Source organism: Aptenodytes patagonicus, chromosome 5, assembly GCF_965638725.1.
Source record: "Aptenodytes patagonicus chromosome 5, bAptPat1.pri.cur, whole genome shotgun sequence".
Lineage (NCBI taxonomy): Eukaryota > Metazoa > Chordata > Aves > Sphenisciformes > Spheniscidae > Aptenodytes > Aptenodytes patagonicus.
The window spans coordinates 23773013-24061370 of record NC_134953.1 but is presented as its reverse complement, the minus strand read 5'-3'; the positions used below and the strand labels follow the sequence as shown (position 1 = coordinate 24061370).

General features: G+C 40.5%; 2 protein-coding genes and 1 long non-coding RNA gene across 15 annotated transcripts; 2 read left to right on the top strand and 1 right to left on the bottom strand.

Moving 5' to 3' along the window:
• Positions 1-4016: 4016 nt before the first annotated feature.
• FHIP2A (FHF complex subunit HOOK interacting protein 2A) lies at positions 4017-37000 on the bottom strand. 2 transcript variants are annotated; one of them, XM_076339074.1, is made up of 18 exons: positions 36939-37000; positions 28768-28846; positions 26792-26961; positions 24524-24628; positions 24072-24194; positions 21492-21530; positions 19416-19715; positions 18352-18548; positions 17043-17157; positions 16861-16937; positions 16566-16758; positions 15145-15314; positions 14125-14268; positions 12300-12390; positions 10414-10557; positions 5912-6052; positions 4743-4846; positions 4017-4650 (listed from the first exon to the last, which is right to left on the bottom strand). In XM_076339074.1, the coding sequence occupies exons 1-18, from the start codon at positions 36981-36983 to the stop codon at positions 4545-4547; spliced, it is 2343 nt and encodes a 780-aa protein (XP_076195189.1). In that variant the 5' UTR covers positions 36984-37000; the 3' UTR covers positions 4017-4544. The 2 variants fall into 2 exon arrangements, with proteins under 2 accessions (XP_076195189.1, XP_076195190.1); XM_076339075.1 differs by lacking the exon at positions 21492-21530.
• On the top strand, positions 36992-40728 carry LOC143160840 (uncharacterized). 2 transcript variants are annotated; one of them, XR_012995444.1, is made up of 4 exons: positions 36992-37056; positions 38023-38124; positions 38546-38684; positions 39233-40728. It is a non-coding gene; the product is annotated as an uncharacterized LOC143160840 (long non-coding RNA). The 2 variants fall into 2 exon arrangements; XR_012995443.1 differs by lacking the exon at positions 36992-37056 and adding an exon at positions 37347-37459.
• Positions 40729-107819: 67091 nt separating this feature from the next.
• Positions 107820-274970, top strand: ABLIM1 (actin binding LIM protein 1). Of its 11 annotated transcripts, XM_076339087.1 has the most exons (24): positions 107828-107948; positions 155241-155375; positions 173504-173687; positions 176334-176443; positions 191986-192112; positions 193283-193376; positions 216961-217048; positions 222251-222309; positions 224777-224839; positions 231489-231566; positions 234437-234592; positions 239440-239475; positions 240781-240910; positions 251083-251187; positions 253527-253574; positions 255873-256013; positions 258217-258308; positions 258443-258539; positions 260691-260752; positions 261061-261121; positions 262128-262135; positions 263402-263476; positions 266504-266584; positions 267883-274970. In XM_076339087.1, the coding sequence occupies exons 1-24, from the start codon at positions 107909-107911 to the stop codon at positions 267994-267996; spliced, it is 2184 nt and encodes a 727-aa protein (XP_076195202.1). In that variant the 5' UTR covers positions 107828-107908; the 3' UTR covers positions 267997-274970. The 11 variants fall into 11 exon arrangements, with proteins under 11 accessions (XP_076195200.1, XP_076195191.1, XP_076195196.1 ...); XM_076339086.1 differs by lacking the exon at positions 107828-107948 and having other exon boundaries at positions 255867-256013; XM_076339080.1 differs by lacking the exons at positions 263402-263476; positions 266504-266584; positions 267883-274970 and having other exon boundaries at positions 107823-107948; positions 258214-258308; positions 262128-263393.
• The last annotated feature ends 13388 nt before the right edge of the window (positions 274971-288358 follow it).

Sequence of the window (288358 nt, the reverse complement as noted above, 5' to 3'; positions counted from 1 at the left end):
AGCTGCAGTCTTGAAAGATATTAGGGCTCTCAGGAAGAGCAGACGTTAATCTGTGTTCCGGATGACTCCATCCGGGCCATTTCCCTTAGCTTCCGATTTTCATGGGCAAGAGTATGCTGATTCACTCCGAGCCTGCACAGTATAGTACAGTACAGTGCAGGAAACAGGTTTATTCCAGAAGATGCTGCAGTGACAGACTCAAAATAAATGAAAGGACTTCCGGATGTAATAAAAATAAATGACAGGACTTCAGGATCAAAGGCATGATGTAGAATGTTAAAACATTTTCTATCCCAAGGTCATCCATACAAAACCTGTTACGGATTCTGTAACAATAGAAGCAGTTGCTTCATTGAAATTAATTTATTTTGAGAATATCCCTTTTAATCCTCCATGCATTTTTTAGCACAAAAAGTTGGATTTTATCACAACCTCCTTCATAAAACTTAATATTGTACGTCTGGTAATGTGGCTGTTTCAACAATTCCTCACTGGAAACCCCACACCTGTGAAACCTTGGCGACACTGCCAGTAAGTGACCTACACAAAGTTTAATAGAAAAATTTTACTGAATATCCTCTGTTTAATGTAAACAAGGCAGGAGGCAAAACAAGGAGTATATATTTAATATAGTTACACTATTTTACAGGGCACAGAAAGTATTGAGGATCATGGTTTGAAAACCCTGTACGATATGCAATATCAGATACGGATTTTCCATGTAGACCCAAGTCTACTACATAATCCTTTGATTTTACCTAGCACTTCGGTTTAGTATTTCTTTTAGCAAGACAAATAGCAATAATAAATGTCATCTGTGAAATTATATAGCAGGTTATGGTAGAAATTACCATGCATTTACAAAGCCATTTCATGATTACTTGTGCCCTGTAAAATCAAGTGCGACAATCTTTACACTAATTGTAGTGTAAGCAAGCTCGGGATTCTGGTCCTTATATATATATATATAGTATATATGTACATAGGTGATGTACAACTAGACTCAAGCTGTGTATCAAATCACAGCTTTTATATTGCACAGACAAATACATAGTAAGAACATTACACAGACAGGATCTGAATACCAGGAACGTTACAGTCATATGAGAAACTAAGGACAAACTTGTTCTACCAGAGCTAGCACATGGCTTATTACAAAATTTTCTATATCGGAGTCTAAATCAAATACATACTATAAATGGAAAAAAGTAAAAAATGTGTCTATTTACACACATGTGCATCAGGGTTAAAATGTGGTTTGGATCTGCTTTTTGAAATCAAAAATTATTCTAGTATTACCTCTCGAGTATTTCAATCTAATACTAGAGGCTCTATTTTCTAAGGTGATAAGCACTTGCATTTCCCACTGACATCTGGAGGATCTGCATATGCTGTGAACGTCAGGCCATATATTTTCTCAGGTGTCCATCTCTGGGTAATAAATAACCACATACAAACACACGCACAGAGAAACAAAATGGGCACCTCAATGACATGCATAGATTGGAAAGGTGAAAACATGGACCTGAACTAACTTCTAAAAAAAAAAAAAAAAAAGTGCATGAAAAATATCACCACAAAAAATAATTAAACGAGTTCCATCTCTTAAGGAAGACTAAATCACTTTTACAAAAATAAAGGTCATTGTCATCATGCATGGTAATTAAGGGTTTGTAGGCAGCACTCTCAAAAGCAGTTTAGGCTAAAGGAACTTCAAGGATTGCGTCACTTCTATCAGGATGGATCCATGTCTTATAAATTTATCAACTAAATAACATTTGGTTTGCAAGAACATCACCAATGTTGCTGGAGACCGAACAATTATATCCTGAATTTAAGAGTGCTTACAGTTATATCTACTTATTTTTCTCACGGGCAAGCATGAAGGAATTGTGTTTGCAGTTCAGTAGAGTGTTTTGCATGAAAACGCCACAGAGGTTGCAGCAGTCCTTCCAGAAGCTGACTGATAACAATTCCTTACAGTGTAATGAGCTCAGGTATCAGTGGAAACAACAACAACAACAACAACAGAGGTGATGTTAATGCTTTCATTTGAGATCAGGCATCTCTTGAATGGCTTTATAAATTGTTCTATTACTTGGAATGCTCTTGCAAGTTTTGTTTAACACTTCTCTCACTTTCAGTTATAGTAGCATTATCACTTCCAGTTTCCACTGAAATTGGGACATTAGAAGTATTCTGGAACATACACTTAAAAAAATAAATAATGAAAATAGAAAATTTGAGGAAAAAGTAATTAAGCTCAAGCAAAACCAACAAAGACCCAAATTCAGTAAAGCATCAGCATTTGTGCTCAACAGCTTAACTTTGTTCATGTAAGAGACTGTGATTTAGGAATAAAACTCTTGAAATTAAGCTTATCTTTAACTGCTTTGCTGAATTTGGACCTTATTTATAACAAATGTATGTATTAAACATCACTCTGCATAGACATTTACATGTCCTAAACTATGCGTCAGGTATGTTATATTAATGAAGCTTCTAATATGGACTGACTGCAATACATATCACTAAAAATTATTTGGTACTTTCAAGGTATGTTTCTAAAGAACAAAAATGAGAGAAGTGTCATTTTTTTAAACTTTATCCTACTATGCTACTTTGACCTGAAAACCCTTTGGGGCTAAATTCAGCAAAAAAAAGGAGGTGAGGAAGTAAAACATGCTTTTGTTTGCCAGATAAATGCAATGTTCTTTACAAAAGCCTCCCAGTATAGGCAGCCACTGAATACAGGTTTTACCTGCCAAAATGTTTCCCCAGTTCCAGAACTGCTCTCTCCAGCTGAACCTGTACTGGAAGCTTTTACAGCAAGACTGTCTTCACTGTTGTGACAAGAATAAATTTAGGCCATTAACTGTGACACTGTTCTAATTAACCTGCTAACTTAAAAGGCCTTTCAACATCAGGTTCCACAAATATTAAAAAAAAAGACCTCAAAGGCATGGATTCAGAGCAGAATCTGATTCTAGGTACAGTCATGTAAACCCAGGAAAATTCTAGTGACTGAGTAAATTAGTCCATATTTGTGTACGAACAATCACATCTGAAATGGGCATTAGCTGTGCAAACAGGATAGTAGGAAAGACAAAGAAAGAAATACAATGTAAACACAAGGAGCTAAATTCTACCTTGCCTGCCCTGCCTGTGCTATGACGCTCATAGGAGGGGAAAGAGGTACTACACACCTGTGCACAGAGCAGGACAGCACAGAGCAGGACAGGACTCTCATCCAAGTCACTCAGTGTGACTTGAAGGTTAAAGCACAGCCACCCGAACCTGCCAGTGCTTATGTGGCAGCAAGAACTGTCTGAAGCGCAGGCTGCCATCAGGCTAGAGAAACAGAAGCAAAGCATGCTGAAGTGCGAATGGCCCTCCACTTGCAATGCAAATGCCTGCCCTATTGAAAAAGATTCACCGAGAGACATTTCTGCATCCTGGCACCATGAAAAGCAGGCGTAAAGTTTGGTCCTATATAAGGTAACAACACTTAAACTGAACTGGCATCAGTCAATCTTTTGCTGGGCACTACTGCTATGGTTAGATAAGCAATAGAAACATTTCTAAAAATGACAGAATGTTTATGCTGCCAATTTTCAAGGCACAAAAGATTCTTAAACCAATTCAGGCTAAATACCAATTTAAAAGAAATTAAAAATACTGTTTCAGCAACAACTACTAATGACCTATAATTAACTTCCCTGTAAAGGTGACATGAGTCGAGCAACTAGAGTTCACATGCAAAAACCTAAAGTAAATCTAGTTATACAGATAACCTGAAGAGCAATCACTTGGAATGACAGAGACAAACATGCTAGAAACATGTACACTTCAGATATATTTGTTATGGATGTGATGCTGAATCAGGATTAATTCCATTAGTAATGATTTTATACTGATATATCTCTTGGAGTAATCCATTGGGGAATCAAGCTCAGAACTGTCTTTAGGATTCACCAAAACAAAAATGATCCCTCATTAATATTTCCCACTGTATATGGATTGGTGGAGTTTTTGAACCTCTCTTCATTTTTAATAATATACATTGCAACTATAGTTGTGATTTCCTTTCACATATCCAACCAAAAAGAAAAAGAATTAAGACATAAAAATGTTATAAAATGAATTTGCTTATTAAAAGTAATATGGTCACAAAAAGCGAATTGGCGCATGTGAGCCCCAGAACACACAAAAGACCCAACTCTCTAAACATTGTCATTATAACAGAATAACCATGGTCTGATGTCTGTGGTTCTTCATGCAGCTTTTGCAGCTCTTCGCACAGTGGCTAGAAATGCTATGTATTGGTTTCTCCCAAAATGCCTTCAATCATATTCTAGGTCCATTTGAATCCCTCTCTCTTGCAATGTCAACATCTGGTGAAAGTAACTTGTCTTCCAATTCTGCCAAATGTCAACTGACACTGTGCCAGGAGGCACCACCTCTTCTTATCTGGGTGTTGTCAATAGTCTTTTCTACTGAAAGAGGCTAGGTGGTTTTACAGCCTGGCTACTCATCAAGGCTGCTTATGGCGTAGATGAGGCATGATACTTCACAAATGCAATTGCTGCCAGCTCTTTGCAGAATTCTTCCAGCACAATCACGCCCTCTAGTAACGTCATGTGGTCAATGCTGAGAAAGAGAAAAAAAAACAGCAGAGAATCAGGACTGGCACACACAAAAAACAGCAGTGGGTTTGGAGAATATGCAATGTATTTACTCACATGGGCCCTTCCGGCTCCAAGCCCAGCAGGCGTTTTCTGACCAGCAGAAGTTTGGGAGTGAAATCTGGGATGCGCTGGATTCTAACCATGAGGTCCCCAACGACCTGTAAAGCACAATGCCATCAACACACAAAATTAACACCTTTGCAGAGTGCCTGGCAGCAAGGTTAAATGACAGCCTTCAGTGCCCAGGATGCAGACCCACTTCAGCATCCTCACAGGCTCACAAAACAACATGCAGAGTACCTGCTCTGCCCCCAAAAAGGGTGAGTGGGCGCAGAAAGTAAAGAGAGACAAAAGGACAGGAACTCTTGAGCCTTACTTGCTGTTGCCACAAACGGCATTACTTAATTATGTCAATGATTAATTTGTCTTAGTAAATGTTGACACAGGCAATTGACCAGTAAATTCCTGGGTTTAGGGAAAGCACAAGGGGAAAGAGTGAAGATTATATTTTGAAATGGGGAGGGCTGCTGGGAAAAAGGGAGCTAAGCCCTCTGTTGGGCAAGCACCATTAACAGGCTCCTGACCAGCTTAATAACAGCTGGTGCGTGGGGTAGGCAAGGGATCTCTGACTGAGAAGACTGCAGTGTGACAGGCACCCAGCCAGCACTTCTAAGATGCAGGTCTGGCAGAAGGAGATGGAATCAGAGGGGGAAGGGAAGCGGACTTCTGAAAAATACAGGACTTCATTGTCAAGAACAGCCTTCAGCACAAGAAAAAAAGAGGATGAGCAGAGATATACATCCAGGCACAGGGTATTCAGGAGTGTCCTTTGCTTGTGTGTGAATCAAAACATCTCTTTCCCATCCAGGTGCAAACCTGTACTTGGCCTGTTCTTACAGCACTACCTGACATTGCCTGCAAGTGACAACCATGTGACCTAGTCCGGTTTAAAGCAACATCATTGCCAGAGGGGATGTTTTGATCTATATGATGAAACTAAGCAAACAAGCAATTTTGAAGACATGAGGATACAGAAATACATTTTCCAATGTTTTTGGTAGAAAATCCAAAATCTTGATTCAAATCGAGAGCATAAGTATCTAACTTTCAGTGAGAAGCCATTTGCCAACTTAAACTAGACAACTACTACCAGTAACTACAAAGTTACTAAATATATCACTGCTGTATAGCCATATGTAAATATTAACCGTGTGTTTACTCACCCTGACAATAACAGAGAAGAGAGACCTGCAGCCAGAAGCTAGGTTTACATAAGGATCCAAAAGGTATTCATGTATATGAGGATGGGGAAACAAGGACAGTTTGGACAACACTGACGTAACTTGTAAATTTACATCATAGGGCTGCAAAAAAAAGGAAAACACAGTGCTTAGTTATTTTCATGCTGGCTTCTTTTCATCCAGCCACTGTTTATTTTAACTACTAGAACCTTATATACAGGCTTATGAATAAATAAAAAGTTAGATTAAAAGACAGGCCCAACACCTCTGCTTTCCACAACAGGAGTGATGTGAATATGACAGTTAGGTATTAGATGTTATTATCCGTATAACTGCTACAACCACTTGAAGCATTTGCACACTTGTTTATTGTAGGTTAAGTCCTCTTCCTGTAAAACATTTCTTCAGCTCAGTAGCTAAACAAATAGCATAGAATCAGTCTAGGTTAAACATCTGCTTGCTTCTCCTGGATAACTGTAAAGTATATGAGCTCAGGAAATTGAGAGTAACAAATCCATGTTTACAGCTAATATGGTATTTCTCTTCTTCTACTTTCTTTTTTCTTGGAAAGAACCATTGCAGAAGGCCTGGTCATCTTGTGGCAGCACACTACGGGAGATGAGACAGTCCTAGGCTGGGAAAGCAGCATGAAATTCTGAGCTTCTTCTCTACCTCCTTTCCACAAATCAACTAAACAGGAGAGGCAACACTGTCAGATGCTGGAAGATGCTAATCAGTCATAAGGGAAAAAATAGTACTTAACTTTCTAGGAAAAAAATAGTGCCTAGTTTAAAGGATTTTACCATTCCAGTGAGAAACTCATTTCCATAAAATGGAAGCTTCTTTATGTTCCAAGTACTTTTTTTTCCATCTTTGATTTTCTCATCACAGTGAAAACAAGCTGACATTTTAATTCAGTCCCAAATTTGCAAACCAGTGGAATTTCCTTCCATCTATTCAGTGGTGGAACAGACTACATTGACAAGAGATGGACAGACATTCCCTTGGTACACCTATGCCAGTCTGAAGATGTTACCAACATGCAGATGGTTTAACTTAACCTTGTTGATTTTACCTGAAGTGGGTTACAGGGCCCTCATTCAATCTCTTTGCATATTGGCAGTAACATCCTCAGTGGCATAATCACATCTAGAAGAGGGTGATTTCATGGCCTCAAATTACCATCTTTATGCTCTCAAGTTAGCATCCCACTGAAGAATCAGTGAACAGATTCTTCCCTTTTCCAGACTGTAAGATTTGGAAGAATTCAACTTCAGATTAAGACAGATATATTTAGATATGTCTACATGTCTAAGCTCGCATTAGCCTACTCAACAGAGATCTCACACTTGATACACTTGCCTACACACAAACATCTCGTGCCATCTCAGATGCTCAAGAGCATCTGCTGGTGTCTTGACAGTTCCACAGAGGGTGGATCCTGCAAGATCTGTGTTGTAACTGCAAGCTTGTGGGAATATCTTGGGCATCACAAAAATGGCAACAGATACCTCAGTTCAGGCAACTGAGTCGAGCTTTCAGTCAATACAGCCAAGGAAGCTGAGATGGTGATTCACTTTGCACTAAAAGAGACACCTATTTGCTTTTCAGTCTAACAGCTCCAGAGACTACCGGGGCTGTTCTGACAAAATTTCCACTGACTGGATGTGGACACCTAACTAATATTTAGGTACCTTATTTCTGAATTCATTACCACACACTGTTACATCGCAAAGGGAGTTGTCTTACAGCTCTTTTGAAGTGCAAGCACCTATTTCTCCCAGTCAGTAGCAGTTATTTCTGTACTTGATATTCTAGCAAAAGATTCATCCCAATCTTCTAACAAATGAAGCTTTCAGACCCTGGACCAGAGATGTTATAGGTAAAAAAGATCATTACACTTTGAGTTATTGTGGAAAAGCTACTCTGCAGACAGAGACACAAATTCCTTCCATAAATCCATTCCACTGTCTACCTAGCTGAACTGTAGGAGAAGGTGTTTAGAGTTGTCCGAGTCAGTCAATTCGTTAGGAAGCTTTGAAGCCATGAGCATTATCTGGTGTTCACAAGAAGAGAAGGAAACAAACTAGCAACATGTGCTGCATTGTTCAGACTGATTGCTGTTGCGATTTGAACTAATTGAGAGCATTAAGGAAAGCTGCTTCTTCACACAGACCTTTTATTTCTGTCCATATGTCAGCAGACTCAGTAAGACAGCCTTCTATCAGATAACATCCTAAAAAAATTCTCTATAACTAAAAAGCTTAAAACCAGCAAAATCTGCAGTTCAGGAAATTCTTACAAAATTCTTAGGAAACAGTCAGTTCCATAGAAATAGATAATATTAACACGGGGAAGGAGGTACTGTCTAGCAGATGAGGTACTGGATTTGAACAGCCTTGAAACAAGTTACTTGACTTGTGTGCCTCAGCTATCTTCTGTCAGAAACTAGGTTAATGACAGCTACCACCTCTGCAAGTTTTCTGCTATCTGCTGATAAAAACTGATAAAAACACAAGAACTACCTATAGTATTGTGACAAAGCAAAAAAGACATTGGACACAATCTGTAAGTAGTACTGTGTCCCCCACTAAAGGCTTTTCAACATTTTTCACTGTCAGGACATTAGTACCCATTATGTCAAATTCGTTGTTTTGGGTTTTGGTTTTTTTTCTATGTGATTTATGTGTTTCAGTGTGAATAACCCCTAGGAATTTCAGTTTGGTTTTTAGGACAGGGTTTTGGTACGATATAATAAGAATTTACCCCTTCTGTCTGATTCAGGCAGTTCATTTTAATTCTTCTGGAATCAAGAACCATTTTTGACACCACAGATCGTAACACCTTGCTTGACTAACCCAAATGTGTGTCATGCTGACAGGTAGTACATCAAAATAGGCACTGTGCTTCCAAGCCAGATGGAAGTTGTAATCGTATGTATCTGACACGCAGGTGTTTCTTGGGGAATGTAACTTGGGTTCTTTACTTTTTGTAATTTATGTGTCATCGCTCAGACAAGGTTTTCATATGCATGAGGCTTGTTTTTCCTAAGAGCTGATGATGCCCAGTTTTCTTCATGGCTCTAATCTATAACCATTTCAGCTAGTGAAGTGTGCAGAGCGTGTTTAGTGGAAGCAAAACCCTGAGAATACACAATATAGCAATGGAAGTATTTGGCTTTCTTTTCTGACTTCCGAATTATAAAAGTTGGTACTCTTAAACATCCTTCTCCCCTGAACGCTCACAGAGCTGACCTAGAGGCTACTACTGGCTTCCTGACATGTTTCCTAAGCATTTACATGTTCAAATGGCTCTTGTCCTGCTTATGACCAGGAAATCTGGCACTACCACAGCTAATGGTTTATTCCGTAGATAGCTCCACATGCAAAACAGAAAAGAATTGTACAAACTTCTGAAACTGGTACTACTGCATTCGTAGCAACTCCACCTGGTATTACAGGGAGGGTAATCTAGACTTTCAGGGCTCGTTTTCACTAGCAAGAAAAGTTATCTATCTTCTTGATCTAAAGCAGCAACGTTGACTTGACTAACTTAAGTCCAGAGTTTAGAGAAGGCAAAGAAACATTTAGTTTTAACACTGGGCAACCTCCTTTTCACCTCCCTGAGCCTTCACTTTGCTTGTCCCCAGAAAGACTAGGTCATGCAGGCTGACTAAATACAGAAACAAACACACATCAGGAAAATTCACTTTCCTTAAATTCCTTTGTACTAATCTGGGTCTGACATGCCACACCTCCTTTTCAGAACAAGGAGCCAGTCAGATCATATCCCTTTTGTTTGCCCTTGGCAGCTATACTTTTATTATTTGAAGATAATAAAACAGGAAAAAAACCTACTTTACATAGCAGATGGAAAAGGATACCTTCTAGAAACTTTCCATGCACTGATAACAGTTTTTTCTAACCGTGAAAAAATGGGGAAAATGTTAGCAGTGATACAGCAAGTTCTTTTCATCTTACACAGTGACGTAAACTGCTTCCTGAACAAGACTTCAGATTGAAGTTCACTGAAATGTGGCAGAAAGGAGCTTGACAGTATTTTGTTTACTGAAAAATGTACATGCTTTCTAAGTGTAAATGCTAGAAAATGAGAACAGAACCAGTGATGCTAGTACCGAAGGATTCCTAAGATACTATCTTACCCTCATCTTTTATCTTAAGGATATTCTTTTCTTACTCATCAGTTTAAATGATATTTCTGGTCAAGAAAACATTTAGTACACAAAAAGCTGGCTAACAAAAATAAGAGAGTTTTTGTTCTCTGCTTTTGTTAAATTGATAATACTGGCCACTATAACATCCTGCAATCTACAGAGACTTGCACCAAGGACATCGGACATGACACAATAATATGATGCTATAATAGACATCTGAGTGATGGCAATCCATGGGACTTTATGGAGATTAGCCCTTTAGTAGTGATGAAAGCATCAGAAATTGAATTCATAACCTGCTTTTTCTTACCTGATCAAGAATCCTGCCCATTCTTTCAAACAGGACTTTCAAGAAGTGTCCTTCAAAAAATGATGCTTCTAAATTGCACTTTTCCAAAGATCTGGGAGATCCAGGCCACTCCCACCGTAAGCAGATGACACAATAATCCCGGAACTAGAAAAAAGTAGTGAGGAAAACAGACTCAAACCTCCATGGAAACCACTTAATTTCCTTTTAATAGTCCATACACCTTAAAACCATAATCTGTAGCTAAATGATAAATCTAAGCTCAAAAAGAAAAGTCATTCTAAAGTAAACACTACCAGTTTCTATGCAGGCACCTCATTTTCTTCTTGACATTCATGCTATTAGAGTAGTTTCAGAAACGACGAGTGGAGAACAGAGCTCCCAAAAAGCAGCCGGGGCCAAATCACAAAGCAAAGCCAACAATACACACCCTGATCAGGGTTCTTCTAAAGCAGGAATTGCATTCATATACATTCTTTTTGTCAGTACGTTTCCACACTTTCACTGTATTACGTGTAGCTTATCTTGCTATCCAATCTATATCGCTCCCTAATTCCCAGGACAGGAAAGGCATGTGTATATGCAGGAGATACAAATGAAAAGTGCTTCAGGGCTTCCTCTTCCCTCTCTTTGTTTCCTATCACCCATAACAGTCTTTCTCAACCTCTGCCTCTGCCTCTGATTTGCTGTGGGCTGCCTGATGTCTCACTTTCAAGGAATTATACCTTGAAAGGAGCACAGGTTATGGCAGTGAAAATAAGGAACATGGGAATAATCAGCAGCAAAAGAGAGACAAAACAGACTCAGAAATTCTTCACTGCATGTAGCTTACCTACTTGTGCAGGTAAGCTACATTCCTGCTTCCAGGAATAGAAATACGGAAGCAGAACAGCTATTTGGATGTAATAACAGCAATAGGCAGGGCTATTCTTAGGGAGGAAATATTTTAAGAGTAGCCTTATCATTGTCAGGAAGTGACAGAAAACAATTATGTTCTCTAATAACTCCCAGAATACTCTTTTTCCCAAGGCATAAAAGAAATACAAAGATGATATGTGTTTTCTGGCATCCAAGAATAGAACATAGGGGAATTTTACATCAACCTTTTTTTCCTTATTCTCTATTCCCTTTCTTTTCAGGAGAGACTACAGATAAAACAATATAATAAATACAGAAATCCAAGCTTCCCATCTTAAACTGCTGATATAATTCAGAGGTTATGGAATTTTTGAAGTACCTACTAAATATAGCTCTCCCAGTTACTCTACTCCTTTGCATAAATTTTTCTATTCTAGAAGATTCACAGGGCTTCAATAAGAAAGCTGCAAATAAACAGTGATTTTGTTTCAAAATCACTGACCAAAGAAACTTTAGATTATGTTTGTAAAACAAAACCCGCATTTATTTAAAAACAGTAGATCATAAAGCTTTCCCGACCTACCAAAACTCCCAACTTCAAACCTGAATGCCTTAGGCTGTGCATTCCCTGTGATGAGCCTTTATTTTTGAAGTCCCAGATTGCATAACTCCTATGCAGCATTTTAATTTTCCTTTAGTCCTTTCAAACAGCTTGGCAGGCAATTCTCCAAGAGAATGCAGATAAATGCAAAAGCAAATTAAGAATCTATCTGCAGTTCAGATTTTCTCTCAGTATTTGTTACATGAATATTAATGCACTTAATGGCATGCATTATTCCCACTAGAGTAACACAAGGTGGATTCACCGTCAAAAGATCTCCAAAGGTAGGTTTTCATTAGAAAATAAAAATTGAATTTTCCCATCTTCCATTACCAAAAGATGCATTTAGTAGGACTATTTATAGAACCATTTGTATATTCTCATAAGCATTTCAAATACTCAAAGACTAAGGAAGACTTCACTGACTTACTTGTCTGTGGGCATCTCTGAGGTAAGTATCATAACCTGTACCCTCCACATGGTATGATGACTTAGCTTCATCAGGTACAAGACAGAGAAAACTAAAGAGAAAAAAAGTACATTAATGAATATCTATAATCCACAGAGCACCAGATCAATACTTTCTCATCATCTGTAACAGTGTACACAATACTGAATTGTCTGGCCAATTAATCCACAGATTCTACCATAACTTTATGCAAAGAACAGAGAATACAAAATCTATTTAAGCACACCTATTCTAACTACTGTTTGTAATAACAAGGTATATACTTCAGAACTTTTGTATCTAGCACTAGAGGTAAAAACCTCAGTGGAAGCATTTTCTGAGAATTAGCAGACAGAATGGAGACGAAAAGCAATATTCATAACCAGGTCAAGTATTTGCTAAAGGTCAGACTCCATCTTACTAGAGCATATGGAGAATTTACTGGGCAATAAATGAGCCAAAAGAGAAGGAGAATTACAGTTAACATTTTCCTTAACCTACTGCATAGGCAGTTTTATTTACCATAGTTTGTTGTGGTAAAAAATGAACATCTAAGAACACACAGGCATATTTGCATATAAATGTCCCAGTTACAAATATCATTGCCTTTGCCAGGTATGTAGTGCAAATACTATATGTCCTTATTACTTCACCAATATCTGACCTAAAAAGCATCAGGGAATTCTGAATCTTATTAGAGAGGAACTGTCTTTAAAAAATAAGTATAAAAACCTAAAATTTCTGGACAGCAAAATAAAACTCAGTCTTTGGATCCTGTTTCCAAATTTCAGCATTCTCCACACCCCAAGAAATGCTGGAGGCTCCTGCAAGATCTATATGCAGAAATATGTAGTAGCTGACTTTTCGTATGGAGTTCGTCTTATCTGAAAAAATACAAATTTGCAAAACACTGCAAATCCTGAAAACACTTCTATTCACTGATGGAGATTACACGAGGTGAATTTAGGAGAGTGTTCTTTGCACCTTTGCTCCAAACCACGTTCACCTTAAACTATATATAGCAGTACTGGGGGAAAGAGGGCAAGATGCGACTATGCCATTCTATGCTGACTGTCCTCAGGCTGTTTGCTTCCTTTGGCTAACAAACACCTTTGATTATTTCTGGATAAGTAGATAGGCCAGCACTGAAATACCAGTGCTGCTTTGCTACCGTGTATTAACAGAGCAAACAGCATTTGTCCTAATATTAGTTGCTAAGAGAATTACCATCGCTAAGTTGCTTAGAGCAGAGCCTGTCCTCTTTGTGATATCCAATTTGCAGTACATCTAACATGCACAAAGGTATGTTACAGGTGACAGAGAAGTCCCTTGATTTTCAGGGAACAGAAGGTTATCCCTAGCATGGCAATTATTTACTCTTATATATGCGCTTAAGGAACTTCAGGAAGTTTGAGGGTTTTTTCTCCCTAAAACGTTTATGGCAAGACTCCCCAAACCTTCTCCAGGAAGGTCAAGTCCTTTAACAGCAGTTTAAGTACAGCAAATATTTTTGAGAAAAGAAAGTTTTATAATCAATAAGGCTCTTATCATGAATTCTGAGTATTCAACTAGAGTATTAGCTGTAAAGTTCTTCTATTTTTCTCATTTATGTTGAATTATTTTTACTTATTGTAAGCTCTAATCTTTCAGGAGTAGCTTTCTGATAAAATGCCACATAATTTCCTTCTGTGGAGTCATTTTACCGGCTGGCACAGAATAATATCCATTACAGCGTACATTTGATTTGCACAGTATGTGCAGACACCCACACATTCAGAGATTTCTTTAAGTGTTTGTTTCAACTTACCTATTTACAATTTTATGAACTTCAGTCTTCCCATCATTTTTTGGATGTTCTGGACTGACAGGTGGAGAAGCACTGAGCCACTCTTGAGTTGACAACGTGTTATCTGGAGACAGATCAGTAAATAACGGATCTTCCTCTAGGTCTCTGTGAGATTATATTAGACAAAAACATAATCATTCACAGAATGTTATGGAAGGCAGGAAAATCTCTGGGTCAAAAGGCATGCTTTCTCTTTTTCTTCTCTGAACAACTAGGATGTTTTCCAGAACACTACCATATACACATCTTTTTACCTAATTAATATGCAGAAATAACTTTTACAAATACCCAACAAACTTTGTTTTGAAGAAAAATTGTAACTTCTTGATCTGAACAACAGAGTAGACATTTTTGACTCATACAAAATCACTGCATTACATCACTTAAACTCTTCAGCCACATTTTTTACATGAGAGTTACACTCCAGGAAATCATTAGATTATTTTAGATGACTCAGAAATATCTAAATGAAGATGCCTAAAATAGCTGGTGTGACTAGTCCTTACCCCTCCATCAGTAAAAAAAGGAGTTACAAGAGTTACGTAGGGTATTTAAAAGGATTTTATGCAGTGTCCCAGAAAAGTTCTTCCATCAAAAAATGATTCAAAAACATAAATGTAAGAAAGACACCTAAGTGAATGACTTCAAGAATAATCTCATTATTATATACAAATAATAATAATACCAATATGCATAGACTTAAGCTAGGTAGATACGCAAGTAAATTGATATATGACAACCTTTGAGTGCCTATTGTTCTGGAAAGAGGCTTTTGATAATTTTAGCTTTTCTATTACTGCTCTAAAAATTTCCGTAAGTTGCTGATATAATAATTTCTGCATCACTTTATGGATACGGATTAATACATAGAGCACTCAAAGTGCTATCTATGCTCACTTACTGAAAAAAAACCCTGTTTTGTTCTAAAAATAAGGATCCACGTTAGCTGTTTTGAAAACTTCCCTTAAAAAAGAAACTTACACTGCTCCTGCAATTTGTCCATTCTCTACCACATCTTTATCTTCTTGACAGAGAGGCTTGTATTCCATATAGTTTCTTTCTTCTAAATTTCTCAGAACCAAGTTATAAAGAATGTGCTCATTGGGTTTTTGCAAAAGGTGCTCAAACATTCGTAAAGTCATTATGCTGATCTGCAACATAAAAAGTAAAAATTCAATAAACAAAGGCACTGCTGCCATATGTTTTTTGCCTTATATCTGGTTTGTAAATCCTGGAACACTGTAATTACTTATTTACATTATGGAAGGAAGCAAAAGTCCTAAGAAAAATTAGGAAACTGTTATGCTGAATGTGGTATAAACATGGATGAAGAGTTCACACACATTTGAAAATCAGTATGTGGATGTATTTTTTTCCTGTAAAACAAAAATTGTTCTAAAATCTGCCAAAATAACAATACAAAGAACATCCAGAGAACTTACAACTTAGCTTTCCATATTACAATTAGATCCATGCTGGAAGATGGTCATCATTGTGCAAGTGAGACACAGAACAGGACTTAAAGTTAGTAATAAATACCCAGAATAAAACAAAGTAATACTGGGATATTGTGACTAGAACTACAGGCTAAGATTTTTACATGGAGATATTATGTAGGCTTTTAAAAGGCGACTGACTTTAAGCAATAGAGACAGTTTTTAAAGACAGTTTTAGAGTGCTTAGCTTTGCAAAGATCAACTAATTTATACAGATAACTGATTTTGACAGGGTGAGCAGGTAAGCATACTGAAAAAATTGATATGTGAAGGCATAGATCTGTATTTCAGGCAAGCTTGTTTTTTATTTGAAAAAGTAGAGGGTGGAGGTTGTTTCATGGAAAAAATGAAACAAGCAGCTCCTGAGGAGGGATTTTACTGAAGTCAATTATTTTAACAACGTTTACTGTGTGTAAAGTGCTTAAAGTTATTATAACAACTTTTAATTGGCATTGTGTAGGTCAGGCATCTCTGACCACAGTTACTTTATATAAAAAATATAAACAAAAAGTTTTTAACTATACCTTATGTGATAACATGACAGAATTGACACAACATGGAAAATAACAGCGATGCAACATATAACAAAGCATGAATTAAAATGCAATTACAGAAACTGATTTTGCCCTATCTTACAGATGAGCAAGTCCAACTAGATATGCATAGCGGGCAAGCAAATTTAGCAAAGAATCTTTATTAATGGGAACAATGTGCTAGCTGGGGAAAACAGCTTCATTTCGTTTCATTTTCTAAAGGGAATTTGTAGGGCTGGCAGTCAGAAGTCTTTTCCTTGGCAAAAAAAGTTAGCTGACACAAATATGAAAAGACTTCACAATGGCGTTTTTACAGACTCTATGCAAGACAGAACTGGCCAGCAGACATTATTATATCATTACCACTTCTCACCTCATCAGAAATATGATCACAGTGTTCGATTAACCTGTGTCGCAATGGATGTCTGTTGATGTCTGTCAAAGTTTCTGGCTCTCTGTGTTCTCCAAGTATAAAATAAACTGTTTCCTGCAGCAGGACATCTGAAGTCACTTGACGCACAATGCGATGCAACAGTGCAGTTGATGTGAGGATTCCAATCTCTGAACTGAACAAAAAATTTCATGTCAGATATGTAGTGGATTTCAGCTGAAAAAAAATCAGCTTGATTCAGATTCTGTTCTGCTGTGTCTTGTAGGATGCTACTTACGTTTGCATCAGCTGGGGTTCCATAACATCAATGAAAAATCGTTCCCGCACAGCTTTTGCCATAGCAACAGCAGCAGTCTGAAACAAAAGTACAAAATGGTATGTCTCAAACTCAAAAGCTAAGAAACAACTGGAACTACTTATTTGCTGAATATATTTGTATCATCTGTAAACATTACAAACCTTTTGTGCTTCTTTGATGAGTTGATCACAGTAGTCAAACCATGAAAGAAACGAAATCAATGCTCTTTTTCCTGGAAAAGCAGAGGCATCTTCTTTGTGGCTATAGGAATCCAAACTAGAGAACACAGGGAAAAATACTTATTAAGTCTACAAGTAATTGAAGAATCTTGGACTTTACTCTTACTGAACTTAACAGAATAATTAATGACCTACTCGCAATGAAGTGAACATTAAAATAGCTTGTCTGCCGGTCTCTACTAATCTGGCAGTGCTATTATTACACAGGTTTTCAGTGGCATGCTAAAGGATACACAGTATGTACAGCAGAAGAACTGTTTGGTTAAGTATTTCTTGAGTCAGAAGGGAAAACTGATCACCTAGCCTGTTCTCCCAGGAAACACAGACCACAGAAACTGAATCAATAACTCCTGTAGTCAGAGAACCATAAAATGAAGGCAATTGTTCTTCTCTACTCTGTAAGCAACCTCAATCAAGTCCACCAAAACCACAGTGTATACCTGAACTAGATTGTATCTTTCAGAAAGAAACATGTATCCCAAATTAAAGGCTCTACGGAATAAAAAATTCACCATTTTCTTTGGAAAAACAGTCCAATAATTATTTATGCCACTATTCAAAGCTGTGGTTTTCTCCCTTCTAACTTCAAACTCCAACCACCAGAAATCTTGGTAGTTATTTTGCATATACCTATTTTTTGTCTCAGTACTAACAGATCACAAGCAATTCATAATAATGAAGGCAGAGTGGGGAAGAGAAATGTTTTGAGAATCTAACATGCAAGCGGTTAGGATAACAGGCATGTATCTTTTGCTTCATGCTAATGAGTTATGCAGTAACTCTTTCCTTCTTTTTTACTGCAAAAATTTTGCAACAACAGCCTGTTATCAGACACCCTTCCTGCCTCCTGCAGCAGCCTACAGTGTTCACGGTGTACAGTGAAAATTTTATGATGTTTCCTAAATCCTTAACATCTGAACAAGAAAATAATTTGTACCTGATACTACAGCTATACTGCTACAAATTGCTAACGTAATGCAGTGGAAAAACCTGCCCCCTGAGGAATCTCTGCAAGGGACTGGCAGCCAAACCTGGCCCCATGTCAGAAATCGCGCGTACGTTGGACACCCAAAGTCGTACCACTATGCTGCAGCTGGGATCTCAGCTCTGCTCTTGAGACTTTAGCATGGGGGTGTGAATATTTTATACATCTTATCTACCTATAGAAAATTAGTTTCAGGGAGGGGTGTAAAGTCACCTTGGGTATTAAATACAAAAATAAAATTCTTACCCCCAGTTAATTGCCTCCACTGTTTCAATGTCTAAGGGATCCAGTGACTGAGGCAGGGCTTTGTAGAGGGTGGCCAGCCTGTCTGTCAACAGTTCACATAAACAAGTGCTTTGAGTCAGGCACTTGGCAGCTGCTGGTTCTGGCAAACTCACCAAAAGCATGAGGCCTTCACAGGCCTTCACTGCTATCCGGCCGTCCTGGCAGAAGGGCATGGAAGAATTAATCAGAGGGTGAATGAAGCTCACTTGAACTCAAGAATCAAACATCTCCCAAATAAAACCTCTCCATTCCCCCACAGTGAGTGAATGCATTTATTTTTGTTGCCTTTCCAGTGATTACAATTTATTTCTACTGAATTTGGATAGTACAAAATAAAGAATCTCACCTGAATCCATGTCAAATACTAAGAATGCAACTGCAATCTTCAGGTTGACAGAACTAGTGCTGCAGGTCAGCTTAAGACCAAGATATTAGACAATGTAAACTATCACTTAACAATAACAAGGTACATAGCTAGATTCGGTTTTCTGCTCTCAACACTGCTGTAGCAATTACAGGCTTACCCAACCTTCCTCTAAGTTTTCTGAAAGAATCTGAGTATGAATTCGAGGATGGAGCTGGGTTAAACATACAGCAGTTGTTTTTAAAAGAAATCAAACCCCTAGAGAGAGCCCAGTGCCTTTACAGAAAAAGTGGGTTTGGTTAAGTCAGTACAATTGAAAGTAGTTTTTAAAATATTCTCTTGTGGTATATTTAACCTAACGATTATCCTATGTATCTTGTCTGTGAAACATGCGGCATCCTATACAGAGTGCTGAAAAAACACCTCCATTACAATCAACAAACTGAATATTAATTTTCTAGAATAATATTTTTACTTTAATCTGAATTGGTAAAGAAAATTGCCAATTTACAAAAGCTGCCTGCAAAACAAACCTCGTTTTACTTTTTATAGCTAAAATACAGTGTGTACATACATGTATATTCACTCCCTCTGCTCACTTCACACAGCATCCAAACTATTTCATTTTATCACGTTAAACAGAACAAAAAAACCAACTCACGGGACTTTTAGTGAGGTTTAGTAGAGAATTCACTAAATTATAGTCTTGATTTGGACAAACAGTGGAGGACTCGGGTGATGATGATGATGTGACATTTAGTTCATCCAGACTGAAAGAGAGATCATCCGTCTGTTGCGGGAGGTCACCTTCCTTCTCCATTTGCTCTGCTCCAGCAGCACTAGGTATTTCTTCAGGTTGAACGGGCTGTCCTGTGTCTGTTGTCAAAGAGTCTTGGCCTTTTAGCATGTCTTCTGTGATTATGCTTGCCGATCCTTTGGAAGCCATTGCTTTTAACTTACTCTGCAAATCATTTTGTTGGAATTACGTGGTTGAAATTACTGTTCATCTTGAAGCAGAAATTTACTAAAAGCAAATGTTTTACATCAGCATTTGAAGTAGTTCTCTACAAGGCTGGATAGAGTAACCATGTAGAATGTCATGGGTTGTGGGAGCGTGGGAGTTTTTAAACCTAGAACATTTTTTAATCTGCTTAAATTTCTCTTAAGCCCTGTACCATTTTGCTTCAAGGCTGAATATGCCATTTATGAAGAGATGGCATCTTTTTCTCTCCACCACTGAAGGCACACATTCACTTGATTTGCCCACTATTTGACAGAAGTTTCTCATTTACCTTATGAGTCCACCTTTAGACCTTAGCACATACTATAAAATATCCCTTTCCCGGTCAAGGCCTGAAATTCATCTAATGTCTGAAACACTGTTTCCAGTTGGAGTCATACAATTAAACTCTTTCTAAACTTCCTGAGATTTTATCTTCAACAGGAAAGGGGAAAAAACATGTTTTATGACAGCAGAGTACTCTCAAGTTGTGTTTCTCATGAAGAAAAAGTTGATTAGATTGAATGGACAGAAGATATGAGAAGTTAGCATTGGGCACTACATACTATAACAGATCACAGAGAACCTTCTCGGAAGCTACAAAGCATCTCTACTTAGCCTGAAAGCAAGCAACCCATCTGTCTTCCCATAAATCTGTCCCCAGCACATAAAAAGACATTTAAATTTGTGCTCTGTGATACCAAGAAGAAACTCACAGCAAGGCAAGAATTCAGTGTTCTTCTGGCATACGCACAGGTGAATAATACTTTATTAGAACCATAAATTAGACTTCAGCACAAGACATTTTTTCAAGTGAGTACGGTAGTGAGATTATAAATCCAAATGGTTTCCCTCCTCTACGATAACACCAAAATTATTACAAATATATCTCAAGCATTAATAATTTAAAACGGCAACCATTTGGGGTTAATGGCGTTTAGTACGTACAAACCAGCTGGGACTAACTACATGACAGTCTCAGGCAGCAAACTAGAGAACTGCTGTGAATGCTTGATGTGCATTCTTTGTTGAGAATTTGTACTGAATGTTGTGATACATTCATACAATCAATTCCCTGGAGAGGCAACCCAGTGGTAAAAGCAGCACACTGCATGCTATAAAGTAAGTACGATTTTTGACTACAGTAGAAAAATTACTCCTTCAACATATGGGGTTTTTTTACAGTGTGAAATGCATAAGGCTGCAAAGCAACCAGAACGTGTCTATCTGAACCGTGTCTGTCTATCCCTAAATCTTCTGAAGTCCTCCAGTATCCTCCCATATATTTTATCAATACACTGGAATATCTGAATCACAATGATGAGCCTGGCACATAAAGCAGAACTAAAGGCTGGAACTGCATTTCAGTCCTGGATTACACACTGTTGCTGGCACTTCTCAAATAGCAGGCAGGGTTGCCAAAGAGAAAAGCTACTTTTTTCAAAAATTAGATAATATTTTGTAAAATACCTATTTTATCTTACACTGGCCTATTACCTCATGTCTGGACTCTTCTGTCATTTGAAAGGACATAGTTTGTTTAGCTAAAGCATTGATGAGAAGACCTAACATATATAAGTGTATAAATACCCCTAGAAATTTGTCCATTGCTCATTACTCTTACATTGGCAGGTGACACAAAGCAGTCTGTACACTGAACAACACATAGGCAGAGTTTTTGCCTGTATTTAAGCTTCCTATCGTCTAATCATGCAATTCTGCAGCTTAGCTGCTCACCTGCCTCCTGTAAAGGTGCAAAACAGGATCCTGAATGACCTAATAGAAAAGGTTACATAAAACAGATATTCAATGCTTTCTAGACAAAGTACTCCTCTATGTGAATTCAGCATCAACAGAGAGCAGACGATATAAAAATCCATTTTCATATTTTCGTGATATGTGACTATCAGAGTTTCAAAATCTGTGGTGGATGATGTCATGTCTAAGCAGATAAATTAAAAAAAAAAAGTGAAAAAATCAAGTGATATCATAGCTAATGAGAATTTCTACTTAATTCATGGTGAGAAATATAAAGCTGGTAATTTGTAGTAATGAAAGTAGAAGTGAAGAGTGAAACTATTGTTCATTTTATAAAATGAAGATACAACTTTTTAGCAGACACTGTATTAGAACTTGTTTAAGGTCTCAAGAGCAGAAATTGAAACACAGAGAATCAAGTGTCCCTTTGCATGGAACAATCAGTTGCAAGGAGTATCTCACATAAGATGGGACGAGATGAGATGGGGCAACTAAGGAATAAATGAATAAGGAAAAACATGAGGTAACAGGTTTAGCACAAAATAATGACTGAGATAGAGGTGATGATAAGTCAAACATTCCTATGTACGTCCTTTCTCTCTACACAAGAACAAGGAAAACTCAGTTTAAAGAAAAGAATAAATTAAAGCCAAAATAAAATTAGTATATGGATTTTAAAGGTTTAAAAAAGTAGAATGCAGTTCTTCCAGTCCTTATTTCCACAACAAAAGTAACTTGCCCAAGAGATACAGTTATGCCATATAGCCTTATTGGTTAAGCAATACAGGTGAAACATTTTACTAAAATATAAACAGCATTCTGTCAGCAAACTATTTGATATGAAATCATACAAAGGAAACCCTGGGTTTGTACATAGTTTTTTATGTTCATAAAATACTGTAGAAACTGATCAGGAAAAGTCAAAGAAGGAAGCAAAACTAACAGATACAGACTGCTTTGGAGAGATGTATCTGCATTTCAGTATATATCTGTTGGAGATTTGAGAGATAAATGCCACACAGAATTCTGTAAATTTACCCTTTCATGCATTTGAAGGTCAGAAACAGCTATTGTCACAACAATAGCACCTCTAAGAGGCATAGATGTGAACAACCAGAATATTCTATTCTATAATAATAAAGGACAATTCTGCACCCCAAACACCTTATCTGGAAATAACTATCAGAAGTTGTGAAGACATATGCCTTAGGCTATGGCATTTAGAATAATGTTGTGAAGGAAACAGGAGCTACAAGAAATGTTCTTCAGCTTGCCTGAACTCTATAGCCAGCATTTTGTGAAACTAGAGACCTCTTTGAAATTTCGAATCATCTGGTTTTCCATGTCTGATTTTTAATATTGTAATCTTGCTATTTTGGGGTAGAACACTAATGTCTGACAAAACACTTGTGGTTCTTACGATTTGGGTTCTCAGGTCTGATTTCAAGGGCATTATTTGAGTGTAAGAGTCATTCAGAGGGTTCTTTTCAAACCATACAACTTACATAAATGACATAAAAGTAATCCTGGTTTGGATTTCTACCATATTCTGCATGTAATATATCCAGTAGTTTGCTTCTGAGTGCTTCTAATGTTTAAACACTAACTTTTCAATCCTTACACCATTTCTACTGCTTGTACAACTACAGTGGGTACAATGGCAATCAGGGTGGTATTCAATTCAGGTAAAAATAAACTCAAGATGGATTCTTTACTACTGACTTATAAGTGATATTCACATACTCAATGGAAAATAATGTATCTTTGCAGTTTAACAGCCTCTGCTGTTACAGATCTTGTTTGCGGAAAGCTTGTAAAATGTTCCTAGAGGACACTATATCTACATCTTTTCACCTATGTATCACATGCTTAATAGATACTGTGTCACCACAGAAACATCAAAGTGGGAGCAGGAAGCATTTCTAAATGGACTTTTATAAGTTAAACTTTTATATGCTCCTAAATGGGAACAGAAACTCAGTCTAGAAATTCTTTCTCCTCCCACTCTGATTTCATCAATGCCACATGTTAAGTTCGAAGAGGGACTAAAGATATTTGGCTTTCTTACAAACAGAAAATAATGTCATATTGTAGATTGTGAGCTGGCACTGCAGCTAGACCATATGTGCCACTACCAAATAAGGGCCCAATCCTGCAGATCACTTAGCAACTTGCAAGGTTTCAATGCCCGTGCAATCTGTCCCTTAGTCTTTACTGGGCTGAAGACAAAACAACGTAAGAAATCCAAGGTCTCCTCACACAGTGTTCTACATTACAATTCACATTCCTACACTAAAGGCACCTTCACTACAAAGGATAAGGACCTTAGGCAGGTGTATTTGGAAGCCCTGAATGAAATTCTAGTAAAAATAATCAGATGTATCAAGTCTCTGGAAGCAAAAAAACCAAACAACCCAAAACTTCTAATATGGTAAGAAAAAAATCACAGAGTGAATGAAAACTAAGCTATGAAGCACAATGTGATACCTCCAGTTCTCTATTAGATTTTGCCAGTGACACAGTAAATACACCTGGAAAATTTTGATTTGATGTACTCACCTCAAGGAAGAAGTTGACCAGGTATGGATCCTGTTTCAGCTTTGCACATACTATACAGAGAAACTGAATTTCTTCATTTTCTGTTGGTGTTGCCAAAACTTCACCACACAGCCTGATTAATTTCTGTCACATAAAGAAAAGTGAACAATTAAGACAGGGAGTAAGTTAGAGCTTTTTCTAGGAATGATGGACTGAATTATTTTTCTATATACATACTACTGACTTGAACATTTGCTCTAGATTTAGATCGCTATGAACAAGATTTATTACTTATGACTTGCATTGCAGTGGCAGTTCACGGCTTTAATCATCAATACATTAAAACTGATATTACACTCGAGCAGTTTCTTTAACTCACTCAACAATGGAAGAATTAAAGATACCATTAGCTACAGCAGAATAAGAGAAACTTGTCATACAAAAACATAGTTCACTTAAAATTTGAAGAGTACCTGCACTGGCCTATGCACATTTATGTGGGGAAGAAGAGGTTGCCGTATTCTTCCAAGAAGTTTTGTATAAAAAGCCAAAACTTGCTGTTTCATTCCTGGAGGACACTGAAACAAAAACAGATGAACAATAACAAAAATGTAACAAATGCGGAGAGAAACATAGATGCAAATTTGTCACTCAAAATGGCTGATTAAACAGCAATAATTTATCCAGAAGTATTTTTTAAAAAATCATCATGTTAACACATTACTTTTATCGATATTAACAAAGATCAACAAAAAATGTTGCATCTCATTACTGTTTTCTTTTTCAAACTATTCATACTTTCAGTTAATTGCTCTAGTGAAGACTTCTACCAGTCTTTCCAGGAAATATTCCCTATCAATACAGTGATAAGGGGAAATTAACTCTGAATTAATTGGCTACAGGTCAGCTGTCTTTTACGGTACTGTGCCACAAAACCCAGCAATTCAGTGAGTCGGTACATACAAATATATGCTGATAAACTATAAACATCTTAATGTCTACAAAACGTTTTTTAAATTCATGAGCAATTGACCTTAGATAGATAAACTGTTTATAAATGCACAGATGTTCCAGGACAAGAGAAAGCCGTTGTTTTCCCCGAGATTCAGCAGAATATAAATCACAAATATCTGTGGCACATCCAGACCCATGTTCTACTGTCCCTCATGCACCATGTCACATGAAAGTACTTTCCTATCTCCATGAGATCTGATGGCTCATGGTCCTTTATGTACCTTTGTTTCTAGCTAAATCCCCCCTGACTCTAACGTGTTCTACCATGTTAATAAATGCTGTTATTCCATAGGTTAGTTTTAACCCACATCATTTCCCTCACCTTGTTCACTGCACAGGTGAATGGAGCATGGGTGGCAACAGCCAGGAATGACAACTGCCTAAGCTGGTTCTCCTTCCAAGGTAATTATCTCTAGATTATTAATCCCTAATTATCAAAGAGTTGTCAAGCAATCTGTTGAAAAGAATGACAAAATGTGTACCATCAGGGTGCATCTACAATAATATAGTAAGTCTAAGGGATTGCTGTGAAGGACTATTATTCTTTTTGCAACAGATCTTTGCAACATCTTGCAAGCACTGAACTGTGTGTTTGCTTCAGATGTATCAACTCACAAGTGGCAAAGTATAAAGACAGGCTGTACAAGAATTGCTTGTACAGGCATATTTGCATGAGTGCAAAATGACTTCTCTCAACTCTTAGAAACATGCTACTAATTACCCGCTTCACATATGGCTCCATTTCATCTTGGTTTCTTGACAAAGTTTATAGATTACTGAACGAGTTGTATTTCTGAGCAAGTATTTTCAATACATCAGGTATCTTAGCCTGATCATAGGACAGCTGGTATAGTAACCAGAATTGTAGAGCTCTGGTCCTTCCAGAGCAAGGAACATCCCAGTCTCTGACAGCTAGTACCCTACATTGTCTATATATGTAAAACTGAGCAGATTAAAAACTCACGACAACATGTAAAAGGCTGACTGAGAATGAAACCATGGAGAGCTGCATTTATCCTTGGAACAGCACACACCATGCTTTCCTAACTGCATCTGTACCATGATACAAAAAGTTCTAGCACAAGGGCTGCCAAGTTAGTTCACCCCGTGATCCATCCAACCCCATACATTTCACCTCAAAAGTCTGCCAAGAAAGATATCAACAAGAATGCACCAAGACCATGAAGCTAATTTCACTTGTGCCGCAAACCAGACATGAAAAGAACCAGACAACATTGCCAAGGGCTGCATTCATACCGAAGACTCGGATGTGAAAGCTGTCTGGGGATCAGCTTAAATTAATGCTTTCTGACATGGAAGTCTTTCTGAGCAATAACTCATCACATTCAGAAAAATCAAACAAAATCTGTATTTAATACACCACATTTCACCCAAGAATCTCCCAACACTTAAGAAAGGAGAGAGAGGGATAATGCTGTCTTGTAGAAGCCAGAAAAATGCTAGACTGAAGAAAAATGTTTCTCCTACTTCTAGCTTCACAGTCAATATTATCAGAGTGGTAAGTAACAAATCTCAGTGTTCTGCCTAGTCAGCATCTCACTGGTTGTCTCACTTTGATCACGCTTGTAAAAAGACATTTTTAACATAAGCTAACAGCTATTTGCTAGAGTTCAGTGTCCCACGCTACCATCTACTGTAGAACTTCAGTCCCTATTACAATTAGGAGCTCACACAAAAGATAATCTGCTCTGCTGAGAAGTACATACATCAGCTTTTCCTAGTGTGTAGAGTGTCTCCAAAATCTTGTGATGTAGCAAATATTCCATACACGGTCCTGTTTCGCCTGATTCCCTCTCATTTTCTTCTTGAACTAGAATATCCAACATCTGTTCCAGGTGAGAAGGAATGTTGGTATCAGTCACAGGAGCTTTGTCATCTAAATAGAAGAGATGTGCAATTAAGAATTATTAAAATATTGTTTTGGAATATGCATTAGGCAGATATCTAATCTTGCAATGGGAAAAAGGTGAAATGCCAAATTTCAAAACATGCATTAATTACACAGTCAAAAAGGAAAACTTTTACAGCCAGAAACCAAGCTTAGAGAGAGAAAGGTTCAACTCTCAATCTTCCGGTTAGTATCCACCCTGTCTTGATTAACTTCCTCTTTGACTCTTCACATAGTATTCTGAAATCTACAAACAGCCTCTAAGATCAGCTTAATTTGCAGCTGATCAGTTCCTTTACAAACTAGATAACTAAATAAATGTTTTTTCTGATGATAACAACAAAGAAAACCTAAACTCTGTGCTGTTTATTCTTCAGAAGTTTTTAGATTTGTCTTTTATACTTTCTGCATTAAGATAGCATTCTGTCAAACTTTATGAAGGAAAGGGTAAGACTGATTTCATTATACTAAAGTCATGAAACAGTTGTGGATTTATGCCATTGGCAGTGGGAGTTGGCATTAACATGTTGTAGAGCACGTCCACATGTGGAGATTTTCCTTTTTATGTTTTTCAGCTAAATGCTACTTGAACAAATATCCCACTAGGGAAATGGTTACTACTTCTTATGCAATAATCTAAAAAGAACTGTCACTTGCATGCAAATGGCAACAAGATCACAAAGGAAAACTGCTATATCAAAGTGATTTCGGTCTCTACCACAACCTCCAGTTAGCCTAGAGTGTTTTGCTTGAGTTTCCTAGGCATAGTTCTGCTCTACTGCAGAGGACAGAAATATATCCACTGAGTGGAAACTTTTCACAAGACTTTCTGAAAGTCTGGGAGAGAGGTCAGCTTTTATTCTGCACCACATAAGTGCAGGTATCAGTTTTCCCCTACCACCCTGTCACTTCTACCTTAGGAAACATCACATAGTGTTCCAAAAGATGGGTATTTAGAACCAAGGGTCGAGTTTCAGCTTGTAAGAGTAAATATTGATATAAACAAGATCACCAGTTCCAGAAACAAACACAGATTCAATAGCTACTCTAGCAGAAATGCAGAGCTAATAAGCTTGAGGAAGGCATGGTAACATTCACTTTTAAAACTTAATAGTTTAATAACCAGGACCAAAAATGAAAAATCTAAATGTTGCATAACTGTTGTAGGAAACCAGGGAAAAGTTTAAGAAAAAGCATCTACAGCCATATTTCATGAGAATACCCATTTTTTAGAAGAGCAGAATAAGGTCTGGGTAAGTTTTAACAAAATGTGTTCCAAATCTGCTCACAAATTCACTTTTCAGAGCTATGTTATCAAAATACCTTTCATGGAGATAAGACACTAAAGAAAAAATACCTAATACTGAGCACATAGAATTCAGATATGTCTGGTAAAATCTATGACCACAAAATTACTTTTGTTCAAATCTTGGAAAGAAAAAGAAAATCCCTGATGCAAAACAATAAAAAGGTTAACAGCAGGGACTACACTTCTGTAGTTGTCTGTTTAGATTAAACAGAGTATGTGCAGACAGAAATTGGGTCGGACGTGAAAAGGTACAATTCTCTACATGGTACTCAGGAAAGAAGACCTTCCCTTGATTGTTTTTCATGCCTACTTTTTAAGGGATGAATGGAGGTACACGATATTTTTAATTATTATTATTGTTGGTATTTTGACAAAAGACATGACTCATTTTAGTATTTCTTAATCCTTACTTCTTAATAACACTGAAATTGGGAATTCTAGTTTTCACAATAAAGAGACAAAACCAGAATGTTTTCTTATTTTACCTGACGTCTCTATGTAGTAATGGGTGATTGCTTTCCAGTGGTAAACAAAATCTTCTTGTAATGGAAGGGAAGGTGCGAGCTATGGGGAAAAAAAACCACAACAAACAAAAATCAGTTAGGAATGAAATAAACATATTTCCTCAGAGATTAAGTTGAATTTTATCTTACACTTGGAAATAAACTGCTGCAGACTAGTGCTACAATTCCTACTCTGTGCTCTTTTACCTTTAACAAGGACTACCTACGTTATTCATGGCATAAGCCCAATGTCATACTGCCTAGCTTGTGAACGTCAGTAATAATCTCTGTCATGTCTCGATGACCAGACAACCTAGTTGAAGCAACAAAAGCAATTGCTCATACAGCAAAGCAACACTAGAAACGTAGGTTTGAACTGTTTAGATCTCAGAGTTTTGTCCCGTAGGAAAAAAACATATTCTTTTACATCTGCTCTTGATGCCATCTTCCCTTTCTGTACGCTCTGTCCTCCTCTCTCCCTCTGCTCCCTTAAAAATACCGATTAGCTGCTTCATACAGTTTTTGCCATGCCTTTTTTTCCTGTTAACCACAACTTTTAGAAGATCTTTGTTTCTTTTTTTTTGCACATCAGGCCCATCCCCAGAGCTTGACAGGTTCTTTTTTTTTAACAAATACATTTCTTATTTCATTTCTGAAAGAAAAGGAAGTTTCTTCTTTTCTGGAGGAATTTGGGATGGCCAGTTGGGCATGACTAGCATCCAGGAATAACATGCTGCAAGAATGAAACGCAGCCTCCCACCCAGTCAACATCAGTACTGCTCCTTCCTCACTGAGCTTGAGAACTGGGTGCCCAGCCCCTGCGGCCCATTACACCACAGGCACAAACAACTGCTACACCACCGGCAGCATGTGAAAAAAAGAAGGACTACGATCATTTTACCACTCTGCTCTCCAAAGTGAGATTTGAGGCAAACACTGAATTTGTGAACACAATATAAAATGTTCAGTGCTGGTAAAATCAGGAATCCTATAGGGAAAACCACCACCAGTCAACAGATCATATGAGGGTCTGTTGTTCCTGAGGCACAATCCTACTTGCTTGGGGCCTTTTTTTGACAATCAAGTCCTCAAGTCACTCTTTTATAAGCAACCCTGAAATAAAGGATTATCACTTGACACGATGGTAGCAATGACACCTGTGGGCAAACAAAAAGAATTCCACGTATAAGCTGGTGTGTCCGTTTTGGAAGGATAAGGAGTTGAACCTTCCTGACAAGCTATGGAGTCCAGTCCTTCACAGAATCACAGCGCGGCTGAGGTTGGAAGGGACCTCTGGAGGTCATCTGGTTCAACCCCCCTGCTCAAGCACGGCCACTTAGAGCCGGTTGCCCAGGACCGTGTCCAGATGGCTTTTGAGTATCTCAAAGGATGGAAATTCCACCACCTCTCCGGGAACCTGTGCCAGGGCTCAGTCACCCTCACAGTAGAAGTTTTCACCCCAGAAGCTACAGATACCACATTTGAGATTAATAACTCTGAATTCCTCTAGTGTCTCCTCGTAGGGCCTAAGAAGTGCTGAGTTGCCTCAGTTCTTGGGAAAACAGAAGCACAGGGCTCAGACATGTATACTCTTCACTGGGTAGTGTTGGTCTCTTTGAAAAAGCCTTGGAAGTTTTCCACATCAGTCTTTTCCTTTAATTTAATGACAGTTAAATTTATCTCGGTAAAGACGTAAAGCCCAGTATACGAACAGCATGCCCTGCCATGATAAGAAAGTGGAATGCTAATTGTTAATGACCCTTTGCACACAGGACTTTGAAATGCAAGACTTTAAAAAAGTAGTGGCGCTTGGCAACTATCTACGCCTGCATCCTGTGTGGAAATGTGCCCTCACAAATGGCAACTACGAAATCAAACTGACATTGCTTATCCATTCCCTGGCAGTCTGTGGACTCATTAAGTCTTCCATACTTCCATGGCTGGGCACTGAGAGTAGCACTTTAGCACACCAGCTACCACAGAATAAATATCAGGACACTGCACACTGGCCAAAACTAGTTTATTTTACTATGAAGTTTACTAGTGTATTCAAATTCAGAAGAATAACTGAACAAACTGAAGACTGAGCACACGATATTTCGTATCATGCTTCGTATGTCACACTTGCTGCTGTAGATGTGTATTTCAAGCAATGTAATGATCATTTTGCATCTTTCTGTAATAGAACTATACCAAAAACTCAACTCTGGCTGATGAATGGCACAGAGACCACTTTTGAGGAATACCCAGCCTTTCAGACCACTCTATTTCCAAAGTAACACATGATAGATAACATTAAAGATTTATCCTTGACTGATGTGATTTTCCTCTCCACGTCTTCTAGTTTTATCTGTCTCGAGATGAATTTAGTGCCCCTGAGCAGTGCCAGGAAAAGGATTTCACTTCTCAGCACTGTCAATAATTTATCCGCTGCGGGAGAGAACTGTGGATACAGACATTCTCCTTCCCAACAAATGCCTCCAGGGACTCCTCTCAGAGGTGAAAAGGTAATTCAGGGACAGGTCCTGCCCTTTTAAATTAAAATACTCGGTGATTTCACAGAGTCTTCTCTGATCAAGGACTGCAAGACAGAGATACCAAACAGAGATACCATTAGCACATGTATGCACCTATGCATGTGTGTACATGCATGCCTATTGGGAACATATGATCAACCTTGCCACCAAATGGACCTGGCTGTGGCAGCTTCGCCTGCAATGGACTATCAGACTCAGCAACTCCTAACAATATAGAAAAATCAAATTTCTTTACTTGTTCAGTTAAAGTATCCACAGCCCCAAATACTCCCACCCCCAAATTCCTCTTCCCACTGCAGATGGACCTAGTATAAATCTGCTTTTTACAGCACAGCTATTCCAGGGAATATTTAACAGAGATCTAACTCCAGCAACGCTATGAATTGTTCCGAGAGAAGTGTTTTACTGACAAAAAATGAAAAAAAACCCCAACCCTCTTAACTTAGTTACTCAGACACAAAATCAAGGTAAAGACCAAGACTAAGATACCAGCTTATATACAAACAAAGCCCAGCACTGGAAAGCATTAGAAAAATGTAAGCTCCCAAACATGTGGTTGACATCCTTTAACCCTACTAGGACAGGTAATTCTATGGTGAAGTTGTAGTTTCTATTTTAGGATGAATTATTAACTACCAGCTGAGATGAAATATATGTTACAGTTGCCAATCTGAATAATCACTCTCTTGTAAAAGTACACATACTTGTGTAAAGATTCTGGAGCAAAACAAAATTCATTGTGAAGGCCATTAATTCCTGCTATTTGTCTAATTTGAAGGAATGACTTTAAAAGTGCAGTTATTTCTCACAGTTATATTAATTAATTTTGATGTAATTACGTATGTTCTTACCAATTTTGAGCTATCGATTCCTAATCTGAAAGTGAAGTTCTCCTCCTTTGGGGAAAAAAACCCAACATCTTAAAGATTGCAGTGTAGGTGTTGGTATATCAAATAGCCAAAACTCACTGAACACTACTAAAAAGCAGCCCATTTGAGCAGACATTGATTAGCTCTTCCATCTGGTCCCCAGCTCCAGAATTCAAGCTTCCTGGGAGCGAACAAGTCAGTGTTCTCATTTATGACCTAAACTTAACACATGCTGCCTTATCATTCTGGTGACAATACATTACTAATGATTGAACCCCACTCCTTCCAGGAAAAGTGCTGTTCTCAGGAGATCTTTGACCAGAACTATAGTCTGCTCATTATAAAATCCGTCCAAAATACAATTCCACCTAGTTTTCAAAAGTATATAGAATTTGTGTTTAGGCAGGAAAAAAAAAAAGTAAAGAGGAAAGAAAGCTATAAATATTCAGTATTTAACAGCAGTTCCTTTGTGCATGTAAAAATCAATTGTAATATTTTTCATGGATGCTTTTCAGAAGTGTAATTCAGTACTGAAAAGAATGGAAACAACGGAAGATGGTGATACCCCTCAATATCTTTTGGACAAGTTCACAAAGTAAAGAAAACACTGTATAAAAGAATAACAGGTACTGTCTGGTCAGATGTCAGAGTGAAAAAGAAAGCAGAAACTGGGTCAAAGAGAAACAAAAGGGACATGCATGCACACTCCCCTGACTGAAACAAGGAAAACTACAGCAGTCACTCGATGTTTTTCTTTGATCTTACTATCTTACTACTTTACTAGTGTGACTGTTTGCCCTGAGGGAAAATTCTGAAAAAGGACTAATACTTGAAGGTTTACTTTATTTCTTCAGTTGATGAATGCAGAGTTTATAATGGTCACTGCTTTCCCATATAATTAAGACTGCACATGCTTGCAAGCCATGCATTAAAGTTTGTCATCATAATTTGTTAATAGCAGCACAACATTAAAACAATCAGTAATGTGAGGTCATTACATCAAATAAAGTGGGTTCAAGAAGAATAAATCTTGTTCTGAGCAGTTATGCAGTTAATGATTTTGGAGCAGTACCTGTAGCAAGTGACTCAGTTTCTTTCAAAGCTCAGTTTTGCCTCAAAACATGAACAGAAAAGAAGCTACTTAAAAGCATATTAAGGTACCAGTGCAAGAGATACAGTGGAATAATAGGTTGGCAGAGAGGGGTGCCAAAAATGTGCAGCAGACACCAAAATCTAAATTCACTCCCAGATACCAAGAGAGTGATACAAATAATGTTGTTTGACAGCAAATTGCAAAATTCAAAACAACCAAAATCATATTTTTCCTGCTCAAGGTACACAGCTCAAAAACATCCTTTTAAGTTGACTATTAAGATGAAACATCTCCCGAAAGCCCAAATCAAACACAAACGAAAGTCCTTTGAACACTGAGTGACCACTTTACAGACAAGCTATTTTGTCTAGGGAAACATGAGTGAAGAGCACAAGATAAGAGAAAAAATAAGTCTAACTTGCTGCTTTGTTATTGTACACTACATTTTGTATGTTGCTGGGAATGTAGCACTCCTGGAATACACTTGGGATAAAAGTATATCAGAAATGCATAGCAAAGAGAAAACATCTTGGGGACAAGCCATATATAAACTGTCACAGATTCATTAACATTAGCCCCATAAAGCAACAACATTTCTATTCTGCCCTGAAGTAAGGTAACAGAACAAAGACTACAGTCCCCTCCACCATTCTCACCAACCCACCCAACCCAATTTAAGGATGCTCTGTTACGATGATACCACAGTGGTGCTTGCTCATTTGGATGCTGCGGAGAAATCCAGAAAGGGCAAAAATATCTAAAATACTGGCAGGATTGACACATGATAAGAGGTGGCAAAAATTAGGATTCAGTTATAATGAAAATCAGGAATATGATTTCACACACTTGGACAATTTAGGCAGAAAAGACAAAGTTTTGAGTTATTCAAGGTACGAAAAAGTCTTAATAAAAAGCAACTGGTCCCTTATGTTTGCCTCATCACAGTCCTGTCATGAAGGCAATTAGAGTGGTACACTCACAACAAGTGAAAGGCAAATACTCCTATGTGTATTAGACTATCATCGTTCAGAGAGATGGCATATTGAGGGTAAGATAACAACGATTATCTAGTAACATAGGAACTCTTACTATTTAAATGCATCTCTCTGAAGTCTGCAGGCCTGCAGGCCCTGAGGCAGGACAGGAGCATTATATAAGTGATGTGCAGGAGAAACGACAAGGGAGAAGGGCTACTCAAACAATTCTAATTTAAAATAGACCTACCAATGAAAGCTAAGTGTAGGCACTTCAAGTATATTTAAGTGTCCAGCTCAGCTGAAAACTGTTCAGCTGCAACTGAATTCCTCTGTGAGGTAGGCACCCAAAACCTTTGAGAATTTATATCTTAGTTACTAGTTCTGTTGCTGATATTCAGGGCTGAAACAGAGTCTACTTGAGTCTGCACAAGCTATACTTGCTCCGCAGCAATAACAGCAAGTAAAAATGATGCTCCGAATTCTCTAGGTTCTGAAAACAGCAGGCAGCATCAAGGTGGATTTATCTAATATTTAGAATTTACACCAGTTTTCATTTTCAGAGTAGCAAAGCTAAGTAGCCCACGTGCTTTTGTTAAAGAGAGAACGAAACAACAATTTAAAGTCACATACAGCCCCAAAACTGGTTAAAAGTTTCTATTTCTCAGTTCTGTCTTTGAATCAGCAGGTCAAATTTCCTAGATAAAGTAAGAAACATTCTTAACATCCTCTTGCTTTTGTGATTCCATGTTTCATTCCTAGCATGTGGTGCTCAGTATTTGTCACAACCCTGTAAATGCAATTCAGTGCAGTATTTATTATCAGGAGATCCATCACAGTGGTGTTAGCAGGATGAGGCAATTCTAAAAGGGACACCAGAGCTCAGCAAGGACATATAGCATGTTGTTTGACAGCAGTCACTTGCAAAATGATGTTATCAATCTGTTTCCGGTTTTGGTTTGTTTTTTTTTTTTAATTTAAAAAAAGATCTAGTCCCTACTATCTCTACTTTTCTCCTTTTCCATTCAACTCACTCATTTTTCCTAGTTTTTTATGGATCTCAAATAAATGCAGTTCTTTTTGTTTATTTTTTGTACACATCAATAATGAAAACGTTCTTCTAGGCATAACTTTTATGAGGTATCTTGAATCGGTAGGCCTGAAGGAATAACTTCTCCTCCCCTCCTGCATCTCTCAGTCATCCACTCTTATTCAAACTGTGGCACAGCTCACCATAACAAGATTTCTTTAGTCAGGCAGCCACTAATTTCTGTTTCTCCTCCAATGAAAGCACTGTCTATTGAGGGCATTAATATGTGGTCATAGAGAGTTTTCAAGTAAGTCGTTTCATTATTATTTAAAAGATTTCTTTCCAATTGCCACTCTACCACTAAAAAAGCAAGCTGGGAACCTGCAATTAATTAATACATGCTTAACTTTAAAACCTGAATAGTCCGGCTAAAGACTGCAGAACTACAGGCACACATAAAATCAAGCATATGCTTCAGTATCTGCAGCATCGAGGCATACATTAATGCACAAAGGGTGCCCCTCACATGAGGTAGGATTTGGCGTGTAGGCTCTTTTTTCAACCATTTGAACCATTTTCCTTCAACACTTTCTGCCTTCACTTCCAGCAGTATTTCACTGCCAGTTTTTAGCACCTAACCAAAGATGCACTCAGTCTCGTAGGTGTGTCAGCTTACTGAGAAAGGTGCTGAAAGCCAGAGACATTACTACCAGGATCCCACCTCAGCAAAAAGCAAACAAAAATAAATCGTGTAGACAATAATCGAGTCCTGATAAGCAGGCAGCTGAACGCGGCCTATAGAAATGGCAGCTTCAGAAATAGGCCCTGCTGCTTTCCTCTCCCCAGCGTGGCGATGGGCACAGCTGTGTGAGGCTCCATGATGAAACCTAACTGAACACACACAACCCCAGGTCCTCTCGGCCTCCCTTTCCACCCTACCCAATTAAAAAAGAAACCAGGGATGAAAACGTCGGTTTGGAAGTGACAACGTCACACAAAAGCACCGGAGACGGTGACTGTTGTCTGCTGGCCACGACAAGAAGAAAATCCTGAGGGGTTTCCTGAATTCACCCCCTTCCTTATTTGTTTCGCAGAAAGCAGCCGGCACGGCCGGGCCGGGTAAGGGCTGCCCTCACGCCCGGCGCGGGGCACCGGGGCCTACCAGGAAGGCACGTTACCGGCGGTGACAGCCCGGAGGCTGCTCCCGCTGCCCGAAGGGGCTGTGCTGGGGCCGCCCGGGCCCGCCGCGGAGCCCCGGGCAGCAGCCGCTCCCTCTGCTCCCAGCATCTCCGGCTGTCGACAGTCCTGGCTGGCTGCGGCCCGCGCTGGGGCAATTCGCTCCCTTCCCGAGCACCGCTCGGGGCCCGCCGCTGGCCGTGACCCGCCCGGGCAGCTCGGCCTCCGCCTCCCTGCCCCGCGGCAGGGGAAAGCCGCGATCGGCAGGGCCGCGGCTGCCGGCGGATATGCCGGCGGGGCCCCTCGCCGCCAGCCCTGCCTCGGCAGCAGGCCCCAGGGGAGGCGGGGAGGCGGCGGGGAAGGGGCGCCGCGCTTAGGGAGCGGGCCGAGCCCCCTGCCCCGCGCCGCTCCGCTCGGCGGCTAGGCCGGCTTGCATCCCCGGCGCGGCGTGGCCGGGCCCGCCGGCGGCCTTACCGCCTCCACGGCGTGCTGCAGGATGGAGGTGAACTTGGAGAACATCCTGTCCCGCGACTGGAGCAGCCGCTGCCGGGAGGACCGCGAGAGCTCCTCGATCCGCCGCCGCCGCTCCAGGGTGAGGGCTGCATGCGGGGGCCTGGCCGCGGGGATCGGGCGGGCGGGCGGCCGCCGGCTCTGCCTCTCGCTCCCCGGCGGACACCGTGGCACTGACACCGCCGGGCTGCAGCGCCGGCTGCCGAGGCTCCCTGTGTCCGCCCCGGCGCGGCCTGCAGGGGCCGCCACCCCCTGCACGCAGCCAGCCGCGCCTCGGGGAGGCCCGGCCGGGCGGCCCGACCCGGCCCAGCCCGCCCCGCTCCGCCCGGGGCGGCCTGGCCCGGGCGCCGTGGGCCTGGGCAGCCGAGAGCGCTGTCCTCCCGCCCGGGCGGGGACGCCGCTGGCCGGACTCCCGGCATTGTCGATCGAACCGGGCCGCCTGTACCGGGCCTGCCCAGGGCAGGGACCCTCTGCCAGCCCCCAGGGTGCGGACAGTGTGGGACACTGCCAGGGGTGGGAGCGGGCAATGGGTTCTGGGTGCCCCGAGCCAGCCCCCCGCCTCTGCGGGCAATGCCCGGGCAGGGAGGTGAGGGGGAAGGGGCGCCCACCCCTGCTGTCTCCGTGCCCAGGGGCCTGCCATCAGGCTCCGACAAAGGTCTCTGGGTCTACATGTGCTGCTGTGCTTCGTGAGGGCTGGGAGACCATGGCCTCCACTCACATCTGCCAGCATGCTGCAGATAAGGAGCAGTTCTGGCATGGGTGGCCGAAGGCCTGGCGTGCTGTCTGCTGGGACAGTTGGGATCTGTCACCGTCTGCAGGGACTGTGAGGTCCTCTGGGAAACATTGAAATGCCCAGCTCTCCACAAAACAGCGTAAGGGTGATAAGCTCAGAAAGTCAGTGACATCTTGCTGCTGGGTGAGAGGCCAGTGGGGCTGGTGGCATGGTCCTGGCTGACTGTGGTCCTTCTAGGGCTTGCAGTGTACCACAGCATGAGAGGGCTTGTGGCAGTGCATGTTACCTGTTTCACTGCTGTTTTTTTTTCCCCAGAGCTTTGAAGGAGACAAAGGGGGCTTTACTTCACCTCCAAGCCAAATACTTCAGAGAAAAAGATCATCCCTTCCATTTTCCTGTGCTGCAGGAAAAGCAGAGGTAAGGTGGGGTGAGCAGAGGTTATAGATATAGCTGGTGGGCGGTTGGGAACAGCTGCAATTCATGGGATAGTGTTTGGGCGCTGGGCAAAAAGTAGGGGAACAGGATTGATTTGGCGCTGGGGGAGCAGAGTGAAATGTTGGGAAGGTGACGGACCAGTATGGGAAAGGGAAGAGAACCTGTAATACCAAATGGAGAAAAATTTTCTCATTAATTTTTGGAGATGAATGAACACCAACTTCCTCATATGCTAGGAGCAAGCAGAGAGAGACAAATCAAATGACAGGACAAAACTACTATTTAACCACTGTGTTTTAAATTGTGTCATCTGGGAAGTCTGACTATGACTGTTGATCTTGTGATGAAGTCTTACTAATGATTCTGCTGTACTGATTGTTGTTACTACCTCCATGCTTTGCAGGCATGGAGAGCTACAGTCCAAGTACTGTATGGAAGTAAATATTAGTTCTATGTGGACACCTTTGCTGAAGTGGCTCAGGAGCAGAGCTAGCTATTTCCTTCTCAAAATCCAGACATAGCAAATATCATAAGTTTAAAAGGTAATTATGTTTTTTTTTTAAAATCTGCTTATTGTGGGTTTGTCAAGTTATATTCTATAGATGTTCTTAGGAAATGTAGATTTTCTATGTGGGTAGTCATATGATGAAGCATATGTACCATCTCTGTGTTTAGGTAATTATTAACTGGATGGATGCTGCGTTTGGAAGGTGCCTATCTTCGATGATTTAACATAAAGAGTTCTATTCGACTTTTACAGTGTGCAAAGGAGGCAAACCCTTCTTCAGATGAATTTAAGTGGTGTCTACTATAGTTTTGCAATACATCCAAATAATTTTTAATGTATATTTTTATATGTAAACACATATATATTATAAGTACAGTTCAGGGGCTACATCCAGCCTGCTTATATGGTTTGTATTGCAGGTTTGTATTGCTTTCATTAAAAAAAAGAAAAACAAATGACGAGTTGTAGGTTTGAATGCAAAAATGTTGTCAGCAAGTGGGCTGAGTAGTGGTACAGCTTTTCTCCCATCAATGTGAGGGCGTTTATCATGTTAATGGGGACCTTCCCATTCTCTCACCATAGATACCGTTTTGGAGCCTGCATCGTTCCTGAAGAAAATGTGGATTTAAGGCACACGTGCTTGATTAAGGTGTCTAAGAGAACATGGTAATTTAAAATGCTCTTTGCAATACATTTGTTTTTGCAAAAATGTCTTTTGGGTGTGTCTGGGCCTTCCCATCTCTGAGCAGCAGAATGAATAAAGAAACAGTAAGGTGTCATGAAGATATAAAAGGAGACAGTTTTATAACAGTTGGAGTATTCCTAAGTGTACTTCACAATTTATGAAATCATAAGTCACCTCTTCACAGATGGTGAGGTAAAGCTTTTCTAATGCTTGAGGGCCTCTTGTTATTCTAAGAGTGCCTGATGTATATAAAACCATTTTTTTTAAACAGAACATTTAAATGTGTTTGGAATTCAGGTTTTGGTTGTAAGAGTGACTTATTAGGACTCCTCAATATGAAATGCCTTGCAGTAAAGGAAACAAAGAAAATACTACAATTATACGATTATCCCTAAGCTTATTAAACAAATTGAGTCTCTGCAAATAACCTTGCATTTACTTACCAATATATTGAGCTTGAATTTGTAGCCATACTGCAGAACCCAGTCTGTGGTGCTTATACACGTTGCAAATTGTAGATACGGGGTTTTTATGCTCTTTTAAAGTAGTCTCAAATTTCTCAAGTTTATGGAGGTATTTCTCACTGCTGGGAATATTAGATAAATACTGGCAGACCGGTAATAATGCAAATCACTGGAAACTAATGGAAAAATTATTTCACCAGTGTCAGTGCAAAAGAACTCAGCTGAGGTTACATTCTGTTTGGATACTTCTTGTTCTCATTGGTGATAATTCAATTGGAGATGACTCAGTTATGGACAGGCTACCAATGTCATGTCATATGCAACAATACATCTTCACCTGCTCATGCCTGATGTTGTTTCTACTGAAATAAACACAAGTATTACTACCTATTGTAATACTCTTGAGAGCAGAGTTCTTCTGGCTTGGGGTTGGGGCTTTTTTTGGCAAGGTAGTTCTTTTTTTGGGGTGAGTGAGCGTTTTGCTTGAATGTGAGTTAAGACACAGCTTGAAAGCGAGGCTATTTTAATTGATAGAGCTTTTGGGAACTTTTCTCCTTCTTACAAATTAATGAAATTGTCTAGATTAAATAAATTTAAATGGAGTGAGACAGTGAGATAATGTGCTAGCCTTTCTATCTGAAAATCTCTGCTATTTAGATTGATGGCACCAGGCCAGTCTCTAGTGGATGTATTTGTCTACATTACAGAAGAATGTCCTGCAGTCTGGACTTTTGCTTCAGAGAGGTTGAGGATTTGGAAGGTAATCCAAATCCTCATTTTTGTACCCCAGAATGAAAACATGCTAGTAGAGCTATGTGTAAAATCTGTTTTTATTCTGCGCAGGAATTTATTGTGTTTATAATAACCAGATTGACATTCATGTTTTCAGTGACTACTTGGATGAAATAAAGAATTAAGTGTTAGTGGCTCAGTATGATCTCTGCTTTTGAGGAGAGCTAAAGAGATGTTTAAAATCATCTTCATACCTTTCCGATTCTGGGCTTCATTATAGAAAGCAAGCATTCTGTGCATTGGATACTGAAGAGCATACAGTGGGATTGAAGTCCAAACTATGCTTCTCCCAAGTTTAATCAGTGTCTTATATGTAGTATCATGCGTGGTTCTGTTCGCTGTCATTTTCCATCATGAATTTTCTGGTTGTCTGTGCTCTCAGCTGCATGCAACACCTCCCTCCTTGCTGATTTGCTAGTAGCACCATGTAATCAGCTCATACAGTATTTCTTCGAATCCCATTTTCAGGCGTTTCCTGGTCTGTGCATTCTGCTCCACATCTTCACATCTACTCCTTCTGTAGAGACATTCATTTGTCTTCTGATGGGTTACAGACTTCCTAGTCATTAATCTATTGTCTAATTGCTCATCTGTCACATCTGCAAGTGTCTTTTTATGCCATCACTCATTGCTACTGTGGAAGACACAATACTGGGCTGGATGGACAATTATGCATGCCCAGTAGGTTATTCCTTATGTTCGTACTTCAGGTACACTGTACTACCCTGCTTTAGCTTATATAATGGGTTGTAAAGGAGACCACAAGGAGGTCAGAAGTACATGTTGTCAGTGAAATGAGACATTTATTTTCCAAACACATCATGTTTTCCTCAAATGTTTCTATTCCACTGGAAGCATTATAATCCAAGCTTTCCTCTATAAGTAAATATATGAATGTTCTGCCACACAGTTTCTGCAAGTGTTAGCATAAAATAAATTACTGAAACCAGATAAAATACTCTCAAATGTGATCAGTTAGAGCTTAGCCAATTTCACTGAAGTCTGCAGGTTAGCAGGACCACAAGTTTACTTGTTCTTGTGGCAGTGGAAGCTGAAGCAAAGATAAAGTTCCGGGTTTATGCTATATTGCAACTGTAATGACTGCAAGAGTCTGCATGTGATATAAATAGACAAAAAACTGGATTTTGCCCCAAAATAGTGGAAAAAAATAATTGAGCCGTCCAGCTGCTATAAATTGGCTCCCTCAATCATTCATCTGTGTACTTGCAGAGAGGGAAGTCTAGCAACCAGAATCTGCATACATTTTGGGGGAGAATTTAGGTGCTTAGCATTGACCTTACTAAGAGATTCCCGAGTAATTGTCAGATCAGCTGTGACTGCATTGTTTGTTTTCTAATGCATAATAAGATTTCATTGTTACTTACATCTTTGGATTTAGGGCTATAATCTGTTCATCCCTAAAATGACATCAGATAATCTGCTTAATCATAAGCAAAAGCTGATCTTGATAGTCAATATGTGTTATGCAAAATAGTTCAGGCACACTACTACTATGCAAGTATAGAAACTTTCAGATCTTTCTTTCGCATTAGTCCACAATTAAAAGTAGGTTTTTGTCAGAGTTTCAGTTCAGATATCTTTGTCCTGGGGCATAATTGAAATCTTTCATGGAGTCTGATGTTAAATTTTGGCATTGTAAAATGTTGTAATTTTGAAGCAAGTGTCTAAAATATTTACGATGTGAGGTACTCAGTGGCTTCATGATTAATTTTAAATTATTGATAGCACAATTATCTAGAAAGGCCCAAATACTAGTGTCACAACGCTCTCCAGTGTTCACTATCCATAGAGTTATGTGACAAAAGTCCAGTGATGTTCTTCAGCATTTTGTTACACTAGGAAGGTGGTCAGTAACTCCTAGGAGTTCCGTTCATAGCTTCTTGGTAGGAACCTGCTCTCACCAGCAGAGGGCACAGATGACCTGGTTTCATCGGTAGGACACAAAGCTGCAAAGTTCAGAGAGAATCCCTCATAGCTATTTTTAGGGAAAAAAATAACCCTATGTATCCTGTGTAGAGTGAATTAGTATACCAATTAGTAATGTTACCTCTGGGCTTAGCTGCTGCATGTTATTTGGCTTGTAAAAGCTTTGGTTGCTACACATGACAGCCTATCATCTTAGCAGTTCACTTGTCCCACTTGGTTCTCAAATGATGTTATTTCAAGCTACAGGACTGGTTTGAGTTTATGAAGACATTGACTGACCCCTGTGGCTATCACATCCCACATGATATTTGCATCTTTGCAACAACTAAACCCCAAGGAATTTAGGAAGGGTCTTGTATTCAAAGACTGGCCCTTCTTGACAGCTAACTGAATTCTTGTGTGGTTCCCAAAGAGTCAAGAGTGACCATGTACATCACCATTGCATTATTTTACCTGTAGGCAAGGGTAGAGGGAGCCATCTGAACACTCCTAGTTAGAATTTCATGCTCAGAAGCTGTACTCTGAGCCAAACTGCATTTCCAGAAAAAGTATGTACAACTTGATCCTTTGTAATTCTTTCTGAGTCATCAGCCCTGTAGGAACAAGCGTCTGCACTTGGATGAAGCCTTTAAGGAACTGAGCCAGAGGCACTACTGACAACAAGCAATGAAAATGAAGTTTGTAGTAGACCCAGGGCCATTCAGAAATGTTTCTGTTGCTCATCCCTGTTGTTCTGCCTCAGGCTGCTTTGGACTAGTTTGACATTCAGTCCTCGTGTTGTGAAATGCTGAAGTAAGCAGACCTGTGTTTGTAATATGCCTAATACAATGGAACCTGTTCCTGATTAGATCTTGGAGTGGTGCTGTAATGCACTGTCCTTGATTCCTGCCTGGCAGCTCATGTGCCAAGTGAAGTATTTCCATCCATTTAGTTTCTCTGGTTTTATGTTCAGAAGCTGTTATCCCCAGTCTCTGGGTCTCCTGGGAATTCCCAGGTGGTGTCATATTGAGCTGTTATTTGTACCTGGGGTGCTTGACTGCTGCATCAGACATTTCCTTCTCCCTCTCCAGCAGTAACAACCAGGCAGCAGAAAGCCAATTGTTGTATTTGGCATTACATGTACAGCATACATCAAAATTCTGTGTTCAGACGTAGAAACCTTGTACTAGCATTAATCAGTTTCCATGAGCTGTTGCAATACAATTCATCCCAGTGCTAGATCACAGCCCGCAGAGGGCAGCCTGACCTCGTGTTTTACTCCAGCAGTGTCCTCGGCTGGAGAATTCAGTCATCTGCTGGCATCTCTATCAGTGAGACTTGCTGTGGAATAAACAACTGAATGTTGTGGAGAATTAGCATCAGCTCTAAACTTAAACAGATTCAAAAGTGGACCAAGAAAATAATCGTGTGACTAAACTAAACCGTCTGGTTTTTTTTTTTTTTAAACATACTGAAAGAAAAAAATTGCATAAGAAAACTCAGCTAGACCTGAGCTTTAAATATCTCACATGTACAACAGATAAATTTATTGGTAGATGTCAATAGGCAAGAGAAAGAAAATATCTGTAATATGTGTACCTGAACGTACTGGGCAAGACTAACAGGAGAAGAAATGTGTTTTTCATTTTTCCAAATTGCTTCAGGAATCTTTCAAGATTTGAGTTACTGTTACCATGACTGTAAGACTGTGCCTTTGGCTGGTTGGCCCATGTTCTTTCCCAAGTGTGTCCTGGGTCCTTGTGAAACAGCCATCACAATTTCAAGGAGATTTTGTCTAAGAGGACGTGTCTACACGCAGGCATGTGCCTTAGCTGTAAAACTGCTAGGGGTTTGGGACTAGGGGGTGCTATCTTGACTTAGTATGACAAGGAACAAGGCATTCAGTTCCTGAAAAAGAGCCAGTACTTTGTGTCTCTCAAATCAAATTGCGTCCACCAGCTAATTAAGGAATGATCTAGATATGCTCTGAAGAAAGGACTGTCCACTTCTATACTTCTCAGCTAGAGGGCCCTGCAATACAGTATTCAGAATAGAAAATATGTATAAAGAAAATAGCATTTGAGAAATTAAGACAGCCTTGGCAATGTCTGTATTCCAGGAGTATGGGAAGAAACCTAAGTATCTCTTATGATCGGACGTCAAATTACTCACTGATGTACTTTCACATTGATTTAGATAATTAATTTCTTTGGCCCCAATCTTTCTACCCCACATAAGCATGACTGTTCACAGCCGAATGTATACGCTTCTCAGAGTTTGGCTCATTGTAACTGAAACTACAGGTGAAGTTTTGCTTCTGATTCCCAAAACTTTCTCCATGTATAGAAGTGCCGAGAGATTTTGACTCTGGTTTATTCAGAATATTCTTTGCTATTCTTGCCATGTTATTCATAAACATCTTTGCTAATGTGAACTTTGACCAAGGAAATATCTGTCATGTTTTACATTGATAGCATGATGTAAAAGTGACTCTGTGTAAAAATGTTTGCACATTTAACCAACTCTGATTGCATAATTTAATTGAGTTTGGCCACAGCAAATTCTTTAGGGTAAAGGGTAAAGTAGGGCACACAGTGAGATAATGCCCTTACTTGATGCAGATCTAAAAACTCTAATTTGTAATTAACAACAAAGGCAGTTTATGGGATTGTCTCTTTATCTCCTGAAGGCATGCACTGAATACAAAATTAGAAGAAAAAATTATTTAGGAGTCAAGATTCACAGCTCTTATTCATGGTACATACTTCATATGTGAGCCTGTGAGAACCTGATGCAAAATCTGATTAAGTTTCTGACCCTGAGCTCTTTGTTGGGATCTTCCTGATAAGGATACACACATAGGGGTGATGCTGAAGTTATTCAGCAGTAAATGCTGGCCAACATTTAGCTGATCTTTCCAAACCTGACTCTCAGAAACTAATTTGTCATTTTGGCCCTTGTGCCCTATGTTCCCACAGGTACGTTAGCCATTTTGGTAGCAACGTAGACTAGATATTAACAGGCTTATTTGGGGGCTTTTCCTTAGCTGCCAGGATCACCGATATTTCTTGGTTATATAAAACCTACAGCATTTATGTGATAGCATGATCTTATATGATCTGTGTATAAAATGTTGGTTTCTTGAGTCTAGTAGTCAGTACTGACTCAGGGTAACATAGGTTTGATATTGTATTTTTTGCCATAAAAGCGCATATACCACAGACAACATGCAGGGTTGCATAACATGCAGAGGATTAAGAAAATTGGTTCTACACAATGAAAAAAATAACGAAGATGACTTTGGCCTTTGTCTCGCTCAGAGAAACTTTCTAACTTTTTGATTTTTTCCTTTTTTTTTTTTTCATGGTTAAGTCTCTTTAAATACATATATTTGTGATATTTGGAAAAAAAACTTCAGTAAAACATTTCTATTAATATTTAGTGTGAGTAATTTGGAGCTCAGTTCTCCTTTGAAAGATATAAATGGGAACTTTTCTCAAAAGAGATTAGTGGGAGCTGGCCTTGAAGCTTACTGAAATCAGTGAAAGGCCATGTATTTGTGTGAATTTGCTGTCCATTACTGACTAATTGCAGATTGTAATAAGAGTCTTATATTGAAAGTAAGAGAGCTGTCTTGCTTTCATGTCATTCATGTCACAGAGAACTATTTATTGTGAGCTTATTAAAATTCTGATTAAATCATAAGACTTAGCAGTGCTGTAGATTTGGTTCCTTTCTAGTATGACTGCTATAGATCTGATTTCCCTAAGAAAGGAGCCAGTGGAGTAATGCTGGAACATGTGATAAAAACTTGTAAAAAAAACCTGTAGTTCTGTCATTTTTCAGCATCCCAATTTTGGTTCAGGGAAGTGATCGTGCCCCTGTACTCGGCCCTGGTGAGGCCGCACCTCGAATACTGTGTTCAGTTTTGGGCCCCTCACTACAAGAAGGACATCGAGGTGCTGGAGCGTGTCCAGAGAAGGGCAACGAGGCTGGTGAGGGGTCTGGAGAACAAGTCTTATGAGGAGCGGCTGAGGGAACTGGGGTTGTTTAGCCTGGAGAAAAGGAGGCTCAGGGGAGACCTTATCGCGCTCTACAACTACCTGAAAGGAGGTTGTAGCGCGGTGGGTGTCGGTCTCTTCTCCCAAGTAACGAGCGACAGGACGAGAGGAAATGGCCTCAAGTTGCGGCAGGGGAGGTTTAGATTGGACATGAGGAAAAATTTCTTTACTGAAAGAGTGGTGAAACATTGGAACAGGCTGCCCAGGGAAGTGGTGGAGTCCCCATCCCTGGAGGTATTTAAAAGACGTGTAGATGAGGCGCTTAGGGACATGGTTTAGTGGGCATGGTGGTGGTGTGTTGATGGTTGGACTCGATGATCTTAGAGGTCTTTTCCAACCTTAATGATTCTATGATTCTATGATTCTATGAAATAGTTAAATAGATTATTCAGGCCATCCTTGCTCTTTGCCTTGCCCACAGAAGTTGTTCTTTGAAGCCTACTTCTGTAAGAATTTGTCTTTTGTTCCAAAAAAAACCCTAACTTTTGTCACAATGATCTGATTTCAAGAGGAAACATACTGTGTAGTGCAAAGATGGGTATGTTTTGACGAGTTGTCTGCATCAGACAAAGATGTAATGCTGACTTCTACCTGCTTTTTCATCCATGCCAAGTCATTCTCCCCTGTTTTAAATGAAAAAAAAAAAAAAAAAAATTTACATACAGCTGATGGGATCTTAATTATTTTTAAAACTACTGTCCTACTTTCGTATGTGACAAACTGGTTCAAAAGTGATGAGGGACAAACAATGAGATTATAAACCTCATTTTCCTGGGAATCGATGCTAAAAATATTAATAGTTTATTTCTTCTTTTTGAGGGGATGGGGAGAGGGTAGGGAGAAGGACAGGGACTGTAGGGACTGGTACTAGCAAATTGTTGGAAAGCCAAAGCACAAAACTTGCAGTGATGTATTACACATATACAGTATATTACAAAGATGGTACAGTGTCCGACATTAGGTGCCTGAGTCTTGGACCAAAAGCTACTGAAAAGCAAAGGGAGAGATTCTCACCCATGTTGCTGTGCAGATCATGAGTGGGACAATGTATTGGCTGTAAGAGTTCAGTAAAAATTATTAATGTTTTCACATTTCAAACTTATGAATCCAGCCTTCAGTGGCTTAGCTGGACATCATTCTTTTAAGAGTTTTCTATTTGTCTAAACACAGTTTACTTAATGGAAGAAAAACTGAATTTTCTTTTATATGTTCACACAGTGGCTAAGTGACAGCAAGGTATGCTGCACAGAGCATACAGTCCAATATTTAGGATACTTTTATTTGAAGATGCAGGTTCTATTCTTTGCTCTGACATAGATTTTCTCTGTGACCTTGGACAACATACTTAGCTCCTCAAGGGCATTTAGGCATCTGAAAATACCAATAGGGGATTTGAAAACACCTATTGTTTGGTGAAGTATATTAATCTGTTTGGGCATCTCTAAAAAATCCCGAGGTGCTTGTTTGCATCTCTTAAAGCCCAAATACCTTTAAAAAATTACCTTAGTGGATCTTCTTCCACTATCTGAGTTAGAAGCCTAGGCTGTCTGTACAGTAAATAGGAAAATGTAGGAGGTAGGATCCTGCTTCCCAGTTGACTAATTCAGAAGCCTCAGGTAGATGCCTGAAATAAGACAATGTCAATCACTGCTCCTTAATGGACTTCTAAAGTAGTCAGGAAATGGATCAGTCAATCAAACAGCTCAACAGCTTGCTGCTGCTGCTTAAAAGGATCATCTCTTTTCCCTCTAAAGGTTCCTCTTCACCCCTTCCTGGCTGTGCAGTTCTGCACTCGCCTTCTGTCAGCTCCAGTGTTTATCTGAGCCTTTGGTTTCTTTCTTTATTCTTCTGTATCCTTATCTGTCAGAAAGCTAACCCAGTGCAAGAAAGTGAGCAATTCTTTGCTAATTAATGAGCTAAAGTAGTTCCTTGAGGGTCAGACCAGTGGTGATAGTGCTGCAGTGAGAGGAGCGGGAGCAGATGGGTTGGAGTATGAGAAGAGGGAGCACATAGGAGGGTATGTGACCACCCCTTGCAGAAGAGTCAACTCTTGGATTGGCTTGTCCATCTTCTCTGACTCAACATCTCTCACCTAAGTATCTGAGGTCTTCATCTGTGAAATAGTAATAATGGTGTCTCACTGCTTCTCTGTACCTCCCTTTTCCACCCTCTTCAGCTTCCTTCCACATTCCCTAGATACTGGCAGGATCTGAGGCAGCAGCTGCAGAGGCTGATTCTGCTGCACACATGCAGGTTGCCTGACTGGTACTTGTGGCTAATGAAGACGTGCCCTCCAGAACTGGTAACTGTTGAGTTCCCACTGCAGCTTTTCTCCTTCATTTTAATATCTCTTATTCTAATATTTGTGCTAATTTCTACAAATCTTGTAGGGATGTAGAACTCTTTCTGAATTATACCTTTTAGTCAACTTGAATTTAAATTCTCCATATCCGAATCTGAAAATTCTTGGAGGGGACTTGATGGACAGACAGGAAAATAGAACTCTATCAGCCTCGATTCCTCTGCAAAGCCACCTAAAAAGCTCTTTTTAATAAATAAGTGCTGTATCTGATCCATTTTAGCATTTTCTAATGTGTCTGTTGAACTTCTCTTAGACCTTACACAGTAAATGGAATAAACTCTTTGTGTTCTATAGAAACCCAAGTTACAAATGCCTTTCCCTTCCTACTTCCTAGCAGTATAAAGAAAGGAAGTTCTTCATTAAAAAGCTAATTTCTGCATGTTCCTGAACTTTCTTTTTAAAGCCATCTATTAAGCATCACACAGGAGAACCCTTGATAGTGCCAGTTAGAAACTCACTGAAGGAAATGCATAGGAAATGACTCAATTAAAAATACAAAATGCTGTTATACTACATTGACTGAGGAAAACATTTGCTTTTTTGGACAAGAAGGAAATCTTGAGTTGTTTGCAAGTAGAAAATTCTACTCATTTCAGAAAAGACAGGGAAAGGAACTGTTTTTCAAGTGGATGTCAGATCACCGACTAAGGATAATGCTATAGGAGTTGGGAAGGAGAAGAACTTGAGATTTATTTCATTCCGGCTGCAGGATTCTGAAACATTTGCAATGGGCAAGAAAACAGAATGACATAAATGAGTATGATTGAACTGAACTGTGGGAGACACTGGGGTAACCCATGGCAAATAGATCTGAATGTTACTAGAAGTCATTGCTGTGTGTGAGCATGAACACAAATTCAGACAAACAGATGTGCCGATGCGTTTTTTGTGCATATAGCACCCGATGAGAAGGCATGTGTGTGCTGTCCATTCTGCTGGTGCTTCCATGCTTTCTTACACATACACGCTCCCTACTCAGTTGGCGCGATGGGGAAGGTGAGCGGCATAAAAGCCCTGCCAGAGGGTTGGTCTGATAGAGCAGGTACACTGGCTAGGCTGCACTTTCAAACGGCAGTGGGAACGTATGATACGTCTGTTACTAGCATCCATTTCTGCTCTGCGGACACACTGTGATGCGATCTTTGCCACCTCTCTTAGATACGAAGATTTTGGTAATTGTTTTTTTTTTGATGGAAAAATTGTGTAGGTTTCTTGCTAGTATGAAGATATATTGTGTATGGTAGAGCAGAGTGGAGGAGTGTGATTCAGTCTTTCCTGTCATTTAGTTTGCATGCTGGCTCCTCACTGAACATCACAGATTGCGCTTTCTGTTTCTTACTTCATAGTTGCCCATTCTGAAATTGGTAAGAGTCTGCTCTAATGTTTTAATTTCACTATTCTGATATGGTCTTCTAACCTGTTACTCTTGGTAAACTAGGTTGTTGTTTTGCTTAACTCTTGCCAGCGTCTAATAAACTGGTGGCATACGGGTTTTCTTTTTAGTGTGGCTTGGGAGTATTTGGCTTTATTAGATTGGAGGTGAGGCTACCGTGGGGAGGGGTGTCCACTAGATACCGATCTTGTTCTTCGGTGCTTTGCAGTTGGTTGCTTGCTGCTTTTATTAAGGTGCCAGGAGGAAGCTGAGTACTCTTTTCTGTAGGTTAATGTCAAGATTGCTTTGCAGACAACATTGCAACAATTCTTATGTTTATATACTATTTGCATACAGATATGCAGGTGTACAGTCGCTATGCTCTGTTGCTGTTCGGTGGGTGAATTTCAAGTTGAGCCACAGACCTCAGTGTCGGGTCATAAATGAGCTGAATTGCCGTCGAACAGCACTGTCAGTGATTTTAGAAGACGACCCGTCTACCCAGCACTTAAAGGAGCAGAAGGTCTGGCGGTGCTTTTTCTAGCGTTGCTTCTGCAGCCCGTGTGACTCTCCCCGAGCGCATCGCCGTGCGACGAGAGGCGCGCTGCACACCCAGCGTGTGACATTTCCCTATGGCCGTACCAGCAGCGAATATCGCCTTATTCCTCTGCCCCCCCACCCCCCCCGCCCCCGCCCCCGCCGGGCGCCGCTTCCAGCGCGCAGTCACGCCTCACGGGAGCCGCTGCGGCCGCGGCCCCTCCGCCCTACCGCCGCCCCGGCAGGCCGGTCCGCGGCGGCACACACACGCGCGCACACGCACACCCCCCCACACACACGCACACGCACCGCAGGGAGGCCCCCGGCGCCGCCCCGCACCGCGGCGGGCAGGGAGGGAGCGCGGCGGCGGCGCGGACCCGCCCGGCCCGGCCCGGCCCGGCCCAGCGCCGCCGCCCCCCGCATCGGCCGCCGCGTCGCGGAGGGCGCAGAGCGGTGCGGGCCGTGCGTCGTCGCCGCCGCCGCTCCGCCGCCCCTCGCCCGCCTGAGCCATGTCTGCCAGAGGTGGGTCTCTGCCGCGCCGCGACGGGGCAGGCGCCGGGCTCCGCGTCCCTGCGAGCGACCTGGGCGCGGGCGGAGAAGCCGCGCTTGACCTTGCGCGCCTTGCCGCGCTGCAGCGCCCCGCTCGCTGCGCTTGGGCGGAGGTTGCGCGGGCGATTTCGGGGCAGGGGCAGGCGAGGAGATTTCCCCCCACCGGCCGTCGCCTGCCCGGTACCATTTTGCAGCTCGGCCGCGGAAGGGGCTCCGGAGCGGACTGCAGCAGGGCGTAGCGCCGCAGAGCATCCTTCGGGGACGGGCACCCAGCCGCGCCTGGCGGGCGAGGCGCGGTGACCCCGCTTCGCCTTTTCCCAGCGCCCGGGGGGCGGCGGGGGGAGCGCAGGGGGGGGGCGGCGGTTTGGTGCGTTTTAAATGATGATGGGAGTATATGTGTGCAGAGAAAGGAATATGGTGGTGAGGGTGGGTTTAGGGTCAGAACTCGGTGGTTATTACTGCTTAGGAAATATTAGCTGATTGGTACGGGTGTGTCTGCTGGGCGCTAGTGAGGCACCTGGCTTGTGCTGTCGTTTGTTAAGCAAGTGCTCCTGTTAGGGTGTGGTGGTAAATCCGATCGTCAGATTATACCTCTGGTGGACATTTGCATCTGGCTTGAAATTAACATTTTGAAGTTTTACTTCAATTTTGCATTTGTTTTGATAATGGCCTAAACTTGAATAGCCTTTGTCCTTTGCATGTATTTGTGTGTAGGCTTTGTGTGTTTGGTAATTCTGGGCTGGAGATGAACAGATCAACCCTCATTGACTGCAGATCCTGTCTTGTCCCAAACTTCTGCTTCTGATTTGAGAAACTGATGCAGGTGTGGCCCAAAGACTGGTGCTTTAGTTTTTTTATTATAGTAAGTACCAATTAAAGAACTGGAGGCATAAAGTTAAGCATTTCCTGAACATTGTCGTAACAAAGCTGAAATACTTGTAAGCATCTCCTGAAGAGAGAAAATTATCTGCACAATAATGACAAGTAAAAACACTCCCCGGTTATCTCTGGATTGAAAAAATACTTTGTCAAAATTACGTATTACAAATTAACAAACCCCTAAATGTAGGGATATGACTTATTTGTTTGTCCCTTTATTTCTCTGCATCTTCATGTATTAAATACTGCTCAGCATGGACCAGCTCTTTGATTTGCTTGGATTCATGTTGACGTCCAAATGAGCTTCATGCGCATGGAAGGCATCCTGTGACTGTTGAAAGGTTGTCAGCATTTTGTGGTTAGGACCATATTCCTAAAGCATCACACCCATTTTAGATATAAATAATAAATGGTGTTATAGCAGTATAATTCTTCGTGGCACAGTATTATTCTTGCTTTAGGAAGAAACGGACCGTATCAGTCTCCAAAGAATCAATTTCTGGAAGAACACTAAGTATATTAGCATCAGTGCTACGCTAAGGCTGCATTAGTACTTGTGGGGAAAATCCAGCAAAGCTTTATAGCATGGGTTAGATTTGTTGTCTTCAAAGGGGTACCTGGACTTGAGGAAGCAACGGAAAAACTTCGCAATTTTGGCTCTGCAGATGACTCCCCAAAACTGAACCGTCCAGAATAGGAAGCCAGAGAACATTTCCACTGGCCGTATTCCCTTTTCCTCCCCCCACCATCCCTCTTTCCTATTCATCTGCACAACACATGATGTTTGATGCCAGCTTGATTCTGCTGGAGAGCTGCCTGGAGAAGAAGGGTGAATTCTTTCTCAGCCTCTCCCCTGCCATCTAGTTTTTTCAGAGTAATTAATTGGGGGGAGAGAGAGAGTCCATAGGACTTTAGGGATGTAGTGAATAAGATTCACAAAAGAGATTAAGATATTAATTTCTATCAGTATCTGCTTTTCAATTTTAACAAATGGACTTAGTTGGAAAATAAGCGTGTCTGTGTGAGTAAATAGTTATTCAGTACTGACCAAAGGCTATTTCTGTATAAAGCAGTAGAGATCTTTGTTATTATTAACCATTTTAAACACTACTGCTGTTAAAATCTTACATATGAACTTACTTTTACACACTTACGTGGTATGATGGGTCTTAATGAGGTTACTCATGAGAACATAGCTCGAATAAGAAGTAAGTCTTTGAGGGATTAGGGCTTTGTTCAAATGTCAGATAGGGCCCTGCTTATGAAGGCAGATTACCTCATGCATATGCAGTCTCATTAAAACCACTGTATCATTAGGGTCTGCATGCTCAGCGAATATCGATTGTTAATATTTTATGTTGTGTTAGCTGTCCAAAAGGTGGTCATTATTATTCTGAATGCATCAGACACTTGGAGCTGTCTGCTTGTTGATTATATACCAAACATAACAAGAATAGCAAAGGAGTTAAACATTCACCTGTGCCATTTTTATTACTAAACTGCAGAAGATATTCAAGGGATAGTAAAAAACATCACAATATTATCAGTGTTCAATCTGTGCAGCTCTCTATTCATCTCTTTTGCTCCAGGAGGCAGCATGGTCTAGTGAACTGACTGCAACAGATGACAGAAGAAACTCCTGAAATTCAGCAGTACCTCTGTACTTTTGGACCGTTCCTTTTAACTCTTCTGCTCTAGTTCCCTGTTGTTACTTAACCAAAGCTACCCATATAGTCAATGACATTATGACAGATTGTAAGTCAATACATAAAGTGTAACTAATAACACAAATTCTTGTAATTTTGCCTGAAATGGAACTCCGGATGAAGAGTTTTATGCTTCTCTACTTGTACAATGGAAATAATGGTAGCTAACTTTTTCAGTGGGGTTGCTGTGAGGACCAATGGCTCACCTGTGCTTTAAGATGAATTTTCTGAAATTTTCCTTTATTTTCTTCCACCCTTCACAGACTAGGCTGTTGCAGTCCTTCACACCTGCCCCTCACCTCTTGCTGTTATGAGAGTGTAAGGGCTCTAACATTCTTCTGCCGCTTTCCTCATAGTATAGCTCTAGCAGATGTTTTGACCGTATGCCAGATGAAGCAGCATAGACGTGTATTCCCAGAAGCTTGAACAAATAATCATTTTGGAAATATGGTGATTGAACTCGGAGCTGAAACGAACTTTGAAAATCCCTTTTTACTTCACTGTCAAGTTGGAGTCCTTCCCAGGGCACTCTCATGACCTGCTCTGCAGCCTGTTGGGATCAGTGGAGAGCTGCTGTTGAAGTCAGTCGGGCTTTTCAGTTTTGCAGTTTGCAAAAGGCTTCATATTCTACTTTCAGCTGTTGTTAAGTAGTTGTTATTAGGACTCATACATGACTGAATTTGGGTGTTGGAGTAAGCCTTATATATTGTTGCTTACCTAAGGGCTTGTTTGCAAAGAGCTGTAAATTCTCTGGATGAAAGACATTTTTCTAAAGCCAAGTATAACTGTGACCTACTTGTGCATGTTATCTCAAACTGCTTGAAAACTGTCAAAACTACTTGTTATCATGAAGGTCTAAGTTAATGGAAAAATGGCTATTTTTAACTATTATAATCTTCAGTTATGCTAGAGCAAACAGGCACAGTGTAGTGTTTGGTATGGTCGAATACGAAGATCTTTGCTAAATTTTTTTTCTAAATGTTGAAAGAATTAGCATGAGCTGTATTTAGTCCAGTAGGCAACTTCTTCAGGAAAACGAAGGCATGTAAAATAGGAGGTTTATCAATAGTGGTGTCTTTTCAGCCTTTTTTGTGCCATAACAAAAATCACTGAATTTTGACAGAAGCCAGTGTTAAAGAAATCTTACTGCTCTCTAATATTTACAGGTTGTACTGTGCCACTCTGATGCAGCAAGTGTGGGTGTTGTAGAGAAGGTAATTACATTTTTTAGCCTACTCAATAGTCAAAGTAGTAGGGTTGTTTAGCTTAAGAATTTATTTTATGCTACAATCCCTGTCTTTTCCTATTTGATTTTCTAACAAATGTAGCTCAAACACTTCTCATTTCAGACAAATAAATCACCATAATACTGGTGTGAGGGAGATTTTGTCCTCATTTTACAGGTGAGACAAGAACTGAAATGATTTTTTTCTTTTCTCTGAGTCTCAGAGCCAGGTCGGAGCAGGGGAATTTCTGCCTTCTGGGCCTCTTCTCAGGCTCCTCATTTGTTCTTACACACGTTGATAATAGATTTCTAACAGAAGTGATAAACTTCATCTCATTATGTTTTGCTCTGGTAACAGTTTCTTCATCTGCACTATGCACATCACTTGGTTGATCCGTCTCACAGTTGTGAACTTTTGTGTGAGGAAATCACATGAGAAATTTACATACTAAATCTTGAGCTCCTACATGTTCCACCAATAACCTTTATTTTTCTTTTCCAAATTTTCTCGTCCTCCTCAGATAGCTGTAGACATGGCTGCTCCTGCTGGCAGTGATGGTTTTGATTGAGGTCTAATGCTCACTGGTTTAAAAACTAGCTGCTGGGAGCTTCTGGTCAACATTTTATTATGGTCTGTGATTTTCACAGTAATATTGCTCATTTCTAAAGGAACCAGCCACTTAAGAGGTGGCAATATTGTCGTGCCAGATCCTTTCTGAAATCTATTGCTATGTTTTTCTACTTCTTGTCAGAGGTATTTCTTTCAGGCATGTAATAACCTCCCTAATATGTGGTGTGACTAGTACGTGGCTATCACCGAATGCTCTCAGGCTGAGCAACCTAGAGATTGAGGCAGTGTGAGCTGGCTGGACCTTTCCTTAATTTTAGAAGTAGAGAATTTTAGCATGTTTAGAGTAGTTAATTATTGTAGCTTCAAATGCTTCCAGTCCTAGTGTTTTCCACCATTTTCCTTGGTATAATGCTCCATAGCCCGAAGGAGCATGTTCCTGGCAGGATTCGGTGCTCTGCAGCATTACCTGAGGCAGAGCTGTCTGTGCAGTCATGTCGACACAGCTGTTTCCCACTTGGAATACCTATGCAGTGCTGAATTTGGAACTGGCTTTGAAGGTTTTTCTCTCCCCAGCTTTTGTCCTGAATTTCTTCTGTACTGATTTCATGCTGTTATTTAATCCTATCTGTACTTTCTGTTTATTTCTTCCAAATACATGTAATGACTTACGTTTTTTTCTCCAGTTACTCATTTTAGGGCTTGAACCTCAATTTAGTGGCTTAAGTAGCTCAGGATCAGCACCTGGATTGTCACTGCAAGCTGTACTTACTTGTCTGTACGTGAGAATCAGTAGCTGCAGCTGAATCTTTAGGCCTGGTAGAGCTTTTGTTTTGATGGAGAAGAATAATATTTTACTGAGGTATCTGACTTAAACACTAGTATCTCTTTTAAGCTGCTCCTTTTTAAGTTTTGCCTCTTCATCCCATCTTTTTTTCCCCTCAACAAAGCTTAGTCTGTGCTGTTTAACTTTTGTGTTTAATGAAAATTAGTCCTGAATGCATGGAAAAAATTGCATAGACTAATGGCAACAACAAGAGGAAACTGAGACAATGAGGTAGAATCTATTTTAGATGCATGGCTTTGAAAGGAATTGCACAGAAGGAAAATAAGCATCAGCTTATAGATGGAAAAGCCAGCAAAATTGCTTTTAGTGAGGAACACCAGAACCTCATGCGTTTTGCAGTCTCTGAAAACGATCTTTTCGAGATTTCTTTTTTTTTCTTTTAATAGGTTTGAATTAATTATTTTTAATCTAATCTGTTAGTAATTGAAAATGGTTAGTTCATGTGACTGGTGTAGTAGTTCTTAGTTTTGCAGTGTAAAGGGAGAAACAGACAGTGGAAAGCAGACTTCGGTCTGTAAGTTCTGAGACCAGCAAGTAGCCCCTAATTTTTTTGTCACGTACTGTTTAGGCTATGATGTCTTTATAAGTAGGTGTTGTTCTTCATTAAAACCCAAAGAAAACTCCTAGAATTTATATAGTAATAGCAGAGAAAAACTCTGTGAGACATGCATTTTTTTAAATGCTCAGCCCTTATTGTGGCATGTTTTCAGAAAGAACTTCATTTTTAAAAGCTGAAACCCAAATAAGAGTCCCAATCCTGTAAACATTATTGAGCATTGCATTCAGTATGTTTACTGGTCCCATATGTTATGTAGGAAAATCCTTAATTTGTAAACGAGGTTGGACCAGACGGGCTTCAGCAAGGTACACCTGTGATGGAGGAGTCTTACGCTCTCCTTTTCCCATTCATAAGCCAGAACTAGCACTTTGGTGAGTCAGTTTGTTTCATGTAAACCATGAAACATGGCCACATCCACAATGCAGTGCCTGCTGTTTATGTACACACGTTGGAGTTAGACTTAAACTTAGTGTGGCGCTGATTATGTAGAGCTTTAGCGAGAGCTGAATATGAGCTGTCTGAGTACCTGCCCAATTTCTTGTGTGGAATTTGCAGCCTGTGTTGACTTCTGTGCTGTTGCGAACAGTTTGTTGTGGCCAGTCTCAGCAAACTCACTTGTGGTGATGAGTGTGGTGTAATTACATAGCCTTGGAGTTACTTTCCCATGGCTAGAAAAGATTGCATGCGCTTCACGTTTGTTGAAAACTATTAATCTGTTCACCTGAGCTCTACATTTTGAAGTGGAAGGAGGATCTGTTGTCATCATTGTAAAAAAGACTGATGTGTAAAAAAGTATGATGAGCCAGTGTTTTGTGGCACCAGTATGCTCTCTGCCTCCAGAGAGGAGGTGCTAGGGTTTTCCTGCTGTGCTGGTAGGGTTGCTGAGAGATGCCTGCTCTGTGCAGCTGTGACTGAGGGACACTCTGGACAGAAGCGTGAAATAGGAAATATCCAGAAGACAATGTTCTCAAAGGTGAGGCAAAGGGTACGTTTTTTCCCCTGTGGTATATTTGCAGTTTCAACTTGCAGGGAGGTGAAAGAAAAACATCCAAGCCAGTCAGCAGATTGTGAGGTTCTGACTGCCTGAAGCCCTTAGACCTGTGCTTAGCTCCTTCTGGAGCGTGCTGAGAAGTGCAGTACGTGTTGCTGTTCATTGACGAAGCCAATGATGTCGTTTTCTATTTCATGGTCATAAACGTTTTCTTGGTAACTTATTGGCATGGCGCTTAGCAGTGATCCTTTTGGAGATAGGTCGGAGAAGTGAGCGGCCTTATGACAGGGCACTTTCCCAGGACATCATGACAAGAAGTTCTGGTCTGCTGCTTCCTTACTAGTAAAGATGGTTTATTCTATTTCTGGAACTGCACAAACAGATCATGCATTGACATAGTTGGACACACTTTAATCCAAAGTGCAAAGTTGAAACAATTTCTGTAACATTTTCTTAGTGTTTATCATTCCCTTTGCTATACCTGGAACCTTAACTTAGTAGTTTTTAATGTGCTTTTAACTACTGTTTCCTCCAGTGTAAGTCTTGTATGAGTAAGGACTGTGGGATTTCACTCAGTGAAAGGATTCTGCTTTAATTACTGTTATTATAAAGCTGATTTTGTTTCTGTCCCATCAGGCTCGTATGAGGCATCTTTGATCAACAGAGAAGTCAGCAAAACTGCTGTTCAAATTACAGTTTCCTTTTAACTAGTGATGAAAGCGTTCAGTTTATTTTTGGCATTAGAAAGTCTGGGAGACAACCAGGTTAGATAAGAGCTGAAACCTAGTTAATGATAAGGGAACATAGCAAGGAGAGTATAATAACAGCTCTGAAAAAGATGCTCCAGCTCTAACTGTGACCCTACACATACAGAAAATGCAAAACAGTGTATGCCGAAGTACTGGCTTTCTCTGGTCTCCTAGGTTGCTGCTTCTGTTGATGTACATTTGTGGAAGAGTTGGCTTCAATAAAGACTGTGTAAGGTGAATGAATTTCATAGAATTAGGGTGTAAAAGAAGAGATGGATTTAGGACTTGCAGTTTCACTGAAGATAATAGTAAATACCTTGTTCAGTGGAACAGGAATATAGTTGAGCCTATGGTCGATAGACGGTGTGGAAATCGATGGTTTTCTCAGAATGAAAACCAAAAGGAGAAAAACCTTTTTTTCTTGAATGAAAGCACACTGGAATGAAGCACAAATCTAAGCACCTTGAAAATTAGGTTTAGTTGCAAAAGGAATTGTGCTGAGTATTACCCATGAAGTAATATTTTATGCCTATTAATGAAAGTTGACATAATGTAAGTATACTAATTTTCTCTGCCAAGGACTGTCTTCATTCCAGTCGGAAAAGTGTGTGAACACCCTTGCATGCATGAACAGGCTGTGCTGAGGTGTGTGTGAATGCCTCTGTTCCACAAAAGGCAATCTGCAGATGTCTTGAGTAGTTTATAATGAGCAGAGCTGTAAGACCTATTACCTTTCACTGGAATTGTGCCCAGTTTTATTTTTTTAATTGTAGTTTCACCTGTTCTCATGAATATCCTCTGCATATGAGTGTAGATACACAAGGCAGGATTTGAATGTTTCTATGGCCTTCTGCTGCTGTTGTATAATTTTCTCTTTTATTGTCCTAGTAAGCCAATAAAACAATTAAATGATAATCCACTAAAAACCTGTGGCATATGTAAATAACAACAAAACTTATTGCAAGAAGACAATATTGTTATATAATAATGTGGTTATCCAAAACTGTTTATTCTACTTCATGAGCTGGAGATAATCCCAAAATTATTGAGTCCAGACTTTGATCTAAGGAAGAATAGTAAAACTTTGATCATTGTTGAATTGGCAGCTGCTATAAAAAGCCTATGTCATATTTCTCTCAGTAACACTGGCTAAATCCAAAATAACTGGTAAAAGAATTTGATGATTGCAGCTTAGGGGTGCTTTCTGACTTGACCTGAAGTAATCTCTGTCCAAAAATGTCTATAAATATTTTTTTCTATTTTCTGTTGCCAGATGTTTTGATATTTGAGATGAATGACAAAAATGTTTTGTGTACTTAGATGCGCAATGCACATTTGGAGTCTAGTGTTTCAGAGAAAGAGGCTCTGGTTAACTGATTATGTTCATATATAATATGATTAATTTACAATAAAATTCTGATGCCATTATCTTGCTATCTTTCTGAAAATGTCATTTAAAATTTAAAAATTTTATATGGCTAATGTCTATGACTGCATTATAGTTACCACAGTGATACCGTATTTCTTTCCATGCTTGCAACATAGTAAATATTTTCCTACACATGTTTGTGTAGGAAGCACCATTTGTGATGTTCTTCCTTTAGAGCTGCAGCTGGACAGTGGCAACTTTTTCTAGGTTTAATATTTTAAAACTTAAAGGAGAATGTAGAAAAAAAAGGGCATCTAACCTTTTTTTTCCATCATAAATTGAGATTTTTGAAAATTCCAGAATTGTATGGGTCAACAAAGCTCACAGACTTGTAAAGTTTCTTTGGTACTTTTGAATTTCTACTCATAATACATTCAATAAAGAAAATGGCTGAAAACTTAGATTCAAATGGCGGTTGATTTTAGGATCTTTAATGTATTTTGTATAGCTAGATATAACATGACCTTGGTCCCTAGGTAATGCAGGGGTTTTTCAAATCTGTGTGTCAGGGATGTTGAGAGGTTTATGTAATGTTTAGTATAGTGTTTCAAGAGTAAAGTGCCATGAAAGGGCTAGATTTTGTTCTTCCTTTGGCCAGGCTGGCCTGGCACTGTGTATTCAGATTGTTCTGTACAGTTTGTGGTGGTGCAAAAGTTAAGCAGGGCAAGATTCAACCTTTCCCTTCTTTTGCTGTGAGCTTTCCTGCTCTCTGGCTCCCTGCTTGATGCAGATAATCTGCAGAACTAAAGTTTTCTTTAATAACACTGGTCTTGTGTTTTGGGCAGTAGATCCTATTGAGTTAAACATGTTCAAAACTTAGGTTTGGGAGATTTTGTGACTTTTTTGCAATAGCAATTTCCCCTTCTTTCTCTTGTCCTCTGGTGACCGCTTTTGTGGATACCGGGAGTTCTCATTTTTCCTTTCTGCAAGGCACACAGGCCAAGCAGACCAGTACTATAAGATGCACTTCATTCTCTGTCCATTGTTGCCACTCTGTATTTATCAAAAGCAAAAAGACTATGTGCCTGGAGGGGGATTAAGAATCCTACCATCTTGCTATTTATGATGCTCAGGACATATTTTTAATAAAGGTTGTTGGCGCTGCTGCCCAAGGGAATGGCTGAGAGAGGGTAGGTCAGGAGGCAGCCAGCTGAAGCTAATGAGTATTATGGCTGGAATTGCAGGGAAGGGATAACCCTGGCAAAGATCCCTTTGGTGGTTGTGTACGTGCATATGAATGTGTATGTGTACACATAAACAGATTTGGAGTCGCTATGTATAGAAAACAACTGAAGAAACTATAATCACCTGTGCTCATGCAGCCATTTGAATGAGGGGAGGAGATTAATTCATGCCCTGTTCCACACAATTCCTGTTCCTGAAAGATTATTGGAGTTTAAGTGGAATGGTTTTTATACGATACTCAATTTCCATAGCTGAACCCTCCCTCCAGATACACAGGTCCAGCAAGATCTGTATGTTGCCAATACAGTTTATGGCTCAGTTTTCTAAGGAAGTTGAGATTGAGCCTTGTTCTGCCCTTGTTAAATTTGCCTCCTGCATTTTCCTCTGGAGACTGAGAAGTCACGAGAGCAGCAGGTGAAGGAGACAGTGAGTAAGAGCTGTAGAGAGTGGAAGAGGAATAGAAGGGCACCTGAGAACAGTGAGCAAAAGAGACATATTTAAAGCAGAGTGAGGCAAGAGAGTGTGCGTGGAAATCCTTCTTCAAGCTGGTACAGAGGCAGAACTGACACAGACCAGAACTGGCCCTGAACCTAAAAAAGATTAAAAGAGATGGGAGTAGAGAACCTTTGGAGAGTTGCAGAAAGGAGTTGTAAGTGTTCTGATGTCAAAAAGCTTTTTGTTTTTATTTCTTTGTTTTTTGGACACCCCAAGTAGCCTAGCAGTCAGTCAAGGGGAGTGTGTGCTGGAGTAACTGTCCTTACAATGGCTGCAAATATTTTTGTGATTTTCTGAAGGTAGCAGAGGGAAGTACTGGTTTGTAATCGCCTGAAGAAAAACTCTTAGCTGCCTAAAACCTCTGAACGCTTTGCAGACTGATCTAGGAGCTGGTGCTCTGCTAGATCCTATTTTTAAGCAATTAGGTTTCTCTCCCAACTTTATGAAGTTACACTTCGCTAGCAATATCACACAAGCGTAGAGCCTGGAAAGGGAGGGGGGAGCATGTGGGCAAGCATATGACTTTTGAGGGGAGAAATATAAAACTAAGTTTGGTGCCGTGTTTCCACGTTTGCATAGCAAAGAGCTAATCTTCAGTGAGCGTGAACAGCTCCAGCCCTGGTGTGTTTCCATCCTGCTGAGTTACACAGTCTGTGTTGCTACTTAAAAGTAGAATCTGCTGTTTTCGTTGAATACAGAGTTAATTCTTTTCTACTAATGCTTTCTTTGCGCTGGAAGTTGATGTTTCAAACCGAAGTATTAAGAGATTTGCTAGGGCAATTAGGAAACCCCATCAGCTGGGGCATGTAAAGAAACTAGAAAGCATAACACCAACAGAAGAAGTCCTGTGTTAACTCACTGACGATGGATTAATTATGAGATCAGCTACAATGTCCTTTTGATTTCTGACATGTCTAAAGAGCCCCACAGATGCAGCCAGAACTGATCAAAAGTGTTTTCGTGAATGTAACAAGTAGTTTTTCTATTTGCAAAATACACTTCATGTAAATGAAATTGAGAAGACAGAAAGAATAACTGGAAGAGAAAATAAAATCCACAGGAATCACTGCTGCTTCCTAAACACTAGCAATGCTATTAACAGTTCCAAACTTCACAGTTTTAGTCAGAATGTATCTTCCTTCATGCTGGCAGGAAAGCTCAGTTTACTTAGTGTGTTCTCATTTTCTGATTTCCAGCAATAAAAGTTATATCAAAAGTGTGGCCAATGGACCACATAAGAGTTAGAGTGTCTGAGATTTTTCCAAGTTCTGGGACAAAAAAATGATGTTTTGACACCAATATGGGTGAGTGTTGCTCCATTTAAAATCCATGTTAGTGTGGCTGCTCAGAATTTCTTTCAAGTGTGGAGTTCTTAGTAAAGCATTCATTGATGTTTCTTCCCCAGACTGTATTTCAGAAACAGTACTCATCATGGACTGAAATAGTTCTTGACTACTATTAAGTTTCATTTTCTGCCACACTCTCCTTAATTTCTGTAATGCAAAATAATCCAGTAGGAAATCTTTAATTCAGCTTTTCATTCTGTCCCACATTATTTACTGCTAATATTTATGGGTTCTGTAAGCATGCTACTCTTAATATTAATAGTTCATCTTGGGAGCGCAAATGTTTAGCATCAAATTCATTTTCCACTAGGAACTGGAAGTTAAAAGCCTTTCTGAAATGGTTATTTTCCTGTTTTATATGTCTTGAAAATGTCGGGCAGTACTGTTGGTTGCACTTGAGCATAGTATTCTGCAGTATCAGAGGGTGAGACAGACACTGCAATTTGATCTTTCCGAAGAGCTTCAAAAAATAATCAGCATGCCTTTTATTTCTGATCTATTTCTTGCCTGAATGACTGTTTAGAAACTGCAGTGCTTATTTTATGGGCAAAGAATATATTGACAAAAAGTCTTTTTTAGTTGCGGAGCTCTTGGAAGACAAGCTATACTCTCTTGTGTTGTGTACATCTAGAATAACTGTGGAGGCCAGCAGCATAATTCCAGATTTGTGCTAGTCAGAGAGATGAATTGGTCAGATTTTTGGTCATGATATGAAGTAGAGGAAGACATTGAGCAGGGGGATGGTTGTAGAGACAGTTCATCCTGCCCTGAGGCAGGAAGAGGCACACAGCTTTTCCAAGTCCCTTTCACCATTAGCATTTTGTGACTTACAGGGTTCTGTGCTATGGAACATACGGGTTTATTCATCTGTGTTGAGTCTGAACTCCTGTTTTGGAGATTTTCTTTAAAATGAGGGGTTTTTGCATGTTTGTTAGTATATGAGAGCAGCACAGAGAGCCTCAACAATATATTGTTATTTAGAAATTTAGTTGATAATGAAGATAGTTATGCTTTGGCATGTATAAAAGAATGTTAATTGTATACAGTGATTCATAAGCTATGTGAAGCTGAATAAGCATTCCCCCCATTTGAAAGTACGAAAGTAGGCATTGTGGTCTTTGGGGAATCGTTCATCCTGGCAGTTACAAGAGTCTAGGTAAAATCTGTATTTCATCCACAATCTGCTTTATCTGATCTAGGACATGCTAGATAACATGCTATCCTAGAAGGAAGGTGTGAAAATTACTTTTAGCTGTTTCTAAGAGTGTTATGACTGGTGTCAGATGTGGGTTAGTGCAGGGAAGAGAAGTTGTGTAAAACTGGAAATTGATCCTACTCTTAATGAGTTCCAGTTCTGTATATTAATCAAAATATTGCTGTCCATTCCTCCCTCTCTCCCTTCCTCCCTCTGGGCTAAACCCTGCACTGAACTGAGTAGCTCTGTTGAATACTCTTGCCATCCTGGCAACCACGTTGGAAAACTGCTGGAAACATGAGGAACTCTACAAATTGTATGTGCATGTATATATATGTTTTTATACAGTTATTCACGATCAGCTGCTGCTGATCATGATTTCTGGGTTAGTTGAACCACAGGCAAGTACCCATTTTTTTTGCCTAGTGCATAGTTTGCTTTCTAGTCATGCCTTATCTTCTCTAAAGAAAGTGCAGTATCTGAATGTAGTTGTTATTTAGTTTTAATACCTCTTTGGAACAGCTTGTGTGCCAGTAGGGGCATGGAGGTCTTACCCTGAACCTAGAGCATGGTGGCTTTCTGTCTTGGAGGACATAAACACTGTCAGCAGGATGAAGGGAGCTGAGATGTTGTTCAGTAGCTAGGGGCAGAGATCTATTGCATGTTTCCATGACCTTTGCATCTTTTCATTACCTTTGACAAGGTAAATACCTTGTAAAAGTGAGCTACAAAAGGGAAGACAGCGTGCTGCATTATGTTTTCTGATGCTGAATTCATGCTCCCTCTTTGATTTCTTCTGTAGCTTTTTTTTTTTTTTAAGCAGAGATTTGGCAATCACTGTTTTTCAATTTATTTGACATTTGGCCATCTGGAGCTGAGCAGAGCTTTAGTCACACACGTTAGCTGTGTTAAAAGTGGAGCAATGTTCAACTCTAAAGTAAGCGCAGTGGTATTAGCAAGGTTACATCAGGATTGGACTGGGTCTTGCAGGTGGCCATTTGCTATGCAGGTTACTGAGAAATTCCATCTTGTTTTCTCAGCTCTGAGGGAGCTTGGTGTGAAGATGCCTGGCATGCTTGGGGTAAATTGTGGACAAGTAAATGGAAACCAGTCAAATAATTTCCAGTACTTTGTTTCTATCCAGGTTAAAACAAATAATAAATACTTGTCTCTTGGTAATGCTCTGTAGGGCACTTGAGACCTGCTAATGGCCCAGAGCTAGTGCTTACAGAGCCTATACTTTTAGGCTGCATTTAGGGTGCATCTTATTCCCTAGATATCTCCCCAAGCCCTGCATTGCTGTAGCTCTCTGCCCCAGCTTTTCCAGAAGGGATGGCTCCAAAAGCAGAAGGGAGTGAATACAGCGTTATTAGGTAGTTGAATGATTTACTGCTGGTTTGTGTGTTGACTTTAATTGTGTACTGGGTACAGGGAATGGTATTGGATTCAGTGGACAAGTTCCCTTATATAACAGTATCTCTGTTTCTTTGAAAATGAGGCTGTCAACACCCTTCTGGGCACAAGTGTATATTCCACAAACATTATTACTGGTGAGGTTTCTTCCTTCCATGATTGTAATGTCCAGCTTCCTTCTGGGCCACATGAACAGCCCATAACTACTTTTTGTACCTCCTGTAACAAGTCAGCGGTGGGCCTGTGTCTCCAATCTGCTCACTAGAGATGAGCCTAGGCTCACTAGAGATGAGCCTAGGGGTGGCGTGCCGATGCTGGGGGCAAAATCGATAGCCCAGCTCAAGTGCATCTACACCAATGCACGCAGCATGGGCGGCAAACAGGAGGAGCTGGAAGCCATTGTGCAGTGGGAGAGATACGACTTAGTCGCCATCACAGAAACATGGTGGGGTGACTCTCACGATTGGAGTGCTGCAATGGATGGCTATAGACTCTTCAGAAGGGACAGGTGAGGAAGGAGAGGCGGTGGGGTGGCCCTGTATGTTAGGGAGTGTTTCGATTGTATAGAGCTCAACGATTGTGACGATGATACGGTTGAGTGTTTATGGGTAAGGATGAGGAGGAAGGCCAACGAGGCAGATATCCTGCTGGGAGTCTGTTATAGACCACCCAACCAGGATGAAGGGGCGGATGAAGCGTTCTACAAGTGGCTGGCAGAAGTCTCTCAGTCGCTAGCCCTTGTTCTCGTGGGGGACTTCAACTTCCTGGACGTCTGCTGGAAATACAACACGGCAGAGAGGAAGCAGTCTAGGAGGTTCCTGGAGTGTGTGGAAGACAACTTCCTGACAAAGCTGGTAAGTGAGCCTGCCAGGGGAGGCGCCTCGCTCGACCTGCTGTTTACTAACAGAGAAGGACTGGTGGGAGATGTGGTGGTCGGAGGCCGTCTTGGGCTTAGCGACCATGAAATGGTAGAATTCTCCATTCTTGGTGAAGTAAGGAGGGGGGCCAGCAAAACCACAACCATGGACTTCCGGAGGGCGGACTTTGGCCTGTTCAGGACGCTGGTTGAGAGAGTCCCGTGGGAGACGGTCCTGAAGGGCAAAGGGGCCCAGGAAGGCTGGACGATCTTCAAGAAGGAAGTCTTAAAGGCGCAGGAGCAGGCTGTCCCTGTACGCCGTAAGAAGAACGGGCGGGGAAGACGACCGGCCTGGCTGAACGGGGAGCTCTTGCTGGGACTCAGGAAAAAAAGGAGAGTTTACCACTTGTGGAAGAAGGGGCAGGCGACTCAAGAAGAGTACAGGGATCTCGTTAGGTCGTGCAGAGAAGAAATGAGAAAGGCAAAAGCCCAGCTAGAACGCAATCTGGCCGCTGTCGTTAAAGACAACAAAAAAGGTTTTTACAAATATATTAATGACAAGAAGAGAGCCAAGGAGAATCTCCATCCCTTATTGGATGCGAGGGGGAACATTGTCACTGAGGATGAGGAGAAGGCTGAGGTACTCAATGCCTTCTTTGCCTCAGTCTTTAACAGGCAGACCAGGTATCCTCAGGGTACTCGGCCCCCCGAGCTGGAAGACAGGGACGGCGAGCAGGATGAACCCCCCATAATCCAAGAGGAAGCAGTCAATGACCTGCTACGCCACCTGGATACTCACAAGTCTATGGGGCCAGATGGGATCCACCCGAGAGTGCTGAGGGAGCTGGCGGAGGTGCTCGCCAAGCCACTCTCCATCATTTATCAGCAGTCCTGGTTAACGGGGGAGGTCCCGGACGACTGGAGGCTGCCAATGTGACGCCCACCTACAAGAAGGGCCGGAAGGAGGATCCGGGGAACTACAGGCCTGTCAGCCTGACCTCGGTGCCGGGGAAGATTATGGAGCGGTTCATCCTGAGGGCGCTCACAAGGCATGAGCGGGACAACCAGGGGATCAGACCCAGCCAACACGGATTCATGAGAGGCAGGTCCTGCTTGACCAACCTGATCTCCTTCTATGACCAGGTGACCCGCCTAGTGGATGAGGGAAAGGCTGTGGATGTGGTCTACCTGGACTTCAGTAAGGCCTTTGACACCGTCTCCCACAGCATTCTCCTAGAGAAGCTGGCGGCTCACGGCTTAGACAGGTGTACTCTGTGCTGGGTCAAAAACTGGCTGAACGGCCGGGCCCAGAGAGTTGTAGTGAATGGAGTTACATCCAGTTGGCGGCCAGTCATGAGCGGTGTTCCCCAGGGCTCAGTTCTGGGGCCGGTCTTGTTCAATATCTTTATCAATGATCTGGATGAGGGGATCGAGTGCACCCTCAGTAAGTTTGCAGACGACACCAAGCTGGGCGGGAGTGTTGATCTGCTCGAGGGTAGGAAGGCTCTGCAGAGGGACCTGGACAGGCTGGATCGATGGGCCCAGACCAACTGTATGAGATTCAACAAGGCCAAGGGCCGGGTCCTGCACTTTGGCCACAACAACCCCATGCAGCGCTACAGGCTTGGGGAAGAGTGGCTGGAAAGCTGCCTGGCGGAAAAGGACCTGGGGGTGCTGGTCGACAGCCGGCTGAACATGAGCCGGCAGTGTGCCCAGGCGGCCAAGAAGGCCAATGGCATCCTGGCCTGTATCAGAAATAGTGTGGCCAGCAGGAATAGGGAAGTGATCGTGCCCCTGTACTCGGCACTGGTGAGGCCGCACCTCGAATACTGTGTTCAGTTTTGGGCCCCTCACTACAAGAAGGACATCGAGGTGCTGGAGCGTGTCCAGAGAAGGGCAACGAGGCTGGTGAGGGGTCTGGAGAACAAGTCTTATGAGGAGCAGCTGAGGGAACTGGGGTTGTTTAGTCTGGAGAAAAGGAGGCTGAGGGGAGACCTCATCGCGCTCTACAGCTACCTGAAAGGAGGTTGTAGCCAGGTGGGTGTTGGTCTCTTCTCCCAAGTAACAAGCGATAGGACGAGAGGAAATGGCCTCAAGTTGCGGCAGGGGAGGTTTAGATTGGACGTGAGGAAAGATTTCTTTACTGAAAGAGTGGTGAAACATTGGAACAGGCTGCCCAGGGAAGTGGTTGAGTCCCCATCCCTGGAGGTATTTAAAAGACGTGTAGATGAGGCGCTTAGGGACATGGTTTAGTGGGCATGGTGGTGTTGGGTCGATGATTGGACTGAATGATCTTAGAGGTCTTTTCCAACCTCAATGATTCTATGATTCTATGATTCTATGCTAACTTTAAAGAAGCTTGTATTCTTCTCCCTTTTATATTAGGAACCTGAACCCTTTGATATCAATCCTGTGTTTCAGGTGTATCTCTATGTGAGGCAGAATATTACTTTCATGACACTTTCCTTCTACTTATAAGTTGGCCTTGTGAGTGTTTTGTTAGGACCAGAAAGAGATTGTCATGGTTTCTTGAAGGCAGAGCCTGGTTAGGAGACTGGAAATGGTGCCATATACAGGAGTGTGAACTATATTGCTGTTGCTGAAGTCCAGGTATGCAGGAATCAAAGCCTTCTGTTGCTCCTGTCTACAGATCAGGGGTGTGATTGTAACTTGCCATATGACATGACATAACATCTTTAATTGAGATAGTTTGGGTAACAGTACGAGGGAAGTCACAGTGGCTCGAGTTTTAGCAAAAAACCTGTATGTTTTGGTAAATAGGCTGAGCTGAAATCCATATCGCTGTGACTTAATTGTTGTTAGTTCCTAAGCTTCGTATGAGTTTGAGTATGGCTACTGCTGCCATGGTTATGCTTTCGATGTGGTTTTAGGCAAGCCCCTGAGATTCATTTCAGAATTCCTCTATCCTTTCTGGTTGCATTCTTGCAAATTTCTATCCAGTATGCTGCCCAGCGTGTCATTGAGTTTTTTCTCCATGAGTGGCACAGCTGGCCAGAATGAAAACCAGCAGGATTATATATGTATATAGCTTCAGGTGTTATCTTTATTTTGTCAACATGTAGTCTAGCTAACACCTAGTGACTTCCTTTCCTCTTGGCCTTTGGTTTCTCTGCTGAAGGCAGCTGCTCACAAACAGCTGTGTTGGTCCATTTTACAAAGCTTTGAGGATTAATGATTTTAATGCGCAATGCAGTAGAGGAGCTTTGTTAAATCAATGCTCCCTCATTTGGTGATCAAGCTCTTTAATAATTAAAATGATTGCCCATAGTGGTTTTCTGCCTTTCCTGATGTCCAGAAGAGCCGTTCTAGACTTGACACAAGTGCTTCTATTCTTGTGCAGATGAGTTGAGGGCTGAGCCTGATTGCTGCCATGTGGTGGGGTCAGGAGCTGCAGAACAGCTTCCCTCTCAACAGCTCTGAGAGATTTTCAGACAGATTGTAAAAGCTGATCTGCAGAATCACCTCACCTGTATTTACAAGGTTTTCAGATTTAGTATAGGAGAAATGGTTAAGAAGTGCAAGTTATGGCAGATGAAGTATTGCAAGCCCACATACAGAATCACTCAGTGAGAAAACGTGCTTACACCTGTGCTAGTGTTAGTGAAGTTCATTGTAAAGTATCTACTTAGCAGGCATTTTCTGAGACTTACATGCACCATCATAAATTTTATTGCCAGAAGTCAGGCTGGGTGATGGTAGATGCCTTAAAATCAGTGAATTGTGGAATGAAAATAATTTGAGACAGCAGTCATGGAACACATTTTGAGCATGACCTCTCACCATCGTAGCCATCAACTGTCACCTATAAGTTGGTCCTTTCCTTTGAGTGCAAAGTGTCATGCCAATCCGAACAGAACTGCCTGTTGAGGACGTAGGACAAATCATTGGTGGCTCAAGGCCTTGTCTGGCAACGTTTACTCATGGTCCAAACTCAGACTGGAGTTTGCGGTGTGAAGTGGCCTGCATCACTAGATTTTGGGGATTTTATTTCAGAAACATTTATTACTTAGTTCTGTCCACTTCCTAAGTGAGCCTGAATTTGTGGTTTACTAAGCAAGTATGTAATTTAAAATAGTTGGGTGTTTATAGCAAGTCATTGTTGTTAGTGTGTTTAACAAGATCCAGAGCACTGCAATTAGCAAGTTTCGTGTCTGTAAGTTACCACTGATGTCATTCAGTGTTCTAGTTCTGTGATGCTCCACTGCTAAGTACAGGCTAACTCAGACTTTCCTCAGTGCTGCAGCTTCTCTCCTGCTGTGTGAGTCAACATACCAGGTGTCCATGGTTAGCATGATCTATGATGGCAGGTGCAGGTCATGGTATAGGAGAGGATATATAAGATAAGGCTGTTATATGCAAGGAAGTTAGAAAGCACAGATGATAGCATAACCTAGTAATGCTATGTTGTTCCTTCTCTGTCATCTAGTCCAGCATGCTAAGCATGTCTCCCATTACCTAATCCAGAGTGGTGCTGTCTCATTTGTGCAAGAAGAATGTTAATGATATTTGGAATAGGCTTAAGTAGGATTTAAGTGTCATGCAGATGTGGGCTAATCCTTTGCATAGGGTTGTAGTCAGCTTTTTATGCAAACACATAATTAGCCTTTTTGCTCAAATGTAGATAGGCACAAAAATGAACAGTTTTGAATTACAAATACAAGTTCTTTTAAGTCTACTTGGTAACCTAGGGAGTGTAACAGTATCTCTAATGCACTGTCCTGAAAAGATATAACAGACATTTACTGCAGCATTTCATGATGCAAATCTATTTCTAGTTAGGTGTCATGTGATTATAGGGAAAAAGAGAAAAGGGTTTTCTTTCTTTGAACAGGGTAAGTTAAAAGACAAAATCAAGTTTTCCAGCTTTACTGCTTTAAAAGAAAATATCATTAGGAAAATCTCTCTAAATGTATTTTTGTCCTTACCTGCCTGGTCATAAATTGATATACCAGATGATCAGCTTGGAGGAAAAAAGTACAGGATAACTTACAACCAGAGGCCTGTATCAAGGCTACATTAGGGAGCAAAATAGAGCAGGCTTAAAGCTGTGTTTGGATGACCTTCAAATCCCATCCCTTCTTAGCTTCAAGTTTCAAATGTCAGCTGCGAGTAGATCATTGCACCAGAAACACTTAGGCAATAAAAGATCAAGGATGTCCTCTCGTTGCATTTGTTTTAGAGGAGGGAGAACTGTGTTGCCTCATTAGGAACTGCTGTCTGTGGGTAGGCCGATGTCTCTGGGAGGAATTGGGAAATCTTGTACACTGGGTTGATGCATTAATCAAGGGTGAAAATGGGAATATCTCCACTAGGTGAAACAAAAACATTAAAAATCCACTATGTTAACATATTATAACATACTGCTTCAGTCTGGTATTCATGAGGCATGAATATCCATGGCTAAAAGCTGTAAAGATTTAGAGAGTATGGATGTTGGGGGAAGAAAGCCAAAACTATACTAGGGTATAGTTAAGTATATTTAGCCAGCATTATGATCTCTTGCCTCCTTGAACTACAGAATTGATCAACAAATCCAAAAGGCAGGCTGAAGGGAGAAATGTCCCTTCATTTCCTGTTTGAGTTGTGGACTTCTCTCTGGTGCTTTCATTGTTTACATGAAAAAAATTGGGATAAAGGGGAGGTATGTGCAAGGCACTGTTATTTTAGAAGCAAAACCTTAGGTCAGAGGTTTCTGTCAGCCAGGATGATCCTTGAGTCCAGTAAAAACAAACTGAGCCTGAGCTGCCTCCAAGAGGCATTTGGCAGAACTGAAGGGTTGCTCGGAGAACTAAGAAGCTGCTCTGAAGTACTGTAAAAGCTTCAGGAGCTTTAATTGTTACCACTGATGTCGTTCAAGCCTGATTCCCGCTGGAACTTCCTCTGTGTTAATTATGGTCCTGAGGATGATAACTTGGCAAACGCAGCTGCAGTATTGCTGCTGCATCAGTTAGTTAATCATCCAGGCTGGATTGGAGAGAAGATGTGTTTCTTTACTCTCATTGTAAACAGCTGTAGAGAAGTGGAAAGGTTTTGATGACTGGAAGTCCCTTTTCAGCTGTGTTACAGTGTGAGGGCTGCGGGATCCTAATACTAGTGTGCAGTTCTCATATGTTCATCTTTTCAAAGGCATGGTGGTGCTTTTTCCCAAAAAAGAAATATGGAACACATCAAACTCTACAAAAACAGGTCATCTTCAGCTCCTCAGTACAGCTATAAGAAAAAGCTTTATGAATTAAATTAATCCAGCTTTAGTAACTTTTTTAAAATAACTTTCACAGGTGAAGGAGACAGATCATATTAGGAATAAATTGAAGCTACCCAGAGTGGTTTTCTTAGGCAAATGTAGAGAGATTATTTCTGGGATAGCTTTGGGAATAGTTTGCATGCTCTGGTGATGTTGATTTCACTGTAGGGTTATTAGTCTTTCCTTAGTGCTGCTTGCTGACCTCCTGCTTGAAACAATGCAAACATCTGAAGAATACAGCTCACAAGATTCCCTAGCAAAGCCTCAGCTGTAAGACCGTGGCCTTTGAAGTGACCTCTGCCTGTTTGCAATGATTTGACCATCTCCTTATCTGGTCCTGTTAATCATAAGGAATATTTATGGAATTTGTTGTCTGAAGTGCAAGCTGTAGCATCTGAATGTTATTTCAGCTAAACTTTTAAGCTAATGAGATGACATGTATCTACATTGCTGAACTGGGTCACTCTTTTTCTTTGTGAAATTTGATTCTGAATGTGCCTGGGAGCAGAAGTAACGCTTCTCTAACACCATTATTTAGTTGTTTAGGCAGATAAAAGCCTCAAGCTGCTTTGTGTAACGTGCCTCACAGATCCTCATGTTAGCTTTTTCTAAGGCAAAAATAACTTCCAGAAATGTCAATAGAGGTGAGAAATGATTGTTTTGGAGCTTGTAAATTAAACTAACTGCACTGAAGATGTGTTCTTTGTAAGTGGTGACAGGAAACAGTGATAAATGTGATGACATATTCATAGTGATAAAGATATCCTACAATCTGTAATTATGTTCTTCCTAGTTTGTTTAATTAACTGATTTCCATGGCATTTTTGTGGGGAGAGGAGGGCTGTGTACTATTAGTAGGGCATTGCAGATTTTGGGTTTTGTCCAGTGATTTTTCATGACAGGCTTGTGGCTAAAATAGTGGTCTACATTTGGGAGCACACTTGAGTCTGGAGTGACCTTCCTGGTATTACCTGGGAAAACCTCTTGCTGTTCCCTGTGCTTGGAGTATTCCCCAAGATGTACTTAATCATGCTACAGATGACCTGCCTTTGTGGTGATAAATTAAAAAAAAAAAAAAGACCTGGCATCCTGCCTTGTAGGGTGCTGAGGTATGTGCTAGAAGGTCTCTGGTGTCTGCTGTTGCAAAACCAGTAAGGTTTGCAGGAGACCTGTATTAAGTTCAGGCTTCCAAAAAGATGTTGGGGAGAGCTGGTACTGCATTTTGGGAGCCCCTTGTAATCCAGAGCTAACTCAGGAATGATCCGTTTGCAGCTGTATTGCTTTAGACACACCTTTCCTTTGAAACAATAAGTGTAATTTCAGTGTTTTAAGATGGACATGGTCAAGGTCAAGATACTAAAAATAAATAAAAAAATAAGAATTTCCAAACCATTGTTCCTTCTTTGACACTCATCTGATCTATGAAGCCAGTGATTTTCTCAGTACTATCTTTGTTTGTTTGTTTGTTTGCATCCAGTTTAGGTCACATGCAGAGAAATTGTACTTTATGGCTGAAGTAAACCTGTCTGCTCTTGGCTGCAACTCGTAGGATCATAGGGATTTTGATGGTGATACGTGAGAGAGCACTTGCCCAGCAGATGAAGAGGCTGAAGACAGATACACACAGTGTGAAAATGCTGCACAGATTGCTTCCTTTGGAGTGGTCAGGCCACCTCAAGAGCCTACGGCTGGGTATGGTCCGTGGTGGTCCTTTGCCTGAGCAGTGTTTGGTCATGGCCAAAAGACTGCTGCCAATTGTGGCCTTATTCCTACAGTTGTTTTTTTTCTTTCAAGTTTTTTTCCATTTGTTGTAGCCTAGTACTGAGGATTGACCATAAAAAACTTTTCCTTTTACTCCTTGTTTTAATCTTTTATTGTAGGCTACTTTATGGTGTGTTGTGATTCCCTGCATTGAAGTCTGAAAATGTCAGTTGCTGAATGGAGAAATAGTTTTAGTCATGAGATTAAAAATTACTGTTTTTTTTAAAGATCTGGATTTTGATTATCAGAAATATACTTACCATGAAAAGTTTGCCTTGTGCATTTCAGAATTCATTACAGAAAAATGGAATAATACCATTTTGCTAGTGTCACAAGGTTTCATTTTTGAGGAAGAACAAATTTCTTTGGAAATGTGATTTAAGCTCATTTAAGTCTGTTAAAGCCATTTTTCCCCATTTTTAAAACTGCAGAGATTCCTTTAACACTGGTTGTGTTGAGTTGACCTAAGGCAAGCATTTAGTTTGTGGACTACTTTTTTTCTTTGAGGAAACTGACACTAATACATTGACACATGACTAAGGTGTCATTTACTGTGTCTGGTCTGAATGGTTAATAAAAATGGTTAAAAAAAAGGTTAATAATAAAAAGTGTCATTCGTCCTGAAAAATACATGACAAGAGTGAAAAATTAACATTCATAGGTACTTTTTTATGTTAATTGGAGAGAAAGTGTTGATGATTTAGTGTGGAGGAGATGCTTATCTTTTGGGCAACTACTGATAGATAAGGTGAATCTTGCTCTAAAAAAATGCTTTATATTATTAGATTTGCACTGGGAAGCCCAGCAAGGCTGGGGTGAATGATGGGCATTGTGCCAAGTACCATTTACACACTGTGAAAGATCAGTGCCCAAGGACTTGCTAATCTACAGAGACAGCAGAAACAGAGAAACAGTTTGTCGCCTTTGTTTATTTACTTATTTATTAATAACGCAAACTATGTAAAGCTTTTTTAATAATTCGGACTCCGATAAGTTGTTGTAAAGGAGCTGGGCTGGCAGGCAAATTGTCGAGAGTTCATCAGAGAAGAACAAATAAATACAGTTCATCAATTGGATTAACCATGACATCTATTATAGGTGCACGTATGATGTTGAAAAATGAGTGACAGACCCTGAATCAAGTTAATAAAATTCACTTTGCATGGCAGAGTAGTCGATTCTTTGGTGCATGTAAAGGGAGACGTGCCATTTTTCAGGGAGGGCTTTTAATCAGAGGTATGTGCTGGTGTTGTGCTGCGTTAGGAGGGTTGTGAGACAGACTTTAATATCCGCCTGGCACATTTTTAACTTTGGCCGTTACAGCCTGGTGCATGGAGAATCCATGTAAAAACAACATTTTAAATCAATTTATTTACTTTATTCAGATTAGAAAGCTGAAATAAAGCTACACCTTGCATGATTTTAGCTCTAATGTACCTACTGATCTTTAGCAAAGCAGTGAGAATCACAAGATTTAGAACATCAGTCTTAAAATATATTTTCCACAAAAAGTGAAAGCTGAAACTGATGCACGTGGAGGCCATTTGCCATCCTCAGATGGTGGCCACAAATTTAGGTCACTTCTGAGTGTAAGTATTGAGGCTGTCAAGTTCTTAAATATGACTTAGCCGCCAGCAGAACGGGTAGAAGAAGGTACTTCAGAACTAACTGCCTGGCAGACCGGCCTCCCTCGTCCTCAGGCAGAACTTCTGATGGGCACGGGGGAGGAGTTACACCGGGATTCCTGACCGTCCTCAGAGCCCTCGCACGGATTTCCCCCGCCATGGGCTCTGACCGCTGCTGACAGAGCCCGCCGCCGAAAGCGCAGGCTTCAGAAGGCGGGGTGTGAGAAACCCCGTTCCTTCAGGGGGCTGGAGGTGGCGGGGGAAACGGGCTGAGGCGCCTCGGGCGGGCTGAGGCGCCGCGGCGGTGCCCCCCGCTGGCGGGAGGCGGGCAGCGCGCGGCCGTTGGGGGCTCGCCCCGGGCAAGGCTCGAAAGGCTGCGCTGGCTCAGGACGTGCCTCGGTCGCTGTCGGTTGTTCGGAAGGGGTCCTGGTGCCGGGACCGGGTGGTCGTCGGCCGTCCTCGGCTGCGATGCTGTTCGGTGACCACACAAGTAGCTACGCTGTGGCCGCACGTGGGGAAGCGGGAGGTGGGAGGCTCACCGCTCACCTCTGGTACGAGCGGCTCTCCGGGCAGCACTCTGACCCCTAAGCTTCCCTCTCAGCTTTCCTGCAGGACCCCACCATTAACGTTTTCTGCAATCAAAACTGCAGCCGAATAGTTCTCTGCTTTTTGCTGGCGGTCAGCTCACACGTCCCTTTTTTGCATAACCTCTTGTTCTTCTCTTGTAGTCAATTCCTTGCAATTGACTGCAATTGCAGTTCACCTGCAATTTTCCCACCTTCTCCAACTACACTCATAATTTCCTTTGTGGAGCTGTATAAAATGGCACTGTATAAAATGCTATTGCTAAACTACATATACTGAATTTTCCTCACCTAAAAATAATTATCCAAAAAGATATTGGGGCACAGTCTATTTTTTATAAAGTTTGTTAAAAAAGATTGTGCATTTAGATCAGAAAACCAGGTTTAGAATTGTTTGGATCTCTGTTTTCTGTTTCTTAAGCACAGCTATGATGTTTGTTCTTGCATATTCTTATGATATGCCTCTGATTGAATAGATTATTAATTTTTTTGCTAAGTAGCTTGTGATTTTATATGCTAGTCCCTTCATTGTTCTAAGATCATCGGATTCTCCTGGTTTGAGCACACACACCAAGTGTAACATGCTCCCGGTGTGGTTCCCAATGTTTCCCATTTTGTACCTGTATCCTGCTCAGCTTTCTTCCCCTATTGCCTGTATGTTCAGCACTGGATGTTATTGAAAATTGAGGTGAGGGATCGCTTAGGTACTAGGCTGCACATACTGACCTCTCAGAGTGTTAGACCAATCTTGCTGACCACTCTTTTGCTGGTTCTCTCACTGGTTACTCTGCATAGTCGTACAGGGTTGTGTGCTTACCCAGGTAAGCATGGAGCCTGCCCGCATCAGATTTTTTTCACCCTGGCTTTCAATGCAGATCATTTTTGCATGTTTGTGTTGAATCTCAACTTCCTCTGTGTCAGTCTGCAAGGCTTTTGGATCTCTGAACGTCTGTAAGTGGTTCTCGTAGTTTACCAGGTTTGGATTTGTGAAACTAAATAGTTGCAGTCCTATAGTTGTACTTTCACTCAATTTAATCACCGTGCTTTCATGCTGTTCTAGTGTGTAAACAGCTTACCCCTTGGGAACAGATGATTTGTAGATACTGGTTTGATTGGCAGTAGCCATCCCAGAACTCCTGTGAAATAGTTTTGCATTCCTAGCTATAAAATGGGTTTGAATGAGAGAAAGATGAAATGACTTGTGGCCACTGTTAGACATTCTTGTGTCCAAAGGAACTTGCTGCCTGTAACTCAGTTTCTGAAGTCTTTTGGAGCTGCGTCTGCAACTCTCCTGCAGGTGGCCTAGCCCTGGAGCAGGTAAGCTTTGGTCTTTTTTGACTCCAGACATCATAGCATTGTAATTGCATTCTGTGACCTCCTTGGAGCACCTCCATCCTTCCAGGTGATGACTCTGGAATGACAGGCTTCACCTGTAAAAGAAACAGGCAAGTTAGTTCTTCTAGCAAGAGGCTGATTTTATTTCACAGTGCAGTAGGTATAAGAAGAAATTTTAGGCTCTACAGATCTTCACACAATGTTTCATAAGTTCAGTTTGGTCTTGGAGTGGGGAATCCACATCCCAGGTATTTCTTCAGAGTCATGCTCCCTCTCTGACTCTCCCAACTCCTTTAATCACTTTTAATTTCCCTTGGCAAAGAGGGTCAGTATCCTAGGGTAGGAGTCATTTCTACAGCATCTGTGTTTCTTCCCAGTTAATACTGAAGTGTCAGGGGTGAGTAGTCTGCCTGTCTGGGCTAGGCTGGTACCCTCACCCTTTTCCTCAGTTGTGAAATTGCACATGCTTCCAGGGGAGAGAGTAAGGAAACTGCAGTGAACCTAGAACGAAACGCTAACACTTTGCTGGACTTCCCTATCCTTCACCCACTGAGTTGGGCTTTCCTGTGCTGAAATAGATCTGAGATACCAGATAATGTCATACTGAAGCAATAGGGTGGGGAGGGTATCAAGGTACCTGCATCTCTGCTGCTTTAGTGGTATTTTTTTTTCCTTGTTATATTTCCTTTTTCCTGTTCTATGCTTTGGTGTAATAAAAGCAGCTGATCTTCAAACAGAAGAGAAAAATATTCAGTTTCAATAAATAATTTAAAACGATTACAGGTTTTATTTGGATCTATGTGCATTCTGTTACTACTGCTTGTGGCAGAGAATAGTGTGAGAGGGATTGTTAAAATCACTTATATTGCTTTTTCTGTTGTCAGTGTGAGCTGGTGGCCTGCTGGGATCCTTTCTCCTATGCCCTCAGTTCCGTGTTATGTGAGAGAAGCAAGCAGTATTTTTTTTGATCTCTCAGTTTGGTTAAACACTCTGGCGTGGATGGTATCCCTTTTCTCTGTCTTGCAGCCATTTAACAGTAACTTGTTCTTTCATTCCTCTCAGCAGTGCAGTCTGGAAACCTCCAGCTGATTTGTTCTATTTTCCTGCCAGTGCGCAATTTCAGTGGCAGTAAGGGAGCAGGTCCTTCTTTGTTTTGGGTAGGGAAACTTAAACTGCAAGACAGTTTCGCAGCAATGTGTTACATAATACTGCGCAAAGTGAGAAGTAATTAATGTGGAGGTGGAAAAGATACCCTTACTACTCAGTGCAAAGCTGGCTTGCCTTTCTGACAAAGATAGTTACCTCCTACCTCTTCATTTCCATGAGAGGGTCTCTCAGAATCCCAAAGATAAGAAAAAATAATTGGAAAATTGTCTTTAATCTTTAGCAGAATCTGGCAATACACGCAAAAGGTTGAGGTTACATTATTCTGTCACCTCAGCTGCTTAGTATTTGGAAACAGTGAGGAAATAAACAAGTGAAAAAAGACCCAGTGTCCCCTCCTCAAGGCTGCAGAATTCTACATTTTTTCATCAGACCAGCCACATTCTCATCTCATGGTGCACTGGAGAAAATCTGAAGTAACCCTGTGAAACTAATGAATTTTCCCAGTATGGCTAAAATCACAGTGTCACAGTGTATGGAACTTAGGAAAACTTGTCTGTCTAGCTGCAGTTACTATTGAGTTACTGTTGTTATTGCAGAGTCTAAAGAGATGAAGCTCTCCTGAAGATGTTCCCTGCTCAAGAAACTATGGGACTGCTCAGTTTTCTCTGTTACACCCTTTCTTAAGTGGCCCTTCATAAAGATTTGTTTTGCAGCAGTCTCAAGTTATATGAGGGTATGATAACAAGAACAGAGTCTGGCTAAACCTCCTAACTGATGCTTATCTGACTTAGACAATGTATAATCATAGATTAAAAATACCCTGAGCTTGGTTACATCCTAAAAATACTCTTCAAAGTTCTTAGCAGCTGTTACTAGAAATATTTTACTATTGGCTAGGCGGAACAGTAGAAGCTGAAAATATAAAGACTAGGTTTCTTTTTTTCTCTTAAATATTCATCATGACTTGAATACTCCGTGTTCAGATTAATATCTTTCAAGCACTTGCTCTTCTTAGGCCGCTTATAAAGATTGAAGCGGCAAGTGAAAGGGAGTAGGGAATGTGGCATATAAAAAGTACTGTTCATTTATATTGATCGGTGATCCAGGTTTTCCTGGAATATTTTGCAGTTCTGATTACTTCATCTTAAACTAGAGAGAGTTCTGAAAAGGGAGACTAACTTCATCTGTGCTGGAAACACATGATGAAAGACTAAACCCCCCTGGGATTATCGTCTTAGGCTCCGTTCTTTATCCCCTTTCTGTGTCACATCAGTTGCTAAAATTATAAATGGTATAGGAGAGATAGATAAGGACCATTTATTTTATTTCCTCTTAACAAAAATATCAGGGCACTCAGTTAAATACAAATAATGGGAAACCTGTAGAGGGAAAAAATGAAAGTGCTTGATTAGACTTTGAAACTCATTGCAACAGGCTTTTGATGAAATCAAGAAATTAATGAAACGAAGAAAGAAATTGAGTCTGTGAGACTAATCTATCCAAATGCCTAGATTTAGTGAAATTAGAAAATTATTGATTCTGAAGTCCTGGGTATAAGGTGACAGGGTTATGCTTACACACTATGTTAAGAGCATTGTAAGACTGAAGTAAGGAAGGGAAGGTACTATAGCTATATGTGGTATTGCATTTTTTTTAAAGTTAAGAGTATGTGCTAGCAAACAGTTTCTAGATGCCTGTACCATGACCAGCCCTGGGCATGGCACCTGTGCTTCTAGGCCTGTCCAAATCTGAGCTGCCTTTCTTTCTGAAATAAATCCCCAGAGATGCAGTTGATCAGGCCAGTACTTCTTCTGCAGATTGCCAATCCATATTCTCCCCTTGAGTAGTCTTCATACTAGCTTTCTTTGTGGAACCCTGAAAACTATGTCATTGTCTGCATCACAAGAAATGCAGTCCTAGGAGTGTGTTTTTCTGCAGAAACACTTTCTGTGTCCTTTTAAAAATTCAAAGAATTGTCACTAGAGTATTAACATCAGCGCAGTATTTTTTTTGTCTGAAAAATTCTGTACGTCCTTTGCTTTTCCTTTTAAAGTTTGAGGCTTTGCTTTTCATTGAAAGAACTTACTTTAAAATCCAGAAAAGCTATATATTATGTATTTATATAGTATTTACTTTTTTTAGAACAGTTTTTTTCTTCTGTGATTGTTCCCCCAAGACCAAACTAGTGTATATCTTCTGTAAATGTCACTTTTACACAATTTTTGCCTTATGACACATCTTTTAAAATGTGTTATGCTCTTCACAGGTGTGTGTTCTGAATGTAAATCCAGTTTACTGGTAGATGTCCTATAATCCTCTCAGTTGCTAATCCTCTAAATTCACTAAAATAAACTGTATTTTGTGGAAGTATTGGCAGAAAGTGCCTTTTGTATACAGTAAAAAACAGGTGATGGCAAGCATGCTAATCACCTTAAAGAACATACTGCTCAGTCAGTGGTTTGGGGGTATTCTGAAGGAGTAGCAGCATTAATCTTGTTACCGCCTTCAAATTGCATTCACCCTTTGCCTGTGGAAAAGATGCTTCTGTTTGCAGAGCATAGACATGTTGTGGACACGTGTGGACATGTGGACATGAATGTGGCATACTCGCATCAGGTTCTAAGTGGTTGAATGCGCTGTTAAATGCCTGCTGTACAGCACTCTACAGGCAGATGCATTTGCCCAGTGATTCCTATTTGTGCAGGGGCTGTAGGAGTGATGGTACTGCATAGAAACAGGATGCACAGGCTAAGAGCTTATCGACTGAAGGCTTGTGTGCCTCCTGGCACTTGCTGGCAGTCTGGAGCGTGTCTTGGCAGTTGGTGAATTCTTCAGTCCCCTCCTATGACTCCTTTCTCTTTCAGTGCAATGGGGAAGGTGCGCTCCAAGCTACGTGAGACTTTTAACTTGTATCTTCTAGGATTAGGAAGCTCGGCAAGCCCACCGTGGGTAGTTGCTGGTACTTTGAAACAGAATGCTACTTCATTCTGTTAGTAGCATTTAAGAGTTTTCCATGTAGGGATTCTAAACTTCCACATGCCATCAAATGAAAATCAACTGGAGCTTAGAATAAGAAAATACAAAGTATATTTCAGTTACTTACATGTTCTTCTAGAGGTTAAATCTTCATGGAATTATGTTGTGTGAAACTTAGTTTTAGAAACTTCCTTTTAGCCACTGATCTGGACATATGATAATGTTTGCATCCTATGTCAAATAATTGATGTTGCTAATACTAGAGGTGAAATGAACAGGCTTGGAAATGGTGACTTACCTTTGATTTTCGAAGTAATTTTTATGAATCTAGGGAACCTAGAATTACAGACATGTAAAGCAGACATACGTTTTCCATAATCTCATATTGACCTTTGTTTAATAGAAGGGAGAAGAGAAGAATGGTTTTTTTGAGGACTATTTCTGATGCAGAATTGTTTACGTATTCTTTTCATTCCTCTTCCCTAAACACTGTCCAGTGTTCTGGTTGAATTTTTTTTTGGTTTATTTACTTATATATAAATTATAAGTATGGTTAGATTGCCATACTGTTCTAGCCCAGGGAAAGCTGCCTTTAGCGGCAGATAATGCCAAAAGATGACTTCACTGCTAGCAAAATATTTTTAAGATTTGGGGCACTTTTCAAAGAATTAGTTAAGTTTGTAATGCTCTCTGGGATTCATTTGAGTGAAAGAGTATAAACATTACATCTGCCATTTGTATCTATTTCTTCTCATTGCAGTTTGTTTCTAACTTTGCAGCAGAGTAGAAGCTTCATGAGAACTGGGACCATAGTCGACATACCTCATTAGAAGTAGCTGCAATTATCTAACTGGATGTTCTGAATAATTGTTATCTAAAGTCATTATCTTAGGTAATCAATAATATCTTATCTGTTCCTATTTTTAAAAATACTGAGATTCTGTTTTTCAAACCATTGTGTTTTATTTCATATTCAAATGAGAGTAAGAAGATTACCTTCTTTATTTTTGCAGCTGCATGCAAATGAAGAGTATTTCCTTTACCAATTATAAAAGGGATTTGGCAAAAGGCAGACTGTACAGTAGCTGCATGGTTAGGCGACAGATGAAACTGACATTAGGAAGATTTTTTTTTTTAAATTATTTTTTTGTTTTAAACCCTGTGTCACTTATGTCCTCTTTAATTTTGGCTTCTGTGTAATCCTCAAAGTCATAAATGAAAGAGGCCTAAACTTTTCTGGACTCTTTACAACGTGGACTCCATAGCTGTACAAAACTTATGACAAAAAAACATTTTCTCTTTTAAAGAGAGTAACCTTCCCCCAGTATTTTTTTAACTGTAACTGCAGTAATTTTTTTTTCCATTTTGAAAGTTCAAAAGCCTGGGAGTTGTGAAAATTGGGTGTTTAATAATTGTCTTTTTGTTTTGAAAGCTATACTGTGTTACTGCAGTATAAAAAACAAACAGAAAGAGCAGACACCAACGTTTTACTATACAGTTAAGTTTTAAAAACTCACAGAAGAAGCTAAGGTAAACCTTACAATTCATATAGGAGAAACAGTGAATAAATAGGCAAATAGATGGGGTCAGCTAAGGAACGGAAAACCAGAAAGACTTAGGAATATTTCCCTGCCTCTTGGCTGTCTGGTTAAATTAGGCAGATGTTGCTTATGTGGCTTTGTGTCTGTAGTGCCTAATGTTATTTTATCTTGCCTAGAAAACTCACCTGATGAGTGAAGAAGTACAGGTTTAATGCCAGATTTATAAGACTTTCTGCTGTTAATATTCCCTTGCTTTTGCCCCACAGAGTTCCCACAATGCCTGTAACGGGGAGGAAGATTAGATGGTTGTCAGAATCAGAGAGTCATAGAATCATGGAATCATAGAATCATAAAATAGTTTGGGTTGGGAGGGACCTCTAAAGGTCATCTAGTCCAACCCCCCTGCAATGAACAGCGACATCTTCAACTAGATCAGGCTGCTCAGAGCCCCGTCCAGCCTGACCTTGAATGTTTCCAGGGATGGGGCATCCACCACCTCTCTGGGCAACCTGTGCCAGTGTTTCACCACCCTCAGCGTAAAAAATGTCTTCCTTATACCTAGTCTAAATCTATCCCCCTTTAGTTGAAAGCCATTCCCCCTTGTCCTGTTGCAACAGGCCCTGCTAAAAAGTTTGCCACCATCTTCTTGATGGCTCTGAAAGAGTGGTTAAACATTGGAACAGGCTGCCCAGGGAAGTGGTTGAGTCACCATCCCTGGAAGTATTTAAAAGACGAGTAGATGAGGCACTTAGGGACATGGTTTAGTGGGTGATGGTGTTGGGTCGACGGTTGGACTCGATGATCTTAGAGGTCTTTTCCAACCTCAATGATTCTATGATTCTATGATTCTTTATAAGCCCCCTTTAAGTACTGATAGGCTGCAATAAGGTCTCCCTGAAGCCTTCTCTTCTCTAGGCTGAACAACCCCAACTCTCTCAGCCTTTCTTCATAGCAGAGGTGTTCCATCCCCCTGACCATTTTTGTGGCCCTCTTCTGGACCCACTCCAACAGGTCCGTGTCTTTCTTCTGCTGAGGGCTCCAGAGCTGGACGCAGTACTCCAGGTGGGGTCTCACCAGAGCAGAGTAGAGGGGCAGCATCACCTCCCTCGACCTGCTGGCCACGCTTCTTTGGATGCAGCCCAGGATACGATTGGCCTTCTGGGCTGTGAGCGCACATTGCTGGCTCATGTCCAGCTTTTCATCCACCAGTACCCCCAAGTCCTTCTCGGCAGGGCTGCTCTCAATCCCTTCATCCCCCAGCCTGTATTGATACTGGGGGTTGCCCCGACCCAGGTGCAGGACCTTGCACTTGGCCTTGTTGAACCTCATGAGGTTTACACGGGCCCACTTCTTGAGCTTGTCTAGGTCCCTCTGGATGGCATCCTGTCCCTCAAATGTGTCAACCGCACCACTCAGCTTGGTGTCATCTGCAAACTTGCTGAGGGTGCAGTTGAACCCACTATGTCATTGATGAAGATATTAAACAGTACTGGTCCCAGTACGGACCCCTGAAGGACACCACTTGTCACTGATCTCCGTCTGGTCATTAAGCCGTTGACCACGACCCTCTGGATGCAACCATCTAACCAATTCCTCACCCACCAGACAGTCCACCCATCAAACCCATACCTCTCCATTTTAGAGAGAAGGATGTTATGGGGGACCGTGTCAAAGGCCTTACAGAGGTCCAGATAGATGACATCTGTAGCCCTTCCCATGTCCACTGATGTAGTCACTCCATCATAGAAGGCCACTAGGTTAGTCAGGCAGGACTTGCCCTTGGTGAAGCCATGCTGGCTGTCTCAAATCACCTCCCTGTCCTCCATGTGCCTTAGCATAGCTTCCAGGAGGATCTGTTCCATGATCTTCCCAGGCACAGAGCTGAGACTGACTGGCCTGTAGTTCCCCGTGTCTTCCTTTTTTCCCTTTTGAAAAATGGGGGTTATGTTTCCCCTTTTCCAGTCAGTGGGAACTTCACTGGACTGCCATGACTTCTCAAATATGATGGATAATGGCTTAGCAACTTCATCCACCAGTTCCCTCAGGAACTTTATCTCATCAGGTCCCATGGGCTTGTGCACCTTCGGGTGCCTTAGATGGTCTTGAACCTGATGTTCTCCCACAGTGGGCGGCTCTTCATTCTCCCAGTCCCTGTCTTTGCCTTCTGCAGCTTGGGCGGTGTGGCTTGAGCACTTGCTGGTGAAGACCGAGGCAAAAAAGTCATTGAGTACCTCCACCTTCTCTGTGTCCCGGGTAACCAGGTCTCCCATTTCCTTCCGGAGAGGGCCCACATTTTCCCTTGTCCTCCTTTTATCCCCAACGTACCTATAGAATCTTTTCTTGTTGCCTTTGTCGTCCCTGGCCAGATTTAATTCTGTCAGGGCTTTAGCTTTCCTAACCTGATCCCTGGCTGCTCGGACAATTTCTCTGTATTCCTCCCAGGCTACCTGTCCTTGCTTCCACCCTCTGTAGGCTTCCTTTTTGTGTTGGAGTTTGTCCAGGAGCTCCTTGTTCATCCATGCAGGCCTCCTGGCGTTTTTGCCTGACTTCCTCTTTGTTGGGATGCATCGCTCCTGAGCTTGGAGGAGGTGACCCTTGAATATTACCCAGCTTTCTTGGGCCCCTCTTCCCTCCAGGGCTTTGTCCCATGGCACTCTACCAAGCAGATCCCTGAAGAGGCCAAAGTCAGCTCTCCTGAAGTCCAGGGTAGTGAGCTTGCTGTGTGCCTTCCTTGGTGCCCTAAGGATCTCGAACTCCACCATTTCGTGGTCGCTGCAGCCCAGGCTGCCCTTGAGCTTCCCATTCCCCACCAGTCCCTCCTTGTTGGTGAGAACAAGGTTCAGCATAGCACCTCTCCTCGTTGGCTCCTCTACCACTTGGAGAAGAAAGTTATCATTGACACGTTCCAGGAACCTCCCGGATTGCTTATGCCCTGCCATGTTGTCCCTTCAACAGATGTCGGGGTGGTTGAAGTCCCCCATGAGGACCAGGGCTTGTGAGCATGAGGCTGCTCCTATCTGTCTATAGAGGGCCTCACCCACTCTGTCTTCCTGGTCAGGTGGCCTGTAGCAGACCCCCACTGTAATGTCAATTGTCCCTGCCCTCCCTTTAATCCTGACCCAGAAGCTCTCGGTCGGCTCCTCATCCATTCCCAGGCGGAACTCCATGCACTCAGCTGGTCATTGACATAGAGGGCGACACCCCCTCCTCGTCTCCCCTGCCTGTCCTTCCTAAAGAGCCTGTATCCCTCCATCCCAACACTCCAATCATAGGAGCCATCCCACCATGTCTCTGTGATGCCAGTAAGATAGTAGCCCTGCAGGCGTGCGTACATGTCTAACTCCTTTTGTTTATTCCCCATGCTAACGTGCGTTTGCATAGAGGCATTTAAGTTGGGCCCCTGATGAAGCTGTCTTAGTGGCTGGAGTTCCTTTGTGCTGCTCTTCAGGCGCTCTCCTGCTGACCTGTGATCCTTCTCCAGGCTCTGGGCATCTGTTGCTGGCCCTGGCATCAAACTGGTAGGAGTGGGATGGATTGAGGTTCCCCTCCCCTTGCAATTTTAAAGCCCTCTTCACCAGCTTGGCAAGCCTATGACCGAAGATGCTCTTCCCCTCCTCTGATGGATGGACCCCATCAGCCCCCAGTAGACCAGGTTTCTCAAAGCGAGTCCCATGGTCTAAGTAGCCGAACCCCTGGCTGTGGCACCAGTCCCGTAACCATTTGTTGACTCGCCAGGTTTGACTGGCCCTTTCAAACCCCTTCCCTTTGACCGGCAGGATTGATGAAAAAACTACCTGCGCTCCCGAGTCCCTTACCGCCGCTCCCAGGGCTCCGTAGTCCTTCTTGATAGTCCTCAGACTGCTCCTGGCTGTATCACCGGTGCCCACATGAAACAACAGCAGTGGATAATAGTCAGTGGATTTTACGAGGCTTGGTAGCCTCCTGGTGACATCCCTGATACAAGCCCCTGGTAAGCAGCAAGCCTCTCTAGGGAGTGCGTCAGGTCAGCAAATGGGTGCTTCCGTACCTCTCAGAAGAGAGTCGCCTGCTACTATCACCCGTTGCCTTTTCTTCATTTCAGAACAACTGACTTGCCATTGTTGATGACTCTGACTTCTCTCATTTAAAAAAATTAAATAATTGTGTCTTTTAATTAAAAGAAATGCAACTTGCTTTAATCCATCACTAGTGAAGCATATAGCTGCTATCAGGTGTCTAGCACTAATATATGTATAATAGTATAGCATGGGGTTGAGAGAATACATATAAGCCTGTGTATATTTTGCCAAAGATTTTCGTGTAATTTGCAGGATTTATATATTAATGTTGAAAACTGCTTTGAACAAATTTGGGTACTCCGGTAGTTGAATACTGCAGTGACAGTGCTATATGAAGTTGTAAGGGACTAGAGAAGAGAGCAGCACTTTACAAATGAAAAAGCTGGAGTATTAAAGAGTTTAAGTAAATACTTGCAAATTATATGTCTGTCTGTATGTGCATTTTTTGCTTTGAATTTTGATTTAACTGAAATGGAATGGTGGGCGTGGGTCTTTTCTGTCCCTTAAAATAACTTAGGGGGGAAAAAAAAACCTTTGAAAAACACTTGGCTAAATTTTTTAGGATACCTACTAAATTTGGGTACCATGGTTTCTGGGTGCCTATTTCAGATACAATTTGATTTTTGAGAGGTGACACACAGACTGTCTTAATCAGGCAAAACAAGAGATTCAATAGTTTGCCTGGAAATTCTGTTCTCCAGTTCTGTTGGCATCCCTGTCTTGTTCCTTTACCACACTGCATTGCCTGTTTTAAGCAGTACCAGGGACAGCCTCAGAAATATGAAAATGGTGTTATATTTGGCATGCTCTCCAGGCTGGCTTCTCATCTAGTCCTCTATAAACATTCATTTACAGAAAGAAAATTGTTTAAACCAAATGCTTCAAAGAAGTGTGGGCTATGTATCTGTATTTGTCAACGTTTTTTCTAAATAAATTAATTCCTATTCAACTGAAACTGTCTCTCAGAAAAATCCTAAGATGAATCTGTAGCATACCCATGAGCAGGATTACTTGCCAGCTTTACCTGAACACTTGCTGAATACTGATAAGGTGAAAGGAGGAGCAATATCACATATGTTTTCCTTATGCAGATATACCTGACAGTCTGCCTTTTTGCCCATGAAGGTGATAAGTACAAATGAGTTTGAATCTGAAACTGGTAATGTCAGCAATGCTTAGAACAGCTTTTAGAATTTGAGACTTACTAGCAAATTGCTGATGCAAGAGAGTGGAGAAAAAAAACCTTACCGTTTTCTCTTGAGGCCTCATCATGACAAATAGCATTTTAGTTTCCTCAGGCTTGCTTCTTTCCTTCCTTGTTTAGTCCAAGAGGAGAAAGTTACCATAAAGTACTGGAATACCAAAGCCAGTCAGTCTGGAAGCAGTACTTCTAACAAGTGTTTACCTGCCCATTGACAAGGCTAGAAATACACTAGAATAATAAACAGACGTGATAGGGGAAGGAAGACATAAAATTCACTCCACTACACAGACTACATTACTTTGGGCTTTTTGTTTTTAGCTCTCACCAGGAAATTGCTGCGAGTACGGAATATGACGGATGCTTGGCCTATCAATGATACTGACATTAGATATTTGTCAATTATACTTTAAAAATTTAAAGATGTTTGTCTTCTGTTCTCTGTGGATCTTTTTTATCATGGCTGTCATCACCACATGCAATTTTTTTAATGTAAGGCAGTGTCAAGCTTGACTCATCCTCCAATGAGCTTAGGCAAAGGCGAAAGGGTATGGCTGCCTTCATTCTGCAGGGTGCAGTCTCCTCCCCGTGTCAGGGCTGAGATGGCATTGCAGCATATCAGTGAGCTCATTGGGAAGGTGCTGTTTAATACCTTGTGAAATCAAGATTCTGACTGTATTGAAATTCCTGAAACCATTTCAGGAATCCCAGATCAAATTTTAATGAGGTAGTTATTATTTGTTTTCCTAATCCACACATAGCTGCTTGCTATATTTTTAGATGTATCACTGAATAGTTTACTTTATAGATATGATAGGCTCTGGTTACTTGATTGTGGTACTCTCCACTTCTTGTCTCAGTGTTGCAAGAAATTGTTGTATTCCATGTAAGAGACAGCTTCTAGTCTTAAGCATTACAGTGTGCTTATACAGTTATTGCATGCGCCAGTTCATTTCCTGTTGTTTTGTTATGATTTTGCTGGTAGAAGTCATCTCACACAAGACTTGTCTTCCTTGAACTTGTCTTCACTAAGCTATGGATTTGAATGCATGCAGGTAGAACACTCAGCAAAGTGATAGGTCACCTTCGTTCTTACATCTTTTCATCCCTGCTTTTCCTCCCTGGTCTATCTTCAGGGTTTTTTTCATCTTGAAGGGGATAGGAGTACCCGCATGTTTCTGAGAGTCAATATTTGACTTCTTTTCATTGTATGACAGAAAGTAGATGGACAGTAAAACAAAGAGAAAAAGTTGTTCATGGTTAAAAAGTAATTTTCAATCATACCATGAAGTTCATAGGCTTCAGACGATCTGCTTTGCTCTCAGGGTATGGATTTACCCTCAAGCAGTACTCTGCTGCTACTGCATTTGCAAGTCCTATCTGGCAGATTCTCTGAATGTGAAACCCCTCCTGCTCACCGCAGTGGGAGTTCTGCATATCAGGACTTTGTATCAGCCTACTTCATATTCCACTAAAGGTTGTAAAGTTCTTTGAATTTTTGGGGACAAATGGTGCTACGTGTGTAATTCAGAGGACAGTGTGGATGGCTGGCATACATTCAGTAATGTAGCATAAAGTTGGTCTGTTCCTCCTTCATCTCCTGCATCAGTGTTATATAAGAACTTTCAGGAAACCTACAATTAAAGAAGACAAAGCAGTCTTAAGGATTTATAGGTTTTTGTCAGTCTCAGTGTTAGACCTAAGGCAAGTAAAAACAGCCATTGTCTTCCAGTGCACATTCACTTTAACATGTGAGAGAGAGAAATGATGTGCCCAAGATTCCTCAAGAAGTCTGACAGAGGTGCGGTTTAAGCTCAGACATCTTGGATGCCATTGCAGACTTTTAGTTACCACCTCCTTCTTGCTCTTTCATGCTTCACTCTTGCTGCCTTTCCCCTCAGAGCTGTGTACTGGTAATATTGGCACTTCCACAGCAATGCGTAGTGAAGTAATGCTAGACACAGAGAGAGAATCACAGTCACCCCCTCATGCTTAAATACACACACTCAGGCATGCATGTATATTGCAAACCAATAGTAATTTAAATAGGTGGCAACATAAGGACAAATTCTCCTGGGTTTATGCTATTTCAGGTTTAACTGACAGTGCAGCTCAGTCTCTGGAGTCCCAAAGTTTTACACTTACCTGAATTTCAAAGTAACTGGTGAAGCCTTCAGTTAACACACTACCACCAGGCTGATTTTGTTTAGGAAGTCAATGTCATACCGATTTGACCAGTGGAATGCTGCTCAACTTCGCTAGTGCTCACTGCTTTACAGATGCGTGGGGGATAAATACAGATTCTTGACACATATAAGAAAGCTTCTCTTCCAATTAGGCAAAAAGGTTGTCTGACTAATTCTGTTCTTTTAGTAATACTGTGAGAGCAGAAGGTGACTTAAAAATTGTCATCCTAGGGAAGATGTGATATTTGAGAAAGTGGCGAATGCTGCTTACAGCTTGTAATGGAAAATATTAGGAAGATGCTTGGCAAGCAGCATGAGTTTCTTCTCAGCTTGTTTTGCCTCCCATCTGTCTGCTTGACTTTGTTCCACTCTGCAAATTTAACTTCCTTGCATTGTCAACTGGTGAAAGGGTGTTGTTTGAAGGAAATGGTTCATAAAAACTTCATTAAAGGTTTAGTGGGAAATGGCAAGAGCAGTAAATCTGTCAAAACAGGTTATTCCTGCCCCCAAATGAGGCAGCTGAAGGAAAAGTCTCAGTGCTTAACGACTGCTACCTGATCCTTGAGCCTATTTCCAGCTCTGAAGACTTCTGTAAAATGCAGGCTGTTTTGGTTCATTTGCTTTGAGCTCCTTCGCTAGTCTCTGTATATAGTCTGCACTTGAGGAGAAGCTGAGGGCTGTCGGGTGCAGCTCAAATCGCAGTTGGCATCATCCACAGCATTCAGCTGCGATTGCTTTTGGAGTGAGGTCTGTCAGATGCGTCATTTGCTTTTGCTGCTTTCTCTGATGCGAAGGCATGGGACCCTGTCACTTCTGACACCCTTTGTTCATTGTCCCTCACTGACCTCCAGCCGTAACCTAACTTTTTCAGGGGACTGGGGATGGGAGAAAGGCTGCACCTAGCTATTGCTAGGGTTGCTCTTCTGGAGTACATGAGGTTTTTGCTGCCAAGTATTCGTGGGAAATACTAAACAGTTCCCACTTTTCTGTAATGCTGTAACTGCAGATGGTACCTGGGTATGCTGTCCCACATGTATCAGTATAGTCAACAATACAAAAACAGCTCTGGTAATGGGATTTAGGAGACAGTGAAGCTGGATGACAGAAGGATTTTAGATATGACAGATTCATCAATTGTTTGCTGCTCCTGTTGTTGGCCTGAGACCTTCCTGGGGAGTTATAAGAGCCCAGAAACTTGAGTGGATGTCAGAGTCCTAGAGAAGAAGCTAAAATATATGAATGGAACAATGGAAGTGGTGTGTCCAAGCAACCCAGTAGCAATGTATCACTTTCAGATATTACTGGGATATCTTCCCTTTATCCAGAACAGTGAGTTTTACAGCCATGGTTATTTTGGTGTTAGAAACAACAAACAACAGCCTTGTGCGAGAGCATGTTATGTTACAGGGGGCTCACAGTGTAATGACTAGGAAGATAATGCAGGAATGTTTATTTCTTTCCATTTGTTCTCCAGCCTCATAGTTTGACACAGTCTGATGGAGAGACATAGGAACAATTAATCAAAATTAAATAAAGAAGTTAATTCAGAGTTGAAGGGGCTCTGATCTGATTGATCTTAATTTATTCTTGTAATGAGCTAACTGAAATTGATTAAGGTCACTCTTACTTATGAACAAGAGTGTCCACAAAAGTAGTTTCTGTAATCCATTTCAAAAGTTAATTTGAATTAATTTTCTGAAATGTCTGCAGGCAGAAAACCCATTACAGTCTCTGTATGAAGACTGCAAGCACTCAAAAACAAATCTACCTGGCTACATGTCCTCAGTGCCACAATAGGTAATTATTATAAAGAGGGAGACACTGCGGTGTCCCAGTGGGTTGCAGGCAGCATAGTATTACACCAGTGCACCATGTCCCCAATGTCCAAGTCCCTCCTCTGTGTGAAACCATTGCCTCGAGCTTGCATCAGGGACTAAGGACTCCTTCTAAATCTGATAAATTTTACCTACCTCCTACTCCCAGTGCAGTAATTTACATTTGCTTTACCTTGGCTCTGATGTATGCCACTTTCACCCACAGCTGAGAGAGCAAGTCTTTAAACACTTTTTCCAACACTTAAGCCAGAATTATTCTGTGATTCAGCTGCTCTGTGAGACTAATGCCAGGTTCCCCAAGGAACAAATGCACCACCTGGCCAATGAGCTCCAGTTGTCTGGCGCTGTGCCTTGAAGGCTTCCTGTACTGCCAGGTCCTGCCAGTTAGTCCCAGCGTGTAATTTTTTCGTTGTTGCTGCTGTTCTTATTAGTGACTCAGCCAAGATTGTTTTGAAAAAGCTGTATCTCCTTTTTAAATTCAGGAAGGTTGTGAAAAAGGAGGAAAGGACGGGTGCATGGGAACTGCTCTGAGCTGTTTGTAACATTCCCTCTCTAAATTACAGCTGGAATATCACTCTTGTGCTGTGCCTGTGCCACTCTGCCGCGTGGAAAAATTGTTTGAGAATATTCTGAGAGACTCCTTTCTCAGCCGCTTGGAATAGGATGTTTGTTTGAATGTCTCTTCAAATTCAGGGCCCTGTCATATGCTATTATTAAAGGATTGTGCTGGTCACAGGCACTAATTCAGCAGCCCAGGAGATCCCTTTTATACTCAGAGCTGCCTTAGAAAAGGCCTCTGCTTTTATGGGGTAATTCTAAGGGATATGCAGAGGTGGTTTTTTATCTTCTGTCTTCTCAGATGCTAAGTGCATTGACTTCCCAAGAGTCTCAGTCCCTTGCTATTGAATTGATTGTTTCCACAATAGTACTGCTGCGGAATATGACAGTAATGAGATATGCTGCAACGAGATGGTGCATTAGGATCACAAATAAAGAGCTGGTCTCCATTGTGATAGGCACTACCAAGTCATAAAATACTCTGATACCTTAAAGCTTTGCTTGTGGAGCTGTGGCTACACTGGACTAAAGACTGAGCCCATGCATAGAGTTATATGTGGAAACTGTCCAGGAGCTGAAGTCAATGTAGGCTGTGGCTGCCCGCTAATGAAGTTGTTTTTGTTACTGCAGTGCCCGGGATGTGTGCTGGCAGGCTGTCAGCAGCTGCTGCGTGCCAGCAGTGGTCCAGGCTGGTTGATGACTCTCTGCTTCCTAGCATTCTCCCAGGGCATGGCGGTGCTTGTGTAGGTGATTCTCATACTGTTCTGAGGATGGCTAAATCTTCTCTCACGGGTTTCAAACACGGAGGCGTTTGTCCTCAGTTCTGGAATAGGTACTGTCATCCTAGAACACAGTGCTGTTTTTTCTGGTCCTCTGGTGGGGCAGCCAGGGACATAACCTGGAGGTCACTTGGACTGGCAACAGTGGAAGCTTGTTTGTCCAGCCGTAGTTAGTGAGTATTTGCAGAGACCTTACTGCTCCAGTGTCTAATGGGGTTTACACAAGGAAAGAAGTTTAAGTGGGAATTCATTTAAGGAAAGGTTTGGAGCCATCTTCCCCAAGAGTAGTTTTTTCCTTAAATAGAATTTTTTTCTCCTGAGCTGCAAACAAGAGTTGTCACTACAGGCAGGTCTGGAACATGCATTTCAGCTACTTTTAAATAAGCATCTGTATTATTTAGTTCTAGCACAGGACAGTTAATTACCTCTCAAAGGCACTGGAGCCATTTAAAATATTTCCAAGGTATTTCCAACTCATCTCTTGTCAGACTGCCTTATGATGCCTTTAGATTTTGGTGTGTGTGTTTGTGTTGGAAAGGAGCATGTATTCTGGTATGGCAGAGTTGAGTAGGAAGCAGTGTCTTCTAGAGATCCAGGATTTTTCATCTGCTTTAACTGCATTATATGCTACAAGTTTTTTATTTTTTTAAACAACTTCAACGGGAGAGAAACACTTAGGCTTTTTTCTGTTTTTAGTGTGGTTTTACCCAAAAGTAACACCATTTGCATAGAGGAGCAGTGTTTTTAATTTCTGACAGTGTGAGTAAAATGCATATCAGGACATAGGTACTGCTGATTATTCCCAGGATTAGATTTTTTTCTTTTCTTATGTGATTATAATTGAAGAACAATGAGAATGACTTTCTGTGATGACCCAGCTCATTTGTTTAGTCTGGAAGCTCCTTCTACTCTCAAATTTGCCAAATCTGACTTTTTGGAAAATAGGACTCTCATTCTAGAGTTCCAGGAATTACTGCTTTGCAAATTAATTGATGATAATAGTGAAGAGTATGTCTATGTTTGCCAGGACAGATGACTAGGAAGTGAGGGGGGAACTGGTATGGTCAGATCAGTTGGAGATTTTAAAAGTCAGTTGTACAAGGTATTCTGTGCCTCTTGGAGTAGGGTATGGGTGGCCTGGAGATGAGGAAAGTTAAGTCTCGTATCTTTTGATACAAAATGACCTCTTTTGAATTTGGAGTCTAAGACTCAATACAGCATTTAAGGTTTTTGGTTTTGTATTTGTTTTTTTTAAATTGATGGATAACACCATAGTTTATTATTATTTTAGTATTTTAGATTGATGAAAAAAGAATAGTAATTGTAAATTTAGTCCAGGGATCACCAGGAGAATTTTCTTGGCACTGGAAAAACATGAGAACAATCCAAAATGCATCTTTAAGTATGCAATAAAATTAAGCCTAGCAATGAGCCAGAGTTTAAAATTAAAAATAGCATTTGGTCTGAAGCTGGAAATAGTTCTGAGCTGGAAAAATTAGTGACACTATAATAAAGCTATCTGGAAACTGAGTTTCCAAGAATATATGATCCATGTAAAGGTGTCTACGTAAAAAGGACAAATGCTCAGAGTGGAACAAAGGATTTGTGTTTCCAGTGTAGGTGTCAGTAAGGTATGCATTATCCAGCCTTTCAAATCTCTGAGCAGACACACGTACTCTAGGTGGAATTTGTTTTGAACTGCCTTCTTTGGCAACACAGTTGACCTTGAGTTAGGCTTCTGATTCCCTTTAGTGTACATAAACAACCTGATAAAAGGTCAGATGATTTGTTGGGTGATTTTTTTTTTTCCTACTTTTGATTTATCATGGAACAAATGTGAAACTCATGATAAAAATTAGTAGAATTAGTGTGTGGGTGTCCTCAGTGTGCATAAATTGCTGACTAAGTGCTCAGTTAAATGCCAGCTAAATCTCATGGCTTGTATTAATTTTTGTTCATAAAATTGTTCCATGGGTTCTCAGATGCCAAAGGGTGGAATTGTTTTCTGATTCATCTGGGAGGGATGGTTAACTATAACAGCTCATTCTTTAAATAGAAGAGACAGACCACATCTTAGCTGCTCTCTGTTCTTTGCAGGCGAGTGGATTAATTAATAACAAGAGAATGAGGTGTCAAAAGGCCTTGCTGGTATCCCTTTAGTGAATATAATAGGGAAAAAATGGACAGGAGTAAGTTGTTCCTAGTAATACAAGGGAAAGGGAAGAATTCCCAGTTGGTGACCCAAGTGTTGATCGTTTCCATTTGGCATGCATGCATATGAACACCTTGGGCTTCTGAAATGATGAAACAGCTTTTCTTAGCACAAACAACTGCTAAGTTTCACCCAGTGGTGATCATCTTTTGACCTGTTCTGTCTGGACTTTGGTGTGTAGCAGGGGTGCAGCTTTGAGCTTGAGTGTGCTCACTGTTCTCCAAGCCAGTACACAAAGAAGATGATCTCCCATAGCATATTTGTAGTCAAACTGGGGGTTATGGACCAAATGGGTGGACTACAAGGTTTGTGAAAAACTGGCTAGACCTTCAGGCTCAAAGTATCAGTGTTTTGAAGTCCAACCAGCAGCCTGTGACAAGCAGTGTACCTCAGGGCTTGATGCTGGAGTTACTGCTATTCAACATCTTCATCAGTGACCTAGATGGTGGGACAGGACGCCCCCGTAGCATGTTCACAGATGACATTGGATTGGGAGAAACAGTCAATGCACTGGAGGGAGAGCAGGGCTGCTATTCAGGGGGACTTAAGCGATCTGGAAGAATGGGCCAGCAGGGAACTTGCAATATTCGGCAAAGATAAATGCAGTCTTGCACATTGGATGGAAAAGCTGAAGGAGCTGGCTTTGTGTAGGCCTGGGGAAGAGAAGGCTAAGGGCCGATACAATTGCTGGCTTCAACTACCTGAACGGATCCATGTTTTCTACATAGCCCCCTTCCTCGACTCTCCTTGGTGCACAGAGAAAGGGCAGAAGACAGCAGTCACAAATTGCACCAGGAGAAATTCCAGCTAAACAGAAGGATTTTTTTTTTTTTTTCCACAATGAGCGTGTCTGAGCCCTTGATAAGATTTCCCAGAGAGGTTGTGCAATCTCTGGAGATTTTCAGAAGTTGATGGGAAAAGGCCCTGAGCAACTTGATCTGGTTTTGAAAGTAGCCCTGCTTTGGGCAGAAGGTTGAACTAGAGATCTCCAGAGGTCCCTTCCAGCCTGATTTATTCTGTGATTCTCTTTTAAGACTCTGGGATTCTGATGGCAGTAGGCTGCTGAATGTAGGGGCTCCTGGCCTTCAGCAATCCAATCCTCACACTGCGGTCTGCAGTTGGTAGGCACAGGCTATACTGTTTTAGGCTGAAATCTTTTCATCCTTACGCATATCTTAAGGGAGAGTAAGGATATCAGTGGGTTGCTTGTAAAATAAAGCACTAGCCATAAGGTAGAATCTGACACTGGAAGAGTTTCAGCATTCACATAAGCAATGATCTCCTCCTCCATCCCCCAAGCATTGCTCTTGCTTGTCAGGGCTCTTCCTTTTACACTCTGTCCTCCTGATGGTGAATGACCTGACAAATGCTTGATAGTCAGTGTGAATTTCCATATCTTTGGTTTCTTGTCCCACATGTAAGTCCTGGCCAGAATTCTGCTTACTCTAGCAGAAAATTTGGGCAGAACGGAGAAAGGAGTTGTAGTCAGATGAGCTCTCTGTGCTCCTAGTGTGTGGTTTATAATGCGTGGGGCACTGAGTAATAGGAATAGCGATGTGGAACTACTGGTTAGATATGGCGGGTAGCAGTGGACATGGTTCTCATTTTCTGTCCTTTGAAACACAGATAATAAATAAATAAATAAATAGAACCGCTGATTCTGCAAGGCATCCCTTACGCATTTGAACTAGAAGCAAATGCCATTGTCCTACTTCTAAAGAAAACATGCAGGTATAAGAGCATGTGAATGTGAGTTAAAAGAAGAATAAATCTCCCTTTCTTTTGACTTAACAACCTCTATCAATTTTAATCCTGCTATCAATTTTAATCCTGCTATCAATTTTAATTCTGCATGTTTCTAACTGTTTAACTTTTTTTACTGCTTATTTGTTAGGTAAACTGACTGCAGATACTCCTGAGGTCTGTTATGCTAGTACTTTCAGTTTTCTCTGCTTACTATAACAAAATAAGAACAACAACAACAAACCCCGCCAAATATTATTTACTCAGATTCACTAGTGGTTAACATCCTGATATTTCCAGTGAGGCTATTGACTAGACAGGTGTTGAATTTAAGGTTGTAAAAAAACCCCTTTGTTTAGGTTTCTGTATCACCTTGCTTTGATCACTGTGATGAGAAAGAAATTTTCTTGGTCTAGAGTCACATCTTGTGTGTAGTAATTTCAGTGGTAATAAAATTTTAATGAAAGAATTTTTAATATATTCCAATAGGCTGTGATGAAAATTGCCTTGCAGCAAAAAAAAAAAAAGGAGTTATAAGGCATCATTTGAATTCTTCCAGTATTCTTGCCTATCAACTGTGCTCAATACTTAAAGCACATGGATGACTATAAAAGTCTTTAACTGTTTCACATTTGCCCCTCCTAGCAGATTTTTGAGCCTTGGTCTTCAGCTATATTGGTGATTTATCTAAGCAACAATTATCATAGACAATTATTTTTTTAGTTGAGCTATATTGTTCATTTGTTCCCATTTTTAATATTCCCATCAGGCACATCTGTACTTAAAACAAACAAACAAACAAAACTGAAAAACTGTCTTGTGGGTTCCTGCCTAGAGTGTTCTAAGATTAGGTTCTCTGTCTGGCTTTGCTACTGATCTGTGATGTGCAAATTTAGACTAATTAATTCCTTTCTTTCTGTGTCCTAATTTTGTCTCCCGTCCAGTGGTTATCTCACCTGTTCAGATTTTAATTAGCAGAGGAATGTTAGTATGTTTTTTACAGATCTTAGCCCAGTAGTGTCTTACCCTCTATAGAAGCCTGTAGGCATTATTGAAATAAAAATGAAAATGGCTACACTTCTTGTTTTCTCCTGAAACAATGCTGTGGTTATTCTGGAAATGTAGAGGATGTCAGCTGAATTGAACACTCATTTGAAGAAATTCTTAAGGATAGACCTTAACCATTTTTTTGTTTTACCCTGGATACAAAATGCTTTTGACTCAACTCGAGCCACCAGAACAGCTTAGTGCAAGAGTGACTGATAAGGGGTCTTTTTTTTACATGGTAATATAAAACAGGGCAAATGAAATATGGACAAATTCATAAGCTTGAATATTTGTTCTTGAGAAATTACTAATTAAGGTGGAAGAGATTACAGTTCATACATGAGTTGTAAGATGGACGAGAGAAACATAGGGGTCTGCTAATGAAGTGTACTGCTGACACATTTGGGAGGCATATTCAGTGTCAAGTGGGGATTAGCGTATTGTACGGGGGGGTTTAGGGCAAATCATAGAAATAGGTTGAAATTCAGTTTTACTAAGTAAGAGACCTTTGTGTGCTTGGGGACTAAGAAGAAGGATTTTTGCTGTACAGCAGGAGTTTACCAGGGGAGAATGACGGTAGAGAGGAATGTTGATGCCTTGTTTGATGACAGGATGGTGGTAGGTAGATCTCTAAACAAGGATGTGTTGCTTCAGCCTAACAAAAGAGAAAATGTACCTGTCAGGACATACATCCAAAAGTGTATGACACTTGTGAAGGGAGAAGAGCCATTTTAACTAATGGATGATGTTGTCACAAGAAAAAAGTTTATGAACATCCCATTAACAAATTTAGTATAGGAGCTATAAGAAAGTTAATCCCCACACCAGCCTTCCAGTGGAACTTGTAAATGTTACATGTTTTAAGTTGGAACTTGATCAGGTTCTGTAAGGAGTTGTGTGGTGGCTTGTGATTGCCGACAGCTGAACATGATACACTGGTGTGCTGGTTTTGGCTAGGGTAGTTAATTTTCTTCATAGTAGCTAGTATGGGGCTATGTTTTGGATTTGTGCTGGAAACAGTGTTGATAATACAGGGATGTTTTAGTTCCTGCTGAGCAGTGCTTACACAGAGTCAAGGCCTTTTCTGCTTCTCACCCCACCCCACCAGCGAGCAGGCTGGGGGTGCACAAGAAGTTGGGAGGGGACACGGCTGGGACAGCTGACCCCAACTGACCAAAGGGATATTCCATAGCATGTGACGTCATGCTCAGCATATAAAGCTGGGGAAAGATGAAGGAAGGGTGGGACGTTCAGAGTTACGGCGTTTTGTCTTCCCAAGTAACCGTTACGCGCGATGGAGCCCTGTGTTCCTGGGGATGGCTGAACACCTGCCTGCCGATGGGAAGTGGTGAATTAATTCCTTATGTTGCTTTGCTTGTGTGCGTGGCTTTTGCTTTCCCTATTAAACTGCCTTTATCTCAACCCACGAGTTTTCTCACTTTTACCTTTCTGATTCTCTCCCCCATCCCACTGGGGGGGAGTGAGCGAGCGGCTGTGTGGTGCTTAGTTGCTGGCTGGGGTTAAACCACGACAACTGGAAAGTTGCATCCATTCCTTCCATCTGGGTATGATATTTTTCTGCTCAGTGCTACACCTAAATTTCTTACAAAAAAGAACAGTGACGTCTTCACTTTAGAGATTGCATTAGCATATTCTTTTCATTCTTGCAAAGGATATAATATCACAAAGACACTGGTAAATTAAATAAACTTCCATGTTGAAGACTCCCACCAGGTCATGTGGGAAGCCGGCTGCTGAGAATGGGCACGGTCTCGGGAACCCGTGTTACTGACTATTGCTCACGTCCTGGTGTATCATGTCACAGACTGAGGAGTTCTTGAGCTGACAGTCAGGTGTGGTGTATTGTACTAAAAATCCTGACACAGATAATGCCGCTTGTGTTAAGGCTGAAGAAGAACATTTGCAATATTGACTTCTGCCTATCACTGTTTATGCTGTGGGCTAGTAACTTCTACATTTTCACGCAGGTTTTTATAGAGAAAATTGTTTTTACTTCCCTGTTTTTCTGTGTCTCTTTGCAGAGCATAAACAGAATTCTGCCTCACTCTGAACAATACTCAGAACATAAGAAAAGGTTTTCACTGACATTAAAGAAAAAAAGTGGACAGGAAAAATGGAGGCACTGTTTAAACTGTCTTCTTTTTTAAAAAAATGCTGTTGTGCTTGCAATGACATACACTGGAAGTAGTCTTTTGCATTTCTGGTCTGTTTTAGCTTGCTGTAGCAAACATTCACATGTGCAAGATGCATGCGTAAGCATCAGTAAGTTTTCTTTCATGTACAGTGCTTACAGGCCTAGGCTTTATTTTAGTGTAGTAGAGACCAATTTATTGCTTTCTGACAATCTTTACAGCTATTATTCATTGTGAATTAATCCTTTAGCCTTTCATTTAGGTCTTAGCTGACTCCTTTGAGGGTTAAGAGTCCTCCTTGAAAAAATCAAGGATGTAAATATTATTCTGCCATTGACAGAATGTAAATATTTTTCTTTTCCTTGAGAGTTGTTTGGCAAGTGGATCACAGTTGCAACCAACTTGTATCAAAAATATGACCATTAAAAAAAATCTGTAGTAATTTTTTTAAAGGCACTGACTGAAACAACAGATAAGGATTTCAGTACTGTAGTACATCATTCAGTAACTCCCCAAAGTTGAAGGAAAAAAGATGGCAAGAAATTAGGATTCAGATTGTCAGCTGATGTAAACTGATCCCTCCACTAACATCATCTTTCTCAAACAGATTTTTTTTTTTTTTTTTTTTTGTATCAGGGAGCAAAATCAACCATAACTAGCTGATGATCTGGCCCAAAGTTATTTATTGTAAAGATCTGTTAAATGCCAGCCTCTGATGGTACTAAAAGCCATTCCTTAAGCTTAACACACTGTCCTTCTGAAAAAAAAAGCATTTGCTTAACCAACAAGATGCCAATAAAAAATAGAATTATAGAAAAGTTAATTAATGAGATGATTTTAATAGGTCCTATTTTGTTTCTTGGCAACAGAAAGCATATGACAGTCAAGTGTCTGCCAAATGTTTTATCTTCATGTTATCCATTTGTGATCCGTTGCCTGGCGCCTGAATTAAAAGCCAAGTCAGGGGAAAGCAATCAGTATCAGCAAGTTCCCAAGCTACCTTTGAGTGTGGAAAAGCAGAGGGAGGTTGCATGTTATTGTAGCTTTGCAAACACTTAGCTTAGCTTAAGGAAAGACAAAGTTGTTAAGTAAATCTTTAAATGAAGTGTATGGGAGACTGCCATTTTAGTCTTAAAAACTATTTAAAGCTGAGTGTATCACAACTGAAATATTTGCATTTTTTCAAGCGTACATTGAAATCCCAGTAGAATTGACTCAGCCTCCTTCCTTCCTGCATGGATATGCTTGGGACCATGCAGTTTACTCCTTCTCTTTGCCTTCTGATAAAGACTGTAAGGACAAGGATGCCTGGGCTTTTTCATCAGGGCTGTCACTAGCTCAATGTGTGACCTCAGAAAATAACTTAGCGTCTGTATGGGTGGAATTTTTAAAACTAGCTGCCTAAAATTAGACAACTAAAAATAAACAGCTTGTATTCTTGCAGATGTAAAGTCTTGTTTCAGATTATTTTGTTGGAAAAATTTGGCTTCTATGTTTGTTTACCTGTAAAACTGAGTGGTGTTGAGAGACACGATAAAATATTCTAAAATCTTTGTGCAGAGAAAGCATGTAGAGAATGATTCTTTATTTTATTTTATTTTATTTTATTTTATTTTATTTTTTCCTGAGGTTGTAAGACTTTTGGCCTCAACCTGATCAAATGAGCAGGTGACAGGCTTAAAAGCAAAAAAAGCTATTTTGGAAGTGTTTCTTTGTATTGCACTGGAATACAGGATGGAGCTCACTACTTCAGAGTATAAAGCAATGAAAAGGAGGGAGGTATTCCAAAAGAATTAGAAAAAAAATAGAGAATAGGTGCATCGGTAGCTATTAAACACTAATCTGGATGCAGTCTCTGGCTAAACCACCATTTTGCTGCAATGTGAGAGAGAATCTAGAAGTATCTCTCAATATTTGCCCTGGTTCATATGCTTTTTCCCTTAAGCACTTCCTCTTGACTACTAGCAGAGGCATTGCAGGTTTTAGATCTTTATTTATGCCTTACCTAATTAAAATACTGTGCAAGTTAATTAATGTTTTTAATACATTGAGATCATCAAATGAAATGGATATGCCAGAATTTCAAATTATGTCTGAAGGGGGAGGGAAGGTCTTTATCTAACTACAGAGATTCAGTATTCTCCCGTTGGCCCAAATCTCTCTCATAATGAATTTGTCTACAGGCTGCTGCACTGGATTCTAGAGATGTCTGGGTACTGGTAGTTCTGTATTAAAAAGTAGTTCCTTTTAAAACCGTGTGACAGTTTACAAAATGCTCTGGGATACCCTAGGATGAAAGGTGCATAAATACATGTAAAATGCTATAATTGAGATGCAATTAGCAATGCACAAGAAAGGAGTGTTTGCCTGGGTACACTTTATATGTCTATAAAGTTTCATATTCTGGAGCACAGAATACATGGCATAACACTTAGTTCTAAGCAGTTACACTTGAAAATAATTGCTGTGCGCAATCTCTGAGGAAGTTACTGTAAATTTGTTTCTGCTGTGAGACGAGGCATTGACAGTGGTGCAATAATTTCACAGGATGGGGAAAAAATTCTGGAGGAGTCACCACTGGAAGCTGTAACTGAGAAGAAGAATTACTAGCAATCAGGAGTCTCAGCCTAGATTGGGAGGTGAGGGAAATTGTTTGCTGAAGTAACAAGGAAGAGTCTGCTTGTAATTTTCCTCCTGTGATCTCATGGTTCTGCTGCTGTCCCTTATGAACCAGCTCTGGTGAAAAGGCTGTGGCATCCACAGGAGCTGTGTAAGGGCATTTTCTATTATGTGGGACTTGGAGTGAGAAGAAATAAGGAGATAAGCTATGAAGGAACAGGGTAAGTTAATTTCCTCTGATAAGAGCTTATTGGTCTCCTTTAAAGTCTCTGTCTTTTTTTTTCTTCTGTGGTTTTGTTTTGTTTTAAATAAATAATTTTCTTTAAACAGAAGGTGTAATGGCTAGACCATTGGTTTGAGATTCACGAGACCTAGACTCAGTTTCTAAGCTGGGCATAGTTTTGTGGTCCTGGACAGATCACTTAATTTGCCTGGTGTTTTCTTCATCTGTAGTATGGAAAGAATATCTCAACAGGGATAAAATCTTCCAGGGAGCAGGCTGAGCTAATATGGTCTAATATTGTCTAGGAAGAACTGCTTTTAAAACTTGAAGGAGAAATTGTGATGCCTTGCGTTTCTCCCACTAGACACAACAGGAATGTACTGCCTCATGAATCCGTGGCTGTCTGGAGTAGCCGATAACATTCTTGATTAGCAGGTTTTCTGACAGTAGGTAGTTTGTAAATGTGGGTGCTTCTGTTTGGGTTACATGAAGTCTGGAGGAAACAAAAGGCATTAAAAGAAAATGAAAAGCACAGAAATGAACTCTTAAATGTAGGAAATGTCATATTGTTGGTCTGTGTAATGGAGTCATGGAGAACACTGTTGTCTTTCTGTTTTTCTGGCACCAGTGTAGTTCTGCATATCCCTTGCAGCACAGGGATAGATTATTCTCAGTCACTTTGTAGGAATTACAGTAGGCCTGAGGACTGTGTAGGGTGGAATAAGCTAAATCCGATGAAATTGCCGGAGAACTAATAGCCAGCAAGTCTCTGCTGAGCTTTAACAGCCAACAAAAACATCTCTCTGCTGAGCATAGTAGACTGCAGTATTTCAAAGTCTTATCACTTGGCAAGATTTGCGTGGTTTTTTTCATGGGAACAACATACAATGTTTATGACAGCACACTGGCAGATTTCAAATTCTCCAGAGTTTCTGGAGGCTAGACCTTCGCATTAGGAAACGTACAGGAATTCCTGAGATGAGATTTGGGACTAGTACAATGTGTGAGAAGTGATCACTTCTCACATGGTGTACAAAACTACTAGGTATGGTCAGTTAATTTAACATAAATGAAAATCAGCATATAATCAATTGTATTACAGGGGTGATGTGTATGTACATACATAGCCATATAGAAGACTTAAGTTTATATGTGTCTTAAATATAGCATCTAATAATACATAGCTAGTGTGAGCGTGATGACTTGTGCAATATGTAGATGTATATTGAATCATTCTCATCTTCCTTCTCTTTCACCTCTTCACCTAAACAAAAAAGATATAAATGTGGTTAACTGCGGAAGTCACACTGGCATACTTCAGGAACTTGTCTCTTAATGAGGACGGAAGAACTTATTTCTGAACCCATAGAGCTCCTCTTCACCATTTTATCTGAGACAGATACACAATACACAGTTGTATCTAGGAGCAGAGTAAATAAAATAAATAAATGCTAGTGGTCAACACTTCCTGGGAATATAGTGCTTTAATTTTTCTGTCTGTAGAACAGGAATAATTGTATCTGCTTACCACATCAGAGTGGTAGTAATGGTAATTAAAGTGTGGAGTGCTTTGATTATTAAAAAGAAGAATGGGGGCGGAGAGAAAGCAGTGTTTCTGATGATCTAATCATTTTCAGTCAGGCATGTTAAAGTCCAAACGGAGTGAACGCCCTGTCCTGCACTCCACTTAATTTGGCAGCAAATAAAATGTATAAAGCCAGAGGAGGAGAATGCCAGACTGAGAATAAAGGTAGAGAGACCAGATTCTGTGCCTGTGTTTACATTTGTCTGTGCATCTGCATGAGTGTGTATTTTTAACAAGCTGGCTGAGAAAATGACAATTCATTGTGGGGAAGAATGAAGTCAAGAGTTCAGGAAATTCAGGATTTAGTGTTTGAAGCAGTGAATTAAAAGTAGTTGGCCAAAATTTGGTTGGATTTAGCAGTTTAGCAGTTCCCACACCCAAAAGTTTTTGTATGTTTCTGGAATCTTTTCATACATGTTTATAGGAGAAATAGCGTTTTTTTGTTGTCTAAAGTGAAATCTTAGGGATAAGATGGGATTCTTGTTACAGCAGCATCTCTCAGTCCATAATAATATACAGAGTACAGTAAGTGTGTTCTAGAGAGGGATTTGGGTTGCAAGTTGTCAGCTTCTGCACCTTGTGTTTGGCTGCTTTTCATTCTCATTTCCTAGGACATGGGGGTTATACAACTGCTCTGTCAGTCTTCCCTCTCTCCTCCTTTCAGGGAAACAACTTAAAGATACTAACCAGTAGTTGGGGTACAGGAGAAAGAGGAGAGAGTGAAAGAAGAGAGTGTGAGGTTTAGGAGGTATGGGTGGAAATTGAAGATATTGAAGCAGTTCAGGAAGACAGCTTAGGGGTTCTGTAGATGGATTTAAAGGACATGGAGAGGAACTGGGAAAGCAGACAAATGGAAAGGAACTGAAAGTATTTCTGGGAATGGTACTGCCAAGAGGATGTTACATGGAGGTAGGGCAAACCCAATGGGTGTTGAGGATGTTGGACGCAAATCTGTCAGGAAAAAAAAAAAGATTCATTAATTCAGCTGCTCATGGAACAGTTTGTCTCTGGATATGTACAACTGCGTAGAAGGAAATGCCTGGAAGTCTACACTTACAGTCAGCCTTATTGCCTCTATCCTGGTGGGGTGTTGTGGGAACCTAGGCAAGACGCCTGGGACTTTGGCTTTCCTTCCTGTGTGTGGGAGTGTGGAAAGTGGTAACAGTGTTTCTTTGATCCCCACCTTCCACAGGCTCTTACTCTTGTTTAGGTGCAATATGGCCATAAAAGCGAAGCAGTGGAGTGGAGGTGAGATGCAGCATAAAATAGAAAGAAAACAGTCTCAGGGCAAAATCAAGTCTGTTTGCAGTCAACCTTTGAGGCTGGTTAGGATCCTTTTGTATGGAAAAGAAAGTTATCAATGATACTAGCTGCTTTGAGATGGTCAATACATTGGAACATGTCACTGTTTGAAAGACAACATACTGCGGTCCTGATGACTAATGGAATATCTGGAGGAAAATATTAACTCTTCCTTTAAACTGTTTGGGAACACAGACACACCTATTTTGCTCAGGCCACTCCCTTTAGTACTGTTCAACCCAGGAAATTCTAGGAGTAAAGCCATAGAGCGAGCCACCTCTGAAGGATCTCGGTTGTTCTTCCAGCTTGTCACCTATGCTCTGAAAGACTGTAGCTTTTGAGGTCCAGAAACATTACTGCTTGAGAGCACAAATGGAACTAGAAATACATCAGAGCTCTGCAAACAGCAAAGGTTTGTCCTGGGTTACAGCTCTGCTATGTAAATCTCTGATAAATTATGTAGGTTGAGCCATCCACAGGACATTAGTTCTTAGATTTACTGAGGAAGTTCTGTTGGACTGAAATTGGGACGTCTGTTGATAGAGCAATTTCTTTATTTTAGTTTGTTTTTCTTTACTGATTTGACAGTTAAACACCTTCCCGATCTGGTGTATTTTATGGACTTTGAACAGTGGACTTTGTTACATGGCTGAACAGTGTGTGCATGCATCCAGGGGTTTTTCCCCTGGACTGGATATTTTAATATAAGGAGCAGAGCACAACTTGGTGGAATTAAACAGGCTTGTTATCCAGCTCTGACTCCATGTGTATTTTTGTGAGAGGTACTTCCCTGGTCTGTTTTGTGGTTTCTCTGTCTTCTAGGTAAAGATGATGACAGCATGCTATTGCTGTGGGGTAGGTTCTGTATAAAGAGGTTTTAGAGTTTTGTAACAGAAGGTGGCATAAACGTTCAAAGTATTGTTAATTAATGCTTTGAATGAAAAGCTGATAACTGATCTGTCTTAGGGTGCTGTTGAGGGCAGTTTTCTTTGGCATTTAACCTGAGGAAACGTCGTTGTGCAATCTGTGACTTACTGACTGAGGACACCTACAAGTTCTTGGCTGTCCTGCAACCGTCAGTCACTTCTGTTTGCTTTTGCACAGAGAGACAGGCAGCAGGATGTTGAGCAGCTGTTGCTGGTGAGCAGTACTTTTTCCTTGTTCAAAGGTGCTGCAGGTATGACTATGCAGTACAGAATGCCAGCGTGTAGCAACCTGTAAGGAGTTACTAGGGGATAAGAGTCAAAGCACTTTGCTTCTGAATACCAAAAGCGCATTCAGCACAGTTTTGGTGGTAAGTTACAACAAAGTGATACAACGTGGATGCTCTTTGCATCCAAGAGGCATGCAAATCTTAGTTTGCTTAGTAAACATTTCTCTTGTTTTATACCACAATCTTAGAAAAAGGCGGGGGAAGAGGCATAAGTATAAAAAGATATATTTAGCTTTCTTGGTAACTCAGGTGTGGGTAGTCTTTCTCTGTTATGCTTGGACAGATAAATAAACCCTTGGGGTACCCATTTGGCCTCAGGGGTTAGAGCTGGAAGAAGTAAAGTCTTGTTTTTTCTTTGCATTGTCTAATCCAATATTTGTCTCTTAAAAATAATGTCTCACAGATATCATCTATCTTTATGGGTCTGGAGCTTAAAAAATGCGCAGGTAGACATACGAAGTGTGTACATCTCTTTATGAAAAATATCACTTTACCTAAAAAAAAACCCCCACAACCCAAACTTTCTACCAACTGTTTGTAACAACAAAAAAATTTTTTGCCGTTGCTAATTAGTCTTTGTAGGCCGAACACTTAACCTAATGTTGAACTAGATGTAACAGTTCTATTTCTGTTGTTTCTCTCAATGTGTGCTGAATTAGGTGTGCAAAATGACTTCTTTTTCTCTCCTTATTTCTTTACTATTTTATTTTTAAAATACTATTTGGGATTTATTACATTAATATAAATTAATCTCCACAGAAGTACAATACAATAGCATTTGGTTAAAATCAGCTGTTTCTATATTGTTGTGATGTGGGAAACTACCATATCATTATGTGAACGTACTGATCAAATGAACATTTGTCCAAGTCCCGTGGGGATTCGTTATAGTGAGGTTAGGCTGAATACCTGGTTCTCCATTCCTGACCAGATATACTGAGAATTGGGGAGGTCTTGCTTATACCTCTGCTTGCTTTGGCTAGCGCAGGTGACCTCTTGTGTGGATATGGAAGTCTCTTCTCACTGTTTGGTCCTACTCCTGACTGCCACACTGATAAAGCACAGGAGAGAAGATTGATTACTTCTCCCTGCTACTCTGTAGTGTTTGCGCTTTCTCTTCCCTAGCGTTAGGAAGAGGTTGAGAGTCTAGACCTTTTGAAATCTAATATATAGAGAGATACTTTTGGGGATAATTGTTTGTCATTTCATTAAAGTGAGTAATGAAAGCAGATTCTTTTGTTTTACTTTCGTTTTTAATCAGTTTCACGTGCTGGCTTTCACATTCTAGAAAAATGATCCACTGATTCTTTTTGTCAGCTGTCTGTTTTGAGTTGGAAGGCCTGACCTTATTCTGATGATAATCCAGTAAGCAGCTGGAGAACTGAAATTTTTTACTTCTTCAGAATCAATTAATTGATTCTAGGAAAAGTACTGGGAAGGTTTGGATTCCAAAGAAAGCGTAAATGTGGGGAAAAAACTCAATAACAAAACAATCAGAAAACCACTACAAAATAATGCATTATCTTGTAATTCATTCATAGTTAAAAAGGAAATAACTGGAAGCTGCCAACTAGTTTCAGTCTGAAAATTTGCACAACATATGTTTATAACATAAGGTTCTCTACTGATAAATCCTGTGGTGGTCAGCACCTGTTTTAACGGATTCATCTGAAAATATTGCTCAGTGCTGCTAGAAGAGGTTCATCAATCAATTTTTATTAGCACAGCCTGACAGGTTGGCTGGCTTGCCTACTTTCTTTAATTGTTGTTGTTGTTAATTGCAGAACTATTCCTAAATCATATCAGGGCAAAACTCCTACCAAAAAATTGAAGATGCGTAGAGAGTGTTAATACCAGAAGGGATGTTGAAGCTGAACTGCATGGAAAATAGATTTTTTTTTTTTTTTTTTTTGGTCATTGATTTGTGTCAGTGGTAAATCTGTGTATGAAACAAGTACCACAGTGGTAATGTCAACACAAATAAAAGAAAACTAAGCTTTGCTTTAGACTGAGGGAGTGTTTATACTTAAAAACCTCCAAACAAACAAACCTCCTAGTATGTACTAGTAATAGTTGTTTGCACTCTACATAAACTGAAGAGTCAGACCTCCCATTGTGGAGTAACTGTCTAGATGCAACATTTAATGTATTTTAAGTACCAGGAAGTATAGAGACTCTGTGATGATGACTAAGAATGTAGCAGCAGATTCTCTCTCAAAGATGGCCAGGGCCATCTCGACTTTACATTACTTTTTAGTTAGTTTATTTAAAAATAATTAAAACCCCACACTTTTGTTCAAAGTTCACCTGCTGGAAAAACTACTTTTGTTAGTAGCCCACGACACATATGACTTTAACTGGCAAAACCAAATAACCTCAATAGATGGCATTTGGTCAGGCAGTGGCAGGATAAGATCAAGAAATTCTTGCTGAAGAATTTACTGCTGTAAACCGTTGCAAATATAATATGGTAAATATCAATCAAGCAGTCGACGTAGTGGTCTTAGATTCTTTGTAGTGATTCCATTTGACTCATTCACCATTCCTATAGTTTATGATACCGCTGGAACGATTTTTCAAGTATTGTAAGACCTTATTTCCTACCTTCTATTCCAAAATTGTAGCTTGCTGGATGCCAAATGCCCTCCACTTCCACTGCAGGATCAAGACTCTTGATTTAGTACTATTTTTGAATAACTCTCATAGGCTTTGATAGGCACAGCTTCACAACGTTGTACGTCAGGGAAATATCATAAGATAAGGCCTGTTCTGTGTTGAGTGGCACTGGTAAAGAACAAACCCAGCTGTACTTGTTGTCAAGTCAAGGACATGCTTCTCCTTTTTAATGTCCTGTCAGCTTTGGAAGTTTGATGTGTTTCTCTGTTGCTTTTCCTGTTGGTGCCAGATTACAGAGCTTATTTGAGTAGATTCCTCTTAACTATCAAGAAAAAACAAGCAAAATGAAACCATGGGATACCCAGGAGGACCAAAACCTCAGTTTATCAAATACCAGTAGTTATATGGTACGTTATATGTAATTTCCTCTCATGAATAAATTGAACTAAATTCCGAGTCTTTCGTCTGCCCCATCAGTGTATTTTTCAGATGTGTCCAGGCCTCATTTTTTCCTGTACAGAATGTGATCCCGGTGTGAGAAGTGAGCTGCTCATAGAGTCATAATTTTGCTTAACTGACAGTTTCTTAGTTTTTAACATGGCTCTTGATCACTTGTGTGTGTGCGTGCAGCTCATTTAACCAGAAGATAGTGCTGACCACAAGTGGAAGGGTTCAACCGTGCTGTAGGATTTATTTAATTACAAAACAAAGATTAGCCAACACAGCATATTTAAAGCTGCACTTAGTAGGAATGTTGGCAGTGGATGAACTGATCTGATGTCATTTCTGGCATCCTGTAGCAGTGCCATACTTTCCACTATATAGAAAGGTAACCTCCTATTCTTAGTTTTGACGGACATTGACAAAAAGTTTGTACTGGCTTCTGGTAGGTACTTAAATTAGTCCTCATAGTATGAAGCAGGAATCTCTTTTAGGGCCTCACTGAAGCTAGGAGAGGGCAGTATGACTGCCAAAGTTATCCTTTTAGAGTTATACCATGCTCCAAGAATGGCTATGATGTTGGAGACCTTCAGAGTTTGATGTGGCAAGAGAAATACTTAATTCTTATGATCATGTGTGCTGGTTCTACATCTAGAGTGGAAGATCCACTGTTAGGAGAGAATGGGGAAAGTTAAACTAAGATGTTCAGGAGGTCCTGCAGTGACCTAGAGAAGACTTTCTTCTAATATAATTTTTTGTTCAACGTTTGAGTAAAGTTGCTGTGTATATTTCTGTAATCATGTGACTTGTCAGAAGAGAGAGTATAATAATATCCAGTTTATTTTAATACATAACAAGAGGAGTGGTGCTTTCTTTGATGTCATGCTTTGTAACACATAGCTCTTTATAAAGGTACAAGAAATAAATATGAGGATTGAAAGAACACTGAGCTTTCAACTTTGATCTCTTTGCTTCCCAACTTATTTCTGTCTCAGTTACTAGGAAGTCTACATTGTGAAGAGAATGTTACAAAGAGTTTCTTCTCTCAGGTGGAAGAAAAATGTGAAAGTTCAAGAAAGGAAAAGTAAAGAAAAAAGTCTGATTAAAGGAATTTCATTTATCTTGAAAGTCTTTGCTCACTTGAAGCTACCTTTGTGATTGTCTGGAAAAGCAAAATGAATATGAAACACAATGGGGAGCTGTTTTAATAAATGATCTCTAGCTCTTGGAGCCTCTAGCTAATATAATTTAGTTTTGATTTTTTTATTTATTTTGGTGGTTGTTCTTTAAGTTGTTCTTTACAGGCTATTACAGGCTGAACTGTTACATAGTAATGACCACAAGTAAGTAGAAGAAAATTAAAAATTTTAAATGTTTTTCCATAGTGCTTACTTGCTTCTCAAATATCTGTTTAAATAAAAGATACCTAAACATTGCTGAGGAGTAGAAAAAAAAACAGTTTCCTACTGAATATCTGAAGAACTGCCAGCTTCTGCCAGGATCCTTTTTGCTAATTATTCCCTAGAGTTGCTTAGGCATCTCTTTAACTTCAAGCATAGTGCGTGGCCCCACGGAAGTCATGGGATTATTTATAAGCTTTGAGGTAGGCAAGCACTTGAATTGTGTTGTTGAGTCAGTTGTTCAGTCGTATAGAGTCTTGGGGGTGCAGCAGTTTTTATATTTCATATAGCTCTCGCTATATACTACCTACAAAATTGCATCAGTTGTCAGCAATTGCAGTTGATTTTTTCTTACGTGTAAGTAACAAGGATTGGGTTTGCTGTAAGAATACATGGTGCAGTGTTCTTGACATTATAGATCAATAGATTAGCCTTGTGCTGCCAGGAAATAAAATGCTGAGCCACCTCATCTTGTAATAATGCAATAGACGGATCCGTTAATGCACACACTGTTATTTTGTGTCTGAAAATAGTCGAGGACAGAGATTTTTTTTTCCATGACTAGTCTGAAATAAACATTGGAATTGATAAAGTAAGATAAATAGCCTTTGGTTGAATCATGCCTTTTGTCATAACCTGATAACTGTGCACTCCTCTAGTCACAGCAACCAGAGTAACAGTGATTTTGCTTGTTTGGGGCACAATAGCTAAAAATGGAATTTTCAGGTCAGAGAAGATGTGCAGAATTAGTTATGTTTGCCTTATCTGGTAACATGATTCTCCAGGGGAAATTAGCATTTTTAGTGTTAAATAAGGGCTGCAATCTATTGGAAAATCATTAAGAAATATGGTAATGAAGTTGGAAGGTAATTAAGATCAAGGAGAAGCACTCAGCTATGCTTTACATGACCTCTTTTTTTAATGCTGACCAGTTACTCCCTAGTGTTATTATCTGTGGTACTTCCATATTTCCCATTATCATAGAATCTGAAAACTTCAGTCTTTAATGTACCTATTGTTACAAATCCCTTGTGAGGGCGGAAAGTGATATGGGGAAACGCAGTGAAAGAGATTAAGGGAATGGCTCAGGGACAAACAGCAAGTCTGTGGGAGAGCAGAGGCTGCATGTGTCTCAAATCCCAGGTTAGCATTCCAGCCCTTCAGTCTTACTTTCTTCCTATTTATCGCACTATTTATTAATAATTTGAATAATTGATTATGGAAGCAGATACTTTGGTAGCTGTGATGGCATTAAATGCTAAAAATGGATTTCAGCAAATAGTTTTGCTGCTTGTTTAAATAGAGTAGAATAGGATCTCCATAGGCTGTTCTGGATATGGCAGTAATTCATCTGGATGTTGGTGATATTCTTCACTAGCACTTGTCTTAGTGTAGCATCATACCTGAGGCCTTTGGTCATTAACAGGAAAATAAATCAGCATTGCAGGTGCAGTGCCACAGAAATTGCACTGCATTTCTGGGTAGTGGCAGTAGCCAGCTGTCAACAATGCACAGTGCTAAATGGAACTGAGACCTCGGTGAAAAAATGCCTTTAGGCATAGGTGTTAGAAAGCATGGACACTTCAAGAGTCAGTAAATGTAATCTTTTGTTTTGTTTTGTTGAAGGACAGCTATAGCCAGAATTGATTGCAGAATTCATTTTGTGTGAGGATCAAATGACAGAAAGGGAATGGTAAAGGCACCTGGTTTGGTTCCTTTGGCAGATCGAGGTCCAGTTCTGAAGATACGAATATTCAGCTTTCTGCCTCTAAAGACATTGCCCGTTTTGTATCACAGGTTGGGGATTTAGTTGTCTGTCTCCGCTTTAGCTTTAAACCTGGTAGAAGAAAGAATATTTAAAATGGAACTGGGTAACCTTCACAGATACCAGTTCCCTGCAGAAGGTAGAAAAATCGTTTGAGAAATCTTTTGGTAGATTTTAAAAATGTTTCAGTTGGTGAGTTTGGGAATTACAAGGAAAGTGAAAGTTGTTGGTGGTTTTTTTTTTCCCCCAAGTTTCACAGAACAGTAATGTAGAAGGAGTTAGTATTTTGTTTTATGTTACTGAATTTGAAGTTCTACAGATAGTTTTGTTTCTTGCTTTTAGATAAGCTTAATAGATGCTTTTTGAAAACAATTCACGTTTATTTATTTGCAGTATTCTTAGTGGAAGTGGATTATCCAATATAGAAACGATGTAGTTATGAAATTGATTTAAACCATTCTTTCATTTCCAGTGGATGTGTATCTGATCCCTGACAGTGGCCAGTACCTGATGCTTGAAAGGAATGTTTTACGGCTTCCAGAGGTAGTAGACAGCACTTTGCTAACTGACATTATTGGGTTTTTTTTTTTTTCCCTAACATCATTTAAATATTTGATTTGGTGATTGATTTTTCTGTGTACTATTTCAGCCCAGCTAATAATTGCACATGACGGTAAATGGCTGGTGTTGCTCTCTTGTCCAAGAAAAAGATGATTAGATGTAATCTCAAGCGTTTTGTTTAGATATTTTTGTTTAATCTTTATGTGCACTGCTTCACTGAAGAATAAACTTGGTGGATGCTGGGGTTTAGGGAAGTGAGTCAGATTCAATTTCTGAATGTACAGCAAAGGGAAAAGCATTCCCAAGAGCTTGTTATGCTGCCTGTCCAGCTTTACAATGCACTGCAAAGCTGGTCTTTTGTTATCAAAGGCTCATGTGCCATGAAAGTTATCATACGTAGTTGATAACAGGAAGCTGAGCACAATGCTTTAATTCAGCTGAAAGATTTTGCAAATGTCATCAGTTGGGAAAGGAAATTGTCACCATGTGGCCTTAGTTAAGTCTGAGATAGAAATGTAGTTGTGGGTTTTTTTGGTTGCAAATCGTAACAGAAGAATAAAGGGCAAAGTGACGTTTCATGTCTATTTTGGAATGAACACCAAGAAGAAATCAATATGTAAAATAACATTTGCTTTCTTATTTCTGAATTAGTTTAACAAAATAGTTTCTGCATGCAAATCTTGCTGTTAATGTATAAAACTGAGATCCAATTTGCAGTGCGCCACCTCAGGAGATCCCCAGATGGGTTTTCAAAGAGTTAATGTTTGATGCAGTGTAAGATGATACAAATGTAGCTTCATCCAATTCGGACTTGAACTTGCTACTATCCTTTCAAAGAGACATTCACAGACTTCGTAACAGTTCTTCAGTACTGTGTTGTGCATGTGTGTGCTGCAAAAACAGGTGCTTTGGATGGCGTTTGGCTAATGATTAGTTAAATGTCAGTTATCATAGCAGTGAAGAAAAAAATCTTGACTTGGCAGCTGAATAACAAGCCTATATGGGAAACTCGTGCTTAATTGGGTTGCTCAGCTGAGTTGTAACACAAATCATTTTACATTTGATATCACTTTAACCTGAGCTAGCCCTTTTCAGTAACCCACCCTTTTTTTGGCAGTATAAAGATGTCCTGTGTTGTGCTCTTTATATTCCTCCTGCCATAGGCAGTAGTATAGCTTACCTTATAGAATCTTGTATGGGTTGAAACCAGTAAACTAACTTGATAGAGACCTGCGGACTGTAAAATTCATATCTATCTGGATCCTTCATGGCCTTTAGCACAATAAAAGATGCCAATGCCCCCGAGTTCTTTTTTAAATACATCTTATGCTTTTATAGGCAATAAATTGTTGAAGTAATATTAAATATTAATAACTAGGCTTTTCAATCTGTTGTGAGTAAAATTTACATCTAGATGTACTAGCACAGTTCTCTTTTTAAAGTGTCTACTTAGTAGTAACAGTGCTTAATATGGACACCAGCGGTCATTATATGATCTCTACTAAATATTTTTTCATGAGTGGATATGATCTTAGTGAGGAAGCAGCAAGCGTTAAGTGAATGGAGAAGAAACAAGTGTGGTGGACAAGGAGCATATTTGTTTATGAAGAACACCCATTCTTTACTGGTAACAGTCACCTGAGTCAAGAGAGTATAGCCAAAGCCATTCTGCAAGTATTTAGCTAAGTAGGTGTTATTGATTGTGTGATTTGTAGTGGATTTTCTTATGCTTTTTCTCCCCTAGTTAATCTGATAGTGATCTGCCTTTGTCTCTGAAGAGCAGAACAGAGACAGGTATGTGTGGCCACTGCAGTTGGCCCGGAGCAGGACTGCTGAGTCAGTTCTCATGTATTTTCTTCTCAGCCAAGATAACAACAAGATTAGATGGGCTTCATGCTCCAGTGAGTGAGCTGAGAAAATACCCTCTTCCTGTTGCTCCTGGCCGTGGTGCCTTAGTTCTTCTGAAATAGATTGTGCTAGAAAGTACCAGAAAATATGATGATGTTAGTACCTGGGCTCTTTTTTTTGTTTTTAGTCCCCAGAAGATATATAGCATTGAGAAGTGATGCATGGTAATATGTGATGAACTAGTGGTGCTCTTATAGCAGTGGATATGTCTGCTTGCTGGAGTATGTTATAACGCGTTTCAGTAGTGGTGGTAATTCTGTTTCTGCGTTTGAGCTGGATGAATATTTTAAATGTCTCACTGATCAGAGCATAATCTCAACAATATTTCCCCTTGTGCAGCAAGAGAATGGATTTTGTTGCAATTAGAAAATATTTTCTGTAAACTATTGGAATGTAATAAGCTGAGATACTTTTTAAGGACTAAAACATGATTACTTCAAAAGCCACAAAGTAGCTTTGCACTGCCGGTTTTTAAAGCTCAGCAAATTTTATGTAGTACCTGAATTATTAATGGAGATAAAGTGGAAGAGGAAGCTCTGTTGCCTTATCAGTCTCAAGCAAGCAGTAGTTGGTTGACTTTGCAGGGAAAAGCAGCTCCTTCTGAAGCAATGAGTGAACAGGTCCTTGGTGAGGAACCCTACAGTGAGAATGGCTTGTGTCAGTATGCCCAAAAGATGACTGCCTGTTTTGGACATTTAGGTAAAGAAATTAAAGGTGTGCATGTGGATTTTTTGGTTTCCTGTTATGTGGATGAAGTGTTTCCTCAAGTTCACAGTAAATAACTGAGTGTTTTGTACGTTAGCCTGCAGTCTTGAGTAAGTAAGTTGTGTGTGTCAAAAGTGAAAAAGCTGCACGTATGGAGTAATTCTGCCACAAAGCTTTTGTTTCTTTTTGTGTGTGTGTGTGAACTTGAATGTTAGAATGATTTGTTGTTCTCTCTTGCTGTTTTAGTTACTTTATTGCTTGGATAATGATATTTCTTGGTATAAATAGACATAGTGCTTGCTCATTTTTCATTTATGCGAAGGCCCTTCCCCTGCCCCCCCCCCCCCCCTTACTCTCAATATCTGAGAATTATTACATGGGAGAAGAAGATAATCCTGTTGCCTTGGACAGATGGCACGAAACATTATTTGGGGCTATCTACCTGTGCAATAAATGAGTTACCCTCTGAAGCGGAATGAGGGCAAAGGAAAATTTCATTTTGTTTTACCTTGTTTTCTGTGTTTTGATTTTGATTTTTCTTTGCAGCTAGGTTTTGCTAAACTAGTATGACTGACTTCAATTTCTTGTTTTTTTGGTTGGGGTTTTTGTTGCTTTCAATACAAGAATAAAGTCTTTGCAGGAAGTTTAATTCTGATGGCAGAAGAAATTAAAGACAGCATTAGTGCACTACACATTTCTGTATTTTATTTAGCTGAAGGGCCAGTTTAATCCTCAGTGTTGCTTGGGAGGATGGAGAGATATTTCTTCAACTATGATTTTAGCCCTTGGTGTCTAATTTTTGCTATTATTCAGTGCCTGCTATTCTGTTGTGCAATTTATTTGTGGATTGCAGTCAAATGCTTTTGTTACTTCTGTTCTAGTAGCATTAGTACAGAAGCCTCTATTCTTGGTTGTATATGAAACATACATATATTTTTATCATCTGGGCAGCCAATTGGTTTGGTGAATTCAGAGGGGATTGAGTAGGAAATGGTCCTGAGACAGCTGAACATATTTATAAATAAAATATTTATGAAGTTGGTAATGAGATAAAGTATTTAAAGTAGCTAGTCTGCTTAATTCCTGTCTCATATCCAGTCCCTTGTGAAAACTGTTGGTCTGGAAAGTGCCCATACCTCAAACTGTGCTCTGTAAAGGCTCGAGCCCCCAGCAGTGAATACTCGGATTAGGCAAGGCTTTGAATTGGCAGTGATTTAAAAATATTTTGCTACTTGGCAGATACTGAGGAAATTTCCTCAACACTACTTCTGGGTTGGGCACCCTGGATTCCTGAGAATGTGTTTCAAGAAACATAAGGACAGGGTTGTGCCCTTGTGTTTTCTGCCTTTTTCTTTTCTCTTCAGCAAGAATATTAGAAATCAATCTTTTCCACTTAATCGAGTGCTTGACTTAAGTGGTAGGAGATTGCCGCTGTCTTTTTGATTCTGGCTAAGGCTGAATCCCAATGCTTGGTAACAGTGTGTTGTACAAGGCTGTCTCAGGCCTTGTCCTTTAACTTGAACAAAAGGATCTGACCCTCGGAGCCAACTGCTCCGAACAGCCCTTCGTCTGACTCAGGAAGCCACTGTGATGCTTCCTGGTCTTGTTTTGCTCACTTCTACTTCTTGTCCTCTTATATTACATATTAACAGGAGGGAGGCTCTTAAAGACATACCCTGTACTTAAAAAACACTAACAAAAAATCATATTGCTTTGTGTTATAAGCAGCAGCTAGTATGTGGTCTTTGAGGTTGTAGTTATCAGACAATGACAGCAATAGCCAGGGCTGGAAAGGGGCAACATTAGAGTAGTCTCTCTCAGAGGAAGGAGGACCTTATTTTTAATTAAGCAGGATGCTTCGACAGTGACACGTTAGGGTCACAAAATGCTAGTCTAAACTGAGCTGTTCCCATGGTCCCCCACCAATCCCATGTGTCTTGGTGGCGGAAGGAGACTGGATTGCACTTCACAATTTGAAATAACATTGGACCCTTCTACAGCAGTCACAGGCTGACTGCTTCTGTAGTAGAAGTACTGTGGAAAAAAGGCACTGATCTCTGCTGCCTCCCAAGCTAACGCTGGAGTTGCTTTACCTGCAGAAATCATGCCTGCCAAGTGCCGGAACAGATCCCTGCATGGGTGAAGGTGGGTTCAGCCTCTTGTGCCTTTGCTCTGCCCTTTCACCTGTATCACTTGGTTGCAGCTCTTCTGGGCAAACTGCAAGTTGAAGGAATCAATAGAGGCTTTATACAGCTTATGCGGTGTTTGATTATGTGGGAGAAGACTGCAGTTTCTTCTGACTACTGCTACACAGCAGGTCACGCTAGTTTAGTACTTACTGCAATAGCTGGTGTAAAAACTGTCTAGATGAATATAGCGGGACGGTTGGAGTCACCATGGCTACAACAGAAAACTGCGAGTCAGTCTTAAACCAGTGCATTCAAACTCCAATGAAGGACAAGCTAGAAGAAATTCTAGGATTTAGGCAGCCAAGCTATAGCAAATGTTGCAACAGTTTAAAAAGTTACTGCAGAGCTCACCTTTCTGCTTTCTGAAGATTAACTTCTGCAGCAGAGTTAATATCAGGGCAATGTGTGTTTTTGCCTCGCATACCTCAAAGGGCAAAGTCCACCTTGACGTGTTGGTGAGCCTGGATAGTTGGCACTGCTGTTGTCAGGTGTCAACATCCTTCACCGATTATCCAGCGACAAATGATACTCTTATACTAAGCTGAGAGATGCTTGTGTTAGAGTGCATCCAGCCGTCTCCTATGAGTCATCCCTCTGCTTTAAGCACAGAATGGTGATCCACCTTCAGCTGAAGAGGTAGAAGCTTTTGCAGTTTCAGAAGATCTATCTTTTTCACTGAGTGGCTGTGGTGTGCAGGCCGGTAGGTTGTGAAATCTGTGAGAGATTGCAAAACTGCTGCAAAGCTTCATTTCCTAGGGGGAATACTTAAAACACAGCATTTGCTGAGATCTCTGATCTGATAGAAGGTATTCTAAGGCAGAACTCGAATTGCTATATTTATTGAGACAGCTCTTCCTCAAATATACATTAGCATCACCCCATTAAAATTAGTACAGTGGTGCAGATTTATTCTGGCTTTGTCCCACTATGTCCATGATTGATTATAAAACTCAGGAGAATGGCTGGTTAAGGGGAACTGTGATTTTGGGCTTGTTTTCAAGATGACATAGAAGTCGTACTACTTGAAAAATCAAAAGCAATTGACCTCACAGGAGGTGTGTAATAAGAGATGATCAAAGTCTGGATTTGTGAGGTGATATTTTCTCTTTAAAATAGTAAATAAAGCAGTCTTCTCTTCAAAGCCTGTCCCCATCCGTAGGTAGTATTTGAACTCTGGGTTTTGAGGGAAGAATTAAATGACAGTTTCTCACTGTGCTCAGTAAGCCTATTGGTGGTTTTTTTCGCCTTCTAATTTAGCAAAAGCCTTACTGGAAGCAGTGCAATTATTGCACCAGGTCATTTTGCAGCTATAGCTAACTTCTGTATGTTAAGGGGAATTGAAAGCCTGGGCCAAACACAGTCTGTGCAGTTGCCTCTAGGAGTTTGGCTGAGTAAAGAATCTGAAGCTGTCTCTGAGCAGGTCCTGGTGTGGGGTCTACCTGTAACTTTCCCTTACAGATGATGAATGTTGTTTTAGGTTGGGGGGTTTTTTTTATCCTTCACTTTGGAATTTCCTGTGACTTTCCAGTGCCCTGTTGATGATTAACTCTGCCTTTACCCAGGGAGAAATATTCATTAGATGATTAGATTAGCAAGTCACTGGAATTGGATTAATGTAAATACTTCTTGTAAGTGAAGCAGGAAGGGTTGGCACAGTATCTGCAAAGCTTCTCCTGTCAGCTACACAGGAAAGTGGAGACGAAAGAGCACAAGCAAACCAATCCTTAATAGTTAGGGGAAAGCTTAAGTGCTTTTGTTTGGAATAGGCAGTGGAAGCTGCAGAAAGGATTCCTCCAAAGAAATCTGCTTATGAAGTAGTGCTAGCCAGCCTTTGTACATTCCTCAAAAAGGAGGAGCAACGTGCTCTACCCTTACTATAACCTTTTCACCGTAGCACACATACAGACCTGGCATGGAACAGGGGCATGGTAGATTAAATGCACAGATGTGCGTTTGTAGCTTATGATGATGATTCTTCCATAATAAGATATTTGACATAGCAAGGTTTTTTGATTTTAAACTAATCCTCTTATATACCTCAGTTACGTTCTTTCTCTTGTCCTGAATATTAATCTGATTTTCAGATACTCTTTATGGTTTTGCTTCTGATTTTTTGTATTCCCAGGGATGAGTTGCAACTGATTACAATAGTTTTAGATGGCAGTCACCTGATCAAGCATACTGTCATAATCTCTTGAAGATAATCACTAAAAATGTATCTTTCTTAATCTCCTTCGCTGGCTAAGAGAAAAAGAGAAGGATTGGTAAGGGCAGTGTGCCGTGAGTGACTACATGCACTACAGGTTGCTTTCCCTAGCTTCTTCCGAATAGAAATGCTGTCTTTCCCCATCTTAAACAGCTTTGGGAAGCTGTGTGGATCAAGTAAAACTGAAGAATTGGTGCTGGAAAAGGTGAAATTCCGAAATTCAGTGAAAAGGATGTCAATTATTGAGGATGGGGATATTGCAGAGGTCTTGTATCTCATTCCTAAGCAGAGCTTGCTGAAGCAACTGCCCTACTTGAGTCCAGATGACTACTACTTATGCGAGCGGTTATTTGACACTCCTGAGGATCTGGGTAAGTGAGGATGGGCATCGGATCTTGATTTTTGGTTGGTGAATAGGCTAAATTGCTTTACAGTTAGCTTATTTTTTGTGTAGCAGAAAGATGCTTTATGACAGCAAGTGTGCTCAGGTGTGGAGAGATATTTTATCACTGACAGAGAGGAGGGAAAGAAGAATAAAAAGGCAAATTAGAATCTGAATAGTAAAAAGTAGCTGATGGATATAGGTGCAGCTCTCTCTATGTGGCCGTCCTGGGACAAAGGGGGCCTTAATCTGCAGAAGTACTTAAGCTAGAAAAATATCTTTTGAAAGCACAACATCCTGTGGTAGTGTGTTTCAGAGCTTTCCTATGTGTTTTATGAAACTATATTCCCTTTTGTTTGTTTTAAACCTGTTGCCAAGTAGTTTCATTTGAAGCTGTCTCATTTTTGAATTGGAAGAGGTGATTAAAAGTTTTTCTGTGTTTACCTTCTTCTTGTCACTTGAGTCTAATAGACTTCTGTTGTATATTTTATCCAGGTACCTCCTTTTCCAGGATAAGCAGTCAATAATTTATTGAGATGCTCTTTGTGCAGGAGCCAGTCATGCCTTTGATTATCCTTTTTACCTTTATTTTTCTAATTCTACTATAACCCTTGAAAAATTAGGGAATAGAACTATATTCAATATGTAGCATAACGTGGGTATATGTACAGAGTCATAACAATGCTCTTTGTTCCTCCCAGTAGTTCCTAAAATTTAGTTTGTGTTTTTAATTAATATTGAACTCTGATTTATTCCTTCATAGAGCTATCAGTGGTGGAAGGACTTATATCTGGAATTGATCAGCTTAACTGATTTGTTACAATCCGTTAAAAATTAAAAAAAAAAAAAAGTTTTCTGGAAGCTCCAATTTATTAAATTGACTATAAATGTTGATCTGAAGCTTTCAGATAAATTTCAAAGATACTCTCTTCTAGGACTTGCTTTATGGACCTCAGTTTTGATAACCCAAACTGCTTATGTGCTGGAATTTTGCCTGTACTTAGCAGATCAAGAAAACAGCTACATACTTGTCACTCTGCTCAGCTCCTCAAAATGTTAATACTGAGCGATTGTATATGGTAGGCAAGTATTTTCCAAAGATCTGCTTTCAAGTTTGTCTTTCGTTGGTGCCAGATAACACTTTTTCTTCTGTGCAAATAGCTTTTTGCCAGTCAGCTCTGTACCCAATGAACTTCACACTGTAAGAGTAATACTGGCCAAAACGCATATGCTGTTTCAGATAGTTACTGCTTCTGAGTAATCAATTATTTTAAAACTAAAATTTTAATTAAGGTGTTGCTAAAACATGCGGCAAATATATAATATGGCTGTGAACCAGAAAAAGCAACTATCATTCTGCCTTGCCAGCCCCCCCAGCGTTTCACATGGGTATTCTGGAGAAATCTTCTACAGACAATTTAGGCATTTTTATAAATCACAATTTAGGATAGAAAATTCATTGAATGAACAGTGACCAGCTATATGATCAATCCATGTAGGACTCCAAAGGAATTCTTTGCCATTGTAGCAGGCTGGGAGCCACCTTTTTGTACAGGTGCAATTTTCTTCTAATTTGTATGGGGCTTAAATCAATCTAGAAATCTGGAATTTTGCAGTTCTTCACTCATTTGTAAGCAATCACAAAGATAGTGGGACAGTTTCTGATTAGCATTGTGCTGCAATAGATAATGCAAATAACCACCGGGGCTTTTTTTCCTTTCATCCTACAATTTGGGCGCTACTATTCAATAGAATGGGTATTGTGGTCCTGCTTTCCAGTGCCATGAATAATGCTAGCTGAAAGGTTGCAAGGTGTCTGGTGTCTCAGCTTTACTTAAATTACAACAATTGGAATCAGAATCTCACCTACTTAGAACAAAAATAGTGGAATGGTTATTGAAAACGGCCTGACTGTATGTGACTTGAAGATGCAAAATGCACGAGTCTGTCTCTTAGGCCATGTGCCTGCTTGGGGATTATGGTGCCTCAAGTACTGCAAGATTTAGCAGCTTATATACCCTGCTGAAAGACAGTTTGCTGTCTGTATTTGACTTTACAAACAGAGATTAGAAATTACCCTGTTCAAGGCATTTGGAGACTCATTAAATATTTTCCTTGCTGCTTATAAGTGGAATCATAACCATCAGGAAAGGCCCATATTTTAGGTCTTTGGAAGGTCAGGAATTATCAACAAGTGCAGAGCTATTTAGTATTCAGGAAGTGAGTCTTCTGAGTCTCGCTGATTTAACCCGTGGCTTGCTTTTACTTAGCACTCGTATCATGACATTCCATGCCTTTCACAGGGGGAATGTTGGAGGTTAAACTTGTCTCATCAGGTTAAATAGTGGCATGATACTGACAGTTAAAAGTACTCTAAAAATTAAAGAAAACTTAAAAAAAAAAAAGAGTTCAAAAGAGGCTTTGAATCACTGAAAGGACCCACATTCTGCATTTCCCTTGAGTTCATTTAGCCAAAGACTGATAAGCCACCTTCCCTCCTGTTTCTAGGGGAGGTGATAAGGGACTGCTTCCCACAAGAGGGATTGCTGGCCGCGTGATTTGCTGCAACAAAATCTGTTTTAGCCTAGAAGGCCTGGTTCAGCATGTGGCTTTGATTCTCTGGAGGCCAGACTCCGATACAAAGGAATCTGTGGAAAAATGTCTGATATTCAGGACTAGCAAAAGTTGAAAGTTGGTTGCAAAAGAGCAGTGGAATTTTAAAGAGAAAATTGGCTTGGAACTGTGTGGTGTTGCTTCTTCTATGAGATACTGTCATCTGTCGCTTGTACAAATGACACCTTATGCACCCCTCCAAACTGATTACTCTTTGGATTCGACACCTGAGGGAAGGGAGGTATATACCGTATTATCTAACCGGCCTCCTGTATGAGTTTAGTAACTGTTTATGTAACAGTCTTAATTTAAAGCAGCACTCAGTATTGGGGCCAGTTCTCTTTAATGTCTTTATCGATGATCTGGACGGGGGGATTGAGTGCACGCTCAGTAAGTTTGCAGATGACAACCAAGTTTGGCGGGAGTGTTGATCTGCTCGAGGGTAGGATGGCTCTGCAGAGGGACCTGGACAGGCTGGATCGATGGGCCGAGGCCAACTGTATGAGGTTCAACAAGGCTAAGTGTCGGGTCCTGCGCTTGGGTCACAACAACCCCATGCAGCGCTACAGGCTTGGGGAAGAGTGGCTGGAAAGTTGCCTGTCAGAAAAGGACCTGGGGGTGCTGGTCGACAGCCGGCTGAACATGAGCCGGCAGTGTGCCCAGGCGGCCAAGAAGGCCAATGGCATCCTGGCCTGTATCAGAAACAGTGTGGCCAGCAGGAGTAGGGAAGTGATCGTGCCCCTGTACTCGGCCCTGGTGAGGCCGCACCTCGAATACTGTGTTCAGTTTTGGGCCCCTCACTACAAGAAGGACGTTGAGGTGCTGGAGCGTGTCCAGAGAAGGGCAACGAGGCTGGTGAGGGGTCTGGAGAACAAGTCTGATGAGGAGCGGCTGAGGGAACTGGGGTTGTTTAGCCTGGAGAAAAGGAGGCTGAGGGGAGACCTCATCGCTCCCTGCAACTCCCTGAAAAGAGGTTGTAGCGAGGTCGGTGTTGGTCTCTTCTCCCAAGTAACAAGTGATAGGACAGGAGGAAATGGCCTCAAGTTGTGCCAGGGGACGTTTAAACTGGATACTAGGAAAAATTCCTTCACCAAAAGGGTTATCAAGCATCAGAACAGGCTGCCCCGGGAAGTGGTGGAGTCCCCATCCCTGGAGGTATTTAAAAGACGTGTAGATGTGGTGCTTCAGGACATGGTTTATTGGTGGACTTGGTGGTGTTAGGTTAACGGATGGACTTGATGATCTTAAAGGTCTTTTCCAACCTAAATCATTCTATGATTCTATTGCTCTCTACAGCTTTCTGAGGAGGGGAAGTGGAGAGGGAGTTGCTGATCTCTTTTCCCTGGTATCCAGTGATAGGACATGTGGGAATGGTCAAAGCTGTGCCAGGGGAGGTTTAGACTGGACATTAGGAAGCATTTCTTTACTGAGAGGGTGGTCAAACACTGGAACAGGCTTCCTAGTGAGGTGGTTGATGCCCTAAGTCTGTTAGTGTTTAAGAGGCATTTGGACAATGCCCTTAATAACATGCTTTAACTTGGTCAGCCCTAAATTGGTCAGGCAGTTGGACTAGATGGTCATTGTAGGTCCCTTCCAACTGAAATAGTCTGTTGTATTCTATTCTATGAGAAATGGGGCTCTGGGGAAAAGAAGGTCTGATTTTTCTGTGTGTATGTTTGCAGAGAGGGGGGGTCCAAGAGATCAACATGGTGATGTGAGGGAAGACACAGAGGTAGGGTGTTCTTGAGAGGAATGGGCTTTACAGATTTGAAATAAAAGGTCCAATTATAAAATACTAGCTGCAGCATAAACATTTGAATCTTTGCCCACTGTTCTACATCTAAGTTCCTGCATATCAGCTTGCTTGCATCAGAAGGTTTTCTTGCTGTGTTACGGCAAGAAAGCTAGAGCCCCCAGCTAGGGAAACGAACAGGCACTGTTTTGTGCCCCATTGCCATTTTCCATTCTTAGTACCAAGGAGTGCCCAAGATCACGCTGAAGACTGCAGTTTCTTTTAACACCAGTCCCTGTTGTTACCTGGACAGAAAGAAGGAAGGCATAGACGGAAAAAAAAGAATTCCTATTTTAATCTTTGGTCTTACCTCCTAATGGTATTCATAGTAGCTCCCCACAGAATGTGTATTTGATGTGACCTACAGCCAAAGGATTTTAATGGTGCTGCGTGAACTTGTCAGGTGTCCAAAGCTAAGCAATCTTGAATGTGGCAAGTGGTGATACAGAGAGAAAAACACAGGTTCTGTTGGCATTGTAGTAGGTGGTACTCTTTAGATGCCGAGAGGTGCTGAACAGACTGCTCATGTACTTCAGATGAGGTGGTTCTTCTTTTTGATAGCTTTTCAAATGGATCCCTTCAAGTGAGTGATCTCTCCTGGCTTCAGTCCCTATAAATTTATTTATTTATTTTATAATGCTGACCTACATGATTGAATAGGGAGCATGCTTTTAAAGTTTGTGGTAATCCAGGTTTAGGAGCGTTATGTCGTTCTTCTGCAGGACAATGTCTGAATTCAGAATAGTCCTGATAAGTCAGCTAGATGGTTTGAAATCATGCAGTTGAATTTCAGTGACTAAAAGTGTAAAGTGTTGGACTTGCACAGATAAGAAATGGAAAATAACTAACACTAGTCCAGAAAAGTGTATGGAGGTTAATGATACTTATCACAATATAAATATAGATAGACTGTATAACACTGCTGCAAAAAAAGCCATTCCTTTTCTGGGATGTGTTAGCAGGAGATATGTACAGCAAGGTAGATAATTTTTCTCTGTTCTTGTTATTGAAGAGGACTCTGCTGGATACTGTCTCTAGGTTTGGACATTGCATTTTGAGAAAGATACTAATAAATTGGAGGGAAACTAGTAGAAAGCAGTGAGAATAGTATTAGGAAAGAAGACTTATGAGAAAAGATTAATAGAATTAGGTTTGCACAGTCTAGAAGAGTGGAGATAAATGAGGGATTTAGCCAATCTTCAGATGAATAAGAGGTTGTCAAATGGAGATGTGTTCTGCATTGTCCTGAGAAGCACAGATAAATACGCTTGTGAAAAATACTGAGTAGTGGTTTTGTGTTTGAGTAAGAAGTATAGCTGAAACTCCCTGTCTGTGTTAGGCCCTAATAATCTTTGCTTCTGTAAATATGCACAGTTAGCTTGATTTGTTGTTGTTGTTGTTGTTGTTTTTTAATTAAATTTAAAAAGAAAAAGTAATCAATTAGGACCAGTTCTTCATCCTCTGCCTGTTTGCGATATCTCTACTCCAATTTAATCACTGCCACATTTTTACTCAAAATAATTGAACATTTAATGTCTTCTTAACCCTTGGCTTCCTGTTTCAGATTTCCATTTGCTGTGGGACAAGTGGTTGCCAGTGTTTGAGATCAATCCAAGCTAATTTGCTTAGTAGTACATCCGTGGTTTAGCATTACTCTGCATTTACGAGGCATGGTTTAGAGCAACTGAATTCACCTCTGTAGGGCTCACTGCTTCCTCTCTGCCTAAATTCTTTGTTATCTGTTATCCAATAAACAAGAACAAGATTGCAGTTCCTACTGTTACTAGATGCTAGCAAGAAAGATGAGCTAAATCAGCTTTAAGTAGAAAGAAATAATGCAAATTTTGTGGTTTCCTCTGTGGCTATATACATAGGCAATAGCGGTAATGTGAAGGTTGTTAAGGGGAATTGAAGCAAAGATCTTACTTGCTCTGTAACTCCGTAATACTGACAGGGTGCCGGCAGCTCTGACTGGACGGAGTGTATTGTGGCTACACATCCCCCACTGTTGTTTACAGGGAGTCTTGCTTTTGTTCTGTATCTGATTGAAACTTCCTCTCCTATGTCCGTCATTTGCAATTGTATAACCTTGGTATTTTAATCAAATAACCGAGAGAGAAATACAGTCTCCTTCCTGGGCAGGGTTGAAGCAGGACAGCAGGTGTGGCTTGCCCTCCACAGCTTCAAGTGGCAAGAGAGCGGCCCCTCTTACCGCGGTCTGTGGGTGTTCAGAGCCACCACAGCCTCTTGCAAGCAGGAAAGATACAGGTAATTCTGCAACGGAAGCTGGTTTCAAGCTGAAGAAGTTCTAGCCTTTCTGCCAGTGGGTAAAATACTGGTGGCACTGGGATGGGGAAAAGAGACGTAGAAATTGCTATTTCTTCTCCTTGGAAAGCCATTCCTTGGGCCTGCTCTGTTTATCCAAAAGGTGAAATAGTGGGGAAACTTCAGAGCAGAGAGAAGGGCACAGGAAATGGCTGTTCTTGCTCACTCCAACTTTGACTTTGGGGCATGGAGGGAGTAGAAGAGGAGAGAGAAGCTTGGTACTTCCAAGCCTTTTCCCTTGCTTCATCCACTCCCATACGTCCCTCATGTACTGGTTGAGGAGAGGATGAATATTAATTGCTGTTGGCTCCTTCTCCTGGAGAGGAGAGGTGGGGATATCACTAAGTAGACTTTTGTATACAGGGACCTTAAAAGTGGCTTTTAGTCTGAGAGAATAATAGACGTTTGGTAGACCTCTGTGGGATTTTTTCAGTAAAAGCGCAAATAGTTAATGGGAGGAGAAGGGAAGAAAGGGAACCAGGAATGTTCGTCACCCAGGCGATGCAGACAAGGTGCAGCTGAGAGGGAAAGAAGACAATGTTGGAATGGGAGATTGTGATTACAGTTTTTGCATTATCCTGCTTTTGATTTTTCAGTTATTTTCCTTTAAAGAGCAGGTCTTTATGGTGGGAGGCAGAAACGCTATGGTACCAGGGAATGTTTATCACTGGTTTGTTACCACGTGAATTCGACGGTGGAGCTGTCTGTGCAGTTTCTAATGTAAAACACAGAAGCATTAACCAGTAAAATGCAAAAATATAAACCCAATTAGCTTATACAGTATACATCAATACTTGGAAGATTCAATATTGTTTGTTTATTTTTTAAGTTGGCAAACTCTCCTTTAAAATATGTGACTCTTTCCTTTGGAGCAGAGGCAATAAGCCATCCGGTTTGGTGTAAACTAACTGTGAGCAAACCTTCTTACAGCAGCAGCAGCAAAATAGCTTTTGTAGTTATCTTTGAAAAATTCCAGTCGGTGCAGATGCTGGAATCAGTTATGCCTACTCTGTTTTGAATATCAATCATCTGTTGTGTGTCTGCTTAGTATTTTTATGATGATCCTACTATTGAAACAGCAACAAATAATTTAAAAGAAAGCTTCAAATATACAAGTTTTTACATACTGAAGCGAATGACCTCCCTAGCTAGCAGATAAAATCGAAGATCCACTAATAGAAAAGTTCCAGAAGCTGGAGTGAGGTGATAAAAAAAAAAAAGTGTTTGTTGTAAAAGCTTGTTTGAATATATTAATATTACACTAGGTAGTTGAGTCGTATCTACTTGGAAAGCATATTTTTATCTTTTCTTTGAGGTCCTCCGTGGTTCGTTTGATAGGACACTGGACTGGGAAATAGCTGTTGGGAGTGAGATGATACATTTGCAGGACAGATTTAGGTGCCTTTTTTTAGAGTCCTATTTATAGTTTAATATGGAATCAGAAGAGAAGGAATTTGTCATTTGGCACAGTGAAAATTAATTAGTCCAGTTTAAATGTAAGGGTGGTATATATCCAGTGTCCACATGATGGGTTGCCTCATCTTCAAGGATCATGGACTTGCATTGTTGCATGCCTTGCTGTATGTTGTATTGCTGAGGCATACACTAAAGGTTAATGCTTAGTGAGATACTCTGTCATGTCTCTCGAGACTGCAAAACAACTTTTTTCTTTGCTCTGCAAATTAACCGATTGGTGGGAAGCTGCTTCGATCCGCTATTTCATGGACCTCTCATAGAGAAACTCTTTAGACTAGTGAGTCTTTACTGCATTCGTGCTGATTTCACTGAGACAAAAACTCCCAAGACAGGCTGTGGGGGTTATTCCACAGAGTTAATCCAATTCTGAAGTGGATTATCAATATCAATATCAATATCAAATTCCTTAACCTTAGGCATGCACAGTAAAGCATGACACTTGCATAAATGCTTTCCTGTTGGGGATTCCTGCCTTTGTGCAAGTTATTTGCAGTTTTTAGCAGTAATTGTGGTTACTGTCAGTCATGGTTACTGACCATATGAGTGTACTGTCAGTCATGGTTACTGACAGTACACTCATATTTTTATCAGCAGCAGTACTGGTTGCGATCATGATTTGGCTAGATTAATTCAATTTATAGCAGGTGAATAGTGATGATTTTATATGGTAGTTCTTTAAAAAATACTGAGTTTAAACCACTGTCACTGCAGCATATTACTGTACTATATCTCAGTTCAGTGCCAAGTATGTGTGCATAGTGTAAAAGTTCACACAGGTGTTAAGAAAGCATGATCTCCTTTCTAAGGAGTAGCAATAACATAAGCAGTTTGGAAGCCGGTTGTTACATCAATAATATAAATGTGTGTTCAGAGGTAGATGTTTGTACATACCTACAGTCAGAAGATTACCCAGCAGTGAGCTTTGTATATTTTTGGGGCCACTGTAAAGAAGTATAATGTAACCATCTTTTCTCATCTGTTTCTAAAGATAAGATGATCTGGAGGTTTCAGGTGCTTTTTGCATAAGTGTGTGTGTGGTATAGGCTTCTTAATGTTTAGAGCAAAGCCGAGTGTCCTTATTTCCTTATTTTGTCTTGCAATAAATTAGACATCTCTTACTGTTTTATCTGTATTTTGCAGACTATTGCTGTTATACAGAATAGCAGCCTACTAAGAAAATCTTGCTTGTGAGAACCTCAGAAAATCAAATTTTGTTTTAAGAAATTCAGATCTCTTAATAGGTCAAAACCTGAGAAATGTTTTATTCCTGAGGAGTCGAATTTGAAAGAATATTAAATGGTTCTATTAAAAAAGCACTAAACCCCCAAATCCTGGCAGATCAGAATGAATACACTATTATTTTGCTGAATCAGGTGATGTATTTAATAAATTTTCATTTCATTTACTCTAAAAGAATGATGACACATGACTGTAAACACCAATATTACAGACTGATTGTATTCAAAATAGCATGACATAGACTACAAAGAAAGGCCTAGCATGGCGGAAAAGTTGTGGGTAGGACCCAGGCCATCAGGCAGTATTTGCTTGAGGATCAGTCTTTTCAGTAAGGATAACGTGATTATCCCAAGATGTAGGATTGCAGGACTGTAGTATGTCCTAAGAAAGAACCATGTTCCTCTCCGGTGGGTCTGTGTACGCTCTCTAGACTGTTTAAAACTTGTGATAGGGCAACAGAGAGGGTCTGAGGCGGTAAGGTCAGTCTGGGGGGCCTTCATAGCTCCTTAACATTCTGCTGGTTCCACACAGGGCAGTGTGGTGAGGAGGTGGGGTTAAGGAGAGGTTGGTAGCCTAAGACCGTTGCACAAGCTGCAGTATGAAATCATTACAGAGCAAAAACTGTGTGGAGGGTATGGAAAGGCTATAGGATGACTGCCACAAGGGAACTTTCCCTGCAGCTTGCCTGCAGGCTTGGGAAGACTAGTAGATTTACTGAAGGGTACCGTAAGAACCTGGAGAGACAAAAGAGCAACACGTGCAAGAGCAGCCTTACTAAACACCTTATGTCTTTCTTCAGGAGCAAACACCCAGCTATATACACCTAGTGTGGGAAACAGTTTTGTCAGGTACAGGCTGAATTCTGCTCAGCAGTGTGTCTGGGTGGATCTGAAAAACTGCACCGATGTCATCAACTTTGCCTGAGTCAGTTGCCTGCCTTCTGTTATACTACAGTCCTTAAGAAGCACTGCTGCTTGAGCTGTTTTCAAAAGACGGAAAATGTGTCAGTTGTCCAAGTGGCTGAGGGAGAGGCATCAGAGGAATAGATTGCTGGAGCAGGGTATGTTCAGGAGAAACAGAAGCCAGGAAATACTTAATCGTATAGCTTTTGAGAATGCTAAAACTGGCAAATGTAGGCTTTCCCGTCAGGGCACTGGGACCACTGCTGGGTCACAGGTCTTTTGCAAGAAATCCCATGTTGACATTATTGGTTTTCCTCTGAGCAGGCACAGTTGAGTCAGGATAACAATTAGAGCAGGTCATGAGAGAGCAGCATTTCCTTTCTGGAGAAGGGAGCATTTTGCAAAATGCCATAATCAAGACTTTATAGAAGTGATGACAATTGACCTAGGTTGTACAGTGGTTAAGCTGTGGAAGCCTGTGGCAGGCTTTCTTGTCAAAACTGTTTGTGCCAGGCTTTTTTCCGGAAGCAAGGACATTAAACAGAGGGTATTTTCCTGGATGTTATTTAATAGAACAACTTCTCCCCTTCCCTTTCTGTTTTCTAGCAGACTGTTTCCTTCATTGGTTGATGAACAAGAGATATCAGTCAGTTTTGAAGAAATTGTATAAAAACTGTGAGCTGATACTTCTAAGCCATGATCTCATCTGTGAAGAATGAGAGCAAGATAAAAATATGAAAGCCAGCTTTTAAAATGAAAATAACAAATCTTAAATCATGGCTAAACTGCTTTAGTATCTTACACATGCTTTTTCAACATTATCAAGGTACAAGAAAGAGCAAAACAAACTGGTTTAACTCTTTCCCTTTGTGGAGTGATCTCAGTATGGCTCTCATGCCTCCTGCTGAATGCACAAGATATTTTTCACCAGACGATAACAGCAACATAAGCACGTTGTTTAGTTATAGTGTACTCATTGTGACTCTTCCACCCACAGTGTGTTCAAGGGAGACTCTCTATTTAATTTGTACACTGCAAAAGGTTATTTTGCTTTCCTTTAAAATATGCACCTCTAAATAACAGTAAGTACCAGGGGTTTGTTTCTAGAATTGCTATCTATTCCTCTTCCATCTCCAGTTTAGGATATGAGTAGATTCTGAATTGTACAGCAGGGTAAATTTTAGCCTTCAGGCTTAAAACAATGAGATTGAAACCAAAAACCATCCTGGTGTAAAAAGATTTTATTTACAATACCAACATCTGCTCTTTGTATCTCTTTACTCAGGAGTAAATTACATTTGACTCCTAAATCTCTAGTATAATATACTGCAGTCTGTATTTTTAAATTTATTTTTATGTGCATGCTGTAGGCTAACATTGTGGCTTTCCATGGCTGAACGATGTGAGGAAAGGCTTCTATTCAGTTACGGGTGAGATGAGATACAGCAGTGCTAATCTCTAGCACATGTGAAAAATGGAGGTAATGAACTCAGAGAACAGAAAGTCCAGATACCGGCAGGCAGCTTCTGTGTCAGCAGCTGCTGGAACAAAAAATGAATGATAATCATTGCAAGCCTTCTGAAGGTGTCTGAGGATCACAGGAAGGGGTTAACAGTGTCCATGCGTGTATGTCCATAGACTGTGCTCTGCACATCAGATCAAATATTTATGAATGAAGGTCAGATGTGCCCCTTTCAGGAGACTGTCCCCTACCTGTTTACAAAATACTGTTTGAAAAATAACACAGCCAGGTTGAGTTACAACCTGACATCTCTAATGTGTCAGAAATGTGACATAATGGATTATGCCTCAGTGTTGGTGGGGTTCAGCCTGGCTCCCCAGTTGAGCCTCAAATGCTATTAATAGTAGCACACTGAGTCATAGAAGCAAGAATGTCAGACAGCCTGGGCTGTGCTTCTTTTACACGTTAGACTGCTAACAATAGAAAGCCAGCCTAGATTTGTTAGAATAGAATAACTATTTTTTTCCATGCATGTGCCTGAATCTCTGTCTCTCTCTCTCAGTTATTTATTTATTAAAGAATGTCACTGAATAAGAGAGATCTTTTGGGTGAGGCAGACTGGCTTGTTTCATTTCTTTCTGTTGTTCTGGGTGGCATTTATACAAAACATTTAGAATTTATTTACTGCAAATATTTTTAATGCTGCATGCATGCTCTGATTTTTTTCCAGCAGGTATCAGCCATCTGCTGCTCTGTCTGGCTGATGCCTACAGCATGTTTCTTTACATTAATTTCTCTCTCCCTACATGTAGTAGCATTGAGAAGGAACTCCCTTGTGGAGGTGTGAGCTCCAGTTCAAGTCCAGCTCTCAAAAATCAGGGGTTCCTCCAGCTCTGGGCTGAACATAGCTTTTGCTTTAGGGTGCAGTATAAATGTAATTGCACCTCCATCATGTAACCTAAAGCCCATTTTGCACTGGGTTGTGGTCAAGTTGAAGCTGTAGCCCAATGAATCTGGCCATAATCTAGCCCGGAATATCTTTATATTTGACCCAGTTCTCTACTACTGAGGTCACCTCTGTTTTTGGCAAGTCAATTCATTTCCCTTAGTCATTTTCTCCACCTCTAAACCACAAATACTAAAATTTACTGTCCAAGTAAAGGCATGATGGTGTAGATTTGTATTGGTGAAGTCACTGGTAGCTGGCTAAAATGAGGAATGAAGTCATTTATAAATAAGGAAAAAGTGGCATATAGTAGCAGTGATAGAGGTTCCCCAAAATTTTGATACTGGCAGTTTATATGTATTAAAAAGAATACACGTTAAGTGGTTTTTATTGGGCATTCAGGGTTTTGATTAATCATATTTCCAAGCTTTTCTTCATAACTGTGAATAAAAGTATGCTTATAAAAGAAAAGCTTTGTTTTTCACCTGACTCTGACCTGTATCTTCTAATAGAAAATAGAAGTATTCTGAATCTTGCTGTAAGATGATGAGACTTGGCAGTATTGTAAAGGGCTGGTTTGTTTTTTTTTTAACATCAGCTTACTGACTGGAAAACCATAAATTGGAAGGTCAGTTTGATGCCCAGATTCAACACTGGTGCTTTGTCCTGTTGGGGGGGCATTGTGGGGTGAAATTCACGTATTAAGTGCTGCTGTTTCAGTATGCTACTCTCTTCTCAGTACCATGAGTACTTATGGCTATAATCTCAAAAGGAATAATGTAAGAGGAGTTGTAGTTTACAATTATTTGGTATTTCAGAATACAGCGCTTACCTTGACTCACAGCAAAAATGTTGTCTGTGGTACTCCCTGGCAATGCTTCTAAACCCAGGTGCTCACTGAGTGGTGACAGTTCTCATTTTTATTATTTTTATTGTTATTTCAAGGTAGTGAATAGAGTCGGTATTCCCAGCTTGCACAGATTATATGTTACTCTCTTATGTACTGTGGTCAGAAGGCATTGAGAGACTATTTATTAGCATGTTTTGTGGTCTAGTAATTGGCATTTGGTAACAGCTTTAAAGTAAAACCAGGAGTGGATAAACAGTGCTCACCATAGAAAAGCCACTGTGCCGCATCCTGCCTCAGCACTTGCCCGTGTTCATCTTGTATTTCCCCCCTTGATCTTGGCTCTGTTTGAGTAAATAAAATAATAGGAAACTCATAAATACCACTTTAGTTTTCTGTGTGTGTTTGAACAGCTCTCCTGTTCCCTCTCACATCTTCTCACTTGCAGTCTTTTGCCAGTCATTTGGGAGCAAATTACATTGCCAGCTCAGTTCTGCGAGGGCAGAGGAATGCAAGGTGGTGTCAGTGGCTGGAAATTAGGGACGGTGGAATTCAGCATTTGTTCTACAGCAGCAGCTGTAGCTGGTTGTTTCAGCACAAGGGGCAGAGTCCACAAGCAGGGTATGAGCTGCCATTAGCCATAGGAAAAGACCACAGTGGAAGAAGATAAGAGGCACAAGAAGAAAAGAGACAGTGGCGAGCAATCGGACCTGATCAGATCTTGTGGGAAATCTGACTGAGGAAGATAATTATCTGGAGTGTTTTTTAATCCACCTCAGCCAAACACTGCTGGAGAAGAGATTGTGTTTAAATTACTTCAGCTAATTCTTCCTGCTTCCTCTACAAAGAAAATTTGTTTGCCATGGTAAAAGAAAAAGGTAATTATGTTTATTGATAGACTGGAGCTGAAATGACCTAATGTGCCAGCCATAATCACCTGAGGTTTAAACCTTCAAATTTAAAATGAAGCATGCTTTGATTGACAGTTGCTGTTTTCCTTTCTATAAAAGTGATGTGTCAAAACCTGCAGTGGATTTCATTGATTATCGTTGTACATGTTTTAATAAGGGTAGAATCTGGAACACGCCTAATGTAGAGTGTTTGCACAGCTGGGTTCCTTCTGTGTGTACATGTATTTTTTTTTTTTATGTGATTTAACCCACGTTTGCTGTTGACTGTTTTTTACCTGTATTTGCTACAGTTCAAAGAGCTTTGACCACCAAAGCAGTTAGCTTAAAAATTTAAAGATAAACATTAATATATTTAGCAAGTCTGGACTTGAGAGGGTCATTTATTTTAATGAAAAAATGGATTATATGAGATTTTGCGTAATGTTTGAATTTTGCAGCAGTAAATTAGATATCAGTTTCAGTTACCTAGAAATAACATTTTAAGCCTTCATATGAAGCATTTACTAGTCAAAGAATTTAGAAATGGTTGTGGGGTCTTTCCTTGCAGTAATAGTGGTCTGTATCATTTATTGCATTATGAAGATGTGAAACACGTTCTGAATTGTATTTGAGTAGTGAATTGGATGTGGTTTTGGAGCATTACATTATCACAGATAGATTCAGACTTAGTCTGTTTTGTGAACAGGAGGGTCTGCATTCTTTACTTTTAGGGCTCTGTAAAAGATAATGTGGGATAAATTCAAACTAGGGAAGAAACAGAAATAAGAAATAGTAATATCGAGCAAGAATGAGCTGTTTTTCAACTCTGAACACCCACATTAAGATTTTTTTGAATGATGTAAATGAAATTGAGTGTATTTAGCTTCATAGATGTTTAGATCAAAGAGGGCAGAACAAATGCCTCAATAGCCTGCCATAGCATGTCAGATGTATCAAGAGAGTTACAGTCATAACCATCATACAGTCTACTGATAATTTTTGTTGATGAAAAGCACTGGCCCAGCATAAATAGTATTGGCTACTTAACAGATTTGAGATCCATTACTTCAGATTTACAAGATCATTTTTATGTCAGTGGTGAACTGTTGACCTGCTACCAGTATCAGTAAGCCATACCAGGGATGATTTAAGTAGCAGTTTCACCCCAAATCCTGGAAACTGCAAGTTTCAGAATCATTTAAATCAACTATGCCACTCATCTTTTCAGAAAAGTAAGTGTATTATCATTCAGCTTATCATAATTGTTGCTTGTTTTCTAAGATACATTTTAAAATTGGGCTGCTAATTTTCTTGAAGTGTAGATAAAATATGCGTAGTTTTTTTAGCTGTGCATTCAATCTTGATCCTTCGATACGTTTCTGCTCCCCACCCAGCTGATGCTCAGTCCGTTGGGCTCCTTGTGTTACATGGGGCTGTACCGTAGGAGTACTCTGTAAATACAATTTTAGCATCTTACACCATGAAAGGTGTCATACACCTGTAAGAAAATTAAAACAAGCCTGTCATTTTTATAAAAAATGCGAGGGAGAAAACCTCCTAGAATAGCGGGAAAAGTTGACAATAAATGGTTGAAAATGTGCGAAAGACTTGTGCTTAAATTGCTTCCTTTCCCCTCCCCACCACGTTTAATTCATTATTTGCAATGGCTATTAATACTGATGTTGGATATAATTTTTTTTTTTCTGTTCACACAGATAATGGACTAAAATAACTAAATGCCGTTTTTAATTTTGTTGTACAATTACTGATATTTCATATCTCATGGCTGCAGAGTGAGAAAGAATAGTACCTGTTTAGTATTTTGCTTTTCTACCTTATTACTTTCAAATAATTTCTCCAACAAAGTTTTCTTTTTTTATTATTTCTTTTGTTTGTTCCTTGCTTTTTTTTTTTCCTTCCCCCTCCCCACTTTAGTCAGAAGGTCAGGAGTTATTGCTACTTTGAAGCTGCTACAAATATCACTCTCTGGAGTGATACACTTGCAAAATGCAGGCCAGTAGAGTACAGCTGGTACCCTCCCTTCCAGCCACTGCTTGAATTACTGTTTGAACAAGCTGAAAATGCACTCAGTCCAGTGTCAGTTCATAAACATGTTAACTAGGCACTGGAGGGGCTGGTTTCAACTAGAAAAATGCAGTTCCAATTCACTGAAGTGCAAAATGGCTAGTAACAGTTTTTAGCAAATTAGCATGCTTCATTATGCTCATATTGTAGAATGATTTCAGTGTCTGCCTGGTCAGTTCATACACAAAAAAAATCCTGAGGCCAGGGTGTTTTCTGCTGACACCAAATGGCGCTTCCTAAATTATGTCTGACTGATACCACATTTTCATGTCTCTGACTGTGTACTTATCTATTTCCAATTATGAGCCCTTATTATCTAGTTACTCAGCTAAATTACTGTCACTGTGGTGCATCCAAGGACAACTTCCTTTCTTTATATCCTTTAACAGAAAGAAAGTTTACATATGCATACGCATGTCTTGTTATTAATTCTCTTCTGCAGTTTAAAACCTGATGTGTGAATTGTGAGCCTGCTAGCCACGATGCTGGACGATATAAGTGTTGTAGCTTCATTTTTACCTCCATTAGCTCACATAAGCTGAGGATTTAGCCCTGATTCTTGATTTCTTGACCAGTTGGTAAGACCACCATCTTAGCATTCACCTGCTAGTCTGTGAAAGCATATTGGGCATCAGCTTTGTACCTGATGAGATCTTGGTTTGAATCATACATGGGCAAACCTATGAAAGTGGATTAGTATCTATTCATGCCAAACTTCTCCATGCTTGGAAGGATAAGAGGAGAAAAGAGGAAGGGTTGAAAATTTTTTGGATGAAGGAAGCAGGTACAGAGGCTTTATGATTTCTGTTCTTCACATACTGATTCTGTTGAAGGGTAGGTGCTGGCATGTACTAGGTACATAGTACCAGTAGTACCTACTGGTACCTACGTTGCAGTAGGCTAGATCGTGTTTATATGTTCTCACAACTGTCTCTGTGGGTATTCAGTTGGTGCTGGCTTTCCCAGTAAGCAACACAGAGAATGTAGTTCACCAAAATTTTAACAACATTTCCTGTATAATTTGGCCTATGGTCTAGTTCAGTCTTGAAGAGAGATTTAGTTCTCTGTTGTTTTTTCTTCATGCTTTTGATAAAGCACGATACTGATACCCCTTAAGGTTATCACCAAGAGGACTGTTCTGATGCTTGCAGTAGCTCCAGTCTTGTCTTCTCTTCCATTCGCATATCCCAAGAGCAATGAGTCTCCAAAGCAGCTTTTAGTCTAACTTTTTCTTTTGATGTAAATGGAAGCGCTTTAGATGGGCTTATCCTTGAAGAGCATGCAAAATGTTACCTGTGTGTTAATTTAAAGGTGTTCTCTGTCTGGAACACTGTCTCCTCCAGTGCTCTGTGTATTTGCAGTCTTAACATTCCCAGTGTGAATCAAGAAAATGTTGAATAATGGGATTTGGGTCCTGACACTGTCTCAGTGTCATGGTAATTAATGAAACATAATCTTGATCTGAACTCATGACTTTGGAACTTTTAACCCCAGGTGACCTGGGAAAGTCTCCAAGTTTGTTACTTTTGGGGCACATGACAAGATTATGCAATCACACATTGGCAGGGGGAGGACTGCGGAGGTTTATTTTCTTTTTGCTTCCGTTTACTTAGTTTTAAAATTAGTTCAGCTTGACAGTTTGCTTTTGGGGCTGGGCCTTTGGGGTTTTGTTTTGATTAAGTCAATGTGCTACCTTGTACAAGCCACAGAAAAGGCATTTTATAAAGATGCATAGTAGTAGATGTTAAAAAAATACTCTTGTAGTTAAAGTACTAAACTATGCAACAGTTCTGTGTTAGAGACTCTTAAGGTGACCTTGGGGAAGTAATTTGATCTCTCCTTGTGTTAATCAGTAAAATGAGGATAAGAACATTCCTCTTGTCTGCCTTGATTATTTGAATTAGAGGTCTTTGGAGCAGAGAGTTTCTTTTACTTTGTTTCACAGCTATGACAAGGAAATCTTAGTCTTGGGATTTAACTACTTCCGCTTGTACAAAAAAAAAATCCAGTGGTATGTGAATATCTTATAAACATCATATTACTTTTCTAAGACAAAACAACTGTAAAGGAATTATGTTTTTATTTATTTATAAATTCATTAATATGAATTTATTAATATATTTTATTATATGCATTTATGGTGTTGCTTGTTCTGTATTTTCTCTTTCTAAATTTATTTTTAATATTAGGTTTCAAATTGCAGTTTTGGTGTGCAGCATTGATACTGAGAGAAACAAAAATAACCAAGGAGGTGCCAGCTCAGGCACTGCATGTTTGCTGGAGATTTTATATTTTTTTTTTAAATAGCACTTAGTTCACATGAGGGTGCGAATATTCATATCCAAAGAGTCGGGCAAACACAGTGTGCAGTCCTGCCATGCCTGATGGCTTCCTGTGTTTCCCAGTAGTGAAATTCCATACATTCCTTGCATCCCAGCTGCATGTAGGAGCCAGCTCTCTGAAGACACGATGGCAGCTATTTTATATTGAGAAATGGGAGAACTTTTGCTGTTGACCTCCCTGGAGGGGAGGGCTTAGTGGTTTTAGTCATTAAATTTGAGACCACAGGGTTCATGGGTTCAGATAGCAGTAGAGGCAGTTAAGCTGTTCTTCCATCTGAAACAGTGAGTGTTGTGGGCCAAAAAACCCGGTTTTGAGTAGGGGAGATTCAATCAATTTAATTTATTGGCAATTAATAAACTTTTAATTACTGATTCTGGTGTTGAAAATAAAAGCAAGCAAACACACACTTGGAGAAACACACCTTAGCTTCTCTCCGGACACTTCTCCTTCCCCTTTCTGGCCTTCAGTCCCCATGCCACACATTATACTCGGTACCTTTCGTGAGGCGAGGGTGGTGCAGGAGACTGGGGTCAGTGCATTGTTGTTCCTTTAATTTTGTTGCTCCTTTTTTCTTCCTCAGTTATTTCACCATGGGTTCCTCTGCTGGCTGCAGTCCTTTTAGAGTCGTACCACCTCTTGAGTCTCCTCTCTGTCCCTGCTTGGAGCAGCTAGTTTGCCTCAGCATTTCTCTTGCCCTGCTGGCCCTCCTGCCCTGGCATCATTTCTATTTCTCTCTTACCCGTGATTTGGTGTCTCTCCTGCCCTGGCATTGTCTCCTGTCTCTCCTCTGTTTTTCAGCATCCCTGGTGCTCTGGCATGTCTCTTGCATCTCCTGCTGAGTGTCTGTCCTTTCCATGTTTGCTGCCTGTTTTTATGTGTATGTTTTTGAAGAGGTGTTATGTGCTCCTCTGGTTCTGTTTTGATGTGCAATGGGTCCATTTTGTCCATTGCTGAGCTGGTTGGAACTAACTGTGACCAGGACAATGCAGTCCATGACCACCTCCTACACAAGTCACCACTGCAGCACCCTCGCTACCAAAGCCCTGCTGGTTATGTTGAAGACAAATGGGTAGACTGCAAATTATATGGTTGTTTTCTTGGACGAGAATTCAAAAGGCAAGGCTTTTAAAGATAGAGTCTTGGCATAGTGAAATTGTGCATGTTTGAAATATGTTAAGCTAGGGCAAGTAAATGTTTTTCCAGAGGGGAGGTAGGATGCTTGGTAGGAAAGAACTTGCAGGTTAGGACGATAATTTGGCCTGCCACTGTAGGAGAGTCAATTCTTTTTGTGGAAAAATGAATGCATACCAGGGGAAAAGACCAAGTTCCACTAATCAAAATGTGCTGTGTCCTTTGGGTGGGAGAAGCCAGAGAACAGGATTTCGTTGTTTCTGGGGGCAATCCATAACTAATTTAAAAAGGATTATTTATAACAAAGTTGGTTTTCCACCTAGAGAACAGTCAGTATCCCCAAAAGGATGATTAATCCTTGCCCTCGTTGAGCCTGGATAGCTTTCAGGCCCACTAGGGATCTGGCTGAGGAGAACACTTAGGCATTGTCTTAAGCCTATTCTGTTCAGCAGAGTATCTTGTTGAGTCTAAGTGAATCACTGGGATTTAAAGCCAAGTAAGTGCTTCAGTCTTGTCTCAAAGTCGGACTCCATTTTTGGAGGCTTTGTGATGTTTTTGCAGCAAAGTCGTGTATTTTATTAATGGCGGTCATTTTGTGTTGTATGTTAGCTGCATTGTTGTGTAAGAGACAACAATGAGAGAAATAATACTGGCTTTTATGTGGGCTTACCATAACGTGCTATAAACCCAGAAATGATAGATGCCTTGTGTAGCTCAATCATGTATGTAATCTGTTATTATATTTCATATAGGCAGGAAAACAAAAGTAGGAAAGCTGAGGAATCTCCTCAAAGCTGCAAAGTAAGGAGCAAGTGCTAAAATAAGGGTCAAACCAAGTAATGCCAGCTGTTCAGAACTGAAATGTTGTTGCATTCATGCTATACGAGAGCGTAATAGGCAAGGTTCTATAAACAGTGTCAACAGGATAGCTCCCTAATTCCCAGTGCTGTTAGCACCAGACTGATATCAAAGATGTTAGTATAATCTACATGGCAGTATTGTGGAACTTTGTACTAGTTCAGGATCTGGTACAGAAGCAGGATCTTAAAATGATATCAAATTAAAGAAGTGATCCAAATATAAATGCAGTCTTGCAGAACAGTGAGGGTTATCTTTTATTACTGCTGGGTCAAACAAGAGTCAATAAATGGCTTGTTTGTTCAGAGAAGCAGTTGCATTTGTTTTGTTTTGGTTTTTTTCTCCAAAGGCACCTCAAAACAGGATTTGATGGATTTGAGAGCATCTACTTGCTGTCCAGCACTTGAAGTGCTAGTCAGAGGAACAGGCTATATTCAGGAGTACTGTATTGGTCGTTAGTGCTTTCTCTGTGATAGTCCATTTACCATATAGTGTTAAAGGTTGATAGACTTTCAGAGCACACCGTTATTTGTTGTTGAAATAATATACCTCAAGGAATTGACTTCTATGCTGCAAATGTTTGTAAGGTCTAGGTGCCAACATGGGCAGTTTACCACAGGGCAGGGCCTCTGAAATGTCTTGTTTATCAGCTCTGTACATGGCAAACTCTCGTGGGAGTTCAGGAGCCATGTGAAGAGTTAGGTTGCTCATGAATGTGGCTGTCTAGTTTTAGTTTGAGGCTGTATAGCTCAGTCCTTAGAAATGCCAGAAGTGAAGGTGGTACTGAATGATGGGCATTTACAATATCCTTGATTGAAGGAGAGATTCTAAGTGTGGGGGACAGAGCTTCCATGGTTCAAAAATGATGGCTGAGGACAGATCTCTGCAAGGGTCTTGTACAAAACCCTTGGTGAGATTGCTGGTGGTAACAGGGGAGATTTTACTATAGATTCTGTTTTGAAAGATCTTTATGACAGGCCTATTTCTGTGCAGGCTTTCCCTTATTTTTCATACATGCATCAAACTGCAGCAATGATACGTCATTATGGAGATACCAAAAGGTATCTGGGAGACCACTGTCTTAAATAGGTCAGTGGTCTTCCTCAGATAATCTCAAGGTAAACAGCGGGAGAACTGTGGTGGTTTTTTTTTTTTTTTACATTAGCATTTTTATATTGACTTTATATTGACTTACCTCAAAAGGGAATTTAATTCCTTTTACTGCATGGAATACTTTTGGCAGCCTCCAAAAAGGAAGCATGGGGGAACTCTAATGCTAGAGTTTGTTGCTGCTGACTAAAATCCCCATGTGGGTTGCTGTTAAGGTAGCTGAGAGACCTGTCTGACATTTGAGTGCTATTATGGGTAACCACCACTCATCAGTAAGCCAGAATTTCCATGCTGTCTGGAAAAAAGCAATTGCTTTTTCTGCTAACTTCAGCAACTTGCTTTCATGCAGCCTTGAGGATCCTTGAGGATTTTCAGTGAATAATTTGTCACTTCTGTTTATTCATTGTTTTAAGTAACATTTTGATAGGGGCATCAAGTGATGTGTATGAGATGGTTGCTCAGAGTACTCTTAGGAGCTCTTGAATTTCTAATTACCCCTGTCCTATGTAAGAAAAAAAACCCAAAAATACTCTTTTGAAATAGTGACTGGATCTTCTTGTCTATGGTGGGTGTGTTGAAGGCATAAATCAAAATTATTTTTCCACTTACAAGGCTGATAAACAGTTGCTACATGTCACAGATTTGCAGATGTTAGGTGTGAGAAACATATGCTTAGCATGCTCCTCCAACCCTTCAGTAAGGAGTTTTGAAGGGTGAATTGATTATCTTGAAGTACTGTCCCTCAGCACGTCAGTTGTATAAGTAAATGCAGAGAACTTTTGCGGGTGTGATGAAGATCAATAAGGGTGTTCTCAGAACATTAGATAAGACAGTCTGGATTCACTATCATTTTATCACCAAATTTGTATCATGATCTATTTTGTGAAAAATTACTCTCTACTAATGTAGAAATATGGCAGACTAAATTCACTTTATGCTTCTTCCCTTTGGTTTGCTAACCACTAATCAGTAATCCATCTGTTAACAATCATGTTGAGTAATGCAGTTTTTGATTCAAAGACTGGCTTAGCTTGGTCAACATTTGTTTCAACATCGTCTGTTTCACAGCACATCTTAGCTTGCTGCATACTTCATTGTAAGATTAGTGCCTTTTCATTACTGAAAATAGTTTCAAAATTGCCTATTGCTTTCCCTGTTTGAGCTTAAAACAACTGCTGATCCTACTCGGTTAACAAGCTGTTCGTGACTCTTCTTTGAAAAGATTATAATTTTTCTTAAACAGTAATCATCATATAAGGTATGTCAGGTAACAAATATAAATGGAATAATTTTGTCAAGTCATTTTGTTTCTGCAGAATAGATGATGCTATTAGAATGTGCTCTTGTTCACCTACCCAGTGACCAAAGGCAAACACACGTAGACAGACATGGTGGAAGTTGTTATTGCTCAAAGAATGACAAATTCTTCTAAATAGGCTCTGATGCTTTTGTATTGAGAACAGCATCAATAATACTGCTACAGTTTAACTGGATTGTAGAGCTGAGTTAGCAATAAGGCGTGTTTGTATCTGACAAATTGAGAAAGTGCTCAGGCTTCTGATGGGTTTAGGTGCCTGGGTAGTCAGGCACATTTGAGTCACCATCCCTGGAAGTATTTAAAAGATGTGTAGATGAGGCGCTTAGGGACATGGTTTAGCGGGCATGGTGGTGTTGGGTTGACGGTTGGACTCGATGATCTTAGAGGTCTTTTCCAACCTTAATGATTCTATGATTCTGTAAGTGCCTACTGAAAACCAGTAAGATTTATGCCTTGTAACCAAGAAATTGTGAAAATTGTACACTAAAGCTATAGAATATCAGAATCTGTGGTGTAATCCTCAGCGAGTCCAGATAAGGTTATAACCCTTAAGTAAATGCAACCAAGTTTTCTTAATCTCTCAAACACTGTCAAAAGCATGTCAAACTGGATCCATCAGGCACATTTATTTTAACCACAGAACAATCACAGATTTATTCTAGCACACAGACTTTTTGTGTATGTTGTAGAAGGTGATCACTTTTCAGATAGCATCAAGCAGGTGCTGGTGTTAATTATTTCCCATAATACTGAACTATTCATATGCATAAATCTTTATAGGGCTGAGGCCTTAGGCCCTGATCTTGCAGGCTGTTCTGTGGGGAATTAATTGCGGATCAAAGCTCTAGATAACAGAAGAGGGATGGGAGAAGGATAGAAAACAGCAGGCAAAATACAGAGAAAGTAAACATGTTTGCAGTTGTGTTCTAAAACTATGCAACAAATGTGATTTTTTTTTCCTGCTGTATTTTAAAGCTCATTATTTACTAGCCTTTTTAGACATATGTATGTATGTGGCACAAAGCTTTTTATTTTTGTTTGTAAATAACATAGGAGTCTTCTCACTTTGATTTCAAGTTACAGTTGTTAATATTTTGGGTTATTACCTGACACTTGTCGCTCTAAATTTTTTTATTTCATTCTGTTAGCTGTATCAGCTCTATCCGTGTGTTATGCATGCTTACAAATATTTAGGAAAGTATTTAAATACTGGCTTTCTTATGTATAATAGTATATGTTTCATCTTTTGTTTTTAAAATTTGATTTATGGTATTGAAATCTTTGCACCCTATTTTCACGCAAATTAATTTTGATATCTTTACTTACAACATTTTCTCAACTGTTTTCTTATGAACTACCCTAACCTATCAGCCTAGTTTAACTAGTTAAACTTGTTAATGACTTTATAGCTTATTTTTCCTTTTAAAGAATCTGTTTCTCAGGATAGCAATACATGGCACATAGCTGGACATGTGCCTCTGTTTAGTGTTTCATGAAAATCTTTCAGTTGCTACAGCATCTGCCCAGGGGTGTGGGGACTGGTGTGGAGAGAATTGATACAAATCTGTTCTTACTATCTTGTAGTCAGCCCCACATCTGGCCATGAGATGCGATTTGGAGGCTAGATATCTCTGGTGTACTTTGTTTATCCTAGCTGAAGAACTGAGGTTGAGAAGCATATGTTATGGTGATAACTGAATAGGATACATGTCAGTTTTTCTTAGGTCTTCTCTTTGTTAAAGAAGTAGAGAATAAGATGGAGAGACAGAGGACTGGGGGATTAGTAGTACCTATTTCTGGATCTAAACCAGAACAGACGTGGGCTATGCGATCCGTCTTTATAAATGGCTATCTCACATAATCCAGCCTTCTTTCCTGCACTGCCCTACTTGCTAAGCTTTAACTTTCATCCCACCAACACCCCAAAAAAAGGAGCGTGAGTTAACATGGGGAAGAGCTGCTGGTGCCATGCCCTGTCAGTATGAATGCATTGGCCAGCTAGTATGCTGTCACGTGTGTGTATGTACCAGCTAGTATGCTGTCACGTGTGTGTATGGACCATGTATCGCCACGATCAGGGCACTGGCTTTAACAGTGCCAAAAGAGATACTGGCCTGCAGTGTTCTGATTGCTACTGTGGTCCCGTTTGCATCTGCTGTTTTCAGCAGCAGGCTAATTGTAAGGGGAAAATAACAATACTTTTACGGAAAATATCAGAAAACATTTTAAAATTATGGCAAATAACCACAAGTTTAAGATTATTTTTTTCTGCCTTTTTTAAAAACAGCTACTCTGGTTATATGTTGACAGCGAAAATAGTTTTAAGACAAATTGGCACACTGTAGGAGTAATACAGATAAATTTACAGGAAGAGAGTGTTTTAAAGTGGTTCTTGAGATATGATTTGAATGGCAATAGTATGAGTAAGCTACAGTCTAGGATTTTGCCTTAAGCTTTTTCATGCATGTGTAGGCATGCAGTTCTCTAGTGTCTCTTTATGGGAGTTCCTCCTTCTGGGGTATCCTGGAATTCCCGAAGATCCCTGTCTGATACCTGTGGCTAGTGACTGCAGTAACTTCTTTATCTGTCCCTGACAGCTGGGAGGTTTGATTTCAGTCTCAGTCACTGTTTGGTCACCTTAGCTGATAGGATTCTTATAGATTTAAGATTCAAGAACTGAACCTGCAGATAAGCAAAATGACACTGCACTTTTCATCCCTTCTTTTTAATAGGTATTTCAGTAACTCCTCAAGGCTCCACTGTGCTGGGCTTTTACAAAAGAGGAATTCCTCAGAGAGTGTACAGGCTATAGACAGACAGGCTTTACAAACCAGAGGTTACAGACGTTCACCTCTGCAAGCACAAAGGACGGGAGAAAATTACTTCTTCTCCTCTCTTTACAAAGAGAGCACGGAGAAGTGATAAGCCAGATCTGGTTCTTGAACTTGGTTCTCTGGTGTCTCTCTAGTGCCTTTCATCCCAGAACAGCTTTTTTCACAGCCTGTCGTCCTGTGCACAGTGCCTACCTGCCTACCTCTGTCCTGTCTCAAGAAAGCGGCTGCCCAGCTTGACAGGACAACAGGACAGCCGCTTGACAGCATCAGAGACTGAGGGAATTTTAATTTTGAAACCTTCAAATTTTGAACTTCAAATCCTGTAAATTAATTTAAGAAATGATGGCCTCCAAAGCCATATCAGGTATTACGGAGAGAGAAGGCAGAGAGCACTGCTGCCTGTAGGAAGATTGTTGCATTTAGTGCCTTGGCAATCTCTAGCACAGTCATCTTACCTTCATTCCTGGAAGCAGAAAGGAGTGAGGAAATTTAAAGCATGCTAGCAAAAAACCATGCAATAGTTTCACACCATTAAATCTTTGCTTTCTTTTTCCTTCTTAATAGTTCAGTCTTCAGCCAAGAAAACACAGCAGCCAATTGAAAGTTAGCATTTCAGAGCGTGCTCTCTGTATTAGGCCACTCTGAAGACATAAAGGACACAGCTGTGAAGTCCTGACAGTCCCTTTGCCTGTGCTGCTATGGGCACAGCATGATCTCAGTGCTGTGCAAGAGCCCAGCGGCTGTGGAGCTAGAAGTCATAAAAATTGTATATCCTAGCATGGAGTTTGAAGTTACACCTGCTACAACATGGTTAGAGTTGACTGAGCATAACTCCAAGTTTATTTGTGAAGGTAGGCATGCAAATGTGAAAACTACAAAAATTCGCTTTTAAAAGAACATTAGCCCACGTCTTCCTCCTGTTTAAATTTAGAGGAAGCTGCTTTTTACTTCAGTATAGAGCAGAACTGAACCCAGCATATTTTGCTGTGACCTCTACTTTGCAGCATACACATAGCAAGGCGTTTCCCAGAAGCTTCTTTCTGACTTCCGATAAAAAGCCAAAGTATTCTGTGGCTTGCAGCAGAGACATGGAGTCTTGCCAGCAGGAATCTGCAGCTAAGAGTCACTTAGCTTGAGTCTTTGGTTTCCTAATAGTTCTGTGTTCAGGGAGACAATCATCAATAAGGGAGGCTGCAGTATTTATTTTCCTTGTTTTCTTTTATTCAACAACCGTTACTCTTCAGGTAGTTGCTGTAGTTTCCATTTCAGAAGGGTTTGGTATGAGTACTGAGGTCCTTTTTCTGGCTGATGCAGCAAAACATGTAATTGCTATTAAACCTTTGTACAATGATCTGCTCTACATAAAGAAGCACTGACAGGACAGTTTTAAACTTTGTACAGCAAATTAATTCCTTCATTTGCTCAGAAAGTGCCTTAGGTTTCTCATACGAACATTGGGTTGTTATTGGTCTTTTCTATCTCTTTCTTTTTAATTGTTTCTTTTTCTTTGCAGATCTGGGATTATTTTGAGATGTTGTGATAAAAGGCAGTAACAAGTTCTCTCAAGCTGGTAGCGTTGCTTTGAATTTACATCAATATAGTGCAGTTGCAAAACATAATGAAATCAACATTGCATGTTTCACAAGGGAACATAAGGAATGACAAAAATCATGGTGATATGTCTATGGAGTGATGTTAGCACAAAGCAATACTCCAATGACAAAAACTGTCTTCCTCATAGAAGAAGGTGCTATTGATTTTTTTTTTTTCCTGCCCCGCCTTGAATTAAAAAATGTAATCCATACTTCCCAGTTGTCCCAGTCAGTGCACATGTTACTCTGGGTAAATTAGATATTTAATGGGACATTGATTTGTCTTATTGGAAACCCAAACGAGCTTAAGAAAGCATTAATTATTCATTAATTAGTCATTTAAACTGGTCTTGTAAGCAAGAGTGGAAGGCTCAACCTAACTTGTCTTGAAAAGTTGTTCTAAGTATACCTCATGTTATACACCTTTACATAGCTCATGTATGTTCATTAATAAAGGAAAAAAAAAACATCTTCAGGCAGTGCCCAGCAGCATTGGGAGTTAAAACTGTTATAAAGCAACCTGAAACTTTTGAAAAGTTTTATTGATGATGTCTTGTAATTAGTCTCTGTAAAATTGTAAAGACTGTGACAACTTAGACTTCTACAGGTACTGTAGCTTTCATAGTTAATCTTGAAAAGTGTTGAAGAAATAAAAGTAAGACTAAACATTCAAAGAAATTGTTGCACCTGTTTGATCTGTACGCCTGCTTCCAGCATCCCTTTGTTCAAGTGTAGACACTGCACTAGTTTAACTAGAGCCAGTTTAAAAAAACAGTTCACTTAGTAGCCTAGATACTTTTGACGGAATGACATTTGTTTGAAACTAGATCCACTGTGTTAGTAGGCATCTGCACCCTGCTGACATGAGCTAGACCGATACACTGTGTTTAATCTTACTCAAAAAGATCCGTGCACCTTGTTATACTGGTTGGGCTAAACTGATATAAAATTACATCTTGACTTAATCTGATGATTTGTATGTAGGCAGGTATCAGTTCACATCAGTATACTGGAACTGGCAAACGCTTGACTTGTGTTTATATTACACTATCCATGCAGTAAGTATGAACATTATGAGATGAAGACAATTGTGAGCCCCAGTACTGAACCAAGAATGTGTTGTTCTGGTAGCATCTCTCCCTTAGAAAGTTGTTAATTTATGTTCTTTTAATTTGGAAGATAGTCATAGGGTTAATATATTTGGCTTTGAAGCTTCATTAAAGGCAACACAGCTCCTCAAGTTAGCGTTTGTCCACTCATGCACTTTCCAATGAATGCTGCTTCCAGAAATATGGCAGATGTGGCATATATGACCATCAGGACTGACTTATTATGTGACTCTTTCCATCCCAGTGCCTGGGAACCTTGTCCTCTGTATTTATTCTCACTGTAGGGGTTCTGTTACACCTGGTTTACAGTCAGGGACGCTCAAGACACAGAGAAACTAAAACATTCAGATAACCTAATTTTAAGCTGATAGGTTACAGGCTCAGAGACTTAGCTGAACTTCACTGTCTGACTTTAGTCCTTTAGAGTTAAGGGCATGCCATCCAAAGAGCCCAGATATCTGTTCTGGAGCAGGGGTTGGAATCTGGGTTATCCAGATCCTAAATTAATGTTCTGCCACTAATTATACTGGCTGGAGTCTGTTATTGTGTTAGTCATGATATAGTGTTGCCTTATTGCACCATTGCTGCTGGTGCACGATGCCTGAGAATATATCCTCTAGCACACAGTTGATGTGGGGGGAGTTGGTGCAGGCAGAGCCCGAAATATTTACTGTCAAGATGTGAAATGCCTGTAAGGAGATGAGCCTAGCTCCTAGCTCGGGGTTTTCAGACCCAAAGCAGCTCACAATTTACATGTCCAGTAAGCTGGCTGGACTTCAGTCAGAAACATTTAAATAAGCTGCTTGTAAAGGTATTTCTCTTTCTTTAATTCCTTGTTCTGTCCTCACTGGTGACTATAAAGGGTCACCTCTGCCACTGAGAAGCCTTGTGTGTATTGCGTATATGCAAAGGAAAAAGCTTGCAAGCAATTCCTTGCAGGAGAGCAAAAGTCAATTACTCAATCTTGACCTACAATGCCAAATTGAGGCCAGTAAGAGAAGCACCATAATTAGCTTCACTTAAGAGATCAGTCTGGAAATAGCAACTAGCATTATTTGTATTCATTTAAATGGCTCTAAAGGCAGAACTGGAAAGAAGCTGCATCATTGGATCAGTCTTGAAAACATTTATTTACTCTCTAGTAAAGAGCAAAAACTTGTCTTTCAGATCAATACCAGAAGATCTGGATGCTGGCATGCAGAATATGTTAGGGTGTCCTCCATATGTGAGTTTGAGAGAGCAGAATGTTGCAGGTACAGATTTCACACTGCAGTGTTTAAGTCCTAGGAAGCGTTTGCCCAAATCCTTGATATGGTTCCTCATTTGAGCAACTTTAAACATTGTTACCTTTTCTTCAGCTGGCATCAGACCCATCTCAGGCTGTCTGGATCTGAGAGGGAATTTTCCTCATAATAATTTAATTTACTAGCATTTGTCTCTATGTTTGTCTCTTCCTTTCTGTCTGTCTTCCTTTCTGTCTGTCTTCCTTTCTGTCTGTCTTCCTTTCTGTCTGTCTCATTGCATAAACTGTGTGTTTCCTTGGTTACAAGTTAATAGTAGTCTTGTTTGGAAGAATAACAACTTCCACTCCAGAAATAGTATTGCATTGCAGACTATTAGATGAGGTTCACTCAAGGCAAAGCATTTACTGGGCACTTATTTAAATGGAACTGCTACTTGAAATACTGGTTGGCGTTGCCAGCTGCATTCTGTTCACCAGTGTGGACTGAATAACTGCTAAAGGGAAATAGTTGAAATGAGGCTACCAGAGGAGAAGGTATTAAAAACTTCGAGCTTGAGTAGAAGAATTCAACCATTTTCTTTGAAGATTGGGGAGGGGGGAGGGAGGGGAGACGGAAGAAAGTAGCAGCTGCCATATTATTCTGGCTGGACTTAGAGCAGAAATTATTGCTTGGAGTATTTGTTATCCTCTATTCTTGATGCTGTTACTCCCCTAATCACGTATTAGGCTTTTTTATTATTAGCCTTGTATTTACTCTATATAATGCAGAATGATAGCAGCATTCTTCACTACGGCATTTATAAAGGAGAGTAATATAGAAGGACTTCATGAAGGCTTTTTCCCCTAGAAATTCATTGAGGAAGGGGAGGAAACAGGTGCAGTAAATATGAGCAAGGTATCTACTATGTTGCTGTATAAGCAGTAACCTGAAAAAAAGCATAATCCTGTCTGGGGAGATGTCAGGAATTGATCCGGAAAGGAAAAGAGAGCTCCAGAAAACACTGAGATAAAATAATGAAGATGATTCCCAGTGACAGTGAGAGTGATGTGGGTGTATCAGCACTCAGTCCTTTGCAGGCCAGGAAAAGCAGGACAGGAACGGTAGGAAGATGGAGGCATGGTTAGAGAGGTATGTTTTCTCAGAAATGTTCTGATGAGCATCACTAGTTTGAGAAAAATATTACAAGGAGGACAACTTTCTACTGCTAGAATGGGATGTGGGAGGGAGATTTGAAGGAACATAGTTTTGTTTGGGAACATTCTGGGTAATACTTTCCACTTGAGATAGTACAGTTGAGAATCAATCTTGCTCTAGTTTACACCCGTGTGTTTCTGTTGGGGCCCTAAGCTGCCACAAGACACATCTGAAGAGAAAGTTAAACATTTTTTATGGAAGGCAAATGTGGAGCAATAAAACTTTTATTATGACAATGAAATACAAAGTAAAGCTGACACAAACCTTTCCTGTTACTATCCAAGCTCTGCTCAAGGCTGTGGGATAGCTGATCAATTACCAGTACCTGGAATTTTGTCTCCCTGACTATATTGCAGATGATTTGGTCATTTCTGTCTACTCATAATATCTCTAATTTGCATGCAGAGAGTCGTTTCTGCTAGAATTAGTGGGAGTGGAAACAAATAACTTTGGCTTCTTTTCCCTTCAGATGTGCTTTGTCTGTTTTAGGTATGTGCTGTAGCAAAATGGAGATGTTTGTAGTTTATATTTAATGTAGTCATTTGCATGCAAAGTCAGGCTACCTGGTTCATCTGGTTTCCCAAAACATGATTTGGAAGTGCTTTCCTTTCATTCTTTTTGCTTGGATTGTATTCTTTCTTGAATTAAAATAGCCCAGTTCTTGTTGCCTTTTGTGCTCATTGAATGGTTTACAAACACACATGTTCTTGGAAAGAAAGCTTAGGCAGCCTGAAACACTTTGTGACACTGAAACTGTGGAGGGAATTTTTCCTCATCTTTCCATGGCAGCCTCAGTGGAAAGAGGTAGTAGTTGATGTGAACGGCTTAAACTACTGGTTTATGAAAAGTCTATATTTAAAAAAAAATGGTGGTGGCTTTTTAGATGAGCGTAAAATGTGAACAGGTACATTTGTATCATGATGAAAAGGGTCTGAGAACACAGATTTATGTACAGGAGAAAATATTCTTTTTGTCTGGGTTTAAATCATATTTTTTTTTGCTTTACAGTGGCCCATCCTCAGGAGCCTCACCACCCCTCAGAAAAGCCAGTCATCCACTGCCATAAATGTGGGGAGCCATGTAAAGGTGAAGTACTCCGTGTTCAGGCTAGACACTTTCACATCAAATGTTTCACCTGCAAAGGTAAGACCTTGATATTCATGTGTTAGAAATGAGTCAATTTGTGCAAATGTACCTTGAACCAGTGATGAGAGGTCACGCTTCCTGTGATCGGCCAGTTACAGGCTATTTATGTTGCTCAGTATCCAAAGGATTTGTGGGTGGGGAGGGTAAAGGATGGGGGGTGAAATGGCTGAATTGCACAGGTGCAAGCAGCAAGGTGATTGGCAGCACACAGAACAAATTAAATATGCAAACATCTACAATTTAATTGAAAAGAAAGATTATATGAGACATTTGATTTTATTGGGGGGGTGTGTGTGTAAATTTGCCACCACTAGAAGACTCAGAATAGCACATTCTGCTCTGAATACTTATGTGTTCATTCTTTTTCTTTTCTACTGTTCACTGGATGCAAGCTACACAATAGATAATTATACCTGAAAGAGATGAAAAAAAAAATCTTAGGTCTCTTTAATATGTCCAATTTTATTTGCTTCATACAGTTAGATGTAGACAGTCAGTTTCACATATTTCCCAAATAGTGAATTAGGCCATAATTAGACTCTGGCTGCTTTGGTGAATTTCTTTTCTGTTTATTTGGGAAAAAAAGGAACAACACTAAACATCCAAGATTAAGTACTTTATGGAGAGTCACAAAACATAGGAAGAGAAAGTATAGGCCTAGCAGCCACTCAGAAATCCGGTGTAAATAGTTATGTTGGTTTCAAATGTTGTGTTGTATGTATTTCCTGTTATTTCCATATATGCGGTAAGTGTATGTTTAGATTGTATAGTGTGATGTGGTAAAAAGGAATATGACATAAGAATACTTAAGAAAATTCTGTCTTTTTGTAGGTTTTGTTCTAAGTGCTTTTTCAAGGATTTGGATAAATCTGGATTTTTTTTAAACTGTTAATAGCCACCACTGCCTTTCGTTAGAGATAGTTATGAAAATTAAGCTCCTTTTAACTGAATTAATTGCTGAAAGTAAGTACCTGCATTCAAAAAAAACCACCAAAAAAAGCCCCTGATGGATACTGACATCCAAGAGAAACATGCAGGGTGGTCACTGAGGGATATGTGCTGGGACAAGGGGGAGCTTTAGCCACACGTTCTAGGAGAGGTGCCTTCCGTGAGTGAGCAGTGCAGAGGATCGTTACAAAAGGGAAAGGAGCAGGAGACAAAGGATATCTCTAGCAGCTGTGCTGACACCATGACCCTCAGAAAAAGCTGAGCTGGAGCTTTTAAGATGAGTGGCCGAAAAAATTTTCTTTACTTGCTTTTCTTGTAGTTGGATTTTGCCTAAGTTGAAGAAATGTGTTCCCCAGGGCTCAGTTTTGGGGCTGGTCTTGTTCAATATCTTTATTGATGATCTGGATGAGGGGATTGAGTGCACCCTCAGTAAGTTTGCAGATGACACCAAGTTGGGCGGGAGCATTGATCTGCTCGAGGGTAGGACGGCTCTGCAGAGGGACCTGGACAGGTTGGATCGATGGGCCCAGACCAACTGTATGAGATTCAACAAGGCCAAGGGCCGGGTCCTGCACTTTGGCCACAACAACCCCATGCAGCGCTACAGGCTTGGGGAAGAGTGGCTGGAAAGCTGCCTGTTGGAAAAGGACCTGGGGGTGCTGGTCGACAGCCGGCTGAACATGAGCCGGCAGTGTGCCCAGGCGGCCAAGAAGGCCAATGGCATCCTGGCCTGTATCAGAAATAGCGTGGCCAGCAGGAGCAGGGAAGTGATCGTGCCCCTGTACTCGGCACTGGTGAGGCCGCACCTCGAATACTGTGTTCAGTTTTGGGCCCCTCACTACAAGAAGGACGTTGAGGTGCTGGAGTGTGTCCAGAGAAGGGCAACGAGGCTGGTGAGGGGTCTGGAGAACAAGTCTGATGAGGAGCGGCTGAGGGAACTGGGGTTGTTTAGCCTGGAGAAAAGGAGGCTGAGGGGAGACCTCATCGCTCTCTGCAACTCCCTGAAAGGAGGTTGTAGAGAGGTGGGTGTTGGTCTCTTCTCCCAAGTAACGAGCGATAGGACGAGAGGAAATGGCCTCAAGTTGTGCCAGGGGAGGTTTAGATTGGATGTAAGGAAAAATTTCTTTACTGAAAGAGTGGTTAAACATTGGACCAGGCTGCCCAGGGAAGTGGTTGAGTCCCCATCCCTGGAGGTATTTAAAGACGAGTAGATGAGGCACTTAGGGACATGGTTTAGTGGGTGGTGGTGTTGGGTCGACGGTTGGACTCGATGATCTTAGAGGTCTTTTCCAACCTCAATGATTCTATGATTCTATGATTCTATGAAATAGCAGTATGTGCACCTACACACACACATACACCATATATGTGTGCGTATCTATACATACTTGTGTGAATAAGTATATACATATATGCACATACACTTGCTGGGGGCCTCCCTTTTGCTGGGCCTTCAGTTTGTGGTGCTTGGCCTCCTCTTTGGGTGGGCCTCCACCTCTCACTGAGTCTCCACTCTGTGGGTCTCCCCTCCCACGGGCTGGGATTCTCTGGGCATCCCACTCTTTTGGGCCTGCCCAACTCTTCTTTGGGCCTCCCACTCCCTACGGGCCTCCCTGACTCTCTAGGTCTCCACTTCTGTGGGACCTTATCCTCTGAGCCTCCCACTGCTTCAGGCCTCCTTGTATGAGCCCCCCTCCCTTTTCAGCTCCCTCTCACTTCATTTCCCATGCTTTTGGGGCTCCCTGACTCTCTGGGCCTCTCTCTCCGTGGGCTGGGATTTTCTGGGACTCCCACTTTTATGGAGGTCTCCCCTTTTTTGGAGCCTCATTTGCTTGGGGGCTGCACTGTGTGAGCCTCCCACTCTCCCTGGGCTTCATTGTCTCACTTGTTTTCAGCCTCTGTGGGCTCTGATTCTCTGGGCCTCCCAATTTTTTGGGGAGCCTCCAACAATTTTGGGCCATCCTGACTCTCTACAAGCCTCCACTATGTGAGCCTCCCATCTTTTTATTGGCTTCCCATGTTTTCAGGCCTCCTGCTCTTTTGGGGCTCTGCTTCCCCCTCCCTCCCCCCCCCCCCCAATGTGCCTCACACACACACACACACACTCGTCTGTCTTCCACTATGTGAGTCTCTACCCTCTCACTGGGCCTCCCCCTCTGTCGGCCGCCATTCTCTGTGCCACTCCCTTCCTTCTGTCCTGGGCCTCGTAATCTTACGGACCTCCACTGTGTGAGCCTCTCCCACTCTCTGGACCTGCCCCTCACTGGGCCTCCACTCTGAGCCTCGCCCTCAGATATAAGTATCTCTATATTTCTGTATTTGTATTTATATTTGTCTAAAAGCTGTAAGGAAGCTGTATGGCAGGCAGCTGGGTTACTGCAGAGCTTTGTCTCCTGTCAGGAGAGGCCTCCTGCCAGCCCCAGTTCTGCAGCGGGGGTCTAAGGCTTTGGAGTGTGGAGCTGCCTTGGGAATGGGGAAAGGCCTGCCCGCTCCTCAGAGTGAGGACCTGAGGGGCTCTCAGCAGCTCCTGCTCATGCCACTGAGCCCTCTGTGACCACAACAAGGACTCGCTGTGGTTTTTTACCAAAAAGAGGTTTAATGAAGCATTAAATAATTGTAAAACTACTCTTTGTGAAATCATCACCTTTGAAGATGGGTGTTCTGAAGCCAGAAGCTTGTCCTGACTCCTTCATATGGTTTCTCTTTAATGGGCAACAATACAGAGTTGGCTGAATTAAGTAACTCTCTCACCGCAGTATGTAGGATGAAAGGCGAGAATATGGAGAAATGTATAGGCCCATGTGAAACAAGGGAAGGGTTGCTCCTATACAACCAGCGTCTGCCACATTCAGTCCTAGCATAGCATAGGATAGATACAATGAAGGGGCGTCAGGCTTGAGGTGAACGTGGCAGAGCTGGTGGCAAACATGGAGAAAGGTAATGGAGTAAATCAGAGTAACTGAGTAACTAAAATAGAGTAGCGGAATCTATACTACGGAGTTTTTTGCTTCCTGTAAACCTGTCATCTTTTCTGAAAGTCCATATCTAGGACATATACTGCAGATCCAGACTTTGAGAAATGCCTCAAGCCCAGTCCCTGAGTTTCAGTTATATTTTTCATGTTCCAGATGCAGAACATAGTATAGTAGTGTGATTGCTGTAACTTTGTTCTTCTGCTTCCTAAATAGATGGGATATAGCAGAAATCAGAAATACTTGTCTTCCTATGTTACTAAAGGTTTTTTTAAAAAGTCACTTGAGTTATTTGCGTGCTGAAAAATGAATGGCTAGAATCTGAGAAATTCTGTGTTTGAGTTACGTGTGGTTTTTCATTAAATAAAGCTAGATAACTCAAAAAATGCTTAACTTTCTCCTGGATATTCATGTCTTTCATCTGTTTCAAACTGGAATGGTATCAGACCATCATGGAAGGCAGAGAGAAGCACTATCTGCACCGTTCCTGAAATGCTTGGGGTAATGCATATCTCTTTCTGTATTACAGTTGCTGTATTTCAAAGAGTACTTGCTGTTATATAATTCCTAAGCAGTTCAAAACCAGCAACAAGTTGTTTCTTTTACTGTTTCTGCCCATAGTGTGTAGTGGTCTCAATTTACAGAAGACACTGGATTAGGGTATTCCCAGCAGCAGACCAGCTGAGACCCTTTGAGTCATGAAGGAGAATGGAAATTCAGGCCAGGTGGCAAACAGCATGCCTAGGACCTCCCGATAAAGCAAGGGGGCAGATGGAACAGAGCTCTGGAATTGTTCTCCTGCTGAATGCACCAGATTAATCTTGCTATTTTTGGGACGTCTAATTTCTTCTTTCACTTGTTTTTTAGTTACTTACTCATACACTGCTTTTGTGCTTGACTATTCTGTTGCAAGGCTGGGTTTAGTAGGATACTTCTTTTTTTTTTGTTTTTCTCCCCTTGGGCAATATCTAAACTCATTGTGGCTTCTGTTTATGGAGATATTTCCAAGCTGATGACAGTTTAATGTTCTGTAATATTATTGGTCTCATGACTGCTTGCGTGAAGATCAGCAGAGAAGGGAGAGCTATAGAAATATCTCTCTCTGATGGAAATGAAACTGTATTTATCATTAGCTTGTTAAGGAAACTTTAAGCTTGTGGAAGGTGACTGGTTGCATGTGTTTGCTTATTGGTTAGGAGAAGGGAGTGATGGGGTGGCTTCTGCCTCTTTGTAGTATCTGCACATCCCAGTTCGAACTGAGAGTCAGTGCTGAATCTTAGAGGTTTTTCTCTTGCTGTTTATTCAGTTTGTGCCTTATTAGTTGGGTTTGCCAGCAAGTAAGTGTCATCTTTTTTGTGTTCATTTGTCTTTCACTGGGAGAAAGGAAAGGGGTGTGTATGGGAGGTTGCTCCAAGTCCTGTTTTGAATCTTATACCTGAGCTGCAGTGCTTGTTTATTGTTGGTCTCATATTTAAGTGAGTGCACTTTTTGTTTAAACCATATAGTTATTTACTTATATTGCTTGTTGTCTGACCATGTGGTTCATACAAGCGGGACACAGCTGTTCAAGTAAGCATTTTTTTCCTCTTAGTCTAACGGGCTTTTAATTTGACATGACTGTGACTCTACAGGAGGTGGAGTTAGACTCCCTCAGCTTATACGGTATGTTGTTAGCCAGAGGAAACAACTCCTGATACTGGGACCAGAATGTATCAGACAACCAAGCCACCTGTAGATGCAGCTTTCTCCTTTCTCTATACTGAAGTCTGCTCTTGAGACTTCAACTCGTACATCTACAGTGTGAAAGACTTGAACAAGCACATACTTGTCTGACTGCTGTCATACCTGCTGAAAATGTTTAAACTTTTACCCATAGGCTTATTCTGATAGGCTAGTGAAGATGTGGAAAAAATCCATTTCTTCATAAAGCTGTCACACTAGTTGTATAGTAGCAGGGTTTCAGGGTGAACCTGTTCCATGCTCTCAACTTTGTGTTTACATCATACTGTTAAGTGTATTTGATATGATCGTAATCCTGCTTCCCTAGGTAATGTCAGAGATGCATAAGCACTCTGTGATTGCTTGGCATGCATGTCAGTGGTGGTTGTTGCACTGCAGGAACACGGTGACTTAAGCCCATGCTGCATCAGCCAGCTCAGGACATGCTCACGTGTCATGTTATGTGATCAGACAATCGTCTTCCCCTGTAGTGTGGTGCTGCGTCCATCTCTGGAATCTTTCTCAGAACAGAGTAACTGCTTCCTGACAAAGATGACAAGTAAAACCTCCACCAATTGACGTGTTCCCGTACCCCCACGATAAGATGCAGCTAGCTGTTACTCCCTGCCTGTTGAGTACCAAGTGTATACGGCTGGTTTGTCCTATCTGCCTGGAAAGGCTGGCTAGTTCTATTTGTGGCTCCAGATAAAAGCTGATAAAAAAACCAAAGAGCTGAAAATGGTGTGGCCTGTCCCTCAGAAGGTGAGCTCTGCTGGCCTCCAGATAGGCAAAGAATCTCAGGCAGTCAGCAGCTGACTCGAAGCTGGAGTTAACAGGGGAGCGATGGACAGGAGAGGGATAAGACACATTTAGGAGTGCAGCTCCAGGAGCACTATTCAGAGCAGTTGTCTTTGGCTGTTTTATAACAAAGTCGCTTAACCTTGCTAAGGAATTAGTGTTGTGTGTTACAAATGCAAGTTTAATAGGATTCTGCATTATCTCCAGTTGTAATAAATAAGTTTTAATTTCTATTTTACCAGGAGGACGCTACTCTTACCATACCAAATTATTAATGGTTACCAGGCAATGGAAGCAGCAGGCTGAGAGGAGGGAGGTTTAGACGAGGAGGTTGGAAGGAGAACAGACCGAGCTGGAGACCTCATTGTTTTACTTTTTGTCTTTAATAAGTATTAACATTAACAAGAATGAATTAATAGCTTATAAAGAAGTAAAAAGTTCTTCTTGTAAAGCATCTATGTACATGAATAACTTTTCTGGAAAAACTAAGACTCTTCACTGCAATGTCTGTTAGATATGTAAATGTGTGTGGGATCGGGCCCTAAATTACAATGTGCATGAGCAGAGATTTTAATATCTCGATTTAAATTGTCTTCTGATACAAATGATAATTTTCTATCATTGTCAGTTGATTACCATTCATTTTACCCTATTGCATGTACTAGGAGAGGAAACTTTGAGGTTACCAGAATTGCTATAATAAGACTTTATTATTAAGCCTGTGATTCATCTTCGGGATTAGAGGGATGCTGGTTTCAATACACTGTATTGCTTAACAGAACAAGCTTTAAGCTTTCATGGTAACAATGTAAAAGTTTACATAGCTTGATTTTGGTACATGTAGAGATAGGTTGCATTATCTTAACAAGGTAATGTAGTATTTGTGGTAGGAGTATTTCGAATAGTAGACAGTGTCCCTGTTCTTGATGTCGAATATAAATTGGAAAACATAGTTAGCTTCCATATAGTAGCCTAAACTAAAAAAAAAAAAAAAAAAAAAAAAAAAAAAGTCATAAATAAGCAGTCCTGCCATGAGAATATGGATGGTGTACTAAAGTTTTCTAGTCCTCACTATGTGGCATAAATGTCTGTAATTTGATTAGGCTATGCCAGGTGGAAATGTTTCACTGTGTATGAATGTTTTACATGCTGTAATGGTATCAGGTATCAAAAGGCAATTACCAGCTAATGTTCTTGCTAATTATAAGGCAAAGCCAAGTCTCGGCATACAGGAAGCATTCCACAAACCCAGAGTATCCCACAGAGACGAAACTTTTAGCTTCTATTAAAACATTGTTATAAATCAGCATAAAGCAGATTCTTAATTATGGAACAAATGTGCTAATTTTCCTCTTTCGAGTTAGATGTCTTTCAAGCTTATTTAGGAAAGCCCACATCAATATGTACTTCCAGAATCCTTTGTGGTATGTTTAGGTTCCAGGCACGGGTCTGTTTCTTTTATGTGATGACTTTTGCAAGGCTACATCATCTGTAGTTCAGTGAGCTTGATGGGGAAGGGGGAGGGTTCCTAAGTTTAGATTTTGGGATGCTCTGTAATCTTTCACTTTGAACTGGATCTTCCTCCCTTGAAAGACTGGGAAGAAGTTAGGGTTGTGTAAGCAGACACTGTATCAACAGGCTGGAATGTGTTTTAAATCATTAGTTCTTTGACCTTTGATCTGTCATCAGATTCCTTTAGTGGCGGCAGAAAGAGGCTGCAAACTGGCTGCTGGGTAGTTAGTGCTATTAATAGTTCAGTGTCAGTGGATGGAAAGTTTAAATATGAGGACATTCTTGTAGTAGGTATCCAGTGCAGTGTTTGAGAAGATCTCTGCATTTCCACAAATACTTCTGAAAAAGAGACTGATCTGTGGACACGGTAAAGTAACTGATGGATAGAATGTGCTCTTTCCTGAGCATCGGGAAATTATACGAGGTCCCTTGAAGCTCTGAATCACTGAACCAAAGAGCCTTCTTTATATAAAAGCTCTCCAGGCTTGTAATTCTCTTTCAGTACACCATGGTTCTGCTTGCCAGCTTGTGAACTCCCCTTTTCAGCTTGGTTATTGAAACAGCCTTTAACATTATTAAGTCTTTTGATTTTTCTCAAGAGTGTTTGTATTTTCATTTTTTCCTAAACCTGAGTGTCCCAGCTTTCATTTAAAGAAAAGGGCATTTCTAGTCATTAAAATATAAAACATTAGAAAATATGAACATGAAATGCTCTAACAGCAGAATACAAATAAAAAGGACAGAAATGTTACAATATCCTGGTTTGGATAGTCAGGACTTTAGGGATCTGACTCAAGATCTTGAAGGATTACAATGCTACTTCCTTTATCCATGGTAGAAAGTGCCATGGAAGGGAATGAGGAAGGGAACCCAGACCTGGATGCAGTACTCCAGGTGGGGTCTCACCAGAGCAGAGTAGAGGGGCAGCATCACCTCCCTCGACCTGCTGGCCACGCTTCTTTGATTGCAGCCCAGGATACTCTTTGCCTTCTGGGCTGCGAGCACACATTGCTGGCTCATGTCCAGCTTTTCATCCACCAGTACCCCCCAGTCCTTCTCGGCAGGGCTGCTCTTAATCCCTTCATCCCCCAGATGTTTGAGGGCAGCAAATCAGGTTTGAACAGTTTAGAAAATCCAGGGAACAATGGGATTCTGCTGTTCCTGGGAAGCTAACGGAGGTTAAAATTTCTCCCATGACAGGAAATGGGATTCAGATGTGAATTCATGCGTTCAGGTAGCTTGATATGAAAGCAAGCCTGTTTCAGCTGTAAGAGTAACTGCCATTTCTATATTTGCATATCTTAGCTGCTGTGTCTTGAAGTCTGTTCTTTTTCTTGCAGTGACTCCTATTGGTATTTCACTTCAGGTTCAGGTAAGGGCCTGGGAAGTTTGCTGTAAAATAGGCTGGTTTCCTGCAAAATGACCCTAACCCTCCTGTAACCCATAAGCAGCAGGGAGAGCTCTGTCTCATTAGTGGAAGTAGCCTTTGGGATGGCAGTAGGCTGTTTCAGGGGTGCAGCAGATTTTAAACTATATCCAATCACTGGGTAGTGAAAGCCACCAGTCATCCTCAACACTTGTGGAAAACAGTCTCCGTAACAATTCCTGAGGATCCCTTGCTCCCTGCTGAAGAGGCACGGTGGGCGAGGTGACTGTGGGCTTTGACAGTAGATCTCAAACTATACCCATAGTTCTACCTCACACTGTTCTCCCATCCTCTGACCCTTTCCTGCACTTCTACTTGTTTTCAGTAGCAATGTCCTATTTTATTTGGGTCTTTTTTTCATATAAAACACTGAATTGTTAATTTTTGCTTTAGATGTTGACAGAAAAAAAATCCCAAGCAGTTTCATCCCATTCTGAAGTGGATCCTTGTTTTGTTCTTGGAGATTTAATGCTATTAATGGCAATTGGTTGACACTGATCTTACTTTAGTTGGGCCTGAGGTCTCTTTCAGTGACCAAACATTTGACAGGAAATTAAATTAATTGCACTATTTGGCTGATGTTGATGAATGCTGACAGATGCCATGTCAGATTTTAACAGGCTACTGGATCCCTTTGAAAGTAGAGGGCCAGCAGGATGCTTTACAGGTGCTTGATGAGTGGGGCAGAGCATCCTTATGAGACTATGAAAAGGTCCTTGCGTTTGTTGTCAACATATCCTTTGTTTGCCTGGCTTGTTTCATAAGTCTATGGATGAGGCAGATTTGTGTTTGTTCTATTCTTACATCCTTGGTTTTCATATTTATAAACTTTTTAGAGAGATCTCTCACCTAGATAGTAGTAGCCAAGCTATCCCAGGCTAAACTGACATTTTTCCACTGACTGCATTTTCTTCAAGGTTCATTTCCCAGACCTGTAAATGACTTTGATCTCCACCTAGTGCTTAGTTTAATGTGAAAGGTGTTTTAAATGGTTGAATGATTCTTGCCATTGTTTCCATCATGGTGCACAAAACATTGATATTTCAGTTGGGAAGCTGTCACATTGCTACATTATATATGGCTGTTGTTTGCTTGCTGTTGAGCTCAGGTACTAGCTATTGTCTGTTAGACTGCTGGAAAGACTGAAATGGTGGATGAAGTTGCTAAGCTACTATCCATCATATTTGAGAAGTCATGGCAGTCCAGTGAAGTTCCCACTGACTGGAAAAGGGGAAACAGAACCCCCATTTTTCAAAAGGGAAAAAAGGAAGACCCGGGGAACTACAGGCCAGTCAGTCTCAGCTCTGTGCCTGGGAAGATCATGGAACAGATCCTCCTGGAAGCTATGCTAAGGCACATGGAGGACAGGGAGGTGATTTGAGACAGCCAGCATGGCTTCAACAAGGGCAAGTCCTGCCTGACCAACCTAGTGGCCTTCTATGATGGAGTGACTACATCAGTGGACATGGGAAGGGCTACAGATGTCATCTATCTGGACCTCTGTAAGGCCTTTGACATGGTCCCCCCCAACATCCTTCTCTCTAAACTGGTGAGGTATGGATTTGATGGGCGTACTCTCTGGTGGGTGAGGAATTGGTTAGATGGTCGCATCCAGAGGGTAGTGGTCAACGGCTCAATGTCCAGATGGAGACTGGTGACGAGTGGCATCCCACATGGGTCTATATTGGGACCGGTACTGTTTAATATCTTCATCAATGACATAGTGGGATCGAGTGCACCCTCAGCAAGTTTGCAGATGACACCAAGCTGAGTGGTGCGGTTGACACATTTGAGTGACAGGATGCCATCCAGAGAGACCTGGACAAGCTTGAGAAGTGGGCCCCTGTGAACCTCATGAGGTTCAACAAGGCCAAGTGCAAGGTCCTGCACCTGGGTCGGGGCAACCCCCAGTATCAATACAGGCTGGGGGATGAAGGGATTGAGAGCAGCCCTGCCGAGAAGGACTTGGGGGTACTGGTGGATGAAAAGCTGGACGTGAGCCAGCAATGTGCGCTCGCAGCCCAGAAGGCAAAGAGTATCCTGGGCTGTAATCAAAGAAGCGTGGCCAGCAGGTTGAGGGAGGTGATGCTGCCCCTCTACTCTGCTCTGGTGAGACCCCACCTGGAGTACTATGTCCAGCTCTGGAGCCCTCAGCAGAAGAAAGACACGGACCTGTTGGAGCGGGTCCAGAAGAGGGCCACAAAAATGGTCAGGGGGATGGAACACCTCTCCTATGAAGAAAGGCTGAGAGAGCTGGGGTTGCTCAGCCTGGAGAAGAGGCGGCTTCAGGGAGGCCTTATTGCAGCCTATCAGTACTTCAAGGGGGCTTATAAAAAAGACGGTGGCAAACTTTTTAGCAGGGCCTGTTGCAACAGGACAAGGGGGAATGGCTTTCAACTAAAGGGGGGTAGATTGAGACTAGATATAAGGAAGGAGTTTTTTACGCTGAGGGTGGTGAAACACTGGCACAGGTTGCCCAGAGAGGTGGTGGATGCCCCATCCCTGGAAACATTCAAGGTCAGGGTGGACGGGGCTCTGAGCAGCCTGACCTAGTTGAAGATGTCCCTGCTTATTGCAGGGGGGTTGGACTAGATGACCTTTAGAGGTCCCTTCCAACCCAAACTATTCTATGATTCTATGAAATATAAGCATGTCAGGTGCAGACAGGAAAGTTTCCCCGGTGAAGTATTGTTTATATCTCCAGTGTTAAGGAGAAAACCAAAGAAAGCTGACCTCGTAGGACTAAAGGCAGTGTCATGGCATTGATTGGGAAGTTGATTAAGTTAAAACTCTGAGCTCATCTGAAACTCAGTCATCACTACTGATTTCAGTTGAGTGAATGCTTGCATTAAATGCTTAGGGGTTTCACTCAAGTACCCCACTGAGAATTACTTGTGTCATAATGACAGCGGCACTCAGTAGTCATGCAGGCAGAGTGTTTGAAATGGAGGGTCAAGGTTTTTCAAGGGAAGAGGAGGAGGGCCTGGCTGGAGGGTAGAGGATGCTTCTCATGGGGATCCCAGACCAATTTAGGGGAAGAGGGGAGAAATGCAGTCTCATCTTTTGCTCAGAAGGTGTTTTAGCTGCTAAACCTTTCTTCCAGCTGGTGACTAGATAACAAAGCAGATCTTAACATCACCTGTATTTGTTCCATGTATATAAAGCTCTTTTGACTTCCCAGGGTTGTTTCTAAAGTGAATCTGTTGAAATGAGAAGATTCCAGAACGACTGGGAATGCTGGACACAGTTCCAAATAGCTTGGATCAAAATGCATCTCTTATCAGTGTACGGCAAAAAAAAATCTCCGGTGACAGGAATGTGACAAACAGTTGTCAGGATCTCTGTTACAGCTTTTGCAAAAGCGGTATGCAATTTCTTAATGGTGCCTTGTAATCTTTCTGCAATAGTAGTGCTGCAGCAAGGCTTCTGAGATTTACCATTCTCATGTGGTCTTCTGATGATACTCTGACGTACATTCATTCTTTAAGTGGCTTAAGGAACCGGAGGTTATGCCATCAAGAAAATTGTTGATAAGAGGAATAGAACAAAGGCAGAGAAAGACTTAGATCACTTGAAATGTGGAAACTTTAAACTTTAATAAGAACATGAACATTACTTTCATCAATACAGGATTTGTTAAGCTCTCTTAGGCAAAAAAAAAGAAACAGATTTTTCCCGTGTACTTGTTCAGATGTAGATGATAAACTGAAACATCGCCAAATTCCTTTCTACCTTCAGACAAGAAATCCATTATGTCCTAAGAAATAAATGTTGTATGAATATTTTCGAGCTTGAGAACAGCACCATTATTCTATGAAGCTTTGAAATACAAGAAAGAAATAAAACCCCAACAGGAAATTGAATTTGCACCTTATTTAATGCATGGTGACAAAGCAGATCATTAGACTTTTCTTAATGAATAGTATTCACTTCTGCAAACTGAGAGCCCATGCTCATAGAGTCTGCTTGTGTGGTTTTGTTTCTTCAGTGTTGAAACAATTTTTACTTAACATCAACATGGAGTTATTTTACTAAGGGCCTGTTATTTCAACTCTCACTGACAATAACCCTGTGGAAATCCTACATAATGCTCAGTAGGATCAAATCCTACTTCCATTCACTTTGAAAAAATCTGATCTCTTCATTTTCATCACATCCGTTAAAGCTTGGAAGTGACTCAGCTTAAGAATGATCCAAATCCCTTGGAGATCACAGCCAATTGGATTGCTCTTGAGCAGCTGCCTTTTGTCATAATAGCCCAGGCTTGCATACACAGACCCTGTAGCTTTGAGAGCTGACAGCAGCACTGACAGTATCTCCAATCTTTTTGTGCTCCAAGGATGCAAAATAGTAGCTCCAGAGAGTAGTTCAAGAGAGAAAAAGCTTGTGGGTCTGTGTTTTCCATACAGTGTGAGGCAGGACTGTATTCCAGCTTATTCCGTTCACAAGAGAGGCAGGATGGTCTGTTTGGAATATGAAATCCTTTGATATACAGACTCTGAGAAAAAGGCTGAGTTCCTCCAGGAGCTGTGGAAGATAATGGTTTTCTTTTTTTATTTAAAGAAAAATGCTGATTTTTTTTTTTTTTTTTTGTCTCTATGCTTGTGGTACCTCAGGGAATAGAAATGCTCCCCAGCGTCTCCTGTTTCAGAAGGGAGGTTCTGGTCACGTAAACCAGAATTTCTTCCATCGTATTGAGGACGAAGGGTTCTTGGGGAAATGTTATTCTCCTGTAGAACTATTTCCATGTGACGGATGTTTACAGAATACCTCTTGCTTTTTGCCTTCTCAAGCATGATCTGTACATCGCTATTGGCTCCACTAATTAATTCTTTTGAAGTTGTTTTTCCTGTTAGCATAGGAAAAACCAAAATAACATAATTTGATGTTTCCTATTAACTGTCATCATTTTGGTATTCATTTTTCTTTGATGATATGATATTTGTATCATAGCAATTGCCTAGATCACAGTATTAGGATTTATTGTACATATGTAATGATCACGGTTGGTTTCTCTTCATTGCCTCTGCTGTTTGTGGCATGAACGATGCTGGGCAGATGGTCTTTCTTTTTAATAAAAACAATTGCAATTCATGCATCTTTTTCTGTGGTATTTCTGCAGTGGTCATAAATATGTGTGCTAAGGCAATATGTTTAAGCTTGAGGAGATTTGTTGTCAGAACCATGACTTCTGCACAGCTGCAAAAAGGAGGAGAAAAAAGAAAAAAGCTGTTTAAATCCCTTCCTTTGTACGCTGCATTGTACACCAAGTGTGGATACAGTCATGTTCATCCTTTCTGATTTGATCTCTGACTTGAAGTGAAAGCAGCCAGCTGGAACAGCATTTTTCCAACCATGGATGTTAACAGTCTGGGTGACCCTTGTTTTGCCCATGTAGCTTAAAGCTGTGATCAGCGATAGGAACACATGTGCTAAATTGACTGCAAAAATCCATTGTAATGTGGGGTTGCCAGGACTTGTCTTTAATTCTTGCAGATTGGTGTGTGCTTCCTGCTGTGAGTATGCCAAAGATGATGAATCTGCTGGTGGTTCACATCATAAGCAGTTCTGCTTGTGTCTTGCCAGTATGGGAGAATTTAACTCATTCTGAGTTATTGACAAAAAGAATAAGAGCTTGGGTGGAAACGAGACTTCATAAAGAAAAGAGCAATAGAGGGAGCTTCTTTTTAATAATAGTAATTACTATCTTTAAAAGACTTGCCAAATAATTTATCTCCCATTTTTGTTGCTAGGCTTGAATCCCTGTGGCCACACAAAAGGGATAGAGCTTAATAATTGTGAGTGCATGAACCCTTTCATTCAAAGTTTGTAGTGTTTTTTGCAAGCAATGATCTGCCACAGACCTCTGTATGATATGTTGAAGCTGGATTTTCAGAAGAAGCTAGAACAGAGGTTGCATTGAAAGTTACTTTTGATCATCCTACCTTATTAGACCCATTGCTTAGCAGGTAAAGAGGGCCATAATGACTAAACAAGTTTTTCAAAAGGTGTCTCATTGGCAGAACTGGGGAGCGTAGTAAAGAGCCAGAGAGTTCATATATGCAGCTTCTGAGGCAGATCCAGCAGCATGCTGAAATTATATATAGACTTGGTTGTCTATATATTTAGCTACAAGCTAAATTACAAATTGTAATTTAAGTAATCACATAGACACGAGTACTCCATAGCCCTTTATGAAATTTACCAGCTTCTGAAGCATCTAGTATTGACCACTCCATGACAATACTCCATTTCATACACTGTAACCACAGGATCTGACAGTCTGAATACTGAAGTAATCCCTAACAACTTTTAGACATTAAAGTAGAATTCTCAGTTACTCCATGATTTAATTGTAAGGATCCACCAAAGGTAACTTAGAAAAAGCAAACCTATTGTAAGTAGGCCTAGGTTTCACCTTTGGACCTCCAGTGGAAAATGTCTAGATGGTCCCCAACTCAGGAAGAGTCTAAGGTGATGTGGTGTAGAGGTCACAGTATTTTCTGCCTAATGGTTACATGATATTGTACCGTTATTTGAAAATAATATTTTAAACAAAATGGAGATCAGTAGAAGAAAACAGAAGAATGAAAGAGGTTTTTTTCTAGAGGTGTACCTGAAAACCAGCTTGGAGCATTTTGCTCTCCATAGTAGAGCCTTAACAATAGTTCTCTGTAATTCTCCTAAGTCACCGATAATTGAGTTTTGGCTGCTTGTGGATTTAATGCCACCATGAAATGTAATTTGTTTGCACATGGAATATTAACACTGTTATATGCAGAAATGTGAAACCAGAAAAATGCTAGTACTGATAGTGCTTTAATTCTAAGCTGCATTTTAGTGCATTCTGTTTATTGTTATTCTATTAATTATTGTTACAGTAACAGTCATTAGACCTCTGGGGCTTCGCAATGGGCAAACAGAGAATTTGCAGTCCCTGCCTGAAACACCTTGCAATTTTAATTTTCAAGGCAGGTAGCTAATAAGATATTAGGCCATTATAACGGGGGAGAGAACAAATGTTGTGCACAATATCAAGCTAGGAATTTGTGGTAGAGAGGTGAATTGAACCCAGTTCCCCTGGTAATCTTTCTGTATTTCATATTTTAATTTTTCAAGGACTCTCTAACTGCAGGGACCTAGAATGCTGCTTATTTATTTTTCCTTAATAATCAGAATTTCTGATATTTGATATTTCTGATATTTGATCTGAATGTACTTGAATGTTATGAAGAGGGATGAGATGGAATTGCTTGCAGAGTAAGAGTTAAGCTAGCATCCTAGACTGCTGTGAAGAGTAGTTTCTCTTACTGAATTACACAGATACAGCAATATACGGAGGAGCAGTAGGAGTGACTGAAACCAAAATGCCTGGGATCAGCCATGTATATATTTGTTTAAGAATTAATCTAGCAGCTCCTATTTATGCTTTCTCACTGTGGTGAATAAAGAGGACTTTTTAAAGCTCGCATGAAGCAAGTAGTATTTTTGGTGCTACTGTGGGACGTTAAATAGGTAGGTTCAAGTCCTTTGTTCAACTCAAGCTAAAGCCGAAATGTGAAATTCAGTCTCCCATCTCCCGTGGCACTTTCTCTTCATATGGGTTGGCTGTTATAGGATGGATTGCTTTCTGTCTCCTGTGTTGACCAGAAATGCCAATGTAGCATTATGAATGTTTCTTAAAGCAAAGCAGGCACCTGGTTGTGATGTATTTTGGTTTGGGTGAATAAGCATTTAACAGTGGAAAAACTGCCAAGTCACAGAAAACCTTGACTGGTCCTTCACCCTTTTACTGATATAATTATTCTTCCCAGTAAAGTTGTACATAGCCACAAGTCTATATCCAAATATTAGAGTTGTTTATCTAATCCATGAAGTACAGGGAGTATAGTATATAAAAGACTAGCACAAGACCAATGCAGATTAGGCACTCAAAGGTAATAGTAGTTCTCAGGACATTAATTTGTTCAGAATACAGGTGAGGAATACTCTTCCTATTGGCTTTATTCAGTGTCCAATATGCTGTTGCATAGTTTGGTTGCATGTATCATGAAGTGTATATAGTGGAGATGTGGCTAGATTTTTAATGCTTGATTGTCTCTTCACTGCAGCTTTCTCCCAGTATTTATGTCTAAATTAATACTGTAAAATCACCCTGAACATTTCAAAGATCATACTTTTTAAAGCAAAACGAAGAGTATTGATGCAGCGATGGTGAAGCAGCTCAGTGTTACCTGGGGACTGGAGGAGTTAATCTAAACCATACGTTTCTAAAATATTAATTGTTTCAAAAAGAATCAGTACCTTGAAAGCTTCTTAAAGCACATGGTTGCAGGAAAAATGTATGCTAGTGTATAATATAGTAAAATCTGTCCTATTTAGGGACTCATATCTTCTGCTCACCTCCAGTCCCAGAAGTGAAAGCAAGATTGCATTGGTACAAACAACTCTGATAACATGATTAACTGGATGATACGAGGTAACTGAGGTCTTGGCAAGGACCAAGTACGTGAAAGTTATGATTATGTAGATTCCTCCAAGGAAAGTTTTTATTACAAGCTCTTTTGTAGCCAGAGAATACCAACCATCTCCTGGGATGTCAAGGCATGTAGTGACAGGAGGAGAAAGCAAAAATCTGATAGAAGGGAGCGAGACCGCCAGGGTCATCTCATTTGTCAGCAGCAGACTGTTGCTGACATCCTTAGTAGGTATATTTTTCCAATCTATCTGTGTGGTTTTTTTTCTTCCAGTGTGTGGCTGTGACTTGGCACAAGGCGGCTTTTTCATTAAGAACGGGGAATATCTTTGCACCTTGGATTACCAGCGCATGTATGGTACCCGCTGCAATGGTTGTGGGGAGTTCGTGGAAGGCGAAGTAGTGACAGCTCTGGGAAAAACTTACCATCCAAGCTGCTTTGCCTGTACTGTTTGCAAGTAAGTCATCCGTTTTCAACTAACATGGCGTGAACCCAGTATGAGGACAACAGGGAGAAAGGTATCACCATGAGACACAAGTCTCAAGACGTATTTCCCTTTGGGAAGCATTTGTTTGGAAAAGATCTGCTACAAGTCTGACTTTGAGGGTCTTCAAAATACCACTCATTTATTTGGGGGACACAGCTTCTCTGTTACGTATAGTTCCCTGTTCTCAGAAAGTTACTCTCACATTAAGTGAATTAAGTATCAGGCTTACACGTTAAGGTAATGGATATGGGTTGAGTTGAATTCAGGTGATCAGCCCAGCTTGATGGGAGAAATGAGGTAAAGCAAAATTCTGGATGCTACAATAGAGAAGTCATTTGGGCTATAAGAACAGTTAAACAATTGAAAACATACAGAAGACTCATTTTCATGTCATGTAAGAATGCATGGCTTTGGGACAATTGTGATCCCCGTCTTCCTCCCAAATACAATTTCTTGTCCCCAGTAAGAGAACCAGTCTTCAATTCTACAGGGAATAAAAAGAAGTTAGCTAAGGCTGTGTGGATGGGACAAAAGGTGGCATTTTTAACTTGTATTTTTGTTTAAACTCTCAGTGAGATATTAATTCAGAATTTAGGAGACTACTGGGCAAATCTTCCACGTGCTCTTATAGCCTGCTCATTTGAGCAGTTCTATACTTGAAAATCTCAGCTAAGCTTTACAGCCTAAACTTAACCCAAAGTCCCTGTGCATAGTGTTCTCTATTAGCTGGCTGTAGGCACTGAGACTACACTAGAATTTAGGCTGTCTTAGCATGTACCTTATTGCTATGGTGATGAGTATAATATTTTGGATACACTAGGGGACATAAAGCTTCTGTAAGTTTTTATAGGAGTGGCACATTTTTATAATAGTGAAAGTAATCTTCTAGACATAAAGTGGAAGTAAAGTGATATTATGGTGCCATCATGATTCTACAGAGAGACAACTGTGTTATGCGTATACTTACTATTTACTAAGCTGGAATGAAGACGGCCATCAGGTGGTTCATTTCTGCAGTTCTGAGCCCTGCGAGTAAAACGGAAGTTTTCTTAAATAAGTTTCAGTGTCATGCCTGAGGGACACATAAGAAGCATCAGATAGAGATGTAGGTAGATTTCATAGAGGGAGGACCCAAAAGACAGGGCCTGTTCCTTTGTAGTCTTGGAGGGAAATAATACAGTGGAGTTCTCCAGAAGTCAGAATCTGACAGCACTTGAATTGTCAAACTTAATGCAGGAGGATGACGTGAACAAGAAGGGCAAGAATCTACGTTCTGAGATAGTACCTTGTTGGAGATCCCATCATATGATGCGTCTGAGTATTAGTGTGGCAGACTTGCCAGGTGCCACCCTAATCTTTCATAGCTATCTCTGATGAGTAGTTTAAGTATATTGTCCTATAGCCTGGCACATTTTTGAAGGCCTTTTCTAGTGAAAGTATTTTGATCTTTTTTCCATTTGGTTTTAAATAGTGTGTGAATTTACTGCATGTTGGTAATCATATGATGTGTATGTTTCAGTTTTATTTCCCAAGGACAGTGTGAAAGTAGGTGATACAGTACGAAACATGACATCAATTTTCTGTACACTGACTTGCATCGATCTTTTTATGTTGAACGAACAAAAGATAAGTTATTGGAATAGATTCATGAAATGCAGTATTGCTGCTGCTTTATTTATGGCCGACTTAGGAATGGCAGTGGAAAGAAAACTAGAACAATGCCTTAAACATTTTGTTTTGTGGAAACAAGCAGATGTTCATTTGTTAAGCACAGTTTTGGAGTGAGGTGTTGTGTAGGGGGGTCTGTACTCAGCAGCTAAAGCTTACTAAAGATTTGGAGTTACCAAACCTTCTCATTTTAGTGAAATGCTCATACAAAATGCTGTTCATCCTCTGTTTTATACACCAAATAAGAGTTAACAGCAATCTCAACTTCTGCCTAACACACATTCTTAAAATTTTGTTGGGTTCAGCAAATAATCTCAAACTTCCATAGCACATTCAGCCTTTACCTTTCTCCTAACACCATCTGCACAGGTAGCAATTACAGTGGTGGTTCTGTAATGTAGATACCTATTTTAAATCCAGGAGAATGAATGTGGATAACGCTTCATTTTTTTGCAAACTGCTACATCCACTGTAATATAGTCATATATTTCATTGCTGAATACAGATGAAATTAGTGTACTTATGAGTGACTAGCTCCACATTCCGTGACTAGCTCCACATTCCTTCACTAGCCTCAAGATCAATTCCAATTCTTTGAGTTCTCTTCTGTACCATTTGCTATCTACAACATCACGCTGAGACCATCATAAATGTAGCTGTTGTGTCTAAGCGGATTTCACTGTCGTCTGCTCTTTAGATAAAGTATGTTTGATAACTTTTTAAAACCAAAATACAAGGCGAGTCTAACCTCTGCTCTGCTTGCATCCACAGATTGGATTTCTTCCAGTGCCTGGCTTTGCCAAGGCCACATTGCAGAAACTATTTGGCCTGAGTTTCTGTAAAATATTGATTGCATTGCGGGAAGGCAGCAAACTCAAGGCACAGGGAACAGAGGAAAATTTCTGGCATAACCTTTGCTACAATACATTTTTCTCTTTAACTCTACAGGCGTCCATTTCCACCAGGCGATCGAGTTACCTTTAATGGAAGGGACTGTCTCTGTCAGATGTGTGCTCAGCCAATGTCCTCCAGTCCAAAAGAATTGTCTGCCTCAAGCAGTAAGTATGCCATCTTCTTTCTGAAGCCTCTCACTTTCCCAGGCTTATCAACATTTGGTTGAAACTAACTTAATGCAATCTTTTAGGGTTGTTTTTTTTTTCTTCACCTTTAGAAATGCGAACTACCTCTGGGAATCACCTTTTTTTCTTTCTCCGCGCCCCCCCCCCCCCCCCCTTCATTGAAAGTGCCTGGTACTACAGGTGGGAAGAGACATTTGTACATTTCAATATGAACAAATGACTTTTCCCCAATGACTGGATTTTTAAAAGGGCTGATTTTTCTTTTATAGGCACTGGAAAAGTATCTAATTGATGAAATCTGAGGTTTCAGAGTTGATAGATTCAATTTTTTTCAGATATAATTGCTTAGGTTTAAGTATTCAAAAGAGGACAAAGTCAGAGGAAATTAATTTTCTTCTACTATTTAATACTTTAATTAAATTATCCTTTAAAAGGAGTATCACCAGGATTATGCTTCTCGTAGACTGATACCACAATGATACTGTGATCAGAACCTCAAGAAACCATTATAAAAAAGAGAGAAAGCAAGTTAAGGGGAAAGAGAGAGAATGAAGAAAGTTTGGGAGGGAAATTAACTTGGTTTGCTGTTGGGTTTTAATGCTTTTAAAAGATAATTTGTAAATTACTGATATTAATCTTTGCCTCTAGTAGTTAATTTTTTAAATCTTTGGGGATTTCTGATTCTTCCTCTGACTGCTGGATTGTACTCAGTGCTCTAATCTGCAATGAATTACCCAGTATAGTTTTATAACTCAAAATGGCTACAGATTTCCTTGTGACACTAGGTAGTTTTCCACCGAAGTTGGTTTCCTTCAGGGAGACACTGTGTTATTTTGTACTGGTACTTGGCTTTGAGATCCTAGGATTATACGGTGCAATGTAAAGGCAAAGTTGGATAATGTTTGTGCTCAGCAGATGAGTCAAGTGAATCTTTGCTTATCTGGTTTGCCTGAAAACATGTAATCAGGCACTTAGCAAAATGGAAAATGAGAGACTTTTTTTGTTATTGTGCCCTTCTGTCTGTTAAGTGATACTTTTCCACTCTAACTGTAGATTTGGAGCTGAAAATGCATGGGCCTGAGCAGTTAAAGAAGAATTTAGGAACCTGAAAAAAGCCTTACAAGACTTACAAACCAACATAGAAATGTATGAGGTACTTCAGGCACCCAGACAATCCTTCTGAGACAAAGGAATGATGTGGAAATCGTATCTGAATTACTGATATTTAGGAGGCATAATTGGGAAGGAACTGCAAGGCGTAGGGACCTTGGACAGTACTGACGTTCTTTTTCTAAGCATGTCACACCACTGGTTCCCAAACAACTGGTGTTCAGTGACAGAAGTATCTGGATCACACTACATCAGGTTCTCAAAAAGTGGCACACTTGTCTAGCAGTGTGGCCACTTCCCGGATACATGACTCCAGGTGCCAAAATGCCCCCTAGCAAATGATGGGCTAAAGTTGTCCGATAGTGAGCAAGCAAAAGAGCTGGAAAGGCACTTCCTGATAGCCATAGTCTCTGATTGAATTGCTTCTTGGGTTCCACACTGAAGTCATAGGTAGCAAGGATTATAAAACAATCTTCCCTGCTACTTGTGATGAGATTTATTTTTTTTTTTTACATCAGAATTGGGTCCTGCTAGGCAAACTGCCTTACCAATACACACCGCAAAAGAGCTCCTGCTCGTAACAGTTTAGAGTGTGCTACTTCGCAATCTGCAAGTACCTGCCACTGTGCATCTTTTTCTTTTATGGAGAAAGGCTTGTAGGAAGATACAGTATAGAGTTTCTGGTCATTTTAGAGCAAAACGCTCCAAAACAGACAAATAAAAGTGAGACCAACGTGTGTTTATAAGTTCAGAAAAACTCGATTAAGAGAATACTAATGAAGCATCCTCTGTCTTTAAAGATATGCCAGCTGCTGCTTTAGCTTTGTGCCAAAGTTGACTTAGAAATTGAGAATTCTTTCTTGCTGGCAACGAAGAGTAAATTTTAATTAGCATAAGCTGTTCCATATTGCTTCTACATCTCTCCTGCTGGCTGAATCAGACACTTCAATTTTTTCTAATGCTTTGCCCTTTTTTGAAAGGATTTTTTTTTTAATGCAAGTTCTTTTAGAAGAGAATCTCATTCATACTATGCATCTATGTTATATCCTATATTGCTGTCAGTTTCCCCTGATTACTTCCAGATAGATTACTAGAGGAGACTTTCCTTAAAACAAAGAAAGTTGGGAGTGAGGGAATTCAATAGACTGAAAGTATATCAGGTTTGATTGGTTTATGTAATGTAAAAGGAAGCCTTCTATTCACTAGAATGTCTGCATTAATGTTGACATGCCGTTTTCTGATGTCTGTTACTTCACATAAATGAAAGGCTTATTGACAGCTTTTCTTGGATGATTTCAAGGAAAATCAAATGCCTTTAAATACAAGGGTTAACATCTTGAATAACATGAACCTGAATATTGTTACACTGTTTTATAGTGCACACCAATGAAAATCAGAAGGAAAAATACTGAATAATTAATTTTCCTTTTTTGTTTAATATTATTTGGGTCTATGGTACTTATTTACCTTATTTATATTAATAATATATTTCTTTCACTGCACATATATTACCTGGAACAATTATAGCTATTTTCTTGAAGAACCATTTCAGTGACTCCTTTTTTTAATTCTAATTTTCTAAGACAGTCTTTTTCAGTATACAGATGCTATAGAGTACTCATAATTCATAATTTAGTGAACTCTATTCCTTAGACACTGCTAGATGTATACAGTGCACTAGCTTTGAGATTTTCATTCATTCATTTCATTCAGCAGGAAACCTAATACCAAATACCTGTAAATAGCTTTGCAGACAAATGAAATGGCTGGTAGTCTTTTCTGTTATTGTTTTATTTCATATGACAGCTTGATAAATGCAATGTGATCTGTAAAACAAAGTGACTAGGACAGATGTAGAGCAGCACGGAACCAGGGGACAATAGACAACACTGACTAAAAGTGTGACGTTGATGGCTTGGATAGTTCAGGGTTTTCAAGATTCTGCCAAAGACAGGGAGTTATTTTCTTTAGGTCCCGATAAAGGAGTAATATAAGTAATGTATCCCAGTAATTACTATTTATGTTTTTAACAGTGTCCAGGCTTTATGTACAACATCATGATTGCCTAGTTTGTACTGTCTTAAGCTCTTTCTACTTTCTGTTGTGTTCTAGCTACATGCTAACACACTTGTGTTTGTTATGGTCCATATTGTCTTTCCAGAGAAGCAGTTGTGCAGGCATCTATAATTTCTAAATTTTAGGCAAGACTGCAACTTGTGTGTTGGCGTATTTGGCGGTGGGTGCCCTGCTTCCCACACACCACTCCCCATTTTACCCTCTTTTAATTAAAATCTCGTGTGTTGTATCTCTGTTCCATATATATCAGCCTCATTTCACTGTTCCTCAGCATTTTGTATCGCATATTTAGTGGACTGTTTTTGAAGGCCACCTTTAAAAATCTGCAAATTATATGTTTTTTTTCCTACTTTCATGCTCTAACTCAAGAGTGAAAAAGAGACAAAGCCAAAGTCAAACTTTTGAATTTGTTGTTGGTGGTGGTTTATGTTGTTTGGCGATTCATGGTTTATTGTTTCCATGTTGTCAGAGGAGTGATTATCTAGTGGTTACTTCCCTTGGACCTGGGAATTCTGAGTGTAGCTTTCTGTTTTTTTCATACATGTTTTATGTATCAGGGTAGGTGCTTAAATTTCAAGGGTTGGTTCTCTACCAGCAAAATGAAAAAATAATGCTGCTCTAGCTTACTAGTATGTTGTGGTTATAAGCAAATTGAAGATGGTATGGTGCTTAGATGATGCAGTCCTAAGTACTGTGTTACTACCTGAGTCTTACCTATTGATGCTAAAGTCATAAAAATTAGAAAATTTGTGTGGTTTTAAGCTGTGTAAGGAGAAATTCAAGAACCTAAAGTCTGCCTAAGTCCTTGTTCTTCATTCATGTTAGGGTTAGGTACCTTTGGAAGAGTAGTGTGAGCTTTATAATTTGTCTTTCCAGCATCTTAAACTATTTTATGCCCCTAGCGGCCAAATGAGTGGTGACTGAGAGTACGCACTCCGGATTTCTATTCGCATTAATGTGTGAAGCAGAGGCAAGTAGATTGGCTACGTTAACAGGCTTACCCTCTTTGATACTTCTCCATTAGGGCATTTTATCAGTGAATTCTCACTAAGACAGCTGGTAAGTGAACTGATGCGGACATTTGAACATAAAAATCCCTAGTTTAGTCAGACCTTCGTTTTTAAAAAGTACCACGCTGGCTTGCATTTATTCTTGAACGCACAAGAGGTGTCATGAAAAGTACAGCTGAGAGCAAAGCAGCCGTAGAGAGATCCCTCACACTCGGGGTAGGCACATGAAGTGGTGCCAGCAGTCTGCGCTGGTGGAACTCGAACCAGCAGTCTTCTGGCTCAGCGATCATCTTTGAAATTCATAAGAGACTACATGTCTTTGAACACAGTTTAATACATTTCCCTCTTCCTCAAACAGAGATTCTACCCTTAGGCATTCCACTTCACTATTTCCACGATAAAGCATTTCAGCAAGAAGAATATTATGTTATTTCTCTACCTGAGATTGAGCCCTTTCTCTGTTGGTTCCTTGTCTGGGTGCTGGTAAGGAAGTTTTAGTTATTTCTGATTACCTTTTTGCTGAAAGGTTGGATCATTTTAGTGATGTGCATGAACTAATTAAGAAATTGCATTCCAAATGAAAAGTGGGCTTTCTAGATGGATAGGAAAAAACTCCCTATCCAAAAGAAACTGAAGCGTGGCAATCGCCTAGCAAGAGTTTTCATCTGAAAAATTAATCTTCTTTTAAAATTATGGTGGAGACTTCCACAGTTTCGTCCTCTTCAGTGAAATAGATACTTGTGTCCTATATATGCCGAGATACCCAGTGATGATACTGTTTGGAAAGAAGCACGGGGAAGATACGTTGACTCCTCTTTCTTTGTAACAGTCTCGCCTGTGAGTTAAGAGCATTACAGTACAGCCAAGACGTGGACCAGAGCTTTCAAAATGGCCAGTGTTACATGTGCATAAATAATCTTTGGTGCAGCTGTTCCCCGACCAGCTGGCATCCACGTGGAGATTTCACAATACTGTTTTGCATGTTTGTCCTTGTCTGTTTTGCACATTATGTTCTGGTTCAAAGAATGTAAGTTCTCTGGGACAAATGCTTTCATGCCTATCAGTACAGAGTCTAACAGAGTTGGATCCTGGCTCACAATTGGGGATCTTAGCTCTATTGTATAATAATTCTATAAGCTCTATAATAAGCTTAATGCTTAATGAACTTGTGGGAGAAAGATATCTTTGTTAATTATTCAATAGCCTTATCTCTTCAAATAAGACGCAGTAAAGCTCCCAGTAAATATCTGAAACTTCCAACGAGGTTTCTGGTAATGCTGAAGTAGAGCAGAGCCAACATACCTTACCTATTGAAGAAAAAGGTGGACAGGAAAAAATGGGAATCATCTTTTGCCTCACTGCCCTGAAGGTGGTGGGGAAGTGGGGTTGTTTTTGAAACAATGAAGCATCAGAATAGAGAAGAAGCAAATTTGCTTTGCAGTCCTCCTTTAAAGACTCTCTGTCCTGGTTTTGGCTGGGATAGAGTTAATTTCCTTCCTAGTAGCTGGTACAGTGCTGTGTTTTGGATTTAGGATGAGAACAGTGTTGATAAACACACCGATGTTTTAGTTGTTGCTAAGTAGCGCTTACACTAGCCGAGGACTTTTCAGCTTCCCATGCTCTACCGACTGAGAAGGCTGGAGGTGCACAAGAAGCTGGGAGGGGGCACAGCCAGGACAGCTGACCCAAACTGGCCAGAGGGACATTCCATACCATGTGACGTCATGCTCAGTACATAAACTGGGGGAAAGCTGGCCGGGGGGGCCGCTGCTCAGGGACTGGCTGGGCATCGGTCGGTGGGTGGTGAGCAATTGCATTGTGCATCACTTGCTTTGCATATTCTATTATTATTATTATTATTATTATTATTGTTGTTGTTGTTGTTGTTGTTGTTGTTGTTGTTATTAATATATTTCACTTATTAAACTGTTCTTATCTCAACCCGTGAGTTTTCTCACTTTTACTCTTCCGATTCTCTCCCCCATCCCACCGGGGGAAGGGGAGAGTGAGCGAGCGGCTGTGTGGAGCTCAATTGCTGGCTGAGGTTAAACCACGACACTCTCTAATTCTTAATGCAGTTTTGCATTTGGAACATAACTGTCCTTTCATTAGATAAAGATACAGGTGATTGTTGCCAGTATTCAGAAATAATGTCTGAGATAATCTATAGGCATCACAAACTTCCCCATTAGAAGTTAGCTGAGTGGATAAAATGGATGCAAAATTCCTTTTAATCTTAGTTCTTGTGAAAAGTCTGCAGCTAGGATTTGTAACTCTTTAGCCATGTTTGACTTAGTTTTCATTATTTTGTTCTTTATCCTGCTTTCCTGAGCTGTCTGAAAACTCCTTCAAGTCCATAGGGAAGACTTAAAAAGTGAAGGGGAAGAGTTGGCTGGCTATTTGTAAGCAAGCTATCTGCAGTGATTTTTGGTTTTAAAGGGTATTAAGCAACATCCAACACATGATTTTGAGCTCATTCTTAGGAAATAACCTACAATATCACACTGTGTACATATTATATATAGGTATTGTACAAATACTTGGCACAGATGTGGATAGGCCTTAGTTTACGACACTGAGCCCAGTTTTGCCTTAAGGGGTACACACTCACAATATCCATAAACTTCAGTGAATGCACTGGGGAACTTAGACGGGCTCAACAAATTTGGTTTTGAGCAAGCATTTTAAAAATGTAATTTTTAAAGTCCTGTGTATAATTTTGAACCTTAAGGGTTTAATATTTTTTGTGTGCTATAACACAAAGATTTTCTTGTTTCATAACTCCTGGCTTATCTGCTAAAGATACAGAAACACTCGCTTGTCTCTGTGGCATTCAAACCTGCATACCTATGTTTAGGTACTGGAGAGTCAGTTGAGGATTTTGGGGACTTGACAGAAGGGGCTCATGTAGTCCTATACCTCCTTTTTTTTTTTTTTTAATTTACCGTAGAATAAAGGCATACCACAGACGACATTGTGGATTGTTTCAAACACTGTGATTTAAATCACTGATTTTAATCATGGTTTATCTAAGAACCCAGGAAACCTTGATTAGAATAACTGATTGTAACCTTGTTTTACATTTAGATTTTTAATTATAAAAGGCTAATTGATAAGCATGAGGATATTCTGTATCTGTACACATTTACTTAAACTAATATAGCTCTGCATAAATTCATCATATTCTTTAACATCTATATTTTTCCCTAATTACTGTTTCTGCTCATGTTTTATGTCAAGCTCTATTTGAATTGAAATAGAAATTTAATTAGAATGCATAAAATAGCATTGTGGATTTTTTTTAATTTCAGAAACTACCTGAAATCTGCTAGACGCATGAAGAAAGTAAATGCATTGAAATATATTTTAATTTTGGAACTGCTGATTTGTTGAGGGTCTGTAGCTTATAAAACTATTTACTCTGGATCACCATGTCCTTAAAGATTTTAAAAGTGGCAGATCTTATCATACCTGGTTTTGTTCATAGATAGAAAAAGGAAAGCAAGTTTCTTCTCTGTGTTTTCAGATCCCATTTGGATTTTTAACTTTGATTAAATTAAAATTTAAAAATCTGATTTTAAATTAAATCCTTGATTTTTAAATATCAATATTTAAGTCTCCTTACTTTAATCTAAATTTGATTGTAATAACCTTGCAGGGCAACTACATTTATGACTTAATATATTGAGCATACAGTGGGTCTAAAGCTTTACCCTGCCCCCTTTTTAAGAATAAAATAAGCAAATCAACATGCACAAAATGATACAAAATTCAGAGAAGTGATGTAAACCCAAGCACAGTTCCTTTCTGACAAAAGCCATTAGATTACACCTAAGAATACACAGCTCTTCTCTTGATAAATCCTTCCAATGACACTGGCCCATTTTTATGATTACTCCAAGAAGATTTATTCTCTTGAAGGATGTTTGCAATTTTTGAGGCATTTTCATCATTTGAATTGCTTTCTTGGATTAATTTTGTCCTCACTTATGTTTCATAACAATGGCTAAATTACTTGAGTAGCCTCCATTTACTCAGCTATTTCTTTATTTACAAGGACGGGTGTTTTCATTGCTGCTTTATAATAAATTGCTTTAGATCCTTCTCTGGAAGTGTGTAAAGCCTTGTTACAGACTGACTTCTGGGTGACAGAGCAGCAACTGTATTGAGAATATAGTTGTCGCAGGGCAGGAAGTTTCTAATTTCCAAGTTTTGTATCAGAAAATGTTCCTTCACAAAAATTACTGTTTTTCAGGAAGGTGTTTTCAGTCCAGTTTGCCTGTTTCTTTTGTATACTTTTGTGTTACATGTAAATTGGGCAGAAACAATTGTGAATAGACTATACGAGTGTACTAAATAAGTATCGGTTCTTATTTGTCTAAGGGTAACCCCATCTTGAACTTGGAATCAAAACACGTCCATCCCCTTAGCTTTTACCAGAGAAATACTAATCAAAAGGTAATTCCAAAGAGAGTTCGGGGGGAAGTGCAAGGAATTGCTCAGTAAATGGGTGTTGCGTGAGGAGGCATCACTAGCTTGGAAAACACAACTATCGGAGGAGATCTCCAGAGATAAGAGTATCTGGGAATTGTCACGTTCAGAAAGCCTGCCAGGTAGTAAGTCAGGAATCAGAGGGCACTTAAAAAGAATGTGAAAAGTGAAGTAGTTGTTAGCTAGACCTTAGTTTGCCATAGCTTATCAGGGCGTAAAAACCTTCCTAAAAGTTGCCGTATGTTTCATTCCTATTGTTGGAGGTTGTACCCTGTTTGAATTAGTTGTTTTCCAAGAGTAACAATTGAAAATTACCCAAAATAGTCTGCAGATAAAGAGACACAATGTGCTATCCATGAACTGGGTATTAAACAGTGAAGCTCATTTGCTAACTGAGCAATTCACTTAGGTACTGTGAGTTGGAATTGTGAATTTGAATTCAGCTGGAACTATCTCAGTACTGAAGTGTGGTAAAAGAAATAACAGGGTAAAGACTAGCCTCAGCTTAGATATACCTGGCTGTGATTTATCCTTCAGAGTAGTTTTACAGCTGGTACTCTGGGGGTGCTAAGCTGGAAAAAAAAAAAAATCTTTGTCTTTCTTTTACAGAACAACTAAGAACTCTTCTCTTAGATAGTTTGCAGCATGTCTGCTCTTTCTTCCTCCTCCTATTTCATTCACCCTTTGGTTTTCAGGTCAGACGCCTGTATGAAAGATTGGGTTGAAGAAGGGACTGAGGTTGGTGTTATGGAAAAAGGCTAACTTGGTGCTATGTTGCTTGCAGGGACAGCTTGCAGGAGAGAGAGGTTAAAAGGTCAATTGGTTTGGCCTCCTTTGGGAAGGAGGTGTAGAAAGATGTGGAAAGAAGGGAAATTCTGTTTCCTTTTCCTGTGTAGAAGACTAACACAAATGCTTACATCAATACAGAAGGGAAAAATAAAAACTCCTCTGATAAAATAATGTCATGTTAACAAACCAGAGTTGGGGAAGAGCATTCATCTTTCCAAATCACTTTAAATTACATCAGATGACGAAAGAGCTATTTACAGTAATGATACATCCAAGATGTATATTAACCCGTTTCTTAAAAAGGCAAGTCAATGTTAGGCACTCACAGATGATTAACAGGGACTTGTGTTGCAAGCAAAGAATGCTAGTTCATGCCATTGTGATTTCTTTCCATATTTAATCAACTAAAATAATTTTATTTTCTTTACATACTTATTTTGAAAATATCAATTTTTCCCAACTTGCCATTTATGATAAACTGTCAAAGCTATACTCCACTTCTCATGGGAAATTTATTTCCCTCCATTGTATGCGCCCAGTCTCTTATTGTTAGATTTCAGGAGTACAAGGCTGCCCGCATGGGTTTGTTTGGTCTTTCGCAAAAGGGCAATAGTGCATTTTGTTCTGACAAACATTTTCCATCCTTGCATTGGCAAAGGGGAAGGGTCTGGCAGCAGATTTCATTGCAAAATTGAGTTATATACTCAGATCTAAATCCTGGATGTAAAATTCCCAATATTGTATGTCTTTCTCTGACTTCCAGAACTCATCACTGCCCTGATAATCAAATGGTTATGCTTTAAACTTTGAAAGCATTTATCGTACTGTAAACAGACAAAGTGAGTTTGTATTTTTAGCTTTGACAGAAATACCTTGATGATCTGGAAAAGCCTGCATGATACCGTCAAAACTTAATTTTAAAAGAAGGCTTTAAAAGGCATTGCCTGATATGTGGTTAAAGGGTGACTGAGGAGAAACTCTGGTCTTCCTAACTCTATCAGAAATTATAATCGTGCAACCTTCAAATTGCCACAGAATTATTGGGATATAAGTTGTTTTTCAAGGTGGCTAAGAGTTATTTACAATTAAGAGATTTCTTGACCTCGACTTCAGTGATAATATTTGCCTCTTTCTTCACTTCCAAATCACTGTTCCTTGCAGCTTGCTCTTTAGGTCCAGTTATGTTTGACAATGTATTTCTGTGTAAGCCCAATGAAAACTTGTTTGTTTCTTTTAAAAATTAAAAAAATAATAATAAAAATCCCTCTCATTCTGCCCTGCTTTACCTGTTTCAGGGCAGCAGCCTGCTGGTGCTGTCTATAAAACTAGTTTATCTGTGTTTTATGGGGGGGGAACAGTAACAAAAGGAGTGTAAAAAGAGTATTACTCCTGTGACTCGTAGGGGTTGTGGCAGCTTCAGACTTCACATCTAGACATGTGTTACTAATGGCCGTCAGGATTGAAAGGAACTTCTTGGTGACTTAACTATGCGTCATTAAGTCAGACTGCAATTAGCTCTGTTCATGGAGCTAACCCTGCACCAAGCAGAGTTAGTATGCTCATGTAAAACGCTCCCTGCACATGACTTTGCATAACTATGTTCATTAGGACTAAAGAAGGTAGAGATGATTTCCCTTTCATAAGTTACATGGGGTGAGCAGAGAATGTGAAATAAAGATATAATTGCTAGTAAATTTTCAAAGCAATCCGAATGGGAGTGGGTAAAGTTATATGCAGTGTGCTTAGGGTTAACACAGCTGTATCAGCTCCCGAGCCCACCGCCTGCGCTGTAATCAGGGCTCCCTGCTATTGGCTGAGAGCAGGGGAGGGAGGCAAAGGAAGAAAATCCACCGCTTAATTTAGGCAGTGACGAATGGGTTGCTGTGCAGGATGCTTCACTCCTGGATGTCTGGGGTGATGCAGACACTAAAAAGGGAAATGCATTTTCTCATCGCATCTTTACAGGCAAGGTGTCATGGATGGCAGCTTACCTTGGTCTACATCTTCTAGTGAGGCTGCTTAAGGTGCTTGGGGGGGTGGAGGTCTTAATCATATATGATATCATAGTGCCATCCTATTTTCCCTTGTCCTGTCCCCCCACTTTTCCATGCTTTTGGGCTGGCTGACTCCACATCACAGCCCTTTTGTCCATGCATTGGCATTTGCTTTTGTATCTGGACACATCAAATATGACACCCTTCTGGGCTATTTTATTCCAGAGCTGTAGCTTAAATATGTTAGGATATATCTTCAGATTGAGCAGGCCTAGCCAGAGTATGTGAAAGACACAACAGGTATGTTTAAGCATCTCTGGCAGACAATCGTGTAAGAAGCTTTTGCTTGGCTAAAAAATCATGCTGTCAGCTAATGCTGCTATGAGAGAGAGTGAATTCAATTTTTATACACAAAGTCTGAGCAAGTAGACATCGCTTGTGGAGGCTGTAGCTGCTGGTGTCACAGGCAGCCCAGGGAGGCTACATTGTGATTTGGGTAACTGTATGTCCAGTGCTCTCAGATACAATCTTTTTTCCCCCGCTTAGGATGGATTTGGGGGGAATACATAATTTTTCTGACATTCCTGGATAACCTTGTAATGATTGGGTCCTTATTGAAGTCATACTGCAGTGCTTTTATTGAGAAATGGCTCATACAGCTGAAGATTCTGGGCATGGATGCAACACATATGAACGTGTATTACTTCCCATTTCTTATGAGAATCAGTGCCATGGAATGTCTAGTCTTAAGTCTTCCTTCAGCTCAAACGTAATTCCACATAGTGTTTTTTGTGGTATACTTTTAGATCATAAGTGCATGTAGGAACTGTACTGCTCACTCTGCATTTTAACCAGTACACTGCACTTTTCTCCTTCTCCTCGTTGTTATACTGGCACAGCTGAATGTGTGGATGTCCAAGGAATGGGGGTAGGGAAGAATCCGGGTTATATGACAAAAAGAAAGCACAGGAAAGCTCAAGATCAAGGGGTTCAGTCTGTTAGACCCAGGTATGAAGCCAGAGAACCATGGTGGGAAGCATTGCACAAAATTTTGGGGAGGGTTTTCAGATTTTTCAGTACAAGTCTGCTCTGGCATATGATTGTGGACCACTAGTCTTACCTCACAGCCCTTTTATTTGCAGCATGTGCTGGTTATAGGTTAGGCTGACACAGATTGTGCTTAGTGTGATACTGAGATCCTGCCTGCATATGCTGTGTGCTGATGACATTCAGCCAAAGGCTGCATGTGCCTCATGCAGGCCTGAGATCATAAATGGCTTTTATTTGTAGAATTTGGATGAACAAATGATCTTTTCTTAGCCCAGCCTAGCCTTATTTGCTTTCTATTTTAGGAGATAATGATAATTGCTAGCTTTTCATGTATATACCCAACTGTTTTGCCAGAGTTAAAATCAGGTTTAGTTAAAAGTCATCTCAGCCGAATAAGACAGTACTGGGCTATTAGTTTACTTTGATTCTAGACATTCAACATATCGGTGATATTAGCAGAATGGAAATAATGATGTTAATTTACTCTTGCAAAACACTTCAAGGAACCCAGAAAGAGGTTCCTTGTTGCTATAGAATAATAAAAGCCTGTTATCAACCCCTTGTATCACACATGAGCACAAGAGTAAGTGCGGCAACACCACCTTTGGTTTACAAGAAGCAGTTAAACAGGTAGAGATGCTTCATGGATCCCTACCTCCTCCATGTAACTGGTTTTGGCACCATGAAGATGAAGATACTGGACTAGGTAGACCTTTTGTGTAAGGCAATTTTTCTATTCTGACCGCTTCAGAAATTCAGTTAGAAGCAAAACTTAAGTGCTTTAAAAATCTCTTCCTTGGTTCCGTATCAGAAATTTCAGCTTCACGGAAGCTTCTTGGATAAAGCTGAAAAAAGCATGGAAAATACAGCAGATTTTTTTAGGGATTAATGTAACAGGGAATGTATCACAGTTTGGCAGGACCCCAGGTCAGGAATGTGGAAGCTGGCACACTAGGGAGAAGCAGTAGTGCTAGGAAGCTGAGAAATGAGTGCTGTTTAAAACTGCAGTTCAGCACCGACTGAGACTGGAGGAAAGATCCCGTTTGTTGTCACAGTCAGAAGGCAAATTACATGGTTTCAGATTTAGCATAAGAAAACGCAGGCTGGAAGAGACCTCAAGAGATGATGTAGTATCCTCCCAAAACCAAAGGCAAGATCAGTGTACCAAAGCGATCCTGACAGATGTTTGCTTGTCCCCTCCTCAGCCCCATGCTGGAAATTCCAGAGCCTCCCTCCTGTTCCAGCCTTTGCTGTTGTTATGGAGTGGCATGGAGCCTTGAGCTGGCACGGAAGAGCAAGAGGGATTCATTACATGCTGTCAGTACTTGTCATTTCATTATTTCAGTTTGTAACATTTGTCCTCTAAAGCAAAGTCCTGGTATTAGGACATCTCAGGGTTGCTTTTCACGTCCCAAGTCATGTCAACAGTCTGTGACTTGCATTTTATCACAAGATACCATGGTGCTTAGGCCCTTTTTTAAAGGGATTTGAGGAGAAGAATGCTGACAGAAAGAGGGACGTGCTGCAAATGGTGACCTGGATAGCAGGAATGCACAGCATATATTTGGGGCTCTCTTGCCCATTATCCAGCAAACAAAAGTCAGGCCCTTTAGTGTCAAAAGGAGTAACTCTCCTCTCATTATCAGATATGATAATAAACTTGGACTCACCCTTTTGCAAGGTGTGGTGTTGTCTGGGCTGTAAACCCATGAGGAGCTGAAGGTTTTCAGGCTGTACCTGTTCAGTCAGCTTGAGCAGTGCAGCCAGAATGATCTTTCCCCTGGTGCCTGGGCTTTAACTGCTCTGATTGCTCTGTTCCTGTTGGTCTCGGTTTGTTGCTATTTGCTGATGTTTCAGGTGTGTGGAGAGGATGTTACATTCACCAAAGGAACACTGAGTTTGGGAATAATAAAATATGGAAAATCCTTTGTTCCAGGCTGTCTCCCCTGTGGCTTCCATGTGTGCCTCAGCTGATGGGCATTCCCTTTCTGCCTTACTAGTCTTCCAGGCCTTCCCTCAGTCCCCCTGTCCCCTGAGGCTGGGCACAGAAGCTGTAACACAATCCTTGCAGTTCAGTGCTGTCTGCCACATCAGTCTCTTCAGATCTTACCATGTGCTGAATTGCCCCTTACCAGGAAATCTCTTTGAGTCTTTTATGTTTGAATGGAGAGGAATGGGAGCTTGGGGCTGAGCCAAAGATTTCTGATGTGACATAAGACATTGTGGCATCCTCTGGGACAGAGGGCATTCAATGCTTCTGGCTTCAGGTTCGCATTCTGCCTTCAAAGAGTCTTTCAGAATTGCGGTGAAAAGTGAGTGTCAACTACCAAGGTAATACAAAATCCCTGAGCGAGAATCCTAATGCTGATTAGAGACCATGAGAACTACAGTCTCCCACACCTGCAGGTGGAAGACAATATGCCCTGCCACGCAGCCTTCACTGCTGTCATACTGCTGTCACCTTTGCCTTGGGCCCACCCTGAAAAAAGGTCTCTCCCCCTGGTCCCGGCTGAGACGTGCCGCTGCCCCTGAGCTGGGTAGACGCATTGGGCTTTGCTGCCACCCAACGGGGAAGTGCAGCAATCCTGATGATGCTCACTCAGGCCTCCTTATTTAGCTTCATGTAAGCAGTCAAGATCTTGCTAAAAGCAAAACGAGAAATAACACTGATTGCTTTAGAAGACAGGAACTTTTTGCAGTGATGATTTTTGTAGCTCATTCCTAACAAAATCTGAAGTTTGTACAGAGCTTGCCTGGCAGTCTTTGAATCATAAACAGCAAGAAAAACAGGAGAGGTACTTTCCCTCTTCTACTGAGTATGTCTATAATGACAAAGATTGAATTTTTGTACAGGACCTGGGAAGTGTTTGAGGAAAGGAAGACGTACCTTTGCATTGCTGTGTAATTCTCCCCTTTGGTTATTCAGTGTTGCAATGGGTGGGTGATTAATGAGGGTTAATGAACCAAGTAACTGACAACAAATGCATTTGTTTATTTGCAGATTGTGCTGGCTGTGGAAGAGACATAAAAAATGGACAAGCATTGCTAGCTCTGGATAAGCAGTGGCACCTAGGGTGCTTTAAGTGCAAGGCCTGCGGGAAGGTCCTAACCGGGGAATACATCAGCAAGTAAGTAACCTTTGCATCTCTTCTGCACTCTTGGCATGAGTTCTTGTTGCCAATGGAGAAGAGCTTGCAGCAAAGTTCACCTTTCGAAATCCAGTTTTGACCACCTTTCTGTATACACCAAAATCTTTGTTCCCAGTGAGAGCTGAATTGGAAACGGAAAGTAAACTGAAAAGTGCAACTGAAAGGTGGTGTTTAATGATAGTAGTCTATATTTAATACCAAGACGGAAAGGGGTATATCTCCATGTTTCCACAAAGGATTAGGTGAATTCCTGCATGTGTTTTCTGTGTTAGCCAGATAAAACTTTGTGCCATTTTGCTTTCCAACATGTGATTTTGAGGAAAAAAAGTAGGAACCTGTCCATTGCTTGCCTTTGCTAGAAAATAGAGTAAATGTGATGATGTGATTGACCTGACATTGTGTTTCTTATCTCCATATAAGAAACTAATGAAGAGAGTTTTGAGAGGAAGGAGGTGTAGAGGAAGAGAATGGGGAAAAGTGGTGTAAAGATAAAATAGAGGGAATGAAGATACAGTCTCTGTTCCCCCCTTCAAGCATATAACAAAGAGAAAAAATAGGGAAACAATGTATGTTTCACAAACCTGTCATTAGGGGTGTATAATATTTAATAAAAAGTAGCATATGTAATTTCTCAAAAGAAGTTCAGTGCCTGAGAAATACTCCTAAGCTGACTAGTGTTTCCACTTTTACTATATGTTTCTTGTTCATACTAAAAAATGACATAACCTTACACTTCAAGGTAACTGCTTATACTCTTGCAGACTACCAAAGATTTTTTTGCTGAAGTGAACAATAAATACCTGCCTATGATAAAGACTGTGATCTCCTCTCATCCCCATGGACATAGTTCCACTGATTCCCTAGAATTGCACCACCTGTAGGTGTAGAGAGTCTGTTCTAAAGAATGAGTTTTACTTCAGTGGTTTGTATTGGATGCCTTTTCTTGATGGGAATTTAAGGAATTATTCTAAGAGGCACTAATGAGAGTATGATTTTTTTCTTCTACTACAAAATATATCCCTTGAATTCTCTCCGATTTGCCTATTGCTGTGTGTAGGAGTTCCAGACTGAAGACAAGGGAAGAGTGTAAGTCATGCTGTAACCTGTTTATTAAAAGGTGGTTTGTAATTTGTGGATTTTCTTTTCCAGAGATGGTGCTCCTTATTGTGAAAAGGACTATCAAGTTCTTTTTGGAGTCAAATGTGAAGCATGTCACCAGTTCATTACTGGGAAAGTCCTAGAGGTAGGTGTTTTGTAAACTACAGTCTAAGAATTGGGCCATGTCCCATTATGTCCTCAATCAACTGCAGAAAATACAAAAATTCTTATAGGAAAGGGTTTTTTTTTCTGCTGATTTTAGAGCAAAGTTGCTAATTTTCAGAAATATTTTCAGTGTTATAGCTTTGCAGTCATCAGGAAAAGTATGTGATAGGGAATTAATTGCACTAGTTTCTATGGATCTGTGGTTTCTATGTTTGTCTCATAATGGTGATGTGCAAAGTCTATTGCACTGCTTATTCTGTGTCAGATTTGATATATTTATAAGAGGTAGTTTGAGTATTGGAATCACCTTTGGCGACCGTAAGTTTGCCAAAACTTACAATATGAGATTTCTCTTCTTAAATGAGGCCAGATGATTTGAATGATGCTGAGAAGGTGAGAGGGAGAAATTTCCTGGAGAGGTAAATTATATGTTCAGAAAAGAGAAGGCAGAAAACATCTGAACCATCTCTTTTGTTGACTCTTAGTTGGAGTCCTCAGCGTTCTCACTGAAACTGGCCAAATCTTTTGAGAGATGTGTATCTTTTGTTGTCAGTACTTGATCATCTCCCATGGCTGTGATGAGTCCCCTTTGAGCTGGAATGCTTCAACTATGCATGGATCCCTCTGTGTCATCATTGAAATGTTTAAGGGGCAAAAATGCAGAGGACCTTCCCTGTCACACTGTCATTGAGATACGAGAAGCAAAACTGTTATCTCCTTTCCCTGTAGGAAACTTTGTTCAATGGAAAGAACCTAAGCTTTGAGCTCAGGTCTGGAGCTGGGCTGTATGGCTTGACTCCAGCTTTAGTGATTTTTAATAGTCCACTTTTTCTGGAACAAAAGCCTTTACATAACAAAGTTTGTGGAAGAAATGGGGAACCACAAAGAACTTCAGTTTCAGGTGTATTTTGTAAAGAAGAAACTGGATGTACTGTATGTTTTACAGTGAATAACAGAAAATAAACCTGAAAGTGTTACAGAAATAAAAGCAGCTGGAATTTACTAGTGAATGCATATTACAGGTTCTCTTCTTTGTGTCCCATCTACTACAGATGTAAGACTGTGTCAGCCCTCATATGAGAAGTTTCAGGTTTGATGTAAAGTGGTAACAGCTTGTGATTTTAGTTCTGGAGGTTTCTCTGGTTCAGTATTCAGAATATTAACCAGGATGGTAGCCACCAAATGAGGGGCTCGGAATGTGTGTGGACACCTGGTGCATTTGTCACTGCATCTACTGGAAGGAAGTACAATTTTTTAATTAGCCAGGCTAATTTGCAAAGTGTATCTGATTCCTTTGGAGACCCGCATAGATAATTAGTGAGAACAGTCTGAGTTTTCCCTTGAGTAGGAAGGCTGTGTCTCTGGCTTTAATCTAGTGGTCTGCTACCATCTGCTTATCTATTCCCATCTACTGATGAGTTTTTCAGTTTAGTACTATGTATTGGTGACACCATAGTTGCATTCCAGTGCAGGAAGCACTGCAGGAGAGAAGTAATTGGATTTGTGAGATTGGGAAGCATAAAATAATTCTAAAATTATTTTAGATGCACATGATAGGTCTTCTAACGTACAAGCAATGTAACCTATTCAGAGGCATGGAGATGAAAATGATACAAGAGAAGGTTATTGGACTCTGTGGAGAGCTGGGAAGTAATAAGCTATTCCTATTTGGAGCCTTTTGTGTAGTGGATGTGACTATAGCAAGGTTGCACTCATGTTACTTTTCCTAGCATCAGTGAGAAAGAAACCTAGCTTTTTGAGAGGATCATCAGCTGTATTCTTTCAGAACTAAGTTGAGACTAAGGAAAGATTACTTCAATTGAACTAGGACTTCCCTGTCCATCATAATCTAAGTTAAAGTTCAGGTTGTCAAAGACATTGTGTCGCAGGCAGAACCTTGATGCAGTCATTTTGGCCACAAGGTTGGTTTCTCACTCCATAGTTCTTACTCTTCTGATGGCTATTTATTAGCAGAAGAAAAGACAACATTTTGCTGAAGCAATGAAACATGTCCAATCTCTTGCAAGGATCCACCTCTTCTAAGAGTCAAAATCAGATAAAACAGATAAAGATTCTCCCATTTGACCTAGCCCCTGCAGAATCAAAATATGCTGATGAATTAGAAACAGACACTTTGAATAATCTTATCAATACATGGAAATATTAAGGATGCTAAGTTCTGGGTAAGACTAGAAATTTTGCTTGAGTATTTGTGGCTTTCATTGATTATCAGAGGCACAACCCATTATAATACAGTAGAGGGCAGCAGTAGTTCTCTATATGTAACTAAGACCAAACTCCTCTAAAGCCTGTAGAAGTTGAATTACTCGTATAGTGCAACTCTTTCCTGACTTGTTTAAATGACATTTGAAGGCTGACTGCTATCTGAAGGGTGTAGATTGGACAAGTCCTTAGAAACTTTCATCAAAAAAATTAGTACTGTGTAGTCAGGGAGGCCATTCAGACATTGGCTTAACTGCATTACAGTATGTATTAGCAGCCTGGATAGTCCATGAATAGAGTTCTCCAGGTATCATCTGGCAATGCAGATGCAGGAGAGACATTCAAGCACTTTCTGTCATTACGTGGTGCTTGAAAAGATTAGAAGATACAAGTGAGCAGCTAATATTCAATAATCAGAACAATTTATCAGAACCGGGGCCTAGTTTCTTGGCTCGTCCTAGAAACCTTTTACACCGTCAGAGATGCACAGTTCCAAAGGGGCAGTACTCTAAATTAGACTAAAGGAACTAATAAGTCAAAACTTTGGATGAGAAAATCGTGTGTCAGCACGTGTGTCTCCTTTGGGCAGAAAAGGTAGTCTAAAGGATGGGGTCAGAGCATGACATAAATCTTCTGGTAACAACAGAGATGAGAGATCGGAAGCAGCCACAGGGCCATGGAAGATAATTCACAGAACAGGATGCCACGGTTCAGAGAGGGCTGCAGACCTATGTGAGGCAGGACAATTAACAATCTCCTTATCCAGTACAGGAAATCACCCACAACCTTTCAGTACACCTGAAGTTTTAATTCAGATGAAGCTTGAGATTCTCACAGGAGGATTACTGTCTTTCGCCTTTGTTTTCTTTGGCAACGATTCTTTGGCAAATTTGGATTTTTGATGATTTATATCATGTGGGTTGTCTCTTTTCCTGCTGCTTCTCTTGGGAAGGAGACCACATTCTTGGTGTGATATGGCAGAATTATAGGAGCTGACTAGGTAGAAGTTATGGCATCACTGACCAGCCTAAGTTATACGTACTAACATCCGGTCGGAAAAAAAACAAAACACTTTGTATTTTGCCTTTGTTAATAAAAATGGTAGTAGTAAATTCACTGATCAGTATCTTCCATTTTATTTGTCAATAAAATACTTTGTTATGTCAGGAGCAGAGTATACTATTTTATCATCTTCATCCAAAGAAATGATTAGAAGAGACTGGAGGGAAGTATATAGTACATTGTATACAAACACTTCCCTCTAATGGATCAGAAGCAATTAGCAGCATGCCATTGTAGTACTGCTTTATTTTCTGCTTATTCTTATTACATCTGGGACAGTCCATAGAAAAACTGAAGGGAAATGAAAGCATGAAACATAGCTTTGGGTTCACAGAGGCTGGTGGTATCTATTTTTTCCAGTAAGAGAATAATTTTTTTATTTAAAGAGAAATTGAGATTCTTTGCAACATTGCAGGCTTGCAGCTCCTGCTCATTTTCGTCCCTCAGTATGGCTTAACAACTCTGAAGAATCAGGCTTTCAGTCTTCTACAATGAGCAGCCAGCAAGAGAGACAACCACTCCTGATGCGGACCTAAGAGTCTTCATCTCAGAAGCAGCTGTGCTGTGCCTCTGATAGGCACCCTCAGCAGAGCCTGTCAGAAGGGCCAAGTAAGGAGTTCAAACCTTGAGATTCAAGCCTCGAGAGGATGGACTCCCTCTAGCCATTCTGTAGAGGTGATCCCTCTCCTCAGTTAAGAAATGCATTACTAGAAAAACAGTACTTATTTTGCTAATAGCCACATACTGTGGAAGAATGCTCTTTTTTCTAGGCCATAGATCTAACAACTTTCAGTAGCCATGAAAATAGGCAAGAAAAATACCATGTGCATTTAAGTCAGCTCAGATATTTCTCATGTATTATTTGGCACATAACTTTCTGTGACAAATAGATGTCAGATGATAGATGAGTGCATGCCATCACAATAAATGTGGTAAGTATCCAATATGAAATAGGTATTGCAACTTTTTTGAGCATACCGGATACTTTAAAACTTGAGTATTTCAGGATGATGTTGTCAAGGCAACAGAGATCAGTGTTTTTCCTTGGGTTTCTCCAGCAGAAAGGAATCTTTATTTATCAAAAATTACTCATTTCCCATTAACTCTGGTGAAAAACATTTTTATCAGGCAATAATGGCATAGTGAGAGTGAGGACTTTCACATAGACTTTCCACTGCGCTGTTGTTTTCATAGCTTCAAGGTTTGCCTATTGAAAGATGCCCATCTGATCCTAATCCTGCAAATTTCTGTGTAGACACGTGTAACTCCACAAATCTAAGTAAACTTTAGTAGGTATTTAGCTATTTGAAAGATGCTGGCCTAAATAATTTTTGTCTAATGTGGTTATCATAGGCAATATAACTATTACTCCAGGGCTCAATTCAAAATATGTTAAATCAATGAGAAGCTTTCCATTGACTTCAGAGAATGGTGGATCATGCCTATCCTATATCCATGTAATTCATCTCTGCTTATCCAAAGTGTTTTAGAAAACTTCATAGTAGTATTCTTTTAGTTCTGCAGAAAGAAGACATCAGGGCAGAAACAGGTGGATAATTTGCATGAAATCATTCAGAAAGCCTGAGAATAAGATTCAGGTCTTACGATTTTCACTTTTTTTGGCTCTTACTGATATGAACAGGATTTGATCTCAGGATCTAGAGATCAAGATGTATATATCTACTATCAAATCCCTCAACCATCTTGCTAGTCTACCCATTTATTTTTTATAATACTACTTGCTTAATATTCATTTGCAAATAAAAAGCCACTGTGTGATTTCTCCTGGCTGTGCATAGCTTGAGTTCCTGTTCTGATGGGCTGCTGCCTGCCCTGTGTTTGTTTCCTGTGCCCTCTTGAAACTTGCACCCCACCTTGTAAGCAGTGGCATAACGCCATTTTAACAGATGGGCCTGAAAAGAGAAATGCCAGGGCACCAGAAGACTCCCTTGACTTCAGCCTGCAAGGTCAAGTTCTAAATGTGTTTTTGATGTTGTAATTTATGCTGAGCTTCCCCTGATTTTAAAGAGGAGTAGTAATTTAAGATGTGGTATTTAATGTGAAGGAGGTTTAGTACTTGCAGACACTGTTACTTTAATGTGCCAGAATTTTAAGATGTCTCATCTGTGCTGCAACTAACCCTGAAAGATGTCAATTCTGAGACACCTTGACTTCTGAAGTTAGAAATAAATAATAATAATTATGGGGGGAAAACCCAAACAAACAGTGAAAGCTGCTATGGTTGTGTAAGGAAACTGTATCCATATTTAAGAGGCAAAGAATGTGAGCCAGAGGAGCCTGTAAGTTTCTTCAAGTCTTGTTTTCAGAGCTAGATTTAGAAACCTGTGCTCTGAGGGGTTCAGAGAAGTTTCTGCTAATTCTTTACATGTGAATGAGTCTGTTCTAAATAAATAAATAACAAATAAATGACAGTAGCAATATTGCTGGTTCCCATATGAACTATAAATGATTTGTTTGAACAATGCCTGCTTATGTTGTCCAAGGGTGTGCCTTCTGCCAACACTTAACCATGCAAGCAACTTTAGTATTCAGATGCTTCAGTTGATTGACTTTCAGGGAAACTCAGTAGCCTACGTGTTTAAGTAATTTGTTTTAAGGAGATTTAGGCTTATAGCTCACGTAAAAACATCACCCTTCTGTGCAAAGACCCATGCAGTACAGAGTTTAGTTAGGTACTTCAGTACATTCATGGGTCTGGTCCTGTGTTCTTATACCAGTATGCTTTTGAGATTAAGGAACCATGAAGAGAATCTCTTAAAACAAACAGAGATTTATTTCAATTCCATTCAGAAATGTTAAATGAAAGGCTAACATATATTCTTCTGCTGAATGAAATATTTAGCAAGGCTGTTTTCATAGTAGTTATGCAGGAAGTATCACAAAATGTGTCATTTACTGGATTTTAATGATGCAACCTGTACTGGTAATACAGGTTGAGGTGATGTAAAGTTTTAAACACTTCTATAAATGAAGCAATTGATGAATTGAACAAAGACTGATGATATGATGGATCCAAACAGGTTTGGTTTTGGTGGTATGTTAAAGTTGTGATTAAAATAATATCCCTGAAGAATTTATTACCATTCTGTTTTCCTATCACTAGGCATCTACTGGTTTGGGTGTCTTACAGGCTTGGGCGAGATTTTGCTCTCAACCAGTATCTCCCAGTCACCATTGTCATCTTCACACACCATAAAAATGCAGGGGAAAAGGCTACACAGCAAACGAGAAGAAGCAGTGGCATTTAGTGCATGCTTTGTTAGTTCTGTGATTTGCTTTATTTTACTGCTGTTACAATAAATGAGAAAACATGAACACGTTGCCTGAACGTCCCAGGTAAATGATAAGAAAAAGCAGAAGCACATGCTGTGATCGTTTGCTCTCTTAGTCGGACAGGTATATACTGCAGACCACAGGGCTTTTTTGATTATCATCTGTTGAGAGATCAGATGGGGTCAGTGCACAGGGCCCACTGTAAATTCATCAAATGTTCACAGAGCGTGTCTGAAGCATCATCTCACCCAAAATGTGCAAACTGGATGAAGAGATACACGTACCAGTGTGAGAAGTGGTCCCAGCACTCTGCCTGCATTAACCTGAATTGGACTACAATACAATCTCACTGTAACTAAGTGTTTCTGACAAAACTAGACTAGCACCCACGAGGCTGTATAAATTCTTCAGAAGCCGTGGAAGTAATATTTAATAACTTGCAGAGAAAGAGAGGGCTGATTTCATACTCAGCAGATGCTTCTCCCCAAGGGAAAAATGTTCTGAGTTGTATCAACATCAAATAGTGACACACAAGTAATGAGAAATGGTCCTGTCCCTGCCTGGGCCGGTATTCTTCATCCTTTTACTTTTTCATAATGGGTTGGCCGAGTTACTGCTGGAGTGGGTTTAATGTGCAGAGAGGATTATTTGCTTGTTTTGGTGGGTGTGTGCAGGAGAGTGCATGAGTGCGAGCAGAGGAGGAGTGAGGCTCAGGGCTGGGTGCAGTGACAGGCGCTTCACTGAGAGCTGGTTTGGTGAGAACACAAGCCATCTGCACATCGCTTCTGGTGGTGTTCCGAATTTGAACGGAGGTGGAGGGAGTCGCCCACCGGGCTGAGGAGGGAATGGACTTAGACTGAAGAATTTATTACCAGAAGGTAAACCCCTTCCTGTGAAACTAGATCTGAACTAGCAGGGGTCATGGCTTTCTTTCGGAGGGGAGGGGGGGGGTGCAACTTCGATGTGACTGAACAGCTTGCCAGTGATACCAGAACAGGGTACTTGTACTTTTGTTCCTGTGCACCAGAAGGATTTTTTAAAAGGCTGTGTGTAAATCTGTGATTTAGATAAAGAGAGTGCAGCTAACATGTTTTTAAACTGCCAGAGAATGGCACAGAGCTTGTGCTGTTTCTGATTGCAACTGATGGCTGATGTATGGAGGAACAATATGATTCTTTATCTCAAATAATTCTTAATACAGTTTGTTGGCTCTTTTGATCGCTTCTGGAGATTTGTTGCATAGAAATAAGGTTAGAGTTTGTTTCCAGTTTCCCTGCCTTTTTGCTAAGAAACATGTTTTATCAGTTGATGTAGAACGCTAATTTTTTTTTCCTAATGTGGGGTTTGTTTGCATAAAAATGGGGAAATGAAAAGTTTAATAATAACTCAGGATATGGGTAAATGGTTCAGACAGGTTGTCTATGTAGCTGAGTAGCAGCATAGATTTAACTTAATTTAGACTACCCTTCCCTGATGAAAAATATGCTATTGTAATTGCCTGGAACACCACACCATGCACAGGGTCAAAAATCTAGAATGAATATACTTCCAGAAAAATAACGTAAATTGCATCATGTAAAAATCTTTCTAACAGGATTTTGGTGATTTCATCCCTCCCCCCATCTCAAAAGATTGAATTTGGCAAGGGGGATATCTGTAGTTGGGAAAGACTTGACGTATAAAGATGACAAAAGAGTATCTGAAGTTGACAGAGCCCTAACAGAAGTTCAGTTGCTATGGCAGCATAATCACAAGGCATTAACTTCTCAGCAGTGGTTTGGAAACCATGCTTCAGTCAATTTGAACATCAATAGGAAGGGGAGGAATGTTTAGAGGCTGTAGGGATGAATAAGAAGAGTAAGTTGTAACAAGTAATTTGAAAAAATAACCAATTAAAGCTTCCTTATTGCCACAAAGGGGTTTATGAAGTCTTGCAGGTGCTTATAAAAATATGGCTTATCTGTATAAATTGCTTTTGTGAGTACGGTGTTGCTGGTTAGGATCTATATTTCCTAGCACAGCATCTTTAGCTTTTACCTTTTTGATTTAGTTAAATATTCTCTAGTGTGTTTCTTGCACTAAATATTACTGAAAAACTTTAGCAGGCTGATCAAAATACTTTAAAATGACATTTCGGTAGAGGCATTTATATTAGTATAAAGTTTCTTGCCACCACCAGCAGCCTTTGTGATACATAGCCATTGCATGTGGTTATAGGTATACCTATTTATTACACAATAGGTACTTAAAACAAGTAGCTTTTTCATGTCTTAGAGGTGCACATAACACATACCAGTTTTTAGTAGAAAAGTAACTTACCTGGATGACTTTATTTTTCTTGTTACATAGCTGTACTAAGAATTCAATCGCATGGTTGTCACTGCAGAACACATCTTGTTCTCCTCTTGGAACAGTCTGCTTTAGGGAAAACATAATACTCTATTTTTATTTTGTAGCTCCCATTGCTGCTTCTGTTCATCTTTTAAACCTTTGCATTGTGCTAGTGCTACCTGCCACAATCACCCACAACAGAGATACAAAATTAATAATGATCTCTGCACCAAAGTAATTAACACTGAAAATAAAACTTCCTCCAGTGTTGCAGTCTCACTGTCAATTGGGATGTAGTGATAGGGGAACGTGAGGCACTCTGTAGCAATACGCAATTATTTCAGCCAGTTACTTTTTGTTTCTCCTGGACTGAGATCACAATGAAAAATGGATTAAGTGGTGAAATATTTTTTTTGCAGGATTGTGGTCTTTCATTTTTAAGTCCTGCTTTAAGTCCTCCTATCAGTGGAGAGTTTGCTACTGACTTCTAGAAGAGCAGGACTTGGACTTAGACCTGTCACGGGTAAAAAGTAATTGTTGGGAAGAATGCAGCAATAACACATTTGAAACTTGAGAAGTGGAGAAGAGCCTGTTGGGGCAAGTCTATAGCTGTCACCTGTTTGTAACAGGCTCCATCCGGGTATTGTGCTTAATGTTCACTCTGTGAGGGCTCTCTCTTTTGTCTGCTTTGTCAGGGTACTTTCCTGGAGGTGGGGGGGGAAGGAAAGAAAAACAAAAACAAAACCAAAAGATATGTCTGGAATCTCTAGGGACTTTGAAGTCCACAGAATTAACACCTGTCTTTACTGAGCAGGTGCTTTACAGATGAAGAAATATGATACATATCAGTATTTTGTGGGTGATTAAATATTTGAAATGACCACCTGGAGCACAAAATGGGTAGATTTTAATTACATGCTCATGCTACATTAGAAGATCATACAGGTCTAATAGTTCTTTGGATAGATACCTGGGATGTATGGCATTTACAAGCCTTTTTCTTTGTAAGAGGGAAAAAATAGCACACAGCAAGAGATGCACCTTTTCATCACCAGCAATACAGATACTATGGCATTTAAACTGTCTGTGAAACTAGCCTGGGATGTTTTGTGGTTTGCAGAGGTCTCTCACATTAGCATCATAAATCATTTGAGTATGAGTTAAAATGTTAAGAAATTTACTTTTACACATAGGGTTCGGAGAGAGAGATTTGTTATGTATACAGATGGATCTTCTGTTGCTTTGAATTCTGTAAAGCAGTTGCATCTTGGCTGGCAAATGTTTTTCCCTAGCAATAAGGAGAGTAAGAACTGAGGGAGAAAAAAAACATTAAGTAGACTTATCTTAGCAGCACCCTTGAACTACTGCTGTTGAGGCAACAATCATGGAGACTCATATACTCGGTTGAAAACTGAATGGCAGCAAATGATGTTAGGTATCCCTTTCTGCTTTATGACCATCGCCTCTTTCCTGTTCTTCACCATAGTAATATGTTGTGTCATGGTTTTTTTGTTGGAATAGTTTTCCCGGGGTAACTAGAAATCTTGATTTTATACAGAGCTAAAGAAAACAAGGTAGGGAGTAAAATCCCTGTGTCTTGGCTCTGACAAATATACTCTGATGGGATGTTCATGCCAGCTAGCATTCAAAAGTATGCTTGCATAGTTTTGCATCTGTAATTGGAAATCACATGTATCAGCAATGAGAAAACTGACAAATAGAAAAAAAATTGGACTTCTGCCAAAAATAAAGGCACTGCTTTTAGCAGAGTACGTGGTGGTGGTCTGACATTTATTCAAAGTTATTCTACTTGAAAAGAGACAGCTATTTCTCTGCATTAACTCTCCACTGGTTACCTTGATGTTCTTTGATACTTCCATTTTAAATTTAGTGTAACATAAACACTTTGGCCAGAATTACAAAACAAGGATTCCTGAGAAATGTCTGGATGTAGTGAAATCCAGGCTCATAATTATGTATTGGTGACTCTGGAGTTGAGAGCAATGTGGTTGGGAAGAAAAATATTTGAAGAAAATCTGTCCCTTCCCTAGATTGTCATCTGTTGCTTGTTGTGACCCCTTGCTGGAAAAGATTTCCAAAGGTAGCAGGTAGCCTTGCAGTTAGTCAAGGATAAAACCCATTCTTTAGGCTTTTTAAAGCATTATCGGATCAGAATAGTTGGAATGACAGTGACTTTTAGGATCAGTTTGCTACAAGAGCAGGCCCTAGTCACTAAAAGAAAAAATATTCACTGCTTAATTCACTCCTAACATGTTTTCCTATTAGAACAATCTGTGAGTCTACGAGGTACAAATTAGTATATATTGAGTGCTTGTCTGCTTTGTTTCTTACAGGCTACCTTTGTTTTATAGTCTCTGGTTATTTTCTGCGGGTGTACTGTGTGTGACCTCATGCTTAGTTTCTTTCCCCCCTCCTTTGGCCTTCGCAACTTTTATTTCTCTGTTTTTCTTGGGACACTCCCTCTGAACTGAATGCAGACATCAGAATGGAGACCAGGCTTTGCTAAATCGCATGCCAAAGGTTGCACAGTTCCTGACACGGCCTTCTGACAGAAAACTGGAAAGACGGTTTCGTGTTAGATGAACAAGAAAATCAGCTACAGTTATTTGGATCTAATGGTGTGCTACACGGAGGTCTGGCAGGGCTGGGAGTCTGAGAATTTGAGTTCTCTGCTTGGCTCTGCTGCAAGCATTGATTTTGATCCAAGGTGACTTGCTTAATCTCCCAAGCTCGCACTTGCTTCATCAATTAGAAAGTCGTTTGCACTATCCCACTGAATAGGTTAACATCAGTTTTGCCTAGTGCTATGCTGACCTGTTTTCTCAACCTTCCCCATACTACAGGGCCCATCTCAGTGCTGGACCCTCTGGGTCAGTAGCAATTCCGGTGCTGATGCAGCACACACAACCCCAGAACTTCTCCTGGCATTGCACTTGAACTGTCTCTCTGAACCCCAAGCCACATCAACAAAAGCTCCCTTCTAGCAGCAAAGCCCCTGCTATACCAGGGATTTTGCTGCTTAGCCAAGACAGCTCTCAGTGAACTGATTTAACTCTATTGGAGATTTTTCCAGTGTGACCTTAGACTCTGACTCTAATTATTCTGCTGGTTTGGTCCAGACCTGTGCTCCCTAGGAGTAGCCTGATGCATGTGTAAAAGCTTCTCTGTATGTAAAGCCCATTGGAATGGATTTTAAGGTCAGAGGAACTGCTAAAATCATCTTGCTTGATATTCTCTTTTCAAAATCATAGAGCTTTTCCCTAGAAACCAAATGAAAGCTTATCCTTTGGGAAATTATCTTGCCTTGTCATGAAGACTGCAGAGTGATTGTAAGGCCACAGATTTTCCCTCTTGCTGCTTAAATTACCTTTACTTTTTAGAAACTTCACCTTATTTTGAGGTTAAATTTGTCTAACTTGACCTTTTTGATGTTGTCACAGTTTTTTCAGTGGGATTGAAAAGCTCACGCTCTTTCCTGCTATTATCTACTCTCTTTGCTTTTAATCACCTGCCCGTTGTGATCTAGTCATCTCTGAAGCCTCTCTCCAAATAGCAATTTGACTCTAAGTCCTTCAGGTTCACAGCTGAAGACTCGCGTTGCTTTGATGGTTCTCCACCGAACTCTATTCTCTAAACCCGTATGTACATGCTCATCAGTGTTATAATGGTGATGTTGCTGTATCTGTAGTCAAAAGCAAAGCCTTTTTTCTGCTTTTCCTTTATATTCTTTGTATACATTAAATGATCAGAAGAGCCAACCGTTTCAGGTACTCTGAGAGCATTTTCTGGGAGATTAGTAATGATGTTCTCAAACCATCTCTCTCAGTTGCTGTTGCCCACAACGTGGCCCTCAATCTCACAGGGCCCCGCTTTCTTGATTTGCAGGCATATTACATTAGACTATTAAAACATACTTGTTGTGTTTAGATAGCTTAAACAAGCATTGTCTTTGAGTCATCTGCAGATTTACCAGGAAAGGTTTTATATTCTTATCTTGGCCAGTAGTAGAGGTACCTCATGCTATGGGTAGAAGGAAGTAATCTCTGAGGTATCTGGCTCAGCAGAGCCTCCCCTGCTAACACATCTGTTTGTCAGAGAACTGCCTAGCTATAGTTTTCTTAAGACTCCTGAGTACAAATTATTCAAGTCTCCTAATTTGTAAATGTTGACTCATGGCAAACACTATTCAAAAAAATCTTGCTGAAGAAACAGTATCAAACAGGAAAAATCTGTCTTTCAGCATTGTCAAATACAGACCAGAAAGATACACCTCCCGGATACTGCTGCCTTTTCTGTGTCATCTTTCATCATTTTTCATTTACAGCTCACAAGGGACCTTTGCCTGATCTGTGATTTTTTTTTTTTATTTATTTTTATTTGTTGTTGTCATTCTTTATTAAAGACTCTTATTGTCTTTAAACATATAGTCCATAGTTATTTCTTTGGTAACTTTAGCTTTCATATCAGTTATCTCTATTTCTAACTTAATGACTTAGTGATTGCCTTTTTTTTTCTTTTTAAGTCAATAGTATCTCAGTTGTTATGATTTTTCTGTGCCTCAAGCATATGGACCACAGAATCATAACAACTTTTTTGTTTGTATTTTAGAATACAGAAATTGGGACATTCAGTAGGATGTCTTAAAAATTCCTGGGTTTCTCCTTTTATGGTTACTTTAAGATCGAGGAATATGTTCCTTTGAAATTCCACATGCACACACACATATATATATGTATGCACATATAACACTGATCTTTATTTCTGTCTGTCTATAAATGCAATCGAATCATGATCAGAATGGAAATAATTGCTAATTTTTGGAATTGCAAATAACCTTTTTATGTTAGGAAGAGGTCTAGTATTTATTACCTGCTGTCAGTTGCAAGACTTCCTGATTTATGAAATAATTCTGTTGGTTTTATTTTTAAGATACAAAGGAGGTTTGTTACTGACTTTTCTAGCTGAATTTCAGCAGGTTGAAGTCAGCTATAGTTCTACTGACTGAGAAAGTTGTTTCTAATTAAAGAAACTAATTAAAGAAACTAGTAATATCACAGTCTTCCAAGATACTTCCCATTGTTTTGGAGATATTGTTGCAGCGCTGCAAATACAACTTCAGTTAACGTGATCTGCTTATGCATATACATCAAGCTCTGTTATTAGAAGTTCAGCCAGAGAGACAGGTCGAGGGAGTAACAGTCACTTCACTGCAACAGTCACTGCAAGTCTCTCACTTGCAGAGAGTTAAAAGGAGAAATGTGGTTTTGCTTCACTCTTGTACTCACATACCCCTGATAACTCGGCAGTCCTGTTATCACCTAATGAAAGAAAACATGAAGATGACTTGTAAAGTGGGAGATTCCTGGTGTTACGGAAGATTGCATATCGTATGCATCTGGTACATAATCCATTCACTAGGCTCCATGCTGTCCCTTGACTTGTGCCATATAACTAGCACTCAGCAGCAAACCAAGCTAAGGGCTTTACTTTGCTTTCAGCAGGCTAGAAGCTGTGGCTGGAATGGCTTTCTTGCCTTGCTGCAGAGACTGATCACTCAACTGTACAGCTCAGCAGACCTACACAACAGTCTTGGTAGTCAGTAGAGGTGTTTACTGGCTGGTTGAGACAAGTTATAGCTATGCCAGTATTATTAGGTTGTTTGAAAAGGCCCTTGGCACTATGGTGAAGTTACTGTAAAGTAGCTTTGCTGGTTGATTCTGATTCCAAACTAATCCAGCAATATGTATGTGGCTGTAATCAGGTCCTTCAGGTGAAGTATCTTTTGATGTCAAAAATCCATGCTGGACAAAATGCATACAAGATAAAGGAATATTTAGTTCTGTAATGCTTTGTGAAGCCTAAAGATTACAGAAGACGTAGAAAGTCCACACCTGTACTTATGAACTGGACCTGTTCCAGCATTGTTAAGAAATAGAGGAGGGTTTTGTAATGAAGGCAGTGAACTCACAGATTTGTATTGTAATTAGATTAGAATGAAACTACGTAGAAAATCCTGTCAATTCACTTACCTCTTCGCTACAAAACAGAACATGCACCTAAAAAAACCACTGCATGCATTCAATGGTTAGTCTTCCTTTTTTGCATAATATACACATTATCATAATAAAATCTAGCACATATATTTCCTCTGGATTGTCTCTGATTAACTACATGTTCAGTCACTGGGATTAGGTTTCTATGTGCATAAATGTAACCCAGGATCCTAACAGAGATGATGTTGAAATCCTGACAATAGGCAATAAAGCTGTGTCTGCTATCGCTTTGCTCCTCTGTACCGCCCAAAGTATTCTAACCGGCCACTTTGGGCTGCTGTGGCTACATTTCTTAGTTGAGTGGAATTACCTTCTTTATAGTACCAACCTCCTGCTGTTAACTGTGTAGATAATGTAAGTTCATAGCTTTGGTCCTGTGTGTGGCAATAGGTGGATTTGCCCCATGAAGACCATAGTTGGTTGTTCAGCATTTCACCTGTGTGTGCAACTTGTTCAACATTGGATGTTGCAGGAAAGTGAGAACTCAAGGTAGAGCTGACAGTGCAGTCACAAGTGACTGCTAAGATCTTACTAACGTAAGTCCAGTTGATATTCAGCTGCCGTGAGGCCTGTTTCTTCATGCCAGCAGAGCAGTTGCACAAGTGGGGATTTAGCCTGAATCATTACTGACATCTTTGCTATAAGGAAAAACTATATTCCAAGCAGCTAATAATTGTATTGCTATTAGCAGCAACTAATGAGTATAACAATATTGTATGCTGACGAAATTAACACTAATAAGTTACAAAGTTTATTACAGTCTGTCTGTTAAGGAATATACTAGCATGACATTGGCAGTCACTGTTGGGATGCTGGTAAGTATTTCTGTATAAAAATCAGAAACCAGGCATGAATTAACAGAGCAAATGTTCATAGCAGCAGGATAGCTGCAGTTTTGGCTTACCCAAGGCAGCACAGCAAGCGACGGAAGGCTCTGAGGGTCTTCCATGTCTCTTGCATGCGTGTTGTCATTCAGATTTGCAGTCATGGCCTCATGCTTCATTTCCCACTGTCCCCCAGTGTGGTGTCTTCTGTCTTGCAGCCCCATCAGCCTGGGAACTACCAGTGTGAGCTCTGCTTCCCGCAGCTTCATCCTGTCTCAGGTTGAACAGAGGCAGAGGCTGTGCTGAGAGCTGTTTCTATTGAGATGTTGTGACAGTAGTGTTAAAAACAGCTTTAGAAGGTCCTAGTTTTAAAGATAAATCCTTGTTCAATATGTATCAGGCTAGAATTTTTCAACGTTTAAATTGTATTACACTTTCCTTCCTTTGGTAGTAACAGAGAAAATTATGGTAGATTCTGAAGTTCTTTGGAATCAAAGGAGCTGCACTTTTATTTTTGTACATGAGCACAGATATTTGTAGTGGCTTGCTAAACAGATAAGAGCCTGGGAAAAATAAGTGGACAGTTTGGGTCAGGATGTTATTAGAAGCAAATTTTGGTCTTCATGGTATTTGTGCTGTTCCAGCTGCCCACGAGATCACAAGAAGCCTGCAGAGAAGGAAACAATGGAATTTGATGTTATACCGAACATCAAACAGGGTTGAAGGTTCTGTGACCTCTGCAAGTAATTAAAATAAAGCTTCACTGGAAAATGGTAGGCTACTGCCACAGTTCCTGTTTTACAATTCACGACATTCCTTAAGGGGTTTAAAAGATGAGTCCGAGGTATTCTTTGTGCTGCTCCTTAGTCTTTAAGAGAGTTAAGCAATCAGCTCATTCTCCTCAGAGTCATGGTAGAACTTAAATATTTGATTAGGTTTGTCCATCAAATGGGCCCATTATACCTGTTCATAAAAAATTAATTAAAAAAAAAAAAGAAAAAAGGCAGGGGCTTTTACTCTTAAATGTACTCTTAAAACTACATAGCAGGTTTTGTGGTAATTAAATAGTATTAGAAAAGTAAAGCTTTCTACATGTTTAATAGCTGTTTGTCAGGTGATTGCTCAGATATCTTTGAATGGAGACTGAGTGCAGCTGTGCAAATGTAATGCAACAAATATGCACTTAATTGTGTCCTTTGGCCAGCAGAAAATGTCTATTGGTAATTAGTTCTTCCTCTACCAGACCCACTGGCATGTGAGCTCTCCTAGCGGGATTCTTGTTATTGTTCTCTCTGGCTCTTGTTCACTGTTGTTCTGGAAGGAAGGACAGAACTAAAGGCATGAGTAATAGGAAATCTTAAGCTCTCACGTTCACCAAAGAGGAAAACGTTTATTTAATAAGACTAGAGCTCTACAAGCACTCAGAGGATAAAAGTTAGTCTTGTGGGAAGTGGGGACAGAGGGGATGGACTTGGAAAATACAGTTCTTGGCTTTTGAAGTACTGTTTATCATGGGGTTAAAGCTGTATGTGTGCTCAACGCAGGTACTTTTTATGCTGGGTTTCTGGGGCACATTACATCAGCTTGCATGCAGCTGTATTTGTAGCTCCTGGGTTGGAATCATTCTTGTGATACCCACCGTTGCCTTCCCTGACACCTATGAGTACCAGTACACTTTTGGCTTCAGGACGTCCCCAAAGGTGTCTTGATAAAGTGAAGGCAAATGAGTGTTGTGCGCATTGTGAAGAGTTGGAGCGTCAGCGGTGTGAGAAGGGGTTGTACAGGACCTCAGTGCATTGTGTTTAACTGGTGCTCCAAATAACTCCCTACCTCCCAGCCTTTTAGTTTACCTTTTGAACTGCAAGAGGTCTCTTTAAGCTTGATGCACGCAGTGTGTAACGCGATGGCTGTGTTCCGGGATCTTTCCCATTCCGGACAATTGTACAGGGTTATTACTGCTCCATTAGAGGGAGCCTTCAAAGCCCTCTGTAAACAGTGCACAGAGGCTTTTAAAATGGCATTGCAGACTGGTTTAATCAGCTGAGGAGGATTTGTATGTTCCAGTTGGCATTATTTAAGAGAATAGTATGCTGGAAGAAGGCTGAGAATTGATAGCTGCTGAGTCTGAAAAGGTGATCTATGAAAAATTTGGTCTCTCATTATTATTATAGGTCTTGGTATTGTTATAATACATAATAGAGCTTGTAGTTTTGCTAATGTTACTTGGGACATGTCCTCTGCACAATATACACATGAAGCTCCCCTATGTAGCCCATCATCCATCAATCCTGACTACTGATCCTCCAATCATCATTCATAAACCTTAGAGGAGAGGTGATTACGTGGTTTTATTCTCAGGACTGGCCATGAGGAATACATTTCTGTAATGGTTTTCCTTGGTAGTGTTTCTCCAAAGTATTTTGTGAAGGACTTTAAATGTTATTTAACCTTCTTTGTAGGTTGGGAAACTGAAGCTCAGTGTTGCTAAAGACTTGATTCCAATATGTCTTGAAATTACCATCATAAATAAAACCTTAATACTATGTAAAATAATGTTAAAACCTATTTTCTGTACATGAATATGCACATAATGTACATATTGTATATAGTAGCTCTATTTACTAATATATAGAAAATAAATAGAACGCATATCAATAGAACCATATCACTGGTCAACCACAAATCAGTGAGACTTGCAGAACCATGGAAAGCTACTTAAATTTAACACCCATACAATTACATTTATAATGACACTTAGAAAATACCTTTGGCCACTGTTCCTTCATTCTGCAATTCTAAGGCTCTGGAAGTATTTGATAAATGAGTATATACTACTACTTTTTTTAACCTAAATTTTTCTGTCTACTGTGTTCAAATGGGTTTTAATCTGAGAATCTATCTTAGATTTGTCAGTGTGGGTAGAAGATAAGTAGGAAAGTCAGAAGAGATTATATATTGTTATGAATTGATAACTGATGTTCTTTGCTTCTACTGCAAATGCAAGTGCCAGTTGATTTAACAAAGAATTTATAAGCACTGATAGTAACACATAGGTTTAATATTTCATTTGACAAGAAACTTTGCTGTTGATTCATTCAATTCCATTTAAGAATTTGTATGCAAAATAAGAGTAATGATGTTCAATATTATTTTGGTTGGTTTTAGCACTTCTAGCTAATGAAAACCAAGGTATTTTCAGCAGTGAATTCAGCTTATTCAAACTTAGTTTAGGGATGGTCCTCTAAGGTATGGGTCATCATTTGCACTTGATGGTTTATATTGTCCTGAAGACCTCAACTAAAGCTGAAATAATTCAGAAGGGATCAGAAGCAATAGGATAGATCAAAACCTAGTGGCTGCATGGCTGTATTTCGAACAAGAAAGTGATTTGTTGCTGATGGCAGGGTGCAAGACGCCACTTGAGAAGTCCTTGTGCAGCAAAGCTAACTGTAAGGGATTTCTGGACGTGAAGTGAACTTGAGAAGGGGTAAGGAGAGCTAGGCATAGTGGGAAGGAAGTGACTTTAACCCTCTTGCACCTCGGCTGAAGAATGTTCAGGGCAAATGTGCACTGAATTAATGCTACTTGTTACAGCCAGCAGGATTGAGATACAAGCCTTACAGTCCACAGCACAGCAGCATGAGATTACAGGAAGCTGCACATTGGCCATACTGAACGAGGGTTTAGTAGCCTGAGAGGTGAACAAGACCAGATCTCTAAAAAGTGTGAATATTTCATCCCCTTGTGATTCCAAAAGGTTTTCCTAAATGACTGATTTTTAGCAACCAGTTTTCTCAGATGATTACAGCAAGTTAGGCATGGCAAGATTAGCCTTGAGTTAGTTGACATGCAGATTGTTTTCCAGTGGATACCCACTGAAGAAAGGCTTCCACTCCTGAGTCATAGAAACATTACTGAGGTGGAAAACTCATGAAACCGGTTTGGAAGCGTTCAGCAACAACTGCAGCTGCTGTGGTAACTCCCCCAAAACCTCTCCAGTGCAGGATGTGTTAGCACTTCCACTTAGCGAGCTTGTGTTATCTGGGGCATGGTGTTCATTCATCATCACTCACACTAGGCTAAAATTTGGCTAGTTGTTTTCAGCCTTGGAGAAAGATCCAATAAACTTGAAATCGGTCTCTTTGGCTGTTTTGAAGAGACACATGTACACGGTTTAAACTATATTCTCTTGACAGTAGCATATCAGAAGTTTTTTCCAGGAAAAAAATCTTCAGAGAGGCCACAGGTCTACACATAATATTATGATGAATTCTGGATTTGTTTCTCCTATAAATAGCCTGGCTTTTAAAAACATGTAAATTAACAGATGAGTACTTGAATCCAGGTGCTTTTTCTAAAGGATCCTCAAGAAAAGCTTTGTGATGAGGAGAAAAATAAGTGGAATGTTTATCAGATGATCACGGCAAGTGAAAGACTCATTAATATTAGCATTAGATGGACCGGATACAGACCCTTTTAGGATCAAGCTAGTAGAAGTAACTGACCCAAGTTATTGTGAATTAACTGCAAGACAAGGAATGGGAAACTCAGAGGCCTGGGGTAGGACTGCCAGAGTAGCTATGCAAAACTCAAAGGATTGGCAGCTTTTGCTTATGACAATGAAATACAGCATTTGATTAAAACATGGATGCAATATGGCTTTCTTGTTCCTAAACAAAAACAAACAAACAACAACAACCAAACAAACCCCTCAAAAAAACCCCAAACAAAAACACCACACCTCAAAGGCCAGACTGGAGGAACAGAAGCTGAAACTGTACAGGTGTGAATGTGTGATTTTCTTTGTCCACATGCCATGGTCCTCTCACAATATAGATACCTCTGCTGGATCCTAACTACCCTTGTTAAAACTACATTGCCTTAGATGAGCATCAGGGTGCTTGGTAGGGAATTATTTCTTTATAAAACCTACTTCATCTGATAATACTTATGTACAAAGGTTTCAGTCCTTTGTGTCTGGGAGTTTGGTAAGCATCTCACAGGACACAATCCCACTTCAGATGGGATATCTCAGAGGTTAATTAATAATAATATAACAGGCTCCGTACTCTTTCCAGTTCAGACTATGTAGCTACTTAGCTACCCTACTGAATACTTTTTGAGAAGCCATGAATTTTATTTCAGAAAAATCCATGTGCCTACTGAAAGCTTGAGCTCTGTTAAGCAGCGGCACAGTTATGCCACAGAGATATTCTTTAGTTGGATGAGACAGGCAGAGCCCAGAAAAGTTTCCTGTTTTATTATTTCAAACCTATTTTTCAATTATTGTCTTCCTGTTTGGAGAAGATCCTTTCTGGCAGTCATTCAGCCTTCTTAGGAATTTTTTGTATCTCATTAACTGGGGGCAGTTCCCAGGACATCAGATTTGCCATCATCTTTAAATCAAATACGTCTGAAATCACTTGTGACAAGCAGTTCTGTGGGCCCCACTCTGCTGAAGAACTTTAGGAAGGCTCGAAAGTTGGGATTTTTTTTTTTTACTGAACACAGATAAAATTGCTGCTCCTCTGTATGTACAATATTGTTTGTGTGAGGCAGAAAGTGCAGAAAAGGATGTCGGCTTCTGCTGAGTGCTGAGCTGTCTGAATTTGAGATCTACCTTTGAACCCTGTTCAATATTCACAGCCCTAAGCTGCATATATATACAAGTAGTTGGTCTTTGCACGTCTGTATTCCAGATCAGAATAACTGTGGTTTGATGCCAGCGTTACATTTCAGATATATTCAGAGTTTCTTCATTTTCTTTTCTTAAATTCCAGTCTTGAATGGAACTGATGGGACACCTCAGGGGTTAAATAATTGCTAGAGAGAGTCAGAGACAAAGAGGACAGCCAATATTGAAAATGATAGAAAGAGAATGAACATTAACTGTGTTTTTCCTTCTCAGTTCAATATTGGTTTTGTTGCTGCAAGTCAAGCATCAATTCTGTGTTTCCTCCCTCATTAGCTTTTCTTCCTTGAATAGGCATGTCTTGTAGTGACCTTCATTCTCCCTTTTACCAGAGCCCCTTTTTTGCCTGATAGGTCTAAATCTGCTGTGCAAAAAATACTAAATCACATTAGTCTCCCTGTTTGGTGCATGCTGCCCTCTAAAGAGCAGGAATCAACAGCAAAGGCGGTATCTGAGTAAGAGAAGTACAGGTTTTTTGCAACTGAAGAGTGAGTGTATGGCTAAACTAACAGCACACCGAGTCCTCTTCTCTGGCCTTGTATTGCTGAAATTCCTGGATGGGAATTGTTCTTAGTGATAATGAAAGATAAGTAGTCATGTCCACAGACACCACTGTCTCTATGAATAGCTACCTTTCCCAACCTTCCCTACAATCAAACCTAGGTACTACACTACTAAGGCAGGAACAAATGAGAACATTAAAGTTAAATGGTGCAACTTCACCCATACAAGTCCTGGGTGGTAGATCTGGTTGTCTGGTAGTTGTCAGGTACTTTAATCGATATACTTTTTCATCTCATATAAATACTTTTAAATTCTAAGCCTGTATAATCAATGTCAAATGTGAACCAAAAATATGTTGTTATTCATCTCAATAGACATAAGGAAAGGTTGAATTTAGTAATGTTAGAGTCTTGAGTATAATGAAGGAGGAAATGGATTTGATGACATTTTACAAGTCAGCTACAGAGTAAACAGATATTTTGTGCATATAACATCTCAGTGGATAGGGAATATTTTGTGAAAAAGGATTTGAGGTTAACTTGCTTGGAAAGCCAGATACAATTTTAAAGACTTTTAGATTTCACTACTTGTCACTATTAAGGGTTGTTTTCTAGGATTAATTATTTTTTGACTAAAAAAGACTGATGTGGACATTGCATGTTTAGTTTGTGATGCAAGGAAGTTAATACATTGGTTGCTTTGGTCTCCTAAGGAGAAGAAATCACATTAATATCTGTGCCTTGATTTCTCCTGTCATTATAGGCCTGAAATCTGATCAGCTTTGTTTATTATGGGTATTAATGTATTTAAGAGAATGAATGGCTCAGTGGGTTTGCATTTGGGTAACAGGATCTAGAATATTTAGCATCTTTACCTCAGTAGTTTGAATTCAGCTCATGCTGTCTTTGCTAGTGTAGCTTCTGAAGTCAGGCATGTGTGAATTAAGTTAATAGTCCCAGAAGTGGCTCTAGAAAGCTCTCTCTATTAATGCCCATGTCAGCAGTGTCGGAGTGAAATGGCAGGTTGAAAACTGTCGTTCATTGTCTAAATTCATCCATAACAATGGAGCAATTGAGAAAATACTTGTTGTTTGATAATATGAGGAGGCAGCAGGTTTACACAAATATGTAACTGCAGTGTGACATTCATTGCTGTGGACTGTTAGATAGGTGGAGATTTAAAAAGGTGTTGGGAAACCATGGACAATAGATAGATTGTGACGTAGCCTCTAGCCAGGAAATCTTTAAACCACTGGTTACTTGAATGGGAAGGTGTGAAGGGGGAAGGCTGTTCTGCATTGTCTTGTTTCTTACAGCCTTTTACCCCAAATAGTCGCTGCTGGCCTCTGTTGAGGACAGGATACTGGACTAGATAGACCTCTGAACTGAAGCAGTATGGCAGACCTTACATTCTCAAAGCTTTTGTCACATCATGAAGGCAATGTTGTATCATAACAGGTGAACTAGAAGAAAAACAGCAGTGGTCTGTCAGCAAATAATGAGTGCTCGCAAAGCAGTGCAATGCATTGATCCCTCATTTCCCTTTTTTATTTTTGTTCAGGCAGGTGACAAGCATTATCATCCAAGCTGTGCACGATGCAGCAGGTGCAACCAAATGTTCACAGAAGGAGAAGAAATGTATCTGCAAGGTAAGGATGTCTCCATTCCAAAACAAGAAAATCGGACTTTGTAATTTTTCTGTTACAGACCTCAGGAATTTATAAACTGTCTCCAAGTAATATGGGCAAGGAGAACTATAGCCATCCTGTCTTCATTACAGTGTTCTCTTACTTGTTCACTTGAAACCATTTCACTCTAGTAGGTGGTGAATAGGTCATAACGGTGGCTTTGCAGTGACTCTGTAGCCTAGCTGAGGCAGACTGTGTTTTGAAAAGCTGTGTAGCAAAAATGAAATTTATTAGGCTGCCTCTGAATTTGGCATCTCACGGATAGCTTAGCACACAGACTGGTATATGAGATACCAGACAAAGTTAGACGTTTTCCCCTGAATTCTGCTGAGCAGTTTCTCTGCTCTTCTGGACCACACTCCAAACTGTAAAAGGCAATGGAAAAACCTCCAAAGACTGCAGTGAGCTTGTTTTGAATCATGTAGATCTCATTCCCCATGCGCATTGACAGATTGTCTCCTCCATTTCTTAATCATATTTGCTTGCCTTGCCTGTTTCCCTTTTATCTGGTCATATCTCTCTTTTTATTCCCATTTACTTATGTCTTTCTACAGTCACTTCTTTCTTGTATGTTCATTTTCATCTCTTCTTTCTTATTAACAGTCTCGCACTCCCAGGTATTGCCAAGCACGGTTTTTTTCGTGATCTTTTCACGTAAAGAAGAACGTGCTTTTTTCTTTGATTGAAAAGCATCCTTGATCTGAATTCCACCTACTCTCCCAGAAGGTAGCATGTTAACTATTAAGCTACATTTAGTTTTATTACCTGCTGTAGTATTAAATAATGTTGGTAGAAAGACTTACGATACACATTTATGCAAGCCAGAAATCAAAGTGAAAAAGGCAGATACATATTGGGATTTTGTATATTGTGCTTATGTTAGAAAACTTGCTTGATATACCTGAAAGGACTGTAAAAGAATAGGAAAAAAATTATGAAAATGTGGTCGCAGCCATCTCTTGAAATCCTGAGGAGAGATTCTCTTGGAAGAATTCCAAAATGAGATAATATTGTAAGGAATTCCTTTGAAGCTAACTTGTGTTATTTTGTAGTTTGTCCTCCCTACCAGTCCATCTCTCTCATCTCTCACTGACCTTATACCTTAGTCGTCTTATTCCGGCTGTGCACAGAACTGGATATCAAGTTGTGTAGCAGCTTTGCACTGCAAGAGCAAGGAGAAGCTGAAAGAGGGCTGGGTAGGAAGTACTGCTTTCTGATGGCAAATTGGAAAGACTAATTTGAAAGCAGCAGTTACGGCATCTGACAACTGGTAATCTTCGTTTCCTCACATCATAGTATGATAAAGTACAGGCAGAGTTCAAGGTGAGCATCAGTTCATCCTTTGCTGTTATTAATAACAGCTGTTTGCAACTGATGCCATTTGCACCAGTCTAGCAGAGAGTTGGAGTTCCTGTTGATTGGGCAGGCTGTGGTGTAAATTTCTGCAGATCCAAGTAAGACAGGAAGCATTGCTTCTACTTAAACAAGGCTGGATTTTGTCCTGGCCAAGTTCAGGTGATATGAAAGAGGAGAGGAGAGGCACCTGGCTCCTTGATCTGCCATCATTCTCTTCTTGGCTGTATCTCCCTTTCTGTGGTTGTGAATTAATGTTCTTCATGCTCACTCTGTCTCAGAGGAGGAGCAGCCCCAGTTGCACTGCTTTATTGTTCACAAGCTGTTTTCTGACTAAATAATGTTATTGCTGAGCGTGCTCCAGACTGTCCTGCCAAAGCTTTCCTTGCTGAATTCAGCATGCTTGTAAGCGTAGGGGACCTAAAAGCCTTTCCTGTGCAAAGCTCTCAAATGTATATCCTGACTCCATCCAAATCATTTACCCTAGGGTGCAGAATAACAGCATTCCAAGCATTTCTCTGAAATAAAAATACAACACCACAACACTGAAGCTAGAACCAAAATCACATTATTGATAAAATATATGAAAATAGGCAGCTTCCATCTCACTTCTAATTGTCCTCTCCACAGGACGTGAAAGCACTGTGTTGGTACTGCTTTGTATAATTGACCTGAGCCTGGCAGGTTTGTGATAGCTACTTGTATTAGAAATGTGTGGGGAAACTTGCAAAAGGAGAACATGGAAAAACAAGCTGTCTGTTTTGGGGCTTTCTATGTTAAGGATGGTTTGAATAATGCTAGCAGAAGCACTCCGGCTTTGCCCTGCTCCAACACAGGAAAATGAAAAAGAGGCAGCATCAGAAACTTTCTCTTTCCCATTAACTTCCTAGTAATATATTACTATATGGACTGCCCCAGAAGTCTGTTGCTGAGCTAGGATGTTGCTCAGCATTTAGAGGGATGCTTCACCTGATTCTCACACAGGCTTTCAGCCTTAATCAATGTGTAAATAACAGCCCGAGTTACTGATTTTGAGAGAGTTCTATGTTGAAACAATGGTACGTGCAAAGTAAAAAGCTGAATAAATGAACATGTTGGTTGGTGTCTGCCAAGTGAGCAAACAAACATATGTTAAGAATGGGAATAACCACAATTTGCTGAACTGTTTCTGTTAGGAAAAAGAGTGGCGATGCAGCTTGAGAATTTGCACTGTTCCAAGCATTTCAAAATAGATTGACATGTTTGGATGAATAAAATCTACAAGTTGTAGGTGGCTCAGAGTTCAAGATCATGAAAAATATTTGCATTTAACTTCTTAAGCCTGCTCTATCTGATTTGGGTTTTTAAATTTCACATATTTCAGACCTCTTATCATTTTGTGAAAAAAAATCTCACAACCCTTAGCTAAGTTTCGCCATGAAAATGACATCCAGACTCCCTTGCATTTCTTGTTCACTTTCAGCAGCTCCAGCACTCTCCTGGGGTGTCCCTAAAATTGTGCCAGTTTGTGCTAAACACTGCCCAAAAATGCAGTGACAGCTTTTTCTTTGATGGTTTAATAGAAAAGAAACAGAGGTACAGAGGAACAGAGATCATTTTTCTCAGGGTCACCCAGGAAGCTCACAGCTGAATTTGAGAACTGAACCTAAACCTTCTGAGTCTTACTTCATCAGCCTTATAACATGAACTCCCTTCCTCCCGAGTGCTTGGATCTGTCTGACCTCCTAAGCAAATGCACAGGGCATGCTTCTCTCCTGATCTCGCAGGCTCTGTGGGGTCCTGGCTCTGAGACTGCTGTTTGTTTACAGAGAAGGCTGTTGGTACACTTCTCCCTGTTGTCTGATTGTTTCCCCCTGCCAAATGCACAGTTTCTTCTTCCTCGGCTTAGACTCAAAGCCAAACATCTCAGACCCCTGATCCAGAGTCACAGCATTCTCTCCAGTCTCCTGATGATGATTATACTGCATGCTGCTGGGAAGTGAAATCATTCCTGCTGGTCTTTACTTCTGTACCGAGCCATGTAGGGGCTCGTTAGAACAAAATTTCGAGGGGCCCTGACCCATACCTCTCCTGGGCTCTGAAGGTGGGCTTTCCTCTGACTGCATTCGAGCTAATGGTCACCAGCAGGAGACCTGGACTTTGCTCTGTTTGGTTTCTTTGTGGACAGAGTGAAGAGGTGACGTTCCCCCCTGCAGACAGACAAAGCTCTGTATTGGCTTTGTGGTGACTGGAATGAAGTTTGAATTTGACTGCAGCTGCAGTCAGTGTTAAAAATCAGCATTAGCTTCTGCTCCATTTCAACTTGGCTAATACCTGCTAGCAGCTTCCCAGCAGTGACCACAGTTTACAGTCTGTTCCAAAGGAGAACTGAAATGGGATGGAAGTGCTCCTTGCCCCTGACACTGCTCAGCCCTTGGGGACAGATGGCCCTGGTGAGGCCGCACCTCGAATACTGTGTTCAGTTTTGGGCCCCTCACTACAAGAAGGACATCGAGGTGCTGGAGCGTGTCCAGAGAAGGGCAACAAAGCTGGTGAAGGGTCTGGAGAACAAGTCTTATGAGGAGCGGCTGAGGGAACTGGGGTTGTTTAGCCTGGAGAAAAGGAGGCTCAGGGGAGACCTCATCGCTCTCTACAACTACCTGAAAGGAGGTTGTAGCGAGGTGGGTGTCGGTCTCTTCTCCCAAGTAACGAGCGATAGGACGAGAGGAAATGGCCTCAAGTTGCGCCAGGGGAGGTTTAGGTTGGACGTGAGGAAAAATTTCTTTACTGAAAGAGTGGTTAAACATTGGAACAGGCTGCCCAGGGAAGTGGTTGAGTCCCCATCCCTGGAGGTATTTAAAAGACGAGTAGATGAGGCACTTAGGGACATGGTTTAGTGGGCATGGTGGTGTTGGGTTGATGGTTGGACTGGATGATCTTAGAGGTCTTTTCCAACCTCAATGATTCTATGATTCTATGATTTCCATTTTTACAGCATAAGAGAGAATCCTGTGTTTTGGGACACAAACAGCAGAGACCTTGCCTTTTTTAGTAAGATGTGTAGCTGGAATATGCCATGTGGAAATGCCAGTGCAACACATGCCACTGACCTTGCAGAGCAATGAGTAGAAATGATGTGTGTGCCAATGACAAGTATGGTACACTGTGATCTACGGAGAGGCTCTTTCACATGCTGCTTTGTACCACCTGCGTCATACTGGCCTCTCTAGCTTAGCGCAGTGGGTGAGATACAGCCCTGACTTTGCTGCGTTGTGAATTTTCTAATTTTGCTTTTCCTGTTGCATTTTGCATAATTGCAGGGGAGAGGTGATTTGAGTAATACTTTACAGTAACTGAATATGACATCTATTGCTCAAGGAAGTCATAGGACTTTCCCAGTATTAATGGACTTATAATCAGGACTTCCTTTTTATGTGTGGTGTAGTACATAAAGGGAGAACAGATCAGGTAACCATGGCCCAGTTCTTTTGCTCTTACCCTCCATCCTGCTCAGAGAAACCCTCTGTCTTCCAGTTCCTCCAGCTGGTGCTTGCTGACTTGCTGCTTGAGGCTGTTTGAGTTTTAATTAAGAATGTGTGCAAAGTGCTTTGACAGCCTCAGAAAGAGGCTGCTGTAGATGGGCCAAGGATTTGAATATTCTTCTTGTTTCACTTGTATTCCTCATGAGCTAGAATTGAATTTGAATTACTTGCATAGTTCATACAGATTCACCATCTGATGCAATGAATGGATTCTCTTTAATAACTGACTTGTCGTGACTGGAAGTCATCTGCTTTACTCTGAATAAAGATGGTTTTTTACCTCCCTCAGGTTCCACTGTCTGGCATCCCGACTGTAAGCAATCCACTAAGACTGAAGATAAGCTACGGGTAAGCTGAATTTGTGGCAATGGCACACCAGATATTTTGCCCACACAATAACTGAATGCTGTTTTTAAAAGAGTGACTTTTCCCATGTTTTTTTCGCATAGCTGTCACTACTCTGGTAGAATAAACAGTGGAGGCACTTCAGAGGTATTGCTCTGGTTTTTAGGCTCACCACCTTCACCTACCTGTCTCAGTGCACTGCCTAAAGATAGTATCATTTACTGACATACAGACATGGCAAAGTCACTAAAACACTTCATTTCATATCTCAAATATTGTGAGAGAGACTCTTAAGAAGAAAATGTGAATAGCACAAATGATACGATATATTTTAGTATTTTTGCACATCTGTGTTAATTGCTCTATAGTTATCCCCTGTTCTGCATGGTTATTTACAGCATTTAGACAATATGGACCCTTCTTCCTTTGCCATCCAAATAAACCCCAACCTAAAGTGATCCTAATTTGAATGCCAAGGAGAGCTGCAGTTACCCTTGGAGTCACCTCAGCATATCCAGACAAACTTTCTGGATCAAATCCTTGATGGCAATAATGCTGCACTGATATTTGCCGGAGCCTGGCTTTTTGCATGCACCAGGCAATTCTAAGCCCATGTTCACTAATTCATCTTCTGGACAATTTACTCTTTTTGATGTCTCAGTTGGTCCTTTGAGCTTTGATAATTTTTCTGGATATGAATATTAGAGACTGTATATGAATAAAATGTCTTTCAGACAAGGAAACTAAGAGGTACTGGCACGGAGATATGTAGGATATCCTGTGGGTTGTGTTCTATGTGTGGCTTATTCACAGGAAGCCACATCCTTTAGAATTTGTTCAGGTGCACTGGTCTGTAAAACATCCCCCACAGAGAATTTACTATGATCGTAGGTAATGTGCAGATAAATTCTTGTTGAGCAGAGTTCATGTTAGTGTGGGCTGTACTGTCAATACAGAAGTATAATTGGCCCTAGATGGGCATGGGATCTAGCACAGCCAAACATCACTGTAGGTACCATCCAGCATTTGCACATTGTTCTGTCCTGACTTTCCATAAGAAAATGGAAAATTACGCTGGACTGGATTTTCTTCCTCATTTAACAATTTGAATGTAAGACAGTGTTTTGGCCCTGCTTAAGTGTCAGAACACTTGTGCTTTGTAGTGAATGGTTGGGGTACAATACCTCCCTTTCACTTGGACCCAAGAGTCTTATCAAAGCACTCCTGACTACATTGTGGCCCTTACGAACCTTCTTCAGCTGACCTTATAAATCAGTTGGCTTATTTCCATTCCCCATGGAAATGGCCAAAGTCTTCTTCAAATATTTTCCTTTTTTTTGTCACACATTCAAACATGTCAGTCCTCTTCCCTCTCAGCTTATTTTAATTGAAGTGAGTGAAGTACATGAATTCATCCACCTGCAAGACTTTGCCTAAGTGAGTTCTTGCAGGAAAATGAAGTGAAGCAAAAGAATGCATATTAAGGGAACATCTGAGAAATGTTATGGCACAGCTATCCAAGGTCGCCTTGTTCCTGGATGAGACCTTCTATGCAGAGGTTTAGTATGTCTTTAAAAGGCATTGACAAATGCACTGTACTGAAGGTAGCTGGAGAGATGGAGAATTTTTAGCTTCAACTGTACATCACAGATATAGTCTCTATCTACTCTGGTGCAAAGTCAGACACCTTATTTCAAAATCAGTTTGGGCTCACTTTGATGACTTTGACACATACTTCATTCTGCTGACTCAAATGAAGGCAGTGGCAAACAGGTAGGTACAGAAAAAAATGAAACTGGGGGAACTATGTGCTATTTGAACATGTCACCACTAAATTATGAACTGTACTTTGATTGACTTTCAGTTTCTTGATGACATACATTTAGACCTGATGTGAGAATCAGAATCTGGTTTGTGAGTTGACAAATATATGATATAGCCACTTTCAGGGTCAGGCCTAGATTTTCTGGTGGTTCTGCAAAAAGCCAGTGACATGGCCTCTTTGCTCTGCTGGGTTTCCTTTCCCTATAGAGCAAAACAAAACAAAAAGCCCTTTTATCATTGAAGTCACTTTAGAAGTTTTCAGCAAGTTCTGTTTTCTCTCAGTAACTGAATTGTGGTATAAACTAATCAGCAGTCTAGCTGGTCAAGATCTGAGAGGGAGTTCATAAAAACAACGGTTGCTTTAGATCTTCCTCCCACTGGATATTTGTGGAGGATTACAAAGCCAAAACAAGCAGAAAATAAAGCAACCATATGTATGTTAAAAAATATACATTGCTTAGGATTTTTTGCAACTGTCTGGTGGTTCATGATTCTGCCGGGATTAATAAGTAACATAGATATTATAATGCACAGATTATTATCTAGCAAGTAGGTACTAGTAACTTGATTGAAAAAAAGAGCTTAACCACTGAGCCGGGGAAACTGCTTTCCTTTTCACTTTTTTCCCTTTTGTGTTTCATGACAGCATTCCTCATCTGAGTTCTTTTATCCAAAGAGTCTGGTTCTGCGCAGGCCACGCTCTGCAGAGGTTTGCTGTTGTGTTTTCATAGTGTTGATAGTGGTCTTCTTTACTGAGAAGATTCTTCATTGTTGTCATTCGCTGCGCTTGCTACTACTTCTGCCACACAGCTTTCCTGCTATCACTTGCCACCCTGGGCACTGACGCTGTATTTTGCATCATGTGGTGCAGTGTTGTTTGTTAATTCTCACATTTTTTATTTTGTTTAATGAACGCTTAGAATTTTTTTTTTTTTTTAGATTCAGATGAGCTTTTTGGGGCTGTAGTATTGTTCTTCCAGTGTTACAGAAAGTTTTTCTTCTAAAATAAAAAATTAAAGTGCAAATATGAAGCAAATGAAAATGGTGAAAAGCATCTGACTTAAAAGCGCTGGTTAAAAAGAAATAGTTTTTCATGAACAATGGCTCATGCTTTTTAGAAAAAAAAGCCATCGGTTAAATCAGTTACTTTTTTATATGTACTGACCAACTACATATGAATAGTTCAGTTGAGAAAATATTTACAAAATTCCAGGTTTGGACATGTTCTATGTGCTGCCCAAGAGCATTTGCCTCTCTCTAATCCGGGGCACATTCACGTCCAAGCTGGGAGGTCCTCCCTGTCCTCTTGATTCTGGACTTTCAGACTTCCTTGAGTTTGCTTTGCACCTGCAAACACCACCCACTGCCATTTCTTCTACTTCAGGGCAGTGACTTATTTATGAGTTGTGTCTGCTGTGGGGGGACGTGTGGCTGTACTGCATGCAGGTACACCTGAGATAGCTTTCACCTGATAACGAAGTAAGAATGTACTGGTATGGACTTAGTACAGGCTAGCAGTAGGCATACAGGCTGATAGAGTCCATGCCACTGGATTTCCATTGTGTCTGCTCCTGCTGCTTTCACATCTCTAATTGCAAAGTAGATGTAGTCATATCGTCAGCTAGGGCAGGATATTTGTGTTAGATGCAGTCTGCAGGATAGTGTTACATGGTTGAATCCAATGCTGTGATTCAGTGGGAGTTAATGCAAGCCCTGTACCCTTTGTCCTGCACTGTCCTTTAGTCAGTTAGCTTAGGATGTTGGAATGCATTAACTACTCTTGAACACTGCTCTTTCTGTTAGCTACAGAACTATGTATCAAGAAAATACAGCTATAAAGATGTGTTATCAGTACTCCTAAGGAGGGCAATGTCTCTGCAGTCCTAGGCTTTATAGAATCCAGTGTTGGAGTCTGAGAACAGCAAACTGTGGGACCGTTTCACTCATCTTTTAGGCCAGTGTAGTGGCTTTTTGCATTCAGCTTAGCATGCATGAGTCTGAGTTTCCAGTGTTGAAATCCAGGAGCCTTAGGATTAGGATAGGATTAGGAAAACAAATTCTGTCTGATGTATTAGAAAAATAGGCAAGGCAAAATAGGAGCAGCCCACGTCAAAATAAAGGTATGCTCTCTTTCTTGCTTTGTAGACTGTGTAGGATACAAATAGCTTAGGGTCAGATGAATATCCTCTTGTGTAAATTTGGTCGGTATTAAATTCTGTTTAGATTTACATGCTGATTATACAAAGTGTAATTCAAGGCAGATTTTGGCTTCAAGTGTTCTTCTGCAGAGTAGACACAAAGATACTATCATTGCTGTTGCTATAAAGATGGGCCAAAGGCTTGAATCTACATGCAAATTGTAGGTTAAAAATTGTACAGTGAAATCCTGTGAATTCTCTGAGAAGTTTGCTGTTGAATTCAGTATGTTCTGGACTTCCCGCTTTATTCCTTCTGCTTTCCACTTAACTTATTCTTGGTGAAGGCTATGTTTGCATGAGTAGTCTTGTAAAAGAGTTTGGTAGCAACATGCCTTCAATGATTATGTGCTGAAAATTCATTCTCCTCTCTGGCCTTTGTGTCTAGAAAGGGAAGAAAAATTAGTTGTAACCTATTAATATGCGTGTCTGTGTGAGTCTGAACTAAACCTGTTCACTAGTTTTGTCTTGATGCATACATAGTATAGATTTTTTAGGCAGAGAAATAACAAATGCATGCATTTGAAGGAAACAGTCTTGTAAGGAGAAGGGTACAGTTAAACTAGCAGACAGGCACAGTGAATGCTGTAACACTGAGGTGCTTCATTGGTCTTGTACACGGTGACTGAAAATTGCTGAAATCCGTAGGAAGCCTGTTTAATGAACCCTGGTTCCAAGTCCTAAATAACTGTAAAACCTTGCAGTTGATGAAGCAGGTAGTCAGAGTAGCAAGTGTTGTACTGAGAAAACCAAATTCCTTGCTATTGCAAAGTTGTGTCTGCCTAGTAGAATAAATTACATCCTAATCTTCTATTAGCTTATTTATAAACATGCTTCACTTAAAGTAACTTCTGAGGTTTAGAGAATTTGCTTAACCTATAATGTTAAATGTTATTAAGTGAAAAGATATCCATTCTTCTGCAGCTATTATCACTGCCTTGCATAATGAACTCTATCAAAAAAACTAAGGCAGGTACTGTAAACAATGCTGACAATGCCTTTGTTAAACAATAGCGCATCCGTTTGGCCAGATGTTCTTGGGATCAGTTTTGATCTGGTTGCCTGCACTTGTAAGTTTTTATAGAGCATGATTCTGAACATCTGTACTTGAGAAAGCCAGAGCCACCCCATTGTAGCAGCATCTGGATGATGTGAATGGCTCTAGCGTGGATTTTTTTTTTTTAAGAAGTTAGTTATTTAGATGATGTGCCATGCATGATAACATGACAAACTGAGGTAAATGCAGATGAACATCTTAAGCTTTGCAATCTAATAACAAAATAACACATTAATCAGTTTGGGGCATATGCATGGGTGATAGGATAATTGAGCATTGAAATTCACAGTGAACATAATAGGATGAGCATGACAGTTGGTGTTACCTCTGCCAATCTGCAAATGAAGTTGATAAAGAACTTCTGTATTGAAGACAAATGCATGGAATGAAGAACAAAAACATAAAAATAAGAAGTCTGTGATAAAGGGGAAATACTGAGAAGTCTTGCAGATACTTTAGATACTTTGTGATTTGGTTCTTTCCTTTGGCTCCTTTGATGACATGGATGAATTTCTATTGACTGAACTTCTATTGATTTTTTTCATATACATCATAGACTTCCTGTATCTGGTAGAGACATCCCATATTGATATATTTACTACTGTTACATCCATTTGGGTGGAAGAGGAAAGAAAAAAAGCAATGACTCTTCCACTGTCAGAAAATGTGGAGAAAGGCCATGCACCACAAGAACAGAAAAAAAGTTTAGTTGTAGTTCTTCAGAGAAATTTGCTTTAAATTTCTCTGCACAAAGGTGGCATTATGAAAAGCTCTATTTGAAACCTTCAGGAGCAAGAACTATCATATAAAGAGTGTTCCAGATCTGTTTGTAGAAGAAGTAAGGCAGCTTAACTTGTTTTGTTGTTGGGAGTGTAGAACAAGTGTCATAGGACTATTGTGATGGGAGGAAATACCTCTAAATTAATGCGTTCATATTAAAGGATGTTTCCTCTAATTTCTTTACCTGTCTTCTTCCAATAATGTGTGCAAGTGATGCTCACATGATATCTCTACTGAAGGTTAAAGGTTAAACCAGGGATAACTCTGATCAGCTCTCCTCTAAGGTGGAATTTACACCCCACTGCAGTTACATCAATAGAGAACTTGACCTCCAATGTGTCTTTTGCCACCTGCTTAAGATATAAAGTCACAACTGTGGTACACGGGGTCAGGGATTCTTGACTGCTAATGAAGATGTAATGTACAATCTAATAAAAGCCATACCGCGTCACAGATTTTCAGTCAGGAGCTATTATAGGTCTCTTAGGAGAGGAGCCAATCATAGCAACTAAAAGTATGCCAGATATGCTTATATCAAGGAATCTTTAGTGTATGTTTGTTAAGGCAAGCAGCACAAATGTTTTCAAGTGCAATGGAATTGTCTTTAGGGGAGAGTGCAAAGCTGTGAAGGATTCCAGACCATATGGGAGCAGCAGAGTAGGAAATAGTTAGCCATCTGCTATGGAAACAGCCTGTGTAATTCAAACCAAGAAATAGGGCAAAGTGAGGCAGGAAGGGTGAATAGATGTAGAAGTCCTCTTTTTCATGCACTGTCTTCAGGGGTATGTCATAAACTTAAGCAAGATACAGGACTGGGAGGAAATAGAGGAGCCACAGAGTTCCAGGGCTCCTTGGGAGAGGAACGGTGTGTGCTCAGGCAGTGGCTGGCAGGATGGCATCCTGCCCAGGGAATGTGGAGCTTTGCAATAGATGGAAGGTAAAATTGATGTATGCAGGAAGAATTACAGAAAATAGAAAACTGGTTTTAAAGGGTGTCATATCTGGCTCATGGCTGTGTTAATGGGATGGTAATGAGGAACTTGGAGCAGAAACACAGTGAGGAAATGAAGAACAGGTGCTACAACTTGCCTGTCCATCTGACAACTGCTCCTGTACTCCAGGATTAAGAGCACCTAAGAAAGTTGTTAGCAGGATGTGGCTGAAACTGTCTTCTTAAGGTGTCTAATTTTATTTAATAAATTCACTGAACTGGTAAATACAAGTGAGTTTTCCTTTGCTGAAAAGGTTTTTAGCAGTGACGCTAAGAGATGAGACTAAGGAGATGGAGCGAGGGCTGAGAATTTCTTGTTTACTGAAGAGATTATAAAAGTTCCAGAGCGAAGAGCAACCCAGAGGGCCTGCCAGGTGGGAATAAGCTGTAACTGCCTCTAATGCTTGTTTTCCTACAACAGGAGAATTGAGCAGACAAAACTCTTAAAGTATGTTTGCCAAAAGCCAAAGGTAACAGAGACACCCCTAACAGTCCCTCAACTACTTAATGCTTTTCCCTATGTTGTAATGAAAACAATTGTTTTCCATAGCAACTGCAGCAACATGTTACATGTGTCCCCACTCAGACAGTGGTGTGAAATGGCAGAACGGAAGGGGGAATAAAGTGTTTCTCAACAACAGTCAGATTTTCCAGCTTAATTCTTGTAACATTTCCATGAAACAAGTGGTTGTTGTTGTTTTTTTTGCTTTGATTGCATCATGGGAGGAGCTTAAGGGCAGCTGAGAAATTTCTGTTCCTTTTTGGGATGTAGGAATTTGCAGCTACAGAGAGAAAAAGAAAGAAACACATAAAGGTCCAGCTGAGAAAGTGTTCTCAGGCATGCTCTGGAGAGGATTTGTGACTGTGTCAGTCCACAGCCACATCTGCTCTCTGATCTGAATCTTCACGTTTTTTGGTGGAACATGTTCAAAGCCTTTTCCTCCTCTGACCTTCCCCAAATGTGGTGATTTCATTTCCACAAATGAAGTCGGAGAAAGCCTGCTGTATGATCCACGACTAGTCTTCAGCATTTTTTATACGGATTGTTCCAATAGCTTTCCTGGCTATGAAATAAAAGGTAGAAAGACTCTGAGGTCTGTTGAAGGGTCCTTTCAGGAAATGTATGCTGAGAGATAAGAAAGGTCCAATAGTGCTGTTGTGTTCACTCCAGATATTTCCTGAGAAAAATCAGTGAGCTAGGCTGTCAAGCCTTGTTTCTCTTCCGTGTGTGCCTGAAGGTCCCTTAGTTCAATGTCACAAGCTGACAAGGTAAGGACTATTTACCAAGATTTAATTTTCAGTGACTTTGAAGTATCCCACTGCACTAGTGTCATCAGCGTCATCTGCTGATGCGTTGCTTTGTGATGGGATTTGGTTCTTTGCAGTCAATTAGGGAGCAAAAATTGTTCATGGTTTCTCAGTTGCAGGTGGGATATTGTTGACTATCTTTGTGCGTCTGATGCATGCCAAATTTAGGAGTAATTGCCACAATAGCCTGGGTGACTTTTGATCGAATAGACGTTTTTCAAATTCACCAAATTTTCAGGATCCCCACATCTCAGTGATAAATTATTTTGTCTCCTCTCACAAAACTCCCAGGGAATCAGTGTCTGTTTAGTCCTGATGAAATGCTGGAAAATCTACTAAATGTGTAACAGCAGTCACTCTGTAGGGGTGTGACTGTTCTCATGAATTTCAGTGTGCAGGACATTATCATTAAACATCAGGACTTTTGCAGTATGGGGACTCATGGCATTTCAATCAACAGTTTAGCTTTCATGTTTCATCTAGATTGTGCTGCAGATGTAGGGAACAGCTCCAGGCCAAGGATTTCTGGTCCTTCTACTTAGAAGGACTGAATTCAGTTCTGTATTCATAATGGAAATCCAGTGATGGAACATCTGGAAAGCGATAATGTGTGTGCTGTGCTCCTCTCAACAGTTTTGTCTGCTGAACTGCTGATACCTCTAGCTGTTTGTGAACTAACATTTTGATAAAATGACCAGCAGAACCATCCTGGATTGTACTTTGTATGGCTCCTTGCAGTGTCTCTGGCAGGTGTTGTTTGATTTTGTTCATTATTGTTGTCAGTCTTTTATATTGTATGATTTAGAAAACCTCTTTCCCCTCTCACAGCACTCCTTCCCCTACCAAAAAAAAAAAAGCCCACTTGCCTCACAAGATTGTGAAATTTGCCAGAATGCTTGCATTTGTGTTGACATTTTTTCCTAAATTCAGTTAATTTCAAGATGTATGCAGATTTCTTCACTTAAAACCAAAATTGCCAATGTTAATGGCTTCAGGTTGCTCTGAAAAGTTACTTTTTGTTTTTCAGCCCACAAGAACATCATCAGAAAGTATTTATTCCAGACCAGGTTCCAGTATACCTGGCTCTCCAGGCCACACTATCTATGTAAGTATTTCTTCTGATGAATAAGCTGCTAATCCCTTGCTTGCATGTGAAATACTCTATGCTGAAATAAATCACTTTTATACTGATGCTAATGCCTTTGTTCTAGTGGTTAAATTGTTAAAATTCTCGCCATGTAGTTTTTATAACTACAGAATTTCAAGAGCAGGGTAGGCCTTTTCCAGGTCACGTTTCCCCTAGAAAGATACAGTAAATCTCTTTAAGTCACTTGGTGATGTGAAGAGGGACAGAAGGCAGACAGGTCATTTGCCTTTGTTAGGGGTTATGTGAGGAGGTCTGTGCACCTCGATATGCAGTTCTTGAGAGGTCTGCTGTCTGCAGTTGCAGGATGTGGGGAGGAGCGTCAGCTGCACTAAAAGAAGCCTGGCTGATACAACACCTTCCGTTTCAGAAGTCAGATGTTTTCGTTGTGGAAGGAAAAGTGTTTTTTATTTAAGAACAAAAATTATATTAAGCATCCTTCTTTTACTAAACTAACAGTGCTGAAAATGCAAAGCTATTGATATACTATTTTATTTGTGGTTACCTGAGCTGTAGAGTTTAATATGATTCCTTCAGTAATGAAGCCTCCTCTTTCGGTATTTTTGAGGATCTCTTTCACTTCTTGGCCTCGTTATTGGTAACTTTTGAGCCCATAAGATCTTAGAAATTAAAAATGGAAATACATTAGCAGAAGAATAGCCCAAAATTTTCAAAGGAATGATATTTTTCTCCTATTTTCATACCACTTTTTTAGGCATTTCAGTGTTGTAAGTGTCAGTACCTTTTTTTTTCTTCTTGGCAGAGAAGTCCACAGGGTCAAAAAAAGTCATACTTTGTGGCTATACTAATCTGGTTCTAAGGAGAAAGAATATCAATTCAGATGTACTTTGCTGAATAACAGAACAGCTCAGCCTTCTCAAACTTGCTGTATTTCCATGCATATAACCTACACTTCCAAAAATGCACATCCATTTAAGAGTCCTGTTCCTTAGAAGTCCATATAACCTTTGTCCTCGTATAAAACATGCTCTCAGATAACCTGCACAAAATCCAAGGCAGACGTGGAAGATAACAGCTAAGGAAGAAAATCACAGGAAGGCAAGTTAGTGAGAGAGAGCCCATTATGAGGGGAGCAAAGATGAAGGTATGCTGGGAAGAAGAGGCAGACTACAAGGCAAACTTTCTTTCCTGTTACCTAAGCATAATGCTGAATCGCTGATTTTATAGATGACGTTAAGATTATATAGGTGAAAATGTAGTGCAAGACACAAAAAATTGTTACATGTATAATAGTGCAGAAAAATTACCAAAATTACAAATCTCAAGTCCTGAGTTTGAGTTAAATACTAGTTCAGTGCATTTCAACAACAACAACAACAAAAAATTAGCTGATATATTAAAAATGTTCACACTGCAGATATCAAAACACAGAGCATGTCCTGGACAACTGCAATTTTGCTGGTAATACCAACTTCATAAGCTATAGCTTATGAAATTTAACTGCTGCTCAACAGCACAGTCTGTAGGGCAATGTGGTGGCCTAGACCAGGGTCTACAAAAATATCTATGGTAATTTATATTGGATTAAGAATATCCAGACATATTTGCAGGTCATTAACAGACTGTGGTAAAAATATTACAGAAATAACATCCATTAATATACCTGCATATTTTAAGGATTAAATTGGCTTAAGGTATTTTGTTATATCTGGTGAGTCAAAACTAAACAGATTTGAGGCTATTTTTAGAAAGTGAATTTCAAACCTTGCTTCTCTATCAAAAAATGTTTTGTATTGTTTCTAATTTATGGCATGGCTTAAGAACCACCAAGACGAGTGGTTGTTAGGAGAGCTTGGGAAGGCGAGCTTGGGAAGGCAAATGCACTTAAATCTGAAAATACGAGGTGCTAGTACTCAGGAAGAACAGAACTGAATGTGAGTAGAAACAGATCAGCCTCATTTCCTTGTGCAGCTTACTATGAACAAATTAAATACCTAGTAGAAGAGTTGAAAACCAATTTGAATATTCTCTTTCAGTTTTAATCATCAAATGTATTTCTGTAAGGTAGGTAAGAATGTATGATGATTTTTTTTAACAAGTCTTTTAAGTAAGGAAAGATATTAGCTATCTAAACTATATGTAAGGCCTCTTTCTAGCTCCTTCTGCAGCTGTCTTTGGAACTGATTTCCTACTACCATTTTTAAACTAGTCAAGAGCTCCTTGCAGTTTTAGTGGAAAAAACAGTCAATGTTAGTACAGTGTAGTATGCAGTTAGTAAGCAACATATGCCTTAGTCAGAAGCTTGCGTATAGGTTGAGTAATGGGTGCAATATAATCATTTCAATTGGGACTTTGGATACCCAGTCCTGACAAATAGTCCTGCTTGCCTTTTTATTTCCTTGTAATAAGTTGTATTTCCTCTCGTGTGCACAGTTATAAGTTGGCTTTCTGTCTGTGGTCTTCTGCATGGAATCCTCCCAATCTCTGTAATCTGCAAACTAAGTTGATGTTATCACACATTTTTACATATGGGAAAACAAGAGCAGAAAGGTGAAAATACTTGCCTGAGGCCACAAAATGAGTCATTTGCAGAGCTGAAGTTTCCAGCTCACTGCTGGGGATAAGAAACTTTTGTATTAGATCTATACATGCCATATTCTTTCTTTCCTAAACTGAGAAAACACTGTGTGCTTTTGCAGAGGAGGCCTGTTGGAGAAGAACAAGAAGCAATCACTTCGCATGTGAAATGCCAAAAAGGGTTTTCTGTAGCAACAGTGTGACAACAAATACACAAAAATCATAAATTGTGTAAAACAGAAATTACCGGTGCATTTGTGTAAGTTAATTTATCTTCTGTCTTTGACCTTCAGGCAAAAGTAGACAATGAGATCCTTGATTACAAGGATTTAGCAGCCATTCCCAAAGTCAAGGCCATTTATGACATTGAACGTCCAGACCTAATTACTTATGAGCCATTCTACACTTCCGCCTACGAGGACAGACAGGAGAGACAGAGTCTTGGAGAGGTAATGAGCCGACAAGCAACACATTCTGCTATAAGCTTTATTAAAAGCCTGCTTCGCTTCTATTCTCTTTTGAAACAGTTTCTAATTGACACTCCTTGGTATTGTTGCAGCTGCTATTCAAAGTGCTTCTTGTCTGTTTGATCTGGGTTTAATGGGAACTATCATGATGATGCCTCATGTGCAAAACTGCACAATTAAACACACAATTAAACACCTGCACTAACACCAGCCACTGGCAGAGGAATGGCAGGGGGGAGGTTTGCAACCTGTCTGCATGTGCATTCTCATAACTCACATGGATATCCTAGTCTTTGGGTACAGCAAAGTCCAGAACGTGAGGCAAAAGCCAACCTGGTGTGCTGTACAGCACTGATATTCACAACAGAATATGAGAAATACCGTGATGTTCTGTGGCAGTAAAAGGATTAAGAGCAGTGGGATGCTTTCTCTCACACATATCAAAGGGAAATATATTTCCAGAGCACTTTGTCAGACATACTGGATAAAATCTGAACTAGGTCAGGATGAAGTGCTCTTCCACCTGGGAAAGCAGGTTAGTTGCATTATGGAAATAGCTGCCTCATATTTTAAACTGCTGACATTTAGTAAGGGTTCTTGTATCCTGCAACAATAGAAAAAAACATCTTATTCTCTTAAATTTGTATTTAAAGATATCTTTCAGGTTGTAGGGTCCCCAATTTTCTGAGGTGAACTTCCATAGCTACAGTTACTATTTACATGGTTTCAGAGCAGATCGTGAAGCAGATTTTGTCATGTAATACCATCTGACTGTAAATCAGACTTGCAGAATGCAAATTTAAATGGACATGGAAATGGATTTACTTCCTTGCAATCTCAGTGACTTCACTGACTGTAACTGAATTGAGTGTGAAGATGAGCTGAAGGAAAAGGAAGTACAGTAAATCATTCAGGCACCAGTGGTCTGAAGATGCCCAGATCAGTGACTGATAATCTGCTCTCTTAGCAACAGATCAGAGCTGCCTCAGTTTTTCTACTTTGTTTTTTAATGTTTTATAGGGTTAGTCTTTTAAATTATAACATGAGTTGGAAATCCATGAGACTGTTCAGCTCAGGAGTAAAATAACAGATTAACAGGTCAGAATATTACAGAATTTCCACCCTCATATTTATGTTGGTAGTGAATCCAGCTGACATCTGTTTCAAAACCACTGTGAGATGCATTGGTGACCTCTGACCAGTTCCAACAGGGCTGACCCATTCCACAAAACCCTCTAGAAACACAAGTCTCTTGTTAGTCACAGAGACTAGTTCCTAACTAGTCTCACCCGGAGAAGGTAAACTATTTGTTAATCCTTAAGGGGAAGCTTCTCACTGACAACAAAGTATGTTGGAAGCTGATAAAGCAGTATGGTGGAAGCTGTCTGCCGTTACACTTGTTCTGGGGATAAGCAAAAGCCTTTGGGGTTTTCTTACCCCGTATTTTCACCAGCATTAAATCCAATTAATTTCTGGTGACTACAGAAATTTGTTCTGGAAACAGAAAGGCTCTCACCTTCTTTTAGAGGATCTGGGTTTTCCACCCAATGCTACTACTGACTTCTGTCACCTTGGGCAAGTTACCTCACCTCTTTGTACCTGTTTCTCTTCCCTTCCCTTGCCCTAATGAGAACACAAGCCCATCAGGGTGGAATAATCTCTTACTTTGTGTTTGTGTTGTGGTAATCGAGTGATACCTCAATCTTGGTACATCATACGTCAGTCACCATCATCTTTACAAAGCAAAGGAGGTGACATATTTAGTCATGGCAGGGATTTGCAGACTTTGAGTGATTTAACCTGCATTCTCTTTGCAAAGTGTGTGTATGTGGTGGTGTTAAATAAAAGGGGACCTTGAGTTTAAGCTTGTACACTAGAAATGCCCTTCACCATGATTTAAAAAAAAAAAAAAGAAAAAAATTGCCAAACTCAGCTAAAGAAGATTTCTGGGTGTACAAGGGAGATGTGCAAGAGCCACCAAAGTTAATCCAGTAGTGGAGACAAACCTTAATTACAGGGAAAGGGCTACAAGAAAATTATAAACTTTAGCCATAGAAAGTGAGAAAACACAGCATGAGACTTCCTTCTTTATTGCAATGGAAGGGAAATGCTTTGAAAAGTTTCTCACTCATAATCTCTCTAGTTCAGTTAAATCCTGATCTTGTTTTTCTGGAAGTCTGTGATGAAAAATGTTTTTATATAGCACCATCTAGTGGGACCTGGCATTTTAGTTACAGATCCACCAGCAGTTAGTGGGCAAGAGAAAGGGAGCTCGTGAAGAGGTGGTTTAGCTTCTAATATAAAAGAGATATGAAACAAGATCTGTAAATAAATTTTTTGCTACTGAGGCTGACCCTTAATGTAGTGATAACGTTTCCAGAAACTCAGACTCTTCATGTCCTATAACTTCTGCCGTGCTAGCAGCAACCTGGTTAGCACTGAAGTCACCTTTTCTCAGCTCTGACTTTCGCTGCATAAATATTGAGAGAAGCAGCATTTTACCTGCATGTCCTTTGTTTCTAGTGTTCTTTCTGTTGAAAGTATTGAATGTCTGTAACAGCGTTCAGTAAACAAGCTGTCATAAACGTGAGAAAAGTATTATTTCTAATGTGATAGATGCTTCAAAATGGAGCAGGCATCCTACCTGGTAGTTCAATAAAAAGACAGTGAAAATGAGGTCAGTGTGAAATGCTGGAACTTGTGTTATAAAATGACACCTGTAAAAGTTTGCAGAAATGTCCCAGAACACAAAATGACCTGCATGACTTCAGGTATTAGAGCAGCCCCTTAGATCTCAAAGTGATAGAGCCTGCTGCAGTGAGTAGAAGTTTTACCGTAAATTTGGTCAGAACAGGCTCTCTACCCAGACTTTTTCTTTTCCCTTTTTTTTTTTTTTTTTAAATCTGAAGTCGTCATTCTGTGTTTCCGCTGGCTTACTATTCTGGAACTGAGCTGTTTCTTCTCAGTCAACTGCACAGTGTATTTCGAACTGACTAGTGTAGACTTCTGTGATAGACCAGATTTTAAAAGACCTCATAAACCCTGAAGAACCAAGCATTCCTTGGCAGACTCAGAGTTTAAGATATGGCAGTTCACCTGTGCAGATAAAACAGTAAGTTGGCTGCAGAGTGTGGTTCCGTTTCCCAAGAAGCAACGAGATGATGTCAGATAGTGATGGGGTAAAAATACATGAAAGGTTGGTCATGGATTCAGCACGTTACTTTCTGGGATGCCCTCCGAGTCTTAGATTCCTGTGACTACCTTTTATAGTAGTCATTACCTTAACATCCAGGCAACCACAGCAGATTATGGAAATTTGTTTATTTACAGTAACACATAAATTACTAGTAGAAAAATGTGGGAACGCACATCACAACATGTGCTTTTTTCATTCACCTATTGAAAGTTTTAGATGAGCTCTCAGTTGGTTTTGTGGAGAATGATGCTACGAAGAACTGTGTACGATATGTTTCATGTGGAGCAAAGTTTTTATGGCTGCTGCCGTTAGATGTATAATGAAATGGTGGTTTGCTGTACAGAATTTGTGCAGTTGTAACGATTAGGAAAACAACAATGTAAAAGACATTCATGTCTGATGGAAAGTAACAAAAGCAGTCTTTAAAAAGCTTTGTGGAAACTTGCTGAAAAGGAGATGTTCTGTACCCAAATAAAAAAATGTCACTCCTTTGTTTGGATACTTTGCATTCACAGTGTCACCAGCTCCATGAAAGGTAATGATCTCTCAATACAAAATGTATAGCTGGATATTTATTACCTGAAATTCTGCATACGTTTTACACTACTGCTGTTGTACGTTATTGTAATAGTTAGACCAAAATCAGCAGTTTTGCTTCTGAGACATTATCTTAATAGTTGTATCATTCTATAGTAATTGTGGTCTTATTTAAAAGCATAATCTCTTGCCCAGTTTCTTATGGCAATTAAATAATATTGAAGTTTAGTGCATAAAGAGAATAATTAAATCCTGATCTTCCAGCTTCAAATTGTCTTGTGATTAAAGGTCTTGTATAATTAAAGGTAATTATACATAGCCTTTATTCTTGTTCATACCATCAACGTATGCATGATCTTATGCTTCATTTCTGAAGGTATTTCTTGCCTCAGTTTCCCTATCTCTGTAATACAAACTTTTCATAATATTGTGCATATTTCTGCCCACTGGCCTTTGCGCAGTTCTTTCAATATACACGCTTGTAATTCCTGTCTGTTCTCCTTATGTAACCATGGAAGAACACAGAGATTCAGAAGAGATCATATCAAAGAAATGTTGATGACAGCTACGTACTCCTTTGCATGGGTATGAAATGTAAGGCCTTAGGGAGAAGCACATTTTTGCCAGAGTATGTGTGTTGGAGGAAAAACATGCTTCATCCTGGAAGTTATTCTGTATTTCTGATGCCATGCAAAGCTCTGAGTTAAGATTATTTACTTTTGATTTCCACTTTAAAGATTTCTTCATAACAGGCACAGTTATTAAATTAATAACCTTTTCCGATTTTGATCTTTACAGCTATGTTTTAATTGCCACAATGATTAGATGGTTGAGAGATGATGTTGCATGATATTTGACTGAATTAATCATGCTTACAAAGATTCTCCCAGAAACTTTAATTGCTTCAATGATTTACGGACCAGTTCCTGAGCAATGTGGAAAAAGCAAGTTCCAGTGCTGCAATAGCCTTAGTAATTTCTACATTGCCATTTTATATTGCCATATATCCATGTATCTGCAGCAATGTTTAGATTGCCCTTTTCTGGCCCAGCACATGCAATGATGTTTCGGTAACCTTATTTTTATGTCTTTGCAGTCTCCAAGGACATTATCACCTACCCCTTCTGCAGAAGTAAGTTTGGTGGAACATTTGGGGGCAGTATCTTTCTGTGATTAGAATTATTCACTTCAGCAAATGGCAGGTGTTGATTTTGTTATCAGTCTGATCCATCTCTGCCACACAGACATGTTTTCTGAATATTGAAACATAACAAAAATTAACTCTAAAAAGAAAACATTAGGTTCTTATTGACAGATTGTACAAAAAATGAAGCTACCACTCCTACTCCTTTGTTGTCTATAAAGCAGAGTCATTTGTCCAGCAGAGGTCACTTCTTGTACATTTGTCCTTCTTGTGGCACAGGTGGACTCAGATCTCAGGAGCTGGATGATTTACATGAGCTAAAATGCTGCTCTAAGCATCTAAATAATAAGCCATGTTTGCTATTAAAACATTTGCAGTTTCGTCTTGAAGAAAACATAACTATGTTTGGTTTGGTTTTGCTTTTCCCTAGGAGTTAATTTGAACATCACAATAACATGAAACATTTGGGAAGTCATTTGTCAGGATACAATAGGTGCCATTGCAGAAGCATTATCATTTTGGGGCTGGGGAGTGTTGCTTATTTGCACTGTAAAAGTTGTAGTGATTGCTACATGTTAAAAAAGTGACTATAAAATTTCTTATAAATCTTCATGCATTACCATCAGTCCTACCCCTTTTGTCCTGGTTTAGTTTGCTTTGTGGGGTTTGGGGGGGGGGGGGGGGGCAGGGGTGCAGATTTTTGTTTGTTTTGAGGGGGTTTGTTTGGTTTTTTAATTGGCTTTTTTTTCCCCAGGAATCCAAGTAAATCGAATTATATACGAGAAGGTGTCATGTTTTCAGATACAAAGGGAATCAAATCTTTATACTAAATACTTTTTGATGTAGCTAGTTGAGACACATGGTAAATTAAGCCACAGAGAGCTCTGTTCGGCAGCTATTGAATTCTTGCTGGTCTCCAAGTTAGCTAGCTGAAGGCTAATTCATGTATCTTATCCAGAATGCTGCATACTCTGATGTACAGACATACTCTGAATGTAGCTTCCCTTACGGAGTCACAGGAATGTGGGCAAATCTAGGAATATATAGAATTTAATAGAAATTACAGGTGGAGTTGGAACCTTCCAAGACTGAACTCTGACCCGGACTATAAAAATGGATTGGAGTCTTTGGAACAGATCATTAGAAAACAGTAATAATGAAGTAGGTTGAAAGCTTAAGGGATATTGTTATTTCAGTAGCTTCTGCTGATGTCTTCAGATCCATGAAAGTTAAGTGCTGCTAAAACTGTGTAATATGCATTTACATTTATTAGTGAATGCTTCTATTTTGTAGGGTTATCAAGATGTTCGGGATCGCATGATTCACAGGTCTACTAGTCAGGGATCCATTAATTCTCCAGTGTACAGTCGTCATAGCTACACACCCACCATGTCACGGTCCCCGCAGCATTTCCACAGACCTGGTAAGGGCAACTGCATTAGAAGTATATGTAAAACTATTGTTTCTTTATTATGTCACTTAGTGGTGCAGCAAAGCATTTGTTTCTTTTAGCAGTGAAAATTTAGGATTGAAAAATAGTTGCATATTTTAATATCTCCTTTTCTACCTGTTTTTTTGTTCTTGATTGATGCAGTCTTTTGCACTAGGCTGATGAGTGTTTCTTACATCATGAATATGGATCTTCTGGTTTTGTTTCTGATTAATTATTTTTTAAAACTTTGTATGTTCCTGAAAGCGAGCAAAAATTTGCAGCAGTGAGTCACAAACTTCATTCTGGAATTTGGGAAAAGTATCACATAGTGGAAACAAAAGTTATGGCTTAACTATACAGAAGTCAGTAATGTAGGATTCCTCCCTCCTAAAAAACAATTCATTTAAATCTTGGTGCAGCCATGGAATTTCGGATTCAGCAGCAAAACCCCCAAATATTCCAAATTGCTAGTAATTTTTTAAAACATAGACTCATGGTTCGCAAGATAGATTTCTTAATTAAAGCCATAGGCAATTGCCTGGGAACATTTAAAAAACACAAACTTCATTTACTGGTTTAGCAGTGTTGTACAAGTTCTATGTACAATATAGAAAACGTACAGTTCATTCCGGTTCCCAGTGCATTCAAAATTACTGGTTGTGTATATAAAAGCAAGATATGAAAATAAACTTTTCATCCACACCCAGATTGCATAAAAATTTACCTCTAAATGCTATTCATTGAATACTTTTCAAGACTGATTTTATTGTTTATGGTAATGAATTAGATCTTTGTGATCTGTTTTTTAAATTAAGTGATACAATCGTGCAGTTCCATCTTCCTTGGTCATTACAGCTGAACAGTTGGGATGCCAAAAGCCCATATACAATAGGAGCTGCATTTTTAAAATTAAAGCTTTATAATAGAGCCACCACTGTGGAACTTGAATGCTGTAGCCATTTCCTAGTGGGGGTGGGCTGAAAGCAGCTAATTGTGTCTGTCAGTGAATGCCTTATTTAAAGGACCCAAGGGAGGTGGGACAGAAGCAAATTGTGTCTGATACTTAGTGCTGACAACGTGACTGTGTTTTAAGATGACGTTACAATTGAAACCAAAAGAGACTTAAAAGCATGAAAAAGCTGCAAACTTCTGTCTCTTGATTTGGGCAATTCTGAGGGGATTTTTCCATTTGTATCAGTTGTATCAGGGATATGAACAAATCCAGGCCCTATTCCAGACTCTACTGTGTTTGAGTTTTACTGTCTGTGTTCAGTCGAGGACCTTCCCCAGAAGCAGTCTCTGTTTATATAACTCTTGTGATGGGCAGATGGGCTCAAGCCAGAGTTTGGATCCAAATGTAAAATCTTCAAAAGTTTGCAGCCTGAGGGATTTTCTGAGAAGATATTTGTTCAAACTTATCTCTGTTCAGATGATCTCATCTTTGGCTCACCTGTTTCTGTTTCTCATATGACACAGAAGTAATTCTGCAGAATTTATCATTTTGATCTTTGCTACCCTGCTTTGGGGTAATTGTTAATGCTACTTTCTAATTTTCCTACAGTAATTACTCATGTTGAATAATAGCACGTGTATATTTACCATTTTTCTCCTAATGGCACTTCTTATCATCATGTTATTTGCAAGAATAATTTCTCTCTGAATAAACCCAGTGGCCCCAGATAACTTTTCTTTGGCTCCCAGCTAGCCCTTGAGAGAGAAGTGAACCATTGTGCTGACGTTGTCAGCATAAGATTCTTCAAAAATTTGCGTGCTACAAGTTTTGAAAAAGTTTGCAGCCTTTTCCTCCTGCAGTGCCCTAGCTGATGTTGGCAGCATTTTTGGAATGTCTTAAAACAATAGAAAACAGCTTGTATGCCTCTTGACTGACATTTTTTTGGTCAGGCACTTTTCAAAACAGCTGCTTTCTTAACTAATAGAGTGTCAATGTTTGTGATGTTTGCATGCTGGTAGCAGGCTACTTTTTGGTAACAAGGCATAGATCAGAAGCTCGTCAAGCCAATAAATGTTATGCCAAATTAGCAATGCAGTTCAAATCTGAGCCTCTCTTCTAATACTTCCTGTAATTTTGTCTTAACATTTATGAACCCTTCGGTACGTCTTTAACCTTTTTTTTTCCTCCTTCCTTCTTTTCAGAATCCTAATTGTTCAATGCCTTTTTTTTCCTTCCTTTGAAGCCTCCTTCCCTGCCTTTCTCTTATTGTTTTTCTTTGTTTTCATTTTGTTCTGCCCCCCGATTCCCTGCTGCTGCAGAGCTGCTCTCTACTGGTGTGCAGCGGTTGTCATACCTGCGCACTAGCAGTCTCAGCTCCACTCACCATGACTCCCGCCCCAACTCCCCCTTCCGACACCACTTCATCCCCCATGTCAAAGGTAAGGAGCCAGGCCTCCCCAGGGAGTACCCTCCAGGCTGGAGATTTATTAGCATTCTGTCAAAGCTAATAAGGTGTATCTCCATAAGGTTGTCATTGGCTGTATAGCTGAGCATGCCTCGAAATGTGCCGTTACACTTAAAACTACGTTAGAATAGACATAATGTCCTTTTTTCGGAGGAAATATGTCATTTCTAAGGGCCCTAGTTGAAGAGTCATCAAGCAATTACCTATTAGAAATATACAGGAAAGCATTATCATTTACTATTTAGAACCTATATGTGCCTAATTTAGCTTCTTTCTAAAGCAGTACATAACAATCACTACAGCAGTTAGCATATCAAATTTAATTATTATTTCCACATTCTTAAAACATGCATTTAAAAATTGACTACAAATATTGCCTGGATGAGACCAAGGTGATCAAAAATATGGAGAAGGAAAAAAAAAAGATTATATAAAGATCAGTGGCAACAAGGAAGTTAATCATTGTTAACCACATTGGCAATAATTAGTGCCCAACAAAGTAAAATTAAAATCTCTAGGCCTCTCCTCAACTAGTGAGAATCGACAGACTCTGCTGAAGGCAGTGGAGTTGCAGGGATTTACACTACCTGAGGATCTGGTCATTTCTCTTTTTTCCAATCTGTTATTTTCCATGGTTAGATTTTGGGGAGGGTTGTTCTTTCATTGTGTCCGTTCAAGGAGCTCATTCAGTTCAATAAGCTTTTAGTTTTGTTTCTTGCTTTCTGTGAATGTGGTTTTATTTTTATTTCTATTGGAGCACTCTCTGGCTGTGCTGTCTCTTCTGTTGGGGGAGAAGATCATAGCTTAGATCACCTGCAAGAGCTCAGAAAGAGGCAGTGAGTAAGTTGAACATAGGTTCTATTCTGGCACCACTGATTAATGTAGATAATCATAAACTGGAGATAATCAAAAACAGTTGCAAGGAAGTTGTTGCCATGAACTTTCAAGAAATGCTAATAGATCTCAACTTTACAGCTTTTCAAGCATTCAGATCACCATTACTAATTTTACTCTTGCCTTTTCTTAGATGATTTTTGTTAATATGCACTTTCAACTTTCCTATTATGTCACTATAAAAAAAAATCTCAAACTTAAAAGATTGGGACCCTTAAAAATAGATACACTGCTCATTTCAGCATGCAGTTAATTCATAATCCGTGCAATTTCAACATTTCTTTGCTGTAATCCAAATTAATGCTCACACTCTTTCAAGTGGCATTTTCATTCTTTTTCTGTTGAGAAAATAGCTTCTTCAACAGATAAATCAGAAGAACTATTGGAAATCCATGCCTATTGTTTTCAGATTTCAAAGAATTACCTGGCGTGTAAATTAGGTACGTATCTCAGTTATCGGTACAAAAGGCCAAGTGGGATTACAAGCACTGTAGACAAAGAGGTGGGTATGGTTCTTATCAGATATGTCACATAAGACATTGTAAGAATCCACAATTTTCTGAAAATTTTACATAAAGGTCTTGGGCCTGGACGGGATTTATGTGTTGTAACCCAGCAAAGCTCCTGAAAGCTCAAGTTCGTATCACTGTGACAGTGTACACCATCCGACGATGTGGTGCACTTGAGAAGGGGCAAGTAGCAGGTACCCACATCTTGTAATTCACATGGCTGAATTGAAAGAGTAGTCTTTTAATAGTTGGTTGAGAGAAAGAAGCACCTTCTTAAGGTGACCTAAGTTTCGTGCCTAGGTTAATGTGGTGGGAATATCGGCATGTTTTTCATTTCTTTCTGGTTTTTCTCCCTGTGGAGGAAGGCGACTACTCAAAAAAACCAAAAATGCACTTTTGTGTTTCAGTTCAACACTGCAAGCCAAGTTCCCTCAGAGCATTGAGCCAAACTCAGACATTTATAAAATGTACACAGATAAAGTAATTTGGGGTATTTTTGGTAATGATCTGGAAGGAAACATGAAATAGTATTGCAGAGTTCCCTGATGACATGCAGACTGGAAGAGTAGTAGTCAATAAAGAACATGAGCAACAGTTTTCTCAGTGAACAGCGTAGCCAAACATAAGCCATGCTTCTGTGTGATGTTGTCCATCTGTACATGCTGGGAAGAGCAGTGACTCTGAAGAGGATTTGACTATTCCAGTGGATGTTAGAATGGATGCCTAGGACAGCAGAAAGAGATGCTGCAGCTAGAAGAGCTAAGTAGAGACGTTAGGTACTTGAATAAGATCTGCAGGGAATTGAATTGGTAGGTCCACAGTCCCAGCAGGATGGGTGACATGAGAAACACTGCATAAGCACCATCAAATAATTCCAAATCTCATAGTGAAAAAGTTACGTCTGTTAATGTATTTACACTATCAAATGAAATGATTTGGTAGTGACTTGTTCAGTGTCTATGTACCTGTGTGGTGACAGAAGGTTCTCCCATATAGCAGGCAAAGATACAATAAGATCCTATGTTACACTTAAATTAGATAAAAATCATCATTATTTCTCTGACTTGTTTAAGGTGAAGATAAGTAGCTATTGAAACAGCTTAGGAAAAGTTTTTGTCTTCCCATTAGTACAAAATATTCAAAGGTACAAACAGTCAAAAGGCCTAAAGACCTTTATAATTTTTCCAGCACATTAAGTGACCAACGAAGTGCACACAAAACATTAGATGAACAAATGTTCATAATGTTCCCTAAGTCAGAGCAAGCTCTGGCTTGTCCTGTAAAAGGAATATGATGGAAGATAGTTCTTAATCAGATATACTCTGAAAATACACAGTGTATATATGCATATATGTACTAACAGTGCACATGCACTTAAAGAAAGACAAGATGATAGGGACTGGTAATATTTTTGTTAAATAAACCTCTCCACTATTACAACATGTAGGTGTAAGCATTTTCATAGGAAGAGATAATATAGTTTGCCCAGTATATGATTCGGGGGGGGTTGTGTGGGGGTTTTTTTTAACATGTGAGTAGTGTTGAGTGAAGTCCAGTTGCACTATGTCATGTGTCCTCTTCACTACTTCATGTTCATAAATAGGTATTTTGTTACCAGCTGATGAGGTTGATCTGGGTTTCCACGTGGTTCTTCATTTGTCCTCCTTGCATACCACATGTGTCCAAGTACCCCCTTTTTACCTCTGTGCGGCAGAAAAGGGAGATTATTCTGGCACTGGCTGCATCTAATGCAGTTCCCCAATATTCTTATCCGTAGGGGTTTGCCCTGGGTATTCTAGGTGTCTGTTTTCAAAGTTTAAAGAGCTGCATTATTTTACCTTGAGAGTAGCATTTCTGTGTCTACTAGGGAATCAGACCCTTGTGAATATGTCTGAAATGAGAACTATAGCACTGTGAGGGTTAATCAGATGTGATAGATACATTTGCAGTGATTCAAAGAAGAGGCATCATGTGATCTCCTTTTTACTTGGTCAGCCTTTCTCAAAGCTACTTGTACTTTTAGCAGGAAGGTGAACTTGGTGTAACTTTGTAAGAAAGATTTCATAAAGCTATAGTTTTGGGGTTTTTTGTCCTTTAGGAGTCAGAAAATATGCGCCATGACAAAACTGCTTTGGTAAAGGGGGAAATATTTCCAAACAGCATAATGATAATGAAAGTGGCATACGACACATTATACCTGTGTTATTTTGTATCATCAAGCCAGAAAAGTAGACATTTAGACCAGTTTCAGTGTGTTTTCATACAACATAACGCTTAAACAAGCGTAATGCTCAAGCCTTGTAGACAATGCCAAATGTAAAGCACTTTGAGGAGCGAAGGGGCTAAATATGCCTCAGAAAGTCTTAGTGAGAGTTTGTTGGTGTAACATATATGTTGAACGAGCTGGAAGAGCATGTAATGTGCATCAACTTAGACTTCATTTAATCTCATTTGGACTCTCCATTGAATTTTGTCTTGTCTCAATAAAGTACTGTCTTTGCTATGAAAGAATCAAAACAAGTCCATGAATGAAAGAAACCCTGATCCTACTGAAATCAGACAAAACTCTCATTGAGAGCCAGGATTTCATCTCACATGCCTAGAATTTTTCAGAGGCATTCAAGAATATTGCAAAGCCCCTGTAAGATTTCCACGTAAAAAGAGCTCCAAAGTAATGTGTATTTCTCTGCTCACAGACCTTCCCATAAGGAATCTACCCACCTTCATAGTGAATTTGGGCCTTGGTTTTCACAGGTTCCTGCTTTCCTTCCCTGAGGCAGGTCTCTGAAATCAAATGCTGTCTGTGTGTGATAACTATTTCCAGGGTTTTGTGGCTTCAGCTGAAAGCTCTGCTCTGGAAAACAGCCGTGCTTTGGCTGTTTCGTGACTTTCAGTTTTGTGCGGGAAATAAGGGCTACACATCTGGACAAGATGATGAATGATAGTTTGACAAAACCTGAATAGGACGTAGGGTTTCAGGTGCCGTTGAGCTCTTTTTCCTATGTCTATTCAGAAGTAGAGCAACTAAATTGCAAGTTGACAGAAGGCTCAGTGTTGCTTGCAAGTTGACAGAAGGCTCAGTGTTGGTTGCATATGGGTTTTTTGGCCTGATTCTGCGAACTTAGCTTGTGAATCACACAGTGAGCCCAGTGGTGAACACTTCAGAAGGCAGCAGGAACCTAGATTACACTGCTGTGTATAGGCAAGCAATTATATTCCTGACTGCTAGGGGAACCTGCTTAACAAATCAAGCTATAGAAAATGGGAACTACCTGATGGAGCAAACAGAATGAAAGAAAAAAAGCCTCTGAATTTCACTTCTGAGGCTGCTGTGCTCAAGTGATTGATTTTTATATTAACTCTGTTATCTCTTAACATCCCCCACCCACCTACACACACATATGTGCAGCTTCATGCCAGGGGTGCGGGAACTAGTTTTTCCTACAGTGTTGGCAAACTGGAGTGCTCTTGTTGCTTTGTGGAGTTAACACTAGTTATGGCATATCTGAGATAGTAAGAGAGACTTTCCTGTGCAGGCACAGCAAGGAACCCAAATTCAGAGCATGCACAGCCCCTACTTTTATGTAAAGCTGCAAGCAGGCCGGCCATGAGGCCCTGGGAGGCAGGTACAGGCAGGCTAGCAGCTCGGCTTTCCTGTGTGCATATGCACATTTCACAGATGTTGGCACTGCTTTCATAAATTGTGGGTGATTTTACAGCAGCGTCTGAAGCACTTAAGCCTCGTTATTAGAGTGGGCTCCTCAGGGATGATCTAATGAGAATCTAAGTGGATGTACCATTCCCTCCTGCAGTGGTTGGAGGTAATGAGACTGCCATCCTAGAAAGTGTAAAGGAGAGTCATTTGTCAGTCCTAGTAGGAGTCATTAGGAGGAGAGAGCCTGCACAGGAACCCCAGGAAATACAAGCCAACAGACATCTGTAAAGCAACACGTGCAGGATGATACCACGCTAATTGTCTACCTTGTACTGTATGCATTATACAACATTACCAGTTCTCTATAAACAAATTATCCGTGTACCAGGTACAAGATTAGCTAGCGTACATTTATGAATGTGAGCATACTTAGTCGTGTCTAGTTGAGATAAAGAGGTGGGTATAAGAAGAGTTTCTTCCCTGTATTTGTAGTGTTGGTGATAGAGGCATTGTAAATTGAACGTGCCCACATTTTGACTACCAATTCCCAACAGGTGAAATGTACTTGTGACTCCTCTGTTATGACAGTCCACAGGTCAGTCAATAAATCCCTTTTGATTCTTCTCTTTCATTGAATATGCTAATTGCCAATGGAAGCAGAAAGGCAGAATGACATGTCTCTATAAAGGTTATAAATTTTAGAATTAATTATCTCTTGAGGCCATCTCAATGCTGATGTGTTTTCCCTATAAAACAATGATTTTGCTGAAAAGTAACTCATCATTTCTCAATAGAAACAAAAGACATGAGTAAAATCAGCTTAACCAAGTTAGGTGTTTCACCATCACAGTATTTCAAAGGCTGGACAAATAGAACACAATATTGGAATTGCCAAGTAAAGGACCATATATTGAGATATGACAATATTATTTTAAATAATCGTTCATACTACTTTTCAGAGTTAGTAAACCTAGCACTTACTGTTACCTGGCCAAAAGCTCAGCATCGTTGTACCCAAAATAGAAAACCACCACCAACTCATGTGGTTGAAGGAACATCATGTTTGGGGGATATCACGTATGTTAAGTCATTCAGGGCTGAAATATCCAAGTGGTAAATACAGAATTTTGCACATGCATTCTTCTGGAAAAATCTTGTACAGCCAAGCCCCCTGAACTGTGCATGTAATTTTCAAAACATTTATGTGCAGATGGATTAACTTGTATACTGGGAGAGGCCTCTGTGGTACATCTCTCTCAGCAAGGTTCGTAAAGAGCATTTTTTTTTTCTCCCTTCTGGTGCCTTTTAGATTGTTCAAGTAAAAGAGGAACTTTTGTGTAAAAAAAACTTCCTTTCCCTCTCCTTCCCCCCAAATATATAAATAAGAAGTGTGCTGAGTCTAAGGTTTTGGGTCCTCTAACGGGACATAGGAAACCTGTAGCTGAAATGAGGCCTGCAGTTTCTTTTTTCTTGTGTTTTATAGCCCTTCTGTACTTATCCCTCCCCCCCTTTTTTTTTCTTGCATTGTTAATCAGCTTTTCTAGGTTTTTTTTTTAAGCCCTTGTGCATACCTGAGAAATAGAAGGGGTTTGATGCTCCCCTACTTTTCACTGTTGTGGTCACTCACACCCATGTAAAATAAGCACCCATGTGGGCAGTTTTTGCTTGCGCGAGTTTGCACTAGTGTGAAGAATGGCACAAAGTAAAAGGCAGCAACATTATTTTATGGTACGCACACAGTCATATGTTTGGATATCTGGCTGTTAGGTCTTGATGCTTGGGGATCAACCAGCCTGGTTCTGCAACAACCCTCTTGCCCTGACAGACACGTGAACTTTTAGGGCCGTTGGATTGCTGCAGTGGATTGTTAGGAGGCAAAGAAATAGTCCTGGTAAGAGTAATCCTACAAATGGAACAAACTGTGCGCAAAATGGAATTTAAGTTTTCAGACATTAGATTCAGATTTGCTAAATCAGCAGTGGTGAAGTATTGTCACCAGAGCCAAATTTGGTGTTGACAGAGACTTGGGGTGGAACCAATGATATGGGTGCAGCCACCAGATGGGCTGCATTGCTTTACAAATTATTTTGCTATATCAAAAATTTCCTACCAGAGAGTTAAACCAATGAAAGAGTGTGTATAGAACAGTTACGCCTTTTGATATGGGCCAGTGACCTAACAGCTATTTTCCATCTCTAGCTTCTGTATGCTTTTGGTTTAGGGAACTGTAGTAACTGCCAGCATCTGCTTCTATCTGCTTGGGTGTGGGTTTCATTTTGGGTTTGCATATCAACTACTATGCTCTGTGCTTGTGACTTTTAACTCCAAATATCAGTCTCCGTACTAAATCATTGCCAAGTAACCTTCCATTCTTCTTTTCCACGCTGCCCATCTAGTCACCAGCTGCGAGCACACAGCTCCTGCCCGCATGTCGTCAGAATGAGTCTGAGCTGCTCAAACCTCAACTCCAGCCTGAACATGAATTTTTGTCTCTGCAGGAATATCAGGAAAAAAAAAAAAGTCATCAGGGCTACCAGTTCTCGTTATTGTTTGTATTTATATTTTTGGATCAACTTCTTTTCTCCCTGGAGGTTTTGATTCCACCGATTTTGTTTGGGTTTGATTGGGCTTGCTTTTTTTTACTGCTCTCCCTCTTCTCATTTTGTTTTCTCCATTCTTTCATTGGAGGCAATGAGCCGTCCAGCGGTCGGAACTCCCCTGTCCCCTATCGGCCCGACAGCCGCCCTCTCACTCCAACTTACGCTCAGGCCCCTAAACATTTCCATGTTCCAGGTAGGAGCTGGCACTGTATGTGTCTTGGTGTCCTGTCACAGTGTAGAATGTAGCCTTTGTAACTTTTGTCTTGTCTCCATTGTTTCACGCTGTTTACCATGAGGTGCACCCACAGGGTTTGGAACTGCTCCAGGTCTTGCTGAGAGGGGTAGTGCATTAAGAAATGGAGGAGGAGTTTCACTGTGATTTTTACCTATTCTGTTGGTCAGGTGTTTTACTGTTAGAATGCCTTGGTTTTCAGGGTCGGCTGATGGCCATGAGCTCGATATGAGCTACGTAGGGCTTGATTTTTCTTGCAGTTGCACCAGCTGAGCACCAGCATAACTCTGCTAACTTTGGAGGAGTTGGTTTTGATTCATAGTGGCATGCAGAAAAGAGTTGACCAGTGAGCCATTATGTATGTTGTTCATTCAGATTGTTGTGACTTGTTTCAGTCCTGAACCAAGCAGTTCTAGTTTAGTGTTCCCTTTTTTTTAAAGCAGATGAGGATGTTTCTTTATTTGTTTTGAGCAATGGCTTGGTGTCTTCAGAGACACCTGCAGATCCACAAGGATATGTATGCTTCAGGATGTCCTCTCTATAAAGGGCAGTCTTTGTTATAAAGTGAGCTGCACAGTTCTTCCAGCCTTGGAGAAGCTCATCTGTCTTGGATTTTGATGAGATGGAGGTGGTGTGCCCCTAGCATTGTTGACATGCATCTTCTGACTGCATCAGTGCTAGCTGAAAGCCTTCTTATGTGCAGTTATTCTTCAGGTCCCCTTCAGTCTAGTATCCCCTCGCACTGCCAGAGGTTACTGCTCTTCCTCCTTTCCTCAGATCTGGTAGGTAAACTGTTTGTGGGAACTTCTTTTTCAGTCAGTGTGACCTGGCTTGGCTAAGGTAGGCTGTTTTAACTGCTTAAGCTAACCTGGTGCACTTTGACTTGCGTAAGCTAAAGGACACTTACATGAATAGCTCTGAGTAATAATTTCTAGCGTGGTGGGAGAGCTGTCCTCTTCAGCTGGTGCAGTGCAGCCACAGAAGGAGCTGTGTTCCTATCCTCCGTATAGCTTTCTGGTATAGATGTGCACAAAAGTACCGCATGACTACCCTTGTAATTTTTATACCTATTTGCTGGTCAAGTAGCCATTACAGATCACTAACAAGAATGAAATACCTCAGTGTCTTTGTGTGCAATGAATTTGCCTGTTTAGTCAAGGATGTAGGGTTCTGCAGAGTAAGATTTGCCTCCGTTTCAATAGATTTTTAGGGTTAGCTTTCCTCAATGCCAAAGGCTAAGTTGTCTCCTGTAGCACTTTAATTGGATCTGTGATACACAGCATATATTTCTAAAATGCTTTTTCATCTTTCATTCTAATGTAACTGAAAACTTTTTTCAGGCAGTATGAAGTAGCAAAATGGGTTTCTGACATTAATTTTCTAGTTCCCAGTAACTCATTTTGGTCTTCTAATAAGATTTTGACAGATTTTACACTGTAACACTGATTTTGGATTAACTTTTGTATTTGTAGCTGTGCCGAATACATGAAGTGTTGGCTTGGGTGGGAAGGTAGTTTAGGACAGACTGGTTCCTGTCTTAGATTATTATTTGTAAAAAAATGATATCTTTTAGATGTGCTGTAGATTTACTGCATTAGAGTTCTGGGAAGTGTTTTTATTCTGATTTACATTGATAATGTGCAATGTGGTGGGCCTTACATAAAAAAAACTACAAAAAAGAAATAAAATCTATCCTTGTGGTTGGAGAAGTAGTAGTATATCAGTTAACACTGCATAAAGCATCCCTTTGACTCACTGAAGTGTAGCTGTTGTTGACTGTTCAAAACAGTGTATTAGGCAGCTATTTTGTTCTCTGGAATTTGAAGTGAATTGTAGGCTTGCTGCATTCTCCTCTGCTCAATCCAGCTAGTCAGCTGGAAAGAAAATTGAGCTGTTATGACTGAAGCACAATTTTCCACAAAAGTTATTTGGGGTAGTTTTCCCCAAATGGCTTGTATCTTCACCATTGAAATGTCTTGCTTGTTTGCATTTCTTCTGTAACTTTTATCCCGCTGATAATTTTCTGAATGTTTAAAATGAATGGTTCATGACTTGGATGCATCCACATGGTACAGAATCAGCTCCAAAGGACTTCATACCACATGTCTTTGACTTTTCAGTTGTTCTTATGTTTTCTTTTCTTTAAATAATCTGATTTTGTATAATACTAGAAATAGCTTTCTGGCTTTTTCTTGTGCTACATCCTTGATTTCGTCTGTCTTGTTTTAGTGTTGGAGTTATCTTTATCTACAACTGAAGTAGTTTTCATATTCCCATTTTTCTGTTTCTCAATTTCACAGATCAAGGTGTCAACATTTACAGAAAACCACCAATCTACAAACAACATGGTAAATGATCTTTCCCTCTTTATTTCAAAACTGGAGTGTCAGCTAAATTAAAAGGCATGCAGACTAGTGAAAAGCATTCAGTGTTTACTTTGTAAGCATTAAAAATTAGTAGTCCAAGCTTGAAACAGCTGTTATTGCATGTCCTGCTGAGTGATTATGTTTTAAAGCATGTTGTTTCATTTGGATCATATGGTTTAAATCTTGGCCATGTTGATATTAATGGCAAAATTGCCATTAACTGGGATTTTGCTGTCTCTTTAGCATTATGATTTCTTCCTGTATTTCACTTCTTTAAGTTTATATTTTCAGAATACAGGTACCGATCATGTTAGAATGGATTAACAACAGACTGTTCTCTGACAGGGACTTCATGGAATATCCTTATTTTAAACAGACAAAGTACAATAATTTATTTCAACAGCAAAGATGGAGATGTTATTATCAGACAGGAATTCCAAATGTACCTGTGGCTTTAAATAAGAATCTTTAATTATTGAAGATAATATAGGTGACATCACTGACAGGGCTAATTTGATTCTCAAGCCCTGTGATATAGCTCAGGTGGTACGCTGTACTTGTTTTTCTAGGTGTTTGGATTCTGAGTCGGACAGCAGTGTTAGTGCTCTAATCTTTTTGGTGTAGACATTGTTATAGCAAGTCTGAAATAACAATGATGGCAGAAGCCCACTGTATTGCCAGTCTTTAGTACTGCAGAGCAAGGTCCCAGTTATAACAGAGTGTGTTCACTCTTCCCTTCTGCTGTGAATAGAAAACTTTTAATAGGAGATGATTTTTATGTAATGTGGTGAAAGACGGATGGCTCCACTTTTTAAAGACTTTGAGTTTGCATCCCTTTGCAGACCTTTTATCCAATGAAATGTATTTAGGGTTAAGTAGCAAATTAGCAGTACTCTACAGGGTTTAGAAGAACCGCAGGCTGAGAGCTATTGAGCTGAGAGGATTAGGAAAGCCGGGGAAGTCCATTCTGTAGTCAGGAGTGAGCATTGCAAATAGCACTGCTGTGGTTTTACATCAGGGTTTTTTCCTCTTTCTTTTTTAAGTTTCAAACCATATGCTCATTTTGGAAAAAGTCTTAACATTATTTTTGTTTATTTCTATGGTTTTAATGTATCTCCTCACCTCCCATTAAATGTGAATGTTTAACCACTGACATCACCAATTCTAATACGTAAGTACTGTTTGAAGTCATGCTTTTGTAAACTCTGACCAGCTTCCTCCATACCTGCAATTATGCTTAGAGCTTCCCAATCATAAAATGTGCAGAATTCCCAATGAGGTCTAATGCTGATGTTCCTAAACTACCCTGAACATGTTGGATGAGCAACACAATGCCTCACTTTGTTAACAGATGTCTTTCTGTTTAAAAAAAAGAGAAAATGAAAAAGTAGTCCAGAATTCTTGCTTCTGATACGATAGCTTCATATAAGAGAAGGTGATTTGAGCTAACAATTTGCAGATAAGAGGTAGTTAAAGCTGGTTTTAATATAAACTGAATCCTATTGGATTTTTTTTTTAATGTCAAGAAGTGAAAGCCATAATGACATCCTCACATGCTTTTAAGAGACTTTAGCTTAGACTGGAATCTTAAGTGGATGCCCCACTGCTGAGATATTTTATTGGTGAGGTTCATTTCATTGCAAGTGCCTTTCCCTGCCAAGTTGATCTGAATGGAGTTTAGTATTTATTAATAAATTCACATCTGCTTTTACTACTACTGCATGCTAATAAGCAAGGGCATGCAGCAGAAAAAGTCCACTGGTTAAATAAACATTTGTTTCAGATTTCTTTTTTTGTTTGTTTTGCAGCTTTTCACAGAAACATAGGAAATAATTAACATCAGGAGGGTTAAAATTAGTGCTGTTCTTCTGAACTATTTGTTTTCTTGCCCTAGAGGGAAGATAGATCAGTACATAAATCTGATTTCATCTTCATTAATAATCAGCTGTCCTTAGGAGATATTGGCAAATACTGTTAGATTGAATTTTCTTACTCTTGCCCAATCATTCTAACGCTCTGCAACCCTACTAAAATCCAAAGCTGATTTGGGGTTATTTTGGGGGTGGGGATGAGGGAGGAGAGGAAGGTTTGATTCCAGTCTATTGGCAAGAGAAAGACATTACTTTGCTTCAAACTGCAATTAGAAAAGCAAAACATGAAAATATTTGCTTTTGAAAATGAACTTATTGTAAAGTATAAAGTTTTGCCAAAATAAGGAAGACCTTTATATTGATACAGATTATTACATAGCTAAGTTCCCTGGTTGCCATCTAGATGCAGCTGCTTTGGCAGCACAGAGCAAGTCCTCCGAGGATATCATCAAGTCCTCCAAGTTCCCAGCAGCTCATGCACCAGCACCCAACGAGATACCAAAGATTGAGACGGACCACTGGCCAGGTCCTCCCTCTCTTGCGGCCATAGGTATGCAAAAAAAAAAAAAAAGATACAAGCGATGCAGCTTAAAAGGTACTGGTAACCAAAGTAGGTTAACACTGGAGCTGTAAAAATAAGTAGTGAAGATTGTGTCCACTCCAGGTGTTCGCCACAAAGTGCAGTTCTTCTGGTGAGACCTCCGAGTGTCTGTGAATTTAAAACTATTGAATAGCACTAAGTAGAAGAGGTTTTGCTAAAGGACTTTGGAATTGATCACACAGATATTAACCGATAGACAAATTATGTGAACTCCTGTGCAGTAGCTTAAAAAATGTGGTGTGTCACACAAGCCTGACTTCTTTCAGTTATTGTCCATTTAATCTTTTAGTCCTAAGCTAATAGCAAATATTCCACAGAAAATATGATTGCTTCCAACCACATGACTGTTTTCATGGCAAGAAGCAATGACTGAAGTGGAACAGTTAACGGACTAAAAAAGTCCTGATTTTCAGAGTTACTGTTTCTACAGACTTTGTATTTTTCTTCTGTGTCGTTGCACTACAGGTATCTCATTTTCTTTTCTTTAAATCATGTGCATGATCATTTTTAATTTTTTTTTTTTGGTATTTTTTTTCTCTGTTAATTTTTATTGTCCTCCATAGCATAAAATAAGCTATCTAGCCTGGTTCATTTATGATATCACGTCTGAAACACTGAAGGTCTTGCCTGTTTCAGGTTTCTCTGAAGGAGTGTATGGTTTTCAGTGCAATGGGATTTTCATAGAAGTGCTGGGAGAGGAAACACAGGGTGGGAGAGCTCAATGACCAATTGAAGGGGCTGCATATGGAGCAGCAATATTTTGAAAATGTTCTTTATATAGGATTGCAACCTGACAAACATTACAGTCACAGTGATAACATCAACATACTTGAAACTCTCCTGACAATGCTTGTGATAACTACAGCATTATTATGCTGTATGTCTGAGGTGGAGCCTTTGTTGGAAGTCATGGCTCTCAGCTCAGTCTCTAGGCAGTGGATGACAACTTTTAATGGTTTCCAGTAAAACTGCTTTGTATATTGGCTATCAGGTGATTTTGTTACATCTTAGAAACTAAACAGGACTGTTTGGAAACTATAAAGATAAAAATGTCCTCATGGACATATTTTATTCAGAAATAAAAAGGCATCATACAAGATTAATCGCTAAAAAACAAACCCACAAGCCCCAGGTTTTTTGGCTTGTCTGATTTTCTGAGTGTGATATTTTGCTTACAGAGCTAGAATGAGCTCAGCTGTCAAAAAAATGAGCATTACTGCTATTGTACTGAAAAGTCGTGCAAAAGCCTGAGACACCAAACAAAATAATAAATATTTTAAATACAAATAATTTCTCCATAACTTTTTGTCTCTCTCCATATTGGCATCAATTTAACACTGCTGTACAAAACATTTAATTGATATAAACCTTCTGATACTTTAGTTGCAAAATTTAGTCTTCATTCAAATAAAACACCGAGTTTGTCTATCATAAGACTAGTGAATAACTATATCATGATATAGCCTGTGCAGAAAAAAATACAACTGCTGTCAAAATGCTTGCAGCAATATTATGATCTATGTATTCATGGAAGTGTCCTGATGTCCAAACTGGACCATCTCTTAAGACTATTCAAGAAAATAAAGATTATTCAATGAAAAGTAAGAAGCTAATGTAGAACACAAATTAGTTTGCTTAATTTTAGACTAAAAATAATGCCTTTTTTTTTTTTCCAAATATGAGTGTCCGTTTAGGAGATTAACGTAGTTTAATTTTCCATTTGAAGTGTTAATTCAGATTCGCTTTTCTGAGTCTAGATAAAAGTATAAATGTAAATCAGATTTTCTGTTTTCAACCACGGCTACAGTTACTGGTGCCATTAAACCCAATGTTTCCAGAACTGGCAAACTGAGCTCCTTTTTTCTATTACATTGATTCATGGCTTTTGTATCCAGGACTGTTGCTTGGTTGGGAACCCCCGTGCAGTTTAACTTCTTGTTAATTTTATAAGAAGCCTGATAGCCATAGGGCAGGCTATCTGAGTGAGTTTTATTAAGGGTGATTTTTGAAAAAGTCTTTTGAGTCTGCAAGAAAATACTGCTTTGTTTATTCAGTAAATCAAACTGACCAGTACTTTCTAGCATTGAAATCTTCAAGCTGCGGTTGAACTGATACACAAAGCTCTCTCTGTACTGTGGTTTTATGGAAGCAGGAGCTGACATGAGACGCAGATCAAGTGGAAGAGAGGAAGATGATGAGGAGCTACAGAGACGCCGGCAACTGCAGGAGGAGCAGCTCATGAAGGTGGTTATAAGCTTGTCTTCATGCTGTTTCTGAACACCATCCAAAAAGTGCCCCTTTGTTTTCTGTAAGCAATTTCTACTAATGCCATGATCAGCTTTATTTTATTGATACATTTTTTTAATTGCCATTTGTAGCTCAACTCTGGTCTGGGACAATTGATACTGAAAGAAGAGATGGAAAAGGAGAGTCGCGATAGGTCAGCCCTTTCTGCCAGTCGTTACGATTCTCCAGGTAATTCATGTAGGCAATAAAACTAATAATGAACAGTGAATAATGAACACCACATATACACATATCAAGCAGTCTCCCAGAAGAGAGACCACTGGGAAGACCGCTTGATATGTGTATATGTGATGTTCTCCCCTGAAAGAGTGGCCTAATTCATTAGCTGGTTTTGGTGAGGGGAAGAGTGTCGTGGTTGTGTTTTAATTAGAAGAAATATGAGGTTGAGGATTTTCAGGCAATTTTGAGGAGAGAGATTTTCTAATATAGATAAGGAGTGAGATAAAATACTCAGTGACTATTACATCACACATATGCTAATAAGCTGGGTTATTAAATTACAATAACACATTTTGCTTAAGCTGGTGGTTCTTATCACTGTTTAGTCTGTCCTCCCAGGGACAGAAAATCAGCAACGTTTACCAGTGGGGCTGTGTATTCCAAACCATACCTTGATTGGGGGTAATCTGTTCCAGAGCAAAAGCACAAAAGTCAACTTTGTTTAATTGGTGGCTTAGATTCTTGGCCTCATTGCACATTTTGATATACATCTGTGGCCTTCTCAGATCTCCAGAGAAGGGTTTGGGGGTTTTATTTCACTCTATTCATCCACCGGTCATTGTAGCACAGCAGCTGTACTTTGAACCAAGAAGGGACAAGATGAGTCTCTTTGGAGTCATCCACTGGAGTAGCTGCCAAGCAAACTAAGATTTCCTCATGTTCCCTGTTGTAGAAGTGTGTTGCCTCTATTTATGGTCTTGGAGAGAATGTCTGTGGCTCTCCCTCACTACCTGTAATGTTTACAGGGCCAGAGTCTACCTGCTCAACTCAAAGCTTATGATTTTTTTATTAACCTTAGCACAGGTTGGAGGACTCCTTTATTGGCGATGTGTCCATCCCTATTTGCAGCGGTCATCAGTGCAGTCATCAGTTGCCTTTTGTGGAATCAGTGGTACCTTTTCCAAAGCTGCTTGTTGCTGGCAACAGCAGTGCCTCAAGTTCTACATTCCCTGCCCTTCTGTGGTAAAAATAACATTTAAAAAACAAAAAATTGCATTCTTATATGGAGGATCTTGTCTGAAGGGGCTATATAAATTGTAGAGGTGCTATTGATCATTATGCTGACAATCTTTCTATTTATCCGTCTTTTTATCTATATTCAAAAACACACCCTTGACATTTCCACGTTGTCTTTATCTTGCTCATGCAATTTCTGAGGTCAGTGCAAATGCTAAGTTGAATGCCCCCAGATACCTTATTTCACATTTTCAGATGAAAGCAGGAGTCACAGAGGTCTGTTGAATCATGTCATGTTCTCAGAAGTGTCACATCATTTACAGGATAACTATAATTTTGGATCAGAATGCCAAATTCTCAAACTTGTTTGAATTCATTCAGCATTGCCCATTCTGCATATTCTCCTGGTGAAGTCAGTACCAAAACATCTGTCAATTACAGTGTTACAGGACCAAAACTAATAGCCTTTTCTCCTTTGTAGCAAAAAATGGCAAGCTGAAGCATGTGAACACAGAGAGAATGGAGTGTGCTAGTCATACGTATCTTGGCTTATGCAGCAGCAGAAGCTGGGAGCATGAGTGCAATAATAATTGCAGTAGGAAGGATAGAAAGGAAATTCATGAAAGGTTCAGAGGGTATAATGATATATAAACCACGTGTGCCACTTAGGAGAGTGGAATTGAATGGACCTGCATGGGAGACTTAACAGGGAACCTATCCAGTCAAACACTGCTGATCCTGGATTCTCCTTGTCCTTTATCTTGGTCCCATCATAAGGTGCACAGCAATACTTTAGCTAAGGACTAAAAAGTTATTTTGCTCTGTTGTCTAATCCTTGAACATTACTTTCAACTCAGTGGAGACCACTTTGATTTTGAGCCTGGCAAAATCACAGCGTCCCTTCTTGATGACCTGCCACCATGGCATGATAAAGCTGCGTGTAACTTACAGAATGTATGGAAGGTTGTGATGAGTCTGGGGCTGAGATGTTAGTTTCTTAAAGTCAGCATGTCTCAGTTGGTTATGTATATGCCTAGCTCTTTTAACTGTGTTTTTTATGCTGGTTGATTCCTCAAATGTTCTTGTTTTTGAGTTTCCACGGGATTTTTCCAGTAAAAGATTTTTCTCTTCCTCATTCAACAGCACATGCTTCAGCCTCCAAAACCTCTTCTCTCCCCGGCTATGGAAAAAATGGACTTCACAGGGTAAGGAGATGGCCATTTTGAGAAGTGAAAGGTGGCTTTAAGTATCCATGGTATTTATTTCCGTATTAACTGTATTGGATTTTCAGTTTGATCAAGCTTTCTTATAAGACCATCTGAAGTCAGACAAAACCTAATTTCCCTTCCCACAAACTACATGCTTAAAAAGGCAAGAAAGCAATGCTAGAAACGTTGTGAAAATTGAGGGGGGAAAAAAAGGCTTAAAGCAATTTTTTACTTCCCATATACCAACCTGCATGTGAAGTCACAAACTGTGAATTTATGTGCATGTCCCTCTTTTCCTATTACAGCCGGTGTCTACAGATTTTGGTCAGTACAACAGTTATGGGGATGTGAGTGGTGGTGTTAGAGGTAAGGCTGAGGAGCCTTTTTACATGCCACTTCATTGCTGAACATGTTATGATGTTTGATCACTTCTGCTGTTTTATTTTAAGGTTGTGGATGTGGTTAACTTTGTATTTGCTCAGTACATTTTAACTTCCTCTGGTAAACTCAACAATTAACTCAAACTCTGCAAATATCTATTAAAAAGTTTGGATTTATTTTGCTAAATCTGCTATGTGGAGCTGGTCCTTGTTTATGCCAAGGGACTGCTTTAGCATTGGTGCAAATGGAAAGCAGGTAACGTGTATATTATCAGGAATATGTACTGAGTTCTGTTAAGTATCCATGGTTTTCTTTCTCTGAAAATTACCATCCACTGCACAGTCTGAAAGAATGTGCCACAGTGAAGAAAGGAGGATAATGCCTTCTAATCCCTGTAGCTGTTCATGATTTTCATTATGACTTTGAGCTAGATGTGGTATCAGTCACTGCCTAATAACAATTGACGATATTTATGAAAGTTATGAAACTTTGAGAGTTAATGTTTTGCAATGGCTTGAGCTGAGAGAGAGAGAGAGGGTAGTTATCTCCAAAGTGAGATTGATCCCGACTACCTTAGATACCCTACAATCAGGCATCTTCTGTTGGTGCTTGTGTCTCTATAGACTATGGAGGAATCTAGACAGCTACCTGATGGCAGAGGTTAGGTGAGGTGAATCCTGCTCTACACATTTGAATTTTAGTTGGCTATTTATTCACTTGATCGTGGTTTTGTGTCTCTTAATATTTCCAAAGTGACTTGATTTTCCTGAATGAGAAGCCTGCTCAAAATGAAAAGGGCTGCAGTGTTTGGAGTGTTTGACTCTTTACAAACTAAGTCCAAAAGTAGGAAGGTTGCTGGCCTTAGAGAATCAGATGGGATTTTGAAAAGATCAGGTAGACCAGAAGACACAAGGATTATCTGGTAGATTGTGACTGATTCCTGTTCTTCCACACTCTAAAGCTGATGAGATTTCTCTCTTGCTTTTCACAGATTTCCAGGTAGAGTACGGGTTTTCATCAATCAACTGACAACAGAACTAAAAGCATCTACTTTCTTGTTGAAGTTTGAAGTTCTGCTACAGGGAAGGGTTTCTTAAGACAATAGCTTTGATTTTTCTGCATGCTTAAGCATAATCACCAATGTAGACTCTTACCAACAAAAAACAGGCACAGCCTCAGATTCCTCCTTGTTACCTCCCCAGAGCTGGGTTGAGACAGCTCACACCAGTTCTGTGACTTGCTCTGTAAAATCCACTGTCAGTTGATACAAGAGTTATCTGTAATAGTCCTCCCTGGACAGCTAACGGTGGGTTTATTTCCAGTCTCTCTCTGACCCCAGAGACATATAGAAAGTCTCTTCTGGAGGCAATTTTCTCCCATACTAGGAGCCTTGAACTCCTCATTTTTACCCTGGAATTTGCTCTCCAGACAAGATGGTTGATCAATAGTTTTCTACACTACTGCCATCACAGATGAGCCAGTAAGAGGTGTGCTTGCAAATATAAACCCTTTTACTCTAAATCCTGTCTGCAAGGTTTTTTCCAGAATGGTTTGAGTCTGGTTGGCTCCTCAGCAGAATCACAATATGAAATGGCAATTTAAGAAAGGGTTTAATTACTTGGATATTTTTATTAATGCTGTATCAAAGTCATGATGATTGGAAAGAGGATAAGATTATGGGAGGAGAGAGGAGTTGGCCATGTATTGTGCTCAAAACGTTACTTCATTAGGAACAGTACCTGTGTCAAAACAACACCTTTTTACCCTATCCCTGTTTGTGTTCGTAGTAAAAATTTCCCATTGTAGAGACAAAAAAAACCCCTCAGCTGATACAGTGAATGACAGGAAGGACAGCCCAGAGGTGTAAGAGTGCTTTGTATGCTGTTGGGTGGGATCTGAATTAATGCTTCTGCATATTTGTCCAGAGAAGAACCCTACTTAGTCACTGGGGTGGGAAAGGGCCCACCACTCTCTTGGGGTCCCTGGATCCACCTGGGAAATGATGTTGGTAGGCTCAGTGGGGAGCTATTGCCAGCCTTAGCAGTGACAGAAGGCTGTGGTGGCAGAGAGGGTCGAAGGATCCCTCTGCATGCCTCAGAGAAGTGGTAAACAGTAGCCATGGCAATGATCTATATGATAAGACTAAGTATTAAGACTTGAAGGAAGTCTCAGGGCAAATTCACCTTTGTTTTCACCACTACTTGAGTGCCTTTACCCTCTGTGTGTGTAACCTGTGTGTCTGATGTATACCTGTATCTGATGCAGTCCCTTCCGGATGGTCATGTCCCTGGAATGAGAATGGACAGAGGAGTATCTATGCCTAACATGTTGGAGCCAAAGGCAAGTGCAGATGTTATTCACTTTCCTTCAAGACAGTGAAGATTTGACTGTGAAACGCAGATAAAATATGGGAAATGTCTTAGTTCCCTTGTTTTTCTTTACCTCACCTCAGTCCCTGCTCCTTATGTGCCAAACCTCTCCCTTTGTTCTGGACTTTGCCTGTTACAGGTGTTAGTACTCAGGCAGGCTGAGGGCAGCCCAGGTGTGCTTCTTGGGTTAAGGAGGCTTTTCCAGAAACAGAACAAAGATACTGAAGATGCTAAAGAGCTAGTTCTCTGTCAAGCTTTCACTAGCCAAAACAGCAGACCAAACCCAATGGGAAAGTCTCAGATCTGTCAGGCTGGAAAAGTGACGCAGAATATTGTGGCTCACAACACACTGTTGAGGCTGTCTTAATTTAAAAATTAATGAAATACATGGATCTTTGTTTCAAATTGGAGGTTAGATACCTACATGTCTGTCTGGATCTGTTCTTTAGCTCTCAGCACTGTTAGCCTGACACCTTTCAATAATGTTGAATTCCCTATATAAGAAATTCTTCAGGAGATTTATTGGAAAAAGAGGCAATGTCAGCTGAATATAATTTAAGATATAAATTAAAACACTTTTACAGCTATGTCTAGAGATGTCTGAGTCAAAAATGTACATAATATAGAGGGGATTCAACCAGCGCTGTGTTTTAGATCTTATAACTTTCTCTATTGCTGGTGAACCTTCAGAGAAATCATGATTTTGCTGAAGTTACAAGGATCAGCATTTCTGCAGTTAAGGAGCTCGTTTTGCAAACCAGATTACTACTTGTGCTTCCGAGTCACCTCCAGACAAACTGTACAAGGCAATAACCCTAGCTTTATAAGCTGAGACCCCAGTGCAATGTATATTAACAAGTGTTTTTATATATTACATAAATAAGACCTTGGAAACATCCCCAGCTCCTGAGATACTACTTTTTAGTCCAAATAATTTCTCTTTCAGTGCAATAGGAATTCTTACAGCCACCACTGCTGTTGATGCACTCAGTGATTTGGAATGTTATTTTGGGTGACAAATTCTGTCAGTATTATTAGTGATAAAATTTATGGGAATTTTCATGAGTTAATAGGTCACTTTCTGTTGATGTTTATAAAGGTGATGCCAGACCCTCAGCTTGTGTGAATTGGCAGTATTTTTATTCATGTCAATGGTCCAACACTAACTTAAACCTGATAAAGTAAAAGAAGCCAACTCAAAGTCAGCATGAAACACGTGAAAAGTGAAAATTAGTAAACTTAAGAATGACCAAATCTTACCATATGGTTCTCCAGAAAGGACAGAATTTGTGCATCCTGCCACCCCAGATTGAGACATGCCTTGTTGTGAATATCTAAATATAAAATGTACTTATGACCATAGACCTTGACTTAAACTCTGCCTGTTTAAATATGAAAAGTTACATTCTAGTTTCCTATAATGCTGTATATGGTAGCTGTTTCCAGTATCAAACATAAACAATGTAATTCAAAGTATAGACTTAATTGTACTATTGTGACAATGTCAGAATCTCCTAAGAATCATATCTTACAATTGGTATGTAAGCACATGTTATTTAAATTATTATTACTTACAATAAACTCAGTGGTGTGTTCATTGATGCCTGAATCTTATTTATTATATTTCTGAAAAGTTCATTGGGATAATTGTTGACAATGGAATGAACTTAATTGCCTAGTTCTGCACAGAAGTTGATTAGGTTGAATTTCTTCTGATGTTAAAATAATTGAATTAATAGCATTTGATAATAGCTCAGCTGTCTCCCCAGGAGAGTTTTGGTGGTCTAACTCTTGTTCCCAGTGGGCAAGTAAAACAAGACCCATAAATAACAATAAAGGCTGAGCCAATCCCCACTGAAGTCTGCAGAAGAACTTAATTGACTTCAGTAGGGGTTGGATGAGGACCTCGCTGGGAATGCTGTTATCCTACTCTGCAGAGGCATACAGTGAGAAGGGCTATAGGGAGGCTCTATCAGATAGAACATGAGCTCTCCTAGGTCATTCCAGGCATTCATGGAAGTGTCTGCCCAAGGAAGAAAATCCTAAACCAGAGTTTTATTTTCCAGGGGTGATTCCAGAAACTGATTTTAAGGCACGTGGTTTTCTGAAATCCTTTCTAAGCAGCATTGTTGCTGTTGGATTAAACTGATTTGAGACCCACTGACAGTAAACATTTTACTTCAAACAAAGAACCTGTAAAACAAAAGTAAAATCATTTATTCATTTAGGAATTGGTTATTGGCCAATAACTGATTTGTATAAGTCCTGGACATTCTTTGCAATGTAAAGGGAAAGCAAGGGAAATGTTAATGGGACATGTGCTGGAAACATACTCTTCTGAAGTAGATGACAGTGTGTAAGACAAGTATGTCTACAAAAGTATCTCCTTTAATCCATGTATGTATTGCACAACCAGCAAGCATAGTGGGCAGTTGTTTGAATTCTTTAGCTATCCAAAAAGGCAAAGAAAATCATGTGATGAATTTTGATGAATGCAGTGGTCCCCACTAATCAATATCTTGCTTATTCAGAGTTGCTGCTTTTTCTGATATATTTCCATGTGGTTCATTTTTAAAAGTCCACTAAGTGTCTGTTTCCTTAAGAGCTGTCCACACTTTGGCAACCATCAGTTAGACCAATGAGTGCCAAATATATTTACCTTAATAAACTCTTAAGTTTATACATTGCTGGATGAGAAGGTATATTGACTAGAGAGGACTGTCTGACCAAAGTCAGCTGTATTATATGCACCATAAAAATCAGGGAGGTGGGCAAGTACACAGTGGCTCTACAATATGAGGCAGTTTGATACTAAACAAGTTCTCGTTATGTCCAGATTGGCTTGCCTTTCGTGCAACTTTGGGGGACAAAAGTGCTGTGATTTCCTTTGGAAAAGAAACCAAATGTTTGTGTGGTTATGAAAATGAGACACATTGTGTTCTTTTTGCTTTAGAATATAAATACATCTCTCTCTTCCCCTTTTATACATTGTTAACAGATTTTTCCATATGAAATGCTCATGGTGACCAACAGAGGGCGAAATAAAATACTAAAAGATGTAGACAGAACCAGGCTTGAGGTAAGAGAAGCAAGTTCCTAAATGCTCTTTCCTGCTGAAGTTGTTTGTTGTTGAACACTTGAAAGCTCAAACACTGAAGTGTGGGTCCTTGTTAGACTTGGAAGATTTCTCAGCACTAAGCAGGGAAAGAGGAGTCAGACAGGGGAAGGAAGCAGCCACATCTCCATGAACAGTGCTGGGCCAGGAGTCCCACATCTCTGTCTCCCTGCTCCTGGACTGAGCTTCTCACAACCCCCTTATGTTTTCAAGCAATTAATTATATACTTGTAAATTGGTAAAAAGCCCAAAAGTGGCAAAGTGTTTTGTAGTCATAGGATCCGTATTGGAATGGAGCAATACTTTAATCTTGGATCATTTCTTAGCTGAGAGTCAGTGTCAGCCATCCTTGAGGATCAAAGGTCTAACTTTCTTTAACTCATCCATGAGTCCTGTGAGTTAGACTGGCTGATATCCAAAAATATGAGGATTTAAATCTCTGCCAACAAATAAAAATTGTTTATAGCTTTGTGGATTAGAAAGACTTAAGCAGCCCAGTGGAAGGCTAGGGATGTTTGAGTCATTTGTAGTTAGTTAATCTTCTGTGGAGGTGAATGGAAGGGGCCACAAAAATTTGGGTAAGTAACCATTTATCCACATTTTTAGACTAGTAGATATGTGATCACTAATCAGAATTCAACGCTGTGTTACATTAGTGCCACAGGGAGACACTTTCCCTGTCCAGTGCACACTAAAGCAGCTGAACAAGAAGTAACTTGTGCACAAGACAGAACCAAAAAATGTTTCATTGGCAGTAGAGAAATGTGCTGGACAGTAGGTCTGGCCAGACATCTTCCTTCTGAGAACTTCAAATGTAGCATGTCAACCTGCAGCCCTTCTGCAAAGGTCTCCTGTGTCTGTTTGAACTTCCATATACACAGAGGTGACTAGCTAAAGCCTGGGACAGGGGCATGCAGGAGCTGGTTTTGTCCTCTGGTCTATCACTGCTTGTTGGGTGGCTTCAGACAAATCTTCTTTCTGTCTGTTGCTTATTTCAGCAACTGAAATAGTTCTTCTGATTTCCTTTGTAAACTTTCAGACTTAACAAATTGCAAAATGTTCTTGATTCATTGAGCACCCAAGTTCATGAGGACTTGGATATGTGTATTGCCAAAGCATTATTATTTCCTGCAACAGCTCTTACGCAGTAACATGAAATCCCTAAGGCACTCCTATCTCCTGTTTTGTCTCTTTGGCTTTGACTGACCATTGCCTTTTCTCTTTTTTTTCCTCCTTTTTTTTTTTTTTTTTTTTTTTTAAAGCGTCACTTAGCACCTGAAGTTTTTCAAGAAATATTTGGCATGACGATACAGGAGTTTGACAAGTTACCTCTCTGGAGACGCAACGACATGAAGAAAAAAGCAAAACTCTTTTAATCTCCCTTTAAACAAACCAACAAAAAATGATGCATAGGATATTGTATCACACAGTCCAAACTATTTGGAAGCAACTACTTATCCACCAAAAAGGGAAAATCGCATAGTGGCACCTCTGTACACAGCAATTGAACAAGATGAACATTTGCCCTCCTGGAACACAGGGAGAAAATATCTGGGCTCAGAAACAACAATGATAGTTTTCAGAGGTGTTGCCCTGTTACATGATATACAAGATAGGAAACTGTTCTGTTCTTCTCCCTCAATGATATTCCCTTTACTTCACTCCACAATATGATGGACTTTATTGCTAGAGCCAGGAAGTGCCCTTAGGATGCCTTGTAGACAAGTAGTTGTAACCACTCCAAGAACTGGAAAAGAATATATATATATATAAAAAATATATATATATGTATGCGTGTTTGCGTGTGTGCGCACATGTATTTATATCTACCCATCTATCTATGTGTGTGCATGTGCGTATGTGTATATATGTGTATATATATGGAGAGGAAGACAGATGCTCTGTAGTGAAGGAGAAGCCCTTTGTAACATATGCACATGGTCACATTAAGTCTTTCACACAACTGTTTCTAAATTGGCCCTCTTTTGAAATGCCATCTTCTTCATGTGATACAATCTGCAGAGGTGGGCACTCTGCTCGCTTACAGGACATACCAGTTAAATTTCTGGAAAATGGACTCGTTGTATATATTTGCTAGGATATAGGAAGTGAATTGCTGTGTCTGTTGTCAGTCTTCCCTCTTCCACACTTTCTGCTTGAATTAATAAGGCTGGAGCTTAACCAGTCATCTGAACAATTTAAGATCACTTAAGTAATGGGAATGATGGAGAAGAGTCAGTTTTCTTGTAATTTAGTCCAGGAGATGGGTGGATGGGGGTGGGAGTGACAGAGTGAGAAAATGCTTTTTTAAGTGTGCCCTGGTTCATACCCAGAGATTTTGGGACAGACTCCCTGCTAGTAATTACTAGTACAGCTCATCAGACTGCAGTGGAGTTGTAGGATTTTACATCAGCAGGGAATGTGGTTCTCTGCAAGCTAACATGCAAATTCCTCCCTTTTAGGGAGGAATGTTTATGAATTAAAAGGTACCATCAAGGTGCCATGCTCTGCCAATAGAGGCTTTTGGATTAAATTGCAGTTGCTGTTGTCAATATGGCACAGTGCATGGGGCCAAGCACTCTTTTTAGTTAATGTAGTTTTTCACTTGTGCTTGGAAAAGAGGGCACAGACTTTTTTTTTTCCCTCTCTTGAAGCATCAAAGCTCTAGCCTTGGTTATTTTTATTTCCCTTTGTGCCTGACTTGGTTTTTGAAGACAGAGTAATCATGCAAGACAGTTTCTGAGCTGCATTGAACTCCTTATTGCTTTCAGTCTTCTTCCAATATGCTGCAGCTTAAAAAACTGCCTGTGTATACCTTAACTGCTTCTGGGCAAGTCCTATGCAGAGGAGGACATGAGCACCAAAGTAATTGAATGAATGCATTGTGGCTGCAAGGTCAGCTTTTTCTCTTCCTTGGTGCTTAACTGCCAATGCATACTGCACTAATGAGCCTGTCTCCTGATACGGGAGAGGGTCATTTAGGTTCTGTGTCTGTCAAAGAATATCAAGGTTTCATTTTTAATGCAGAAACTTTTGGCACTGGAGGCATCAGAACCTTTGTATTTTCTGTTATATGAGACATTGGTGTTAAAATCTGGAAGTCAAGAAGGGGAAACAGTCCCGTGTAGTTGTGAGATTCAGTATCACTGTGTTGAGTTCTCTGTATCACCAAATGGCATTTCACCATGAAATGTGCAGGACAGCCCAAATCCTGCCTCTTCTTTGCTGGTTTAGGAAGTCCTGTGCAACAGATCACTGTGGTTCCTTTGATAAAATTTGAGTTGAAGATTCAGTATATGAGAGACAGATACAAGGGGTCAGCACCTGCTCCGTGTCCCTAGAGCTAAGAGAACGATGAGTCTATGGGACAAGCTGGAGAATGTGATACCATGCAGATCTGGCATCACAGTCCCCACTGAACAGAAGTCCTCAGTGAACACTGACACACACAATTGTGAGTAAGCTCTCTGGGCGTTACTGAGATTGCAGCAAGGATCAGTTCAACATGTTTTTACTTCATTTTTCAGAACAAGCATGTGAAGGGGTTTTAGAGGAACACTGAGAACTGAATGGGAATGTTAGGGGCACTGGCAGTTTGAGATGCATTTTTGAGTGACTGCTGAAACCAAATCCACACGACGGCAGAACAGCAGTGTTTTACAGTCACGGGCTTTGTGAATGCTGGAGTCTCGGAAATTCAGTGTTTGTCACCTGCAAGGTGTGGCTTAACTTTGAGATGAACATTTGAGTTTTAATGCATTTAAGTATTAAAATTCTCCGCATTTTGTCAGCCCACATCCTATAGACAATACTGTGTTGCTGCCTCTCAAACATAGTAGGCATTACAGGTCTTTTAGCCCAAGTCACCTTGACAATAAACCTTTTTGATCTGAAGACTTGCTCTCTCAAGGATGTGAGCTGCCAGTCTGCATTTTTCTGTCCCCATCTCTAGATTACTATTGAACTTCTCACAGCATATATGAATACACTACCAATCATTTCAGAAATGACTAAGCCAGGTTGTTTTCTCTCCTCTCCCTCCTCTCCAAAAAAACAAAGGAAAAAAAAAAGTTTAAAAAAAAAAGAACCCAGCCTCCTAGCCTGTGAAGGATGACAGGGTAATTTGCGTCTGCCTCATCAACTGAGAGTTTAAAACTGCAATTGCAGCTTGGGAAGGAATGAAGAGAAGCCAGCTTAGATGCTGCAGAAACAATTAATCTCTAACTGGATTTTTGGGCCACTGCTGGTTCACATCTCACTGGTGTGGAGCATAGTCCATCAGTTCACAGCCCTCTGCACTAGACTTAATACTGCTTTATTTCTGATTGAGAACATGAAGGGTTTCCTGAGCTTCAATTTCATGCCTATAGTTATTTCCCCTTAACTATCCCAACCATTTACATGTAGACACACCCCAAGAGATCGCCTGTCCATAAAAACCACACTGCAGCCAGCCACAGGGTGTGTGTGTGTTTTCTGCAGTGGGCTGTTAGCGACTGTCACTGCAACTTTTTCTGTTCTTTCATCTGGTCTTCCCACCTAATAAAAACAGAAGTGTAGCCCCAGGGAGAATTTTCTTTGTAAGCAATGAATCATTTTCCTAGTATCAATCGTGTAGCATTTTCTTGGGCATTTCTTTGTAATTCCCTTCTTCAATATTCCCTTGAGACATGTCAGGGGTTGGGCTAGATGATCTTTAAATGTCCCTTCCAACCCAAACCAGTCTATAATTCTATGAATATGCCTTAATTACATGCTTACGTTCGTCTATCTCCTGCAAAGTGTTTGAGCTTCTGATAAAGCCCCATCAAACTCAGTGCTGTCAACAGAACGTCATTGCCAAGAGGACTGAAAACTGATTGCTTTTGTCTATTTTTTCCCATTTTCTGCTTTAGGAGTGATGTAAGAGCAAAGACCTGTCAAAACATTGCAAAATAACCACACGTGTGCAAAATGGCATTATGTACACATGCAGGTTCTCAAACACAGGTGCACATGTAGCATGCACACTCCCCATTTGGAGTCAAGATACTATGTGAGTAGTTAACCTGGAATTTCCGAATAGTGCGGTGTTGAATAGATAGCAGTCATTATGTTATGAAAGTTGTCACTTGCATATATGATTGTATCTGCAGGGCTTGTGGATACCTGTGATGTACTGAGCGTGCAAAAGGCAGGGTCGGTTTCCCACATCATGGAAGTGCCAGGTTGGCCACAAGTGATATAATTTAAAAGGCCTCCTCAGGCGTATGTGAACATTTGCAGCACCCATCCCTGGCAGTGCTTAGATGGAAGGGTAATACCCTGTGCAGTAGTCTTCATATTAATGGGGAATCCAGAGATCTGACTTACTGGGGTTTGTGCCCTCTCCAGATACTGGCCTGATAATTTCCATACGAACAAGTAGAGAACTGTTCTGTGTTACAGTGGGAACAGCTGGCCATACCCTCTATACCCATGCCTTAACTTAGTGTAAGCTCCAGCCTACTGCGAGTCAGAAGTTGAAATAAATATGTTGAAATAAATATGTTGTTCATCATCTCTGAAGATAGTAGAATTAAGCCAACTTGAAGAGCAGATTTGGAAATTACTAAACTGTCCACTATTTCTCAATGAAGCAATGTGATCTATTGTGGCCTCAGTTCAGGAAGCTGAATGTAGCATCTCAACTCTGCCAGTGTCCAATCCCAAACCTGCTAAACTTTCTGTACAACTGGGAGAGTAAGTTCTTGTGAAGTTTGCTCACAGAATTTCTTTTTTTTTTTTTATTGTTATCATCTCATGCTGGTGTCGTTTAAGACAGGTTTTAGTGGCATCTCAGAAACATACTTGTTTTCAGTTTGGTTAGTAGCCTTTCATTAAATATGGTTTGTGATGCATTGTGGACATAGCTGCAGTATGCTGTGAAAGGTTAGACTAGGAGAACAGTAAGTTTCTTAATGGCTGTATGTGGGACAAGATAGCTCTGTGGCTCCAGTAGTGCTTTTACTTCTGTCAAGACAGATGTCATCTCTCCTTACAAAGTCCTGTAGTCCTAAGTCTGTGGGCCTAGCGCTGAAGTGCTTGCTGCCCTTTGCCTGTTGCAGTTTGGAAATCCTTTCTCAGCCATGTATTTCAGATGTCCTGCTGTTCAGGGGAGGTCATTAGGAGTCTCTTTTGTAAAAGTTTGTTATGCTGAAATTAGACACATTTTGAAGTGAAATCCTTTTCTGCAAGCCATGCTTCTCCTGGTCAGGTAATATCGATGGATGGAGAAGTGTTAAGTTCTGGGAAGGAGGAGGGCTGGCATGATCTTGATTTCTCCAGGGTTTGCCAGGGTGGTATTTAGCAGACTTAGAATAAAACGCAGGCATGAGCCTGTGGTACCTATTTCAAACTGTGGGGAAGTCAAGTTTGGAGCCCATAGCTTATGAGCATCTACACTGAAATTAATGGTATGAAGCTGTTACAACAAGTGACAGAAAAATTTACCCCCAAAACGGTAAAAATATGAACATCCTCTAAACTCCTCTTGGAATGACTTATCTTGGCTCATCCTGACTTAGGAGGAGATCTTGGCATACTTGGGCCACAGCCTCATAGACTAGACAAAATGGAAACTGGCCTTTCTCCCACTCCATGATTGCTTTCCTTCGGAATGTATTTGTGGAGGAGGATGTCCGTGTCCTGGAAGTTACTTATGGCAGTGAAAAATACCAGTCAATGATAATGATAATGCAATAAAATACGTGCGGGAAACAAGAAAATCAACTAATCTGTCCTGAAATGCCACTCATCTTTCCATGTCGGAGAGACACTTAGGGCTTGACTCCACAGCGCCCTTCCCCATTCAGTTAGCCCCAGATCATGGTCCAGTTTGTGCCCTGTCAAACTTTTTGGCCCTGTCAACACACCTGCTAGAGACCAGCATAGTCTTCAGGGTAGACACATAGCAAGGGCTGGTCTTGACAGTATGTGGTATGTTTTTACCCCATTGCTACATAATGAAGAGCTAGAGAGAGCTCTGAGCACTGTGACAGCAGTACAATGCGCCTTTCTCTTTTAATGTAGAAACACCCTTATAGCTGTGGGTTGCAGGACTGCTCTGGCTGGTGAGTTTTGCCTTGTGATTTATCCCACACACCTTTTTTGTGCTTAATAAAATAAGGAACAAAAAATTTATCACAGTGGAAAGATACAGAGTTTTTAGTCAGACAACTCTGCTGGCAGGAGCTATGTGATGCCTGCATTTGGCAGGGAGAGAATAAGTAAGTATTATTAATTTCAATGTAAGCATCAGTGCAGGAAGTGGGAATGTAATTGGCCATTAATGTTGTTTGCCTGTATGCAAAATAAATTATTCGTTGCCCAAAGCGCTTCTAAGAGGGAAATAGATTTCTGCTAATGATTTCCTAAAAAATGCTTGTCCATGTGACGAGGTAATACTTCCACGTGCATTGCGGTCTTTCTTTTGAGGTAAAAAGAGATGACTGAAGACAAACAGTAACCCGTTTTGTCAGGATCACCACAGTTAATACAAGTGTTGCTCCCAGGACTTGCAAAGCTGAGGCCCACAGGACCTTGCTCCTAGGCATTAGGAAAGGAAGCATTTCAAGCAGCAGAAGCAGCTATGGGAATTCCAGCGGTGCCTTACCAGGCTGAGTCTCTAGCTCCCTTAGGCGCTTTGACAGGTCCCACCGGACACTTGCCTGGGCTTTTGTCACTGAACACCCTTCAGAAAGCACTTTCCTCCAGATGCAAAACCACTGAAATCAGTGGAGCCTCTCACTGACATCTGCATGCTTTGGAGCAGGCTCTTTCTCAGCTGACTAGCCCCGGAAAGTCTCTGACTGCTGTGTATGCCCACAGCGACGAGCTCTGTATGTCATTACCGGATCGGTCCGTCCTGTCCAAGCAGTGTGGCTTGGTCATTGCTGACAACTCTTCCTGTAAGGGGGCCTTACAGCTGGGGGCTTTTTTTTTAAGCTTTGGAAACTGAAACTGATTTTTCAAAGGTACATTTTCCTTTAAATCAATAGATTTTGGCAATAGGATTTTTTATTATTTTATTTTTCTTTTCTCCTCCCTCCACATGTTACAAACCAGCGTTTTAGGGAGGTGTCCCTGTGCTTTCCATTCATTTGTGAGACAGCTCTCAGAATTCTGAGTCTCTGTAAAAGTGAATCAATGTCTTGTCTGTACAGTAAGTCTGCTTGTATGCATAATGAAAAGTTGAGCTGGGTTGCTGTTCTGTACAATTAGTGTTTCCACTGTCATACCGCAAACAGCACATATTGCATTCCCGTGCCACTGTAATCTGCATCACTGTTGTACTCAAGTCAATGAATAAAGTTTGGAGCTTTATTCTTAATCGCTGGATTCATGTTGCCTCATTATTTTTTTTTTCATCTTGCAGAGTTATATCAAAGTCCTCTTACAAAACAGGGTGTGCTTTTAAGAAAGAGAGAGTTGAGACATGAATGACCAGAGCAAGACAGATGAACAGTTACACAGCTTCAGTGAAATTACGACACGAGGTTTGAAAATGGACACAAGGCTTCCTATAACTAAGTCACTAGAAATAGATATTCATACAAACCACGTAGGAGTGTTACTTTTGTGTGGTCAGTTTGTGGTTTAAAAGGACCTGAGATATCAGCAAGGTCAACTAGGTCATGCTGTTAGAAACCATTCACAGTCTGAATGGTTTCCTTTCTTTATCCTTGCAAGTTCAGCTAAAATTTTAGTCCCTGACTTGAAAAGATACTTACGTGTCTTAGTATTTAAAGTTAGGTGCTTGCTTAATTACCTGGAGTTAAACCTGCCCAGCCTTGGTCTGGGTGTAGAAGGTAGAGGACGATGCCATTCAAGGAAATAGGGCTATAAAACACCTATGAATGTGCTGAATGCTCGAGTCTCCAGCAGATCATAGTAGGAGCAGAATTAAGCACACTGCAACTCAGAGGAATCTGTAGCAATTCCTGTCAGTGCCTCAGAAGAAAGACATGTCAAGGGACTTGTTATTGCATATAGATATGCCATGGAAAAGAAGCCACTCATACACAGCTCTCTAGATGACCTGCCGAACATCACTGAATTAATTTGAGCTTCATGCAGTTATGGGACCTGCAGCAACCAGAGCCAGAGCCTCATTAGGATTGGCCTCTGGGCTTGTTTGTTAAAAGGGGGCAGTGGTGTGTGGTGGTGTTACTATTTGAGGTGGCCACTGGGGATCAATCCTAAAAAAAACTCAGGGGGTGGGAATCCTGCTTCGGGCTGTTGGATCATCTGAGCTGCAGCCCTCTGTTCATGGGCAGGAGCGATGCAGCATACATCCTGCACAGCATCCTTGAGCCTACAGAAAGCCCCTGCAGCATCAAGATCTATGCCCTGCAGATAACGTGTTCCCCATCTTCTTTTCCACTCCTCAGTCCTCTGAGACATCCCTGCCCTTGCCCTACCTTGATACTCTACACAGGTTCTCTCTCACAACGAAGGCAGAGTTTTTCCCAGGGTTTTACTTCAATGTACTGTGTTGGATATATCTAAGGACTGAGTCTCAGATGAGGTGGGGGCTCAGGTTCCTGCTTAGAGAGCAGGAGGTGGGGAATTCAATGCCACCATGAAGCAACACCTTCAGCAAAGTTCGTATCTGCCCCATTCGCTTCCCAGGCCATGCCTAGATTTTTGTTGTGTTGTATTTGTGCTGGAACTCGCACAAGAGAAACTTTTCTATGAGCAAATCCACCAAAGCCACCTGGAGGCAGTTAGATGCTTCCTTTCTTTGAATGGCTTACTCCAGAGATTGTACTTTTGCTGTCGGTGGGACAAAATCAAATCAAAATCAGAAAATTAGATTAATCCATTGCAACTGCTGGAAATACGACACGGTGAGGGGCAGAAGCACACTTAGGCAAAATATTTAAACCCAGTTTTTTTGTTATCTATATTGCTGCAGTGCCTAGCTGGAAGAGCCCTAATCCTGAACTGTACCATTTGTAAGTACAGGGCGGAGATGACCCCTGCTTTGAACGTTTAATGGGTTAATTTTCCACAGGCATGTAGGCCCATGGACTTCAGCAGGTCAGTGCATGTGTCCCAGTATTCCTTGTTTCTGTTTCCTCCATGTTTATAGACATTTCCTGCCCAGCCACTTCACAGCCCTCATTGCTGTCAGACCAGGTATGAATGAGGACATAGCAACCCATTTTCTATCCTCCCCTTTTTAGGACCAGCACTGAGAAACTTCAGGTTTTTTAGGAAACCATAGCCTCTTGTGAGCAAACCTCAGCTGGTAGCATGTGGTGCTGTGCAGGTTACCGGTGGGAAGTGCTGGGCAAACCTGAGCCAGAGAAGAGTTAGGCAGACACAGGGATATTTTTAATGGATGCCTGTTCCTCTGAAAACAGGCATAGAGTCTAAGAGAGACCTTTCTTCAAAAAGGTTTTGCGCTGCTTATTTCCCCTTCCCTGGACAACCAGGCATCAGGGAGATGTTACCCCGCTGCTCTGCAGGGCAGGACCTCATTCCTCGCCTGCCAGGCTGCAGCCCCCAAGCACTTCCATGTTAGGTGCTCCCTGAGCATCTCCACACAGTTAGGGAGTAAGGAAGGTCTGTGCATGGACTATCTGCTTAAAAAACCACAGGTGTAGGTCTATGATTTGGCCCTGGAAATGTTCTTGAAAGTTTCCCAACCGTAGAAAAGAAAAAAACAAAGTCTCCCTTTTGAATCAGTCTCACTTACTCTTGGAAATCCACTGCCTGAATCTCAGCTCCCTGTAGCAACAGTTACCATGTAGTGCCAGCCCTAGGACATGTCCTGCCAACCCAAGCTCTGGAGGTCCTAAGCAGCAATCCCCAGCTGGGGATCTTTGACCCAGCCGTGTAATGGAGCAGATGCTCCATTACAGCCTTCCACAGCCCAGAGCAGTTGGGAATATTATCGCCATGAATGCTCTCCTATGTGTAAAGCAAATTCACAAGGATCCGTTCCAGTCATCAGCTCCACAGTGTGACAGTGCCAGCCAGCCTAAGTGCATTTTTAATTTCCCTCCAGTTAAATACACAAGCCCAGTGAAATCTAAGTCCAGGGATTCTTTTTTAATTGTTAGACCATTTTTCCCTGCTCCCCTCCTCCCCACAAATAATGTGAGGTTTATGACCCCTGAGTAATGACTGTGGAATGCACTGCATCCTACAGCCATCGCAAGGCATCTGGCAATGGGAATCTTCACAGCATGTCAAAAATACACAGATAATACCACTGTAAATAGCTCAGATCAAAACAAGTCAAATGTCAATGCTAATTTGCTGTCAAGTATATAGCCCAAGACCACTTCCTTCTGCAAAAAGAGAAACCCAGTTCCCAAGTGTGTCTTGCTCTACTGTCACAAGAAGCTTGTTCCCCACCAAAAACCTCCCCAAACTCTGAATGAACAAGCGTGGGTTTTTCCCCTTGCTGTTTTATTTTTCTGTACCTTTTGTGCCTGTCTGCTGCTGAGTCTGAGGCTGGGAAATGAAACTTCAGTTTTGCCTGCCATTTTTCTATTGTAAAAAAGGACTCTTGGGAGAGATATTTACTGTTTTCTATGGCTCAGTCAGAGGGCGAGAGAGAAAAGTTGTTCCAGGAGTTCCCATTACAAAGCATTTTTTCACATAGGCTCACTTTTATTTTTTAAGGACTGGGAGATTAAAGAGCCGGCAGCACTGGAACAGGAAGTTTGCTGTATGTCCAAAGGTCAGGTGGGTCTCAGACAGCCACTGGTTCCAGCTCTCTTTTATATACACACTGCAGATTAAAATGTACATCCCGGACTGGTTGTAGTCATGGTAGTGATGGGGGCCCAAGGGTTCGGGGGGAAAGGAAGAGAGGGGGAGCAGGAAAACAGCACAGTGCAGTCTCTCCTCAGGCTGTGATTTCATAAGACAAAGCACTGGGCGGCTGTTCAGCGAGCTTAAGGTATTCCCACGCCCCCACAGCTTTTTCCTGCTATAAGATATGTCAGCATGACTGCTTGTGAGGTCGCTCTCAGTGACATTCGGGAACTGATCCTGCTTAAAGAAACATTTTTTACTTTTTATTTCATCGCATAGAGTTGGGGGTTTTTTTCTTTTTAAATGGAGTCAGTTCCCTGCTTTGATTTAAGCAGTGGCCTCACAAAGCAGTTGTGATGGCATGAAAAATGGGTTGGGCACAAGTGGACAACAGGGTCTGAAGCAATAGTTAGAGCAGAACACATTAAACTGCTAGGGATATTGCACACTTTCTGTCATGAGATCACAATCTCAAGTCCATGGCAGAGAGGGCAGGTGGTGGCCGTCCTGTAGTTCCTTCGATTCCAGCAGTACCATCACACCTTCTATTACTAAGTAGTCAGTTAAGAAGGGTATAATTGTATGGGTGTTGGGGTGGAGGGAGAAAGGGTTGGGCTCTGAGACCCATACAGTCTGCGCTTGATTAGTGTCCAGAGCCCAAGACAGGAGAGAGCCTCTGCTAGGCATTTGTGCCTTGGTGAGTGTTATGATGTCTTTGCTAAAACTGGGGCAATATTGTTTGGACGTAAGTCTGGAGAAGGTAATCTCCACAGAGTAGAGCCCTTCTTAGTGACATTTCCAGTCTTCATAGTTGGCAAGAGTAAGGGGCTGGATGTAAATTAATAGTGCATCCCTGGGCAGCCTGAAGAAGAAACATCAAAAAGCAAGTCAGGTCTGGCAGGAGCAGACTGACTCGGAGGCTGACTCTGCTGTTGGAGGTCTCCACATCATGCTTGGGAGTGGATCCGTTGTCTATTTCCCATTATTTGGGCTATCTCAGCCCCCATAACACCAGGTATTGGAGAGCAGAGTTGATTGTAGAACCAATCCTCTTTTCAAGACTAGCCCAGTAAGGCTGCCAAAGGGAAACAGTGCTCCCCCTTCCTTGGCTGACTCTTCTGGATTTAGGCTAGATACTGCAGAGAAAACAAAATGCGGCTGAGTCCATTCAAGGAATGCATTGACAAATGCTTTGACGTCTTTATGTGAACCTAAGTGTTTGCTGTGAAACAGGAGACAAGCTAATAATCGAAACAGGTTTTACAATGAATGAACTGCTGCTGAGAAATGCCTACTTTACAGCCTTGATACCATGCTGGATGTTAAATGGCTGCCAGGAGCAAACTCTGTGGTATCTCAGTTAGCTCTTACCGTAATTATCGTTTACAGAGGAGTCCCAGCTAGATGAATGAGGACTGCAATACAAAGGACTTAAGTAAGATTTATTGATGTGACTACATGAATAATTCCCCTTGCAATGATGCATTTAAGAGCACAGATACTGTGGGAGGAGGAAAGCCAGTGTTTGATATTTTGAATCATTTAAAAGTCCGTGGTTTATGTTTCGGCTTTTGCTGTTCCCTCTACCTGCCCCCCTTCCAAAAAAAAAAAAAAAAAAAGAAAGGTTTAATCCTCTTACTGGACAGGTTTGCGAAACAATAGTGGTTAATTGAAAATAAACTTCTGCTGAGGCCAATAAATATTGGATCATCTGTATGGTCTGCCATGGTGCTCAGGCAGCCCTGAGCACACCACTTCAATGCTCCGATGTTGCTCCGAACTCTTGGCACTCAAGGTTTGGTTTTTCCATAACTAACTAATTGTTCAGCTTCCTGAAAAGTACATTTGTGCTCTTTCTCCCTCGGGAGTGATCCCAGCAGAGGACCCTCCAGAGAATTTTCCTGTGTTCTGCCAGCTCGAGCAACACTGGAGTTGCTAATGCTGCCCAAAGGGTGGACATTCCTGTGACTCCCCTTTCTCTACGAACCCTCCTCCTCTTCTTGTCTTTCTTTCCTCAATCAGATTGTTACATATGGAGGAACATGCCCATTACCCTGCTTTATCTTTGCCTGGCAGACTCCTAGCAGTCTGTGTCTGCTCCCACAGGTTTGGCCTTGCCCCACCACAGTTCCACCAAAGCAGAATTAACCCCTCTACAGGTCCCGGGATTCGATTTATTCTTCTCCTCATGGGGACACCCAGGAAAGCTCACCCAAAATTAACTAAACTAAATTTACTAATCACCGCTCCCCTGGGCATTTTCAGCCTGAATTTAAATGTCTTTAGTTAGATTAGCTCACTGTGGACTGGAGTAAACCAAAACAAATTAAAGACACTTAAAATCTGAGGGTTTGGTAAGACCTTCTGCAGATCTCGTGGCAGATACTAAAGCTGTTACTGCTCACCAGCTCACCACCACTCCTCTGACGTGTGTCAGCACCTTAAGCTACAGCGCTAAAGCAACTGAAGGCGTGAGCGCTGTGTGCGAACACAGGCAGGTTATTTCAAGGAACCTTCCTTGGTGGTTGAACTGCAGTAGCTTTGTGCTGAGAATGAAGTGCCACAACAATAGTATTTGGTGGGTGGCCCGTGAGAAGCAAGGAGGAGGCAGAACCCACACTGAACAGGGTCCTGGACAAGATCTACTGAAGTTATATCAAACTTCAGTACTGACAATTACCCATCAGCAGAAACCTCTTCCTGCAGCAGGAACCCACATGTCCCCTTACTGTATCTGTCTGTGGGGAGGACCAGAAAGGTGTGGTCTAAGATGAACCATATGCACTTCTATAGTCACCTCCCACCCCGCATTGTCTGTTGTGGCTGCAGCTCTGTGCTCCCTGGGGATGGGCAGATGACAGCTTGAATGTACAGGGGCCTCAGGCATTGCGGGACACTCTTTGCTCCTGCCACTTGTGCGTGAGGTGATGCACACCATTGCCTAACTTAGCCGGTGGCAACCCTAGTGGCCTGTGCCCCTGGGCGACTCTCCCAGTTGCTCCCCTCCTCCAACAAACCCATTTCTGGGCACCTGGCCTGCAGTGTGAAACAGCCTTTGTGTGATATTTTGTCAGCTACAAATAATTGAAAAAAGCCTACATAAAGTCCTAATTGTGTCACAGAACAGGCTTTTCAGTCATCCATCTTCCTATTAAACTTGCGAATTTCAGCTACTCAGCCCTGTTGGAGTTATTTTCCCCTTCCCCTCCTTCTTCTTTTAAGCTTCTATTTATATTCTCTCAGTTGTCTCTGCCAGAAGATCTCATGTGGATACATTAGGCCTTTTCAAAAGGAAAGTTGGATTACAGCGATTTTTCTCCCCGTAGGACACAACAGCTTCATCATTCATAACAGAGCAATACACTATAACTTCATTATAGATGGCATGAAGCTGGCCTATTTAAACAGAATACTTAATGATAGTCAGGGAGGCAGGAGAAATTCAGCTCCACTGGTCTTCGTGGGAAAAGGGAAACTGCATTTTTTGGTATTTACTGAGGCGGATTTCTAGACTCTTAATTAAATCTCTTTTCACAGGAACAACAACAAAAAAAAAAAAGTGGAAGACTCAGCTGACATGGGTGAGATCTGTTACCTGGTAGTTACTTCCACGTTGACAGGTAGTTTGACATACCTTAACATCTAATATTAATAGCAGACATGGGGGCTGGGAAGTAAACTTGGACTCCTCCATAGTACTTTGCCTCCACTGAAACAAATTGCAGTGTGTTGGTGCTCTCCTGTATGGACCACAGGTTCTTGTTCTTTTCCCTTTCCCACTTCAGCAGCGCTGACCTCAGAAGTGTGCTCTGCTTATTGACTTTGGCTGAGTAGAAGTGGTTTAGGCCTAAAGAAAAGCCGCGGACTGAAAAAACCTCCTTTTTGGGAAAATGCCAGAATAAATAGCCTTCTGTGAGCTCATAGTTGACATCAGACCACAGTTTGCGGTGATGATAGGGGAGGCTTAAAAAAATCCCAGTGAAAATGTAGCAAGATGTAAAAATTAATGGTTTCCCATATTTTGGTAAAATTAGTTTTTCCTCTCACCTGGGTAAGTTTTAGTGATGCTGAAAGGTGCCAAAAGTTCAGCTCTGTCAAGGCAAGTCCTCCACTGATGGCTTGATACTGCACATGGGTTTCTTTGTACCAGCTTGGGAGAGATTTTGATCAATATTGGTTTACTGGTAAAATCCATAAGTGTAGATGAAGTTTCTAATGCTTGTCCAGCTGAAAGCCATGATTTCCTATCCGATCCCCTCAAAAACTAGGACCATGGCTAGTTATGTATCAGAAATGTGTATCAGAAACTCTTAGGAAGCTGATAGCCATGTCCTGTGGTGCCTGTGAGTGTTACATGCTGAAATACAGCGTATTGATACCCAATGAGGTCTGCTGGTGTGAGCATCCCCATGTGGAGTTTGGAGGGGAGGGGAACAAAGAATGCTTTTTATTTCTTTAACTGGTATTGAACACTGTCAAAGGAAAGCTTGAGGGGCTTCCCTGGAGGGGGGAGAGGGTCTGAAGTGGAAAAGAAGTATGAGAAAGAAATGGCTCCAGGATGAACAAATGCCCCGGCTGTTGAGCACACTGTCTGGTCAGCGTGTCTCATACTTTGGCCAGAAGAAGGTATTCTATCTGTCGGGGGAAAGAAAACAATTCATGCTATCAGAGCTCTCTGTAATTTGGTCTAGAAGCAGTTTGGACTCAACAACTGAAAAGGAAATGTCAAAGAATAGGAAGCCAAGAGAAGTTAATCAAAAAGACATCTGGTCCTGCTGTCCTTAATGGGAAATCCCCCCCTCCCTCAAGCCACCCTCTTCCCAGCCACGCTCTTTTGAAACAGTTAATGTCTGAGAGAATCCAAAACATTGCTGGAATGTATCAGCGATGAAGCTTTTGTATAGCTGAGCAGCTAAACAGCTCTGGGTTTGTTTGTGTTAGGGCTGATTGTCTTGCCTTTCACCGGTGAAAGTCAGAAATGGCTGGACAGAAGTCAGTGGAGCAACAACAATGTAAGGCCACTTTAAGCTGGGGGAGAATTTGGGCATCTCTTTTATGGCCAGAATCATGAAGCGCTTCACAGGGAAGCAAGAAGACCTCAAAAGGGACACCCACAGACAGCATACCTGCAAATCTTCTGAGATGAAGGATTCATGTCCTGTTCTCCAACAGCGTATTCACTCCTCTTCCAGTGAGTAGCTTTGCTTGCAACAACCATGCTGTCCCAGGCAGTGACCCAGCTGCCTCTCTGTTTCTTCTGGCCCTTTCCTCACTGACTGAGCCCTGGCAGGCTCCCAGTGCCTTCCTGGAACCAAGGGACCAGTCTGGTCTGCTATAAAGCACCCTTAAAGGTTGTTCCTGGGGAAAGATATTTCATTGCTGCTTATGCTCCTGAGTGGGTAGCCCAGGATCCTTAACACATTTCTGCAGTAAGCCATGTGGCAATGATGTCATTTATCACAGCTCCTCTCACAAAACCATGTTCCCAGGGCCTGGGTGGCTCAGAGTTTCAGCATGTAGAGTCTCTGATCATATGAATCAGGGCAGTTAGCAGAGTCCAGCTATTTAGACTTCCTTGGGGAATAAGCAGAGGGCTCCGTTCAATTTCCCATCACCAACTATTCCCTTCACCCCCCAAATAAGAAAATCTGGAAGACAGCAGGATTCAGCAGATTCAGCAGATTCAGCACCAGGTCAAAGACATTGATGGGAGCTCCATAAACATACTGAACTCCTGCCAGTGTCTGCTCTATGCTCCTGGCTAGAGGGAAGATAAGGGAGGACTTTCAGGAAGACAGCTGAGCTTGTGACTGATGATCCCTCTTACCTTGTCCCAGCTGTGTGGTGCCACCTGCTTGCGTGGACATGCTCACGTGGTCTCCTCCTTCCTTCCAGCTGCAGGTGCTTGACATTTACCTGGTACTGTCCCAGTCTTGCCTGACTCTACTGTGACCCAACTCGGCCTCCTCAGCTGGGAGAAGAATCTGCCATTTTAGTTTTCCACCATTTCAGCACGGAAGTTAGTCCAATAACTGTGAAAGTGATACTAGGAAGGGAGAGATCATTTGGACAGAAGCAGGGGGAGGAGAGAGAAACAGTCTTCTCCCTTTCAGAGACAGCAGCATTGTTTTGCTGGCTCAGCTGTCCCTAGGTCCACAGGCTTCATTGCTGTTCAGAGGGATCCACGTATGGACAAAAGGAATTCTCCCCCCTCAGATTATGGCAGCATTACAGCAGTGCGGCCAGAGATGCCAAAGTGAAGAAGCCTTTGGCTTCCTCATTTCTTGGCATTTCACAGGACACACCTCAGCTTTAACCTCAGTTCAGATCTGTCACAAAACCCACCTCTGCTCAGATCTCTCATGTCAACTGCTCTGAAGCAGTTTTATGCCTGCTTGACCACAACCGCCCACAGAGATGTTACACCGTTATCTAAATAGGTACCTGAGACGATATTTGGAAGGAAAGATGACGCCAGCGTGCCACCATTGATCTGAGCACATCTCACTGCTAACCCTAGTCTGCCAAGCCATCTTCTTTCTCCGTCTGCCCTCCAGATGCCTGCACACACAGAGTACTTGACATGGCTCCCCATCTTTCAGGAAGTTAGCAAGACCAAGTTAATTTTACTGCTGACTGAACTTGGCCTTGCTGAGTAGACTCCTGGACTAGGTTTTCACAGCTGTGATAAAGGCATGGGGAAGAGGGAAAGAAAAGCCTTGTGCAAAGACAGATACCCTTCATGTGTGGAGGAAATTTCTGCCTTTTCTTCTGCCAGCTGGAATACTTTCCCCGAAGGAAGGCAGAAGCCTGACCACTATGGACTGCTGCAATTAGGATGAACAACGTCTGGGAGAAAATACCTCGGGGAGCAGCTCTGCACCGTCCAAGTCAGGTGTGATCCCGACTGTCTCCATCAAGCATAACTTCCCTGAAGTCAGTGGAGCGCACCTGTACACAAGCTGTCATGCTAGGATTCCCTCCGGCTTTCACAATGGAGAGGTCAATAACTTTCACCAGACTTTCACTCATGCATAAACTAGGGAAAGAGCAAGTCAAATGCAACCAAAGAGAGTCACAGCAAAGATTTAGACAAACATTAGACATTAAAGACTTTGCTGATGCCAAAAGGTAAGTGTAACAGCAATAATATTAATGAAGCAACATACACCTGCTTGGTTTCAATATTTGGGAAAAAAAGAAAAGCATTTAGCATTGCCTGTGGATAAAAGAGGAGATCAGGATCATGCTTCTGCATGTATTGTATTCTGCACATGTATTTAGCAAGTCATTATAATTGTTTATAGAGTTTGTTTAGGCTTCTAAATTTATACTTCATTTCTTCTCTGTTTCACAGGAAGCAAAACTGCTAAGATGACAGGATGTAAGGCCAGAGAAGCAGAATCACATCGGTTGAAAGCCACAGCATGGTGCTTGAGAACTTTAGCTAAAGGTGATCATCTCACTAGCGGTCACACTGTCTATTAATGCAGCATGAAAATGCAGGGAAAGAAACATTAAAACATGTAATCTACAGTATGATCCTCTGCACTGAAGGATAGGATGTCAGCCACATAAAAAAGAAACAACTTGAACAGGATGAGCTTGGCCCTCAAGGCTTGTCACACCTGAGTCATCACTAACAGTCATCATCACTAATAATAAGCAGGAAAAAAGCAAGGAATACATGAGTACACAGGTAGATCACTGTTATTTTATTGGCTCCAAGAAGCTCCACCAGGAAAACCAGGACACAAGTATTTGCTCTAGCTGAGCATAGTGGCAAACATCTGGATTTCAGCACCAACACTGGGAATATTAATTCCTCGCACTAAGCAGGGTCTGAGTATTTCCCAGTTTTATTAAACCCCAGAACACAACAGCCTGTTTGAAAAAGAGTATCCCAAAGTATTTTGGGAACTTCCTACTGCAAGAGGAAGGGGACAAACAGGAAGAACTTGTATTCCTCTGGCATTAGTATTTGTCCCATTGCCACTTGCCCAGCAATTGCCATGGGGCTGGCCGGCAGTCCTGGGATTCCAGAGCATCCTTATCATGGCTGGGAGGGGAAGGAAGCGACAAGCAGGGGATGCAAAAGCTCTGCGGCCTGGAGACGGGAATCTCAGGTATCTGATGTCTTGGTCTTTCAAATAATTTTTAGTTAGTTTGTTTATCTGGTATAATCCTTAATTAGTCTTGCTGAGTTCAGAATGACTACTCACCTGCTTCGAGATACAGGCACACTTCAAAAGTTTGCAAGACCAGGGCCTACCCTGCTAGATTTTGAAAGCTAGAGCCAAGAAGTAGCTGGAAAGGGCTCTAAGAGAATTATTCCTACGTGACAGATATATTTATTTAACCTGTTTTTTCTCCAGTCATTGAAGACTGCTATCTGCTTGCTGGATCTGATGGCTGAGGCGTTTGGCTTGCCTGTCTTTTTGTGCGGTAGTTATGTACTGGCAAGAGATGAGACGTGCTCCAGCTTCAGCTTCCTTGAGCAGCAATAACCCTTTATCTAAACCTGGTCTCGTATGGAAAGTTTCCATGTGGCGAAAGTCACTTTCCGGCTCCACCTGACACACAGATTCTCTGAGAGGTGTCACCCCCTCAAGCACAGCCTGGGAGGGTTGGGGGCACGCAAAGACCCGATGAGTGGCAGGACAGTGCCCTTCCAGCCCAGCTGCTTGCTTCCCTTGTGAGCCAAAAGAGCCTGCTTATGGCTATTTTCGGAAAATGTTAGGAGGGCCATATGATGGAGGCTTGTTTTTTTTTCTACATACATGGCACTAACATTTCCCAAGGCTGCCTTGGGCCACAGATGTCAATGGTCCAAAAATTGGGAAATGCGGATTCTGTAAGCCTCTCGTTGGCTTTGTCTTAACTGCCCTCTTCTTGCTGACACCATGACCCTGCTATCGCACAGAAACAATGATGCTCCCCCTATCACCTTACTCAGATGGGTGTGTGGAAATTACCATTTGTGGGTACTCCAGGCACTTTAGATGGATGGAGATGGATTTAGTTGATGGCCATTTAGTTGATGGCCAAGAGCTTGGCTTGCAGAGCAGAATCAATGTACATGGTTTGGGGAACCCACCTATCTGTCCCATCTCTCTCTGCAAGAAAGGGTTCGTTTCCACTGCAGGCCACACCACCATCTTCCTGTCCACACTTCAAACTCTGAGTCAGGCCCGAGCTCTGTTTTGCCCAGACCCCAAAGCCTGTGAGTCCCTTGAGGGTCAAAGCAGTGGGATGAGGATTAATCTCAGAATAACGTGAGCTTGGTGTGACCCTGGTGTGACTGTCGTCCTTCAGTGGAAGGAGGACTAGATGCTCACACAGAAAGCCAGTGGATGTAGCTCTGGTGAATGACGCAGAGCTGGCTTGTGGTTCCTTATTTTTCAGCTCCCAAGGAGAGCAGTTGATTTTCTAGGTAACGGTTGTATCTCTTTCCACAGGAACAGTGGAGTTGCCCATCCAGGTCAGATGCCTAGCCCCTCCTCTTGCCAGAAAGGCCTTGTAATGTGCAGGTATGGCTCCCTTGTCCCCACACTGATGGCTTAACCTTAATTCTGAAGAGAAAACTTCCTCTATAACCCTTGTGTATCTTGTCTATTGTAGCTTTCGATGTTTTCATTATTGATATAAACATTAAATTCCTGCAGTGTCTCCAAAATATTGGCCTCAGGACAGATTGTCACCCGTGCCTTATATTGAGGTCAGACTGTATGTCCACTTCTCCATTTGTTATTATTTGTGCACTTTGGGCATGCTAGCTCTGTCTGAGGTGATGGAAGTCAGGCAAAAATGTTACCAGAACCCAAGGAGAGGAACATCTTCCTGTGAAATCTGCTCTATCCAGGAGGCAGGTCCTACCAGGAAGCCTTAATGAAGCCACTGGAAAGGGAGAGTGCAAACTCACTGGCTTGGGGTTACAACCAGCAG

Coding starts and splice junctions, on each gene's coding strand:
- FHIP2A (XM_076339074.1), bottom strand. CDS start 36,983: ATGTTCTCCAAGTTCACCTCCATCCTGCAGCACGCCGTGGAGGCG. Junction 14,269..15,144: donor GGACAAATTGCAGGAGCAGT/GTAAGTTTCTTT, acceptor ATAATCTCACAG/AGACCTAGAGGAAGATCCGT. Junction 4,847..5,911: donor TCTTCTCTGTTATTGTCAGG/GTGAGTAAACAC, acceptor TGTGCTTTACAG/GTCGTTGGGGACCTCATGGT.
- ABLIM1 (XM_076339087.1), top strand. CDS start 107,909: ATGGAACTAGAAATACATCAGAGCTCTGCAAACAGCAAAG. Junction 222,310..224,776: donor AGACTGAAGATAAGCTACGG/GTAAGCTGAATT, acceptor GTTTCATGACAG/CATTCCTCATCTGAGTTCTT. Junction 258,540..260,690: donor CAGTCGTTACGATTCTCCAG/GTAATTCATGTA, acceptor CTCATTCAACAG/CACATGCTTCAGCCTCCAAA.